This window comes from Danio rerio, chromosome 16 (assembly GCF_052040795.2).
Source record: "Danio rerio strain M-AB ecotype USA chromosome 16, GRCz13ab, whole genome shotgun sequence".
NCBI classification, from domain to species: Eukaryota; Metazoa; Chordata; class Actinopteri; order Cypriniformes; family Danionidae; genus Danio; species Danio rerio.
Genome location: NC_141036.1, coordinates 34,971,034 through 35,183,545, shown reverse-complemented (window position 1 = coordinate 35,183,545; position 212,512 = coordinate 34,971,034). Strand labels below are relative to the sequence as shown.

At 34.4% G+C, this 212,512-nt stretch overlaps 4 protein-coding genes across 51 annotated transcripts; all 4 read left to right on the top strand.

Moving 5' to 3' along the window:
* Nucleotides 1-1,955: 1,955 nt before the first annotated feature.
* gpr20 (G protein-coupled receptor 20) lies at nt 1,956-13,409 on the top strand. 2 transcript variants are annotated; one of them, XM_087287233.1, is made up of 3 exons: nt 1,956-2,031; nt 8,259-8,285; nt 12,071-13,409. In XM_087287233.1, the coding sequence occupies exons 2-3, from the start codon at nt 8,278-8,280 to the stop codon at nt 13,131-13,133; spliced, it is 1,071 nt and encodes a 356-aa protein (XP_087143359.1). In that variant the 5' UTR covers nt 1,956-2,031; nt 8,259-8,277; the 3' UTR covers nt 13,134-13,409. The 2 variants fall into 2 exon arrangements, with proteins under 2 accessions (XP_087143359.1, XP_087143358.1); XM_087287232.1 differs by having other exon boundaries at nt 8,133-8,285.
* A 511-nt stretch (nt 13,410-13,920) lies between these two features.
* slc45a4b (solute carrier family 45 member 4b) lies at nt 13,921-37,738 on the top strand. Of its 4 annotated transcripts, none has more exons than XM_087287222.1 (8): nt 13,921-13,961; nt 19,241-19,815; nt 24,561-24,749; nt 24,886-25,065; nt 26,270-27,369; nt 31,870-31,969; nt 33,267-33,478; nt 36,161-37,738. In XM_087287222.1, exons 2-8 carry the CDS (start codon nt 19,551-19,553, stop codon nt 36,497-36,499), a joined length of 2,385 nt encoding a protein of 794 aa, XP_087143348.1. In that variant the 5' UTR covers nt 13,921-13,961; nt 19,241-19,550; the 3' UTR covers nt 36,500-37,738. The 4 variants fall into 4 exon arrangements, with proteins under 4 accessions (XP_087143348.1, XP_087143349.1, XP_087143347.1 ...); XM_087287223.1 differs by having other exon boundaries at nt 13,921-14,080; XM_087287221.1 differs by having other exon boundaries at nt 13,921-14,980.
* dennd3b (DENN/MADD domain containing 3b) lies at nt 37,434-76,164 on the top strand. Of its 6 annotated transcripts, none has more exons than XM_087287215.1 (26): nt 37,434-38,296; nt 40,638-40,806; nt 41,977-42,075; nt 46,127-46,391; nt 47,025-47,140; nt 47,603-47,727; nt 49,570-49,681; nt 49,774-49,893; nt 50,375-50,593; nt 52,885-53,000; nt 53,113-53,268; nt 53,346-53,442; nt 53,537-53,640; nt 58,956-59,092; nt 59,201-59,725; nt 61,533-61,792; nt 61,877-62,044; nt 62,722-62,851; nt 62,937-63,044; nt 66,343-66,482; nt 67,049-67,215; nt 67,979-68,118; nt 68,300-68,418; nt 68,646-68,783; nt 71,116-71,365; nt 75,826-76,164. In XM_087287215.1, the coding sequence occupies exons 3-25, from the start codon at nt 41,992-41,994 to the stop codon at nt 71,317-71,319; spliced, it is 3,750 nt and encodes a 1,249-aa protein (XP_087143341.1). In that variant the 5' UTR covers nt 37,434-38,296; nt 40,638-40,806; nt 41,977-41,991; the 3' UTR covers nt 71,320-71,365; nt 75,826-76,164. The 6 variants fall into 6 exon arrangements, with proteins under 6 accessions (XP_087143341.1, XP_087143340.1, XP_087143342.1 ...); XM_087287214.1 differs by lacking the exon at nt 75,826-76,164 and adding an exon at nt 41,372-41,427 and having other exon boundaries at nt 38,120-38,296; nt 71,116-72,215; XM_087287216.1 differs by lacking the exon at nt 37,434-38,296 and adding an exon at nt 41,372-41,427 and having other exon boundaries at nt 40,711-40,806.
* Nucleotides 76,165-76,716: 552 nt separating this feature from the next.
* ptk2ab (protein tyrosine kinase 2ab) lies at nt 76,717-212,297 on the top strand. Of its 39 annotated transcripts, none has more exons than XM_087285020.1 (35): nt 76,717-76,878; nt 96,928-96,954; nt 120,428-120,654; nt 124,658-124,824; nt 132,295-132,382; nt 132,959-133,038; nt 133,396-133,458; nt 134,661-134,715; nt 138,391-138,531; nt 138,687-138,764; nt 138,846-138,944; nt 139,039-139,156; nt 143,079-143,118; nt 143,439-143,497; nt 144,313-144,330; nt 147,584-147,640; nt 153,609-153,629; nt 154,171-154,268; nt 155,634-155,718; nt 158,618-158,718; nt 160,881-160,996; nt 161,175-161,275; nt 163,104-163,193; nt 163,750-163,954; nt 177,036-177,147; nt 184,678-185,067; nt 188,604-188,690; nt 191,076-191,222; nt 192,238-192,351; nt 196,126-196,188; nt 198,931-198,970; nt 201,413-201,516; nt 208,842-208,997; nt 211,395-211,475; nt 211,572-212,297. In XM_087285020.1, exons 3-35 carry the CDS (start codon nt 120,460-120,462, stop codon nt 211,782-211,784), a joined length of 3,582 nt encoding a protein of 1,193 aa, XP_087141146.1. In that variant the 5' UTR covers nt 76,717-76,878; nt 96,928-96,954; nt 120,428-120,459; the 3' UTR covers nt 211,785-212,297.
* The last annotated feature ends 215 nt before the right edge of the window (nt 212,298-212,512 follow it).

Sequence of the window (212,512 nt, the reverse complement as noted above, 5' to 3'; positions counted from 1 at the left end):
GAAAAACATATACTATGGAAGTCAATGATTACTGGATTCCAGCATTCTTTAAAATATCTCCTTTTGTGTTCAGCAGAACAAAGAATAGGTTTAAGTGACTAAGTGCTATAGGTTTAAGTGACATGACATCTTACATACAAAAGCCACTGGCACATGCCACTGTGCCAAGTCACAATTCTCGTGGCACATCCTGTTTTCTTTGGTGTGTGTTACTGACAGTTTTCATGATCTACACTAGCTCCGTTGGGTGTCAGTCAGGGCAACATGGTGGCTTAGTGGTTAGCAAGTAATGCAACCAGCAAGTAATGTGCCAGCAGAAGTGCCTTCTTTGCATCAAATTAATAAAGTTAAACCTGCTGCTGGAGAAATTAATGAAAATGTGCAAAGCATAAGCAAAAACCTGTTGAATCGCGTTGACAAATGATGACTTATAAAAACAAATATATATATATATAAATTATATATATATATATATATATATATATATATATATATATATATATATATATATATATATATATATATATATATATATATATATATAAATTAAGCATATTTGGAGTGACGTGATAACTTATAATATTATTGATAATAGTAATATAACTAACAGAATATTCTACATTATAATATCCTAAAAGAGAATGTCCGGTCATCTGTTAGTGACCTCGAACTGAAACTAGTTTGGCACACCAGCAAGTCCACTTCTGAATGGCTGACGAAAAACAAAAGGAAGACTTTGGAGTGGCCTAGTCAAAGTCCTGACCTGAATCCAATTGGGATGCTGTGGCATGACCTTAAAAGGGTGGTTCATGCTTGAAAGCCCTTCAATGTAGCTCATATACAACAATTCTGCAAAGATGCTTGGGCCAAAATTCCTCCACAGTGCCTCAACAGACTCATTGCAAGTTATGAAAATGCTTGATTGCAGTTATTGCTGCTAAGGGCCTCCAACCAGTACTTATATTCAAGGGGCAAACACTTTTTTACTAAGGGCTATGTAGTTTTGTATTTTGTTTTCCCTTAACAATAAAAAAAACTTCTTTTCAATACTGCATGATGTGTTTACTTGTTATCTTTGACTAATATTTAAATTTGTTTGATGATCTGAAACAATAAAGTGTGACAAACATCAGTAAGGAACAAACACTTTTTCACACCTTTGTATAAGCTGGCTTGAGCAGTTGTTTAAATTAGATAGTCTACTTTGATGGAAGTTAGTAAACATAATTTCAAAATATTAATTAAAACGCAATGGTTTGAAAGTATGCTACATAAAAACACACGGAGAAAATAAAGCAAACATTTGGCAGGCTGAATAACAATGTTAATATATTCTCTGGCAGTAGGTGGCGCTTAAGGACCATCAATAATTGCATCATGAACAACGAATTGCTCTTTACGTTTTTAATGCAACCACATGATCTACACAATAAAGATTACATAAAATAAAAATTAAGAAAATTAAATTAATTCAACTGAAACACGAGTGTGCTATAATGAATAATGGCCATGAATGGTATATGTTGAAAACAAGTTAAGCTAGATTATAAAACATCTCTCACAGAACTCGTTTTATTACTAATACAGTTGTTTCTTCTTGACCAACAAATCCGTCAACTGGACTGCCAAGTCGACTCAATTAAAGAAAGGAGCAAGTTGGACATTCCCATTTAATTCAATAGAGGGGGCTTTAATATGCCTACTTCAATGACAAACTCTTAAAGGATTCAGCACGGATTTAATAATTAATATTTATTTATTTATTTATTTTATTCAAAATATACCGAATATGCAAGATCCACATTCTTGTGTTAACGGAAGATATTGGGTGGGGGTGGGGGGTCGTTACCTCACTTTCATCTTCCTTCAAATTACGCCCTTACTTCGGTAAAATGACTTTAGGCGTGTGGGTCATTTGCAGGGCGCTCTCTGAACTGTCACTTCTGTTTCTGTAGCTGCACTAGAAGAGAAACAGAGACATTGATGTATTATCCAGCTGGGAGGAGATGACGTTTTTCCGCTCTGAAACAGGTACCCAGCGTTCAGTTCTATGCTACACAGTATTTTTCTGCACTCAGCAGATAATTTTCGTGTATTCACTTACAACGTAGTCCTGTCAGGCAGTTAAAATGGTGGTTAATATAATGCAGTTGGTTTTAAACCACCCAAACACTTTAAGCTATAATCACTCACAACTCATATAATGTGTATTATGTGAAATATGCTATTTAAAAGGGTGTACATAAAGTTTATACCTATTGAGTGGATGTATAAGGTAGGATATCTATAAATGTAAAAATGGTCAGTACAATGGCCATTAAACGAAGATGCATTTGCTTATGACAATTCTAAAAGTGTCAGAGTTCAAAACTAAAAACCTCATTTAAATATGAATAATAAACTTTCCTTATATCATGTCACAATTGGCATTTTGTATTGGTGTGCTGGAGCAATTGAACTTTTTCATCATTTGTGAGTAGTCAAATCAGCATTTAGCGATATTAATTGTATGATTGTTTGTGCTTTCCTAACAAAAATCCATAGATACTTATCCAGATCAGAAATATCTTGAATTGTTGTGGTTGGGTTGTTTACATTTTTTATGCCTTGTGTTAACTTCCATTTCTGTAAGAGGTAAAGCATTTTGAAACAGTGTTTTTCTAATATACAGTAAAAATGAGGATGGACAATGATAAATATCGAATGTTAAAATTATGAAGCAAAAATAAAATCATGTAAAAGTCAAAATCCTGATATGAAACCATTGTTTTGGTCAACAATAAATACTATAACGTTAATGTATAACATTCAACAATCTAACAACTTGCCTCAGTTGGATATTTATGAAAGATAAAAAGTAGAGAATTTTAATAAAAAGAAAGAAACTGTATTCTGTAACTTTTTTGATACATAACCCATCTCTCTTAAAATAGGCTTTAAGTGGAAGTTTTCAGAAAAAAATATTGAACAATCAATGGCAATAAATAACCTTGATTTTTTTAAAGAGTGTTCCAACAAGTCATCTTTTTACCTTAATTTGCATAGGTTACATACACTCACAGGCCACTTTATTAGGTACACCTTACTAGTACAGGGTTGGATCCCCCTTTTGCCTTCAGAACTGACTTAATCCTTTGTGACAGATTCAGCAAGGCACTGGTAATATTCTTTAGAGATTTTGATATATTGACATGATAGCATCTTGCAATCGCTGCAGATTTGTCGATGATGTGAATCTCCCATTCCACCACATACCAAAGGTGCTCTATTGGATTGAGATCTGGTGACTGTGGAGGCCATTTGAGTATGGCCATTCTGAGAATCGGGCGTGTTATCCTGCTGGAAGCAGCCATCAGAAGATGGGTACATACTGGTCATAAAGGAATGGACATGATCAGCAACAATACTCAGGGTAGGCTGTGGCATTGACATGATGCTCAATTGGTACTAATGGGCCCAAAGTTTGCCAAGAAAATATCACCCACTCCATTACACCACCACCACCAGCCTGAACTGATGATACAAGGCAGGATGGATCCATGCTTTCATGTTGTTGACATCAAGTTCTGACCCTACCATCCGAATGTTGCAGCAGAAATTGAGAATCATCAGGCCAGGCAATGTTTTTCCAAGCTACTATTGTTCAATTTTGGCGAGTCTGTGTGTATTGTAGTGTCAGTTTCCTGTTCTTAGCTGACAGGAGTGGCACCCGGTGTGGTCTTTTGCTACTGTAGCCCATCAGCCTCAACAACCTCAAGGTTTGGCGTGTTGTGCATTCAGAGATGCTCTTCAGCATACCTCAGTTGTAACAAGTGCTTATTTGAGTTACTGTTACCTTTCTATTAGCTCGAACCAGTCTGGCCATTCTCCTCTGGCATCAACAAGGCATTTGCACCTACAGAACTGCCACTCACTGGATATTTTCTCTTTTTGGAACTGTAATGAGGTTTACGGCCCTTTGGCCGCCGGGTAGAAGGAGGCGGAGAACCGACGCAGGTTTAAAATATTTATTAATAACAATGACGGCAGCTCCTCACGGAGACTGCCGTCTAAACCAAAACAAACGGACGGCAGCTCCTCATGGAGACTGCCGTCAAACTGAAAGCAAAAGTAAAACAATATGCCCGGGCCCGGTCCTCTCTCGCCTTCCTCTGCCATCGGTCCTCCTTTTATGTTCCAGAGCTCCTTCCGTGGGATCCGAGGCAGGTGCGCACCGTAGGTGTATCCACTTACGCGGTGGCCTCACCCCGTTCCCACGGCTCTCGGCCACGCCCCCTCGCCACAGGAACATTCTCTGTAAACCCTAAAGATGGTTGTGCGTGAAAATTCCAGTATATCAGCGGTTTCTGAAATACTCACACCAGCCTGTCTGGCACCAACAACCATGCCACGTTCAAAGTTAGCCGGCAGCTAGCTCTTTGCAGCTCTAACATTGTCACCCACTGAAGCTAAGCAGGGCTGTGCCCGGTCAGTGACTGGAAGGGAGACCAGCAGTCTATGTGGGTCCTGACGCCCAGGTTATTGATGGAGACTCTAAAGTGCATGCCGTCTTTCGGATGAAACATTAAACCGAGGCTCTGACTCTTTGTGGTTATTAAAAATTCCAAGATGGTCTTCATAAAAGACTAGGGGTTTAACCCCAGCATCCTGGCCAAATTTGCCCACTGGCCTCTGTCCATCATGGCCTCCTAACCCTTCCCATGTCATAATTGGCTTCATCACTCTGTCCCCTCTTCACCAATCAGCAGGTGTGTGGTGTGCAGTCTGGCACAATATGGCTGCCATCACATCATTCAGGTGGATACTGCACGCTGGTGGTGGATGAGGAGATTACCCCATTGTTTAAAGCGCTTTGAGTGTCTAGAAAAGCGTTATATAAATGTAAGTAATTATTATTATTATTATTATTATCATTTAAATCACTTTTCTTCCCCATTTTGTTGCTCGTTTTAAACATCAGATCGTCTGGACCATGTCTACATACTTAAATGCATTTAGTTGCTGCCATATGATTGGCTGTTTATAAATTTGCATTAACGAGCAGTTGGATAGGTGTACCCAATTAAATGGCTGGTGAGTGTAGTGTAGTTTCTGGCCTTGATGCCCTTATATTACATCTAGATTGAAAAGATTTGATGATGTTGTTGTGATGGATTCATAAACCTTCAGATTTGATCTAACCCATCCACCTAGTGACCTACTTCTGGAAAGAAAAAAACAATCATAAATCTCCTGTTTGAAATAGTCATTAGAGCCAGAACATCCAGATCGGAATTGGTTTGAGAGACAGTAACATTTTGTTCGTATTTCTAAGTTACAATTTGACCTTTAGAACAACATCTTTACAGAGACAACATTCTCTAATGGTTGACAGCTGTTATTTAGTGACCACCAGGGCTCAAAGTACTACTGAATACAGTGTGTGTGTGTAACTTTCAAGAGTTTATGAGCGTATACTATAAATGCCACATACAAATATGATTCACATGCTTCCAATGCTGTTAAACTCTGTGGAGACAAAGGACAGAAGACAGACCCAATGATTCAAACTCACTCTCGGTCATAATTCAGCTTGCAGACTTTATATCTTTGGTTGGAGAAATTTCGGAAACATCAGGACGGATCTCTGGCAGATGCTGATGGATGAGTTTCCAGACAGGAAATGTGGAAAAACCATATTAATACATCCTGCTCTTTCATTCCTGCTATCTTTCTGCCATTCTGACACCTCTCAGAATATCTTAGGAAAGTTTTAGATTTAAGCAGTCATATCAAAAAATTATTGAGACAACTATAACGTTTCTCACATTATCACAGTTTATTCATTATAGTTTAGAAATTGGTAATAAAATATGACAAGAGCTCAGAGTTTAAGTGTGCCATAACAAATTGATCTGAATAATGTCAAATTATTTTGATAGAACGATACAATATGAATTACAATCAACCAAAAATAAGTAAGGCAATTGTAAGTTTGACAACAGAGCTATCAATAGGTTGTTGTTCACTTTTAACAATGACAAGGCTTCAAAACCCTGATCTTCAATATTGTTTCTAGACAAACTTCAGCAGCAACTCCCTGTTGCTTTTTATTTCATGATACAATGATTTTTTGGGGGTTATAATATTCACAGTTTACTTTATTTTGCTATTCACAGTTACAGAAACGAGTCTGAATAAGGGATTAGGGTTTGGTTTTGTTATATGCAGTTTAAGACTTTTCATCAAGCTTTATTGCAAATTTTGTAGCAATTAAAGTTTTTTTTTTCAGAAAAAAAATAGCTAATAGCCTTAAAATAAATTTACCATACCATTTTCATACCATTTTCAATGCATGATCGCGCCCAGCAGGGATAAGGAAAAATATTCAGTCGGTGGCCTAAAACAGGCAGCAGCGCAGATTTAAAACACACTTATATAGTAAATGATGTGTTTGTATCTACATACAGCCTTAAAGTAAAGTCAAATTATACTCATAGCATGTGTTCTTAGACACATATGCTTGCGCATAAAGTTCTTGGCCTACAGTGAGTGTGCTATTTTATGCTCATCCTTTTAAATTAGTGCAGGAATATAAACGTAACCATTCCGAGATAGCCCATTGAAGATTACTGTAGGTCAGAATTCATTCCTTATCCATAAAAACCCTTAAAATATGTTTGACTGATAAATTAATTGAATTAAAGATACACTCACCGGCCACTTTATTAGGTACACCTTACTAGTACCATGTTGGACCCCCTTTTGCCTTAAGAACTGCTTTAATCCTTTGTGTCATAGATTCAACAAGGTACAGATTTTGGTCCGTATTGACATGATAGCATCACGCGGTTGCTGCAGATTTGTCAGCTGCACATCCATGATTCGAATCTCCTGTTCCACCACAGCCCAAAGGTGAAATTGGATTGAGTTCATGTGACTGTGGAGGCCATTTGAGTACAGTGAACTTATTGTCATGTTCAAGACATCAGTCTGAGATGATTGGCGCTTTATGACATGACACGTTAACCTGCTGGAAGTAGCCAACAGAAGATGGGTACACTGCATACATAAAGGGATGGGCATGGTCAGCAACAATACTCGGGTAGAAAGTTGTGTTGACATGATGCTCAGTTGGTACTAATGGGCCCAAAATATGCCAAGAAAATATCCCCAACACCATTACAGCACCACCAGCCTGAACAATGCAAGATGGAGCCATGCTTTCATGATTTTGATGCCAAATCCTGACACTAACGACCGAATGTCTCATCAGTCAACGTTTTTCCAGTCTTCTATTGATCAATTTTGGTGAGCTTGCTTGTTTTGTAGGCTTCCTGTTGCTAGCTGACCGGAATACCACCCAGTGTGGTCTTCGGCTGCAGTAGCCCATCCGGCTCAAGGTTCGGCGTGTTGTGCATTCAGAGATGCTCTTCTGCAAATCTCTGTTGTAACGAGTGGTTATTTGCACCCACAGAACCGCCGCTTTCTGGATAATTTCTTTTTTTCGCACCATTCTCTGTAAACCCTGGACATCTTGTGTTGTGTGTGCAAAAATCCCAGTAGATCAGCAGTTTCTGAAATACTCAGACCAGCCTGTCTGTTACCCAAAATATGGCATGTTTAAAGTCACTTAAATCACCTTTCTTCTCCATACTGATGCTCGGTTTGAACTGCAGCAGATCATATTGACTATATCTACATGCCTAAATGCACTTAGTTGCTCCCATGTGATTGGCTGATTAGAAAGTTGTGTTAACAAGAAGTTAATAATTAATAAATTGTACCTAATAAAGTGGCCGGTGAGTGTATGAATTTTGTTCATCTCTATACTGCCCCCTAGTGCTAATTTATTTAAATCTAAATGTTTTTTTTCCCCAAAATAAAAACCTGCATTTTATTTTAAGTATGTTGAATATTATTTTAATGACCCACAGTGAAAAAAAAACAATCAAATTGACGCGTATTACAACCCAGAATGCAGTGTTTGTGATGTTAGGGTTTATCCAAACTAACTGCAGCTTCCTGTGAGCCAGAGGATGAAGGGAGGGAAGGAAACAAAAAAAAAAAGAGTGAAACAGACAGAAAGAGGCAGAAAAGAGACATGCAGCACAGATAGGGTTGAGAGACTGACTTTCTCTTGCTTTTTTGAGGTGAAGATGGTCAGCATGTTTTTTGCACAGGGGATTTGCTTTCCATCATTTAAGGCTCTTTCTTTGGGTGTCATCTGAGTGTCAGATCGTTAGCCCTCATTTTAACATTTCTGTTTGATGCTCCAGACCAACTGCATCTTTCCACATGTGTAGGTAAGCAATCATATTTGCTTTTTGTTCTGTACAGTATATATTGTAAACCTTTCTTATCATGTCATGTTTGCCTTGCAATTGTTTAGCCTTTGTAAACTTTTTAAGCTAAAATACATGTAATTCATCACCAGTTGAATTCGTGTAATTGTTTGTAGTAATTAATAGATTACTACAATTACTGATTAACTCAGAAAATCCAATGTTTAATAAACAATTTACATTAAATTTGTAATAGAATTATATATACACTATTATTTAATTATAGGCAATGTATTATTAGACATTTATGTTTACGTTAAAATCCAACTTCCCAATTTCTTTGGTTTAATTTCTAGTCATTTACCATATACTAAATGTACAATTTGCATACATATATATATATATATATATATATATATATATATATATATATATATATATATATATATATATATATATATATATATATATATATATATATATATATATATATATTTAAAATATGTTATAAATATCTGTGTTTTAATAATATTTTGGATGTGACTACATTCTGCCTTTCCCAACTCTTCCCGTATCTTTGGAAAACATGTTTTGGCATACATCAAAAGCTGTGCCGGCGACTCACACAGAGATATTTATTTGGACAGCATTAATGCATCACTGTCTCTCAGAGAGGCCCATTAGTTTTGTTGATGTCTTGGAGAACGGCAATCCCTTTAAATCTGAGATTCAGGTTTTTGATGACGAATATACTTTTCTAGACAGGAGCGATAATTCAATAATTCTCACCATCTCTCTCGCAAACAATTGATTCACTATTCAATCGTCATCCTTTTGTATCACTTCATGTGGATTTTCAGTGTCACTGTGAAACTGCAAAACAATCTGTGTTAAAGGCTCTTCATTAAGTTTTTAGTTGTTGTTTAATGTAAAGAAAACATCCAAAATATATTCCTGTTACAGGTTATTAGTTTATGTCTGTATTTGATTTCACTCACAATACATATTTGTACTTTTTTTCTTGCACTGAGCCATACATTTGCACTTTAGCAACACTTACTGTTAAAGAGGAATTTGTTCATACAAAATTAGCTTGATTGTAACCAAAATTCCATCGTAAAATAAACCTATTATAAATATTTACTAAATAAAAATGTATTTATTTTAGTAAGTATGAAACAATAAAGACAATTCTAAAACTCCCTCGTAAATTAATTTGACATTAAAAAGATCTAATAAAATTTACATTTATGCAATATTCAGACTTTTGTGCTTTACAAACGAGCACATAATCTCTTAATTTATTTATAATATTAATAATTATAACATAAAATCTTTTAAAAAAAACACAAAATACACAAATATGCATACAATTATTAATATAATAAATCGACTGTGGAGTTCTATAGTTTATTTTTTTACTCTATTCACCTGCCATTTCTTGTCTTAAAGTGAAAATTTATTGAGTGAGGATTCATTTTAATTATACAACAGAGCGTGACCTTCTTCAAATATTTAAATTCATTCAGTCGAGCTTCGTCCCTGATGTCTAAACAACTTCATTTTGGTCAATAAATATTGTATATTGTTCTGCCTTTTCAATTAAGATGTAAATTGAGCAGAGACCCAAGTAAATAAACAGGCAAAAGAGCCAGAAGTCTGACGCTTTCAGACGCTGCTCAGGATTCGTTTGCGCAATAGTGAGATGGACGTCTATTCCCACGAATCTCAGTATCCAAACAAATATCCTTCCCATTAGTCTTAATGATAAACACATCTCGCTGTGAACTGTGTTAGACCGTAGGCACCTCTTCGCTTCCAGGCTGTTTGTTTACCAGGCTCATTCTTCCTGCGATGGAAGGAGAGCATATTTGTTTTTGCAGGCAATTTTCCATGATGCCACATTGTACCATGTGACAAGGCTTTGAAATGCTGAAACACACACAGTTTTAATGCAAGACACTGCAGGTGAATATACAATGTAAAAAATGCTGGGTTCCACACAATTGATTTGTAGTGGGACAGCATGAAGAAATTAAGTTCATTTATTAGTTTTTGCGATTTAAAGTGGATTGAACATAAAACATTTGTTTTTCCTAAACAAATTTTAAAAATCTCAAGAATTGTGCTGCTTCAGCTCATTTTAAATAAGTAGTTTGAACAAACAGTAAACGTCATTTTTGGAGTTGGTTAAAAAGTAAACTAGCTGTGATCACCATATTGTATTGCAAGTTTTTAAAAACATCATATTAAATATGCAAAGAAGTCATTATTTAATTAAGTATGTATTCATTTAATCGGCATAAGTTTCTTTAATTAATAAATCATTACATTCTTTTAAGTCGCTTTATTTTGATGGTCCCTTTAATGCATTTTGTTGAATTTAAGTTACAATACATCTACGCATGCCAACTAAATCTCATTAGATTCTAAGTAGATTGTTAGGTTGGGGTTAGGGTTAGGGTAAGTTGACATGTACTTGCAAAGTTTCTTATAGTCAGTTAAATGTCTGTTGAAGGAGCAGTATCAACAGATTTTAAGCAGGCAGTCTTCTAATACTCAAGCGACAATTAATTGGCATATTGTTGCAACGCAATTTTTGGTTTACAAAATGAGTAATAGGGACCATCAAAATAAAGTCTTACCGTAGTGGACTTAATTTGAGCAGTTCAAGACTAGTTTTTATAAGTTTGCCATCTGAACACAAACAAAAAAGTTAAGTGGTTAAAAATAACTTAATTTTCTCTTTGTTTTCAATAATGGGCAACTATGGGGAAATAATGGTTAACATAAAAATTCTTAGAAAATAAAATTAATAATTTTTTGTAGAGCAAATGCTACACAATTAAGTATAGACATATTCCTCTGTAAAAAAAAAGGAAAAAAAAAAACTTCTAACTAGAGTATAGACCGAATAAAAGTGTAAACTATTAATTGTGTGTTTTAAAAGAAACACTTGAATTTTGTATGTTGAATTTTGTATGTTTTCTTCCATTACACTAAAAAAATCTCAAATTTTTTATCAAGGTAGTGGCTATTCTTCCTGGGGTCAATCGGACACAAAACAAAATTACATTAATCCATAACAAAGACCTATACATAGAACCCCAAATTTATACATACAGTAACATCTAGATCAACAATCCACTTAATATTGTGCAATAAAATATTTCTTCAACAATTTCTTAAACCTCATTTTACTCGTTACAAAGCATGTAATGTCTTATGGCAATTAATTCCATGTTTTCATTCCACTATACATTGCAGTCCGTTGCTTTGCATTAGTTTTTTAAAACAGGAAGCAAAAAAAATCCTTTTGTTGCATGCCTGGTGTTAAAATTATGACTAGCATTACTATACAAAAGTTGGCAGTACAATAAACTTGGATCTCTTGAAACAGAAATATTTCTTATGAAACACAACAGAGAAACAATTACCCACAATTATCCTTCACCAATAACCGACCTAAAGTTTTATGCATTTTCATAATATTAACCTTTCTATTGAAGTGTTAATTTAGTCATGCTGCTCTATTCTGGACTAACTGTAATATATGCAAGCCTTTACTTGATGCACTTAACCAAACAAGTAACAGTAATCTAGTTAAGAAAGAACCATTGCCTGCACAATTTGAGAGATACAGTACACCTGTCTCAGTAAAAAAAATTTAAAAAAATTCTGCTGTATCTTGCTTTAAAACTGTCATATATTTTTATGACCTGCATTACAAAACCCATGACCACAGAAACTGACAGCATGTTTAAAATTCTTCTTATGTAATCACAATTTGACCTTTCTTCCTCCAGATCCAGCATCCAAACCACAGAGATGACCCATACCGAGGGTTCATCAAACCTCAACCTCACCTCAACCCTCGCCACTAACACCTCTCCACCAAACCGTGAGCCTTACCTCCACAGATTGGCCCACTTAGACGAGGGGCTCTATAATGACTTCTACAGCCTATGGATTGCTCTGGTGGTGATCAACACGCTCATCTTCATGGTCGGCATGACCCTCAACAGTCTGGCTTTGTACGTTTTCTGCTACAGAACCAAACCCAAAACCACATCGGTCATCTACACCATTAACCTGGTGGTGACGGATCTATTGGTCAACCTTTCGCTCCCTACTCGCATCGTACTCTACTACAGTGGAGGAAAATGCCTCAGTTGCTCTTACATGCACATATTCAGCTACTTTGTCAACATGTATTGTAGCATCCTCTTCCTCACCAGCATCTGCGTGGATCGCTACCTAGCCATCGTTCAATCGGAAGCATCGAGAAAATGGAGAAACCCCAATATAGCCAAAGCGGTTTGCGTTTGCATTTGGTTGTTCGCCATTGTCGTGACATATTCGCTTTTAACAACGGCGTTCAAGCAATCTGGTCTTTCGAAACTCTTTGCATTGACCATATTTGAGTTCTTCTTGCCAATGGTGATCATTGTAGCATTTACCATACGAATAGTGTGCGCTCTTTCCAGTTCAGGCCTTATGCAGCAGAGTCGCGACAGACGCATGAAGGCCATGCAGCTTCTGTCGACTGTTTTGGTGATCTTTACCATCTGCTTCACGCCGTTTCACGTCCGTCAGGTTCTCTTTTATTTCCACCCAGATCTTCCTCATCATGTGATTGTGTATCATGTCACTGTGACTCTCAGCAGCCTCAACAGCTGCTTGGATCCGGTGGTTTACTGTTTCGTCACTAGTAACTTTCAGTCGACTATGAAGAGGTTTTTCAGAAATAAGGAGAGAGAGCAGACGAGTGGAGACATTGCGAGCATCCAGAAAAGCTCCAAGGCTTCAGGGGCAGTGATTGCTTTGGATATTGGGAAAAGAATGAATATGAACAGCCGATCTGCATGAGAACCCACATGTTAACTGTGTGGGATTCAGATGGTTGGCATTAGAATGTCGAACCACTGGAATTTGTGATTGTTAATCAGCAAAACTGTAAATAGCTTGATGTAGATTTTATGAGACTTCAACTTTGCAACTTGTTATTTTAACTATAATGACCATACCAAAATACCAAAACCAAATACCATACCAAATCAATGTTAAAAACATATTTTACACACACACACACACACACACACACACACACACACACACACACACACACACACACACACACACACACACACACACACACAGCCTACTGTATAAGGGACAGTGCACCCCCTCTCCCACAATAAACAAGCAAAAACTGATAAAATAGTGTACCATTTGGTCCTCCTGGTGTAGTGCATGTGTTGTTTTCCCCTGCTTTTAGCTGAGGTCATTGGTGATTCATACCATTCATACTAACAGTTAGTGTTAACAATCTGAGAAGACCTGTGTGGTTTATGACTTTCCCCTAAACTATTCCTTTAAGAGAATCAGGTTGAACGAGTTCCATAAGTTTAATATTCAGTGTAGTATTTTATCTGAACTTTATCTAATCTTTTCAGGAATGTTATCAGTTGTCTATATTGTTACACTATCTTATATAATAAAATATCACACTTTCGTGTCTTTATGACACGAATAAATCGGAATGACATAAGAAATGATGGCTTCTAGGTTACAGTTGACAGATTTTGACAGCAATACGCTTGATTACATCACTGCCGACGAGGGGGATTTGTAGAGCGGAACGACTGGCAACCTCAAGCAGACAATAGATGCAGTACATCCGCGACCTGAGAGCAGGTACATTCGGCTCTTTAACATCTTATTCCATTTGCTTATGTATGCTGATAATTATTTTTAATCCAGAAATTGACATGTCTTTTATGAAAGGGACCGCTCGTCGTGCTGGTGAACTGAAGGTATCGGCTAAATTTACCGAAAGAGCAAGTTAATTAGCAGGCTAGCAGTCCGAGCTAACGAGCATTAACCAGACTTATGATTCACAGAAAGTTCAGCGAAATCCCAAATGCATACTCATTAAAAGTCACTCGTTAATATTTCCACTCAGATCACTTAACTCTTCCAGACAATACAGTTGGTAACGTGATTATAGTATGTATGAGGTAAAATATCAACAAGAGTTCATAGCGGACGGCTGCACGCAACAGTCTGATGATCTGGCAATCCTTTGAATCCAGAAGAAGAAAAACCTTTGGGAAAGGGGTTTTAAAGGAGAGTTTGTAATAATATGTTCATTTATTTTAGCTAGCGAGGTCAAATATCTGTCTAACATTAATATCTCACGATGTTAACTGAAAATGACAAGGATTCATGTTTTGTTTCCAGGCGTACTTCAAATAACAAACAAGGGAAGACTGTACATGTTTAGACATGACCTGAGCTTTATCAGAGGCTTCTTATAAGTGTTTTTGCACGTGATTCGGCGAAAGCCACTTTTTCGTTACGCAATAAGAACTCACGACTTTTCTCCTCCGTGTCACAATATCATGTCAAACATTGACACAGGTGTCAGTTCGTCCACCTGACCCCTGTCACAGCGGGCCTGGGCTCTTTTGGGGTGAGGTTTACCTGCCAGAATCGTCTGGGTGTTGCCTTATCAGCACAGCGCACAGGGGACGGCCGGTTATCACGAGATCCTCATGTAGCCTCATGTAAAACTAGTGACATTTATAACTCACGGTCACTGTATGTCACTTCAGCTTGTCCGCTAGTCTTTCTGATTGGCTTTATCTGGGACAGTATTTGAGTGTTTAAAGGATTTAGGCATCAAATGAAACGCATGGTACTTGAGGAAGGAGGTAGGATATGTTTTATTTATGTTGGAGAGGTTTTAACTAAATTTTTGAAATGCACACTTACATATGTACATCATGTACAGTTACTCTTGTATGGTGTCTGGGTAAAAGCTGAGGTATTTAAGTGTCTGTATTATGTTTTGTTTATGAAACAGATTTTCTTATACATTGAAAGCATACTGTGTACTATAATGTTTCGAATAACTTTTGAAAAATAAAATGTCTAAATATAGCTGAAATAATATTCTGTTATCATTCAGCATAACTGACATATTTATGTATTTCGTAATTAAATAACACATGAGTAATTACAGCGTTACGGGTGTGACATTTGCAGTAAAATCCTAAAACAAATTGGCAAAGTATATGTTAACCGTATATTGAAACATCCGTTTATTTTTTCAAAACTACTGACCACAGAGTTATATTTTATGTTTTAAATGAGGAAAATAAACATGCGTTATGGATGTGACCTAAAACGTCTGTGAGTTTACTGTATACAGCATACTTAGTAGAAATTCTGTGAATTTAACTGCACAGCTCAAAAGAAATAATGTTAATCAAAAGAATAAGAGTTGTGTTTCTATAGAACAAACATAATTGATTTTATTTTATTTGACTTTTTTGCATTTATAAGAAAAAAGCTCTGTTATGGATGATATACTCTCCATTATGGATAAGACGGATGTAAAGTTTGCATGTGTGTGATTTTGGTAAATCAAATATAATAATTTGAAAACAGTAACAGAGACATTTTTGAGTATTTTTAAAGCACCGTAAAATACTAGCTTACTTACACAAAAAAAGTTTTGATATTTTGGCGAAAACTTTTTCATGGCAAGGTTGACATTTGCATGGAATTGCTCACTTATAATGACCTGTAAATGTTTAAATATATACTAAATGTTGTTAAATTTGAAATAGCCAATACCTGGGAGGTTTGAAGGATTTACTAAACATTAGTAGGGCTGTCCAATGTTGCTCAAATGTACTTTTAATATGTCATTAATATGTCTTGTTCTTAATACACCAAGGTGTTTGGGTCTATAAACTACTGTTACTCAGTATGACACATTATTGTGCATCTTCTATTAATTATGGTATAAATATATGGTAGTTAATAGTTTTTACTACTTTTTGACATTAAAATAACAAAGAAAAGCTGTGATACACTTTTGTTATTATGTCGAATGAAAACAACTGGTTTACACATTAATATACAGTATTCAACATTTTTGAGTAACTATATATTGGCTACTACTAAAATAAAACTATTGGTCAAAAGTTTGTTTTTGTTTTTTAAGAAATTTATTCTGTTCATCAAGGCGGCATTTATTAAATGTAAAAAAATGTCAAATTGTTAAATATTTATTATAATTTTAAATTTGCTTTTATGTAGTTTCAAATAAAATTTGTAATTATTATTATTATTATTGATGAAGTTGTGACTGTCGACTGGAGTAATGAAGCTGAAAATTCTTCTTTAAGATCACTGGAATAAATCATAAAATTAAATATTAAACTACTTTTGAACAGTTATTTTATAGTACAATAATATTTTACAGTTTGTACTGTATTTTTGATTAAATAACTGCAGCCTTGGTGAGCAGGATAAGCTTTTTTTTAACATTTAAAAATCCCAGTGACCCTAAACTTTTGACCGGTAGTGTATATATAGATGATTTTGTTATAAATTAAAACAAAATAAAAATGCTGTAATAAAACTAATCATTCTTTTTTTTATAGAAGTGGCTCATGATATCAGCTTCACATCTGCCGTTTGCTTTTATGCAATACTCCTATGCTAATGTCTTTTGTACTTGCACGTGTGCTGTTAAATTTTACAGTAACTTGCATGATTGTGTAATAGTAGCTCGTGTAAAATGACCTTTGGAACTTCACACAGTTTTGCGGCGTTAATCACCAGGTGTAAATAAGCGTAAAAATACAGATTATTATTTTTAATATAGGCTTATATGCTTTATCAGCATTTTCAAACAGTGTTTTAGAGCTTGAGGTTGGTTAATATACATTCGCAAACAATCTTGCACACAACATGAGGTCATATAACTATAGCAACAGTATGCACTCCAGCCCTTTCTGGTGCCAGTGTTAGACAGCAATTTAAAAAATGATTACTTGTTAGCCTTCACTTAGTCACTTGAAGACATCTTAAATGTACTTAGAAAATGGTTTCTTGTTTAAAAAGACTTTAAAGACGTTGTTTGACATTTTATTTTCTAAGAAAAGTGTTTTTTTTTATTATATGTGAAGAGTTCAGATGCAAGTGGCATGAAATTTTCCTCGAAATTGAGCATTTTTCTCAGGCTATGTTGTGTGTAGTTTCAGTAATTTCTCTTTTGTAGTAAAGAATATGATATTTCCATTGCCTTTAAAGTAAAATAACTGAATATAAACACTGGAGGCTGAGAAAAATGCTAATTTAAAAGGACATTTTCAGACGGCACTTAGAGAAAGGCACACAAACAGTAGTGAGTTATGACGTTAGTTATCTACTGATGATGTTTTTTCATATGGTGTAACAGCTACAAACAACTCTGAAATTGTACTTTGCTGTTGCTTGCTACTAGATTGAGTGTCACTGGCAATGCTTTTAGTTGAGTTTTAGTAAGACACTCCTCATATACAGTAGCTGCCTGTGATGCTTTTTTAGGTGCTTGTTGTTGTAATTCTTCGTGCTGTGGCAACAGTTCTGCGACAGCTCTTAGAAATGACCTGTTTTTGTTCAGTGTCTGTGACTTTAATACCAAAATGTTCCCATATTACAGACATGCTGTTTTTCATTGATATGAATTATGAATCTGTTAATGCTTCTGAAGCAGCAAATGAATATTAAGGCCCAGTCCCAATTCTATTTTTGTGGGACTGCTATACAGGAACTATTTTTTTGGATCAGAGATCGGAAAAATTAGCGGTTTTTATTTTAGTGTTTTTTAAAAGCATAATGGTAAAAGATGAATGCGATTGCGGTTATGAATATATTAAAACGTGTTTGTCATAAAAGTTTGTAATAATGACAAAAATAATACTAGTTTGTGGATCTCCCTACTTCTGGGTGCAGCTGTGGCTGGTGTATACTAAGAAATTTTCTTATCCCTTGGTTATGAGTGTGGTCTTAAAAAATCTTAGTTCGAAGTGATATCTACTCCTTGCCCTAAGCCCTACGCCTTCAAGCTAAAGAGGATTGGGATTCCCCAGCCCCCTTCACAGGAACGCGTAAAACGAGGGGTAAGAGGAAGGGCTAAGTGGTAGAACTGGGATTGGGCCTAACTGATTGTGTTAATACCAGTTTACATGGGGCGTCATCGTCAACGCTTCCTTTTCAGTTTAAATGGGTAGCATCAGGCGTTGCCAAATTGCATTTTGGATCTGTTGGTGCCGTTTCTGAGGCATTGCTCACTCCAGAATTTGGCAATTTCTCAACTTTTCAAGTGCCAATGGATGTGTCAGCCAATCAGATCACTTCATGCAAATACACCAGCTCAGACAGTAGTCTAATTTCATTGGCTGATGCTGATATGACGATCGCGTCAGCCCCAACTTCAGACACACCCTCTGTCAAGTGTTGACGCTGAAACCCTGTGTGAATTGGCAGTCATTCATTTGCTCTGGGTGGGGGAAATTGTATAATACATGTATATTTCATATCGCAGCCTCTTGCGGTAAGCTAATTTAAATGTTTTAAATTGCAATTTGATTTTGATTAATCGCACAGCCCTAATCTGAACTCTACATGTATATTACCTATGTAAATTGCATATTATGTGGCATCTGTAAGTGTGTGAGTGTGTGAGTGTGTGTGTGTGTGTGTGTGTGTGTGTGTGTGTGTGTGTGTGTGTGTGTGTGTGTGTGTGTGTGTGTGTGTGTGTGTGTGTGTGTGTGTGTGTGTGTGTGTGTGTGTGTGTGTGTGTGTGTGTGTGTGTGTGTGTGTTTGTAATATTGTTTATGAGTTTGGGCCTTAAATGATTCTCTAAGGAATAAGGATCTACATTTTACCAACTTGTAAGTGCCTTTTCCCTATTTTAGTCACTCTTCTTAATATTTCATTCTTCCCTCTCCAGGGATTATAGCTAGTCCAAATAAGTTCTGCAGAAATCATGGTTACTGTCGCAATGCCAGGATTTTTCCCAACTTGTTTTCCACTGACATTTTTCCACTGCCTTGATCTCTCACTGGATGTTTGTTGTTAATGCCAAGATTTCTTTTCCTCCGTCGCTGATTCTATCTCTCGCTCTCTTTCAGATTAACAAGTAATTCCATGGAGGAACAAAGAGGAACATCCACCTGTTCTGCTCTCCATTCCCTCCCTCTTTTCCCTTTTTCCGCTCATGAAAACTTGACTTGTAATTTACAACAAAGCTCTATATGGACTGGCGTTCATTATAATAGTCATTAGACCTAAAATATATAAGATAATTGAGCTAAAATAGTTCAAAAGAAAGCTTCAAAGGATTATGAAAGATCAGCTTGGAGCTCTGGAAATAATAGCATCTGGATTTGTGAGGGGTGAGTGGAACCGTTTCTGGATCAAGACCTCAAAACAGCTTCGTTTATGCAGGCCAGAATGGCACCCAAAAATGCTGTCAACGAGCCTGTTCCAGTGCTGGAGCTGGCAGTGATGCAGGAGAAAGAACCGAATGGTGGACAAATCGCAGAGAAGGAGAAGGATGTGGAGATGTCAGAGGACTCATCCAGTGAGGATTCTTTGACCCTCATTCCCAAGAGGTTATGGGTGATGCACGGTGCTGTCATGTTCGGGAGGGAGTTCTGCTATGCCATGGAGACCGCGCTTGTCACTCCTGTGCTGTTGCAGCTTGGTTAGTATAAGTTATCAACCATTATAAAAAACATTTCATCAGCTAAGGAATCTAGCCATTCTTTTAAAATGTCTGTTGGCTGAGTGAAAACTAATTATCTGACTTTTGGGAATAGATATTGGGACGTCACACACATCTGATAAGAATGACAATGACAGTTTAGCACAATTAAAAACAACCAATGTTCATTCATTTTCCTTCAGCTTAGTCTCTTTTCAGAGGTTGCCACAGTGGAATGAACCACCAACTATTCTAGCATGTGTTTTATGTAGCGGATGCCCTTCTCGCTGCAACCCAGTATTGGAAAACACCCATACACACTCATTCACACACAATCATACGCTATGGGCAATTTAGCTTACCCAATTCACTTATAGTGCATGTCTTTGGACTGAAACCCACGTGAAGAACATGTCAACTCCACACAGAAATGCCAACTGGCCAAGCCGGGACTCCAACCAGCACCCTTTTGTGACAGTGCTAACCACTGAGCCACCATGCCACGCCGTTGACCAATGTTTTTCAAACTAAAAACCACAAACAACAAGAGTAAGTCATACAAAAAATTAATACAACGAATAAAAGAAATAAGACATGCACATAAACTAAAATCAAACCTTTTAAATTTATCAATGCACAACCAATAACTCACTGGCGAATTTATTTCATCACACATATTAAATGCATTTTGACTGTGTGCTTTGAAGAGCAAATAGGTTAGCATGTACAGAAAAGGGAAAAAATGCAATGGCCTTTCCTATTGCAGAAACGTTCGATTTCTCTTAGATTTATTTGGGGTGAGTTTATTAGGAAGTTATGATTTAGTTCTTTTTAACTCACTGAATAAAAACAGTGTCTTATTTGCAATAGATTTAAGATGGAATATTTTACATTTATGATCAAGTAAACAAAAATATTTGAAAGAAAACATATAAAATGTTTTTTTTTTTTTGTTTGTTTGTTTGTTTGTTTTTTTCCCACTAAATCAAAGCCAGTGGGCTCCAGTGTTTCTTTTATCACAACTGACTTTCATGGTATATGCAAAAACATTCCACAATACCATTCTTAACATTTATGTCATTCATCTGTTTTAAATGAAAAGGCTGATGCAACCAAAATAGCATAGGCTAATACATAGATTTTGCTTCAGTTGGCACTTTATATTTATGGAATGATTTTTTATTGTTTAAATTCATTTTATACTTAAAACCAATTCATATTCATTGAGCTGTGGCATCTCTTTACATTTGTCAGGAATCGCATGTTATGCCAATGCAAGCCCTGTATCATAGTAGTAAGATGAAGGGATGCTTGTTTTCACAGTAGCATGCAAAAGTGCATGGAATGCAGAGAATGTGTGAGTGTGCGCATTCCTCTTTCTCTAGCTTTTTAGTCCATTTTGAATAAGATCAATGTCAATAGATCCTCTCAGGAAACTGCAGGGTTAATATAACAAAAGGTTTGAATTGCTTTGAAGGCCCTCTGATCTCATACCAAAAACATCTACCACTTTAGTAGATTTAACAAGCCAAAAAAAAACATGTAATTCTAAAAAGCCATTTTCCCAGCAGATTTAGTGTAATTGAACCTAAATCACTCTGTTTTGTCAAGTTAATTGGAATTGTTTTGGAAAAAAATATGCATCGTGTCAAAATCTTAAATAGCCTTCTTGATGAAAATAGGTAAAATAATTGAAAATGTGAGTGTGGTTTAATAGGCCATCAACCAGAGGTTGTTTTTAAAGTAAAACGGATAAAATCCTCTCCTGTGCTAGATTTAATTCAGTGTATTGACAAAACCATCTCTTTAAGTTCTGGCCCTTGAGAGTTCTAACACTGAGTGTTATTGCTTTATAATACAAGCTGATTACTTCATTACTTCATGCTGCACCCTAAACTGATCTGGCTAGCGTGTAGTTGGATAGATGTTGATCTGAAAAGCCCAAGAGCTATGATTTGTGAAGTGGACATGTGATAAATCTGTTGTCTGCACTTTCTGTTCTCACATTCTCAGTCATCATCCCACTTCACACATGACCTGCACATTCTCCTTTTGTGAAAAGAAGAAGTCTGACAATTAAGTTTCACTTGAGTAATCAAGTGTTTGGGTTTAATATGTCATCAGTGCTGGCACGAGCTCTGCATGCCAGACTAGAAAATGTTGGACTCATGGAAAATTCCATCCAGACTAAATCATCCCCAAAAAATCCTTTTCACTTTTTCTCACGACCTTTTCATGTACTCTGAGTCAACGCATTAGACGGTCATTTGATTATCAGAGGCAGTGCGATTGCTTCATTACTATGACACATTTTTATTTCTTCCATGTGGAAAGGTTTATAGTGTTGTAAATGTTGTAAATTGCTGGTTAAAGGTCCCATGAAATTAAAATAAAGTAATTTTAAATGACAGTATCAGTATTGAGTTTTTATCTATCTATAAGCTAGTGTGCGTTTAGAAGATATAAAACTGATATAAACATAATAGAGCTTGTAGTTTGTAACTTCCGCCTAAAAGGATCAACAATTTTGTTTGCGTCACCTCACACTACAGTTTTTCATTAATTCATAACCAATCAAATGCTCCCTGTCTAACATTCCCCGCCCCCTTCAAGACATTTCTCATTTGCTTTTCATTTGATGCACTTGAGCTCAACCACTCTGACTGGCAGAGCGGCGATAAAACAAAACTCTATTGGCTGTTTTTTTAAAGGGGGAGGAGCTACACTATGTTCCACCCTCTCTTTGCGTTTTGTTGAGATTATAGGTGTTTGACATCATGTTGGGCTGCGCAGATCAATCAAAATCTGTCTTTAAGTGGTCGTTCCAATTAGAAATTTTGTCCGGATTGATGCTACACGTGTGACACCTGACTGTCACATGTGACATCAAAGTACCGCGCCAGCGCTCCAAGATCAGACGATTGATTCAGTCGGTGCAGCATCTAAAGAGCGACTGCTGGAGCTGCTATGACGACACCAATAATACACGATTGGCTGGGTTCATCGCATGACAACAACCACGTGCGTTTAGGGTTTATTTTTGGACAAATTCCGTCTCACAAAATAAAAAACTTTTTATACCCCTCTCTATCTTGTACACATCATGCTTATTAAAAGACTACAAGTATTTTTCTGCAGTATCATCTTTTGTTTAATAATTTGTTCATAAAGACTAGATTGTTTGCTGAGGTTTATTCAGAGTCAGACATAGATTTATTATTTACTGTATTTAGCTCCATAAATGATTTCAATGATATATTTTGATAAATAATCTAAATCGTAACTCTTACAGACTTGTAATAAAATAATTTATCATTGATCCTTACACCCCTAATGGTTTCTTAACAAATTAAGTAAAACAGTATTTTATTAAATATAAAAATAAATGATTATAAAATATTTTATTTCCTGTCGAGCCGTTTATGCAGAATTTTTAAGTGACATTGATGTACCTGCTCTCTGGGAAATTTCTTTTTAAAGTGTAGCTCATTTATTTTGGTCCTTTTGTTTAATCTTTTTGGATTAAAATGCTTTTTTTATGTGCTCTCTCGCTTCCCCTTATTTCTCATGCGTTTGTTAAATTGGCTACTTAAATTTAATTTAGAATTCCTGTGTTGTTTAAAATGAACTATAGTTTGTAGAGACTGTATTCTGTTTTATTTGTAGTGTAAATCTTTTGTTGTTATTGCAATAAATAAATAAATAAATAAGTGATCACGCAGCAACTTTGAGCCCTGAATTGTCCGGCTTGACGGCTCTGTTTTCAACTCCGCCCCCACTTGTACTATCCATGAGTATTTCTGCCAGTTTGTCTGCAGCCGCTTTCCACTCATCAAGAGTTGAGGCTCTAGCTTTATCTATTCTGGCTGTTTAAAGATCTAGCAATACTATATCAATCAACTGAAATAGCCACTTCGAATAAATGAATGATTAAACAACATTATAAAAAATCTATATTTTCATGAAGGCTGTACACATTTATGTTAAATCCATTGTCAATTTTGACCCACCAGCTATAAAACCATTTTTATAAGCACACAGACACTATAAGAATCTGCTGCTTTAACTTTTATCAATACTGTCTTGCTATAATATATAGTTTATTCATTCATTTCTTTTCCTTCAGCTTAGTACCTTTATTCATTTGGAATCGCCACAGCGGAATGAACTGCCAACTTAACCAGTATGTTTTACAGAGCGGATACCCTTCCAGCTGCAACCGAGTATTAGAAAAGCACTATTACACTGTCACATTTACACACACACACACTCATGCACTATGGTCAATTTAGTTTATTCAATTCACCTATAACGCATGTCTTAGGACTGTGGAGAAAAACCGAAACACCCGGAGGAAACCCACGCAAACACGGGGAGAACATGCAAACTCCACACAGAAATGCCAACTGGCCCAGCCAGGACTTGAACCAGCGACCTTCTTGCTGTGAGGCGACAGTGCTAACCACTGAGCCACCATGACCCCCGATAATATATAGTTAAAAAATATAATTCTTTACTTTAGACAAAAATGAATGGTGCCCTCTAATTAAACATCGATGAATTACTGCACACTGATGAAGGTAAAACCTAGAAATTTACTAAGTTTGTGATGAATGATGATTTAGATTTAGAAATTGCTATTTAATTTTGAAGATGGGACATTTTTAAACACAAGTTCTAAGACCACACTTAAAAGCCTGAAATTTAGGAATTGAATTGATCCCGATCTCTGTTTCTCCTTGCAGGTCTCCCAGAGCAGTATTACAGCTTAACCTGGTTCCTCAGCCCCATTTTGGGTTTAATTTTCACTCCTCTTATTGGCTCAGCAAGCGACCGTTGCACTTTGAAATGGGGTCGGAGGAGACCCTTCATTTTGGCACTGTGTATAGGATTGTTAATAGGATTGGCCTTATTTCTCAACGGATCTCTTATAGGTAATCATTATTATTTGATATATTTATATTTCACTTAAAATGAGTGATTTTATTCACTTTACAAGATTGTATGGTAATATTGTTTAAGTAGGACTCCTTTTTCCTCATGGTCTGTTTGAATGTATGTGTCAAACAGGTCTGTCTCTGGGTGACGTCCCCAGTGATCAGCCGGCGGGGATTGTGCTGACTGTTGTTGGTGTAGTGGTTCTGGACTTCTGTGCTGATGCTTTGGACGGTCCAATAAGAGCTTACCTCCTGGATGTGGCTGATAGCGAGGAACAGGATGTGGCTTTAAATATCCATGCTTTCTCAGCAGGTATTGTATATATTTTGGGACTGGGAGAGAACTGGAACAGGGATGCTCTGCTCTTTAATGTCATACTTATAACAGACTCAAATTGGGGGGGAAATGATGGTTTTTATTAGATAATTGTGCGTTAATAAAGATCTAATCAGAATCAGAATTTAGCTTTTACATGAAAAAACGTTTAGTGATTATATGCTACTATTAAATTCTCTTTTATAATAGCTTTTTTACTTTAGCAATCGCTCATAAGTGATTATAATATCGTGATTTAATTTCACATATGAAATTGTGAATATATCACAAATGTCCTTTTGAAATTGTGATATATCAGAGGGTTCTTAGCAAAAAAAAAAAATGTAAATGTTAGTTTTTGTTGTATTTTTGATCAAGCAAATGTAGCCTGGGTTAGAAGATTTTTAAAAACTTAAAAATATGTGATGTTCTGGATACATTTTACTGAGTAATCCATCGTTTGCATGGGGGATAAAAATGAACATTAAAAGTTGACATCATTGTTTTCTATCTTTTTAAGTTTTGGTTCTTAAAGGGACAGTTCACCCGAAAATAAAATTCTAACCTCATTTACACACACTTGACTTGTTACAAACCAGTTTGTTGTTGTTGTTTATTTGTTTTGTTGAACACAAAAGAATACTTTTACAAGAATGTTGTAATCCTGTAACAATTGACAAGCCTAGTAGAAAAACAAATACTTTAGAAGTCAACCAAAAGGTTTGGAACAAGTCAAGGGTGAGTAAAGGATGGGAGAATTTTTAATTTTCCTTTTGACAACCTTCTCTTTTAGTGTTTTTCCTTCTTTACATTTTGAAGCCTTTGTTATCTGCTGTGTCCTGGCAGATAAATAGACATATTGTACACATTTTCAGTGGTCAAAACCAAATGTAGGTCGCTTTGCATGAAGCTTCAGAATTCCTCCGGGCAATTGTTCTTTTTATGTAAGCCTGTATACCAGAACTATTAAAAACATTTTACAGCCCAACTTTTCAAGTTCTTCTCCTCTACTTTTCATTTGTATTAATATTGGAATCTCAATGTTCCTCCAAATTGGAGAATTTCAACTATTTCCAATAGCCAAACAATAACTGGAAGGGGTTGTATCATAAACTGTAGGAAGTATTTAGCCTTAAAGGCTACATTAATATAGTATATTTTATTTTTCCAAGTTTAAAGTGATACTCTTCCTGTCTTTAAGGGCTTGGAGGTGCTTTAGGTTACATGCTTGGAGGACTGGACTGGACCAATACCTTCCTGGGCCAAGCTTTTAAAGCCCAAGAGCAGGTGCTCTTTTTCTTCGCTTCCATCATCTTTATCATTTCTGCGACGCTTCACCTTTTCAGCATCAAAGAGCATCTCTATAACCCCAGCCTGACCGGGGCACTGAAGGACGAGGATGAAGAAAAACTAGCTCCTGTCCAGCCCTATGGCAGCTTCCCATCCACTCGTCTCTTGCCCCAGCTAGAAATTATTCCAGAGGAAGAGCCGTTTACCCCCCATGAGGATGATCGGTCTGAGCGGGACCTTTCAAGTGACTTCTTAAACATCGATTTGGTGCGTAGTAAAAGCGACTCCGTTTTAGCCATGCCAGATGCAACCATAGAGCTGGACCCAGACCTAGATCGTGATGGGCAGTTTCTGTGCGACATAGAACCAAATTTATTTCAGGACTATCAGGGTGTACAAGATGATGGGGCGACGCTGGATTACTACAACACAAACCAGCTAGATCAGTGCTCTGGCGATCACTTACAGCAGTGTTCTAGTAATGGAGATCATATTTGCACAGCTCACAAAACTCTAAACGGAAGCTTTTCGGCTTCTGGAAATCCAATCAATGGAGCAGCGAATGCCACCAATCATCATGGAAAAGTTGGCTTGCGTCCTTACAATGTCCCAATGCGTCGCCGCACACCCTCATTCTACCGGCAACCCTCATTCACTTTCTCTTATCATGGACATGTGGGTTTTCAGTGGCGAAGACGCTATGGCAATATGGCCGGCCCGATTAAATCTTCAAGAAGTCTGAATGACCTCGACAAAATAACTAGACGGCACGAACGGCGGAAGCTGCAGCTTGGTGGCATTTCTGCATCCCGCAGGAATGAGGAGGATGAAGAGAGCGAGGATGGTGAAAGTGAGACCACAGTCAAACTCCTGTGGTTGTCCATGTTGAAGATGCCGCCTCAGCTGTGGCGTCTGAGCGTGTGTCACCTGCTCACCTGGTTCTCCATGATCGCACAGGCTGTGTTCTACACTGACTTCATGGGCCAGGTCATCTATGGAGGAGACCCGACTGTAAGAACAGAATTTTATCTTGTCATTTATCTCAAATTAATTGTAAATTTTAGATATTTAATTAAAATTCTAAAGATTTTATTTTTTACTAACCCTGGTTAAAATAAGGTATCATGCCTACAGTTATGATTAATAATATGCTGAATGATTAAGCCACCATGCACTATAAAAATAGCAATAATATAATAGAGTAAAAAACAGCTAAATGTATTTGTCTTTTTATCTATCCAACTGTTATACATTTATTTATTGTGCAGCAATTAAAAAATGCACATAGATCTTTAAATGGGAAAAAATTCTGTTGAAAAAATAATTGTTGTGACAGATTTCTTATCCAGCATCAGTCCTGTTATCAATCAAATGTTCATTATGATTTAGTTAGGGATGCTCATACTAAAAGATTAACCGTTAACCAATTAATGGTATCAGTTAAATGATTAAAAATTATTATATATATATATATATATATATATATATATATATATATATATATATATATATAATAATTTTTAATCATTATATATATATATATATATATATATATATATATATATATATATATATATATATATATGTATATATATATATATATATATATTATTATTATTTTTTATTATTTTTTTTTATTTTATTTTTTTTTTAGTTTTGCTGCATCCTGCAAATGTGCAAGACATATTTTTTAACTTGCGGGACGGTAATACGTGCAACCACACATGAATACAGACATATTTTGCCAAAGAATCAAAATGAAAGAAAGATATTGCTGGTCACAGTTTGACACTGATGAGTTAATGCCAAACCAGCGCTAATGCTGAATGCCTCTGTCTTGGATGCGTGTCATGAACACCTTCGTTTATTTGAACAATTAGAAAAAGAAGCTGAAAAACAAAACTTTCTGAGATGTGCGTTGCTTTGGAAATGAGCTGGCCACAAGTGAGAGCGTCTGGGTTTTCTCTCCATCAGAGCGCGCTCCAGCACCCCTCATAAACAAACAAATAGGCTATAGTTTTGAAGATTTAGTGTACAACCAAAAAACCAACCTTTTTATTAATAGTTCTTATAAAATATCCGTTTTTGAAATAGCCTACATAACCTGTGAATCAAACAAATCCTAAGATTTTCTCGATATTTTGATAAATCCGCACCAAACTGAGGCTTTCATTTTATAGCTTATAAAAGATGTATACAAATTAGTGCAATTTTATTTGTAAACAACACAATTCTTATATGCTATAGTAGTCTATACTTTACAAAAAGACAATATATGAGCTTTGTCATTGTCTCTCATCACGTGTAGCACGCACACATGAACTGTAAGGCAGAGGAAATGAAAGCACAGAAGCTTAAGACATAATCTTTAAATAAATGACTTCTATTAAAAATGTTGACAGAGGTTTATTATTTAAGAATAACAGCGGAGCGTTAATTGAATGCATATTGTTCATGGAGCAATCGGTTTGAGCCTGCTATTTTTATTTGACGGAGGGAAAAAAACATGAGTGGAAAAAACAGCCAATGTCAGTTTAAAAGGATTCAGTCAGTGTTTTCGTTTTGTAATCAAAATTTAAGTAAAAAATATCTAGGGCAGGATTATTTTTATTTTTTTTTTATTTTTTCCATGCTGTTGGAAACATTGCAAGTGCGTGAAGATGTTCTGTTGTTAATGTTTCCTGAGGCTGCTGTTCGCAGTTAACGAGCGGCGGTTGTCGATTGGCAAAATTAACTGAAATGAGGATTCCTAGTTTTATTATTTCTAGCACTTCAAATTGCAGTTGTTGCAGTTAACTGGGTTTTTTGTCACTCCTTCTTATACGAATTTCTTATTATGCACATGGGTTTAGTACCAACACACTCACGTAATTATAATTTTAAAATGATTTTAAAAAATACACAGTTTGGTCACGTTTAATTTTAATGTATATTTCACGCCATTAACACAACATTAACTAAGATTTTTCTCAACAAACTACTAATTAGCTGCTTATTAATCATTATTAAGGTAGTAGTTGGGTTTAGGTATTGAGTAGCATTAAGGATGTAAAATAAGATCATACTTTAAAAGTGCTAATAAACAGTGAATATCTTAATAGTAGGCAGGTAATGGACAGTAGTAAATGGTGTGAATTTTTACATAAACTGAAGTGTTAACCATAATTAAAATGTTTTGTCCTATCATGCTCATTTGGTAAATTAAATATTGAAAATTTAATAGGGAAATTGTTGTTTTTACGGTCTTCAGTGAAACTTTTTTTCTACCTAAACTGTAAAATAGGTTTATAAAAGGAAATGAGAGAGAGTGAAGGGAAGAAAAGATGTGGTGAGGGATTAGATTTAGGGCGTTCACACAGAGCAGGTTTGGTTAGGTTCAAACAAAAGTCTGGTACAATTGCTTTGTTGTTCTGGCTCACTGAAGTGTGATTGCAGCCATCTAAATCCTGGTGTGAACAGAACAAACAAAGAGAAACTTCTCGGAAATACAAATGGCTGAAATATGAATGCAACCATTAACAATGCTGTCTAAATGGACCCCAAAAAACAGGACATGATGTTACAACAATTCACCATAAACAGGGCAGATGCTCAAGCACACCTGTTTGTTCTTATAGTTGTGATGTTGCTAATTACTGGTTAACACTGATGTCAGAAATGAGTCATGCTGCAGATTTATTTGTTTGTGTCTGCATGTGTGTCTGTGACGAAGGAGTTTTCAGGCACTTTTTTTTAACTTCAGTACACATTTTAAACCTATTTCTAACCAATAAAAAAATCATGAAATCATTTTTTGCTATCATTTTATTCTGTAAATTTAGTTTGGTCTTAAAATTGAGGTTGTGAACGGTTCTGTTGGATCTTTTTTTTTTTCCCGAAGTGTTTGTATTGCCACACACTGTATAAGTGTTTTAGATTGAGTCCTTTTCACAACCAGTTTTTTAAAACGGGTTTTAAAATTAGTTTTTGAATAATCAAAGTACTTTTGTTGTTATCTTTTGGAATATTGTTTCACTAATTTAAACATGGCTAAAATACAGTTCAGTCAGTTCAATCAGCTGCATGATTAATAGAAAAAAGATTGCAATCTCAGTTCAACCCCCTACACAATCTTAATCCAGCATTTCTATGATTCAGCCAATAATATTTTCAAGTTCAGGAGAGAATCACAAAGGCAGTCACAGAAGTCTTCACATTGTTTTATATACATGGTTCGGCAACATGAACACCTCCAAATGGTGTTAAAAAAATTACATACTGTATTTATAAGGTATAATTCAACCAAAAATGTAATTTCTGTCTTTGTGTAATGATGTGATTGTGGTCGCGAAACAACATGTGAGCTGACACACTGTGTGTTTACTACCGAAAGGACATGCATGTGCCCGCCAATGATGTCTATTTTAGTAAACAGAACCTATGTAAGCTGTGAATAACCGGTAATAAAGTTGTAAATAACATTTAGTTTGTTGCACAGAGCAATCGTTTGTCATCTGATAATGGCAAATGTCTCATTTTACCAGTGGAAAAAAAATGGTCTAATAATGTTGTCAATGACAGATTGCAAGCATATGTCTCAAACACAATAATTCAACTTTAGAACTATGAATATTTGAATTCTGATGTCATCAGTTTACAGTGCGTTAATGACCTTGAAAAAGTTTACATTTATTTACGTCCAGTGTTGCAAGTCTACAAAATGTAGCATTTTAACCAACAGTAGACCTACGCATAATAATTTGATTGTTATTTTATCACATGTTTGAGAAATAGCAATAATCAGGGTGTCTGCTGAGTCTTAAAAATTCTTAAAATATCTTACATTTTTAAAACTAAATTTAAAAATGTAATTTAAATTTTAGGCCTTAAAAGTCTTAAATTCACTGACATATTGTGTTGTAGGTCTTAAATTGGTTTAAACAGGTGTTAATTTTGCTTTGTTCAAGTAAAGCTACTAATGACCAACAATACATCTCAATAAACTTTTTTTTTTTTTTAGATTTAAGTTTTTTTTTTATATCAAAGAGATACAATTTACAGCAGCAGTTAAACATGTTTACAACAACTTCCCCAAATTAATAAAAACTAGAAAAAAAATGTAACCCCTCTATGAGTCAAAAATTTCCTTATTAATGGTCCTAAAGGCTCTTAAAAAGTCTTAAATTTGACTTGATGAAACCTGTAGAAAACCTGAATAATAAAAGCCTACTCATATTAACCTTTATTTTACATCTACAGGATTGTGAGAAAATAGTGATTTTAAGCAAAAAACAAATTGTGATTCTCATTTTAGCCAGAATCGTGCTGCGCTTCTTTAATTTTAATCCCTTTCAAAATTTAAATATGCTGCAAGACTAATTCATCCATTAACTCATCCAATAGACCTATCAGAGAACTTATGACTAAGTACAAAGTAATTTACTGTAGTGTTTTGAAATGACGCAAGCTCTATTTTACTGCATGTACTTGTGTGAATATGCAAGATATCTAATTGATGTTTTTTGGAAACAGGCTGCTGCAAACTCCACCGCTCTCCATGACTACGGTAAAGGTGTGAAGATGGGCTGCTGGGGGCTGGTGATCTATGCGGCTACAGCTGCACTCTGCTCAGGTGTGTGTTTGTGTGTGTTATGCTCAGCTGTTTTGAAAACTTAATGTGAATGTTGAGGACTGCTGTTTTGTTTGCATTTTCTTATTCTTTTTTTTATAATCATATTTTATTGATTTTTTTTTTCAAGGACAACCACAGAGAAACACATTCACACAACACTCAGCACTGTCCCAGATAAATCCTGTACAAGTCAATGAGCAAAACAAAAATGACAACATAGATTAGGGCATGACAACAGACAATAAAATAAAGAAAGAAGGAAAAATGAACGAATGAATGAATGAACGAACGAACGAATGAACAAATAAATAAATAAATAAATGTCTCTGAAGAATCCACAGATAAGTGGCTGGTTTGTTCATCCAGATATTTGAGAAATAAACCCCAGACACTAAAGAATTCTCTGAAATCTCAGTCTTTCTATCTGTATTATCGAAATCATGTATGCAATCCACATTTGAAATGGGGGTGAAGATGACTTTCAATGCTAGAGCACAAACCTTTTAGCCACAATCATACCTGAAAACAATGACTGCTAGAGTCCATCTGGAAATAAGAAATGTATTGTGAATATCCAAAAATAGCAAGTTCTGCATCTGGTGGTAAAGATTTACTTCAAGCCTAAGAATACCAATATGCTTGACCAAAATATATCTAACAAAGGACAAAACCAGAAAGCATGGGAAGTTTGTTTATATTTTCTAGTAGACTAATCAGGTTTCAGTTCTGTACTCAGACACTCACATGACGCCAGTTTTAAGTAAGCAGATTTTCTTTTGAGTTATTGTTTGTCTTAAATCTTTCACTTCCTTTTAGAATGTCAGAGCTATTTTTCTGTAGCAGACATTACCTTGTGATGTACTGTACCTTTAAAGATTGAAAATATATTTAATCAGTTTGCTGTGCGTTAACCTTTGTTTTAATTAGAGCGAATTAAAGCATTTGCTATTAAAACTAATATTCAAAATGACAACATTTTTACGTATTGTATTAGACCTTAAACAAAAAACAAAGTCTTAACATTTTACTCAAATACATACATAATAAATCCAGTAAATCCAGAGAAATGAATACAATTTTCTGTAGTAGCATTTTCTCTCCTTAACTCATAAATCATGTTGGCCAATAATAAAATTATATTATATGAAAACAAATTAATGAAGGATATTGAATTGACCTTATTGAACTGCATTCCTTATATGTGTTCTTATTTTTTTTTAAAATGACATATTACATTTAATTATGTAATTCATTTTAATTATTATTCTTGATGAATAATCATAAACGTGTTTTTCAGATGTGCTCCAGAGGATCTTGAACAACTATGACCTGAGCATAAGAATCACCTACATGTTGGGGACTCTGGGATTTGCCGTGGGTACAGCCGTCATGTCCATCTTTCCAAATGTATATGTAGCGATGGTGATGATAAGCACCATGGGGGTCATCTCCATGAGCATGTCATACTGCCCTTATGCTCTGCTGGGACAATACCATGAGATCAAAGAGGTGTGTATCATTTTATATATATAGTTAAAAAAATTCAATGACACTCAAAAATATGAAATCCATCAAGATTACTTTAACCTTTCTGGAGGACCTAGTCTAGGCTAATTATCACAATAATCAGTTAATAGTCTAATCTTAGTTATGATGAAATTTGATCACATTATACATCCAAATAAGGGATATTATTTTAAATAATAATACATGGAATAGTTTTATTTTACGTTAATGTTTACTCATTCAGCGAACGCTTTAATCCATTATACATACATACATACATACATATATATATATATATATATATATATACATACATATATATATATATATATATATATATATATATATATATATATATATATATATATATATATATATATATATATATATATATATATATATATATATGTATATGTATGTATATATACTTTTTAATATATTTTTACATACATACATACATTCATACATACATATGAATTAATAATATTACATCATGAATTATGAAATGTCCATCTGCACTCTGAAAGATGGGCTGACAGTTTCAATTCACTAGAACTTCTCTGTTAAGCTGCTTTGACATAATCTACATCGTAAAAGCGCTATAGAAATAAAAGATGAATTGAAATAAAGTAAATTGTATGTACCTATTTTTATGAATATATTGAACATATTTATGAATATATTAAAAAAAGCGAACATTAGGTTTCAACTGTAAGTAACATGATAAACAGAATTAAGTCACAATAATTTGTATAACAGTGAATCGTCAGCACACATTTGATTGTAACCAAAACTGCTATAATTTGATCATTACATGGTTTTGTTGTTATTTAATTTTCATTTATTTATTTATTTTCCTACTAAAATTTAGTTTGGGATTAAATTGTAACTGGTAAATCAAAATTTTGAGCGTCATTACTCCAGCTTTTAATTTCACACAATCTTCCAGAAATCATTCTAAATGCTGATTTAGTGCTTAAGAATAAAATTCATTAAATCATCATTTTTGTTGCTAAATCTTTTGTCAAAGCTGTACTTCATTTTTTCACAACAGTTTGATAAATATAAAGTTTAAAATTTTCTCTTTTTGTTATTATAATCATCTTTGGGGCCATTCACACAGGTGTCTGTGTGTCTAAAAATGCAAAACATAGTACTCAGGAAGAATGGTTTTAAAATAGGAACTTCCTCCGCAATGTTACTATCAAATTAAACCATTGTCATGCCAACTTGCTACTGTAAACAGAAGCTTGGATTGGTCTACTGCTTAGAACTGACATTATGGAGGGGCTTTAGCTGAGTACCAAATGGCACACTAAACACTATGACTTATGCACTCACACACTCTACAGAATAATATATGTATGTAGTGTTGTCCTAAATGGAACACAAACTTTTTTTTACTGAGTGGAAATTCAAACTGTTTCCCAGATAATGTTTGACGGTTGCCAAATTAGCAAAATGAAAAGCCAAACTACCAAATAATATCTGCCATGACTATAACTGCATTCACTATTGGAAGGTGCTATAATCACTCTCGTAGGAGAATTTTGCTTTCATAATCCAAAAAAAATAAAGTAATCCAACATCAGTGCCTGAAAGCTCCGCCCCTTCTTCTACGTGAGCAAAGCAGCGGCTGCTGAGTGCGTGAAGTGTCTAACATACCACACTTTATTTTAACTCCTGAAAAAGTGCATCATCCGGGTATTTATGTAGCATTTTTGTTTGTTTGTTTTCAGTGTGAACGCACTACTTACACTATTTATACTACAAAATGTCGTAAAATAGTGCAGAGGTGCTCAAGTGAGGGTCGGGACCCTCCCGAGAGGTCGCGGAACAATAAAGGGGGGGGTCACCTGGTTATTTCCAAAAATCTATTTATTTTTATTAAACCATAAGAATCACCATTTTTTATCCATAACCTACTGAAGAGAAATTTTTTTCTTTATAGTTACTAAATATAATATATAGTTACTATAGTAGCTTTTGGTTACTAGTTCTATTAGATTGCGACCCCTGGGGTCATTACATTATTTTAAAGAAACAGCAATGGCGTCACATGCAGCAGATTGATTTTATAACACCTGGTTAAACTTTCTGCCCATTTACAGCACTCACATACATTTAAAAAATTAAACGAAGAATAGACTTGGCTCTATTAGTGTGTGTGCGCCATTGCATGCAAGGTTTCTGTATTTAATACCACCCCAAGAGGATATTGGGGGTCGCAAGTCAATGGCATTGTCAATTTGAGGGTCGCAGGCTGAAAAGTTTGGGAACCCCTGGAATAGTGCATAAGTATGCGATTTGGGATGCACCTACTTGGTGTAAAAGTTTACATTTGTGTAACTTATCACAGTGTCTTAAAAATTCAGCACTGCAAAAGAATCGATATTCGAACATATAACAGTCATGGATTTCAGTCAAATGTCTTTATATAGGAAAAACTATGGAAGAGTAGTGCTTTGGGATAGAGAAATACATTCTTTGTGACTGGCCCATTCCACTCATTTATTTACTGTAGTCTTTTCTATCTTTTTTATAGCATCTATACGTCAGCATGTATATCAGGAAAATATTCTCTTGTATTTTTACCCTTTTTGTTTTACATACACTTAATTCGTAAATCATTTTCGCTCACGGCAGCAGTTCTCTCAATCAATGACTGTACGTTTTATTTGACAGTACATCCACCACAGCCCTGGAAACTCACGGCGAGGCTTTGGCATCGACTGCGCCATCCTGACGTGTCAAGTGTACATCTCTCAGATCCTGGTGGCGTCTGCTCTCGGTGCAGTGGTAGATGCGGTCGGCACGGTGAGAGTTATTCCAATGGTGGCATCTGGAGGCTCTTGTCTGGCTTTCCTGGCTGCAGCTTTCCTCGTCATCTACCCTGATACACTCGACGACGAAGATGATGATGACGAAGAAGAACAAGGCCCAGGATCTGTGAAATCGGAGGTGGCGTCCAATAGCAGTGCAGAGAAATTAAGAAACAAGCCAGAGACTGCATCCTCAGTTTAGGTGTTAGAGCTGAAAAATAATAATAATAATACTTGAGTTTTAAAGTACAAATCCCAGAATGCACAAGCAAGACCAAGTTGGACGTTCTCTAGCAATCATAGACTCACACATATGCTGAATGCAATTCTGTGGATATGGTACGAAATCAAACCTATTTGAGTCAAATACGTAATTTCTTGAGATTATTTCTCAAGCTATTTATTATTTGGGGCCAAAATCTCCATTGTCTACACAACAAGTTTTAATTTCAGTTGAAGCATTTTTGTTTACGTCACTACAGTGGAAAACATAGTTTCACACGCTAATAATCATTCCCCGTCATTCACAAGTCATTTATATACCAGATATAAGTTTTTGCATCATTCTAGACGTATGTTTTAGCGCTAAAATACGTCCGATTATCATCGTGTTTGCTTCATCTGCCTCGAATCATGACAAACACTCAGGTTAAAGCTGAACGGCTGCTGCTTGAGCGCTTTTGATCGCTCACTTCTTTAGATTTAACTATGCACAATGCCAAAATATATCTATATTTATATTTTTGGTGAAGACATTGATTTTGAGAGTTGACTTGATTTTATTAGGTACACTATTTCAAGGGAGAAAGAGCACAGAGAAAGAAGGGATGTTGAATAAAGGAAAGGCTTTGCTGTAGAGCGAAATGAAGAAATGGGTTTAGCTGTCGGGGCAGTTTTTTATTGTCTGTCAGCCTCCATCTTAAGCGATGACACTCCAGTAGTAGCAGTATTTCTCACAGCCAATTTCATTAACGTTTCTGGTACTGTTGTGTAGTTTATATACACAAGGTGTTGTTTTTTTATTCAGGCCAAATGTTTTCTTAGAGTTAGTCACCTGACTCCGCTGGCTAAGTGGCCGCTTCTAAATGTAGTTTCAATACATTGCTGGAGTCTGTATAGTAGCTGTACAGAGGTCAGTGGACTGGCTCTTTTATTTTTGTGTGTGTTTCCTGACCAAGGTGGACACTTTTTATTTTTAATCCTCATTTTTTTGTGGTACTGCTGTGACTTTTTTTTTCAGTGTTTGAACCAAATTGAACGTTTACACTGGTTCCAGTTGAGGTTTTGAATTCTGTTCAATATAAAGAAAGTTTTACACTCTTCTTGGTTGAATGGTTTGTTTTAAACTGCCACACTATGTGATTGAATTTATTTTACTTTTTATGTAATATGAATACCTAGCTGTTTTAATGTTTAAATAAAAAATAATAATTATCCATAATTTCCATGCTAGTAGTATCTATTTTTAGAAATTAGCATCTATTCCATTAAGAACTATATGTTTTAGGTACTGTGTGAACAATACTTGTTCTTATTTTGACAGCCTATTAGATACTGGTATTTATTCATATACATATTAGATTCTTGTAACTAATTAAACCAGTAATTAATAACATGAATTGTGACCTAAACTAAATTGTTACCCATATTTGTTTATTCTTCATAGCAGGGGTGTCAAACAGGAGCACAGCCCTGCACAGTTTAGTTTCAACCCTGCTTCAACACACCTGTAAATTTCAAACAAGACTGAAGAACTCATTAGTTTGCTCAGGTGTGTTTAATTAGGGTTAAAGGTAAACTCTGCCGAGCTGCCGCCCTCCATCAACTGAGATTGACATCTGTGCTCTGCTCTATTCGAATCCATTAGTTCCTGGGTTCTTGTTTTTTTTTTCTTAAAGAAACAAGTACCATATTTTATGGTTGTTTACTCTCCGCTGTTGGTTTGGCTTTGCCGCCTGTGAACACAAGATGGCGTACGTACATCACAAGAAAGTGGAAGGTATGTTCCTGTGCAGCCAGAGATGCTTGAACGCTTTTCTAGGAGCGCATTTCAAAAACCCTTTTACCCCTGTTGTTTCTGATTTCGTCCAGTAGAGGGTGAAAGATAATACATAATTTATACAGGAATCATATATATTTTATGTTAACGCTTCCTTTCCACATTCATTGTGTTTTTACATACAAATGGCAACGTTTAAGGAAAAAACTGATTTTGTGTACGTACATTTGATCTACTCTTGATGTCACACCTTTCATGGGGATGTTAAAAAACGGGTTGAAACTAACGGGTTTTTTAAAGATATTTTTGAATAAGCACCTCTTGAAAATGACTATCAAGCTATTATGAGTAGTTTTATTTTCTTAACCGTTTCTTATGAATGACTTTCACAAAAAAGGCACATGGGTGCATATTAGCTATTACTGCATATTATAATTTAAAGTAGGCCTATATACAAATGTAGTAGGTCAGCTGTGTTCTTGAATAAGAATTATTCCTTTGTAAGGTTTTGTTTTTCAAGACCATTTCATTATATTGAAATATATTGTATTTCTAAAGAGATATTGTAAAAACAAAACAAGTATCAAATCTAGTTTAATTGATATTGATAGATCTGTAATTTTTTATGCAGTAGCAGTAAAAATAATTTTCCTGTTTTAGTTCTACTTCAGGGATTGGCAACTTTGATCCTGGAGGGCCGGTGTGCTGCAGAGTTTTGCTCCAACACTAATCAAATTCACCTAAACAAGTTAAACAAGATAAAAGCAATCGGCAGGTGTATTTGATTAGGATTGGAGCTCAACTCTGCAGGACAGTGGCCCTCCAAGACCGAAGTTGCCCATCCCTATTCTAGTTCATTCAAAGTATTATTGCAAAGAAGTCATTTTCATTGGCCCCATTGAAACTGAAGAGCCAAATCTAACGGAGTAGCACTGCATAAATGAAAAATATACATCTTTATTAACGTGATTCATTCAAAAGTAGTGCGCGCTTTTGTTTAAAACATTTTTTTTTAACATTGACAGATTAAAGATCCATTTGAAATGTTTTTTAACCTCCCTGTGTATGTGTAATGTTTTGTTTATTTGGAGATATGGAAATGTTCACTGTTTAAAAAAAACAGCACAGCACAATATTCTATTTTGAAATGTGCTCTGTGTTGGAAAGTCTATTTCTATGTGGTCCCGACCACTGTACCTGTGGGTATTTACACCAAAAGCAGACTGGGTAAGAGATCGCACATTTAGTTTTGTACTTTTTAAGTAGGCTAATATGTAGACCCTTCAAGGTGCAAGTATGGACCATAAATACAAACATACCATTACCTTTCTAAGCGTATTCGGTCAAGTGGATGTAAAGTTTGTAAACAGCTGACCAAGTAATTGCACTTGCATCATTTTTTTGCAATCAACTTTTGTCTGTGTGTGTGGGCACTTTTAGCCTTCTCACAACTTAGTGGTTTTCCTGCTTGAGGAAACTCTAGCATTAGAGTGTGAGAACAGTCAGTCTTGCTTGTCATTTCTTAATCATTCATCTTATTTATAAACATAAATATACTGGGCAATAACATCATAGAACGGTAAACACAATTAAAACAAAAAGGTTTTAAGAATATGACTTATGATTATAATAAAAAATAATTAAAATATTTTTAAATAAGATTAATAGATTAAAATAAAATATTATAATATGTTTGTCATATTATCCTTAATATACGTAATGCAACTTCTGTAAATCACATGGCCTGTATGTCTTAAGGCATAAATTTGAAGACAGGAATAGAGAGCACTTATTTGCATCTGCTAATCAGCATAAGTTGGCAAAACCACAATATAGTGTTTTGTACCTTTTTTATTTAAAAGTTGATGATTTTATTTTTAGTTCTGAGAAATTTGACCCTGAACCACAAAATAAGTCACAGGCCTAAGAGTTCTATTTTTAAATTGAGATATGTACATTACCTGAAAGCTGAATAAACAATCTTTCCTTTTATAGTTTGTTATGATCGTACAATATTTGCCCAAGATATTATGTTGAAAATCTGAAATCTTAGTTTAAAAAAAGTATTGAGAATATTTGAAGATTTCCAAATGAAAGCAATGCACATTGCTAATCCAAAAATGACTTTTGATATATTGCACAGTCTGAAAGTTACCAAATATATTCATGGAAGATTATAGCTATTCTAATGATTTCTGGCATGATCGTAATTTTGTTTATCATACACATTATAATATTTATCCCCCTAAAATATCTAATATTAAATGAATATTGTTGTAATATGTGTCATAAGCGTAGTTAGAAGTGCCAACAATAATTTTAATACGTTTCTAATTTTCAGCACTGTTACTGTGTCAAGCTAAAGGTATACGCTGACCTTTGAAAACAACTGTTGCTAATACCGAAGCGCATGCGCAGATCCTGTGCGCCTCTTGCTTGTTCATTGTGACTTATCTGCCTCCATCTCTTCCGATGCTTAATTTCACTTTCGGAATACGGATCGACAAAAGGTGCGTGCATTTTCATCTCTACGGCAATGTGGGCATTTTGTATTTGTAGAAAAAAAGTGCTGCAGAAAAAATATTTTCATCGTAACCATACAACTTTAAAGATTGCAAGATTATACGCAAACAGAGAGACCGACACTTCATATTTGAAAGCACCTTTGCAGTTATTTCTAATACGCTTAACACGCTTTTGTCTGTTATTGTGCTTGAAGTATCAACTATTTTATGTCAAAAACAATACCCGAATGATTTGCAACGTGGATTGTGAAGTATTATTAATTTTATGTGATGATGATGACTATTATTTTTGTGTTCTATTATTATTATTATTATTATTATTTGCTTGCTTGTTTCTTTTGCAAACAGTTGAGCCTTTTTACTATGATTTGCACTGTGTTTCAGTTGTGGACTGCAGTTTTAAAATAGTCATTTTTCATACGTAATTTGCTTATTCAAATCATCTAGCCTTAAAGTGATAGTTCACCCAAAAAAATAAACTATTACTCAATAATTATTTATCTGTCACCTTTCAAACCTGTTTGAATATTTTATTTTTTTTTTTTGTTAGACACAAATGAAGATAATTTAAAGAAAGCTACTATTCTGCAAGCGATGTCATTCATTGTAAGTAAAAACAAATAAGGTCAACAGAGACAGGTTTTCAGCTTTCTTTAAAATATTTTCGACAGGTGAAAAAAAGTCAATAAGGTTTGTGGCAAATAAACGGTGAGTAAATGAGGACTGAATTTTTACCATCCCTTTAGCTCTTCTGCTGAGAAGTTTTTACTCTTGCACCACACATGAATCCAGTTTAACCCTTGAATTTCCCAGAGCAGGAATATCTGATTAGTGACGCATGCCTCCTCATCCGTGTTGTCCTGTGAGCCTGTTATAACTTGTTTCTTCATGGTTTCTACTACAATAGCTGGCATCATTGGTGTTGTCCTTTAAAATGTTACCTGTGTCCTGCTCTGTCTTTGCAAAAGATAATTGATTGTTTTCGCTTATCACTTAGCTGACATTTGTGTTAATATTTCATTAATTTTAATATAGAATCTTTAAGGGACGCCCCATTGAGTGTCAAACAGAAATGTTTATCCTCTTTAAGATTTAATTTGGGATGAATTTAAATGAATAATAGTATTTTCTTCATTGTTGTTTCTTTCTTTGCAGATCTGCTGATTTTCAATGGCAGACGGTCTGCCTTCAGGATTATTGGAAGCATGCATTGTTATTGGAGCTTCATCTGATAAGTTGAATAAGCTGTCTCAGGTAGAATAATGTGTAATAATAACTGTAAAGCATCTTACTGCACGGGATGTCTTTATTACTAAACATTCTGTTAGACATGATTAGACAGGCCCAGAGCTCAACAATATTGTGTTATGGAATTCCTGATTGTTGTCTATGTTGGTTTCAGTTTGGGTGTGAGTGTTTATTATTTTAATATTTATTTGACAGAACTTGTATAGGCAGCTGTAATTACCCGTCTTTTTCCTCTTCTTTTTGTTCACTGTTAAATCTGTGACAGCCAATGGAACGTTATGGTAAACATTTATGTAATTTGGCACTGGACAGTATTAACTTACAATCACATTAACTAAATATTACATTAACATTAACAAAAAATAACATTGTAGCTTACACAAATTTGTTATCTCTCCCATGTTAAGTTACCAACTGTCCAAATTTTTACTCATGTTTAAGCTAGTAATTTTCAAAAAAGGGAGGGTTTGAAATGTTTTTGAAATGGCTTGATTTCCTGGCTTGATGCAATTGCTTTTAAGTGACATCAAAGTTTTTCAATTCTCTCTTTTTCATAATTTTCCAATTTTCTTAATTTTTCTATTTTTTTTTGTCAATGAATTGATGAGCTTGGATTTTTAGAAACACTTTTTATCTCCTCCTAGATCAGGGGTCGGCAACCCAAAATGTTGAAAGAGCCATATTGGACCAAAAAAAACAAAAACAAATATGTCTGGAGCCGCAAAAAATTCAAAGCCTTATATAAGCCTTATATAAGCCTTATAATGATGGCAACACATGCTGTATGTATTTATATTAGCTATATTAGCCTACTATAAAAATGACTTTGTTAGCTACAAATACATACTGAGCCTTCATGGTTAAATGTTCATTTCCCTGCAGTGCATCCTGTAGAGAATGATGCGCCACGTGACTACTCTGTTGTACGATGCTGTCTCAAGTTTAACTTAATTACAGTATATTAATGAATTATGTTTAATGTTCAAGTTTAACTTCATTACAATATTAATGAATTATGTTTAATGTTCAAGTTTAACTTAATTACAGTATATTAATGAATTATGTTTAATGTTCAAGTTTAACTTCATTACAATATTAATGAATTATGTTTAATGTTCAAGTTTAACTTCATTACAATATTAATGAATTATGTTTAATGTTCAAGTTTAACTTCATTACAATATTAATGAGTTATGTTTAATGTTCAAGTTTAACTTCATTACAATATTATTGCATTATGTTTTGCTTTGATGAAATTAAAGAAATGCAATAAAGAAATCAGATTTTTTAATGTTTTTTTTATTTTTATTTTGAGGATTCAAAAAAACAACATCAAAATGAACGTGCACAACGTGCCCCTTATCTGGGCAACAAACAGTGCAATAAAACGCAGTCTGCCATTTCCATTTCAAGATCAGCTCGAGTCATTCCTGGGAATGTGCTCAACAAGGAAGGGTCAATCTCCAGGGGTGTGTGTCAAGGAAAGACAGTCTCATTTTTTCCTTTCGCAATTCGCAAAATCTGCTCCCAAATGCAGTTTGCATATCAACGATCGCACCTTGTAAATAATTACCGTTGAGTGAGTGATCGGGATGGGCTTCTTTGAATTCTCTCAGGGAGGGAAAATGAGAAAGCGTGCCCCGCTGTACATCTTTGGCAAAGACAGCTTGCGCTCCATGGCGCATCACACAGCCGCCGGTTTGTTTACAACAGCTACCTGCCTGGCATCCCGCCCTGCTGATAGAAACGTGTGTCGCAGGCTATGACGCAAATCTTCGTTGACAGAAATGTTAAAATTAAATATTCTACACACTTTTACAGCATTGGAAAACATTAAGATTGTTTGTCCTCCTATAGAAACCATATTAAAACAAAAAATATATTTACCTCCCTCATCGTTTTTCATTTTCAAACATTTTTTGAAAAAGTTCCAGGGAGCCACTAGGGCAGCGCTAAAGAGCCGCATGCGGCTCTAGAGCCGCGGGTTGCCGACCCCTGTCCTAGATCAATGGTCACAACCTCAATTCCTGGAGGGCCACAGCTCTGCACAGTTTTTCTTCAACCACCTCCAACTCACACCTGCTTAATAGTATCTAGTACTCTTGAACAGCTTGATAAGTTAGATCCGCTGTGTTTGATTAGGGTTGGAGTAAAACTCTGCAGATCTGTGGCTCTCCAGGAATCGAGTTTAAGACCAATGTCCTAGACCATTGGTCTCTATCAGATGATGCTGACCAAACTTGGTATGTGTTTTGAAAATCATAACCAGAGGTTACCTGTTCAGTGTCATCTAGTGGTCAGAAAAACTGTTCTTTTTGTTTACAACTTCTGAATAGTTTGGCCAAAAATCCCAAGACAGGGCTCATCAGATTCGGAGAAGCATAGTTGGCGTTAAATGAAATCTAGTTTTTCCGTGTCAGACACTTAGAGTTGTTTTCATAAACTAAAAATGTTATGTACATATTGGAGTATTTTAATGAAACTTGGTATGTGTCATCTTTAGCATGATCATTTTTTATCTATTCAGCTGATCTCTGGGTTTGGTGGGAGCAATTGATGTTATGAATCAACTGAAAATAGTCTCCACCACCAAGCCCTATGAACTTGCACCACTAATAAGAATTTGCATAATATCATTGTTAAATATAATCAAAGTTCCTTGATTATTACACCACAATGAGAGTATAGTTCCTAGCCATATTGGCCAAGCAATTCATTTTCTGTCAGTCTTAGTACATACAGTAGTGTAACTCTAGAAGAGTCAAGCATTACATTGGAAAATTATAAAAAAAAATTTTTTTTTTTAATTTTAGCAAGATGCTAATGGTCTAATATGATCCAGTGATCTATGCTAAACTAAGTAAAAGCTATCACTCCAGAGCAGGAAATTGACTTAACTTGCTTGTTAAATGTGACATTACGTGAAGAGGCTTTCAGGTCCAAGCGCTATATACAACTGTATGGGGAGGATCAACAAATGGTAATAACAAACATTTACAAAGCGCTGTAATACTTTTGAAAATCACGAGGGCATATATAAATGGCTTAAAATCCAATGTCCAGAAAGTGATTAATTTTTTATAAATTGTTAAAATATTGATGTCTGTGATGCAGCACAGAGACTGTCATGAACCCCATGATTTTATATAAATTTACTTTAATGTGTGATAGAACTAAAACCTAAACAAATATTTTCACAATTCAAATGAGAAGCAGAAACCGTATTCCATCACGTCTTAACAAGCGGACTGGCTAACTCTGAAGAGTTAGTGGAGTGTTTCTTTAAGAGCTATTTCTATAACAAAAAAAAGCACTACTTTTTTTTTTGACAGTTTCTGCTACATCATTTATTACTAATGAGTGTATAGCGTTGCCTTGAAGGTGAATATTAGTAGTGTACAGATTAGTAATTTGCTTATATTGTGCATTATGTACAAAGTGTTGATACAGCACAATATGTATGTATGTTTCCATCTGGGTTGCAGCTGGTAGGGCATCCGACCCCAGGTGGCGACCCCTGATACATAAGGGACTAAGCTGAAGGTTTTGCCGGAAATATGTCAGATATATTGTGCCTTAAAATGACAAGATTTTTTACGTCAACTTTTTTAAAGATTTGCAGCAATATTTGTGGCATTTCTGTAATAATAAACACAAATTGACATAAATTAGTTCTTCATTAATTGTCTGACCTCTTGAACCACCTATATGAATGAAACACTGGAAAACTTTTATCTAAAGGAAATATAGTTCATTTGCTTTAATTCACTAAACTTTCTACATAAGTGTAACTGTACTTTTTTGTTCTGTATTCTCACTATAAATCAGATGGGCAATTAATATTATAGTAACCTAAAATAATAATTTCTGTAAATGATTGAAGATTATTGGAAATTATTTGGTTATGCAACAAACAAGCACGTTTGAAAAACGGGTGTCAAAATCTTAAGATCACTTTCATATGCTCAAACAGAAACATTGCTTAGTGCACTTTTTTTAGACTAATCACCATGCAGCATGCACCCTTTGATTTGTATGTTTTCTTTATTTTCTTCAGTCTTTGTCACAACTGAATGGAAGTCCTCTTCCTCTGCTCGATCCTGAGGTTCTGCAGGTCCACAGGCCTCTGTTTTGCCTTAAACAGAATGTCACGGAACCGGCTGTGGAAACCTTAAGTCCGACTCAGCAATGGTGTTCTCCGATTCAGAAAAACAACGATAAGCCCACTTTTAACACCGTAAACCCCAAGGAGGAAACCACAGAGAATGCCAGCACTCTTAAAGAACTGGATCTGGCAGCTTTACCACAACTGTGCTTTCCAGGTGAAACAAAATTGAATGGAAATGCTTGACTTTTTTTTACTGCGGTTCAAGTCCACAAAGATATTCATACATCACATAGATTAATATTTAAAAAGTAGGGCTGCATGATATAGAAAAAAATCTGACATTTTGATTTGGCGCAATATATATTTTAATTTGACCAGATGATTTGAATGGCTCTATCTGAAAAGAATTCATTAGTCTTATTATTCTATGCGCTGTGTTTGCATATGATATAATAAATTACAAATAAAAATAAATAAACAGTAATTTATGGTTTTCTGGGGAGTTTAACAGTATTCTTTAAAGAATGAAATGTAAAATAGCATGGTCATCGTAAAAAAAATATATATATATATATTTAATAAGATCTTTGTTTTTAATCTTTAATAAGTAATTTAATCCTATAATGTGACTTTTGCACTACACACATTGTGATATCAATGCTCAAACTATATCTTGTTCAGCTCTAGTAGAAAGAGCATAACATTTGTAGAAGGTGGCAAAGGTCAGAGCCAGCACACATCAATAAAAATCAGCAATTCACACTGTAAATGTTAAATATTTTAGTGCACAGTTTCTGCAAAAGTAGTTTGAAATCAGATTTAACACTTTTTCTTTGGTCTAAATCAGGAGGACTTCAGGTAACTAAGAAGCAAAAGGATGAACAGTTCCACTACTTGGTCTTCACCGATGTGCTTGGAAACCAGTCTCATGGAGTAGTTCTCCAGTTCTACAGAGCAACGCAGGTCAGTTTCTTATTTATATAACCTCTCGTTGTGGTTGTGCATTGACAGATCACCTGTGCTAAATTTTACCTGCTGTTTATGAGCATTTCTCGAGTTATTGCCACTTGAAGCAGCGGTAGTTTTGTTACTGTTTGCAGATATACGTAATGTTTTCATAGTTGGTCTCAATGCCACCTTTAAATAAATAAAGTCATGGAGCAAACAAAGACAAACGATCCCAGCAGCAATATGTTTGGGATTGTGAGTATTTTGCAGACTAATTTACAAGATGATGGCAATTATGCGGTTTTATATTTCAGGCATTGACATTTTCAATTAATTTTCATACGGCTGTTAAAAAGGAGAAATAAACTAATAACACTAATTATTATGCCTAGTTTGCAAGTAATTTGGTTTAAAGAACACTAATATATAGGACAGTTTGGGTTAAGACACTGCCATATTCAATCTTATCTTATGCAGGAAGGGAAGCAGCACCAAAATGGACACCAGACCTCATACAAGCCTCCACAACTCTATACCCCTTATGCAGTGTGTGTTATATCAAAACACCCATATTACAGCGCTCTCAAGGACTGTCTATCCAGGTATTGTCAAGATTCAAGATTCAAGACATTTATTTCTAAGGTGCCATAGAATGAAACTCTGAATATACCTAAAAATAAGCTGAATAATAAGAGTGCATGGAGCTGACATACCATGTTTCTTAAACACTGTTGTTTTACCATTCTCATGTAAATCTAGTGAGTGTAAAATCCTGGTTAAAACAAGCCCATCACCAGAACAAAAATATACTCTGATTATCTACATGAGATCATTAATATGCATGCCTCATGCAGTGTTTGATTGGCCACAATGTTTCCTAGTGAGGTTACAACAATGATAAATGTATTTTTAAGTTTTTCTCAGCTTGTACTGTGTACTGTATGGGGGACTAATTTTTTGGAAACAGAATAGGGTTTAAAGAAGAGTAAAGGAGGTTTTGTAAAGCAGGCAGCCAAGCATGATCATGTCTGTTAACAGCACGTCAGAATGCAAAATGCTGGAAATATAGATTATACATTTATTCCATGCCACCCCAAAGGGGCATAAGTTTAGTTTCACGTGTATGTTGTGAAATTTGCAGCATATGTTTGTAATTAGGCAACAAACTCATATAAACCACTTAATATAAGTGTTTAATACTCATTTAAACATTGTGTCATATCACTCAGCTCTTAGTGTAATTTTTCTGAAGTAAAATAACGGCAATAAACTCTCTATTCGTGGTGGATAGTAAATTTTGCTTGCATTTTTGTATATATTATAAACCTACAAATTACAACTTTTATTACATCTAAATGGGCTCCTTTTGCCAAGTATAATTATAATTTAGCCTATATTTCCTCCACAACACATCTCAGGAGCAAAATAGGTTACTCTGGTGGCTCACTCACTTCTTCTAGCTAAAATAAACCTCTCTACCATTTCAGTTGAAAAGATTGTCATTTAGCAAGGATTTTAGGAAGTATGACTGATTATTTTATGCATGTGTATTTCAGGGTATACCACGTGTGTGTGAGAGAGAGAGAGAGAAAGAGAGAGTGTCAGGCTATGTCTTCACTAATCCTGATCATTTTGAAAGAACCGTTTTCATCTAAAAACGTTCCACATCCACAATATCGCCTCTTCTGAGAAAATGGTCATCCACACAAAAGTTACTGAAAACATTTCCTTCATGTACTGCACATGCGCACAGACATAAGACGCTTCTACCTTTGTCATATCCACCTTGCGTTTGTTTACTTTCCATTTTTTAAATGTCACGGCAAAATGTTGCATTTGTCATCTTTTTCCGCCATTGAACAATAGCTCCCATATAGTAAACGTGCAATATGGAGCATGTACAAACTGACTTTAATCTTTAATAAAGCTATAAAAATCTACAGCATCCAAAACATCTGCTTTACAATGTCGTCCACCATGTAAGCTGTATTGGTCACCTGACTGAATTGCGTCATTGATTTCAAAATCATCCGTTTTCACAGTCCACATTGCAGCCGAAAAGTCGGAAAGTTGAAAAAAGTTTTCGTTTCCTAAAAACTCTCTTAGCTTGCCATGGAGAGAAAAATATGCAGCTCATGGCCACAGACATGAGTTGAGCTGCTGGAGAATCAGAGTAGAGCTCATTAATATGCACAACTTTTCAATTATATCATATTAGGGCCCATTCCTAGGATTTACCTAAGCCACATATCTTGTATGGAGATATCAGAGAACAATTTATTTTAGTGTATCAATGTGTATGGCACCTTTAATAAATTACATTGCACTCAGTTTGGGGTGTGACCCCAAAGTAATGGCAAACATATTTGTCTCCACACATTGAATGGAAGTTGTAGAAAGTACAGCACCATTTCCTCAATTATTGTTTACTGTCCTATCCACAGCCTCTTACGTGAGCTCAAAATCTGCCAGATGACTGAGATGGAGGAGCGAGCGAAGGAGTTTTCTGCTAAACTATCTGTGGTCCCAGTTCCCCCTCCTGGTCAGCTGCATGTGGTGGGTTCAGAAGATCAGGAGGCAGATTAAAACTGTAAATCCAATTTTACCCAATTGCATGTAAAATATATTTAAGCAATTTTTCTTTTCAGATGTTCATCATGCAGCCTCTGATGATTGTCCTTCCATCAAGAGAGGATCAACATCATCCTGTGGTTGACTTGGACCTTCATCTTCCATTCCTCTGCTTCAAGTCCAGAGAAGTTCTGCAGGTCTCGGATATAAATGGAAAATCAATAATTGGGGGGTTTCTTGGACAAAAATCTGGAAATCAGTCAGTTAGAGAGGCAAAAATCTCTTTTACCCAATTGTTGACTTCATGTACAAAAATTGGGTCAAAAATCTTTCGTGACTATTTTAGCAGCAGAAAAAAAAAAATTATGTTTTTTTTAATCTTAAAGTTTGATGACTTTTTCTAAAATGACCCCAACATCACTACTATTTTTATCTATTGTCATGAAAGCTGTAAACCTGTAAGGTAAAATGATTGTCTTACGGGTCAATTTTGACACGCTAACTATAAAATAATTTTTACACCTCTACAACAACTGGCACACACATGCACACTTCAACAAACACACACAGCTGCTTTAACTTTTATGAATGCTAAGACCAAACACAGAGTTAGACCGAACAAAAATGAATGTCTTAGTTTCAATCACATGGGAATAATGGTGCATCGTTCTTCTGCAGATCATAGCCTGTATTCTGACTGAGCAGCGTATGGTGTTCTTCTCATCGGACTGGGCCAAACTGACTCTGATTGCGGAGTGTTTTATGCTGTATATTTGGCCTTTGCGCTGGCAGCACCCGCTTGTGCCCATACTGTCCCAACACATGCTGGATTTTGTTATGGCACCAACTGCCTTCATCATGGGATGCCATATCAGCCACTATGAAGAGGTTGCTGAGGTAAAGCTTAAATTAAGTATTTATTTAGCCATATTAATTAATAATTTTTTTTTCTTGTGTTCAGGTGTTTAAAAAACTGAGGACCATAAATAATATAATATAATATAATATAATATAATATAATATAATATAATATAATATAATATAATATAATATAATATAATATTCATTTTCTTTTAGGCTTAGTCCCTTTATTTTTCTGGGGTCGCCACAGCGGAATAAACCGCCAACTTACCCAGCATAAAGTTTACGCAGCAGATGCCCTTTCAGCCGCAACCTATCACTTGGAAACCCATACACACTCATTCGCACACATACAGTACATACACTATGGACAATTTAGCCTACCCAATTCACCTGTGCCACATGTCTTTTGAACTGTGGGGGAAACCCACGCAAACAGGAAGAGCATGCAAACGAAAAAAAATGCCTTTTTGTTGTTAGGCGACAGCACATATAATATAATTTAATATAATATAATATAATTTAATATAATATAATATAATATAATATAATATAATATAATTTAATATAATATAATATAATATAATATAATATAATATAATATAATATAATATAATACAATATAATATAACAATATAATATAATATAACATAATATAATATAATATAATTTAATATAATATAATATAATATAATATAATATAATATAATATAATATAATATAATATAGGGCAGCACGGTGGCGCAGTGGGTACCACTATTGCCACACAGCAAAGAGATTGCTGGATAGAGCCCCGGCTGGGTCAGTTGGTGTTTCTGTGTGAAATTTGCATGTTCTCCCCGTGCCAGCATGGGTTTCCTCCGGTGCTCTGGCTTCCCCCACAGTGGTATAGGTTAATTAAATAAGCTAAATTGGCCGTAGTGTATGTGACTGGCTTGGTGTTTCCCAGTGTTGGGTTGCAGCTGGAGGGGTATCCGCTGCGTAAACCATGAGCTGGATAAGTTGGTGGTTTATTACGCTGTGGCGACTCCAGATTAATAAAGGGACTGAACCGAAAAGAAAATGAGTGAATGAATATTACAATATAAAACAGGGGTCTCAAACTCAATTTACCTGGGGGCTGCTGGAGACAGAGTCTGGGTGAGGCTGGGCCACATCAAGTTTTTCACTATAAATGAATTATGTTATTAATTATAAATTCTTAACTTGTTTATTTTTAATCTTATTTTGTGTTAAAAAATAAAAATTAAGAGATTTGTGAAAATTTAATTTTTTAACACAAAATAAAAAAAATAAGCAAATAAAAATTCATAAGAAAATAAGTCAATCAGTAATAAATAGTTATAATAATAATTATTATTATTGTTGTTGTTGTTGTTGTTGTTATTATTATTATTATTATTATTATTATTATTATTAGATTTACTGTTATCCGCTGTGCTGTTGTTACAGGAAAAAGCAACACTGTATATTATATAATATATATATATATATATATATATATATATATATATATATATATATATATATATATATATATATATATATATATATATATATATATATATATATATATATATATATATATATATGAATATAATATAGTTATGTGAAGGGACGCTGGACAATGGAGTTGAGGATCCAAATGCAAGGTTTATTGAACAGAGAATGGTCAGGCAGGCAACAGTCAATGCAGAGGCAAAAAGATATACACAGGAAATTCAGAGTCGTGGTCAGATATCAGGCGAGTGGTCAGAAGACCGGCAGCAGACAGGAATAAACAATAAAACAGGGCAAGAGTCTAAAACGCCAAGGCAAGGAAAACACGTCTTAATGTCCACAAACAGTATACCAAGACTCAGCGTGTGTGTGTGTGTGTGTTTGTGTGTGTGTGTGTGTGTGTGTGTGTGTGTGTGTGTGTGTGTGTGTGTGTGTGTGTGTGTGCGCTGTAAAAAATAGTCCTTGTAATCAGTTTGTGAGCAGCTCAAAGCCATGAGTGTGTGTAATCTACTGAATGAAGAACATGTGCGTGTGAGCGGTGCATGACTGAAACTTGTAATCCAAATACCAGCGGATTTTTAGTGCTTTAGCAATCTGCGTGTTTACCAGTGATCTGTCAGGATTAGATCGCTGGTGATTGTGACAAATATAATTCTTATGCAGATTCTTATTAGATATAGCCTATTAGCTATTGTCATAAATATCCTAATATATGTACTTGGCACACTGAGACAACATGTCGTATGCATTAAAGGAGGAATTTATATAATAGGATATAAAAGTGTATTAGTGTACTGTGATTAGTAAAACTATTGTTCATGTTTCAGGAAAATGATGATCTGATTCTGATCAATATTGATGAGGGAACAGTATCCTGCTCCAGCATTCTTGATTTTGACATCCCAGATGTTCCATATGCAGCTGCCCAATGTTTCAAAAGTCGGTGAGACACATCTAACCATTACACTTTTTTTTGTGTGTGTGACAAAGTTGCATTACACCATTGATGGTTTTGTATTTGTCACATTTTATGATTTTGGTGGATCTTTATGCAGAAGGAAAGGTCTTCGATTGCATTATGACCTGAATCTGTTAAATCAGAGCATATGTGGAGACCTTAATGAGCTGCGAAATCAGAGAAGATGTTGGCAACAGAGACTCAATAAGGAAATACAAAACATCAGCCTGGAGCTCCTCTTTAACATGTTTCGGTCAGTATAAGCCTGTGCAGAAATCTACTCATGACTTTTTAACAAACTAATTAAAATGTTTGTTTTTTTTTTCTCAGAGATGTCAGCGATTACCTAAATTACGAACACAGAGTTTTCAATACTGATGAGTTCCTCAAGACCAGAGACCCAGAGGACCAGTCGTTTTATAAAAAAGTGATTTTCTGTGTTCTATTAAATAATACGTCTGGTCTTTGACTTTTAGAAATAGAACCAAACTGTGTAACTAATAGCATTTTCTTTACAACAGGTCTTGGAAACACCTATTTTCCACTCCTTTTTAAAAGAACGTTTGAACAGAAAAATGGATATGTTTGCCCAACTGGAGCTTAGTAATCTGACAGAAGAACAAAAGTAAGTTATGAATATAATATGTCTATGTATATGAATACCTTTTTTTGCTTTCGATAGGAGTTCCAGAGTTACATAATTGAGTACACCACATTTTAAAAATTAATATTTTTTTCCATTTTTCAGTCAATATAGGCAATGTGTTTTGATGTATTTAAACAAAACAGATTTATTAGACAGATATATTTATTAAAATAATATTTTAGTCACCAAACAAATTTAGAAATTGAAAAATAATACAATTAAATTCAATCAAAATATTGCAAAATAAATTACAACCTACAAAATTTCAATTAAATTTTTCTTTTTTTTTGGCTTCTCTTGATTTTTCTTATTTAAATTTTGTATTTAACATTTTTATATAAAATATAAATGTGGCTGTACTAGTTTTTGGACCTTTATCATAAGTTATTTTGTTAGATAAGCTCCAGATTTGGCTTCAGTACTGACTAATCTAATGTATATGCACAAATATAATACTGTATAGCTTCCTATTAAAAATATGAATTTAAAAGGTTTGTGAGGGGTGAACTTAAATATGCTGAGCACTGCATGCCTGTCTTTCTTTGTTGCATAAAATAACAAAAAGTGCTGTATTCAGATGTGTATATTAATTTTTAGACAACACAGTGCAAGTGTCTTAACTTCACATGAGTTAAAACAATGAGATGAATTCAATATGTGTTGATTTATTTTTATTTTTTTTTACCAGTTGCCTTTAAATAAGGATGATTTTATTAGGAATATGGATAATTGTGTGGGCGACACGGTGGCTTAGTGGTTTGCACTGTCACCTCAAAGCAAAAAGGTCTTTAGTTTGAGTCCCGGCTGGGTCAGTTGGCGTTTCTGTGTGGAGTTTGGATGTTTACCTTGTGTTTGTGTGGGTTTCCTCCGGGTGCACCGGTTTGCCCAAATGTCCGAATACATGTGGTATAGGTGAACTGAATAAAATAAACTGACCACAGTGTGTTCGTGTTCGTGTTCGTGTGTGTGTGTGTGTGTGTGTGTGTGTGTGTGTGTGTGTGTGTGTGAGAATGCGAGTGCATGGATGTTTCCCAGTACTGGGTTGCAGCTGGAGGGGCATCCACTATGTAAAACATATGCTGGATAAGTTGGCGGTTCATTCCATTGTGGTGAATTAATCAAATCATTTTACTCAAACCCATAAGCCATAACTAATAATTGCAGTAAATAAAAAATATGATTTTTAGATCATCTGTACACTTTTACTTGACATTTCTGGGTCAATTATTTAAAGAATGTTAAATTCCAGTTGATGAGAAATAACCTATTCAATGCTATTGACTTTCTGCAAAACTGTTCAAAAATGTAACATGATTGGGGACTTCAGTTATGAACAAACCATGAACAAAATTAAGTGTGATACAAGGGAGGGTTTATAAAATACATTAAACACAAACTTAAACTAATCGAACATACACATGCATGCAGTAAAGAGTTTTAAGAAATTACAGCATAAAATTACAGCATCATTACAATATGTGCTGGTTTGATACTTGCATGGCTCACCTATTTGAAAGGCAGTTCTGAAGCGGTTTGTTACAACTCCAGTTGATCTTTGTTAAAGTTAGTAGATGAAAAAGAACCATTTTGAGTCCTAGGATCTTTGATGAATGGAAAGATAAGGCTTGGCATGAGCTTAAGGTGTGTCTGGAGAAGACTGTTAATTCAGCATCTTCTCCTTTGTCTGGGTGCTAGAAGCGGGCATTATCTTGAGGGCAATCTCTGTTTAGAGGTCATGATGTCACAGCCTTAACCAATAAGTACGCCTGTCACGCTATCTATTTTTTGTTGTACAATACTGTATATTGTACTAAAATATATTGCGATAAACAATATTAGTGTCATTTTAAGATCATTTTATGCCACTCATTGCAATGCCAGAATGACAAGATAATATCATCACAATGTAAGTACACTCTTCCTAAGAAAAAATAATATTTTATTCTTATGAATTTTACATTTAATTATTGTAATTTTAACAATTTGAATAATTAGGCATTGGAAGCGGAATGTGAAAACACATATACTAAATAAATATTGATTATGTTAACAAAAAAGTGCAAGGTAAAAAGTAACAGAGGCTGCAATATCTGCTACCAGATCTATTTTCAGTTGTCAGACACCCATATGAAAATATACTAAAATAATTTATAATAAATACTATAGTGTTTTTTTTAACCTTACTGACACCTCCTATAGAGATAAACATGTTGCACAACATGAATTCTTAGAATTCTAATTCTTAGAATACTAGAATTGCTCTTATGTATGGGCGATATACACTCAGCGGCCACTTTTTTAGGTACACCTAACTAGTATCGAGTAAGACCCACTTTTACCTTCAGAACTGCCTTAATGCTTCATGGCATGGATTCAACAAGGTACTGGAAATATTTCTGAGATTTTGGTCCATATTGACATATTAGCATCTCACATATTTGTTGGCTACACATGCATGATGTCAATCTCCCATTCCACCACATCCCCAAGGTGCTCTATTGGATTGAGATCTGTTGACTGTGGAGGCCATTTAAGTGCAATGATCTAAGTGCAGTGAACTTGTCATGTTCAAAGAAACAGTCTGATATGATTCTTTATGTCATGCCAAGTTATCCTGTTAGAAGTAGCCATCGGAAGATGGGTATACTGTGATCATTAAGGGATGGACATGGTCAGCAACAATACTCAGGTAGTCTGTGGCGTTGGTACTAATGGGCCCAAAGTGCACCAAGAAAAACATCCCCCACACCATTACACCACCACCACCAGCCTGAACCTTTGATACAAGGCAGGATGGATCCATGCTTTCATGTTGTTGACGTCAAATTCTGACCCTCCATTTCTTCTATTGTCCAATTTTGCTGAGCCTGTGTGTATTTTAGTTTCAGTTTCCTGTTCCTACCTGACAGGAGTGGCACCCGGTGTGGTTTTTTGCTGCGCCCACAGAACTGCAGCTTACTGGATATTTTCTCTTTTCCAGACCATTCTCTGTAAACCCTAGAGATGGTTGTGCATGGAAAATCCCAGTCGATCAGCAATTTCTGAAATATTCCGACCAGCCCGTCTGGTACCAACAACCATGCCACTTTCAAAGTGACTTGAATCACCTTTTTCCCCGTGCTAATGTTGCTGCAAGGTGATTGGCTGATTAGAAATTTCCATTAATGAGCAGATGGTGTACCTAATAAAGTGGCCGGTGAGTTTATATTGCATCACCAAAAATAATTGAGGTCATATTAGAAAGCTAACTTTCCAAGAGAAAGTTTTATGACTGTCTTCAGCTTGCTGTTTTGTATTTGCCTCCAGATTGGATATTGATGAAGAAACTATTAAAGTTTCTTAAAATGCGAATATTTTGAACAAGTATAAACACAGAGATGTATAGTAACGAAGTAGAACTACTTCACTACTGTACTTAAGTACTAAAAGGCAGTATCTGTACTTTACTGTATTGTTTTTTTCTCCTACTTCCACTTTTACTTAAGTACATATTTTCCATGAGTTTAATACTTTTACTCCGATAGATTTTTTATGTGCTGCATCGTTACTCGTTACTAGGGGTGTCAAAATGATCGATATCAGTTCAGTAATAGATCATAACCGGTTATTACGTGATGACGTCATTTATCTCCTATGCGCGATGTCGCAATACTATGGCGGAGGACGGAGGCGCGAGGGTGATGCGGCACAGCACACAAGCCGCTAATTCACTATTATGGAGAAATGTTGTAAAACTTCGCCTCTGCCTCTCTCTTTTTCACTTTGGACATTTGACCCGCTGGCCTGTTTGTAAGGTAACTTTTCCTCTCTTCTTGGCTGTTAAACCTGTGGATCCATCCAGACACGAGCGTGTCTGATGTGCAAGTTTTGTCCACTGTGTCTATTACCTGTGATAACCGCGTATTCTTCCCGCCATGGCTGAACAGCGCTTAATTTCTAAAGCCCTTTCTGTTGAGCAGATGAAAAGTAATCAATCATAAGACCTCGCCTGTCAGCGCTCAAAAAGCAGGCGGGATAATATAGATATTAGTTTATTAGCTGTAAATGCTCATGCAGTCTTCTGTGCATGAGTTTTGTTTGATACATTCAGAAAGTGTGTTTTCTTTGTTCATATATCTGACTGCTGTATTAAAGAACAAAATTGTATTACAAAAAAACCCTTTAACTGTCACACCAAGACAAAAGCAATAGATTTTTTTTGATTGCATTTCTCCTAATGTCGCTAATTTAACACAATCAATGCATTTTTTTCTCAACACATACCATAATTTCTTAAATATCAGCCTCTACCAAATGGTTAAGATGTTGATTTATGGTAAAAGTACCAGAATTAATAAATATACTACAGAAAATATAAAGTGTAAGACAAATTTAATTAAAAACAATAAAGAAAAATTTAAACTAAATCATAGCCATAAGCCATAAAATATTTTAGATTTTCATTTAACACAGTAATATACACAGTTTCCTGTTTTTTTTTGTTTTGTTTTTTTTTAACAACAAAATCAAAATCAAGTGAATTAGTGCAACAGGATTTAGTTTGCTTGTTTAGTTTAGTTTCACGGGTGCTTCCAGAAGACAGAACTCCTGTTTATTGTGATATTAACCAATCAAACTTTAAAACTCCCAAAGTGTGAGTGTGTGTTTGTGTTTGTGTGTGTGTGTGTGTGTGTGTGTGTGTGTGTGTGTGAGTGAGAGTAAATAATGTGTGTAAGAGAGAAACTGTGTGATTGTACCTGTGTGTGCGTCTGTTTGTGTGTAAAAGAGTGTATTTATATGTGTTTGTGTGTGTGTGCCCATGTATATGTTTAACAACATCTGTATTACACAGATGTTATGAGGAGATGGTGAATTATGTGGACATTATTTAAAAAATGTAATCACACTAAATGTTTTTTTTTTTTTTTTTCAGAAAGTAAAACTACACATAATTTCCCGTAAGGGTTGGATTTAGAGGTTGGATTTGGGGTTAGAGCAATCGAAAGTACAGTTTGTAGAGTATAAAACAATTGCAACCTATGTAATGTCCCCACAATTCACAAAATTGTGTGTGTGTGTGTGTGTGTATATATATATATATATATATATATATATATATATATATATATATATATATATATATATATATATATATATATATATATATATATATGTATATGTATATATATATATATATATATATATATATATATATATATATATATATATGTATGTATGTATGTATGTATGTATATATATATATGTATATATGTAACATTTAAATGACTTTTTGTTGTTGTTATAAATTTGTTTAGATACAGGAATGCAGTGGATTCCTCTCGCAGACCCACTATACAAGAAATGAGAAGGAGTTCATCTAAGAATGGCCATCGCTCAAGTCTCTTTAACCAAGATGACAAACAGGTGTCTCCAACTAGCACTCCTGAAATGCGTAAGAGATCTACAGCACTCTAATGCATCGACAAAGCTCAGTATCGAAATGCAGATTGTCAATTAATTTATGTCACTGATCATTAATTCAAAACATTTGTCCCAAAAGCTCTTAATACTACAGCCTGGCCGGTCAAAATCTTCCAGCTTCCTTTTTTCCCTCGTCCCTTGAACCACCTCAACATTCTCCATTACATTGAAGATCTGATCCTCAAGCTCAACAAAGCCATATCAGCTGTCTCGCCTGATGATTCCTCCCTGCTAGCCAGATATTTCTACCTGCGTGGCCTCATCAACATGCAAAACTCAAAGCGATTGGATGCTCTCAGCGACTTCCAGAACCTCTACAAAACAGACATTGGGGTTTTCCCCAGAGAGCTGGTGAAGACACTTGTTCATTCTCTTCAAAAAGAGGAGAGAGTCCAGGTCGAGGAGAGATGTGAGCTCAGACGCCTTATCTGTCAGGTGAAGAGCAAAGAGAAAAGAGAGCAGATGGAGTGCGACAATCATGTGAAAAAGTTCCAGCTTCCCAAAGCCCCCATGCAGCTGGAGGAGTTTGTAAAGTGCATTCAGGAGTCTGGCATTGTGCGGGATGTGGCCACCATTCAGAGACTGTTTGAAGCTCTTAATGCTGGTAAGTTTACTGCTTGTTCATGTATTTAATTAAATTTCCTTGCTCCGTTAAACATCTTTTGGTAAATATTTAAAAAAGAACAAAAATTCAATAAGGGGCTAATAATTCTGACTTCAACTGTATATAAAATAAGAAGAGTACATTTTGTTTTAATGTCGACTTTAAAAATGAGGATAAAAGAAGCACTTCAAAACACTAGAAAGCAGCAATATATAGATTTCAGTTATAAAATATAGAAGTGAGGTAAGCATTTTTTTTTTTTAATTGAGTCCTTCAGCATTCAAGTGTTAGTAAGAAAGTGTCTGGTACAAATACACTATGTGGCAAAAGTCTTGTAATCAATCCCAGTTGTCAGAGCATCAAATAATTACCTGCATTCCAGTCATCACAAATAGTGATGATGGATTGGAACCTGCGTAGACCCAGGATTCTCGCAGAAATCAGTAGAAAAGTTTGGTGAAGGAAAAATCATGGTTTGAGGTTACATTCAGTTTCAGGCCGTGTGAAAGATCTGCAGAGTGGATGGCAACATCAACAGCCTGAGGTATCAAACCATTTGTGCTGCCTATTACATTATAAACCTCAGAAAAGGGCAAATTCTTCAGCATGATTGTGCTCCTCATACTTTAACCTCCACATCAAAGTTCCTGAAGGAAAAGAATGTCAAGGCCAGCCCATTCACCAGATATGAACATTTATTGAGCATGTCTGGGATAAGATAGAGGAGGATGCATTGAAGATGAATCCAAAAAATCTTGATGAACTCTGGGATTCATGCAGACGCTTTCTTTGCCATTCCAGATGACTTTATTAATAAGTTAATTGAGTCATTGCAGAGATGTATGAATGCAGTCATCCAAGCTCATAGGAGTCATACACAATATTTATTCTTTTTTCACTGCACCATGGCTTTATATATACTGTACTGTACTGACTTTTGCAAAGTCATTCCATACTGTCCTTATTAAATTAGTTCAGAAATAAATAAAAAATCAAGGCAAGATCCTATTTTATTTTGGTAAAATAAGTGTAATTTAGGGTGACGCGCAGTGAAGAGCATGTTCGCCTCACAGCAAGAAGGTCACTGGTTCGAGTCTCGGCTGGGTCAGTTGGAATTTCAGTGTGGAGTTTGCATGTTCTCCCCATGTTCACGTGGGTTTCCTCCAGGTGCTCTGGTTTCCCTCACAAGTCCAAAGACATGGTATAGGTGAATTGGGTATGCTAAAAAAAATTTACATTGTATGGAGGTTTCCATTTCCCAGTGATGGGTTGCGGCTGGAGGGGCATCTTGTGTAAAAACATGTGCTGGATAAGCTGGCGGTTCATTCCAGATTAATAAAGGGACTAAGCTGAAAATGAATGAATGAATGTATAAGTGTAATATAGAGGCCTCTGCTTTTCATATAAGCCACCTCTGATACCAAATGATCAACTAGAAGTCAAGTTATTATTTTTTGTTCCTAAAACTTGGATAGGTGTCAAGACTTTCGTCAGGTAGTGTAGATAGGAAGAGTAAAGAGTATGTTTCCGACAGCTGGTTTGTCCAGGTTGGGGTTTGTGGTTCTTGGCTTCTCGCGGGCAAAAGTGCAGAACGGGGGAGTGGGGGTGATTGGGGGGCCTCTAATAGTAACTTTGGGGGCCCCAAAATGGTGTGGGCCCTTAGAATCATCCTAACTCATTTTTAGTGTGTGTGTATTGCATTGTGTTGTTTCAACTCATTTTAAATAAGTAGCTTAAACAAGCAGCAAAGGTAATTTCTTTCAATGTACTGTGTTTTATAATCAAGATTTTTCTTTGGCTTTTGTAGGTGGTCAGAAGCAGATTGTTCCAGAGCTATTCAGGATGTTTTACAAATTCTGGAAGGAGACTGAGGCAGAAGCCCAGGACGTTCTTTTGCCTGCTGAGGTCCTGGAGCGCCTGGACAATAATGAGTGTGTCTACAAGCTGTCCAGGTCTGTGAAGACCAGTTATGGTGTTGGGAAAATTGCAATGACTCAGAAAAGGATTTTTCTGCTGACCACAGGAAGTCCTGGATATGTGGACATCACAAAGTTTAGAGACATTGAGGTTTGTTCATTTTTATGTCTATAGTATACTGTTTAAACTGAGAGGTTTACGCTTGTGGTAACGGTATGAATCCTGTGAATAAAGGAAGTGAAGATCTCTGCCCCTGTACGAATTTTAAGAAATTCATCATTAAAGATCAAGAACAGCCTGAGGGATGAGATATTCGAGGCTAATTTAAAATCTGAGTGTGAACTGTGGAATCTCATGGTCAAGGAGATGTGGGCTGGCAGAATGATGGCAGACAACAATAAGGTAAAGTTAGCTTGTATTGTGATTTTTTTTTTCTTTCTTTCTTTCAAAACAAGTCAGTTAATCCTGACATTGTTTACTATGATGTCCAACACAGGCATCTCTGTTGTAATTACCATGATCATTAGAGTAGTTCCTATATATATATTATGTGGCAATCATTCTACAAATGCAGTAAGCTCTGTGGTTTACAGTGATATTCCTTCTTGGGGCTCATTGCATTTTAAATAATACATTTAAAATAATCACAAACTGTATATTTATTTACTACACCACACAGGAACAGAACATATTTTAAATTAAAATAATTTGATGAATAATTTGAACAAGGAAGTTGAACATCTAAAACTGGAATTTGTGGTCATTGAGTGCTTTTAGGGTGTGTAATATTTAAAGATTTCAAAAGAATGTTTTGTGTGTGTGTGTGTGTGTGTGTGTGTGTGTGTGTGTGTGTGTGTGTGTGTGTGTGTGTGTGTGTGTGCAATTTCCTATTTGTTTATTTTAATTTCCTACCGCTGGTCAAACATGCACACAGACCCACGTCCTTCCTAATGTAAAAAATTGTGCTTTTAAGGTTTTGAGTCTTTTCTTTCTCCGTATTTGAGTAGACATTCTTATTGCATCCTTTAAATTGCACAAAATACTTAAGCATCTTTCCTGTGACTTGTACGACTTATCAGGATCCCCAGTATGTGCAGCAGGCTTTGACCAATGTCCTTCTTATGGATGCTGTGGTGGGCTGTTTGCAGACACAGAAGAGTGTCTGCGCTGCCTCCAAACTGGCCTATCATGAAAAGCTACGACAAGAAGGTGTGTTTGAGTCTAAATGCATCAGACTCTATATCATTAAAAGATGAAGACAAGGCTGCTGTATTAAATTCTTTTATTTCCACAGTCCCTGTGATCATCCCCAGAGATACAGCATGGACACTGAAACACAAGATCAATCCATCCCAGAACATGATGAATCCCCAGTCTGTCGATGTCCTATTCTACTCTCCAGGTCTGCACATTTAGTGCATTAGCTATTTAGGATGTTAAAGCGTCCCTGTTATATTTTAAATCAGTATTATGCTGCAAAGGTATATTTTTGGCAATAGTCAAAGATACAGAGTTAAAATTATGTATTTTCCTGGTCACACATTACGATAAGGTTTCATTAGTTTATTATAGTTAATGTATTTACTAAAATGATCTAATTATTAGCAATACTTGTACAGCATTCTTTAATTATAGTTCAACATTTACTAATGCTTTACTAACATCCAAATTTATGCTTGTTAACATTAGTTAATGCACTGTGAGATGAACATGAACTGACAATGAACAACTGTATTTTTCATTAATGATAACTGAAGCCCTAGTTCAATCAAATGATTTTGTCTCGATTTTGGCACTATTTCCTTGGTGTAGTGGAGTTGTAAACAACAAATGGGCATTGTGACACAAGATTCATGACAACTGATAACATGTCTGCGACATTAATCAAAAAATAGGCTGCATATTAACTTAAGTACTTATTTACTTTTACTTAGTTTCTGAGTTCTCTCACTCTTCCAACCGAGTTTGTTCTTCCAAGGTAATCTAGAAACCCGTTCAGTGCTGGTAATACATTGTAAAAGCCTGTCTTGCTCTTTCAAATTACTTGATTAATTGAATTGAAACTGATCGGCAATGAATGATTTTGTCATTAAAAATTAAAACAGCTTATCTGAATCAGTGAATTTTGCACTTTAGTTTTATTTAGGCTAGATTTAATATTTTTAAACAAACCAGTTTGGGTTTTGGCTCTGAAGCATATTTTGCAATCTTGTTAATCGTTTTTCTTGTTTATCTAGTTGATAATTGACCAAGAAAAAATAAATTAAAATTGATACAAATTATACCAAACAAAATTTGTTTCAAAAAGGTTTTTTTTCCCAAGAAAAATATAGGAATTATATTTTTGTTTGTGCCCGACCACTACTCAACTGTGCGGGTGGATGATTTGTTTCACTCCATGGAAAATAAGGATTAAATGAATGCTTTAATTGTTGCATTACAAACCTCTGTCATATATTAGCATTTTTTTTAATATGTCATGTTAATATGCTTTCATTTTCACTGTCTCACTTGCAGCAAGTTCAGGCGAGGGAGTGCTTAATAAGCAACCCATTGCTGGATAATATACATTTAGATTTAAAAGAAAATATCTTAATATTAAAAAGGAAATATATATTTTATCCTATCAATGCCATAATGAATGCTCTTAAATAAGTTAGCTTAGTTGTCAGCAAGCATCAGTGTTTGTTGAGATTGACATAAGATTAAAAAAAAAAAACATTGAAATTAATAAAAAATATTGTGACTGCTTTAGGAAATAACGATCATAGAAGACGACACGGGACGACTGATCGTGAAGGAATCATGTAATATTGCCAGGGCTTAACATGAACAAATTCTACAATTAATGCATTGCTCATTGGTTGTTCATGTTAGTAAATGCATTAATTAACATTATCATTAATACATCCTGTTTGTAAAGTGTTACCATTTTTCTTTTACTCCAAAAATCATTAGAATATTTAGCAGAGATTATGTTCTATGTAGATGTTTTGTAAATTTCCAACTTTTCAAAACTTTTTAGCTTTAGTTGCACAATTTTATTGCGGCACCAAAATGACTTCTAACAAAATTCAGTTACACAACAAAAAGGTGAAGAAAAGGAAGGGGTTTTTTTGTCAGTTAAAGATTTTGACAGACTGGAGTTGGTCTATTAAAACAGAAAGACAGGACATTGAATAAACGAATTCAGACAGTATGATAAAACAGCTGATGTTGCAATGCAAATTATGAAAATAAAATGTGTTTTTGAGCTTGGATTGATGTAAACCTTTTATTAGCTGCCTCTAAGACAAAGAAAAACTGTATAATAGTGGCACTTTAATGACCAGGATCCATCCTGTATGAACTGTCCTGACCAAGTTTAATTTATTATTATTTATCGAATTTACCATTTGTGTACCATTTGTGTCTGTGCAATTCTTGACATGTTCTGGCAGGGTCACATGATTAGAAGAAGTGCGGCTGAATTATCTATATTCAAGAAACTGTTGAGCGGGAACAAGTGGAGTGATCTAAATGCTTCTCCCAGTTCACCAGTCATCAGATAATCCACATTTAAGCCTTTGGAGGATGTAGGTTAAATTAAATTAGATGATGTACTCAAGGAATGCTACAATGCCTGCTTATTGTGGATAGAGCTTAATTGCATAATTGCATTAGTATATGGTACACTTGCTTACATGTTAGAAAACATTGTTTTATACAAAGCAAAGGGTTGATTTTAGATTTTAGCCAGATTTTAGAAAACCCCAACAGAAGCTGAGAATGTTAAGCACACTTTATTACAGAAACGTGTATATAGACTGTATGTAGAAGATTTACAGTTTAAAAAATGAAAGCATTTACTCACCCCCAAGTGGTTACAAACTTTCAAATTAGAGTTACATTTTTCTGTTAAACACAAAAAGAAGATATTTTGAACTGTTAGAAACCATTAGAAGTCATTGACATTTATAGGAGCAACTAGTAAACTATGGAAGTCTATGCTTACCGCTATTCTTCAGACTCAGAGTTTATTCTGTTCAACACAAAAGAAAATACTCTGAGTCTGAAGAATATTTTGGCACGCCAAATATTCTGGTGCGGATCAAATTAAATATTAGGACAACATTGACCAAACACAGAACATTGTTACAAAATAAGTCCAAAAATTTTATAGAATGCTCAAACATATATTTCTTTCTTTTTTATCAACTCCTTTACACACTTTATAAACACTTCACAAGTTCTCAGATGCTAAAAAATACTCATGTCTGTGCCCATGGTATGTTTTGTCATGTAAGAAAATCGGATCTTGTTAGTTTTTTGTGAATATGTATTGCATTTTTTATAATTTAAAAACTTGCAAAGAGCTAACAAAATGTCGGGAGTTAAAGTGTTTTAAATCTTTTCATTTCAAAAACGTTTTTTTAAATCATTAACATTCTTCAAACAACAACAAAAATTGCTTTTTACTAAAAGGTTCTTTTATAGCTACACTCAAATAATGTTGTTTGCTATTTGTTCAAACTACTTATTTGTTTTATGTTAAATCCACTTACATTTGTAAAAACTAGTAATTTAACTTAATTCCTTCATGTTTTCTTAAAAGAAGTGTGGAACCCAGCATTTCTACAGTATATGAAAACCACTTGTTTGGTTCTCCCTGGTACTTATATATTTTAGAATAGATAACCCTTTTTTTTAACTCTCTTCAGGCCAGCTAACGTTCCCTGACAGTGATGTGGATGTTAATCCAAAGCTGTGGTGTGGTCTCGGCTGTGGAAAAGTGGTTGTGTTTGATGCTGCCAGTTGGTCGCTAAAGCAAAACTGCATTCATTTAGGAGATTCACGACTGGTAAGATGTAAAATAATTAATTTTATCATATTGAAAATAACAGACTGAAAAAATATCTAATTATAATTTGCAAGTCTTTCACAAGTTTTTTTTCAGGTAAATCTCTTGTATTATACATTTGAGTAGGTTATTTATTTATTTATTTATTTACTTTGATATTTCACTGTTGGATCACTGTCAATAAACATACACAAACATATTAATTTAAAACTGTAAAACTTTACTTTTTCATTTTTATTTTTGCCTGAACTAAATTATTTAAAAACGATTCTAGTCTATTTCAAGATCTTTCTGGAGTATTTACTTCATAACAAAATCTTTTTTATCAGTGAATTAATCAATGATAGTGACAGATGATGTATGTCCTTGATCAATTTTTACATCCTCTATTTATTAATTTTCTCAATACTTAGATTTTTAAATAACATATTTGATTGTTTACCTGTTGACAGTTTATCAAATGACACCACCTTGTGGATAGAAAAACCATGGCAGCTTTGTGTTCTAATGTCCTTATATTTTTATATTTTTAAGGGAAAAATGAAAGTTTATTTGTTTGTTCCCAGAACTGCATGATGGGACTGGACCAGGATCAGGTGTGGATTGGCTCGGAGGACTCTGTGATTTATATAATCAACACTCGCAGTATGCTGTGTCATAAACAGCTGACAGAGCACAGAGGAGAGCTAACAGACTTCACCCTGGAGAAACTGAGCCCTGAGAGCAGATCAAGGTGACTGCATTCACTAAGACTAAATGCCTGGTCTGTGTATGCATAAACTAGATGTAGATATAAAGAGAGTTTGCTCGTGCACGTGTGCGTGCGTGTGTGTGGTGTTTGTTTACTATCGATGGATTATTTGATGAATTAAATAATAAACTCCATAATAAAGCATAATAATAGTAAACAAATATTTTTATTTTATTGTTATTATTTATTTTGGTAATATTTTACATACGTTTTATTGAAAATATATAAATTAATAATGCAGTAATGTGATAATGTATTATTTTTATATATTTTAATGTATATATTTTTGTTTATTATATAAAAAGTAATAATGTAAATGTTTAAAACATTATTATGTTTTGTTATTGTATTGTCTAAAACACTATTATAATAAACAAAACAATAATATGTTAAATAATTTTATATAATTAGCTTAATATTACAATATTAATATACAATAATATAAATAAATGAATGAGAAATTAAGATTATACATTATATATTATAGTATTATATAGTATAGTATACATAGATAGATAGATAGATAGATAGATAGATAGATAGATAGATAGATAGATAGATAGATAGATAGATAGATAGATAGATAGATAGATAGATAGATTCTTCAAATATTGTGAAAATACAATAGTGAAATGATTTGGAGTTTTTTTACCAGCAGGTGGCAGCATTGTTTATCATATTTTCTCCAGATTTGTCAGCTGTACTTGTGAATACTAAGAAATGTTGTTTTGATGTTCTCTCCAAGTCGAGCGCAGGTGTACTCCTGTAGTGCAGATGGCACTGTGATCGTTTGGGACGTCCCATCTCTTAAAGTAAAGAGGCAGTTTCATCTGTCCTGTGACAGACTGCAGTCCATTCAGATTCACAATGGAGCCTTATGGTGTGGTGAGTTTATCATCAACCTAACAAATCAAGCACTGTTGTTAACTACAAACAATAGCGTTTTATTTATTTATTTACTTTCAGAGTGCTATGAAATTAACATTTTATTTAAATATTAAATATTTGAATTCTGAATTTACAATAACAATCTGAATTTATACTAATTTTTTCATTGTATGTGAAGGTGCCAGGGACTGTATAATGATGCTGAAGCCTAATGGAGATCAGCTTTGGAAAATTCACCTCCCAGACAAAATGAAAGCTACGGCCAATTTCTTCAACAGAGTTACACTGTTTCCAGAGGTTTGTTTCAGTATTTATTATACTAAAAATCAAGATTCATGATGTCTCTGCGTAGTCGTTGTGTTTCATCTTTTTCTGTCTGCTGTTTCATACTGTCTGCACAAACACGTTTAACACCCAGACAGTCAGAGAGGTCAGCCATGCCACTAAATGGTGTGAGCTGCATGAAATTATAATGTGCTCAGATATAACCAATGATCTCAGGCTTTTGATTTTGTGTTTTTTAGAGACAACAGATCTGGACGAGTTTCACAGACTTTGCAGAGCTCTGCATATGGGACTTAAATGACCCTGTCAAACCACCCAAACGGCTCAAGCTTCCAAACTGCAAAGGGGTCACCTGTATGATCAAAGTGAAGAAGCAGGTAACTCAAGTCGCATTTAGTTTAATAGCATAACAGAGATTGTTTCAAAGCTTAACAGTATTTAACAAAAAGATAGACACTGTATTATGTTGATAACTCACAAAATCTGTTTAATATTGAAATAATCTGTTTTCCTAGTTTATATGTGAATCAGTAACCTGGGTTTTTATTTAAAAACATTGAAATGGCAAAAAGTGTGTGCGCTTCCCAAGCACAAGGTGCAATCTATTTTAAAATAAACTTGATGGGAGAATGTGCACAGTTGTAAGTAATCTCTAACTTAAATAAACCACTTAAATCATACAGCCATAATGAGTGTACGTTCACTTTTAGGAAGGTTTCTCCACACATTTTATAAATCAGACCGCTGGTCATAAGAGAACCGTGTTTGCACAAATTTATCAATAAATCCTAAATAAAAATGAATACATTTCCAGGTGGCGATGCCGAAATGCAACAATGTGCATGTCTAACTCTATGTAATTTTTTTATGCTAGCTGTCAAGTTAAATAATTGAATTAAAAAGCATCAATTTTAACATATCAGCAGAAAACAAAAGGCTCAACAAAAGTAATATTCTTGAGATGCAGCACTTTGTTACGAGCTTTTCTGCTCCTGCAGGACAATAATTCATTCATTCATTCATTCATTCATTCATTCATTCATTCATTCATTCATTCATTTTCTTTTCGGCTTAGTCCCTTTTATTTATCTGGGGTCGCCACAGCGGAATGGACCGCCAACTTATCCTGCATATGTTTTACGCAGCGAATGCCCTTCCAGCTGCAACCCATCTCTGGGAAACACCCATACACTCTCATGCACTCACATGCACTGTGAACAATTTGTAGCTATAGCACGTCTTTGGACTTGTGGGGGACACCGGAGCACTCTGAGGAACTCCACTCAGAAATTCCCAACCGAGGCTCAAACTAGTCTTTGCTGTTTCGATCAAAGCGTCCAAGTTTCCATTATATTTCCTCTAGTCTTGTTGTTCTATTAATATTTCTGCTTTTCAGAGAATCTTTTTAAACAGTACAGTTTCCAACAAAAAAATATTAAGGATCTGATAAAAGAAATATTCTTAAAGTACCAAATCAGAATTCTAGCAATATTCTGGTGGGTCATATAAATAAATTACATTTTTAAACATTAAAAAGTTCAAAATCAACAAAATATCAACGTTGTTATTGGACATCAAATTAAAGTTGTCCTTATATGCTGGCGAGACATTGAATTTTGGTCAGCTGACATCACAACCTAAATCCAACCTAATATTAACATCTTATGATGTTGTGTGCCTGCTGGGATGCCTTATCCCTTGTTTTCACTTCAATGTTGGAAGGAATGCACACTATACAAGACAGTGAAATTCTAAGAAGTTTTGTCCTCATTTTTGTGTCTCTAACATTTTGAAAATCATATAAAATGTAAAAGATCTTTTAGTGTATACCCAGCCTAAAATAACTTTTTTCTAGAATAAAAAACTCTCACTGACTCCCAAAATATTAAAGAGATGAAATGAAAATCCTGTCATCATTTACTTTCCCTTGGCTTGTTCCTAACTCATTTAACTTTCATTCTTCTGTTGAACACACAAGATATTTGCCGGATACCTGTAAACTTCCACAGTAAACTTTCTTCAAAACATCTTCTTTTTTTGTTTTACTGAAGGAAAAACTAATAATTTCATTAATTATTAAATTTAATAACTTAAAGTGCATTTTTATTTTTTGGTGAACTATTCCTTTAACAAGCCCTCTTGAACTTTAAAATATGTCTCTTACAACCCCTTTTTTCATCACTTTTATCAGTTTCTTCATGCTCTACATCAGTTTTGCTGGACTGCTCAGCGTGGTACAGAAATATTACGGAAAAAAAGTATGAGAATAAAAAAGTATTTGAAAAGATGAAGGAAAACATCTTAAAGTAAGGTGTAAAGATGGCATTTGCTTGTCTGAGAATTTAATATGTGTAAATTCCAACACAATCTCACGGCAATTCGTAACTTTTTCATTTAGTGGCTAATTCGTATGAATTCGTACAATCTAATTCATACAATTTAGTACGATTTGCTTATCCCCCAATGACGGTTGGGGTTAGGGGTGGGGTTAGGTGCCACGCCTCCTTTTTAAAATCGTACCATTTTGTACGACTGAACTCGTACAAATTCGTACGAGTTAGCCACTAAACTGGTAAACGTAAAATACTTACGTTTTCTCGTGAGATCAGGCTGGTAAATTCACATTTATAATATGAGATAATATGAGAGCATTACATTGTATGTTGTTAAGTCATTTTAAAGAACACTAAGAATCTCCTCTTTTTGTAGGTCTGGATTGGTTGTGGTGGTGGTTCGGGTCTCAGTAAGGTTGTGGGGAAGATCTTGGTGTTGGACTCTGAGAGCTTGGAGGTCGAGAAGGAGCTGGAGGCTCATGAAGACAGTGTTCAAGTGCTGTTCTCAGTTGAGGACCGATACGTACTCAGTGGCTCTGCAAAACTTGAAGGCAGAATCGCCATCTGGAGGGTTGATTAAACAGACTTAAAGTTAAGTCTTTGAGGTCTCAGCTTCACAAATACAGGTGCGTCAAGATTTGAAGCATGCAAGTAGTTTCTCAGGTCTCTTTTTTAGGGTCAAGGACATTTCTATGGACACTTAATTTAACTCTTTAATGTTTGTTTCTCAGAAAATGAAAGTGAAAGACAGGTTTATTTTGTAAATATTTTATTTGTAAATGATGTTCACATTCTGCAACTGAGTTAAAGGGAATGTGAACAACAACAAAAACAAGATTTACTCAGTTTTTTATACCACAAATGCTTTCAAACCACAAGATTTTTTCTTCTGGTGAACACAAAAGACAATATTTTTTAAAATGTAGCGATTGACATCTATAGTATTTGTTTTTCCTGGAATACCAGTAGTTACTGGGTCCAACATTCCTCAAAATATCTTCTTTTGTGCTCAACAGAAAAAAGTATAGGCTGTTAATTATGATTCATGTCAGTAAGGGAGTGAACCTAATACTACAAGGCTGTTTGTTACAAGAAAAACAAAACGATTGCTATGTTCTTGAAGCATATATTCCACTTGGGGAATATGATTGCTTAGATCTCATTTATTTCTTTGGAAGGATATGTCTGTAAAGTCTTATGTAAAAAACATAAATAACAGTTTATTATTTCATTGTGAATGAATCTGAAAGCTCTCAGTCTTTTGGAATATATTTTTTTTAAACTGAAAGGAGTTGCCTACACAATTTCCTGAAAAGCAGTGGATCAAAGGGAAGTGAGGTCCAAACTGCAGCTCTGCCTGAGGATGGACTGCAGCCATAATGAAGAGATTGTGTAACACTCTGCCAGTCCTTGCACTGTTTTTGGAGTGGCTCGTATCGTTGTGTGAAATCCTCTTTAATAGAAAATGCTGTCTGGATTTTTGTTATCGTCTCTGTGTTTATTTCATATGTTTTGAGGGAAACTTTCTTGCAGAATATATTGGCAGAAATATCTTGGATGTATTTTGCGAGCATATATAAGTCAATCCCTCACAAATCTACTTTTTAAATTCACATTTTTAATAGGAATCTATATAATATTATATTTGTGCATATACATTAGATTAGTCAGTACTGAAGCCAAATCTGAAGCTAATCTAACAAAACAACTACAATAACCGTCCAAAAAATAGTACACCCAAATGTATATGTTATAGAAAAATCTTAAATACACATTTATAAAAAAAAGGAACAATCAAGAGAAGCAAAAAGTCTAAATTTTGTAGGTTGGAATTTGTTTGCAATATTTTGCTTGAATTTAATTGTATTATCTTTCAATTTCTAAATATGTTTTGGTGACTAAAATATTATTTGAATAAATATCTGTTTAATAGGTCTGTTTTGTTTAAATGCACCATTATTTTTTTTTTAAATATTTCCCAAATGATGTTTAACAGAGCAAGAAAATTTACACAGTATGTCAGATAATATTTTTTCTTCTGGAGAAAGTCTTTTTTTCTGCCGAAATAAAACAAGTCTTGTTTTATTTCGGCAGTTTTTGATTTTTTAATAGCTATTTTAATGTGGAAATTATTAGCCCCATTAAGCTATATTTTTTTTGATAGTCTACAGAACAAACCATCATTATACAATAACTTGCCTAATTACCCTAACCTGCCTAGTTAACCTAATTAACCTAGTTAAGCCTTAAATGTCACTTTAAGCTGCATAGAAGTGTCTTGAAACATATCTAGTTAAATATTATGTACTCTCGTCCTGGAAAAGATCAAATAAATCAGTTATTAGAAATGAATTATTAAACTATTATGTTCAGAAATGTGTTGAAAAAAATTCTCTCCATTAAACAGAAATTTGGGGAAAAATATACAGCAGGGCTAATAATTCAGGGGGGCTAATCATTTTGACTTTAACTGTATATAACTCTAAAGTGAAAAGCTAAATTCAAAATACATGCTTAAATCTAGTATCTGGGCTTTTTGTTATTGTATGGATCTACAGTGCTCAGCATAAATGAGTATATCACATTTTGATAGTTAACGTTTTTATCCATTTGTCAATGAGCATAAGCAATAATTTGTGGTGTATTTAAACAAAATGTTTTTATAAAATGGTTATATTCATTAAAATGAGTTTGGTCATCTAACGTCTTTAGCAATAGAAAGATAATACATTTGAATTTAAACAAGCAAATAAATTCAATTCAATTTCATATTTTGTCATGTTGCACTTATTTTTTTCCTTTATTAAAATTGTATTAGATTTTTTCCACAACACATTGATTAAAGTGTACTAATTTGTATTGTTTTATTAATTAATTTATTTTTTTAAAATTAAGTACAGATTTGGCTTTGGTACTGACTAATCTAAAACACCCTATAGATAATATTGAAGATGTGTGAGGGGTGTACTGAGCACTGTATGTTTATTTTATATCAGAAAAGTTTGTGGGGGATCTCATAAAGAAACTGTCTGGGTCATAATTTGAAATTATTTAAAACATAAAGAATAAAGCACTTTTTCACATTTGTTTGCATTTTGACATTATTTTCATAACTGTTAAACAGAATTCAAACATTTGTTTGTAGAAAATTAAATAAAATAAATAAGTATATACATATTGTGTACTGATATAAAAACTACTTTCTTGGATTTAATATTTATTGTATTAATAATATGAGAAAATAAATTAAAATGTGATTGAAAAATAAATGCATAAATTAAAAAAATAGTAAATGTATAAGAAATAAAAAAGATTTCTATATAACTTTTTCTTTATTTTTTCTTTATTTTCTAACATGTTTATAAAACAATAAAATCAATAAAGTTGTTTTTTCTTATTTATTTAAATAAAACCTTTTTTAATATTTTTTCTTATATTATTATTATTATTATTATATTAAAATACTTTAGTGAGAGGAATTTCGGTGTAGAGCTTGCATGTTCTCCCCATGCAGGTTTCCGCCGGGTGTTCCGGTCCACATTCCAAAGACAGCGCTATAGGTGAATTAAATTAGCTAAATTGACTGTAGTGTATGTGGGTGAAAATGCAACAGTGTATGGGTGTTTCCCAGTGTTAGTTTGTGGCCGGAAGGGCATGCGCTGCGTAAAACACATGCTGGATAAGTTGGCGATTCATTCCGCTTTGGCAATTCTTGATTAATAAAGGGACTAAGCTAAAAAGAAAATGAATAAATAAAAGAATTTTAGTGAAAATCAATATTTTTTTCATTTTTGCATTTTTTTCAAACACTTTCACTGTTTTATGTCACATATTATAATGATAGTGACAGTGTAGAGTCAGTATTTGTCTTTAATATTCAAATAAAAATGACTTAATGAACATGGAGTGGCTGTGGAGGTGTTTGCGTAGGGCCCCTTGGCTGGATATGTGCCACCCCTGCAGAGAGCAGTGATTGGCTGATGTGCAGAACTGTGACCCCGGGGTCACTCATCTCACTGTTACACGTCACTGGAAGGAATTTTGGGATGTGTCTGAAAGACAAAGCCTGCACACATCCATCCTGTCCCAGCGTCCCTGGAGTGTGTGTGTGTAGGCGCACAGCACAGATCAGTGCATTCAGAGCTGCTGCGTGGCATTACAATTCATTTGTATAATTGAGATGCAAAATAAAAGAACACTGAATAATGGGGGAAAACATTGTGTTCTTTGAAATCAAAACAATATGAGTCATGTTGACAGGTACAGCCATAATGTAATTTGGAGGAATAAATTTGGTTTTCCTTTTGATGGCAACATTCCCAAATTAATTTGAAAATGAATCCACAGTTCAGTGTTTATGATCTGTCTATATATAGTCTGTTGTACAGGTTAGTTTTTCTGTCAGCAAATTCATTATTACCTAGTTAATATTTTAGTCTCAGGTCGAGTCAGCCATATTGGTGTGACCGATTCAGAACTGCAGCAGCATTGGGAAGCGCGAATCATTTTTCGAATCGGTTCGTTCAGCCGAGCCCTTCAAACGAATCGACTCACCAATTCTTTTGAGTCATCTTTCTAGAGAACGTGATTCTTTTCTAAGTCAACAGATTCAGCGATAGATTGTTAGGTTTTAAAGTGAGTTTAAATATGTTGTATTTGTTTATATGGCATATAAATGTTGATTTTGGTGCTTTTATTTGATATGCTCCCCCCATGTCACATATGATTATGAACTGTTGTTTAATTTATATAGAGCCCCCACATGAAATGTGTTAAATATATATGCATTATAACTTTAAATTAAGTCTTGTAGTTGTTGTTTTTGTTAAGCCAGAGCAGGAAAAATTGCGATTATCTAACAGAAAAAAAAATGAAGACATTAATATGAAAACAGTTAAAAGAGGGACTTTTAACACAAGTTACTTTAATTAGTATAGTAAATAGTACAGTAAATATGTAAAGTAGCATTTAATTAAATATTCATTTAAGTAATGTGATTAATGTAAGTAATGTATTTTTTTAAATGTATTGTTTAATTATGAATGTTTACTGATTCATTCATTCATTAATTTTATTGTCCTTTTAGTCCCTTTATTAATCTGGGGTTGCCATAGCGGAATGGACTGCCAACTTATCCAGCAAGTTTTTACGCAGCGGATGCCCTTCCAGCCGCAATCCATCTCTGGGAAACATCCACACACACACATTCACACACACACTCATACATGTCATTGAACTGTGGGGGAAACTGGAGCACCCTGAGGAAACCCACGCAAAGGCAGGAAGAACATACAAACTCCACACAGAAACGCCAACTTAGCCAAGGTTCGAACCAGCGACCTTCTTGCTGTGAGGCAACAGCACTACCTACTGCGCCACTGCCTCGCCATGTTCACATGTATTAAGTAAAATTATACCACCGGAATGTGCATCATTTCTTGGCTAGGGACACATTTTATATCTGAAAGCTGTTGTTAGCAAATCATAATAATAATCATCATCATCATCATCAACAAAGCAATACATCTACCAATGAAAATATAGTATTAAATTTGACATTGAAAACCATGCAACTACATAAACTGGAATTTGTTGTCAGTAGGGGTTTCCACCAGCTACCAGTTTCATCAGCTATATAGCTACCTGTTTCAAAACACAGCTTGAGCTGGTATTAGCTTGATTTTCCAGTAGGAATTAGTAATTACTATTTACAATTGGAATCATTTGAAAGTAAGTGGTGAGTAACTTTTCACTTTATGGGTGAACTATCTTTTTTAATTTCCAAAAGGTTACTTTAAAATAAGGGAATATATGAGCAAAAGATGCTGATGAAAAGTTAAGGAACGATAAAAATATGTCTTGGCTCCATGTTTTCCAAACGCGTTTGGAGTCGGTTCCACAGAATCATCAAAAAGATTCGGTTCAGCTTAATGATTCATTCGCGCTCGCTCATCACAAGCAAGCGAGAGTGAGAGCAAGAGGGAGGATTCCGGCTTCAAATCCACTACAGACCCCACGGAGCCTTGGACAGACCCGCAAACAGCGTTAACACTGGATACAAATCAAAGCTAAACACTGCGGATTATAAGCGGTCCATCAGGAGGGCTCGTTTTTGGAGACGTCCCATGAAAAGAATACGGTAAATCTGGGTTCTCCTTTAGAGTGCACATTTTACATTTGCTATAATAATTGCAATAACTGTGTTAGCCTGGTAGCATAGCGTAGGGGGCTCGTATCTGTGCACTTGGACCTGGAGAGTGGAGGTTTTCATGGGCCGTTCTGACATGTTGTGTTGCGTTACATTGTGAATGCGAGGCGTGTTATTGTATTGCAGCGTGCTTGGGATTCCCGTATCATTAGGAAATTACAGATAAAAGTCAGCCGTGCGCCGTTTTGCAGGACAAAAGTGCCCCTGGCAGTGCGAAAGAGGGTATACCTAGTCATTTCAAGCCAATCCCAGTGTTTTGTGCTCACGGGGTGTGCGTCGTGTCACGTTTTACAGCAATCTGTATGTTTAATAAGCCGGTGGAAATCTCTCGATCGCCGTTGGATTGTTGTGCTGAGTTTAGTGTGTTGTGTTTGGGGCTGTGTGTATTGATGTCAGACTGTTTCTGTTCACATGGTGAGCAGAAAACAATAACAAGAGACACACAATGCATTCAGTTGGCTTTACAGGTTTACTGTAGTAGAATTTGGTTATATTTGAGTGCTTGTAATATTTAATTTCTGGCTGTATGTGCAGCCATTGCGTTTATTTATTAGAAAGTCACCTGCTTCAGTCAATATACACAGAAGCGGTGTGTAATATCGCAGGTTGGTATTGTTGAATTTCACACAATTGAGGTAAAGTTGGTTTTATATTCGCACATTCAGAGTTTCCCCTTATTAATATATTTTTAGATAAGTATTGTTGGCAAATTTTTAATAGGGAAATCATATTAGCAACCAATGGCTATCAACATACAACATTGTTTACAGTCAATTAAATAGTGCTGTTGTTTTGAATTCATGCTACATGCTAGTGTATTTCAGACCAAATATTGTATGATAAACAATATAGGGACCATGTCACAAGTTGACATTGTTTAAAAATTGAACGAATGTGCGAATAAAAAGCCAACTTTACCTTAAAAATGGAATACTATATAAATGCAGGTTAACTATGTTTGTTTATTATGTCCACCCTATACACAACTCCTGATTTTGATGGTAATGCAATAATGCTCGCCGTTTGTGCTTTGAACAGTAATTATTGTGAAAAACGCTATAAAATTAAACTTGAATTGAATTATCACTTAAAATTAAGGAGATAACCTGGAAAAGGACATGTTAGCAAGGTGAGAAATGTTGTATGAGATAAATGCTACAGCATTGAGGGAAAGTTGGTTTTATATTTGCACATTCGTTCATTTTGACAGCCTCCATGTTGTTTACCACACTACTTTGAATATTCAGTCTGAAATAGCATGTAGAAGGACTTTTAAAAAACATTAGCACAATTAAATTGTTGTACTTTGATTGTCACTCCCTGCTAATGATCTTCTAATTTAGAATTTGCAATGTTTATCTGTAATTATATTATTAAGTAGAAAGTTTAAATGTGCGAATGTAAAAGCAACTTTACCTGAATGCTGCATCACATTGTTGATTTGTTAAAGTTTTGTGCTTTGTTGCTTCTTTTTATGCTGACTTATCAGATTTGTGATTGAAGTGTTTTTTGTGTTTTGTTTTTATTTCCAAATTTACACTGTACAGGTGTCACAACAGCACATCTGAAGTGACAGTGACAGTTACTGTTTCTCTTTATGCACACTTTTTATTGCTGCTCAGAGGAAGTATAAATATATTTACACAGCCATTACTGATGCTCAGTTATGTCTGGCTGTTAATGCAGCATTACACTTGAACACTGTGTTTTATTAGGCATTGAACTGCCTTAAGGAGAACACTTGCCATAAAATCAACCTCAGAATGTTGTCAGAACACCATTTCGACAAACAGGTCTAAAATTGATTTTCTTTGAGTGCAAGTATGCTTATTTTCATTGAAACCAAGGTCTGCTGTTTTCTAAAACAGTAGGTCAGTCAGTTAGCAGCTACCGACGCTTAAAGGTTGGTGTCTGTCTAATAAAAAAAAAAACATACAAGCAAAACAAAATGAATACCTCAGTGCTATTTGCAGAGGGTGTGGGTTAAATGTAACAATGTTGTAAATAATAATCGTTTTTTTGCACTGACTAGTCATTTAATTTCAGATGTCACAGATTACATGCTGAACTCTGTACATACACATTAGGGCTGCACGATATTGGAAATATCTGATATTGCGATATAAATACAGTTTAAATAGCTGTATTTGATTTTTTTATATATAGTATTTGAGTACAAAAATTGAATAATTAATATGCCAAAAAATGCTTTTCTTAATTTTTGAAAATTGTATTTTTCTTGTTTCAAGTCCAAATATCAAAAAAATCTGAGACCAAAAAAAATATTGCTAAGTTTTCACAGACAGATAAAATAAGTGAAAATTGAGAGTTTCTTGTTTTAAGGAAATTATCTTCCTGTGGGTGGAAGTAAAATAAGCTTGTTATCACTTTAAAATGTAGCTATTTGGGCTAGAAACAAGACAGTTTCTAAGAATTTTTTTTTTTTTTTGCATAAATCATATAAATTCCATATAAATACAGTGATTAAATCAACACAATCTCACGGCAATTCGTAACTTTTTCATTTAGTGCCTAATTCGTATGAATTCGTACGATCTAATTCGTACAATTTAGTACGATTTGCTTATCCCCCAATGACGGTTGGAGTTAGGGGTGGGGTTTGGTGCCACGCCTCCTTTTTAAAATCGTACCATTTCGTACGACTGAACTCGTACGAATTCGTACGAATTAGCCACTAAACAGGCAAAACGTAAAATACTTACGTTTTTTCGTGAGATCAGGCTGGATTAAATACAATTCTGTAGCTCCTGTCAACTATTAATTAAGCCTCATTCACACTGCGAGCCACTTGCACTGGGAAATCGACAAGCGACCAATCATTTCTATGGAAAGTAAATCACTTTTGGTGACCTGCATGTATGCGATTGACCAGGTGGTGACGCAAGAAAGTTAAGAATCCTTCAACTTCAGGCAAATGAAGAACAACTTTCTTGAGCGACAGTCAATAGGAGCACCAGTGGAGCTCATGTGATCCTTTCTCAGCTTGTTTAGTTGCTGGTTGTATTCTCTGTGCTGTAGAGCAATACACAGACATGCATTTGCAGCAGGTTGCCACCCAGAGCGACAGACAGCTACAAAGTTGCAGCTAATAATAAGGCATAATTCAGATTGGACATTGCATATCTTTGCGATGTGACTTTTGCATATGTGCACATTGCGATATCAATGCTGTAACAATATATTGTGGAGCCCTATCACAGAAAATTTTGTTTGCCGGAGTTTTTTATTTGACTCATATTTTCAGTTTTTCCACAGACTAATACCAATTATGAGTCACCCAGAGCCACAGGTATTCATTTACTTTTGCCTTTGTGGGTTTTTTTTACCGTTTCTATTCGATAACTGTTGACTTTTTATTACAGTTGATGAATCAAAAAGGACTACAATTTCAGCAACTAAAAAACTTTAATATTCTACTTATGAAACTCTTGGACTGAAAATTCAGCTTAAGAGCAATTCTAGCGTTATGGATGTGACATTTGCAGTAAAAACTCAAAACATAAATTCACTTAGAATGCATAAATATGTTGACTGTATATTGAAATTTCTGTTTATATTTTGTAAATCAACTAAACACAGAGTTACAGGATCTGAAAATATCAATCTGTAGACATATTTAATATTGTAAATGAGAAAAATAAGCGTGTTATGAATGTGACCAACAAAGTCCGCGAGTTTTAAATCTACAACATACTTTGTAGAAATTCTGTGAATTTAACTGCACAACCTAAAAGAAACAAGTCTAATCAAAAGGATAAGAGTTGTCTTACTTTAGAACTAAAATGATTGATTTTATTTGACATTTTTGCATTTATGAGGAAAAAGCTTTGTTATAAACGTGACATCTCCCTGTTATGAATGTGAGAGATGTGAAATTGGCACTTGTATGGTAAATCAAATATAATTGTTTGAAAACAGAGATTTTTGAGTATTTTACAGGACTGTAAAATACAAGCCTAAGCAAACCATGTAGAAAGGCTTTCGCTTATTTGGTGAAAACTTGGGAAGGTTGACAGGGCTGGGCGATCAAAAACGGTATTGATATTTATTGACCGAACACCATTGTCAATATCAATTTAAAAAAAAAAAGTTTCAGTATAAAGGCTATAGTTTTATTAAAACGTGGCTGTTGAGTGCGCACTTTGGAAGAAATGGCAATAGTGTATGTTTATCATTTCCAATGAAGTCACGAAACTTGCACAATGCATGTATGGGAGTGACGCACACATGTTCTGCGGTGCACAAGTGATGTGCACATATTTTTCCAGCTGTATCTAGTTGAAAACATCAGAATTTTTCAGAAAACATCTGAATTTATATTGGTAGAACTAACCAATCTGCTTTGTATGAACACTAATAACCGTAGACTAATTACTTTAGACAAACACAGCACACACAAACACTGCAGTGCTTTTTACTTTTCTCCATAAACTTGCATCAGAGCGGCAGCAATGATTTGTCCATTTGTCATTTTCTGAAAACTGTGGATTGTCGCCTAGTTACAAGAGACGCTAGAGGAGCGCGAGTGCAAAGTCCATTGTAAATGGTCAAGGAAACCACTTGCGCACGCGTGTCACTTCAGGTCAAAAAAACAATGTGCGAAAACAAGTGCTGTGGCTAGCAGCAGTGAGGAGATTGTAAATAAAAAGCATGTAAGGATGTCACCAGAGTGGCTTTTTGGTTTCTTTTCTTGTGCATCCCAGTCACTGGCACCCCATCTAAAAGATTTTTTTAGCGTAGGGGGTAATGTACTTATTCAACTTCACAATTTGTAATGTTGAAGCATGCATTTGAGTAATGATGGTTCAGATTTGATCATCATAATTTGTTTTGTTTACAGAGTTTGAGGTATACTGTATCATTATTATTCTCACTTTACAGATGTTGATCTACCTTAAAGTTTGCTTTGACTGTTCAGTATGTACGCTTTACCATTGCACACACTTTCTAACATTTTATTTATCAAGTTTAAGGGTCTCTTTAACACTTATTTTTTATACTTTATTTTATTATAAAGAGATCAGATATTTAGTTTAATTTTTTTTGTTTGTGACTATTAAAACTATTAACTATTAGTAATGTTGGTACATTAAAATAAAGTGGTTAATTAAAATCCTAATATTAATAAATGAATTGATAAAGTATTAAATAATTATCAATATCGAATGATATGAAACGTGATATCGTTATAATTTTTTTGCAACATCGCCCAGCCCTGGGTGGACATTTATATGCATTTTCTCTTAGATAAAAAAAAAAATTGGTTAACAATATCCCAGTTACATCAATGCATAAGAAAACTGAGTATTAATTTCACAGTGAAAGCTAAACGACATATAAAAACCTTGTGATATAACAAACTAATGATACTGAACCTGATTGCAATACAATGTTCCATAAAGCGGATTAACGGAAGTCAGTCACTAGTGTGTGTTCCCTCTTCACCGGCTTTTTATGGATGTTGACCAATCACAGCAGCCATCAGTGGTGGGTGGGGCTTCAGCAGGCATGTTTATGTGCAGGCATCAGAAACCTTTGCAGGTATTTTGTAGCGTTACGTCATTAGCACAGGTAAGGAGCGGTGAGGAAAGAGGCTCACAGAAATCCATCATGCAGTTTTGGAGTTTTCTAAGTTGTGGCACCGCAGGTACGTGGCTCTTCGTTATAGTGCTGACATTAATCACAAGGGCATTGTATAATGGTAATCATTCATTATTTACAAGCTCTTCCAAGACAGGAAGAGAGTCTCTAACAGCAGCTTAAGAGAGCTAGTGTCACATACAGTGTTTGTAAAAGTCCATCCAGGTGAATCGTCTCACTTGAAAACGTTACTTTATGTACTGCCATATGAGATCATCTATAAAACAAAGCGCATTTCTGTGCTTCGGGGTGGAGTATGGCCACCTCAAGCTATGTTTCATATTTCCAATGCAAATGTGATCGGAAGAACTCCAGGAGGCTTGGCTTGGTGCAGAGCTACGCTTGAGGCTATGTTTTTTTGCATGAAATTTGTCCTCAGATCTAAATAAATAAGGTGCGCTTACCCATTTTTATTGTCATTTCTTAATGTACTTGTTCCTGCAAATATTTAGCTGAGGTAAATTTAGATATTTAGGTTATTTAATGATATGATGAGGATGTTGTAGTTTAGCTTGTGCATTTTTTACAAGACAGTTAGTGTAGTTTATCTGTGTGATAGTTGGGTTTTGTTTTATAAACGTCGTCCGCCATATGTTGGATATGTGTAATGCATTGCAACATTTGTTTAGAACAAATTCCTGTGTTTTTGACAAGTCTCAACATAGCTTCAGTGCGCTGCAGGTATTGGAATGATCTAGCAGACAAGCTCGCTCGTAGCAAATGTTGATTAAATCAGCTCTGATGCAAATGTTTGGAAGGAGAGTTAAGAGTCTTTTTTTTATTAACCTTCCCTTCAACTTGCATTGATGGATTGGGAAATATCATGGGTTAAATACAAGTTTATCTTCAGAATATCTTTTGATGATCACAAAGCTTCATTTTCACTCGATTGGTCTTTATTTTAAGATCAAAACCAAGGTTACATTCAGACATGTACAGTGAAAATGAACAGGGCTTTATTCTTGGAGCATTTCTAATCAGGTTTCGCATTGTTTGATGTGTAATCAGTGGTTGTTTATGGTCATTTTAAGGGTTGTAACAGACTGGCCTGGTTTTAATGCAACTATTTTTAATAAAGTGTGCTCACTCAGGGGCTTATGACTTATCATATGATATGTTATTTGAATCTTTATATAAACTTGTATAATAATTTAAATTGTTTTTCTGTTTTCCCCTGATAGTTTGTTTTTATTTTGCGCTTATGTAACTTATTGTGTACTTATAGGGTTGTGAAATTAAATATAATTTTACAGAGAAATAGAGATACAGAGAAATATTCTCTATTGCTCATCACTAATACCTTGCGGCTATAATACTGTTTTAAACAAACTTGGCCGTATTCAAGGAGATTTTAGTAACTTCATGCATATCACAGATGCAAGAATTCAAGAAAGCCACTTTAAATGTACTACCATTAATGTTTTGTTTTTTAAATTGAAGTTAGTTTGTGATGTTTTTGAAAAGATGCATTATTAAACTGAATAAAGACTAGACAGTATTGACTTTTACATAATTTTAAAAGAAAAAAATTAATTTAAAATAAATGCTGCTCTTTTGAACTAAGTATATTCACACAAAAATTCAGAAAAGAATAAGTTTTTTATACAAAAAAATAATCATCACAGCTGTATTTAACACTTGTGTTTTAAAGCCTGTGTTTTTAAGCATTTCAAGAGTTTAATGCATTGATCAACAAGAAATTTAAATTATTTAATTATTTATATAATAAAGACTATTTTTTATGGCATCATTTAAATTCTGTACCCTTGATTACTATTATAATATGATAGTAGTTAATATTGGGCTTGCATAGACCAATATTTTGCCTGCATGGATGAATATTTGAATGTTACCATGACTCTCTGTCCAGAAATGTATTGGTGATGAAAATCCAGTTTTTCCAATACCTGAAGTGCAGCTCAAGCGGAGTACTGGACTTGTCAGGTGTATATTATTATAGCAGGACTGGATGAGGGGAATGTGGATTTATTCGGCTCTACCAGGCCTCAGGCTCTGTCTCCTCTGAGCTATTCATTAGGGGAATTATTCTGGGCAGCTTTTAGGCCATAGTGTGACATGGTGACATTTTTTCCCCGTTATCATTGCTATTGATTGGCAGAGGCCTGCGCTCTAAACTGTTTTAGAACAGTTGAGGGCTTCATTCTGTTATATTGCAGAGTGACAGGGGTCAACGCATGTATAGCAGCGATGAGACAGTTCTGTCTGAATGATTTATTTTTTTTCAAGACAAATTTAACTTGTTTTTTTTTTTTGAGACGGTTCTTATAGATAGCACATCATCCGAGCATCGTCCAAAGCATAGCAGGATATTTAGCATTAGACTTTTTACAGGTTCTTAGAGAGGTTTTGTTTTTTGTTTTGTTTTGTTTTGTTTTTTTGTTTCTGGTTCTGTTCTGTTTTCGTTTTGTTTTCTGTTTTGTGTTCGTTTTGTTTTGTGGATAACAGAATAGCAATATTTTGCATTAGACTTTGAGAGGTTCTTAGAGAGGTTTTGTTATGTTTTGTTTCTTTTTATTTCTGTTTTGTCCTTTTGGTTTGTGTTTTGGTTTGTGGTTTGGTTTGGTTTTTGTTTTCTGCTTTTTCAGATAACAGAATAGCAATATTTTGCATTAGACTTAGAGGTTTTGGTTTGTTTTGGTTTAGTTTGTTTTGTTTTGGTTTAGGTTTTTTTTTATTTTTTATTTTTATTTTTTTATTACATACTTCCAGGGCTGTTTATATCGAAGTTTATATTTAGTCTCACCATGTTGGTGTTTCGTAACATCAAATTTTTACGAGGTGGGTCATTAGCCCAATCTTTAACCCCCACCAGACAATTTACCTTATACCCAATTCACCTATACCGCATGTCTTGGGACTGTGGGGGAAGCCGGAGAACTCGGAGGAACTCCGGCGAGCACGGGGAGAACATGCAACACAGAAATGCCAACTGACCCAGGCGAGGCTCAAACTAACAACCTTCTTGCTGTAAGGTGACAGCACTATCTTAATAGTTCTTTTTTTTTTTCTTTTTTTTTTCACGGTTTTCACCTTTATTAGATAGGACAGTAGAGAGAACTGATAGGAAAGCAGCAGAGAGAGGGGAGGGGTCGTCATAGGGACGCAAGGCAGAATCGAACTCGGGCCGCCGTGAACACAGGAGTGCATGTGTCAACGCACCAACCACTACACCACTGGCGCCAACATTAGTTCTTATTTTTAATTATTAGTTTGAGTTTGAACTAGGGTAGGGCGATACAGCAAAAAATATCACAATACAATAATTCATATAATTCAATATCAAAAATCATTGAATAAAAAAAAAATCAATTTTGATAAAAAGTCCACTATAATTTTTTATTTTTAGTTAACCACTTTATTTTAATTTACTGACTTTACTAAGGCAGACAGTTTTAATAATTAAAAACAAAAACATAAAATATATTGTCTCTTATTTTATAATAAAATAAACATAAGTGTTACAGAAAATGTTTTCAACTACAGTAGATGTACCTATAGAAAATGCAAGCGCATAGGGAGCGACGTGCATGTGGTGTGCTCCATTGGAAATGACAAACATGCACGGCCCCTAAGCTTATTAGTATTTCTACCAAGTCGCACGCTCAGCCAGCCACACTTTAATGAACTATAGCAGTCAATTATTTTTTTAATCATAATTGACAATGATGTTCAATCAATAAATACTAATACTGTTTTATCACCCAGAACTAGTTTTATATTTATATTATAATACCTATATTATTAAATGTGTATGTGTTAGTTTGAATGTTTATTTGTGATTTACTTTAGTACATTTTAGGTTAAACTATAAGCAAAAATGGGAAATGTTGAGGAATGGCTGATTCCTCAAATGAACAGTTTATTTATAGATTTACATTTAGTTAATATCAACCCTCTACAGAAGCATCTATTTTGAGTAGATCAGAAGAATATATTAAAGACCCCCTGTGTTGAAAATCAAGTTTGTAAGATTGTTTGCATGTGTGTCTGGGGTTTTTAATATTCATTAAGAAACCAATCCGCATGCAAATTAATCAGTCAGAACTGCTAAGGGTATTCTCCTTAAAATTGCTGCAGATTAAATGCTCATTTCTTACTCTCAAAAACATAGAACAAAGCATTTCTGCTTGCTCATAAATCATCTCATTATAACAGACAAGCTTTAGATTATGTAAATAAGACATTAAGCAGCACTATATGTACTGTAGCTACAATCACAATAAAGAAGATCTTCTTAAAGATTGTAGTGAACTAAGATGGCTGCATGGCAGCTTTTTAGTGATTATAAAGGAAGCTTTTTTCCAGTACTTTCTAGCTCATAATCCATTTAGAAATTTGAACCAAGACTACTATTGTGTTAACTGCACTGTTTACTTTGGTTTTCTGAGTGAATGTGGAGCAGATTTAAAGGAATAGTGCACCTAAAAATACTAAACTTTTGTTTACGCTCAATTGTTTGTTTGTGAATTGCTTTTTTTCTGTTGTCTTGACATTCATAAAGAAAAGCTAGAAACCATATACATATTTAATAAAGTAGAAAACTATAGTCATTTGCCATTAAAGAATTCTGCAAAATATCTTCTTTTGTGTTCAACAGAAGAAAAAGACTGATGTAAAAACAAGTGGAAGTGGGTGAACAAAATGATGGCAGAATATAAATTTTGGGTGAAATGTCCCTTTAAAAAAAGGTCCCTGGTTTTAGCCTCGGCTGGGCCAGTTGGCGTTTCAGTGTGGAGTTTGCATGTTCTCCCTGCATTCATGTGGGTTTCCTCCGGGTGCTCCGGTTTCCCCCACAGTCCAAAGACATGGGGTACAGGTGAATTGGATAAGCTAAATTGTCTGTAGTGTATGTGTGTGAATGAGTGTGTATGGATGTTTCCCAGAGATGGGTTGCAGCTGGAAGGGCATCCGCTTTGTAAAAACATATGCTCGATAAGTTGGCGGTTCATTCCGCTGTGGCGACCCGACCCAAGATTAACAAAGGGACTAAGCCGAAAAGAAAATGAATGAATGAATGAATGAATGAATGTCCCTTTAAGACATTACTTTCAGGAAGAATTTGTTTATTTATTTTTTATAATAATATTATTATTATTATTATTATTATTATTTACATTTTTTGTGTTATTTTGATAGCCAAATGTAAGTTATATTAAGTGATAATGTTTAGTGACTACAGGAAGAGCTTAAAAATATCAAAGGGATCAAATCAAGATGTACAAGGCACTATAAAGGTAATAAACCAAAGATATTTTGACTGAATGTTAGGAACGGCATGATTTTTAGATGAACTGTCCCTTCAAACCATCAATCTTAAACCTCAGTCATCCTGTATTGATTTAAAGTCCTTTCGCCTAAAATCTACTCCTTAAAACTGTTCTGCGTTCAGCCTCTGTCAGTCAGTGGCAGCAGCGTGATGAGTCTTTATGGCAGTGTCACAGGCTCGTCTCAGTGACTGCTGAGAGGAGCGATAAGAGGTTAAGAACGGGTGAATTTGTGCGCTGTTAGCAGAGGGAGGTTTTTAGAGGAGTTTGCACTGGATGTCTTTTGTAGATGCTGTTTGGAGGGTTAATCCTCTCCTCTCTGTCTCTCAATCTTTCTGTTCTTCCTCCCCTGTGGCTTACTAGACCTCCGCTCTGCTCTTCTAGCCTGAGTCGAACACTTTTTCTCTCTGTCAACCTTTTTAGCTTTCAAGATAATTTGAAAGCTTTCAAGAAAATTCACTAGATTTACAACATTGATGTTTAGTTTGTCAAGATTGTATGCTTGTGTTTGTTTTTTTTTTTTTTTTAGAGGTGAGATGGTTCATAGAATTGTTGATTCGGTTTTTGAATCATGGTTTGATTTGGTTTACATTGTAAAAAAAAAAAATATATATTAACTCTTAAAAAAAATACATCAGCATAAAATACAAAGCCTTATAATTTACAGTTTACATTATTTACACTACTATTATATAACATTATTTTCACAACCATATAATCCAATCACTGAAAGAACTGAAAAAAATTCTGATACAGCAAGTAGAGAAATGGTTAAATCCTATCCCTGGTGATAACACTTGCTTCCATTTCAATTGCTTAAAATTTATATTAATTAATAATAATAAACATGATCTGTTATACATGTGCAAACAAATCGTGACAAGAGAACCTGATGTTTTGTTGTTGTTGTTTTTTTCCAAATGACCATCCCATCCCTGCTTTTTATGTATATTTCGCATATCTGATAATACAAGTTCATGTAAAAAATAAGAAAAATAATTATCTTTCTCTCTAATTTCAGTTCAATGTAAACTTAATTTATTGGCATGTTGCAAATGTATTGCTAAAGCATTTGTAATATTCACAATAGAACTTATCAAATCAAATTCGATCAACATTTTAGAATTCATTATAGAACAACAGTCTAGAATTAAGTTTTTGTGTGATTTTTGTGTAATGTTTTATTGGTCTTCTCCTTGTTTTTGTGACAGGCATCAATCTGTTGTGCCGCTAGTATTATAAAACCGTTTTTTCCCCTTCACCTAGTTCATATTAAAGTTGGATTTCATTATTTAACTTGAATTGCCCTGATAGTTTGGACAGCGGGGTGAGAAAGTGTTGCTCTGTCTCAACCTTTGCTTGGTCACTTCTCTCTCTCTCTCTCTCAACCTTTCTCTCTCTCATGAGTCACAACTTATTGGCAGTTTTCAGTAAAATCTAGAATGCTTATCTTTTCGTTATTTCAATCCTGTGGATGATTTGGCTGTGGATGATTTAACCATTTATTTCCATCAGTTATAGTGGCACTTTGTGTGAATTTTTAGAAAACATACAACATAAACTGCTCCTTAGCAAAGGTTAGTCTAGTTGTTAGATTCTTTCTTCTAGTGAGAGGTTTGCTCAGCTCAGTACTCAGTGGCTTATAGAACAAATTCTCTTAAACGTCAAGGCGCTGAACGTTGACACAGATTCTGTCAGAGCTGAATTTGTGAGGAATTCCAGCTGCATTGATCTACCGATTGACCATTGAGATTGTCTACATTTATCCTATGCTCTCATATGACAACCAGACTACATGGTGAAACAAAATCTTATATCAGATGATAGCTGATATATGCCTCTCAATAAATTGTTCTTGGTCACCCTGAGCTTTAAATGTAGAATGTTTCTAATCCTAATTTTCACTTTTTCACTAGTGTTATTTTTTTTTTGCATAAAATTTTCTGAGTATCATAACTTGGCACCAGCTTTTCATAATAACAACTGATGTTCTCACAGAGCTTGTGCAAGATCATTTGGCTGTTGTTCAGGAACCAATAAAGGCATAATTGAGATATTGGCTGTCGTCCTTTAGCCTTGTGTGGTTTTGCTGCATAGATTTTTTAGTTTTTGTCTGAATATAGTCAGTCACATACTAAAGCTGGTCCAAGCTAGTCAATTATGCTTCATTTTGAGTTTCCAACTGCCCTGTAATCAACAATGGAGAACATACAGGTACAGCAGATCCTGTTTTTGCTTTTTGACATGTGGCTCTTTGGTACAAGGAGATGACAAGCTTTGTTTGAGCATTGATCATTGTTACATGCCGTCATCGATTTACAATGTTATGTTTTGGCTGTGTGTTTATAAATGGCACTTCATGTGTTGTAAGTTTCTAGTAGTATGATAACCTTGCACAAAAAAATCACAGTTTCACAGTTGCGAAATTTTGCGGTTCTTGCTTTTTTTATTTATTTTTTTATTCCTTGATTTTCCCACAAATTAAGGGTCTAGACGATTTCTATAACATCATCACGACACAGATTTACCCAAAACAAAGGTCATGTGAAAGCAAACAACCCTCGCTAAGCCAAGATTTTACAAACATCAGTATTGTAGGTGGCAGTATATACACGCTGGTCTGTAACTTGGCATTTAACCAGACTAAGAAGACATCGCACGTTAATGTAAGTGAGGGAAATTACTTAAAGACTTGATGCAGGCTCACCACATAACACAAGCATGGTGTCATGCCTCTTTCACACCACATGTGATAGCAGAGCTAAAACAGTGCATGCGCATGAGCAGCGCATGAGCAGAAGCTGTGAGCAGTGAGTTTCACATCAGCAGCATCTGCAGCACATACCTGTTTCAAGGCTGTTGCACAGATCCTTGTATTTCTTTTAACCTATCCACATATTTAAAAACATCAACACATCTTTTATTTTTTTTAATCTGTACTATGAGTCAGAGGGTTTAGATCTTTGAGCTGTTGTGCAGACACAATTTATACAGATTTATGGATACATTTTTTTTATCCTTTAGCAATGATATACTGTTGACATGCTGTTAATATAATGCAATGCATTGACAAATAGCTGTGAAAAAATAAATATCCTTGAAAAAAAAAACTTGTGGGCGCTTTAAATGTAACTTTTTTATTTGTATTTATTTTCTTATTAATATGCTAATGAGTTTAATTGTTATTTGATTACATATGAAATAATACTTAATTTCAATATTCCATGTAACAGATATGAGATAAGTACAAGATTCTGACGGTATAACCTTGGATAAAAATATCACGTTTTCACGGTATAACAAATTGTGATTATTGCTCTTAAATATATTCTTTTTTAATGTCTGGGTAAAAAAAAAATAAAAAATAAAAAAAAAAACATTTCCCCTTTGAACACAATATGTTTTATTTTTTGAAAGATTTATAATATTTTGGAGCAGTAAACATGTCAGGCTAAATAATTCAAAGTACTCATTGACTTCTGCTGTCTTCATTAGTTTCCAAAACACATTTCTTTACAGTTTAAAATGGCATCTTTGGATATTTTTTTCTGCTGGAGATACGGTTATCCCAAAAAAACAAACAAAAAGGTGTAAATAAAAAATCTTACCTATACCATAGGAATTGTATTACAGAACATTTTGGTGATTTTAAAAACCTTGACTTTTCCAAACCATGGTATACCTTGAAAGTGGTTATCGTCCCATGCCTAGTTACAAAACCCAATGTCTGGGTGTTGGAGTAATAAAAATATTTATAATAAAGACTTTTTGCTGTGGTATATTTTTATAGCAGATCAACGCAAAATAATGCTGCAAATATTGCCACAAAAATCTGAAAAAAATTCCTGAAAATTTCTGGAGGGACTGCACAGTATCATGGTGTTGTAATTATTGCTATAAAATTTGTTTATTTTAAATGTGTAAGTAAAAAAACGACATCTTTTCCCCAATATATTTTGTTTTAAGAAACATTTAAAATATTTTTGGAACAGTAAACAAAGCATATCAGGCTAAATAATTAATAATAAATCATTGACTTTGTCATCTTTATTAGTTTTAAAAATACAGATTTTCTTTTCAACTTGAAAAGTTTTGGCAGTTTTGAGAATCTTTATTTTCTTTGCATATAAAGAAAGCCACTGCACTGTTCAGGTCCAGAGCATGCTCGGATGTTGGTGTCGTGGGCTGACCAGTAGCTCTTGGTGTGAATGGTCATGTGCTGCTGGAGATACTGTGGCCCTAAAATAAAAATATATAGTCTTTGACAACAAGTAAAAAAAAAAAAACCTACATATACTACAGGAATAGTATAACAGAAAAGGTAACACTATAATAATGCTCCATTGGTTAATATATTTACTAACATTAACCAAGTATGAAGAATCTCATAAAGCTTTTATTACAACATGAACTAATGCATTATTAATCCAATGTTGTGCTTGTTAACATTAATTAATGCACTCAGAGTTTACATGAACTAACTTTTTAACTTAAATAACATTAACTAAATAACAAAGATGAATAAAACTATAATAAATGTACTACTAATTGTTTGTAGTAACTACATTAATTAACATTAACTAATTTAGTGTTACCACAGGAAATATAGGGGTTTTAAAACTGTGACTTTTCCAAACCGGTTCCAAACTGGTTATTGTCTCATGCCTGTGTCCGACAGTGGAAATGGATATAAATATGCATTGTAGTGTACTGTACTGAACCCTACCGTTCAGTGGAAACGAGCCATTTATAGATCTTTAGATGGTCTAGAACACAGGTGTTAATTCCAGTTCCTGGAGGGCCACAGCACTGCACAGTTTAGTTCCAACCCTGCTCCAACACACTTACCTTTAGGTTTCAAACAAGCCTGAAAGACTCAATTAGTTTGATCAGGTGTGTTTAATTAAGGTTAAAGCTAAACTGTGCAGAGCTGTGGCCCTCTAGGAACTGGAATTGATACCTGTGGTCTAGAATATGCCTGATCTGTTAGACCACCTTGTTCCATCAGCAAACCAGATGCTACGTTTCAAAAGCCTGTATAATATGGTGTGACATGGTTTTTCCTCACACAGCACAGAATGTTTTTGTCTTCTGTATATTTACTGAGGCATTTCGGTTATGCTCCTGTTGAAAGCGTTGCAGTGGAATGACTGGCAGTTTTCAGGATTGAACAGAGTCTCGGGCTGGTGGTGTGATGAATCAATCAGGAGATTATGTGAGCAATAACATCTCAGCCTCTTCTCCTGCTCTCACTCTGACAAATTCCTGTCAGTCTCACCGTCAGGCCCGGAGCTACAGCACAGCCCATCGCATTCGCAATAGACAGATGCTCTCCGCTTGGGCTCAGTTGTGACAATTTAGTGATCTTTCTTGTTCCTCGCAAACCATGGCTTTAGTCTTTGTCTTTCTTTCACAATTATGGTCTGTGCTGTGCTGTGTGAGGGTGAGATTGCCAGTTTAATAGCTGCCTGTATTTATATGAAGATCTCAGCTGCATTAACTCTAAAGCTCAACATAGTTCACAGTATGTGCTATAAACCCGGCTTTGTAGATTTATTGGTTTCGTAGAGTACCGCAGTGACCTTTGAATTAAATGCAGTCTTATTTATACTGCTATTTGCTGCAATGCATTACAGATTTACAAAGTCTGGTCCCCTTTTTTATTCACCTTTTCAGCGGAATGCATTGTGAGATTCGAATGCTTTGAATAGCTGAAATGCACTGCATTCCAATTAAAGAGCCGAGAAATTCAGCATGTACAATGAAAAGATTATCCAGAGTTCCCCATTTAATGAGACAGAGTTTTCTGTGGCTGTGATTGTGGCTCAGCCTCTGGCTGACCTTTTGAAAGGGTCTGAGTGAACAGTGGGCTCAAGAATGACCTCGTTCTATGCTTTATGCAGCTCCCAGTACTTTCTGTTGCCCATCCTCTAATATGGATATTATTCAGTTCTGTTCCAGACATGATCATGTTTTTATTATTGATCTTTGGATTCTATTCTATTCTATTCTGTTATAATTTCTGATGAATATATTACTCTTATTTATAGGCTTTTTCGAGTGATTTCAGTATTATTATTATTATTATTATTATTATTATTATTATTATCTATTGTATTATTACCCATACCCGTGGCATTATTATCAGGTATGTGTGCTTTGATTATTAAAAAGTCATTTTGTGTAAATGCAGTCAGAGATGAGAAGCTAAATTGGAAGAGCAGCATTAATGTCACATTGAGGGTAGATTTATGGATGCAAGGCCGTAAGGACACCTGCTTTCTGTTCTGTAACTCATGATAAAGCACACCTGCATGTGCGCCGACACTGATTTGTACTGACATCTAAAAAATATGGGTACCCATGAACTTCAGCTGAACTTACAGTTGACAGCTCAGTGGACAGTGAACAAGATATATTGTTGAGCATTGTTTTTTGGCTGAGTCATCACTTTTGAAACAGGAAGGAAAGACCTTAACTGGACATGGGTAAGACCCCTGAAAGACCCTAAGACTTTATTTGTGGCGGGCACCTGAGAGATTTAAGATCCCATTAGTAGAGAAGATGATGGAGGTGTGTAATGTGTAAATTTGGGTGGAGTATTGAGACACAGAAATATATTTAAAGTGTGCAAGCCTGTGTTCAGGAGACACTTGAACGACCTGTCTCTGTTGTTACTAATGCTGTAACAATAAACTGCTTTGCCTAAAGACTTCGGAGGTCTCAGACTTTGTCATTTTTTGAAAAGTTTGACTTAGAGACTTAGAATATTTTGCAGACCAGAATATTTTTTCCACAACATGTTCTGTTCTGTTATCAAAATATATGAATGATCGATTCTGAGGGGGCGACTCAGTGGTTAGCACTTTCACCTCACAGCAAGATGTCGCTGGTTTGAGTTACTGGCTTGGTCAGTTGGCATTTCTCTGTGGAGTTTGCATGTTCTCTCCATGTTTTGTTATGGGTTTTCTTCAGGTGCTCCAGTTTTTCTTACAGTCCAAAGACATGCAGGATAGGTGAATTGAATAAACTAAATTTGCCGTAGTGTATGTGTGTGAATAAGTGTGTATGGATGTTTCCCAGTACTGGGTTGCAGCTGAAAAGGCATCCACTATCTAAAACATATGGTGGATAAGTTGGTGGTTTATTCAGCTGTGGTGACCCCTTGAGGAGCAAAAGGACTAAACTGAAGGAGAATAAAATGAAATAATCCATTCTGTTATACTGTATTTCAGACACTTTTCTTTTATGTTAAATTTGACTACTCTTTTCTATTCAAACACAAATATTTTTTAGTTCACTTGTTTATTTATGTAATGTAATGTAACATTACATTACTTGTTTATTTACCCCTGATTAAAATAGTATTATATTTTGTCTTGCTCTGTTCAACACAGAAATTGAGACATTTAAAACTTCATACAATGGCTTTGAGTAAAGTTGTTGACACATTTGTTGACACATTTAACTTCACTCAACAATATGTTTTTGCTGCTTGTTCAAACTACTTCCTTTACACAAGCTGAATCAGCTTAATTCTTGAGTTTTTTTTTTTTTTGAGACTTCATAAATGTTTTATGTTTAATTTACATAAATTTGTGAAAATAAAAACAATTAAGTTAACTTAATTTGTGTTAGAACACCCAGCATCAGTGTGGATGGGGCAAAACGGGTCAGTAACGGGTCACTGCATACATATTTATAACAAAACTGAGCCTATAACATAACTGCCTCTTTTCATTTTCTGTGAAAAATACAAGCATTCCCTCACTTTTGCTGAATATCGGTTTAATAATCAATAATAGCCATTATGTACAATAAGTTCATACACAATGGGAAATAAAGGCAAGCAATCAGTCAAAGATGTAGAATCAGTGTACGTGGTTACATAAATTAATATATTAACTTATCTTTGCACTACAGAATATAGTGAGATTACATCCAGCGATAGATTCTTGATGAAACGTCCGACATGCAGCTCTCACCTGTGGTTCTGTGCTCAAAGCATCAGCTGACTGCCTGGAGCTCAGACGCGCGCATACGCTGCAGCACTTGCCAGAGTGTGTATGTGGTCAAGTAATGTGGTATAAGACGTGATGTTTTCAGCAGCATAGTGTGGATGGAGAGCTGTTCAGAAACACCAGGTGAAACGTCAGTGTGGACGTGGATCGTTTTCATTCTAAAATGCCATTTTAAAACTAAAACGTATCCGTGTAAATGGGGCCTGACTATAACATGTTTAGTAGAATGCTTTGTTGTGAGATGTCATTGCATCATTGTATAGTTTTTATGAGTACTTTTCTGTACAATTGTAAAATTGCAATAAATATGCTCAATGTTACAAAGATTTTGTGTAGTTCCTCTCCCTCTACAGCAATTTTTTTTACATTTTACTCCATACCAAACAGAACAGGATTAAAAACTCTAGCAGCATTAAGGGCAGAAAGGAAATTCTTAGTTTCATTCATTGATTATTCTCTTAAATGTGTTGCTTGTGGTAGTTTTGCCGCTGTTTTGCAATTTGTTAGCTCTGTAGAAAAGCTCAAAACTAGCTGATATACATTAAAAGCCAGACATCCTAGATTCAAAGCTACAGATCTTCAAAGAAAGCTTTTTTAGCCTGCAAATTAGGTACTTTTTTTAGCCTGGAAATTAGGTACTTTTCAAGTTGGAATTAGTTAATAAGATAAATTTAAACTAGATCTGCATTTACAGGATCTGCATCAGTCTTCAAACAGTTTGTGTTTAGCTGTAGTAACATAGTTCTATATGTTTTATCATACCCTGTTTTTTTTCCCTGTGCCAGAGGTTGTTTAGATGCGTTTGTCATCAAAACTTAGACCAATATCTGGTCTTGACTGTAAGTGGTTTGTTTGTAGTGAATATGTAGTGAATGCCAGAGCAGTTGACAGCTAGAGGGCCCTCTAAACACACTGGTCTACATCCACACATGCCAGTTTCAGATCTTTTGTTGAAGAAAAATAATGTCTGGAACTTTATAAACTCTAACTTTATTCTGTCTTTCTTTTTGCAGATATTTCAAGGATATCATATTATGCAGGTAAGACAGCCTTGCTTTCTCTCTCCCTCTCTCTCACTTTCTCCCTGAAATGGATTTTAAATTGATCGGGGGAAATGTCAACCTAACCTTAATCCACCCTTTACTGAATCTGAATTGGGCAGAGCGTGTTCTCCTGTATAAAGCAGATCAGTACATTCTGTTCCAAAGCTTGTCAGCCGCCTTTGGGCTGCCCGTATGACAATGGATCTGAATTTTAATTCCTCTCATATACCAGCTTTTTCTCATTTGATGTTTTATTCATTTATGTAAAAATGCTTTTTAAAGCAGCTGGGTTTTGGTTTATAGCTGTAAATCTACAGTTTCTTATGCGCCTTGAGGGAATGTTGTTCAATGCGTAGTCTGGTGCATCCTCAATTCATTCATCATTTTCTGAGAGAGCAGAACATTGTCCAATCAGATTCAAGATATCCAGCCAATCAGCTGATGTTTCATATTTTTAATGTTGATTCTTTTTTCATGGCCAAGGGCAGGGCTATTGGAGAGAAAGAGGGCTGGTTTAGACAGTAGAGTTCCTGTGTGTCTGTATGGCATCTATGGAGACCATTATTAAGCGCAAAATGGGGCCTATTAGCTGATATTTGAGAATGCGGTTAGTATAGCAGGAAATGACCTGTTTGCCCTTCCTATAGGAATGAGTGCTTGGAATGGGAATAAATATCTCTGGCAAGCACAACAAGGTGAAACTCTTAATAACAGCCACTTATTATGTATTTTTGCATTATGCTTTGCAATCAAACATGGATTGGACTGAGATTATACTGTAAAGAAAAAATAATGCAGGTTTTCTTGACCTTTGTGTATGGATTATTTTCATCAAACTGCTACTGTACTGTACTATACTTCCATTATATATGCTGTAGTATATATAGTTAAACAAAAAAGTGTGTATTTTCCTATAGTTCATATAGTTTTCACACCAGAATAGACACTGTAAAACCCAGCAGTCAACTTTATCAAATGAATTGAGGGTAGTTAACTCAAAATTTACTGAAAGTTCATTCTACTCATTTGAAAAGAGTTTTGAACTCAGTGTTGAAGATAATGAGTTAATTGAATACCTCATTACTTCAACATAAATGGAGTAAGTTCACAGTATTCATATAGGTTTGTTTTTTAATTCAAATGGTTTGAAGCAATCGGTGTCCTTAAACGGTTCGAGTTGAATTAACTTACTGGATTTTACAGTTCTCAGTTGGTTTGAGTTTTCTTCATTTATCGGGTTTTACCGTGCTCATATTGCTTCATTTACTTAAATGGAATAAGTTCACAGTACTCATTAGGATTAGTTTTTGAACTTAAATGTTTTGTTGCAGTCTGTTACCTCAAAGGGTTTGAGTTACCTTCATTTTTTGGGTTTTACAGTGTATCTTTTATTAAACCAAATGACACCTACATTGTTACCAGATCAAAAACTACTTGAATTGCATAATTAAAAAGGCTACAACAAACTCGAAAAGCTGCTCTATTTAAATGCAATTTTCTAATGTCTTTAAATTTGAGTTAAAAGTATATTAATTATAATATTCATTTGACAGATTTCTTATTTACTGATTTTTAATGTAAAAACAAATAGCAATTCCTTCACTTTACATAAAAACAGTTTCATTCACTTTTTAAAAAGTAAAAGTAAACTTTTTTTATTTTCATACCAACACTTTTTTATTAAAATATCATCATCATCATCACTATTTTTTTTTTTGTTGCTAAAATTGCTGTCTCGGTGAGAACAGAAAACAAAACGCTAAGGAAAAAGTGTGGATGAACCTTGTTTTCATGTACTTTCCTCAAATTCCGTTTGATGACAATTTCTCAGATGCTATTTCTTATCATTTGATGTTTCTATCTCTCTCCCCATTTGTCTGATTTTTGCTTTATGATTCTGCCTATTACAGTAGAACATAGACAGGTTGAAGTAGGGCTGGGCGATATGGCAAAAAATGCAGTCATTATTTTCCATATTGAACGATAATGATATATAGTTTGGTACAAGTTGTTAATGCTTCCAGTACCCCAACAATGACTGAAGCCACAAAAATGAGAGGGTCCATTAAATGGCACAACAATTTCGGCCGATAAATTTTTGGTGGCTGAAAATTCGGTACAATATCAACACACTTCCCATTTTTGCACATTTCTGCCGTGTGATTGGCTCTTAGATCAATATAGAGTAAAAAAAGTCCAGAGCTTATCATTTTTGTTGACCTATATTTTAAAGCGATTCAATATAATATCGTTTATCGGTCCAGCCCTAGGTTGAATTTTCTGATTAAGCTCTGATGTGATTTCTTAGAGATGCAGTAAACAGCACAGAACAAGGGCTTAACTGTAGTTAGTAAGCTGAAATGGCATGCTTGGGATTACACACAGTCATACATCTCCTTAATGAGCGTTCCTCAACATAAAGGATTGTATTTGCAAAGCTGATGATGCACTTGTTTGCTAAATAGACTTTAAAGGTGTAGTCCATTCTTTACTTACCTTCCGAACATATATGATTTTGTACACAAAAGAAGATATTTTGAAGAATGTTGAAAGTCAATCAGTTATTAACATTCTTCAAAATATCTTCTTTTGTGTTCATCTGAAAAAAGAAACTCTTAAAGGTTTGGAGCACTTCAGAGTGAGACACATTTTTTGTGTGAACTATCCCTTTAAGCTTTGTTTGCAGTGATGTTTCATCATTTATTTACGTACATCTCTGCAACTATGGGCTGTTGTCAAAAACAGGAAACCGGCTTCCTTCCTTGAGTCTTTGTCATGTACCTGACGGACATTCCTCCAGTCCCTCTCGACATAAATGTCCTCCATGCTGAACTATAAAAGATATATCATTTCTTCCATCGTTCATAATGTGATTATAGGAGCTTGTAACAACTAATAATACTTAGTATTTAAATATGCAACACAATACCGAGAATGTAAACAGAAGCCGGACCACCCAGCAGAACAATCCTAGTCAAACCCTGACCCTGAAAAACCTGATCGGCCACTTCTTTTGGCTCATTGTGTTTTGTAAACAAGACCTAGCCAGCCAATGGAAGTTTGCTCCACAGGACTAATTAGCATATTTGCAGATGCCCCTCCTCTTACTTCAGTTGGCCTGATTCTCTCTCCCTCTCTCTCACACACTTTCTCTCCTGACACACTCCGCTGGATTGTGAAAATTACACACATCGTCACCGCAGTGTCTCTTTTAATCTGGATGAACTTCAGAAAGGCAGCTGAAAGGAAGCACTTAGCATGTGAGGATTATTCTTGTCGACGTTTCTGCATCTCTTCTCTGGATTACTCTGGACAGCTGTGGGATTTCCTTGTCACTTCAGCATCTTCTTTCCCATTGCCTACATTGGTGGTTTTCTGAAAGCATTTTTTGCATCCACGTTCCTAAAATCCTAGTGGATCTCTTTATGTTTTCACACCTTTGGATTTAAGCTTCAGTCAGTTGTCCAATCACCTTCCTGTGACCTCACACCACGTCGTACTCTTTAAAAGCCGTCTCTGGTGGCCTGGTCAAGGTGCGTTGCGGCGGGCCGGGGTCTCCCCCTGCTCCCTATGACCGTGGCAGGGAGCCGGAGAGCCGCTGGGCCTGGGAGAGAGACGAGAGCGGAGGCCAGCGGATGGAGAGCAGCGGCTGCAGTCCCTTCCCTCTGTGCTGGGCAAGAGGAGCCTGCGTCTACTCCTACCCTCCCCCTCTGCCAAGTATGTCACCCAGATACACCACTGCAACCCGCTTCCAGCAAACCTCCACGATACTGTTTCACGTTGAATCCTTCTTGCAGGATGTAGAGTATTGATTTAGGAGTCTAGGAGCTCCAGTAGGGCTGCACAATATTGGAAAAATCTGACATTGCGATGTTTTGTTTTTCTGCCATTGATATCGAATTTCACCAGATGACTTGAATAGCTCTATTTGGAAAGAATTCATTCATTTAGATCGTTTGGGATGATTTCGAAGGGAACTGAATCATGCATAAAATGCAATAAACTTATCACAGGCATAAACTAATACAATAGAACAATGATAAAAGTTAAATAAACAGTGTTTGTGGGGGTCAAATTGTACTCAGATGCAGAAATTAAATAATCAAATGTAAAATAATGCTATTTATTATATAATTGAATCTTATTAACTTACAAATGGTACAATTTCCTGTGCCTGAAAGCTTTAAACTCTAATGAAATGCTCTCACAATCCCAGGCCTTTAACATTATGGTTAAACTCTGCAGTGACTCCACAAATCTCATGTGTTCTGAACTGTCATTACTGGTCAACTAGATTCTGCGATGTGGTTATTGCGGATGCACACATTGTGATATTGATAGTGCAGTGATATATTGCATAGCTCTAAGCTCCAGTATGACCTATCATGACCTTCCTAATGTTTGTTTGTTTATTTCTATCAGTACTAATGTTGGTTTTTAGGTTGGGCTTAGTTTAAAGGGGATCTAGATGTGAAAGAAGTCTATGATCTCTCTAGAGTGTATCTGTGCGTTCACACCGAAGGCAGCGAGAGCGTCGAAGTTCACTCTGGCTGCCCTGGCGACAATGCTGTCTGCCTTCGCAGCTCCACTGGCGAGAGTGGAGCCAAAATTCACTACATTGATCTTGTATTTAAAGGAGCTCTTGCAGCATATCAGCAAATCAGTTACATTCCCACATAAAAACTTGCTTTCTTGCATGAAAATGTTGCATACTTTTATCAAATTCATTTAACTATAGAAGATCAAGTTGTTGCATGTGGTGTGACATTATTCCATTTATACAATATGTGTCCTTATGTCTGTAATATTCTGAATGTGCAATGCTGTTATGTATTGCCCTTATAGTTAGCATGAGATTCCTGCTTTTTTTAAGAAAAAACGTAACATTGATGCACATCAGTAACTCCCCAGTAACTTTTTTTTAATGTATTTCCCTGTAAGAAAACATTGTAAATAATTGTAAATCACAATAATCAAACCCGTGGGAACAACTGTGGTCGGAACCAAAGTTCAGTGACTGTGTTTTCTGGAGTCCTCTCCAGTGGTGGACTTCTTGTTTCAATTGCTTGTCGCCGAACTACGTCATAGCTCATTACCATAAGGTTGACTTGATTTCAGCTCTCCTCGACTTATCACCGCTGTCTTCCATAGAAAATGAATAACTTCCGGCTACTTTGATGCTCTCACCACTTACGGTGTGAACGTATAGTAAATGACTCTTAAAAAAATCCCCATTTATACTTTGATCATTTTGGTTACTCTCGCTTTAAATTCAAATGAGCTCCCAGCCTGCTTTTCAAAAGTGCAAAGCTACAAATGTGTCAGCATAGTGGCAGATTTAAAAACAAGACTAGTTTTTTATCAAGTGTGACTATAACAAATTTAATTAATACATTAATACCATTAGAAGCTGATTATATTCAAAGACTATTGCCACACAACTGTTTAAACCCCTTATAAAAGTGATTTTCGCCTAAAAGGTCCCCTTTGATATCTTAACAGAAGACAATTAGTAAATAAACTCTACTGTAGAGCTGTGCTAAATCCGACATATTAATTGCACTTATTGTTTCTCATAATATTTAATCAGTACTTCAGGTTTTTGCTTGAGTAGTTTTGTTTATAGTGTTAGATGAATCTTGGCAAGAGATTGAAATTGACAGCACAGATTCAGTCTTTCTGCTGTGTTTGCAGAATATCGGTAGTTACTGTAACTGTTATGTATGGTGACTGCAACCGTATTCAATACCAGCATAGATATGTTTTAATTTTGCACATAATAATCACTATTCAGTATTGTATCTTTATTTAGACTTTGGAGAAAATAGAGAGGCCAGATTTATTATTAAACTGCTCTCTAGAATGCTTCATTCTGGTTTACAACATTCTGAGGTGTGTTATTCTTTGGCCTGTTGAATGCCTAATTCTGATTGGCTGATGAACATTTTAAGACATGCAGTTATTTGCAGGGAACCACACAGCTGAAGTAGTTCCAGGCAGGTCTTGATCACAATACACCACATCCTAACAACATATGACATAAAAATATCATGTCCGTTTATGCTGTTGTTCATCTACAGTATCACAGAAATGGAAATCTTTTTTAAAATATAATTTTTGCACATTACCGTCATGGATGGTTAGGACAAATACTTATTTTAAAGTAGAAAAGATACCTATTGTCTTGTGTCACGGTGCAGTGTCATGTGTAGTTAGAACATGGTGTTGAATTCAGTTACTTTACCAGCCTACAACTGTGAAAAAATCTCACCAAAACAGCAGGCCTTTCAATGAAATGCATAAGAATATAATAATAACTACAAAATCTATCAGAAGACATGTGAACAGTGTTGTTTGCTGTGATAACAATAGTATAAGCTGAATAATTGACTTAGGTCCACTAAATAATTAGAAACAAATGCACACCTGAGCTGTAACAGCATCACCACCTAAAGCCATGATGACACTGCAGTTTTCATCCCATAGACGTCCATTCATACTCTTGCGAATGCAACAGACCAGAAATGCAAGATTGTGTGACAAGCTTTACATGTCGCTACATTGCAAAGTTCCAGAATGGTAAACTCTGACCTGCAAAACCGCATCACATCAAACCAATAGAAGATGGAAAAAATGACCTCTCTGTACAGAAATTTAAAATATCGACCTATCGCTTGCCTTTAAATATCTGATCATATTGTTATTTGCACCTGTTTTTGCAGCTCCGTATGACAGATTTTCGCATGCCGCGGTTTCAGGTGTGCATTATTGTTCTAACAATTTAATGGGTTGTTGTCATTTGTTCCTTCCTTAATTTAGACCATGATCATAGTGAATATATTAACTTTTGAATGGTATAGTTTTGTGGCATGTAGCGTTGTAGGATAAGCAGGAAATTGTGCATACAAACATTATCCCTTTTTTATCAGTTATTGTCATATGTTCTACTGCTGATAGTGTCATTGTTAGATTAATATCATTTAGGTAATTTATTGCAGGAAATGACAATAAGTCAGAATGAAATATTCCATGTTTTCAAACCTAAAGTATAGCATACACTTCTGGACAAAAAAATGCAATAAGTCATGACAAGGTTAGATTATCAACATCATAAATTGAATCCTGTTTTATTTACTGATGCTAAGTTGTTTATACTAGATATTTTTCAAAAACTTCTATACTACTTAATGTGACATTTAAAGGCTTAGCTACAGCTAGGTTAACTAGGCAGGTTAGAGTTATTGAGCAAGTTATTGTATAATGATGGTTTGTTCTGTAGACTATCGAAAAATATCTAGCCTAAAGGTTCTAAAAATGTTGGCCTTAAATAGTGTTTAAAAAATTAAAAACTGCTTTTATTCTAGCCGAAATAAAACAAGAAAAAATATTATTAGACATATTGTGTGAATATTTCCTGCTGTGTTAAACATCATTTGGGAAATATTTTAAAAAGAAAAAAAATTCAAAGGCGGGCTAATAATTCTGATTTCAATTGTATTTCTAAGTATGTGATATTTCTTTGACTGATTTAGGAAAAAACAGCCATGCTAGCGCAGCAAGTGATGAATGATTTTTACACGCAATATAGGACTGAGAATTCAGCTCTCTGTCTAAGAGCTCCAACTCATTAGGCTGAGTTTAATGAACAATCAGAGAGCTGCTGTCAGCCTGATTATCTGTCCGCTGACTTCAGTGCAAGAGCAGTCATGTAGGTGGAGTGGAGCTTCATTACTGAGGGCCCAATTCCCATTGGTGCTTCACTCATTGTGTGTGGGAATCTTACCTCATACTAGAATATAATAATGCTTGTTATCATTAGTTTTAGTTTCATTGTTAGGATGTTGCTAATAGAGCATGTTGACTGGTTATGTTTTTTTTAACATTGTGTTTATTGGGTTTTTCCAAGTTAAACACAAAGTACAGAATAAGCTAAATAGATCTTTCATCCCCACACATACCACCTTACACGTGTCCCAGATCTTCAACCCATAGTGCCACAAATAAACCATCAATAAATCAAATCATGAAAACATTAAAAAGTCAGGTTCTAAGCTTTCTGTCCTGTTATACCCACGTACAAAATAAAGCTGCCCCAGATTTTGACAAACACATCTTGCTGCTTTTTTAAACACATTTTTTTTTCTCCAAAGTCTTATAGGATGACACTTCTTTAATCCACATGGAAGTAGAAAGTGGTTTAGAATCCATTCATCTCAAAGTTAAACATTTTATGGCTCTATTTACATTTTTATTTTGTTTTATTTATTTCGTACTTTCACAATAAAAAATGCTGGGTTCCACACAATCGATTTGTGCTGGGGCAGCATCACAGAACTTATACGTTTTTACAAATTTAAGTAGATCAAACATAAAACGATCATGCTGTCCACCAAAAGACTTAAAAATTTTTAATTATCCGCTTGTTAAGTGGTGACGTACTGTATGTAATACTGTTTCCGGGTCCAAGCTGCCACTCATTTGAGTTGAGAAATCATTCGTTTACGCTCACTTTATAGTCATATCACACATTAAAGTTAATTTTATATAAAGTCATAGTGTATACACAACGATCTCTGGGCTTGCTGCATCACAAATACCAAAGTTTTAACAATTTATAAAAAAATTTATAATTTTATGGCCATTGGATATTAGGCATGGACATATACAGTTGAAGTCAGAATTATTAGCCCCCCTAAATTATTAGATTGCTTATTTATTTTTTTCTCAATTTCTGTTTAACGGAGAGAAGAGTTTTTCAACACATTTCTAAACATAATAATTTTAATAACTCATTTCTAATAACTGGTTTATTTTATCTTTACCATGATGACTGTAAATAATATTTGACTAGAAATTTTAAGACAATTCTATACAGCTTAAATTGACATGTAAAGGCTTAACTAGGTTAATTAAGTTAACTAGGCAGGTTAGGAGAATTAGGCAAGTTATTGTATAACAGTGGTTTGTTCTTTTGGTTATCGAGAAAAAATATAGCTTAAAGGGGCTAATAATTTTGTCACTCAAATGGTACATAAAAAATTCAAAACTGCTTTTATTCTAGCCGAAATAAAACAAATAAGACTTTCTCCAGAAGAAAAAATATTATCAGACATACTGTGAAAATGTCCTTGCTCTGTTAATTATCTTTTGGAAAATATTTTAAAAAGAAGAAAAAAAATCGAAGGGGGCTAATAATTCTGACTTTAACTGTATATATTGCGATCGTGATTTTCGAAAGTATCAAATCGCTTTGTAAACGCTTATTATTACCATTTCATGAGTCTCCCCATTCAGTTGAATAGAGCACTTGGACCGGGAAGCTGCTTTCCGTGACGTCACACTTAACAAGCGGATATTCAAATGTATTATCTCACTACACTGTCACAGATGTGGAAACTTGATCTTTTCTCTAACAGATTTTGATGTTCAAACCTTTGAAAAAAATGACTTTTATTGACATTTTAATAGTTTGAAGTGATATATTGTCTGGGTTGGTGTTGTAAAATATGGTACAAAAAACATTGCAATAAGCTGCCAGTACATTTTCTTTTATTTTACAAACTTTGTTATTTTACAGAGTACAGACTGTGCGATTAATTGAAATTATATCTAAATCGAAATTTGAACATGCGTGAATTCTATATCACCTTACAGCACGATTTTCCTGCAATATGCTGTTTGATCAAATTGTAACATAGCTCAGCTAAAAAGAGTGTGAGTTGAAAACAGGAGACTGAAGATGAGTTCAGCACAGGAGGACTTGACTTGGTACCCACAAAAAGTCAACACCAGTGGTGTGCCATTACTTTGTATAGAGAAATGCAGATCACTGAATCACAAAATCAGCTAATTTCTAAGACCTGTCAGTCACATATCACGTCTAAAAGTGTGTGGAAAGCATGAGGTGCATCACTTCCTTCTAATAATATCTGGATGCAGCCTTGATGATGCAAGCTGGGACTGCATCTCAGTGATGCAATGTCGAATATATAATGCACTCAATGAAGCTAGTGACGTCACTGTGAGGGGTGGGGTTAGGTGAATTTAAAAAGCATGGGATGCAGCTCAGATTGCATCCAGACCCCTTTTCTTCCTTAAGCATTCAATATGTATTGAGCTTTTGTCATTGCTCGGCACCCATCAACTGTTTTCTTAGAGGATGACAAACTAACAAAACACTGCTGCAGATTTGTTTGGGGGGAAAATTAAAATGCACTGGATGGTTGGGTGTTCTGTGATCGTCTGAGGTAATTAGTTTACTGAAATGTGTATATTCTATGCAAAGTATTAAGCTGATCGCTCAGTTCTTGCATAAATGGATTATTTAACACGAGTGTCACAAAGAGGTCTATTATCTATGCATGGCAAAAAAAATAAATAAATCTGTGGACACTTGCAAAAGAACACGCAACTATTCAAACGGAACGTCGGAGCCTTACTTGTTTGGCGGTCTGTTTTAGAGACACGTTACAGGTCTTTGATGAAGATCTAATTGTTTTCCTTAGAAAATATGTTACAGATTTACACTGTAAACCATCTGTGCGTGTCAAAATCGTGATAAAAATTTTATTTTTTTTTTGTTTTGCTTTACATTCACTAACGGTCACCATTAAGCAAGGAATAATTGACAACACAATTATTGAAGCCACGGTCACACTAGAGTTTGAGTATGTGAAATTATTTGTTTAGCAATATCTAGTCTCAAACTACTAAAATGTCAATAAAAGTCACTCTGTTAAACTGTTTTCAACATCAAAGTTCGACCGAGCAGAAAAAAGCTACCATAATGCAATTCACAATCATAAATAAACAGAAAACCATGAACCACAAAATATGGAACCTGTTAATGAACAGATGTAGTCTGATTTCTTTTGAATATTGATTTTTACCAGACCTTAGAGATTATTTGCCTTTACAAATGAAAATGCTTCTTATTTTTAGTGCTTTTCTCACATTTCAGCAAGGACAATTTTGCATATCGATTGAAATTTACAGCTTACCACCACCCATTTTTGTTCATGTGAATTATTACTTCATTATTTTGTCATAAGTCATTGTGTCCTACACTCACTCTTTTCCCACAATAGCATCCTTTTGTTTCTTCTCTAACTTTCCAGGCCAAAAAGATGAAATCAGATTTCCTGTGTGGCTCCACCACAATCAGATCCTTTGCTATGCAAAAAATACCATAAAAATACCACCATTAAAAGAGGAGAATTAGCCGCGAGTCTGAAAGGAGAATGAAAGATGCGATTGCCGAACAGTGTTATACACATAATGAGTTGGAAAAGTGACCTTTTCTAGAGGCCAAGAACAAAGAAATAAGGACAGAGAGCAATGACAAGGCAAAGGTACATGAAGAGGAACAAGACAAGAACAGTTTTTTTGTTAACGCTTTTTCATGTCCAGAGTTTTAGATCTAATATGGCAAAGAAATGTCAGACTTTTTGTTAATTTTTTCTTGTCTTTAGAGGAAAAATTGAGCCTGAAGTCAGAATAAGCTTTTCCACAGGCACAGAAACATTTTCACTCTTTCTAAGGACTTGTAAGTTTGCTGCAAATAATATGTGTGCTTGGAGCTTTTGTGTCCCTTTTGTTTGGACCCGTGTGTGTCTGTGCAGAATTAGGGTTTGAAAAGAGCTTCTCTTTAACCTATAGCTGCGGTGGAGACAGTTCAGTGAGAGAGACAAGGAGAGAGAAAGACCACTCTCACTATCAGATGTCTCTGCTTACGTTTCTTGAGCTCAGATACAGGAGCTTTTTGTGTGGTGTCCAGTCTCTCTGGCGCAGAGTGGGCTCTTTGAAAAGACCACTGACTGCTGAGGGAAAGATAAGGCGAAGGCAGAACATGCACACTGCTGAAAAATAAGAATGACACTCATTTCAATAGTTGTTTTTATTACAATTGCTTTTTTGTTTTGTTCTATATTTATTATCTTAAGTTGGATTTAACAGGGTCAGGGTGATTAGGCATAAAACATATCTGAATCTGATTTTAAATAATTAGTTTTTCTGGTTATTTGTATGTTTATACAGTATGGTGTTCACTGTAGACTCTTTATTTTTGCTTTTGCTGTGATGCAGTACTTGTGTTCGGTGAACACTGTACATTTTACTTTAAGAACTGCATCTTTATTTGCAAGAATTTTACTGTTCATTTAAAAAAAAATGTTTTTAAATTTACTCTAAACCAGGGGTGCTCAATCCTGTTTTTGGAGATCTACCTTCCTGTACAGTTTAGCTCCTACCCTGATCAAACCCACCTGAACCAATTAATTAGGACCTGAAATCCACTTGATAATTACAGACAGGTGTGTTTGATAAGGGTTGCAACTGAAATCTGCAGGAAGGTAGATCTCCAGGAACAGGATTGGCCACCCCTGCTCTAAACTGTCACACTTCATTTATTTATACAATGTTGATACATCTAATTTGGACGTATTAAAGGGCAAAAATTCTGCTATTAATTACTCAACCTCATGTCCTTCCAGTCGCCTGAGACCTTCATTCATCTTTGCATTTATACTGTCAAATTTCTATTTTAGTTGAAATCTTAGAGCTCACTCATCCTCCATAGCCCACAGTGGTTCTGACTCATCCAAGGTGCAAAAGAATTACAGTAAATAAAAAAATCTCAGAACAGACATATGTGGTTTAATCAGAATATTATTATGCTACGCAACACTACAATAAACATTTTGTTTTGCATTAGATGTAACATAGAACCTTAATTATCATAGCAGATGAGAGATGAAATATTATAGAAACATTATCAATACAAAAAAAAAACAATAATGGAAGTGTCATGCAGGGAATTCAGGAAAAGTCAATTTACATTTATTCAGTCACTGTATATAGTAAGAAAACCTACCGTTAACTGTGGGTGGATGGGACATATGGTCTACTATTTGTCCCATTCTCACTCTGGATGAAGTGTACTTGTCTTGTGACATCACACAGCTACTTCATATCCAAACAAACTATTTTTTCTTTAACTTACAAATGAATGCTTTGTTAGGAGAAGCATGTTTTAAGGTATGAAACTTGCAGGATGTTTTAATGATCAGAGACCTGTAATATGTTAAAAGTTCAAGCAAAATTTGATTGCTTGTCATAACCCCTTTAAGCTTTACTTTAACACATCGTTGACCTGTTTAGTTGGTATTTGTGGAGGAAGTTACCATTCATGCCTGGATGACTGATATTTTGGAAAACTGCTATGGCAGTCATTAAATACTGAAACAAAGCTTCTGTGTCTTGCCTCTGGTTCAGTCAAGAACACTTACAGTATGTGTAGAATTCTTAGTCATTTTCTTTTGTGTTCACTGTAACACTACTGGACCTATTTCCTTTATGGAAACAGTGCAGCTAAATATAATGATCTCAGGTGTTCCCGTGTAATCTCTTGTGGTCATATTTGGTGTCAAGATTCATAATATTTTGGGCATGAGCAAAAGAGCTCAGTGTTCAGCTGACTTAGGCCCCGTTTACACTAATGCGTTTTAGTTTGAAAACGCATAAGTTTTGCTACGGTTACGTTTCGAAAACGCTGTTACTGAGGCCGCAGTGACCCCCCATTGTCCTGGACAATAGACAACCACCTCCACCCCCATGTAAGGCTTAGATATTTCCTCTTGTACATTATTTTAAGCCAGTTTATTAATAGAGGCCCTGTTTCTTGGTATTAACAATTTCAGTAGTCTAAAACTCTATGCATAAAGCTGCTCTGAGTAAAATATTAAGCAATGAGTGTAACAACATTTCAAGAATCGTGTCATTTTGTGCTTATACCTGAAATAGATTCAGAACATGTAAGTGTTATAACTAGAGTTAAGCTCCTAAATGGTTTAAAATGATTTTAAAATGCTGCCCGGAGACGTCGGAGTAGCGTGATGATACCAACATACTTCACACTACACTTTCTCCAAAATTTGGAAATAAAATTTGGATGTATATATGCTTTTTGATTGAACAACATACTGAAGTCTGGATCAGAAAATGATATCAATATTATATTTGTGGTAAAACTAGAGTTTCACAAGGAATTAAGCTTGGATTTATATGAGGGGAGAGTGTTGTTTTAATAAACGTAGATTGTGCTCAGTTGATTAATCATTACCTAGATGAAAGGTGAATCAGTCAGTTAAATAAACTTACTCTTACTGCCAGGAATAATCAAAACATCATATGACAATCACTTTTCTAATAAAGGACCATATGCAGTGGAAACTGGCCTTATAAGAATGGAAGCAGTGCTAAACTGTTCTTTGCATCATATAATTAACCACAAAGCCTATTAAGATATGAATTAAACTTACTGTGACTGCTGACTGTTTCTATTACAATTTTATGGAATCCCTATGTGGTTACAGTAGGCCTGGACGATTAATCGAATAGAAACCAGAATTCAAAACCTACACTTAATAATTTATTTTAAACAAATTTCTTTTGCAAAAATTAAACGAACAAATTAGGTTGAACATTACTAAATTTTGTTTGTTTGTTTAAATTTAAACACATAAATAGTTTGCAACCACTTACCTTAAAAAAAAAAAAAATTTGTAAACCCAATGAATCATTTTTTTCAGTGTATAAATGATGTAATTTATTTAAAATCCTGTTTATTGTCGGTAATCCTCCTCAAAATCGTATTACCGTATGTGGACAAACTGGGCGCTTGAGGTTTCGCTTACATTGCAATGAAAGCATGGTTTATATGGTTGGCAATCTGACAAAAACGAGAGAATTCTCTCATATGTCAGGTAAATTATATTCTTTGTTGCTGGTTAATTTGTTATTGGGTGGGTAGAAAGCTTATGTGTCATATTTATATATCACTTCAGAAAATCAGTTGCAGTAAATGCAGACAATGTATTCAGAATCCTGACAGATTATTAGAAGCCACATTTCTTTTTATTTTAAATCAACCTGTAATGTGTTAAGCATCACTCACATACTTTCCCTCAGCATATTCTCTAAGTTAGAGATAAGGATCGCCTCATTGGGTTGAACTGCCAGCAAAAGTTCTATAATAAACAAAAGTTAAAATAGTAAATATTTAGATCCCTGGTGTTGTTTTTTACTTTAGTGTTGCTCACAAGATTATGCTGGTTATATCCCACTTTTGACAATTAAATATTCAAGTATTTTGTTTGCAAAAAAAAAAAAAAACTTGTCTTTTACGTTAAAACTGAAATGTGACCACTTTTTTAATAAGAGGACTGTCTTAATTTTGGTTGTAAGTTTTCATCAATGAACCATAAATAGTGTGTTTCCTTCAAACAAATAAATAAATAAATAAATAAATAAATATATATATATATATATATATATATATATATATATATATATATATATATATATATATATATATATATATATATATATATCTTAAAGAATAGAAACGTGCTCTTTTAGTAGAAAAATACCCTAAATACTTGTATCACAGTGCAAATGGTAACATAATGAACTACGAGAGGAAAAAAGTAAATAAATAATTACATTGATAATAAAATAATCATTCAATAATCGAAATCGAGGTAGTTTGTTCAGTTAATCATGGTTTTGATTTTAGGTCATACATCTGAACAATGATGTTTGCTGTTTGTTTAAACTAATTTAAATTGAGCTCGAACAATGCAATTCTTGAGTTAACAGGACAAACTTAATTCTTAAATGTTTAGTCCATTTAAATTTGTTAAAGCTAATCATTTAACTTAATTTCTTCATGCTGTCCTAACACAAATCAGTTGTGTGGAATCCAGAATTTATTACAGTATTGTCCAGCTTGAGGTTATAGTCAATCGTATAACACAGTGAAATCTTCCAGAACGTCTCTGTCATGCCTGACTGCTGCTTTGAACACATTCAGCCACATGAATGTTTACTCTATAAAAGCAATCTGATCTGATTTCTAAATTCCTCTTGAAGGTGTTGAAAGTTTACAAGTTTTAAACATTTAAGACCCCATTCTCAGGCATATTTAGCTTTGTTCATTTGTAATTCGATTGTCAATGCTGCACCTGAAATTCAGGGAAAAACTGGGACTTGTGTTCAGTATTCTGAGGTTTTATCTTGTCTGTTACAGAAATACAACTTTCAGATGCTGCTGGCCAGAGTTTGATTGAATTGTAAACGTTAAGCAGGGTTATCAGTCAGATATGCGCATGAACTCCTCCTTCTGGCCAAGGTCCCATTTAACCACGTGTGTTTACTTTTGTGTTTGTACAGTCGTGTTTTTCATGTAGGCCAGCGTGAGGGCCTGCGGTCTATCAGCTGGTTTAACCCAAGTGTTGTGATTTGTAGGTCTTTGGCTCATGACCATCTTGTCAGGAAGTGTTGTGTGTTCTCCTGGATTCCTCAGGACAAGCGGGCAGGAACTGGATAACCGATTACATAAAGCACGGGCCACTCCGGACACATTATGATTAGCAGGATATGATGTCACTCAGAAGAAGCTACTTAAATGTATTGTCTGCTTGAATATGTTTGCAAAGGCCTTTATGTCTGAAACGTGTACCTAAAGACTGAGTTAGCATAATGTGGATTTGACATTTTGTTGACTTTTTTTGCACTCGCCAGTGTGGATGTGTGTTTTGGACTTTGTTTATGTTTTTAGAGGGCTGTTTGAGCCCTGAACTAAGATTCGCGCTGGCGTGTACCTGCTGGCCTTTCTTCAGAAAAGGTAGGAGAGGTGCTTAAAGAGAAACTGAAACTAAAACAGCATTGAAAATGTGTCTTGTGCACTTAGTGGCTTTTTTATGCTAATTTAATCTATTTAAAATATATTATATCTGAATTAATTTTTAAAAATGAATAATTCAATGACTCACTTTGATTTTTTTTTATTCTGATTAAATCAGCATTTAATAACAAGTTTCTTGAATGATTCAATGAATGACAAATACTTTTTTGTTGCAACTTTCTGCATTCAGCAACACTTTTGCTGCTTGGCCAAACTACTTATCTAAAATTACTAAATCAACTATTCATTTTTTTAATGTTTTAATGTTTAATGTTTTTATTAGTTTACATTTCTTTAGTAATTACAAAACAACACAACACAACAATAAAAAAAAGGAATAAGCATGATAATACAAAGAAAATAATAGTTATATAAATTAAAATAAAAAAATAGATAAAGAAAAAAAAAGTTATTATTAAAAAACAGTTAAACAGTTTTAATGAAAATATAAAGAGGCAATCAATAGGGGTAGTGAGCATATTAAGCATTACACTGATGCTCAGAATCCGTATTATATTGGTCCAGGTGATCAAAAAATGTCACAAGATGTTTGGCCATATTAGAAATGGTAGTTTCTCTCAAGGTTTTTCTTCTTTTCACTTTAGGCCATTTGTGATTTTTTTTTTTCTTCTCGCCACTGGTTTACATAGTTCAGGACTTGTAGAGCTGCGCGTCGATGGATTACTCTTCAGTGTTTGGACTCTCAGCAGTGAATATTAAAACACATTGAACTGAGCTGAACTTAAACTCTGAAAACTGAACTACACTGTTTTTAATTCACTATACTCTTCTATGTGAAGCTACTTTGACACATACATTGTAAAAGTGCAATACAAATAAAAATGAATTCAATTGAATTGAGATAAGTTAACCATGTCTTAAATTGAGGAATAGAATCTGATTTCCACAGTTTTGGAATGACACTCTTAGCAATAATCATTTAGAAATTATGGTGCTTTGTATGGACACATTATAATCCAGCAGAGAACAACAGTACCCAAATATCTGAATCAACTATTCTTGAGGCTTTTTTTGGACAACTTAATTGTTTAATTGTTAAATTTTCAAATGTTCAATTCGCCTAAATTTGTAAAAACAATCAAGCTAACGCAATCGTTTTATGTTGGGGCAACGTGAAAAATTTGTGTGGAACTCAGCATCTTTTACAGTGAGAATAATGATGATCAGTGTTGGGGTAAGGCATTACAAGTAACTCGAGTTATGTAAATATAATACTTTTCTAAGTAACAAGTAAAGTAACGCATTACTTTAAAAAGTAAGTATAGTATTGGAGTTTCTTTTTTGAAAATGTAACGCAAGTTACTTTTTAGTTTAATTAATCAGCTTTTATTTTTATTATTATCAATATGCAAATAAGTTTTTTAAATTACGAAAATTATAATTTTACATTACTACATCAATGGATAAGTAATCGCATGAGCATTGCTGACACAGAGCGTGTGTGCTGACAAAGAGCGTGTGTGTGTGTGTGTGTGTGCATGTCTGTGTGCGCGTTCATAGAAATGTATTATCCTCCCACTAAAATTAAATTGGATCTAATCTGTGTCCTGAAACAGCGATTTGTTTTTTAAATGAATATTTGTTATAAACAGTTCAAGTGAACCATTGGTAGCCCTGCGTCTCAATGTGCATATCCCCATTTCTGATCTAAATGGTACGTAACATCTAAAATATGCAATAATTTGGGTTGGAAAGTATGCATATTAAGGCGCAGGCACTGTTATGTTATCAGACCCACTTATAAGTTACTTCAAAAACTAGCCATTACTACACTTAGCTGAAAATAATACAAGGTTCTAGCACCGTAGCTTCTTTTTGTCATATTTCGTGTACATTTTTTGCTGATTTTATTCAACAAAACTAGTATAAGCCTAGACTTTAGTGCAAGTTAGTCCTTCTTTGCCGTATGGTCAGTGCAGTAAGTGACTGTATTATCATCAATAGCATTACTTGTTTAGCACAAAAGGTTGTAACATACAAAAACATAATCTTACATATGAAATGTTATCCCTTTATGCTTTGTTTTCTTTGTTTGATCGTTACTACACACCTAAACAGCACAAAAATCCAGCATCTTCAGATTGACTTTAGTCTTGACTAGTGTGGTTGAATAACATTTGTTCTGGGAGCACTGTACAAATGTGGCGACGCTATTGATGCATGCTCAGGGTCCGTATGCGATATCTAGTGTGTATATCTATGATCATTTGGAATATTGTTATTTGTTACCTTCAATACACACTGAGAAAAAAAAAACTAATAGTTGTTTTGAAATGGTACTTTTTAGTCAAAATACAGTCTGAAAAAGGTTGCAGCTCGAGCCAACACAGTTACTCAATCAAAATCTACTTTTAGACGTGCCAGACAGTCATTCTGAATCTAACGGAGCCAATATACTAGCAAATATGACCCTTCGTTGTTGCTTTCTGCCAACTCATTCATCGCTCCAGTTATTTGAACAGTAACGAAACCACTAAGCAAGCCCTTGAATGAAATAACTTTTTTGAATAGTTTATCAGGGTTTATGTAAAAAGGTGGGTTGATTTTACTAGTTTATGCACTTTATATGATTCACACACATCAATTAATCAAACTTTTATATATAACCTTTTTACTGCTGCTTTTAACTAAGATTGATTATTTTTGTTAATTTTATCATCCAATTGTATTGAATCCTTCATATTTATTATTATTTTTTTTTTTTACAGTTTTTATTGTTCTGCTTTGTTTGCCTTGTATGCCTGTTAGCGCTTTGGGTCAGAGAAAAGTGCACTATAAATAAAATGTATTATTATTGTTATTACTAATAACTTTATTATTATATTTAATGTATATAGCTCCTTACTACAATCAAAGGGCTGGAAAAAGTGCTTTACGACAACCAAACAAAATGACACTATTAAACCACTGTTTTTTAATGCCCCAAGAGTGTTTACATTATATCAAATAACATTACATTATCAATAAGCAGGGCTCAACAATAAGGACTGCCCGATGGCCTGAGGCCAGCGTGATGAATGTTAGGGACAGTAGAGAGAATTGTTACTGGCTCGATCAGGCCAGTGCTGCCATGTCACAAAATTTGAATTTGCCTTTGAGTATTTGTCAATTGCGTGCATATATAAAGTTTTAGAATTGAGAAACAATTTGTGCTTTTAAGTCTTTGAATGTTTTGCCTTTTCTATGAAGTCATAAACCCCATATTGCTTTTTGGTTCCTTTTATCTGATTGGATGTTGTGAGCACATTATTTCTTTACATAACCTGGTAAAAAACCAGTACAGTGAAGAGATAGCAACATCAGATTATGAGGCTAAAAGAAAACGTCTGTTTCTAACGTTGTGGAATCAGATATTTACATGGGCACAACACAATGAAAAAGATGAAGTGATGTTTTGCATAGTTTTCTGTCACTTTTAGGTCAGCCACCTTTTGTTTTGCAACAAAATACCTGCACATACAACTTTATTTTACTGCTAAATATTTAAAAAATATATATAAATATTTAAATTCTAGATTTACAGGCATTATTTTTGACACATCATTTAAAATATGTGGCTAAGAATTAGCTATTTTTAATTGAATTCTTTAAAGTGGGGCCAGTGGAAATTTTGGCAGGGCAAGTAAAAATCTGAACCAGTGGTCCAATCAGGCCAGTAGAAAATATCCTTAGCGTTGAACCCTGTTTGTTTTTGGAAGAACTATTCCTTAAAGACAGAAGATGTTAAATTTATATATGCCATCAGCTCCTTCTGGGTCAGCGGCTACATTATTGCTTCTAGTTTTGTGTGATTGACAATGACATTACTGCTTATTTCAGTATTCTCTGCGGAGCACTTGATTCTGATTGGTCTGATATCGAAGGATGTCTAGGCCAAATGACCACTCATCTCAGTTTATTGCACAATAAACAACATGCATGCTTAGCCATTCATCATCTAACCATCCTAAGAGAGACTTTGCAAGACAAATTGTGGGAAAGTTTTGGTCTGATTTAGTTGACGTGAAACCGTCAGTCATTGTTGTGTTGACCTCGCAGCTCTGGAATGCTATAATTTTCTGTCATGGATTGTTGTAGTTGAAACTCTGCTGGCAGAATATCTGACATTATTATAGTATTCATGGCCACTTGTCTGGCATGCTTACAGGAGACATCTGTCTATCTGTGTGTCGGTGTCTAGACCTTTTCCTTTATTTCCTCCCAGGAGGCAAACCTCCTGTTTGTGTTTGCAGCATCCTGTGCTAGATTTTGCTTTGATAGTTGAATATCGAGCCGATCAGGCTGTCATGTTTATCAGTGTTTATACAATGGCTTGAGATTGCCAGTGGTTGTGTTTAGATGACACCTCTATAATGGCTTAAATGAAAGCTTTCATTGGCTTTGTCAGTGTGTTTTGATTCATTTCTGTTTTCAAATTGTGCTCCTATAAAATTGTTAAGCAATCCAAAATTAATGAAAGATTGCTGTCAATTAATTCAGTTAGGTCATACAAGATGAAGATGACAATAACTACGTTTACATGGACAACAGTAATCGATTTATTTGCCTTAATCTGAATAAGACTATAATATGATTAAGGAGTTGCTTTTTGAATGTTTCTCTCATGATCCCAATTTACATGTTTTAGCACATACTGTAGATCAATTAACGCCATTGTGTCATCACGCTATCCGTTTCCTCCGGAGTTTCATGTAATTTTGGGTGTTTCATTTGAAATTTTTTTACTTTACCTGCTTTTTGACACTCTCACTTTTATTCAGAAACATTTCATGCATGCCCCCCATGACAAAAGAGATATTGGATGTGAGTATGAACTGCTGGAAGAGTGTTATTTTTATGGAATTCGATACCCAACACCCTGAATGAAAAAAAAAAAAGTATGAGTGTTTGTGGTCCTTGACTGACTTGATTGGTGCAGGGAATAGTGTTAAACAGTCATGTGTTTATAGATTATCCTGCTACAAAATGCGACATAAATCCTACACAATAGTATAAGTTTGATTGTGGTGTTTACATGTGTGTACTGCACTTCAATAGTGTAACTAAAATTGGCATGCTCCACATGTCTTAAGTGGATTTCTGTTTAGTTTGATTATGACATTAGTCGGATTAAGGTCATCAAAAATTGCTGTTTACATGGTAGTCTCTTAATCAGAGTATTGGGGTAATCGTATTAAAATCGGATTATTGGTGTCCATTTAGACATACTCAATTAGGGATAAACTGATATAGAAATGTTGTAATAAAGTTTTGCTTTAAAAATCAGCATTTATTGACTGATGCCAATATTGGCGCCATTATGACTTGCATCAAGTAAAAAAAATCTTTGTGGGAACATTTTTAGCTGGAATTCAGATAATTGATTATTCATAAAAAGCGAGTTGATGGTAATCGTCTATGTGAAAACAAATGTAATGCCATTAATTGATAATAATTTCATAAGATCCTAAAGGTGTTTTCAAAGTTTGATCTGTGATCTTTCTTTAAAGTATCTCTTTCTATATATAAGTATATAATTTTTATGCGTTTATGATATTGTTTTTCATACAGCTGAGCGGTTGATTGATTTTCTTGCTCATTTTGGCAGTAAAATTCTTCTCAGCTGTAAATCTCCAGCAGTTTCTTTTAGATGGAGCAGCATTTACACAGAGAGCCAAAGTAAATTGTTACGCTTAAGTTGTTACTCTACGCAAAACATTGTGGACGATTTATTCATGTGATCCTGAGATTGAAAAGAATAATTCTGCAATTTGACAGCTGTTTGTGTTTCTTCTCAGTGATCTATGTCTCTGTCCCTGTTGCTGCTTATCTGAAAGCGTGTGAAAATACCACACTTAAAATTTTCTTCTGTCGATTGTTTGAAATAAATCATTGTGTGAGATGATTCCATAGTTAATTTTATTAGTCACATTAAATCCATAAAAGCAGTAAAATCCTCTGCTCTGTTTGATTTTCCCTTGTCTTTTTTGTGGCATGTACAGTTTTCCTCTGCCTTTCGGAGGAGATTTACTACTGATGACAGAGTTGTGTTTACCTGACATGATGTGCATGAGAATCATAGCTTTAGAATTGATTTAAGTACAAATAATCGTGCAGCTCTATTGCTTTAAAACAAATCTAACTCATGAAAAAAAATCCTGTTAGGATAACTTAAATCCAAAAAAAGTGGCCTCAAAATAAGGACAACGGGCTAATATACTCTGCTAGTGTTTTTCAGCCAGTGATAAACTTTCTGTTAAATGTTTCTGTGACTTAAGGTTCCTTTTACAGCATCGACATCGTAATGTAGTTAAAACACAATCAGTTAAATAAATTTGTGCATCCATTTAGTTGTTCAAGCGTAAAACGAGGTGATAGACTGTGTAAACAGAAGCGTTGTCAGTGGCAGCAGGCTACCACAGAAATTCATTGAAGATACTCTAAATATTGTAAAGACATAGCGAGGAAAAATTTAATTTAATGCAATGCTTTTCGTCCAGTCTGAGACTCACTTTATATCGTAAATTTATCAGGCAGGGAAGATCACTTATTTTTAAAGAAAACTAATTGTAAATGTGGCAATTTTGTAATGGAAAGACCGCTCACCAGAAGTCGTTGGGCTGGCTGTCTGAAAATTAAAAGTCTGTGCCGCATATACCACATTGTGGCTTTTTTTATTGAAGCACTGCCCTTTAAGTTTTACTGACAGTTTTATTTTTTCTACAGAATATGACGGACAGTTAGCACCCACCAAAGCCATGGCAGCGGCTTACCTGGACCCCAACCCGACCCATGCTCTGAACCAGGGGGTCAAGCCTCGCTTCAGTGCAGGGATGGAGCGGACGGCTGCGGCTCTGGAGCGCGTGCTCAAAATCTTCCACTACTTCGAGAGCAGTAGTGAACCCTGCAGCTGGGCCAGCAACATCCGACACGGGGACTCGACTGATGTCAGGGTGAGTCTGCAGATCAGCTGCCACTGCGCATTATTCAGGATAGAAGATGCAGCACTTTTAGTAGTGGCTATATTGGAATATATTGGCTTTGGCATACAGAGAGGAACACAATGTCATTGTCCTTAGACTTTTTGGCAAACATTTGAGACCGATCATGTCATTTTATTAAAGGTGCCATATAACGAATATCTGGATGTACGTAGGCATAGCTGAATAATATGATTTCATCAAATGATATACTGTTGGGTCTCAAACATCATTTCCTTTTTCTCATGTAAATACTGTGAGTGTAAAATTATGGCCAAAAACAGGCCAATCAGAACAAAACACAGTGTCTGATCTACTATACATGGGATCATTAATATTAGTGATGTAATGGATCACAAATCTCACAGTTCGGATCACATTATGCTTTTTTAGTCATGGATCAGACCATTTTTTTGGAACAGCCAAAAAGGAAGTAGGCAAATGTAATTTGCTTTCCCTTTATTACAAAAACCGTACTGCACAAAACTCTTGGTTTCAACCTACAGAAAATAGAATCTGTAATTTTATTAAAAATAAAATGAAATAATAAGCTGAATAAAAATAAATTGTAAAATATTGAGTACTGTGAAAATTTCACTGTTAGTACTACTGTAGTAACATTATAATTATAATTACATTATAATTTGTACTACCCATATTTATTTTTTGTCTAATTTTCAACAAATGATTGAGTTATTCACTCATAAAACTTCATGTTTCATTGCTTGATGTGTCAGTTTTGAAGAATTATTCAGTGGCATATTTTTGATGGCTGGTTGTTGCCACCTTTTGGTCAAATAATGTAATTGCTGCCTACAACTGATTTTTGTGTTAACGCAGATTGAATTCAGTTATTCGAAGGATTAATAAACATGCAAATCACCTTCAATTATAATTTATTATGCGTGAGTGTTGAGATCCCGATCTTTTATTGATTAATCGTACAGTTTACATTGAATACAATAATGCAGGCTTGACTAGTAGTGACAGAAAACCCCTTTAACCTAAGAAACGTACAACATCCCGGATAACCTACCTCAACTTTTTTCCTTCATCCTTATATTTTACATGAAATGCTTTCATCCATTCATTCATTCATTTTCTTTTCGACTTAGTCCCTTTATTAATCTGGGGTTGCCACAGCGGAATGAACCGCCAACTTATCCAGCATATGTTTTATGCAGCAGATGCCCTTCCAGCCACAACCCACCTCTGGGAAACATCCATACACACTAAGGGTGTCACCTTAGTGACATCGAAATGTAAAATCGAAATCGATCAAAATTCATGCTCAATTTCGATTATCGAATCAAAAAATGGAATTGTCGATGCTGCCACGCCCTCATAACACGTCATGTCTTAGTTTTTAAATGGCATTTTATAACGACAACGATCCACATCCACACTGGCGTTTTGCATTTCTGAGCAGCCCTCCTTCCTCTCTACCGCTGAAAACGCACATCATGTGACCACACACACACACACACAAAGGCAGGCACACACAGAGATGCACACACATTGTCAATCGCTCGAGACAGCGGGTCCAGGCAGTCAGCAGGTCAGTACACTGCTTCAATCTTTCACTTTCACACTTTTACTTGGTAATTTTAGCGAACACCTCAGAAACTGTTGGCTGGTTCCTGTTGGTTGTGCACCTTTTTTACCGACGCCATTATAAGGACACAGATCACTGCCTATTTACGAGTCCCGCAGAAAAAGTGATTGACAGGTGGCAATTATGTGTGTAACTTACCTTTATTCATTTACTGTATGGTTTGTTTATGATTTTGTTTAACTTTTCTTTTTTAAATCGAAAATCGAATCGAACCGTGACTTTAGAATCGAAAATGTAATCGAATCGAAGATTTGGAGGATCGTGACACCCTTAATACACACTCATCACTACGGACATTTTAGCCTACCCAATTCACCAGTACCACATGTCTTTGGACTGTGGGGGAAATCGGAGCACCCGGAGAAAACTTACGCCTACGCAGGGAGAACATGCAAACTCCACACAAAAATTACAACTGACCCAACCGAGACTTGAACCAGCGACCTTCTTACTGTGAGGCGACAGCACTACCTACTGCGCCACTGCATCGCCCCATGAAATGCTTACATGTAATTTGAATGACACAAGAGGCAATTTCTCTGTAATTGTTACAAATAGGATTAATCTATCAGTGAACAAATTTATTAACCCGCAGGTCATGTGTTCTGTGGTTTGTGAACTGTACAAAACACTGATCACCCGTGATTTGTTACACCCCTAATTAATATGCATGCCCCAAGCAGATTTCGATTGGTTTCCTAGTGAGATTACATCAGTGCTGTTTTTTCCCTTATTTTTATGTTGATCTAAGCTTGTATTATACTTACTATGCATGTAATACTGTTATGTTGAAATTGAGAATTGTCTTTAAGCAAGAGTAAGCAGTTCAGTGAAGCAGGCATTTATGAGACCATCACTCAAACTGCTGAATAAAAATATTCAATTCACTTTTATGCATAGTGTCATATCACTTAGCTCTTTCTGGGTTTTGGTTGGTAATAGACCTATAAAGAATATTTACATTCTATTTAGCTGTCAGAAAGCAGTTTAACATATTCTACCAATGCATTCTATAGCAACTTCAAAAATATCTTTACTGTGGTTATATATCAGATTTTAAAGGATTAAGAGTTGTTGATGTTTTCAATTATGCTATGATAAGCAATAATTATAGATGTCAAACTATTTACAATTCATAAAGGTGTATTGATATTAGCCTTCATATTGATATTAATATGCTAATAAAAATCTGCATTAGTGTGAATGTCAAATTAATACTTTTATCAAGAAATAATGTTTCCTGGTTTCCCTAATTAAAAGCACACATTTACAAGCATAAACGTGCGACATGACTTGCATTCAGAAAGTAATGTAGTCTTACTTATAATGACAAAGTAGCTCTGTCTGCTTTGTGCATTCACTCAAAGCAAGCAATGTGTTCAAATTGTAAAAGTGCAACCCAATTTTTGGGTTAGGCTGCATACATCAGTTACATTAATCCAAGACCGATTTTTCAATGCAATGTGTAGGGAATAACATATTGACAGCTGACTAGCTGACTTCAGGCTAATTGAAAACCATGTAACTGATTGCATGTAGCATTTCTGAGGACTAAAGAGCATATTTCCTCTGTGCTCCAGGCTTTTCAGCATTATTCAGACTACAGCTTGCGATGGCCTGGAAACACTAGTGGTAAAACCCCCTCAGACAATAGCGATGCGTCTCTAAATTATTTAATGAGGTTGGTTTTTGAAGCCAAATAGCCATGCGACTTCAAAGCGCATTGTCCTGCTTTCATCCCTCACACAGCCAGCGTCGTCCCAGTTTTCTGCGGTTTTACACAGGTTTACATCAGACACTTTTTTTTTTTCCTCTTATCAGATCTGGTCTGAACTTCATCCAAACCTGTCCCAGGCTAAACACGCCACTGCCACAAGAGCACACACCAATTTCATTAATGTAATATATTGCTGCTGACATCTCAAATAAAAACTGTCACAGTTCATGCCGGAGATTTTAGCCTGATAAAGCTATTTGATTAATCTCTAAAATTATATTTGTTTTTTAATACTAGGAGTCAATGATATCTGTAAGGAAATAGAAAAGATAACGTCCATAATGTGTAATTCATCAAAACTCATCATGTGACTCACAGTTCATCAGTTCTTCCCTCCTGGCTCATGCATTTTGCAATTTGCATAATAAATTAAATAACAGTTTTTCCGTCTTGTTAGACATCATATATTATGCTTCGGGAGACTCCATTTCCCTCTCTTACATTTATTTGAACTTACTGACCCATTACAGTACACATTTAACACAGAAGGATTCAAATGAAACTCATCTGGCTTCGAATTTACTGTGCTCTTACTTTATAGAGTCATACTGTACATGTTGTCACTCGTATATTTGTGTTTTCAGGGCATTATACAGAAGATTTTAGACATCCATAAGGTGAGGTGCGTGTCCTGCTTCGGTCTGCGCTTGAGTCATCTGAGAACAGGAGAAATTCATTGGCTTCATCCAGACATGGGCGTTTCTCATGTGAGGGAGAGGTACGAGCACAGCCATCCACAGGACGACTGGAGGTGAGTCACTGTTTTACTGTGCCGATTACAGAAGCATAAAAGCATTGTTGAAGCTCAGGAAACATGCCCTTTGACCTGTTTCCCTTTTTAGTTGGTGCTATGTTGAGAGCATGTGATCTGTTGCTGTTTTACTCTGATAATAGTTCAGGGCAGATCTGGTTTTTTTTATTTTATAAACGCTCACCTCTGCAATTGGATAATAAAATAGATAAAGAAAGTAATCTCATTAATTATCACCATTCTCTCACAGTTCTGAAAGTTAGAATTGGGATTTGCGAGATAGAAATGTAACATTATAAAATGCGTAAAATTCAATTTTTGCAATTATTTGCACCCATGGTAAATATGAGCAAAGAAAGCATTTGAAAATGAATGTTTTGGGGTTTTTTTGTTCAATAGAAGTTTTTTGCTAATATATTTTAATTCAATCTTATTTAATTATAAAATGTAAAATATAGACACACCTTTTTTTCTGGCAGACCCTTAGAGCGTCTCCATTTGATTGAAACTACTTTGCTGTGATGGTGAAAATTGCAAATAGTCAATGCATTAGCTCTTTTCCCCACAGCCACTTTCTATTTTGGGAAGCTCAAAAAATGATTTTGCTCCACATCTAAACTGTATTCATTGGTTGGAAGAAAAATAAAGTTTAGCTTAGTCTTTCCGTATATTTATGCTGTATGGCTAGTCAGTTTATGTTTATAGTAAACTAGATGCCCTTTAAATAATGTAAATAAGATTTATAATAATTACAATGTTAATAAGAAAGGTATCATGCTTTATGCATATTAACCAGCCAACTACTTTTATAGCCTTTTATGCTCATGTTTAGCTAGGATTAGGGCTGTGCGATTTAGAGAAAATATCTAACTGCGATTTTAAAAATATATATTTTTATTTATTTATTTATTTTATTTATTTTTTGTTCTTTTGACAGATATAGCGATGTAATTTTGTAGTTAAGCTTCAGGTCAAGAATCTGTAAGTCATAGCAACAATTCTGCGACAGCTCTTAAAATTTACTTTACTACTGTTTGGTGTCTGTGAATGAAACCAAAATATTCCCATGTTACTGATGTCCTGTTTCCTGTTTCATGTTTGTTTTTTAGTTTTTTACTGTGGGTGTTCTGCATAGTTCGGTTGCGCAATTCTGATTGGGCAGCACGAAAGTGTGCTTGCTTACTCAGTTGGCTATTAAGACTATCAAACACGTGAAAAATTAAATAATACATAAATATTTCGTATCGCAGCCTCGTGCGATTTAGCGAATCTTAATGTTTGAAATGTGAATGCTATTTATTTTTAATTTATCGCAGAGGTCTAGCTAGGGTCGATATTAAAGTAATGAAAGAACTAATTAATTAGTTAATTTTTTGTTTGTAGTAGTATTGTCACAATACTGAATTTCAGTACCAGTTGGTACCGAATTTTAAAAACGTCCATTTCCTGCCAACATTTAAGCGCCGCTGAGCTAGTTCTTAAACACCACTGATTTGACAATGTGTTCACATGCTTAACAGAAATTACTGTGATTGGCCGTGAAGGTCATCGGATCACCGTTGTTATTCGAATGCAAACACAGATTCACGGCCAATCACAGACATTTCTGTTGAGCACATGAACACAATGGCAAATCAGCAGTGTTTAAGAATATGCTTGTATGTGAACGAGGAATGGACGTTTTTAAAATTTAAGTCCAGATTGTTTTACAAATTCAGTATCGTTACAACCCTACTTTTTAGGTTTTCTAGGTAACTTTAAAGTAAAGTAATTAGCAGTCTGATTACTTTTTACATGTTGTAACTAGGAATGTAAACAAATTACAATCTGCTTCAAATAGTAATTAGTATTTTTTTGTTTATTACTTTTTTTTAAGTATCCAGCACTGATCCCAAGTTAATATTTTCTATATCTAATATAGATAGATTGTTTTTAAAATTGAAAAATCAGTTCAAATGTTCAATGTAATCTCAAACGTAAAAGATTTTGGCTGCTCTGGGGGTTTATTTTAGTGTTCCGTACTTGTTCCATATTGTTTGTTTCTGTCTGTATTTCAATCAACAAACCTCTCCTGTGTCTGAAATACGCATCTTGACATCTGTGACCACTGTGATGCCGTGGCACAATATTGTGTTTGACGTTTTCTGTTTTTGGTCTGGTACTCCCTTCTGTCAGCTTTAGGTCTACTGAATGAAATATTGGCCAAAGACCATTCAGAAAGCTGCTAAGTTATGTAAATCTTGTCCTGTGTAATGCATAAAATCCGATTCCTGTTCCAAAGCATCTACATCCAACACACAGCACTATATGTCTTGTTCTATCTGGCCCATGCATGCTTTATGATGATGACACTGCACATCGGTCTGCTCTAAAGGATGATTATGAGTGAATATGATGTTCATCTTCAGATGATAGAAGGATGATATAATAGCTTATGAATAATTCATGTAATGGGGGCGAACAGTTCTGCATCTTAATGGGGCTCACCAAGTGGGCGGAGCTTTAGAATGAACGTGGCTTAGTGAGTTTTATCTTAATGAAGCTAAATAAAGCAGTCCTTGCTTAATTGCTCTATTGTTTATATTCCGCTCATGGAGCCCGAGGCTTGTTTCACTCATCCTTTTTTGACTCAACCGTTCATTATGAATGAATAGGCTTTTTATGCATTTACGGGGAAGTACGTGGTTCAAAGGATGAGCTTGATTCTGTGTGCCCTCCGGCATGTCTTCATAATGGAAAACAGAGCTCTGATAACACATGCAACATTTGCTTTAAAGCAAGACATTTTACCCTCTGCAAAGGCAGATCAGCAGGTTAAATTCCTCCTCTTCAGTTTCTGCAGAACTGCATATGATTTGACTGCAGGCTGACTTTTGCTTTTCATTGTCTGTGATCGTATTTCCCAAATGGAATAATGTTATTATTCAGCACAGCCTAAAGTCTGCTTTAATAAAGGGATTTAAAACTGAAATCCAAACTCTGTCTAGTTTTGTAATGGTTTTAATTTTGTATTGTTGGGTGTCTGTGCTAGAAGAATGTTTGTGCATCTGTTTTACACAATCAGATGTAGCTGATAAGAATGCTCCTAGTGGTCGACCAGAGATCGGTATTGTCCAATAATCACGGTTAATGACTTGATTGGTACTCACTAATCTGGCCGATCTCCTGAACAGATCGCAAGTGTTATGAGTTGACAAGCAGAGGACGACACAAGTGCGCACCCGGGTTATATATCCAGGTTACAAGCTACAACACTTGGGGTAAATGATGTGTGTTGGGCGTGAGCGATCACTACGCTCCCAACACAGCAGCTAAAATACATACAGATGTGGTGTGACCACATTATACTTACTTTTGGTGACTCATGCGAGTGATGGTGTCTTTGTTGGAAGTGCAACCTTTGTATATCCAGTGTTTTGAGCTGCTGTGAAGCATGCTATGTGATCGCCCCTATCTAGTGTTCAACTGAATGATCTCTCCTGGAAGCTCCGCAAGTCTCCCACATATTCATAGCAGCTCCGAGACACTGGCAATTTAGTTAAAAAAGCCCAGAAATCATGATGACAAGAGCGAATGGGCAAAAAACAGATCGCAAGAGGCAAGGGATTTTCTAAGCATTACATTTGTTAGGTTAAATGAATCGAGCAGTAATTACTGCAAATCTCTTTTATTTTCTTATTTCTCAATGGTTTAAGAGACGCATTTAAAGAATTATATGCAGCATCCTTAGTTTATTCTCTAAAACCCTGTTCACGCTGTGAGATTTCAGCTACGATTTTGTCATCTGAAAGATTCCTAAAATCCTATGCTAAAATCTGTGGTCTTTGATTGTTGGTTTGACGTGTTCACTGATAGCCGCCTAATCCCCGTTGCGATCAGATTTTTCCTTCGATGAAGTTCTGGCAGCTGCAATGAGCGTCGATCCAAGAACCAATAGGAGCTCTGAATTTGATGACTCAATCCATGCGACAATGGGCCAAATGCACAGCTAGTGTTTTTCAGCCAATAATGAACTTTCAGTGACAGCTTTATGTGACTATTTTCACTTTCATAAGATTACCTTTACAGCATTGATGTTGTTATGGAATCACAATACATTGAGTTAAATAATTATAAGCATCTATTTTCACGTAAAAATTGACAAAAGACGGAGGCGCCGTCATTAGCAGCAGGCTAAAGCAAAAGTTCCATTGAGAATACTTAATTTTTATGTTTTAAAGACATAGCGCAGAAAACTCTAATTTAATGCAGTGCTTTATATCGTGCCTCAGCCAGGCAGTGTAGATTGCTGTTTTTTAAAGAAATCAGATCTTAAATGCAGCAATTTTTTTTTTTTTTTTTTTTTTTGTGTGTATAGGATCACAATTAACAGGAAGCCTTGGGGCTGGCTGACTGAATTTAAAAGTCTGTGTGCATATACACCATTCAAATGACTGCGAGGAAACAGTTTATGGTTTTATTGAGACGCGCCATGTGCAAAATTGCCACTATGGATTGTTTAGATTTGCTGTTAGGAATCATTTATATATATATATATATATATATATATATATATATATATATATATATATATATATATATATATATATAAATAATATATATATATATATATATATATATATATATATATATATATATATATATGTGTGTGTGTGTGTATGTATATATAAATAAATTAATAAATGCTTTAGCATTCAAGTTTGCTTTGAACTTGAAAGAGAGAAGCAGATTTGATTGTCTGTGTGTGCACATGGCTCCTGTATAGCATAAAAGTAACAGAAATAGTGTATTTCTTTTTTTATTTTAAGTCTTATTTCAATTTAACCTTATTGAAATGAATTAGTGTAAAACAGTGTCATAATAAATAAAATGATTGTTAAAGTAAATTTTTTTGTTTTTCACAAATACTGTACAGTAGTTAACCGGGTAAATGGTGTGTTTCAATCCGACTACCACCACAAGTATGTTTTAAACTTGTGGGAAGCACTGAGTATATCAACTTTTGAAATTTAAGTAAAAAAAACAAAAATATTTTGATTATTTAATTTTCAGCAAAAATCAGAATAGTCATTTTCGTGAAGTGCAAAAGAGGAAAAGTATAAACAAAGATTGGATTGACTTCTTTTTTCTTTCTGGACCCAAATTTAAAAACTTCAACAATTAAGTTATAAAAGCCATTTTAGGCTCATGCTGCTTACAAGAACTCAATAATCAAGTCAGATGTCTATTTTGAAACAAAGTGACAGCCTAAGCTTAAGCATAATGCAGTCTTTTTCTCCACAACGCATTACAAAGCTACTTAAAACTCTGTTTGTCTTCATGTTTTGTGCATCATTGTCTGAGGCAGATGGCAGCAGGTTTTATGTACATCATCCCCAGCCAATTTAGACAACAGTGTTTTGAATGTTAGACAGGTGCCACAGTTTTCTGCCTCGTGCTCAGGTAGAGAGATGTGTGAAACTAATTTGTCGTAATTGAGAACAGACAGTGAGCCAGCTGTGAGAGAACGGGCTGTGATTTTTACCTCGCAGACAGACAGATGCTGGGAGCAGCCACTGATAACACTCTAATTGTGTTGTCTGGCAGACTTTAGAAGATCGAGTCTCACCGGCATCTCTAATCAGTCACATATGAAAGGGAAGATCGGTATGGAACAGCTCTATAATATGAACCACCACTGCTGTTAACGGGCGACAAATGTCTTTTTTATGTCAAATAAATCTCTGATGTTCCCAGAATGTGTCTGTGAAGTTTCAGCTCAAAATTTCCCAGAAATCATTTATTATAGCTTGTCAATTTTGACCCTATTTGGGTCTGAACAAAAATACACAGTTTTTATCTGTCTCTTTAAATGCAAATAAGTTGCTGCTTTCCAGAAGTGGGCAGTATTCTCACACTCCAGAAACAACAAAACAAGCTAATCTCGTGCAGCCAGGATGTCAAAAATGATCATTAGGAGATTAAAGCCTTATATTTACACCTTTATCCTTCACCTTTGTTGAATTTTAGACTATTTTAGAGCACTTGTGGTAAAAATTTTCTCCAGAAATTGTGATGAGCTGACCCTCATTAGTAAAGCAGTCCAGCCCCTTTTTTCTGACTTTTAAAGAAGTCTGTTATCTCTGTCTGTTAGTAGTCTGTTGAGAACGGGAGAGCAGAACTTCGAACATTCGCTTGCAAAACGTAAACAAAGCAGCGTTTAGTACAATTATCACAGTAATTGTTACCTGCCATAGAGGGATTCGCTTCGCAAAAATGTCTGATAATCCAATAATCAATATCGTTAGCAAATATTTGAGAAATGTAGCAAAATTACAGCCAGCCTCTTTGTGTTCCATCTGGACTTTAATCGTTTACTTGCTACAACACTTCACTATGTCACACTGGTGCTCTGAATCGTTAATAACCAATCAGAGCCCTCTCTTCAGTCGACGGCAATTCGACATGCGATTATGATAATTCAGACCAATGAGCTCCGACGTTAACCTGATGAGAGGAGACGTGTGAAAGCAACTAGCCACATCGATGCTAACCGACTAAGTGACCCAATGGCTGAGCATTGGCTTGGCGTGCTCCAGCCAAAAAGAGTTAGTAATATACAGGGTCTCTGCGAGCCCTTAAAAAGTTTTAAAAATTGATAAATCAATTATGTGAAAATTAAGCCTCTTAAAAGGTATTCAAAAGTTTTAATCCCATTTTCCAAGGTCTTAAATTTTGTTCAAGCGTTGTCCAGACTCCAAAGTATTTAACTCCAAAAAAGCATAAATATATTTATTTTCCTCAGGGGCGCGTCTGGCCAAGTAATTTGCGACAAACGTGGGAAGGTGATGTGACCCTCTCAAAATGTAGCGAAACCATTGAGCGAAACAGATGGCAAATGGGAAAATGTAAGTTTGCGTACTCCTGGTTGGAGAAAGACGAGTTTAAAAAGTGGCTGAAGCCTGTCGCTGAAAACAACCACGTAACTTATTCTTTCAAGATTTGTTTCTTCCAAGCTTATCTGAGTTCTGTTGCGTGGTTGTGCTATGTTGATTTATTTAACTGTTTATTAAGTTAAAGGTTTGATACTGATTAGAACTTGAAGTGACGATGAGGTCTTAAAATATTCTGAAATGGTCTTTAAAAAGTCTTATAAAAGGTATTGGAATTACCTTTAGGATTCCTGCATATTCCCTGGATAGAATATGTTCCCTTTCTTACTGGCTTGTCCTTTCCAACATTTTTTTGTTGGTAGACACTAGTGTGGCCTTAAACATTAAAAAGGTCAAGAATATTCAGGATACACAATGAAAGTGTTTAGCCAACCAACAATACAGTCAATGTTTTGATTTGCTAAATCATCTGTTGTGATTGGTCAGGATGTGTCACAGCAGCCAATCATATTCCTGTACAGAGGTGTTGCCGGCATGTCTGTGTTTTGCCATTGGATCATTAATTGTATTTTTTTCCCCCTGTCTCTTCTCTCTCCAGATATGAGCTACGGATTCGATACTTACCTAAAGGATTTTTAAACCAGTTTACTGAGGACCAGCCAACTCTCAACTACTTTTATCATCAGGTGATGGATAGTTTAATCTGGCTGCCTGTGTTCAGCTGCCAAACCTCTGCTAATGTCTGCCTGTATTGATGGGCCCATTACTGTATTTCCTCTCTGCCAACACCACATGCATGAAACCTGTCAAGAGCACACAGTCATATTTCACACACGCACACACATATTAATTTTGTTTTTTGAGTTTTACCTAATCTGTGATTTACAAGTGGTTTAATCTTTAAAGCTCAAGGTCTGTGGTTTGATTCCTGCCATGTTACAAAGATCAAACTATATGCTTTCAATCATAATTGTAAAATGCTTAACCAACAGGTGACTAATCCTTTTAGATGTCTCAGATTCATCATATTATAGTCCCACAAATCGGTTCCACTCAGCCCTTATGGGGTGATTCTTATAAAAGTCAAGCAAATGAGAAAGTACTGCAGCATCAGAGTTATCAGATTTTATAATGTTTTGGCAGTATAAACAAAGAACAAATTCTAAATCAGTTTGTTCTAGAGGAGGAGTGAAATAATAAATAAATACCATTATTTTTTCCCCTGTATGGTCTGGTGGTCTAATATTTCTCTGTGTGTCCAGGTGAAAAGCGATTATATGATGGAGATTGCAGATCAAGTTGATCAAGACATAGCACTTAAACTAGGCTGCCTTGAAATCAGGTACAGTATGTGTGTTGTACGTTTGGGGGTCAGTAATTCACCATTTTTTTACATGTCACAAAAAATATGAAGCATTGTTTTAAACTGTTTCCATCATTGATTTAAGTAAGAATTTTTAAAGCACCTAATCATCATATTAGAATTATGATGTGAAGACTGAATAAATGATTCTTGATTATTGTAATAAAAGTTTGATTTATTACTGTATTCTTTTAAAAGAAAAAGAAATATGTATTAGAGAAATTTCTGTTGAGCCATATTCTCTCAGTTTAATGAATGGTAGTGTAGATATGTTATCCCATGACTTTTAACAATTACTGACCAATTTCACATAAACTACTTTCTTCTCTGTTTCAGGAGGTTTTTCAGGGACATGCCTGGTAATGCCCTGGATAAGAAATCAAATTATGAATTATTAGAGTAAGTACTTTAGCTTTCTTCAGATATTTTTAAGAACGTTAAAGTGCCTGTTTGTATAATTCAGAAAGTGTTATTAGTAACATTGGTGGTTGTTAAGTGAACAGCAGCCAGCAAATTCTTGCTTGTCTTGTAGCATTGATATACTCTGTTTTGGAATCTTATTTGTCGTTGGAATAATACTTGAAGAACATCCAGACACACCGCATAAAATGATGCTTAGATGAATACGCTCTTGTCCCCTAAAACTTTTTTTTTTATTTTATATTCTATTTAATTTTGCTTTTGATACTAATGCCAACATGCATATTTATTCTCTGTTTTGACATATATTATATTTAGTGGTGGGCTGTTATCGGCGTTAACATGCAGCGTTAACGCGAGACTCTTATCGCGCGATAAAAAGAAAATATTGTGGTTAATCTAATCTCAAAGTTGTTTTGGGAGCTGGGTCTATTCTATGCAAGCTATGATGACTTTCGACTTGATACTTTAGCGTGGATGTATACCTGACCAGTGAGCTGTCTGACAAAAAAAATGCCTCCAAAGGTTAGGTGGCTCCAAACCTTTATGAATCTCTTTTTTTTTCTGTGTAACACAAAAGAAGGATGTTAGAAACTAGAAACCATTGTCTTCCATAGAATGGAATGAAAGTCGATGGTTTTTTTAAATTAACATTTTTGTGTTGAACAGAAACTGATTTGTGGGAAGTGAAGGCTGAGTAAATGATGACAGAATTTTCAGTTTTGGATGAACTGTTTGTTTTACTTCTCACGTTTTGCGATGCTTCCAGTCTTTATGTTGTCAGTTAAATTTGCATGTGTTCTCATTCTCATATTACTGCAGTGTGCCGTATAACGATCTTCACTCATGATGTAATGCTGCTAGTGTACTTCATTCCAAGCTCACAGTTGACTAAAAGGAGTACTGTAGGTCTTTGAACCATCAGAGGATTCCTCTCCCTCTCTTTTTGCGCCAGATTGTGTGTACTGTATATGGGTCAGAATAACTAGTCCGTGTTGCTTGGCCCTCTGAAACCTGTCTGATCTATTTTTAGTGGAGTATAATTGATCTTTGCGTATCTCCTACAGTGGTGCAGGGTCTTCTGCCAGTGCTACCGCCCAAAACCAGTTGCTTTCTTATTTCTTGTCTGCTATTTTGCTTCCTTTTAAAGGCTGATGTCTGTTTGTATTCTCTCCCTGCAGGAAGGACGTTGGTCTGCGGAGATTCTTTCCAAAGAGTTTATTAGACTCAGTGAAGGTAATAAGATGTTTTTTTTTTTTGATGCTCCTGCCATGACTTCCTCAAAACGATAGTTGTCTTGATTTATTGGATGTGAGAAAATGCTATTGTTTGGGCAGAATCAATGTTATTACCTGCCTGGCTTCCTCTTATGGTCTCACTCCCCTTGAGATGCGCTGGCCCAGTTCTGTTTTCTCTTTTTCTTTCTCTCTGAAGAAGCCACTGAAGGGAGCCATTCTAATGAAATGCAGTTTCCTTTTCCACCTGACCTACCTAGTCTGTTTCAGTCTTCGGTATGCTGTCGAACGATGTCTGAACCTGTTTTTTGTGTGGAAACAAAAATAAGGCTCTGTTTTACACTGTTAAAATCAAGCAGCTATCAGTTATATTCAAATTCACAATAGAAAACAAAACGTTCACATCAAAACCATCTTCTACATCAACACATTTGGTAAATTAACATGCATTTGTACTTGATTATTTATTATTATTTGTTTATTATAATCATGTATATATTATTTAATGTAAATTTGTAATTTAATAATTAAATAAAAAAGAAATTGTGCCCACCTTTTTCCCCAGGGTTTCTGCAGGGTCTTAAAGTCTTAAACCTCTAAATCCAAGTTTTAGACCTTAAAAAGTCTTAAATTTACTGAAATATTGTGTTGAAATATTACACTTTTTAAACAGGTCTTAATTTTTCTTTCATGTATTGCTACCAAATCTGGCCAAAGTCCATACAATCGCCAACAATCATTTTCAATAAAACTTAAATATTTTTTTGTCAAAAAGGTAATTTTTTAACTTTATTTAATTTATTTACTTTAATTATTTTCCTTACAATAACATTTGTTTAAAAGTTCTCCATGTATTTGCTGCTGAGGACACTGACTTGTTGTGCATAAATTTAGTTGGCAGTTTTTAAAACTTTTAAAACATTTGTTCATTTTTCTTTTCTTTTCAAGAACGTTTATGTTATTCAAAAGTGTATAGATACAAGTAGAGCTTGCTTGCTTTTACACAATATTTAAAATTAATATTTGTTTTATTAAATGTATTAAATTATATTTTTTTGACAGGGCAAAAAAAATCTTATCCATCTGGGCCATTTGAAAAATTCCTTAGCCTTCAACCTTTTATGGTCTAAAATTCCATTCATAATGGTCTTAAAATGTCCTAAAGTCTTAAATTTAACTCTGTGAAACCTGCAGAAACCCTGTACTCATTACATTATGAACTGAGCTGTGACTATCAATTGCAATTCAGTGTGCCAGCATTTGGATGCTGAGTGTAACTAATAATATGTATAGTGTTCGTGTGTTATCTGCATCTTTTGTGGCTTTTGCTCTTCCTTTTTGTGTTTTACATTCCACCCCACAGCAGCCAAAAATCAACTTCTTTTCATTGGTTGCCATGGAAACCCCAAGCCCATGTCAGAAGAGTGAATTAGTGACCTGTTTTGGGGGATTCAATTGGAGAGTCTTTAGCAAATATTCTGCATTTCTTATGGTGTAGATGCTGATTTTAATTGGCTAACTAACTGCTCTGAATAATGTTTTTTTAAAGGTGTTTGCATAATTTGACTGCTTGTTTATTCTGGTACAGATGAAGGCTGTTAGAAACCTGTTTGTCATTTTATATTTTAATTAAGACTCCTTGTTGACAATTCTGTCTTGTGATCATTTTTTGTTTAAGAATTTTTTAACATTTGTTTTTGGTGTTGTCTTGGTTTCTAAGTGTGCTATGAAAATGATGTGCAGAGCAAAAAAAAGAACTGTCCTTACTATCAGTTTAGTAATATTTATTAAGAAATTTGTTTTTTAGAACTTTTTTTATGGTCTGTGATGTACTAAAAGGGCTGTCATTTGTCAGCCAAATACAAGCATTTTAATGCACAAATAATAAAAAGCAAACACATTTTTTGGACTGCATAGACAAAATATTGCATTTCAATACCTGCATATATTTATAACAACATGAGCAATTCGGAATAAAAAAGTCAACATAATTCATATTTATAATGCTAAGTGTGCAATTTGTGCACAAGGCAAAACCATAAAATAGTCCTGCCTCAAATGTGCATTGTTTCTTCCTATAGGAGAGGAGTGAACCCAGAGCACTGCTTGTGTTTACAATGTTTCTGATGTTTTCTTCATATCTTTTTTTGAAAAGTAAAAAAAAAAAGCTTTGTTAAAAAAGTCACACATCCATTAAAATAAAGAAAAAATGCTGTTATGCATGCCAGGCCAGTAGGTGGTGATGCCACTTTGTAAAGGAAAAACACACCTGCATACACAGAGTCCTGTAGTCTGCCAGTGTTTGTATGTCAGGATCATGAAATACACATCCGCATGATGTCACAAAACATTTTCACAAAACTTTTTATAGTTTTCCCCTTTAACTTTCACTTCAAGAGGGATAAAAAAGGGAAAAAAAACAAAAAAACAAATGTGAATTACTTATCCAGTTGTTAGTGTCTTAGTGTATTATTGTTAACTTGGTAGCCAATTGTAAACAAGGCAAGCATAACGGTGACAGCTGATAAGTCAGGTCGGTGTAATGTTTACTATGTCAGTATATATTCAGGAAATGTGTTACCATTTTCTATTAACTCTTTTTATGCACAAAGTCCAAAACAAAAAAATTTTTGTCAATTAAGGGATTAAAGGGCATTTCCATCTCTTTTGCAGATTGACAGTGGGTGAAACCCTGCTTTTAATGGTTTCATTTTTAAAACATCGTGCTTTGAAAGAAATCCATAAAACTTTGAGATTTTTTTTTTAAACACACACAGATGGAAAGCTCCTGAATGTAGAATTTTTAACCTGTTATTCTTTCCTACTGCAGAGTATTTGGGGCTTTTCTTTAATAAATGAACATAACAGGACAACAGGAGATGGCAAAATAAAAATAAAAAAAACGCTGCTGCTTTCAATTGGACTGACAACTATTTATCTATTGATCTACTATTCATATCCATTAGAAATATACCAAAACATAATAAAACAGTGTGAAAACACTTAAATCTGTTAAAATGCACCGATATGAAGGTGGTTGGGTTTGCAGCTGGATATTATTGGAGTTCGCTGACAGGAACCGTGAACAACTGTTCACCACTGAAACACCATTCAGCCTTGCAAGCGTTGAGAGCCTTGTGCGACTCTGACATAGTACGAGTTGCAGACATGAGTCATACTGGTTATTATAACTTTAATCATCGTTACCTTTACATATGCGTGACTGTTTGCTTTATAAAACTGAAAATGTGGTCCTAGTTGGAAGTTTAATTCACAGTTATGTCTGTATTTAACAATAAATCTGTAAGTCTAAAGATATCAATCACAGAGAATAAGAAATGCCATTACTTCGATCATTTTAGTATGACATATTTAATAATGAAATCAAATAATTATTGCATAATATTTAGGTTAATTTTAAGCTATCTCACGGACCACCTGCAGGATCGCTGAGGCCCACCGGTTGAGAATCATTGGTGTAAACGAATGGCTGAAATCCAAAAGAAAACAAGTTTTTAGTTGAACCCCGAGTCAATTTAAATATGGCTTATTGTTGACACTGTAACACATTTTTAAAAGGAGAAAGTATATATTAAGATAAATAAAAAATAAACTTCACCTTTGAGATTGTATCTAATTGCCTAATTTGTTATTTCATTGTGTTTCATCTTTTCAGGCTAAATCCTTGCGGAAACTGATCCAACAGACGTTTAAGCAGTTTGCCAATCTGAACAATGAGCAGTGTATGCTTAAGTTCTTTGAGATCCTGTCGCCTATATACAGATTTGATAAGGAGTGTTTTAAATGTGCTCTCGGGGTGAGTTGAGTGTAGTTTTGAACACATTTGCATGTAATATAACTCTCTTGTTGGATAAACTCTAAATTACACTGCAGTGCCCTCTGTTGGCTGTAAGATAAATGACAGTGTGTTTCCATGAAGTGTTTGAATTGATTGCGTGTTGTGTGTGACAGTCGAGCTGGGTGATATCAGTGGAGCTTGCCATCGGGCCTGAGGAGGGAATCAGTTATTTGACAGACAAAGGCTCAAATGTAAGTACTGCACAGTCTGATGGATGGAGAAATGAGCTGATAGGCAGTGTTTCTGAAGTGTGTGTCTCTGCTTTTGTATAGCCAACGCACCTTGCCAACTTCACTCAAGTGCAGACTATCCAGTTTGAGGAGCGGGAGAGGAAGGGCATGCTGCTATTAGATGTGGCTGGAGCACCTGAGGTAAAAATCACTTGTTTTTTAGTGTGTTATTTAGATTTTTGTATATGAATATGGGAGAGTTTTGGACATTGTGTTTTTTTTGTACTTTTCTCAGCCTCTGACAGTAACAACTACTACACTGAACACAGCAGAGAACATGGCTGATCTCATTGACGGTTACTGTAGACTTGTTAGTGGAACTTCCTCATCATTTATTGTCCGTGTACAGAAAGGTGAGAACCCAAACACACACACACAACATATACACAACTGCTGAATTTTAATTCATCTTTTTTGTAGCACTTTTACAATGTAGATTGTGTCAAAGCAGCTCAACATAGAGGACGTTCAAGTAAATTGAAACCGCTTCAGTCCAGTTTTCACAGATAAAGTTCAGTGTAATATAAATGTCACTGCTATTAATGCTAAACCTATGTAATCGGTGGCAACAGCTTAGTGTCGTTGGTGCCAATAGCCTAGTGGTTAAGTGCGTCAACATATAGCTAGCACCAAGGTGCTTACGGCGACCTGAGTTCGATTCCCAGCTCCAGGGGCCTCATGTACGAAGACTTGCGTGGAAATCTTACTAAAACATTGCGTACGCACAAAGCTGTAAATGTGCGTACGCAGAAAAAATTTCAGACGTATGAAACACTGCGTACGCCGAATCTCACGCATATTCTTTTGTACATCTGAATGAACGTGAAACTGAGCGCAACATGCACGAGCACAAAACCCCTCCCTGCCTCCTCCCCCGTATGAATATGCTAATGACTATGCTAATGGCAAAACCCAACGAAAAAGCAAAGGCAAAAGCAAGCAAAAAGAGAAACTTTGAACAGAATGTGAAATGGAGGTGGTGCTTTCGGAGGTAGACGTGAGAAAAGCGGTGTTATTTGCAAGTTTGTTCTCCGGAATTAACAACAAAAGAAAAAAATAGAGTGGGAGAGTTTAGCTGATGCGGTCAACACAGTTGGGTCTGAACATCGCACTGAGTGCATTAAAAAAAAAGAAATAGTGTGGTTTATATCTGTAAAATGTTGCAGGACGCTTAACAGTCTCAGTGGCGCTACTTGTAAGACGCATGTGATCATGAATTGATACGTTCGAGCATGAACTCGGCTCGAATCCAGCGTCTGATGAACTCTTTCTTGTTTTTTCCCCCGCTACATATCAGATTTTGCCAACTATTTATCACGAGAAAGACAAGTAGGAATCATCAATAAGTTCATATCAATAAGCATCATATTTTATTTGCACATTTATTGAATGGAAATGTTTCTGATTCACGCATGCAAATTCATCTTCAGATAGTGTCTTTATAGCAATGTGCGTGCGGTAGATCGCTCAGATTACATTGGGAAAACAGGCGACTGCTGCAAATTGTGCTTTAATGTTTAGCTGGTCAAATATGGTATGGAAACCTTATATACCTGCTGAACCCGTCTCATACAGCTGCCATTGCAAGGCTCAGACACTTTGTAGAGAGGAATTTAACACAACTGCCTCTAGGAGTCGCCAATGGAAATAAAACAGACATGCACAAAAAATGTGCGTACGCCTGCCAGAAAGCTGCCGTGAAGCTGCGCACATTCCCACGTTCAGTTCATTGTTAGTAAATCTAAACGTGAGCGATTCTGAGCGTGAAACCTGGCGTACGCAAAGTTTTTGTGCGTACGCAGCGTTGATACATGAGGCCCCAGGTCCTTTGCCGATCATTCCATTCTCTCTCTACTCCCCATGATTTTCTGTCAATTCTCTACAATGTTCTATCCATTAAAGGTTAAACCTCCCAAAAAATAATTACAAAAAAACTTCATGTAAATTTCAACATAAACTTATTTGAATTAAATAATGCATTAGTAAATATTCTTAATTAAGTTAAGCTAACATGAACTGATTATAAACAGCTGAACTCACTGTAAAGTGTTTTTCTCCATCCGCAAAACAACACATTTTCCTAATCTGCTGAACAAGTAAGCTGAATCCAATACAAATAAATTAACCTTACTAATAGACAAAACAAATGATGCACGGATAGGTGGCCATCATAACTCGCCTACAGTTTTTCAAGGTTAGTGGGTATTCAGAATTTCTACTATACAAAATAAAAATATCAGATATAACCATATTGTCAAGTCACAGCTTAGATTTACACATAAATATGCAAGTCAGGTTCTTGAATTCCACAACTGTCACTGAGAATGCACACCACTGTGCTGAAAATTTACACAAATTTATTTATTTAAATCATATTTTGTCCCATTTTACATGCAAACCAATAATCTGGCCTTTTGAGTAAATTGTGTTTGCAAGACTTTATTAATAAATCTGTTTGTTTCCAGATAGTGACATCAAAATGAAATATTTTTTGTGTCTAACTTTCAGTATTTAATTTATCATCTCAGTTGTCATGTTAAATTAATCATTAAATGATAAAGAAGAATTAACTTAAGCTCATATATGATCCTCTCAATATGCAGCACTTTGATTGGAGCACTTCTGCTTTTGCTGCATGAGGTGATGAGGACACATTTGTAGAAATCTTTTTGTCAAAAAAGTCTCCCTTACTGCAAAACCTTTGCTCTGTCTGGATGTGTTTAAATCCACAGTAACGAAGTGTTCCTCTCACATATCACATCCAAACTTCTGTAAAAACAGAAATCACGTTCATGCGTTTACATACTAGGTGATATCAGCAAAAGTGTCAAAAATCTGCTGGTTTATGCTTAAGCTGTTTATAACATTACATATTTACATGAGGATGGGCATTGTCTACTTGTTAATCTTTATCAGGTTAAGAAGGTCCAGGTAAATGCACTCACTAGCTGGGTTTACTTCACCTTGTTTTAATGCACGTTCTGAAGTACCACATGAGAAATAAGTGTTGGAAAAATCTCTTCAATTGCAAAAAAAGTTTTTACGCTTCCTTAAGGTGGTTTTGGATTAGTACAAAAAATTGTTAATGCAAAGAATGGAAGATGAAAACACATTTTATGAATAAACTCTGACATAGCGAACATTATACCTACTCAAAAAAGATGTTTGCTGCTTGTTCAAACTACTTTTTTTTAATGAGCTGAATCAACACAATTCTTAAGATTTTTTGTGACGACTTAATTGTTTTATGTTCAATGCACTTAAATTTGTAGAAAAAATATATTAAAATATATTAACCTATACTATAAAAATATTGGGTTCCACACAGTCAATTTGTGTTGGGACAAAATTAAGGAATTTAGTTATATGAATAATCAACAGTCTCTATTATGCTTGCTTTGTTTCCCAAAAAGTAACTAAGTTGAGTTACTCTGTTACTTTTTATGCTAAGTAATGTGTTACATTACTTTTGAGTTACTTTGTGTTACTTTTTCTTACCTTTGCTGTGGCTTGATCTCTTTTAGAACTTGCAGAGTTTTCTTATATTATTATTATTTTAAATAAAGGAGCTATGCTTGTAACAATGCACATTTACCTTTTTAAAAAATAATTTAAAAATAATAATGTAGGATAATGTTATCTTCGGAGAGCTTGCTGACCCCAGAGCTGTGTATACCGTATCTACAGATTAATAACAGTTTAAAGCAATGTGTTTGCTACCTTTTTCTTATCAGTGAAGTAAAATCATTGTTCATTGAGACAATCCAGTTTTTGTACTCTTCTTCCATGCATTCGAAATAATGAGAATACTTCCATCATAGTGGAATGTGAGGCTCTGCCTTCTTTGTTTCTGGCTGTTCTCACATTCTCTCATCGAGGGCATGATTCAACGTGACTACGTTTATTTTATTTCAGCAATTTATTTTTGAAAAGCTAATTTATTAAAATAAAAGTAATTCGCATTACATTTGTTAAACTATTAATTAAACTCAAGTAATGTGTTACTTTGCTCGTTACTTCGAGAAGTAATATTATGTAACTTTTTACTTGTAATGCGTTACCGCTAACGCTGGTTAATAGGTTACCAATACTTCAATCAACCACTCTTACAACTTGATAGAAACACCTTATTCACACTTTAAAAAGAATTGCTTCACGTTAGGATGTAAACCCTGCTACTATTGCACACATCACCTCAAATAAGGAAATAATCTAATTGAAAATCGAAAGGTGACATTTTAACTTTAACGTTTATTTCTCTATGTTTGTCAACAGAAGGAGAGAGAGCACTTCCATCAATCCCAAAAGCACCAAAGTGAGTTCCTAAAACTGTACCCTTAATTATGTGCCATTTTTCTTTAGGAACAGTCAGTTTCTGTTTGACACCCTTTGGCCTCTTTGGCTCAGACATGTGGAATCTGACAGTTTACCCTCAGCTAATGTGACCCGCAGCCCAGCTCTCATTAAGGTGACTGTGGTGGTGCCCATCTGTTATGTCTCCCCACACACACACACACACTAATGGAACAGAGCAGCTCAGTGGATTCCGCACAGATCACTATGGAAAAGGTCACGCTGTGATTAAGTTTGATTGAAAATGTACACCATTCATCTTCTTCAACCTCTGTCACACAGATCAGCAAACCATGAGAAGCGGTTGCAAGGAGTCCGCGCCAAAGCCATTTCCATCTCAGGTAGGACTCGTTCAAGACAGTTGTGTTGTGCCCTTGATTCTTGTTGAGAAACAACTTAATCCATACATAATTTCCTGTGTTAAGCTCAGATTTGTTTTTCTAAAAAGACTTTGAAATCAATTTTGAGCTGTTTTTATCAATAATATGTATGTTTGAATGAGTTTTGTTGCTCAAATGCTGGCAAATTACTGTAACCTTTCTACCCTAACCCTGTATTGTTCATGTGTAATATAGTTTGCAGCGTTGAGTGTTCTCTACAAAGAATGCAAATGTATTTTGTTTTGATGTTGTTAGAAATTATTTGCTAAAATGTTTCATATATTTTGACTGATTTTGAGCAATTGTAAGTTATAAATTCAGAGAAGTTTATTTTATTAACTCTATTGTGGCTAATACTGGTCATTCTCATACTGTATGTAATTTTTTTTCTTTCTTAGCAGAATAAAGTGTATTTTTAAATAAAAAGCTAAATGGAAATAGTATACAATTTTGAATGCATCATCTTAAATAAGGTCTTTATAAAAAAATTAATTGGAGGATAAAAAATATTATTTGTGTAAAACAGAAATCATCAGAAAGTCCCCACCATAATAGTGCATGTGAATTTAATGCAAGTTGAAGAACGGAGATGCATGTTTTAAGTTCCCTCTGTTGCTAATAATGGTTTGGGGCTTTATTTTATTGCATGTTGTAACAGACATGCACTTTTCATTCTGCTTTTTTCCCTTCACTACTGACTTCTATCTGTTAAATGCAGCACTCTAATTCTCTGTCTCTCTCTCTTGTAATCTTTTGCATGCTGATTGGATCCACAGATGATATTGGTGGGGATGGTAAAGTCCAGTTTTAATATGTCTTATTGCTGTGTTGAGCAGGTCGTGATATTGAATATTCACGATATATATGATCCTAAATGATGTATAATGAATTAATTTTGTTGGCCATAAGATGCAAAAATGTGAATGCTTGAGTGGTTCCAATGTGCATATCAGTTTTCTATTTACTGTCAGTGATGAATTGAAGGAACCGAGGGCACATAAACACAAGATAATGATTACCAAACAAGACACCAGTGAACATAATAATAACAGCTTCCCAATTCAGAAGCTGCCTTCTTCATACTGCATACAAATGAAATACTAACATTTAAATAATATATATTACCAAGATGCAATTTTATTATTTTTGGTATGCACGTTTCTATATTTAATTTATAGATTAATAGATCTATTTTGTTTTTGTACATTATAATAAAAGAAGTAGGAAATGCACATAATGCGAACATTGCATATAGATGGATAGACATTTTATTATTATTTTGGAGTTATGTAATTTATTTATATATAACTTATTTTATCAGTTGAAGTCAGAATTATTAACCCCCCCTCCCCCACCCCCCACCGAATTAGTAGCCCCCCGGTTTATCCACCCCCCATTTCTGTTTAACATAGAAAAGATTTTTTTTCAACACATTTCTAAACATAATAGTTTTAATAAATCATTTATAATAACTGATTTGTTTTATCTTTGCCATGATGACAGTCAATAATATTTTTCAAGACACTTCTATACAGCTTAAAGTGTCATTTAAAGGCTTAACTAGGTTAATTAGGTTAACTTACTGTAGCAGGTTAGGGTAAATAGGCAAGTTATTGAATAACAATTTGTAGACTATTGAAATCAAATATCGTTTAAAGGGGCTAATAGTTTTGTCCTTATAATAGTTTTTTAAAAATTAAAAGCTGCCTTTATTCTAGCCGAAACAAAACAATTAAAACTTTCTCTAGAGGAAAAAATATTATCAGACATACTGTGAAAATTTCCTTGCTCTGTGAAACATTGTTGGGGAAATATTTTAAAAAGAATAAAAATTCAAAGCGGGGCTAATAATTCTGACTTCAACTGTATATTGTCAAGCCTTATTGCTTTAGCTAAACTCCCAAATAGTTCATTTGAGCTCCCAAAAAAAAAAAAAAAAAAAAAAAACTAAATGCTTTGCTCCTCCAAGTTCAAGGGAACTGCTACATTTCTGTGTACTCCAGAAAAACAAAATACCTAGGCGTATGTGTGATCTCTCACTGCAATCGCTTACAATGGAATTTGATGCTGTTATGATGTGGTAAAAATGTTGGAGACGTTATCTACTGAAAACACACATCCCTTTCTCTTATAAGCAACTCATGGGACTCCACTGACTGTCAGTATGAGCTGTCAAAAGCTGTTGACTTTTTCTGCATTGCTGTGTAGTGAATATATAAAACAAAATTTCCTTAAGGCGAGACACTGCAGGCTAAAACTGTTTTTCTTGCACCTGTTATATTTGAGGTTTTGGGTTTTCCCAAGAAGTGTTTTTTTTTTTCAGTAAATTTGTGTCGATACATATTATTAAGCTGTTTTCTCAAAGAAGAGTCTTTTATTAAGCACAGAGAAATATTTTCACTTCAGCAGTACTTTCTCATAGCAAATAGTTTTATTCATGAATGTATTCTGAAGGTTTTTGCAGAGGGATCTGTTAATATACAGTAATTTGCTTGATAAAATTTTAAAAAATCCATTCTGTTTGGGATCTAATTTGAATTATTAAGTTTAGAGATTACCAAAATTTGACTCATGTCCACAAAACAAAAGCATGATTTTTGAGCTATGAATACACTACCTGACTAAAGTTTTGTCGTCAATCTCAGTGGTAAGAGCAACAAATAATAACTTGACTTCTAGTTGATCATTTGAAAAAGTGGCAGAAGTAGTGGATTTTTCTGATGGCTCATCCCAATCATCCCAATCATCACAAATACTGCAGAAGATTGGAACTCATGTGGACTAAAGATTCTCACAGAAATTCCTCTTCTAAAAAAAAATCATGGTTTGGGGTTACATTCAGTATGGAGGCATGCAAGAGATCTGTAGAGTGGATGGGCAACATCAACAGCCTGAGGTATCAAGTTATTTGTGCTGCCTTTTACATTACAAACGACAGGAGAGGGCAAATTCTTCAGCAGGATAGCGCTCCTTCTCATACTTCAGCCTCCACATCAAAGTTCCTGAAAGCAAAGAAGGTTAAGGTGCTCCAGGATTGGCCAGCCAAGTCACCAGATATGAACATTATTGAGGATGTCTGGGGTAAGAGGAAGGAGGAAGCATTAAAGATGAATCCAAAGAATCTTGATGAACTCTGGGAGTCCTGCAGGAACCCTTTCCCTGCCATTCTTGATGACTTTATTAATAAGTTATTTGAGTCATTGCAGAGATGTATGGATGCAGTCCTCCAAACTCATGGGAGTCATACACAATATTAATTCTTTTTTCACTAATTTTATATTTACTGCACATTATTTAAGTTTGGTAACAACACTTTTGTCTAAGCAAAGCCAGACCTTGCTGTCCTAATTAAATAATTTAAAATCAAGACATGATCATATTTTATTATGGTAAAATAGGTGTAATCTAAAGGCCTTTGCCTTTCATATAAGCCACTTCTGATAGCAAATGATCAACTTAAAGTCAAATTATTATTTGTTGTTCCTAAAACTTGGATAGGCGACAAGACTTTTGTCAGGTATTGTATATGCAAGTTAGCATATATTTAATAAGACAATGCCTTCTTTGCATATTCAACGATATTCAATGATATTATAAAAAGCATTTTATCCAATAAATGCTTGCAATACGTTGTGTATTAACCAGGGAGTTATTGTAGAAACTGTTAATTATTATAGCCCATTTACAATTTAGGACAGAACATAATATCTGTCAGTTTACCCATGACTTCATCTGTTTTTCCCCAATGACAGCAGTGATTTGGAAAGAAAGTTCCCTCTTTCAGCCAGATGTACTCGCTCTTTAAACACACTCACAAATCACAGCTGTGCAGATTTGATCGAAGCCAATTCCAGCTCCTCTGAATACACACACACGAAACACTTTGTCTTAGCGCTGCTGCGTTAATGGGAAAGAGACTGTGTGTGTCGTGGGCCAGCAGTGTGTGAGATGTGCCGAATACGACTAGACTTGGTTCTGCTTTTGGAAGCGCTGTTTTTAGCTGCTCCTGCTGCGCTTGGACTTAAAATACTGTTTTTCCCTTTTCAGAAACGGACGACTACGCTGAGATCATAGACGAAGAGGACACTTACACTATGCCTTCCAGTGAGTATCACAACTTCATACTGATCTCAGACCTGGCTTCAGAATTCACTCTAAAACTTTTTTAAATTAGCAATAAGTAGATTTGTTTTCTGCTTTCGTATCCATAATAAATTATTTATAAACTAGTTTATGAAATCCAGGATGGTATTCTGTGAATATTTTAAAATGATTGTTTTAATTTTGTGTTTTATAGAGTTTTTAAACAGTATAAATTAGTCTGCCAGTTTTCCCAGAGGATGATAGACATTTTCTTCAATAGAAGTCATGCTTTTAAATAATCTGAAAATTAAAAAAAAAAAACTTGTAATTTTTTAAGCAATTTCTATAATTTAAATAAAAAAAAAAATTTGATCAAACCATTTTTAAAAAATATATGCTGTTTTATTTATTAGTAACATTAATTACATAAAGTTAACTTCTATATACAATGCAGATAACACATTACAAAATATTAAATAATTTTTGTTTTAACCTTTTATGTCAAAATGTCATCAAAGAGCTTAAATGTAGGGATGTCCCCATCAGGTTTTGTTTCCCTTGAGTCAGAGTCATTTGATTTTGAGTATCTGCCGACACGGAAACCCAATCTGATAGTTCTGTAATACATAAAAAAAGAATAAAGAGCGAAGAAACAGATCCAAGATGATCCTTTTTTTTTTTTTTTTTACCTTATTTCAACATTCAACAACTCTGTTAAAAAACAGAGCACTTCTGTGAGGTAGCTTGAACAATCAAGTAATAAATACCATCAGTTCTTCACTTTTATACATCAATGCAACAGTAAATCTAAAAAAAATCTAATAAAAAACACAAAGAGCACCTCAACTTAAAATACCCAGCAGGAAATCTCAAGTTTACTTACCTCACAGTTTGCTTTGGCAATGGTGTTGTCATTAACTTTATAATACCTCCAGACTGCAGACATACTCGCAATTTCCGCTTCGAGCCGCAACCGTGTTCTACTTTGCCGGCATTTAACCAATAGCATCTCTATGTGAAGTCAAAAAAGAGGTAACTATAGTTGTGTTAAAAAATTATATATAATATATATATATATAATAATTTATAAGTCTTGATCGGGAGATAACGTCCGAGTGTAATTCCGAGTCTGAAAGCGCATGATTGGATCTGGACATCCCTACTTAAATGTATGGCTTTAATTATATTGCAATGTTTATTGTGTAATATAATTTTAACCATTTTAAAGCTGTCAAGAATTAATTTTTTTACATTTTAAAAGCCATATTTCATAATGTATTATTATAGTACTATAATTTATTCGGTTATAATTCCTTGATTTACCATGTTACCATTTTTATCTCCTTTTTGCTTTTTATAAAACTGTTGAATGCATAAGCAACTAAAATACATCCAGTGCTCAGAATAATTGAGTACAACCCATTTTGAAAATGAATATTTTTATCCATTTATTAGTGAATAAAGGCAATCTTGATGCATTGAAACAAAACAAATTTATTAAACATATATATTTATTAAAGTAATATTTTAGTCACCAAACATGTTTAAAATTTAAAGAAAAAACAATTAAATTCAAGCAAAATAATGCAAAAAAAAATTAAACTAAATATATATATATATATTTTACTTCTTTTGATTTTTGCTCTTTTTAAAATTTGTGTTTAATATTTTTCTATAACATAAATTTGGGTGTTCTAGTTTTTGGACCGTTATCGTAAGTTATTTTGTTAGATTAGTGTCAGATTTTTTAGTCCCCCTTTGATTTTTTTTTTCTTGTTTCCCAAATGATGTTAAACAGAGCAAAAAAAAAATGTCAGTATGTCTGATAATATTTTTTCTTCTGGAGAAAGTCTTATTTGTTTTATTTCGGCTAGATAACAAGCCGTTTAATTTTTTTTATTAACCATTTTAAGGTCAAAATTATTAGCTCTTTAAGCTAATTTTTCTGCCGACTGTCTACAGAAAAAGCCATTGTTATACAATAACTTGCCTAATTACCCTAACCTGCCTAGTTAACCTTATTAAACTAGTTAAACCTTTAAATGTCACTTTAAGCTGTATAGAAGTGTCTTGAAAAATATTTAGTCACATATTATGTATTGTCATCACAGCAAAGATAAAATAAATCAGTTATTAAAACTTATGTTTATGTTTAGAAATGTGCTGAAAAAAACTTCTCTCCATTAAACAGAAATTGTGGGGAAAAATAAACAGGGAGGCTAACAATTCTGGCTTCAACTGTATATGCATAAATATAATGTATAACTTCCAATAAAAATATGAATTTAAAAGATAGATTTGTGAGGGGTCTACTGTATATGCTGAGCACTGTATTTATAGTATTTGCAGAAATTTAATTGCATTTGTTTTCTTCGTTATTTCTGAATTCAATTCTAAAATTTGACTTTTCCTTCCTCTTCACACTGCAATTGTCAGGGTTTAACTTATTTTCTGGAAAATGGTGCGCTTCCTATTATCTCCGTGACTTTTGCACCCACTGTTTTGGCTTCACAGATGCAGAAGCTCTAGAGACATTTATAGCTGCTTGAGTCGGTGTCGCTTTCTGCTTAGCTGTTCATTCAGCTCTGAAACTGAACTCGAGAATAACGCGGCGTTCAGTTTTGTCTCTTTCTTCCTGTGCGCTTGAGTCTCAGTCAAACATCATCTGCTCGCTGTGGGCCTGAATAGAGCAACTTGTGTTATAAGAATAGAGCTGATTCCATGTATTGACTGAAACTGAATGCTTATTGGACACTAGGGAAAGGCACTGAAATGGATATGAAGATAAATGTACGTTTTATAAATGGAACACACATTTAACTTTGTCATGGAGCTATATTTTAGGAAATTATTGGAAAGATTTGGAATTTAATCTGAGAATTTGGACTATTGTTGCCAAACATTTTTGCATGACGTGTGTAGTTAATATCAATTTTTGTTCTATATTCTTGCATTATTTTAACCTGAAAATATCCTTTTATATTGAACTTATTTTAGGTTTAAGTGAGTTTTTGGTCACAATTTACCATAAGGTTCTATTAGTTAATTTATTTAATGTATTTACTACTATGTCATGAACTAATAATAACGCAGCATTTATTAATGCTCATAGTTCAACCTTTACTAATGCATTGTTAGGCCTGTCACAATGATCAATATATTGACTTATCGTGCAATACATGTAAATGATCTCAATCATTTTTGACCACTCAATGTATATTGTCCAACATTTTTACATAAAAAAATGAATGTCTCAAATATCTGAGCACAGAACACAACTTCTGTGATCTAATCTAATCTTTGCTAAAGGTGTCAGTGACATCTTTTTTTACTAACAGCTCAAGAAGAGCTGAATTTTCACATTTTTCTGGAAAACTAATACCGGTTTTAAAGTAAACTCTGTTTCAAATATGCAGTCCACTTCCAGAAAATATTCACGAGTTACATTAATGCCGAAAGGACATGTTTTTTTTATGCCTTGAATATGTTTACTCCAATGTAAATCCTGTTGTAGAATCATTATATAAACAGGCTTATATAAACAGGCTTAAATTGCTTTTAAAATGACAATAATATCACTTATCGCAATAATGTTTCTGACAATATATCACACATCATAAATGACTTATCATGACAGGCCTATGCTTTGTTAAGTCCAAATTCATTAGTTAATGAGTGAACAATGAATGGTTTTATATCTGTTAACTAACATTTACAAAGATGAATAAATACTGTAATAAATGTATTGTTCAAGTTAGCAAATACATTAACTAATATGAATTTTTTATATATTTTCTATTTAAAATGTCAGTAATATTAGAATTATTTAATTAATTTATAAGTTGATTAATTTAACATTACGTTTTTTGTCTGCTCAGAATATGATGTTGTATTTTATATATATATATATATATATATATATATATATATATATATATATATATACACACACACACATAATATATATAATATATATATATATATATATATATATATATATATATATATATATATATATATATATATATATATATATATGTATGTATATGTATATATATATATATATATATATATATATATATATATATATATATATATATATATATGTATATATATATATATATATATATATATATATATATATATATATATATATATATATATATATATGTATATATATATATATGTATATATATATATATATATATATATATATATATATATATATATATATATATATATATATATATATGTATATATATATATATATATATATATATATATATATATATATATATATATATATATATATATATATATATAATACAACATCATATTCAAAATGTGAATTTTATTCCTGTGATTCAGATTCCAAACTGGTTTTCCAGCATCGTTACTTCAGTTCTTCAGCATCATATGATTTTCCAACATTGTTAATTATTAATATATTCATGAAACATTTTAAATATGTTTAAAGAAAACAGTTAAGCGGCTTATTATATTGATTTCAGGGGAAGATATATTATAGATCCACTCAAACATTATAATGAGGTAAATACATGCATCTTGATCTTTCTGTCAAGCAAAGGATTCAGAAAATAAAACTTTAAATGATAAGCAGAAAGTAGTTTTAAACATTGATGATAATTAAAATAATAATTTTTAAACATTAAACACCATCAATAACTGATCATAACAGAGCAGCAAATCATCATGATTCAGAATTTTCAGAAATGTAATGAATAAATAACATTTAAACTATATTCACATTAGGGTTGGGCAATGTTAACCAATTTGGCATTGTACAGTGTCTAATGTGAAACATCGCAATGGATGCATCGTTGTTCCATCATCCAATTTTTTGTTTATGAATAATAAATTAAATCATAACGAAATAATTATTTGTAGCCTACCGTTTCAACTACCTGACCCGCATGGTCTTTGTTTTACCCATAACCAAACCATAAATAAATAAGGTTGAGGTACACACAAATTACCACCTGTCAATCACTTTTTCCGCAGGACTCTGGCATGAATAGGCAGAGTGATCTGTGTCGTTATAATGGCGTCGATAAACTTGGTTGGTAAAAAAGGTGCACAACCAACAAGAACCAACCAACAGTATCTGAGGTTTTCGCTTAAATTACTAAGTACAAGTGTGAAAGCGACAGATTGAAGCAGTGTACTGATGCTGTGACACATTACCTTATACATTCAAAAGACTGAAGAGTCGTTAAATAAACACAAGATTAATTAAATATCATGTTTAACAACTATAGTGAGACACGATGCAGCTGTATTTTTTTGATGATTCTTGTCTGATGTGCACTGCTTTTTGGGGTTTTGTGCTCAAACCACCCACTGACTGCTGGAGTCAGACGCACGCATATGCTGCTGCATATGCCATAGTGTGTATGTTTCTGTGGTCACGTGATGTGCATTTTCAGCGGTATAGTGTAAAAGAAGGGCTTTTCAGATATGCTGATGAAACCCAAGTGTTGACGTGGATCGTTTTTGTTCTAAAATGCCATTTTAAAACTAAGACGTATTAGTGTAAACACGGCCTAAGTGTGTGTTTTTTGCAAGTGGGTTGCTGCTGCGACGTGGGCGGGGCGGAGGATCGGAGATTGCCAGCTTAGCATCATAATGTCTGTCGCCATCTGCGATGCACATTAGCATGTTCTATCAACCCAACACTAATCCACACATTATATTGGTTTAAATATATAATATAATCTGTTTTATTATAAAATATGATCATCAAATGATCGTTTGCTGCTCTGTTATGATCAGTTATTAATGGTGTTCAATGTTTGTCAAAAATCACTAGTCCTTAAACAGAAAACTTTGTGTTGGGGTTTGTTGTTTGTAAACATTGCTTTCACTGAAATTCTCTCAATAAAAGGAACTAAATATGAATCAATGGCGACCTCAGTGTTGTCGAGTGTTATATTTGCCACTTTGTTTTCTCTCGTTATCGGCACGACAGAATATTATGGACTAGATGAAGGTAAAGCTGTTTCTCCTGCTGTTTTCGTGTCCTCCATATGCTTGAGACTTCATGTGTGACGGTGGGCCTTGTGCGTTTGTGTGCTTTTGCTTTGCCTGTTTGTGTTTTTTGTGGTTGAATCTGATTTTACTGGTCTTTTTAATTACTTTTTAATTTTACACGAATCATTGTGTTTTGTTTTTTATATATGAAGTTTTAACTGACGCCTTGCAGGTGCTCTAAACTGGCCTTGACAGTTTCACCACGTGGTTGTTCTAAGGTTTTGTTCAGTGATGTTTGATTTGCTATTATTGATGAATGAACATTGGTATATTTTCTTCACTTAGCCTTGTATGCCTTTTTGTTTCATAACTGGGTTGTAATGGCATGTATTGGATGGATTTTTTTTTTGTTTGAAATGTATATGAACAGATTGAGACTGTCTAAAGAATTGCATGGTGTAATTATTATAATTTTTCTGAATGTGGCCTGTGATGATAATATAGTGTGTTAATTGGTGTTTTTAAGTATTTATTGACTGTGGGTCTGTTATGTCTTTCAGCCCGGGATTATGAGATCCAGAGAGACCGAATCGAGCTGGGACGCTGTATAGGAGAGGGACAGTTTGGAGATGTTCATCAAGGGATCTACATATGTCCGGTAAAAATGACTTTTATTAGATTTCGTATAATAATAATAATAATTATTATTATTTTTGGCAGCACCCTGGCTCATTGGTTCACAATGTTGCTTTACAACAAGAAAGTTGCTGGTTAGAGTTCTGATTGGGCCAGTTGGCATTTCGGTGTGGAGTCTGCATGTTCTCCATAGTGTATGAGTTTGTGGGTGAATAAGAGTGTATGGTTAATTCCCATTACTGGGTTGCGGCTGAAAGGGCATTGGCTGCGTAAAACATATCCCGGAATAGTTGCTTCATTCAGCTGTGGTGATACCTGATAATTAAGGGACTAATTCGAAGGAAAATTAAAGATTGAATTATTATTAATATTATTATTATTAATAATAATAAAAATAATAATAATAATCATAATATAATTATTAATATGATAGATAATAATAAAGACACCCACTAATATACCATATGGCTACTAACTGTATAGTACTATATAACAAAAATTAATTAGATAATGTCTTTATCTTACTAACTAAAATACTATACAGCTTCTAACTGCATATATATATATATATATATATATATATATTTTTTTTATATATATATATATATATTTTATAACTGTATATAATTTTGGGGTTTTTATTTATTTATCATTTTAATTCAATGTTATTAAAAACTAGTTTTGAAAATTGCTAATATACTCACCAACAGTGCATTTATTTATTTTTTTACAACATTGTTTTCTTATTTGGTTCTGATTTTATTCTCTCTTTTTAATTTGATTCAGTCAATATAGATTTAATATCACTGCAATTGAAACCTAAACATTTTAATTGAAAAATTGACAGGAACCCAGTACATTATACTAGTGAAGTATTCCAAATGGGTATAACGAGGTATCAAAATATAGAATAAAAATAGCAAAAATAATCTCTCAATCATTCGTTAATTTATTAATAAATTAATTAATTCATTCATAAAGCACATTTTAAACCTACCAAATGTTGACTCAAGTACTGTACAGGTCAAAAAGCTAAAAAATAAATAAATAAATAAATAAAAATCAATCATAAAACAAAAATAGTGCATTCGAATCACACACTAAGATGATGTGTTTTAAGTTTTGATTTAATAAAGGAGAGTGATGACAACATTCTGATCAATACTGATTGAATATCAGGTGCCTGTTATCACAAAATGTGCTGGTCTTCGATGTTTTAATCTCAATCTTCGAACTTGTTAATATTGTTAATATGATGACATACTGTAAAATGATACCGATCCCAAACATTTAAAATGTAGCTAAGTCTGACTTGCAAAATATATGAAACTCAAAGCTATGATTTTGATTATTAAACGTCTTCTGTTTGTTTGGTTTTTGCCTTTAGGACACCCCAGCTCTTTCAGTGGCAATAAAGACGTGTAAGAACTGCACTTCAGACAGCGTTCGAGAGAAGTTCCTCCAGGAGGCCTGTGAGTGCTGTTTCAATGTAATTGAGAGGAATGTGTTTTGGTTCGTTTCAGCTCAAACTCCAAACATTTTCAGCATGTGGAGCCTGTAAGAGCACAGCTGTTGGCTTTTGTGCGGTTAAAAACAGGTGCTGGTTTGTGTGATGAGAGTGAAGGAAAGGTCAGAAACTAATACTGCATTTGTAGATGCTCTAGAGCGGTATTTATTTTCATTACATTTCAGTACACATGGTTTTTGTAAAATCACATAGCAATATCTTGCTTCACAATAAATAAATCTAATTCTGAAGTTCTGGTAAATAGACACGCATCACCAGGTGTTTACTGTATAAATAACATTTTTTTATCTGGCATTTGGGTTTACATTAAGTGGCAGATTTTACTTTAAATAACAGACTGCACACAGATACAATATTAGTTTAGCACAATCATGCATTTTCCTTCGGCTTAGTCCCTTTATTTTTCAGGGTTCGCCACAGCAGAATGAACCACCAACTTACCCGGCAAATGTTTTACAGAGCAGATGCCCTTCCAGCTGCATCCCAGTACTGGGAAACACCCATACACACTTATTCACTCACATATGTACAATACGCCCAATTTATTTTATACATTTTATTTATACCGCATGTCTTTGGACTGTGGGGGAAACTGGAGAATTCGGAGGAAATCCAGGCGAAACATGGGGAGAACATGCTAACTCCACACAGAAATGCCAACTGACCCAGCTGGTGTTTTTTTTTTTTTTTTTTTTTTTTTTTTTTTTTTGACCCAGCTGGTGTTTGAACCAGTGACCTTCTTGCTGTGAGGTAACAGTGCTAACCACTGAGCCACCGCATCTCCTAGTTGAGTACAATATCACAATATTTATGATATCACAACTGTTTAGGAAACACTTGTTTCATCACAGTTAGCTTATAATTCTATTATACTATACAACTAATATGATATTATACTATACTATATTACATTATATTACTACTGATCCAACAAGACAATTCGTAACTTTTTGGAATTCATTCTCATTTATACAATTTATTTTTTGTAATATTTTGTTTTATTTAACATTTATAAAATATTTAACAAAACAGTACAATTCCAAAAAAAGATGAAAAGATTATACAGAATATTGACATTATACCCAAAAAGGGAGGGATCGTCTCAGTTACCAGGTATATATATACCTGGTATATATATATATATATATATATATATATATATATATATATATATATATATATATATATATATATGTATGTATGTATGTATGTATGTATGTATGTATGTATGTATGTATGTATGTATGTATGTATGTATGTATGTATGTATGTATGTCTGAGTGTGTGTGTGTGTGTGTGTGTGTGTGTGTGTGTGTGTGTGTGTGTGTGTGTGTGTGTGTGTGTGTGTGTGTGTGTGTGTGTGTGTGTGTATGTATGTATGTATGTATGTATGTATGTATACTCACGACATATGTAACAAACATATTTTCAAAATATGATAATATTCACATTTTTACAAAATCAGTGTCATGAATATATAGGTTAAAATGAAAATTTACAAACGTAAAATGCTAGATTCTTAAGAGTCTTAAGATAGGTCCCCATGTGGTTTCAGCTTTTTTTTTTTTTGTGAAGTTTCGAGACGTAGTTGTTTCATTTAAATGACAAAGCAGCTCATTTAACAATCTCTTATAGCAGGGAGCCTTTGGAGATTTCTAATCAAGTAATCATCTTTATAGCTGTAATCATGCCAGCTATTAGAGCTTGCTGTTCGGTTGATGGAAAGGTGTCCATTATATTATATTATATCCAAAAATAGTCAGGTTGGATACTGGTTCCATAAGCACTGGAAAACAATTAAAAAATTCTGGACCAAAACTCATAAAGAACAGGACAAAACCAATATCAGAGTGCCTTCTGACCCACCACATCTGTCACATTTAGGAGATACAGAAGGAAATATTTTACTTAATCTAGTTTTAGAGAAATGAAGGCGATTGTAAAACTTTACATTTAATTAATTTATGTGTCGAATTTATCAACCTTTTTCATTCTCGACAGGGTTTCCTCCCAGATCTCATCAGCCACCTCAGATCCACGGCCCAAGCTGTGTTAATGTGCTTAGTGCATATTGGAGCCTCAAAAGCATGAACAAAGCTTGATATCAGATGTCTAGTATTAGGGTTCGAGGATAGAAGATTCTGAATAAAATGACTTTCTGGTTTACTTATAAATTGTAAAATATTTTCCTTTACATAGTTTGTAACCTGCAGATAGCTCATTCACACTATCTAGTATGATTTGCTGATCCTCCAATGACGGTTGGGTCTTTTACTAAACTCGTACAATTTTCTACGAATTAGCCGCAAAACTAACAAAACTTATGTTTGCGTGTGAGATCAAGCTAATAATTTTGTTTTAAAGTATTTTAATCTTTAACTTCGTTTTTTGGATAAAAAAATCAGTAAAATAATGTAATGTTCAGAAATATTATTACCATTTAAAATGACACTTTTTCCTGTTTTAACATGATTAAATTGCATTAAATGTAATATAAAAATGTCACTGGCTTTTTGAAATGTCACTGGAATTTGAATTTTTCAGAATTTATTGGGTTATAACGTTGATTTGGGGTTTAAAAGATATTTAGTATTAATATCAATTTTGAAAATAGTTTTAAAAAATTCAGGATAATTTGATGCATTGAACATAATATCAAGATATAACATTTAATTTTTTTGTTACATTTTTAAATATCTTTACTGACACTAGAATAATTAAATGTATTATAAATTAACATTAAGCTTATTTCTCAAAAAATAACCAAATTCAGTTATCATTGAGATATTATAATAAAATTGGCATAACAATTATTTCCTTAAAATCTTTCTTTGTTCCTGCAGTGACAATGCGACAGTTCGATCACCCTCACATTGTAAAACTGATTGGAGTCATTACAGAAAACCCAGTGTGGATCATCATGGAGCTGTGCACACTGGGAGAGGTGCGTTTTTTTTTTTTTTTTTTTTACATCCCAATTTATTCTGGTTAATATGTAGCAGTAGGATTTGGTTTTGGTGGGAGGGCTTTGAACAGGTCTTAAATCTCTAAGGGAACGTGACCTGGTATTAAACGCATTAAACTCACATTATTCACCAAGATGCCAGCCGGGTTAAAGCTGGAGAAATCCATCACTGCTGCTTGTCTCATAAACGGGCCATAAAGGCGTAGTAAAGATGATTGCTGGCGGTGGCCGTTTGTCAAAGTCTGTCTCAGATGATTCAGTCCAACAGAGACACACTGTGAACCGAGCTTTCTATAGGAAAACAGTTACCTGCTAAATATCTGAAGAAAGTTTGGATTTCGTGTCTTGTGGCAACTTTTAGGTCATGCTTTCAGCTTAAGGTTTCTGTCTAATATTAACGTGTTTTCAGCAAACCAGTCACTTGTGGTTCGCTGAGATGCAAAACCATTTCCATCCGCTATTAGAATGCGTCTACTATTGTTCAGATTTTAGCGAGTGTGATTTTTTATAATGATTTTCAGTATATATATATATATATATATATATATATATATATATATATATATATATATATATATATATATATATATATATATATATATATATATATATATATAAATATATTATCTGTTATATATATAACATATATATATATACTTTTTTTTCTTAGGGTATCCTTTTCAATTTTTTAATCTCCCAAGATGCATTTCTAAATTTATTGGGATTATATATATTTATTTGAATGTTTCATCTATTAAGCATGTTATTTTATTTTAATTAAGTTAAATGAACTTTAGAGGTGCAAAACTTCAAAGATCATGCAATGTTGTCAACCAACGTGAATAAGGTTACACCATATGATATGGTTTGATGTTACCATTAGTTGAATATATTAGTTAACTAGTAATGAATAGTTCTTCTGATGCATTTGTCCATTGTCTTAAGTAGCAATTTCCACATTAATATTTACTTAAAATGATATAACATTTACTTAAATATTTTCAACAATAAAAAGTGTTAACATTGATCAATGCATTGTAAACTAACATTAACAAACCATATAATGGATTTATTTATTTTTTTAACTGAATTTTGCTAATTCAGTTAGCTAATTCATTCATGTTATCAGATGTTGCCATTATCTTTTAAAGGGATAGTTTACCCTTAAATAAAAATGTTATTTTTTCTGTTGGAAAGCCATCGTTAACTATTGATTTCATTCATTCTATTATTTTCTTTTCAGCTTAGTCCCTTTATTAATCTGGGGTTGCCACAACGGAATGAACCGCCAACTTATCCAGCATATGTTTTACACAGCAGATGCTCTTCCAGCTGCTACCCATCTCTCGGAAAACCATTGATTTCCATATTTGTTTTTCTAGCTATGGATTTCAATGGTTATTAGATTCCAACATTCTTCAAAATATCTTCTTTTGTGTTCAAATGAACAAGTAAAAGTCAAGGATGAGTAAATGATGACCGATTTTTTTGGGTAAACTATCCCTTTAATATCAGTCACATCATACAGATGGCAGGCCTGTTGAGATATTTTATGTATGTGTTCTTGTTTTAATCCTCCTTTAATCCTTCTCCACTCATTTTACAACTCCATTAAGTTAAACGGTTGAGTTTTTAAAATATTTCTTAATTTTATTTATTTATTTAAGCTGATCTCAGTGTCTGACAGGAGCACTTAGCTTTCCTACCCATATCAACCCAGAAAATAGCAACTTTTCATTTCAGTCTGTCAGTCTGAGTACAAAATGTAACTACAGATTAGTCAAGAGTCAAAATGTTTTGCGTTAGGTGCTACTGGTCTATTCCAATTCAATGATTTATGCTATGCTAAGCTAAACATGTTATGTCAGAAAGGGAGTGACTTAATGGATTCAAATATGGTAAAACTCAAGTGTTTAACTCTAGGTGACTTGTAAAATGAGCCTATTTCCAGTTCTTTTAAGTCAAACTTTGTGTTTTTATATATTTTATTTAATGCTAACATCAGTGAAATTCGTTACAGGGTTGATGTTGTAGGCTGAATCTTGTGAGTTATACAACAGCACCATCTAGTGTTCAGCTTAGTCTTCATGGCTGTTTCAGTGTTTTTGCTGATACTGTATATTTTCTCTCGTTTTTTTCAGTTGCGTTCCTTTCTTCAGATTAGGAAGTACAATCTGGATTTAGCATCACTCATACTGTTTTCTTACCAGCTCAGCACAGCCCTTGCTTACCTAGAGAGCAAACGCTTTGTGCACAGGTAAATGTCCACGTCATGCAAATACTGCAGCAGTTCTTCCTTCTTGTTGATTGTTGTTGAAGGACTCTTAGGATCCTTATCTAATAGCAGTTCTTCATGCATTATTCATCGCTCTGAAAGTGAATGTAGTGCTGTTCTTAAATGTGTCTACTGAGCATTTTCCTCACGTCTTTTTCAGGGATATTGCAGCACGAAATGTTCTTGTGTCTTCAGTGGACTGTGTGAAACTGGGAGACTTTGGGTTGTCGAGATACATGGAGGACAGTTCTTATTATAAAGGTATTGTGACACTGTCAGCATATGCTTATTTGGAAGAAATTATACTTTTATTCAGCAAGGATACATAAAATTAGAGGGATCCCTGCTGAAAAATCCAGCTTAAACCAGCCTAGGCTAGTTGGCTGGTTTTAGCTGGTTGACCAGGCTGGTTTTAGAGAGGTTTTGGCCACTTCCAGCCTGGTTTCCAGCCATTTCCAGCCTGGTCTTAGCTGGTCAGGCTGGGAGATGACCAGCTTGACCAGCCTAGCTAAGCTGGGGGTCTAGCCAAAACCAGCTATGTCCAGCTTAAACCAGGCTGGTCAAGCTGGTTTTAGCTGGATTTGGCTGGTCATTTTCAAGCCTAACCAGCTAAGACCAGGCTGGAAATGGCTGGAAACCAGCCTGGAAATGGCCAAAACCCCTCTAAAACCAGACTGGTAAAAGCTGGATTTTTCAGCAGGCATGAATGGCCTGAAATTGTGTTTTATTTTCATTTAAGGCTCTGTATTGGAAGGATTTTTTAAGGATCATCTTGAAGCCTAAATTATGATTGCTTAAATATCATTATTATTATATATTATATATATTACTCTTCTGCCGCGATTTGAATGGCAGCCCAAATTGGTGTTTTCTCGAAAGTCATGAAATTTGGCACACTGATAAATGCCACAACAAACAATGGAGCCTTTAACTCTCTAGCACCACCACTTGTCCAAAGCTGCAAATTTGAAATGCTAATAACTTTTAAATTATAAGTTGCAGAATCAGAATTCCATTTTGCCCTTTTCTTATTTTTCCTTTGGACTGCTTTGCTCATTTTGCGTGTGGTTTGCTTGTCCCCATTAATGCTGCTTGCAGCTATATTTATTTCATAGTGTTTTTTAATAATATGCAATGCAGGCTTTGTGAGCATAATACACTTGATTTAGTTTTTAAATTTTTATTTTACCAACCAAAATCATTTGTGCGGGTGTGTATATTTAGGTCCAAAAGTCTACTACTATACTACTACTACTACTACTACTACTACTACTAATAATAATAATAATAATAACTGACTTTTTGGAAGAAATTTTACTTTTATTCAGCAAGGATGCATAAAATTACAGGTATGAATGGCCTGATATTGCATTTTATTCTCATTTAAGGGCTCTGTATTAGAATGATTTCTAAAGGATCATGTTGAAGGTGAAATTATAAATGCTTAAATATTATTATTATATATTATTATTATTCTGCCGCGTTTTGAATGGAAGCCCATTATGGTGTTTGCTCGAAAGTTATGAAATTTGGCAAATTGATAGATGACAGCCTCATTATTAACCACAACAACTTAGGAGTCTCTAACTCTCTAGCGCCACCACTTGTCCAAAGTTGCAAATTTGAAATGCTAATAACGTTTGAATTATAAGTTGCAGAATCAAAACTTATCTTCCTCTGGACTGCTTTGCTAATTTTGCACATGGTTTGCTTGGCCCCATTATTGCTGCTTGCAGCTATATTTGTTTTATTGTGTTTTTCAACCTAAATTAGTGGGTGTTTGTATAAAGTCTAATAATAATAATAATAGTAATAATAAATGACTTTTTGTAATGTTGTGATATTTTCAATTCCCTGTACACTTTTTTACTTAAATGTGTGCTAATACTCAGAATATAATTTTAAAATTTGTGATAAGAATCATAAATCAAATCAAGTTAAATTAGAAAATAATGCAAAACCGACTCTTCATCTCAAACTTTTGGGTCACGCTTTCTAACGTTGTCATGTAATACATTAGATCTGACTGAATCTACAATCCTCTGCTTTCTAATTTGAAGACGTTGTCTGTTTCTCTCACTTTTCACAGCCTCTAAAGGAAAACTACCTATTAAATGGATGGCGCCAGAGTCGATAAACTTCAGACGTTTTACCTCAGCCAGCGACGTGTGGATGTTTGGTAAGAAGCGAGTGTGTGATTGTGTGCATTGCGCAGATTTATTGCAGTGAATTCCTCTGTCAGAATCACAAACCTAACAATAACATCCTGTGCATGTTCAGACATTGAAACAGCCCACAAAAACGGTTTCATTTAGAATTATGAGTGAAATGTATCTAGGTGATTAAACTTTTGGAAATTGTATATGTGTAAAAAGAGTTTGTAATTTCTATTCTTGTAAGTACCTGAAGAGATAGTTCACCCTGGAATGAATATGTGTTCGCTTCAATTAGTTTCAAAATGTTGAGTTGAACACAAAAGAAGATATTTTGAAGAATGTTGGCAATCAGTATCCATGAATATACAAATACACTTTGGAAGTTAATGGCTACTGGTTTCCAACATTCTTTGGAATATCTTCTTTTGTGTTCAGAGACAACTCAAGAAACAATCTGGAATCATATGAGTATATACTGACAGCTTTGTAATTTTGGGCTGGACTAACCCTATATTAGTCGACTCTAGAGTGATCCTGACTATGTTAAGACCAGGGCATAAACAGCCTTTTGTGTTTCAGGAGTGTGTATGTGGGAGATACTGATGTATGGAGTGAAGCCGTTTCAAGGTGTGAAGAATAATGATGTTATAGGCCGGATTGAGAACGGCGAGCGTCTGGCTATGCCACCAAATTGTCCGCCAACCCTCTACAGCCTGATGACCAAATGCTGGGCATACGACCCCAGTAAACGCCCACGATTCACCGAACTCAAAGGCCAACTGAGGTCAGTTCACATTACTTGGTTGTGCTTTCCACAAATTCTGCTCTGATCACTGTGAGCAGAGGTTTTTGAATTTTAAAGGTCATATTTTTTTTAAGTGACCCTATTATGATAGTAAAGTCTGCATGAACCGGAAGCTGCAACTGTTTTTTTTTCCGTATTGTAATGCAGTCCCAAACTTAATATAAAATGAGAAAATAGAAGTTGTGGCTTGTTATTTACTGTGTGGTTTGGCTTGTTTTTTTTAGCTGATTGGATGTAGTAGATTAGGAAAATGGTTTGGAGAGAGTTATTACAACCTAACAGACTCCTCCTTCTCACCATTTGTTTTATGTCATAAAGCTGTCAAAACTGATAGTTAGAGGGGCGTGGTTAAGTATGTTAGCCACACCCAATAATCTGTGAATTTAACTAAAAAACAAACAGGAAGTGCATTTTCAGATTTCAATTTTAGATTACAAGGGCAAATTAGATTACAAAACTGGCAATGTGAGTTAACAAAATCAATATGATTAGTTTTAATTTAATTTGTGCTTTGAAGGTTAATAGTTTAACATAAATCCAAGTTTAAAAAACACTTTGATTTTTATCACAACACATTACAACATAAGGTTAAATAATGTCTTAATAACTTTCCTCTGATAATGATAATGGCACAGTTTCTTGCACTTAGTTTGAGATATCATAAATTAAACGGCACTAATACAGCGTCCTCAGCACTTGACTTTTAAACTTCAATACACACAGTAACCAGACCCCTAGGTTTTCATGATTTTTTTTGTGATAAAAATTAATGATTTTGTGGTGGCAATTTCCAGAAATTTACAGACAATTTTGTGATTAAAAAAACAATAAATATAATTATTTATATTTTTAAACCTAAAAATTGTTGTAAAACTCATTAATGGCAGGGAAGCGGTTTCTCTTGTTAACTGCAGGGAAAGACTAAAACCAAAACATTTATCGATTGATGCACATTATAATACCAGCCATACACATAGCATAAATATTGTCATTTAATTCGGTCATGTCCAGCGGCCATCATCCTTGAACTAATCTCCATAATTGTAAGCGGCTTGCTTTTCTGTCTGTTCCATTGCTGGTATGTTAGATTTTTCCCACTTTCTTTTGCAGTCTGAAGCGCATCAAATGCACAAAACGCCCAATTCGCACCACAGGATGTCTACTCACATCTTTGCATTGACTTCACATGTAAATCGCTCACGCTTCATCCGCATCTGTTACAGGCTGCAAATCACCCCCCCCCTCTCATATAATGTAATAATTGTGAGGGTGCAGGTGAGACGTCATTTTTCCACATCTAATTACATGCATAAAATACATCTAAATACATCGAATTTGATTATGGTTTGAAATTTGATGTTTTATGAGATTATTCATTTTTTTGTGATTATTTTGTGTTTAAATTAAGAATTTTTAACGCAAAACATTTCGACTTTTTGTTGATTTTACGTTGGATTCAGCGATTGCGTAATCGCAAAAAACTAGGGGGTCTGAGTAACAATGTCATTGGTTTTCATTTTATTGGTTCAGTCCAACTATCGCAACAATGGATGAACTAGTTGGTCTACCCCAACCCCCATCTTCAGAATAAATTAAGCGTGTATTTTAGACCATTTACAATCTGTTCTTTCTCTTTTTTTTTTGCGAGCAAATTACCTTCAACTTTGCACTTTCAAAAAAAAAAACTGTATTCACGGTGCAATAAAGATTATATCTGAAAAAGCATGATATAGATACAGTACTAATAGTTTAAATTGGTGCATGGTTGCTTAGTGCCGGCACAATATATCATTTCAATATTCATTTCATCAATATTCATTTCATATATCAATATATAATTTCAGCATCGATATCGCAACGTGGAAATCCCCAATCACCAGTTTCAGCACTGTCACCTCATAGCAAGAAGGTTGTTGGTTTGAGTCCTGACTGGGACTTGACAAACAAAGGGGCTAAGCTGAAGAAAGATGAATGAATTGGTTCATTTAAAAGGGGTTATTGTTTTTTTTATTATTATTTTTTGTGGTGTTGTTGTTTTGTTTTGCTACGGTGGATTTGTGATAATTGCACAACTTCACTTTCATGCTCTAGAGTTCTTTTATCATGGTGAATAAATCTACCTGACAGCAGTAGAGGGCGCTGTGATACTTCAGTATAAATTTCTATCTGACAGTAGTAGATGGAAAATACTGGTTTAGATTCAGCCAAACATTGATCCATACTTGCTAGAATTAATCGAAATGAATATTGAGTATTTTATACAAAACCTCTGGCTTTCATTTGACACATTTAGCTTTGGTGCTTTTGGCGGTAATTCTATTCCTTCTGTCATTCTTATCTGGTTTAGGGCTGCATGGCTCCAATACTTGGTCGGTGTTATTGCATATAAATGACATATAAATGTCTGTATCATATGTGCATTTGTCCTCCATATGTGTTTTAAGACAAGTCTACCTGATGCAATATACTGTAATTATTAAATGGTCATACACTTTTATTTTTCTTTAACTATCACTGTTGTTATATTCAGTTATTTCTCTGATGTGCTTTCTTTTAATAAAAAAAAAATACTATTAAGTTTTCAATATTGTAATTAATAGTATAGATTTTTATCAGATTTAGCAGCAGAGTTGCTCTCACCTAGATGTTTTGATTGCTTTTATTTTTGCACTTTTATTGTTATATTTTTGCTGAAGATCTTTATTTTATTTGGTTCTCTGTTTTTTCTGTTGAAGCTGGATGTTTTGTAAAATCTACAAAACTTCTGATTCATATAAAGTAGACACAGAATTTTTTTCTATTCAAGAAAAATTAATACTTTATTTAGCTTATATGGATTAAATTATGCCGGCACAATATATCATTTCAGCATCAATATCGCAACATGGAAATCCCCAATAGTCACATTACAGGATCTGCAAAGTCATTTCAGTTTAAGTTCAGTTTTAGATTAGTCATCCATTAGGAAATTTGAGTGAGGATTATAGTTGACCAGGAACCACATTGTGAAGCCATTGTGAAGTTTAACCTTAATAGAGTGAAAGCTTTTTATTTGCTAGTTTATGAGGCTTATCACTGTTTGATTTCAAGAGTAATTAAACCATTTGTGTGTAAGAATGTATAATATTTGTAGGTTTTATCAAGGATTAATTGTAGTTATTTTTATACAATGAAAACTATGCGCAGTGTAATTTATTTACATTTGATCAATTATTTTCTTTATTTTCGGTGGCACAGTGGGTAGCACGATCACCTTACAGCAGGAATGTTGCTGGTTCGAGCCTCGGCTGGGTCATTTGGCATATATGTGTAGAGTTTGCATGTTCTCCCCGTGTGGGTGTGGGTTTCCTTCTGGTGCTCCGGTTTCCCCCACAAGTCCACAGACATGCGGTACAGGTGAATTGGGTAATAGTGTATGAATGAGTGTGTATGGGTGTTTCCCAGTGATAGGTTGCAGCTAGAACGGCATCCGCTGCATAAAACATATCCTGGAAAAGCTGGCGTTTCATTCCGCTGTGGCAACCCTAGATTAATAAAGGGACTAAGCCTAAAAAAATGAATACCGTTAGACTCTCCAGAAAACACTGTTTTTTTGCTTATGCAGATTATTTGTTCTACGAAATCATCCCAATCAATATAAAATAATGAATTCCTTCCAAATGAAGCTATTGAAGTCATCTCGTGAAATTATATTTATATTGCAATTTATATTGCAGAAAAACAAAACATTGCAATGTCAGTTCTTTCCAATATCGTGCAGCCCTTGAATAAATCAATAAACCTTTTAATCTTATCACAGTTTAAATTTGTAATAATCTAAAATCCCTTATCACAGTGCCCACAGAAGAATTAAAAACTTCATAAAAAGGCACCAGATTAGTGTAATTGAATGAGTTTTGAAGGATCACGTGAAGCTTACGACTGAAATAATTAAAATGTAATTAAATTACATTTTATAACATGATGCAAAATGGACATTAGCTATTATTACTGGTAATAAAACTGGTCATTTGCCGGCAGCTAGCTCTCTGCAACTCTTACATAGTCACCCACTGAACCTAAGCAGGGCTGTGCCCAGTCAGTACCTGGATGGAAAACCATATGGGAAAGCTAGGTTGCTGCCTGAAGCTGTGTTAGTAGGACCTGCAGGGGGCACTCTATGTGGGTCCCATTATTATGCCCAATTATAGTGAAGGGGACTATATTCGGCTTAGTGAGGGCTGTCTTTCAGACGAGGTGTTAAACCGTGGTCCTGACTCTCTGTGGTCATCAAAAATCCAAGGATATCCTTCGAAAAAGATGCCAAATTTGCCCACTTGCCTCATATTCTTGTCCATCATGGCCTCCTAACCATCCCCATATCATAATTGGCTTCATCACTCTGTCTCCTCTCCACCAATCAGCAGGTGTGTGGTGTGTGGTCTGGTGCAATATGGCTGTTGTCGTGTCATCCAGGTGGATGCAGCACATTGGTGGTGGATGAAGAGACCCCCACCCCCCAAAAAGGCACCCTGTAAAGTGCTTTAAGTGTCCAAAAAAGTGATATATAAATCTAAGGAAATATTAATTATTATTATGATAATAAGAGTTTGCACTGATGTTTTGCAGTATTTATACATCAAATAACTGCAACCTTTTTAAGGCTATTTTCTAAAACATTAAAAAAGCCCTCAAATGTTTGAACTGTGTGTGCAAGTTTGAACTTTGTGAATAACCTTTTAGAGTAAATTAAATCTGGCTAATCCTTGACTCACCCTCTGCCTGTCTATGACACTTCCTGTCTGGACCCGATTTCATAGTTTAGATAGCAGCTATGAGAAAAATCATACTCTCCTTCTTTCATTATTACACATCCTCGGATGTTTATCTCCCTCTAATCTTTGCAGAAATACACACACACACACACACACACACACACACACACACACACACACACACACACACACACACACACACACACATACACACCTACACACACAGACTCTGCATCCTTCTTCATGCAATAGTATTATGTTCCCAAATGTCAGTTCTTGTCCACACATGCCGCCAGTTCCCGTAAATGCTTATGGAGAGGAGGAAAAAAAGAGCTGACTGTCAAACACCTGATTCCCTAATAATCCGAGGAATCTTTTCTGCCTTCAGCAAAAACATCCAAGTTGTTACAAAAACAAATTTGACAGCGCAACATATTTCCATGAGCTTAAGTTAAACACAAATATCCCAGAGACGCTTTTTAATGCTGCAATGCAACTTGAGTTTCTACATTAATTCCATGTTAGGTTATAGTTAAGTGACATTGTAAACGTATGTATAGTGTAAATAATGTTAATAATATATGTTATTTGTTGTTTTAAGAATGTGTGAGTTTTTGTTATCATATAACACTTTGAAAAAACGAAAATTTAAAAGAATTCACTGTTTGATGAAGCCTGTTAGAATGCGGCTAGAATGACCCTGTAATACAATCCAAGAAAATAAATATCTTTACATTATATTTTTTAATATTATGTAAGTAATACCGCTCAAGCAAGAGTGCCGTTATCACAAATACCAGCATATGAATGTGAGGTGAAGTGTGATATTATTTATTTTTAAGGGTTTAACAAATAGTTAATTACATTTGAAATTTATTTGATTTATTTTGGGAAAGAGTATTTTTCAGTTAATACCATTAACTCGGTCATGTGTTCATTTCTAAATTAGTCTTATTTATTTTTTGTTTGTTTTTAATGTTTAAATATCAAAATTCAAGTTTTGGCAAAATATTTTTCACGTAAGAAAATATAATATTTTATTTAAAGAAAACTTTAGCATTTGGAATGACATAATTCATAACAGAATTTAATTTAGAGATCATTGTTCATTTTCACAACACATAAGAATATTTTTTAATGAAATCAGAGAGCTCTCTCTTCCTCCATAGCAAAGAACTTAGAATGACCAAGAAGCGACACTCAATAGAACGTTCCATTGCAACAGCAGCGCCCAGCAACAGCCCCGGATTCCGCCATTTTGGAGTGAAAGAAATCGGCTGTCCACTGGATCTTATTTATGTGGTGATGGCAAGCAGCTGCTTTGTTTTCCATTTATTTATTCAAAAAGCACATTAAAGCTGAGATACAAACTGAAAGACGACAATACAACACTTACTATCACAATCATCAGCACTTTAAATAGTTTATTTTACAGACTTATATGCTGTTGTTTTATTGGAGTTTTCATTCCAAAATAGCCGCTGCGCCAACTAGTGGCTGTTTCCCGATTTGCACTGAAGTGTCGCCTCTTGGTGATTCTATGCGCTGTCCATAGACAGTACCAGTCCTGGGAAGTTTGATGCCCAGAAAAGGAGTCAAAACCATTAGCAAAGCGTTACTTGTGATTTTAGTGGCTCAACATTAATCTTATGAAGTTCCTGGAACATTTACAGTATGTAGTACAAAAATGTGAACCTTGATCTGACACAGTGGAGGAGATATAAGTGAACAAATTCGCATTTGCAATTAATTTATTTGGTTCTTAGAGCTTTGTATGATTACAGTTGAACCACTGAAGTCACTTGGATTGTTTTAACAAAGTTTTTTGTTTCTTTTTGGGCTTTGAACGGACTGTCACTGTCAATGGAGGATGAGAGAGCTCTCAAATTTCATTGAAAATCTAAAATTAATAAAATTAATCTATTAATATCATAATGAACGAAGGTCTCGGGGCATTGTAACACCATACAACATGAGGGTGACTAATTAATGACAGAATTTCCATTTTTGGGGTGAACTAATTATTTAAACACTTCACAGTTTGGCCCAATCCCAATTCTTACCCTTAGCCCTTCCCCTTATCCCTACACCCCTCATTTTGTTCTTTTTTGTGAATGGGTAGGGGTGTCCCAATTCTCTTTAGCTTGAAGATGCTAAGGGGAATTTTTCAGGACCACACTCGTAACCAAGAGATATGAAAATTTTCCAGAATAAACTATCTACAACGGCAACATGTCTGCACTTGTGGGTCAAGAGAGGCACAAATTAGTATTTTTTTGGTTTTATTAATAATTAATATTAATAAAACAAGCAAGCATGTGTTTTATTAAATTCACAACAGTGTTCAGGTTTTGATAATAATTTTTTTTTTTTAAATGCTACATTTCGATAATCCGTAATAATAACTCCTGTATACTAGTCCCACAAAGAACATACTATCACATCTGTCTCTCGATGACACTGGAATACCCTGTCAGAAAAGTGTAGTGGTTGGGAATGACCTTTTTACAGTGTCTGCTATTATATTGATATTTTTTCTTGTGTTTACATTGAAGAAGATGGCCACGATGTAAATACACAGTTCAGTTACGAACTTATTGCCACATTATGTAGTTATGATAACAAAATATCATTGCCTCCGGTGATTTCCTGCAGATAAATACTAGAAAATAATGCCACTGGATAAACACAGCAGTTGCAGTCGTCATCTCGTATAAAGTAAGAGCTTGCGATGGCATATGATGATGCGTGTGGGTATTGTAGTGCTATCCCATTAAAAAAAAAAAATAATAATTTGGATTGAGCCTTAATCACAAACCAGAATATAAATATGGAAATTATATTACGATTAGGTTATCCATGTTAAATATCTGCTTTGTCAGCTTCATATACAGTATGTTTTGTTTTAGGGGAGAAGATTGCATGTTAATTCATGTACGCATCTTCTATATTTTTGTGTCATATTTATTGTATTTATTGTAGTCATTCCAAAAACATTCAAGTTTACAGCCTAAAATTTACCAGCCTAATATAGTAAGCGAGCAAATAAGTAAGTTAATAACTACGTTGAAAAAATTACCTTTGCGTTTTTTGTTTTTTTTTATTTTGTTTAACAAATGGATTGTGTAACCCAACATATTTAACAGTGTAGTAAGTAAACAAATTAATATATAAGTAAATAAAATAATACAGAAGTAAATAAATTAACAAAAAAGTAAGTAATTAAATAAGTAAATGTCCCTAAAATATCATCTTTTTTGTTCATATTGCACACTCTGATATGTAGTGAAAGATAGTTCCCTCTGTACCCTCATACATTTGGCAGTGATTTAAATTGTAGCACATCTGTATCCAGGAAACCATGTAAATGTTTGCGCTCTCAATGTCATTTATTACAGCCTTAACTGATGCTGAAGGTGTTTGAGGTTTAGTCAATATCCTGTCATGTTTGATAAAGAAATTAGCTAGAATCCATGATTGGTGGATTGATGGTGTAATCTGAAAGTCAGTGTGGATTTAAAAAAATAGAACCACGTTTATGATTGCCGAACAGCTTTTTTAATACAATAGATAAATGAACACTGTACCTTCCCCAGAAAAATAACTCAGTGTTCTAGTGATGACTGAAGCAAGAATTAGGAAATGTTATGAAGTGACATGGGTTTGACGCACAGAATGCCTAGGCTCTACAAAGTCCATTGTCTGTTTCCCCAGAATGTTTTGTCAGCAATTGCTAAAAGATTTTCTTGTCCAAACAAATCGAGGAATTAATCATTATGTTTGCCATCAGGCTCAGTAGTTTAAACAGTCAGACTGTAGAGGTAAAAGTGCTGAATATTGGTCACTTTCTTTGAACAGAGAGATCGGTATGAAGTGTAAAATGCCAGCAAAGGTCAGCTTTAGACTTGAGTAATGATGGTGAAAGCGGTCAGTCTGTCAGAGGATTCTGGACTGGTTTGAGTCAGTCTGTGACTTCATGGTCAGGTATTACAGTGCTTAAATCCAAGCTTATCATTGGGATTTAATATAGTCTTCATTTTTCAAGGCTTTTTCCTTTAAAAAAAGTTATTTATTAGAGATTTTAAAAGGAAGTTCTATGTCAAATTTATTTTTGGCAAGATTTCTTGACATATATATATATATATATATATATATATATATATATATATATATATATATATATATGTGTGTGTGTGTGTGTGTGTGTGTGTGTGTGTGTGTGTGTGTGTGTGTGTGTGTGTGTGTGTGTGTGTGTGTGTGTGTGTGTGTGTGTGTGTGTGTGTGTGTGTGTGTGTGTGTGTGTGTGTGTGTATGTATGTATGTATGTATGTATGTATTTGTGTGTGTGTATATATATATATATATATATATATATATATATACAAATACATACATACATACATACACACACACACACACACACACATATATATATATATATATATATATATATATATATATATATATATATATATATATATATATATATATATATATATATATATATATGATATACAACTATCCAAACAAATCCTGCGGTGAGTGGAAAGCTTATTTATTCTGCTTTTAGATAAAATATAGATTTTAACACTTCAGTATGTAATTATAATTTGAAGGAGAACATTGATGTTTTGAATGTCAATTTATTTTCATACTTTTGATGAAGTAGTATTTAACTTAAGAGCCCGTTAGACCATACGCTAGACTGTTTCTCTGTGTTTTGGTAATGTCTTTAAAAAATTATTATTTAGGCCTTTTTAATTATTAATTTATTGTTGATGTACAATAACTAAGATATAAATTGAGAAAGTGAAATATAATCAACAATGTAAACAAAAAAGTTTATTTATTGACAGTCTTAGTCATATCACTTTATAATAACAAACACTGTACATCTCTCTATATTTAGGCTAAAACACTGCTTTATTTATTGATTTAATTTTTATGTTTTTTTTGGGGTTTTGTTTTTTAAATTTGTGTATGGATGTTTGTACTTTCATTTTAGTTGTCTTTAATTTTACTTTTCTAATTGTACTTAAGTTACAATGATAATAAAGTTTGTTAACAAGTTTTTAATGATTAATTAAGGAATTATAATGCTTTGTTTCATTATTTCATCTTCATTTACAAGTAGCAGGGTATTTACAGCTTCTGTAAATTTCTGTCCGTTCGAATCCCGTTCCTTTGTGCATCTTGGCGTCATAGTCGCAAACTGCTGTTACACCTAAAAACACGTTCGTAATCCTTTCGTGCCGCGGCGGTGCCACACACTATGGTAATGGTGGTGCTTTTGAAGTGTCACCTACTGTATAAAAATGTTAGTTTCCAAAAATATTTGTGGTCCAGGCTCACATATAAAGTTTTCAGTCATAAAGAGCTTTTAAGACCAATCATTCAACACTTGTCATTAACTTAAAAAATTAAAACTTTTTTTTTATAAAGATATTAGAAGGAACAGGGTTTTATTTATTTATTGAGTAATTTTTCACTAATCTTTCATTCTTCATGGTTGTTTAAATTATTATTATTATTATTTTACATTTTAATTTTTTTTTTTTTAAGCAAAATATCTGAAGTAAACTTTTTTCAGTCTTCAAAAGTTACTGAGTCCTAACTTCCTATGACACATTTGGTCTGCTTTGTGCAATAGATCTGCAGTTTTTTTAATCTTTCATGAGAGTGTGTATGTGTGGAGAAGCTCAGCAGGTCTGGATTGAACACAACAGGTGTCCCTTCTGTTTATCCTCCATCCCTCTCTCTCTTTCCCAGAGATAATAGAGTTTCCACAAATAGTCCACTCTCAGTCAGCTTGCATTCTCTCACCACTAAGACTTACATTCTCCAGCCTTTCGCACCTCTTGTGTTTCTGTAGCCGCCTCTGAAACTTCGCTGACGACAGGTACGAGCTTCTCATACATGCTAGAAAGACTGTTTGCAGAGTTTTAAAGTCATTACCAACTTTCCATACTTGTATTAGCTCACTGAAACCGTTTCTGTGGCTGTACCAAAGTGAGATTGTGTCTAAATTGGGGTCTGACATGAACTGTCCCCACCCTATTAATGCATCACCGTTCTGAAGTTTCGATTTTTAAAAAATATTTATTTAAAGATGTTTCTTGTGAATAACCTCAATGCATATATCTGTATCAAAAAAATTTTTTTTAAAAAAAGATGATTACATATCTAGTAGCATTTTGAGTTAGAAAAGTTTAGTTGTTTTTGATAATAATAAAATTGATAAAGATTTTTTGTCTTTTGTTTTGTTTTTTTGTTAGCCAATTTTAGATTTTTGAAATGATTTTGTATGTTACCATATTTTTCATTAAACAACTCTGATCATCCGGAGCTTTTAAGTTTAATAGTTTCACTTTGATTATTTTTATGAACATTCTAAAGAATATTTCTTTCAGTTCTATTCATTTGAGACATTTTTAACCCTTGTTAAGAATGTTGTAATCTATTATAAACATTTATCAGGTTTTTCATTAATCAGCTTTATTAAATTAATGATTTAATTATTTATTATTTTATTATTTTTAAAGTATTTGTGTTGGGGACAGAGTTATAATTTATGGTTATACTGTACACTGCAAAAGTACTTTTCCAACTGTGAGCTTTTGAAGACTTTTTTTTAGACAAGCCAAAAATATTGTCTTTTTTCCTCCAGAAATAATTAGCCAAAAATAGGTTTACCTTTAAAACAAGTAAAAAATAATCAACCGATTTAAATAGTACAATATTCATATTTAAAAAAAAAAAACAAAACAAAAAAAAAACAAGTTGGCAGATTATTTTGCTTGTTTTAAAGAAAAACTCGATACATTTTGGCAAACTATTTTTGAAAACATTTTTTGGAAAATAATGTTTTTGCTTGTCTAAGAACTTTTAGATATTTGGACCAGAAACCAGACAAAAGTACACTGAAACAAATGATTCAAAGATGCTTTCTTGGATTTAATACATTTTTACTACAAGTTGAGTGGTTGTAAACAATATTTTTGGCTGAAAATAAACAAACAAAATTAGGTGAACATTGCTAAATTTTATTTGTTTCTTTAAATTCGACACATAAATTTTGCAGACATCATTTCTTTCAGTGTAAAAGCAGATTTTCCATTAATCATTAATTAATTCCATTAATAATTTACTTGGGGAGATTTAACTCTCATTTCTGATCATTTGTTGAATATTACTGATATTACTGATACTGAAAACTGAAGTTTTCAAGTCTTCATTGTCACATGATCCTTTAGAAATCATTCTAATGTGCTGATTTGCTGCTTGAGAAACATTATTTTGATCATCAAAGCTAAAAATAAAAGTATGCTTTGTTCTTTTTTGGTTGAAAATATGTTCCCTATTTTGCCAAATGTCATGTATCATTGAAATAGAATTAAATTATATATTTAGTATGTATATTTATATAGTATGTATAATATACTTATATACATTTTTATGGGTCTTAAAAAGTCTTAAAAGATCTTAAATTTCAAAACCTAAATTTTAGGCTCTAAAAAGGCTTAAATTCACTGACATATTGTGTTGTAGGTCTTAAATTGTTTTAAACAGGTCTTAATTTTGCTTTGTTCAAGTAAAGCTACTCAAATTGGGCTGGTATCCATCCATTGACCTGCTGTACATCTCAATAAAACCTTATTTTTAAATTGAAGTTTTTTATTGCAAAGAGATACAATTTACAACAGCTGTTAGACATTTTTACAGCAAATTCCCTAAATATAAAATAAAAAACCTAAAAACAATAACACATGATAATACCAGGGCATTTGAATTCTTAACCTTGTATAAGTGTAAAATTTAATTAATAAGGGTCTTAAAAGGCTCTTAAAACGTCTTAATTTGTAAAATATCTGTATTCATTTGCATCTTTTTTTTTACTCACATAAACAAAAGATCACATGATTTCTCAAGAAAGGATGAGGATTAGACATCTAATCGTGCTCATTTCCCCATCGTCCTCTTATTTCATCTTCACTTGAGCTGTGGCGCATTGGATTATGAAATAGTTTGGAGTGTTTCAGGTATGAATCCGCACTGCTTTATTTTCCCTAGTAGTCAGCCGTGTAGGCTGGTATTTTACACTGGCTTACTGTGGGCGGTACAGCGACTCCACCTGTCAGCCACTTACATAAAGTTGAACACATGAACTCATACTTCTTCATAGGAATGAAAGCGAAAATCAGTCATTCATTTCACTCATTTAAAGGATACGGTGTCAAGGATACATATTGAGGTATCGGTGGAAGGATGTTGTTGTTTGATCGAGTTTTCCATGGGCTTTTGTGCAGTACGATCCTGGCAGAGGAGAAAGCTCAGCAGGAGGAGCGCAGCCGTATGGAGATGAGGAGACAAGTTCCCGTGTCCTGGGACTCTGGAGGATCAGATGAAGCACCACCCAAAGTAAGTACAGTAACTGCTCATATTGCCAAAGGGAAAGTTCACCCAAAAACAAACATGTTCTCAGTATTTACTCACTCTTCCAAACATTTAAGATTTGTTTTTCTATTGAATGTTGGAAACTGATAGCCACTGACATTTATAAAAAAATAAAAATAAAAAAAACATTATGTAAGTAGATAGTGAATAAATAATGATCGTATTAAATTTTTTTCGGTGAAACATCCTCTTTTAATCAGCCGATATCTCAAAATGTATTTTTTAGATAAGAAAAAGAGCAGTCATTGTGTTGCTCAGGTGTTTTCACATTTTTATGTTTTATGGCAGCTTGTTTTGGTTGGATTTATTACCAGGGTTAACAGCTTGTCGCCATTTGTCACTACAGCACATGGTGGCTTGTTAGCAGTGGTGCTATTCCCACTTGTTCCTCGTTCACTAGTTTTATTTATTTCTTCTCTTTTTAGTTTTGGTTTTTGGAAAAAAATGTAAAAAAAGAAGAAACTATATTATTAAAATCTCGAGTCTTGTATGAACGTCTATTTTTATTTAGCAGTACATATTTGTGGCAGTATTGGGCAAGATGCATTTTCTTTTGTCTATACCAGAGAGAAAAAAGTACATCAATGAATATATTTATGTATTGATTGATTGATTACTGCTAAATAATTAGCCAGTACTGTTCCAGACTTTCTCTTTGTCTGTGATCTGTGCGTGTTCAGCAACATGCAGACTTCACATAAAAATTTAGTTTTATGGTTTAATATTCACAGACACTAGTCCACAAGTGTGCAGATCTACTTTTCATTCATTCATACAAAATTTGCCAAATTCTGTGACATTCATTGTAATGCAGTGCATTTATTTATTTTTTTTATTTTATATTATTTTTTTTGCAGATTCTATCTGCTTTTTGTAGATTGAAGACATTTTAGGGTTCTAGTTATGGTTATACACTGCAAAAATGTTTTTCTTTTTGTTTTAGTCCAGATTTCTAAAAATTGTTAAATCAAGAAGCATTTTATAGACCAGCAAAAAATATTGTCTTGTTTTCAGAAATTATTAGCCAAAATGAAGTGAGTTTTTTTCCATAAAACATGCAAAATAATCTGCCAATGGGGTAAGTGAAATAATCTTATTTCAAAGCGTAAAAACAAGTTTAATTTGCTTTCCCCACTGGCAGATTATTTTGCTTGTTTTAAGGAAAAACTCACGTAATTTTGGCTAATTATTTCTGAAAACAAGACGATATTTTTTTGCTTGTCTAAAGAATTTTGATAAATTATTTCTCAAAGCAAGACCATGCTTGTCTAGATTGAAGATATTTGTACTAGAATCCAGACAAGAAAAAAACTTTTTTTTTTTTGCAGTGTATGCAATGGGATTCAAACATCTGAAACCAAAATTGGTAATAATTATTGCATTTGCTGATGTTAACACAAACAACTAATATAAACGTCTTTATTGTATATTTTGTATGTACAAGTCAATAAGCAGAATACTTGCTAAAATGTTAGAAAGCCTAAATATGGTGTCAGAATGCCAGTCTATCAGTCAACTTCGAAATAAGATACAACATTTAAAGGAGGTTGTTTTGAATTCCAAACATTCAGTGTGGTCTCAGCCTTTTGCACCCTATTTTGTATTACATATGCTTCCCATATGCAGAAATGCTTTCTTCTCTATTCTCTTCATCTGAACATAAGCTGTGCAGACAATAAATATTATTAAACATGTCACAGTCTTTCCATATTTCTGCTAAAGACAGATTTAAGTTACTTGTATCACTTGGAGAATCAAGTATTTCATCATAAATTAATTGAGAGCTGAAACTTTGTTATTTCGATCCCTGTGTGTCAGCCAAAACTGACAAAAGAGTTTTTAGAAATACCAAGCTGTATGTGCTTTTAAAAATGTGCAGTCTTTTTATGTTCCAGAAAGTGGGCCAAAAATATATCATGTTTTTCTATCTCTCACTTTTAGAGACAGACCATTTATGAACAGGTTATTAATAATTTTATGAACGTAAACTGTTGGATCTCATACAGCCGTCCCCCTCACTTTTAAAATGTCTGCTACACTCCTGCTTGTAATACATTAATGATAGGAATCTTCCCAAATCAGCATTACAGTGTTTTCTTATGGATCAAAGTACACTAAAGACATCTGCAATACTCCAACGCAAGATATGCAATGTTGAGTTATGAATATAGATGACAAGAAACCTCTGGTCAAAACACTTGTGGAGACACTGCAGAATTTAATTATAGCGTGAAAGTTTAATAATTCCCTGTCTTTTTAAAGCCTATGTGAACATTTTAAGAGTTTAAAGCATTTTAAGAGAACATAAAAAGCATAAATACATTTTATTGAATTATTTATGTGATAAAGACTATCCAATGCTCTCTTACATTTGATTATTTAATTTCTGGACCTGAAAACTGTTAGACTCTCCTCAGAAATCTATAAAGCACTGTTTATTTCACTTTAACATTTGCTCCGTTGTGTTTATTTGGTTTAGTATATGTATATAATAAATTATATCCAATATATTTGTATTTCAATCCCATACAAATCATCCCAATCAATCAAAGTAATGACTTTCCAAATAGAACTGTTCAAGTCATGCAGTGGAATTGTATTAATATTGCAATATACGGTTTGAGTCAGATTTATTAGCCCCCCTTTGAATTTTGTTTTCTTTTTTTAAATATTTTCAAATGATGTTTAAAAGTGCAAGAAAATTTTCACAGTATGTCTAATAATATTTTTTTTTCTGGAAAAAAATTGTTTTATTTTAGCTAGAATAAAAGCAGTTTTTAATTAAAAAAAAAAAGTTTTTAGGTCAAAATTATTAGCCGCTCTAAGCTATATTTTTTGATAGTCTACAGAATAAACCATTTTTAAACAATAACTTGCCTAATTACCCTAACCTGCCTTGTTAACCTAATTAACCCAGTTAAATCTTTAAATGTCACTTTAAGCTGAATACTAGTATCTTGAAAAACATCTAGGTATTATAATATATATTATGTATGTAAAATATTACGTATTGTCATCACGGCAAAGATAAAGTAAATCAGTTATTTGAAATGAGTTATTAAACTGTTATGTTTAGATATGTGTTGAGAAAACTTTCTCTCCATTAAACAAGTACTGGGGAAAAAAATTCAAAAATTGAAAAGTTTTTTCCAATATCGAGCAGACCAAGTTTTAAGAAAACATTCTTTATGATTAAGAAAGTGGCATTGGTTAGGACAAGAAACTATATATATATATACATACATACATACATACATACATACATACATACATACATACATACATACACACACATGTATAAATAAAGTTGTCTGCAAACTTTTTAACAATTGTGTACAGGTACAATCTCCTTTTTTATCATTATAATTGATTTTGTTACTCCATCTGCTTTCTGTCAGAGTTTTAAATACTGTGCTGCTCACATTAAAGTGATTGATAGCCCAGTCTGATTTCTCCAATCGCTGTGTGTGTGGCTCAAATCACCTCAAACTCTTACTTTCACACCCCTCTGTTGGCTGTCAGTCAGACCTGTCCAGATGCCCATGTCTGTTTCTGTGTTTACTGCTCACACCTGCTAATGAACATCCATATCATTTCTGCTTTTCTCATCCATTCTGTTTGCTTCCTGTGTTGTTTAGCACATCTTTTCAGAATGTGCAGCTGAGGTGCAAAAGTTTGCTTTTCAGGGTCTGATAAATGTTCATTGTTTTACTGAAATAAGAGGAATCATACACTGAAGCTCCAGAAGAAAAATTTTATGCGCTAAAGACATAGTTCACCCAAAGATTTACTCTAATTTTACTCAAAATTTGCGACATTTATTTACTCAAGCTTTACTTATTTCAAACATTTATAAGTTTTTTGATCTGTTGAACACAAAAAGAAGATATTTTAAAGAAAGCTTGAAACCTGTAATTATTGACTTAGTTTTTTCCTACAGTATTTTTCTATTAGGAAGTCAATGATTACAGGTTTTCAGCTTACTTTACATTATTTATTTTGTGTTTAACAGAAGAAAGGTAAGTAAGTGTTGAGTAAAATTTCTTTTTTGGATGAAATATCCTTTTAAGAGACATGGGGGACTTTTGAATCCCATTAAGATGTACAATTTAGCTTTGTTTATTAGTACTGCCCGTTTGAAGCTGCTAAAGAAATTTACATGTTTACCTGAACACAAAATAAGTTACATCTACCCTGATTTAAAAAAAAAAAAAAAAAATTCACCACTCCATAAAAGTGCACATAAATCCTACAGTTGTACTCTGTGTGAAAGGATGCTGCATACAAAGCATGCAGTCATACATATATGGAAAGGGTTCGAAACATACAGAAATCCTAAAAAACAGAAGAATTAGTGAGATCTGAAGAAACAATTACTAATAAATATAAATTCTATTATTAGTAAAATTATTGTTCTATTACTATTTTATATACTGTAAAGACTAGAATTATTCATACCATTGGCAATTTTCTTTATTCAAATTTAATAAAATTTTATTTTATTGTTTTTTTTTGCCACAGTGATGCCTCTTGTACATCGTCTTATTTACTTTTAGGAGAAGCCTGTGTGAGTTCTAGTAAAAATAAGATCTGGTTGAAAAAGTAATTTTAAGTCAGAATTTACTAGAGGAATGAACTATTTCATGCTTGACTGTGTGTAAATTATAGTGCTGGGCGATTTGGCCTAAAATCAAATCTCAATTAATTGAACCTTTTAACTCCATTACGATTAATGAACGACTATTTATTTATTTATTTATTTTATGTTTTTACTTTCATAGTTCACTGACAAGTTTTGTACAGTAAATATGCTCTTATATTACAAGTGAGAGATTTTTGAATGTAGGGTGCATTACTTGATTTAAAAAAAATTGAAGTATACACACACTACTTACTAGATGATTATTTATTGAACATCAACACTGAACGACTGAAATTATTATTAACACAGATAGGTTAAAATGTAGATCTCTGTGAACTATCAACAAAAATGGAGAATTAAACAATGTTGAACAAAGGGACCAGGGATTACTATATGCGTCCTTCAGGAGTGTTTAAAACGTATTATATTAGTAAATCGATTGAAGATTCTGTAGCAAAAGATTCTAGGTTGAGTTTATATATATATATATATATATATATATATATATATATATATATATATATATATATATATATATATATATATATATATATATATATATATATATATATATATATATATATATATATATATATATATATATAAACTCCAAAGCGAAAACCCTGCAGTGAAACAACAGTAAACAGTAATTAGCCAAAAGTGAAAATCCATTACTTAGTAATAAAATATACATTTTGAACATTCTAAAAAACAAAAAACAATTTATTTTAAACATTAATGCAAAGATTGGTGCATAAATAATTTAATCAATAAGCAAATAATATAAAATAAAATTAAATAGTATGAATATAAAAAAACATAAGAAAGGGCGATGCTGTGGCACAGTTGGTAGCACGATCACCTCACAGCAAGAAGGTCACTGGTTCGAGCCTCTGATGGGTCAGTTGGCATTTCTGTGTGGAGTTTGCATGTTCTCCCCGTGTTTGTGTGGGTATCCTCCGGGTGCTCCGGTTTCCCCCTCATGTCCAAAGACATGCGGTACAGGTGAATTGGGTATAGTGTATATGTGTGATTGAGTGTGTATGGGTGTTTCCCAATGATGAGTTGCAGCTGGAAGGGCATCCGCATAAAAAATTGGCTGGATAAGTTGGCTGTTTATTCGGCTGTGGCAACCCCACATTAATAAATGGCTAAGCCGAAAAGAAAATGAATAAATGAATCAATGAATGGAAACATAAGACAAAGAGAAGCAACAACTGCTGGGTTAATTTTATTACCCAAACACAAACTTTATTATTCCCAGTCACCTTCCTTGTTCCTTACGTTTGAGATGCAGGGTCCTCATATAAGCTTATCTTAAACTATGATTTATTCACACAACCTTTACGCAAAAACAAATTCAAATGTAAAAAAAAAAAATCATGATTTTTTTTCTTTTCAGTGAAAATTTATAAATTTTTAAGTACTAAAGCGCACTGCCAAGGTAGACAATTTGTAAAATGCAAAAAATTACAATTTCAGCAAGGAAACGGCTCGCACCGCTAGTGGGTTGTGGGGGCCCCCTAATGGCGGTGGGGCCCTAAGCAGTCACTTAGCTTGTAGGAAAGGCTGGCTAAGCAAAAGAAATGAAAAAAATTGACCTGGAATAGGTTCTGAATGTTGATTTCAATTACTTTTCGATTATCCCCAGCCCTAATAAATTATCATTATTAGTATTATTGTTAGTATTATTATTCTTTCTTTCATTATTTTTATCTTTTGTGTTGTTAACTTTTTGAAACATATTTTATGTGGGTCAATCTAGGGGCCATATATACTTGCAAAATAAAAGAAAGCTTTGCAAACAAAAAGTAAAATATTGACAAAAAATAAATAAATAAATGCAAATCTCAAAAAAAAATCGCAAAGCGAAAATTAATTTTTGAGAAATAATGAAATTTGCAAACAAAAAAGAGCTGCAAATAGATATCAAGCAGTGCAAAAAAAAGAAAAAAACCTATAAAATTTGCAATCCGCTTGTTAAGTGGTGACGTGTTTGTGACGTATGTAATACTGTTTACAGGTCTAAGCCGCCACTCATTTGAGTGGAGAAATCATTCGTTTATGATCACGTTTTATTCCTATTACACATTAAAGTTATTTTTATATAGAATCATAGTGTACACAACATTCTTTGGGCTTGCTGCATAACAAATACCAAAAATGTAACAAATTATAAAAAAATAATTACTTTCTGGCCATCGGATATTTGGCATGGACATAAATACTGCGATTGTGATTTTCAAAAGCCTTAAATCGTGTTGTAAACATTTATTATTACCATTTCATGAGTCTCCCCATTTAGTTCAATAGAGCGCTTGGACCCGGAAGCTGCTTCGCGTGACGTCACACTTAACAAGCGGATAAAAAAATTAAAAACTATATATTTACAAAACAAGGGGGTGGAGTCAAAGGGAACTTGGGCATTTATGGCATTGCTATTTTTTTATTTTTTTGCAAATATTTATAGTTTTTTTTTTGTTTAATTGCAAATATTATATATATTTATTTTTAGTTTTATTTTTTTGCTGTTTTTTTATTTTTGTTAGCAAAATTTATTATTTATCATTTATTATTATATTTATTTATTATTATTAATTTTTACTTTGTGATTTTTGGAGATTTTCATTTATAAATTCAATATTTCTAATTCAATAATTTTGTTTTTCAAACCTTTTTTCTTTTGCAAGTATATATTGCCCTAGATTGACTACATAGGAAAATCTTCTCAGGTCAGTAAAAAGTAAAACAATTTTGTATGATCCCTCTTATTTAGTTAAAAGAATCAGCATTTAGCAGTTATGCAAGGTGCATCTAAACTTTTGACCTCAACTGTATGTGTGTATGTGTAGCCCTCCCGCAGACGCCCCCTCCAGCACAGCTTCAGTATGGACTGTTTGTCTCCGTCTGTGTCCACATCCGCTGCCTCTCGCCCTCCTCAGCAACCCTTCGGGTCCCAGATCTCCCTCTGCTTCCGCCAAACCGAGCCGTCTGCGTCTCCTCTGAAGCCCTGTGTCAAATCCATCATTAACCCATCAGCACACATGCAGCAAAACACTCCACAGCTTAGCATACAAACTCAGAGGCCGCTTCTGCTCGAGCCGTTACCGTTGCACTGCTCCCTGCTGTTCCCCCAGGGGCCCCGGACGAGACCCTCGGTCCCCCCTGGTATTTTCTTCGACCCCTACTATCCCTCCATGCAACAGCTGAGCCTCAGCCACGCACCCTACAGATTCACACAGGCAGGTGTGCTAGGACTCGTAGCAGGGAGTTCTGCTAGTGGTTTTATAAATGCATGCCATTGTTAGCTGTGGATTCAAAGTTGCAGCATGAAAAAGCAAATTTGATCAGTCACAGTTGACAGACTGTACATGATTAGTCTGTTGCCAAGGTAGGAGTTATTTTGTATTTGAGGTAAAATCTGAAAACATGTTATTTATTCTAAAAGAGTGCTATTCCAATATGTTTTTGTTATCATTCTTGGTTCCAGAAGTATTTTTCCTAGTATATTTTAGAAGGGATTTTAAAGGCGCAGTATGTACGATTTTATTTCATTAAAAAATACAATAACTACTAGAACAGTGTTACGTATTTTGCTGACTTGTGTACTTACATTATCTCAAATGTTCAGAAGAACGTGCAAATCCAGAGAAATAAGCTATTTTAAGTAGTGACACATACTATTTTGTGTGTTATGCTATTGACATCATACACCCTCGATTTCCGGTTTGGTTTTCTGGAAAACAGGGAAACACCAAATACACTTTAATATTTTGTGTTTTATTAGACTGCACAGAGTAGCAATATAACAGTATCATAAAATGTATTTAGCTTTAAAAAAAAACAGTGCTTCTTCTTAATCACATGATCAGGAGCTGAAGAACCACACACAATGAAATGTCGCATAATAAAAGCTCCGCTGTTTTCATGCAGAGACACGCTCGTCTCTTATCAGCAATTGCTTCGGTTAATTTAAATAATTTAAAAAAGCCTTACTCTGGTTCATTTTTATATGATAATGAGGCTCTGTTTACGCTAATGTGTTTTTGTTATAAAACGCATAAGTTTTGCTACGGTTATACCTTTGGTCCACACTATAGCCCGGAGTTTTCAAGCCCTGAAAACAGAGCGTTTTAAAAATGCTGAAGAGGCTGTTTAGTTTTTTGTTTTTAAATGCTGCTGCTCTGTGTCAGTGTGTATGGGGGGAAAAGAGACATCTGAAAACATCTGATTGGGGGGGTTTTCTCAATATTAAGTAGCCTACACACAGTTCAGTCTTGCATCCTTTCCTTGTAAGTTCAGACTTCGCAAGTTTGGTATGGAAAACAAACTCTCGACACGTCGGGTGAATCGTCAAAGGGGACAGTGTACTTTATAATGTCATTCCCATCACTCTGGCTTCAGTGTTTCACCTTAACAATAAAATCAAAACATGATAAAAGGAACTATCAATTTTCATTTTGATATTAACTTAACAGACACCAAAAATGTTAAGACGTCATGTAGCTACATATTTATATGACTTTTATCGGCACTGTATGCATATTTTTAACAAAACGCAGTCTATAAACAGAACTGCCTCCTTTAATTTTTATTGAAAAATATAAAACGTACCCTCTCTTTTGCTGAATATCAGTTTTAATAATCAATAATGGCCATTATAATATTTAACATACAATAAGTTTATACAATATAGGAAATAAAGGCAGCAATCAGTCAAATGTGCAGAATCAGTGAACGTGGTTACAAAAATAAATGTATAATAACTTATCCTTGCGCTCAGCCAAAACAGACAAAACCTGAGAACAATTTATCGATTCAAAAGGCCAAATTCGAGGAATATGTTGTTAGATATAGACAACATGATTAATTAAATATCAAGTTGAACAAATATAGTAAGATTAGATCCAGCGGTATATTCTTAATAAACCGTCTGACATGCACAGCTCTCACCTGGGGTTTTGTGTGCAAAGCACCTGCTGACTGTCTGGAGCTCAGGCATGCGCATACGCTGCAGCGCATGCCAGAGTGTGTATGTGGTCACGTGATGTGTGTTTTTCAGCAGTATAGTGTGGATGGAGAGCTGTTCAGAAATGCTCGGTGAAACGCCAGTGTGGACGTGGATCATTTTTATCCTAAAATGCCGTATTAAAACAAAAATTTAGTGTATTAGTGTAAACAGGGCCTCAGTTGGAATTCTTCAGCTCATCCATGAACCTAATTTCTGTATTAGCTCCATACGATATAATGAAAATGACAACTCCAAAGATTCCACACTCAATCATATCATCATCAAACTATGCCTTTGTTTGTTGCGAATAAGCACCCTCTAGAGGAGAAAACTCCATGCTGTGCCTTTAAGATTTGGAAACCAAGAAACAAAGTAACCTTACAAGATTATAAACATCACAAATAAAAGTAAAACCAGACAAAAATACAAAAGTCTATGTTATACAATTTGACAATGAAAGAAATTTTAAAATTCTTAATGTAATCCAAAATGATTTACAGATTAGGAATATGACAAGCAATCTATCATAAATGATGCTTTTTACTGTGACTGACTTTAAGTTCTTAACATAGTAATAGTACCATTACTGCATTTCAGGAATGACTAAGGATATTTAGTTTAAAACTGTATGTTGTGTCTTCAATGCATGTAAACTAAACTGTGTGCCAGATGTGATGTTTAACATGCACTAAAATTAAGGATTCGTCTATCATAGACAAGTGTGTGTGTGGTCGTGGGAATCAAAGGCAGCTATATTTTTAATAAATGCAGACAAAACAGTCATATAATGGCCCCAACCCCCATCCTAAGCACCAAAACATCATTCTTAAAGGGATAGTTCACCTCAAAACAAAACAAAAAACTACTCTCTGTTTACTCAGTTGGTTTTAAACCTATTTGAATGACTTTATTCTGAAAACAAAATAAAATATTTTGAAGAAAGCTGAAAACCTGTAACCATTGACTTCTATGGTAGGAAAAACAAATACTGTGGAAGTCAATGGTTACTGGTTTTCAGCTTTCTTCAATATTTATAACAAGTGGAAGATGAATAAAAAATTAAGACAGAATTGAATTTTTGTTTGAACGATTAACTTAATAAAGGTATTTGTTTCTTAAAGGAGATTGCTTTTTATATATATTTTACCTCCATTGAAGCCAATTAATACCATCATGTCAAATATCCGAGTTTGATTCATATCGATGGTCCATTCTAGGCATTCTAAATAAACTGCACATCCCCATTTTTCTTCCATTTTCTCTTCGTTAGTCTATGTTGCTGTTTGTTGTCACTTTTGTCCTTGTTTTCCTCTGTTTCCTCTGCTCATCTGGAGCTGTGGTCAGTCGACTCTCTCTATGAACGGGTCTATAAGGTAGATCAGTCTATCTACAGCCTAGCACGGATTATCCCAGCCAATCGGATGAGGATCCACCTCCCGTCAATCAATATTCATTCTCCAATCCCTTCCCTCTAATATATATATATATAATACCAGCCTAGTCCTTCTCCCATGTATTGTATAAATATAGTAACATTTCAGAAACAACATATGCATTGTGATAACATTAAACTAACTGCTTGCATTTAATTTTCTTTTTTTCTTTTTTGATTATTCCTTCAACAGCCTGAATTCTTCATCCACACAAAATGCATTGTATTTTGTGTGCGTCTGGTGGACTGATTTTAACAGCATCTCCTAATCTTAACATGACTGGTTAAAAGGTGATAGTAAGTTGACATTTATCTGTGTGTGTGTGTGATTACAGCCCAGTCGACCGGGTTATCCAAGTCCGCGTTCTAGTGAAGGTTTCTACCCTAGTCCTCAGCACATGGGCCAGCACAATCATTACCAGGTACAGTGCTTGTATTAGTATAATACTGAAGATGAAATTAATTATATTGTGTTCTGAGTACTAAATTTAGAGGATGCAGCAAACTACTTTTACTATAATATGTACTATAATACTACTACATCTTGCCGTCATGGAACTGAATCTTTAATTCCCTGCTCAAGTTAAAGCTTAACTATTCTGTGTTGGTCAGATGTTAATTTTATTTAGGAATATGGTGGGTAATTAATCACATTATTTCCGGAACTTGTTATACTGAAATGACTCTCTAGAAATTAGAGAATTGTTAGCTATTTGATCTGTAACTCCTAATGCTTCACCAAGGTTGTTTTCAAGTTGTTTAAAAAAACATTGAAAATATTCCATTGACTATATGAAATTCTAGGGATGCTCCGGTCAGGATTTTTGCAGCCAATACCGAGTACCGATTCCTTGTTGTGGTGATAGGCCGATATACCTATTCTAATGCTTCAAGCTTTATAATGCATAAAGCACATTTTCCCTCTAAGTATGACATTTAAGTGGAGATCTCTCCCTAACTAAGAGAATAAATGAAGGATGTTCCATAAAATCCCTTAAACATTGCAATGTTTTGTCCTTCATTTAGCACATCTGTGACCGCAACTCCTATGCACTGGACAGCCTCACAGCAGCTTGATCTCGCTTGATGAGAGAGACACGGATGTGCACTTAAGATATCTTTACTGTGCAATTCCTCTAACCTAACACATGTAAAGTTTAGAACATTTACGTGCCTCTCACAATTCTCTTGCTAATTCACTCTTATCTCCATGATTTTCGAGGTATTTTATCTAATTCAAAACGCCTGTGATCGGTTCTTGAGATCGGCTAAATTTGAGAGTACCGATTAAGTCATAAAATGTCATTATCGACCGTTACCGATCTACAGCCGATCAATTGGAGCATCCCTATGAACTATGGTTATTTCATCTCAATTAATGTCATAAATCTTATGCCTCTGAATCATTACATTGACTGACTCGTTTTTTAAAAGGTGTTGCATGTTTTAGCTCACTTTTTTATTATGAAACATTTTTTTCTTTTTCAACAGAACAGTATTTTTGCATACTATTGTTATACATTTGGACTTAAAACTTTTGCTGTAACTGAAATTGTCTGTGTTAACTATTTTGCACATTGTTTACTAATATGATCCTCTTAAAAGTGTGAATGAAAACAAATGTGTGAATTCGAGTTGTTTGTGCCTTGCTGATTTATCTTGGAAGTGGCTAATGGGAATCCTGGTAAATAAATAAATATATTGGACAAACATAACATATGGACCATATCCCATAAGTGTTCTTCATAATATAATTGTTTACCATTTCCCATAGACATATATTAATTTAACTATTTAATGCTTTAACTATTTAAAACTTTTATGATGGACAGAGAGAAACAATAAAACAAAATATCATTGGCCTAATCATTGCCGTTTCTCATTGCTATTAATAACTGATTCCATTGGCCAAAATAGGCTGCTTGTATTAAAAACCCAACAGATTTATTCAATCCGAAAGATGATTCTTGTCCATTCTTGGTTTAGATTTTCAATTTATTTTAGTTATTTATCACACAGCAAGCTGTCTCTTAATAATGAATCAAATTATTAAAAAATCTCTGTCATGTATACCAGGCCCGTGGCCAGCCTGATGAAAGGATGGTTCTTTTTTTCCTAAAATATTGACCTTTTTGCAGCCATTTTCTATTTAATTATGATATTAAATACTTTTTAAGCACTATTTTTTGCTGGATTAGCTTCTCGGATGGTCATCAACCAAGCTTTTTGATCTACAAAAAACATTTTCTAAAGAATTAGAAGAAAACATGAGAATAATGGTTATTTTTCAATTACATCATATGTCATTAGAAAAAAGGATGCTCTTCAAGTTTTAAAAACTAGCCTAGTGTCATTTATTAGGCAAACACAAACTGGCCAGGACATTCAACTTTTCTCAGTCGCACTGAAGCAACAGCCAAAACAAGATTCTGCTTGGTCTTAAAGCCTTCTTCAATGGTTATTTTCACAATTGATTATGGCATAGCAGTCAAAATAGGACAAATGAGCTCGTGTATGGGAGAAATTCTGGACCTTTATCAGTGAGGGGTGGGTCTTTCGAACATCCTCTATGATTCCGGACACCACTGTTAATGGATGCTCCCTTAAAATATGCGCTATTTAAGGGTATATAGGGCAATTTCACTAATTTTGGCCTCTGAGTTGATCCTGATCAGTGTGTACATTAGCTCATAAATAAAACCAAGTTTGGCTTTGTAGATAATAAGTGTCTCAAAAAAGGGTATGTGATTAGCTCAATTTTGACTAAATGTTTATGAAGTTTGCTTTGTGTCTTTGGCATGATGTAGATGGCAGGGCATTCTGGCCCACATGGCCTGCTCTCTGTGCCCGGTGGTCTGTACCCTCCTCAGGCCACAGTGACAGGACTTGATCCACATGACAGCTGGAACCATCGCAGAGTTGCGCAGGATCACATGTGGAACCCCAGCATGGAGGTTAGGAAACAATAAGAGATAGTTATAACTGACAATAATGAATGTTTTGTTTTTTTAACCATGATTTTACTCAAGATGTCCACAGAAATATTATTCTGTGGAGCCAAAAGGGAGTCGGTGTTAGTTAGCGTTGGTTAGTATACAAACAATGAACAATACATTTATTAGAGTATTTATTCAGGTTTGTTAATGTCAGTTAATGAAAATACCGTTGTTCATTTTTAGTTCACGTTATTGATTATTTTAGTTCAATTTTTTGCTTTTAACTGTGATTAATAATTGTTGTACAAGTGTTGTTCATTGTTTTTAATGGTAGTAAGTATATTAACTGAGATTAACTATATGTCCTGGCGGTTCATTCCGCTGTGGCGACCCCGGATTAATAAAGGGACTAAGCCGACAAGAATATGAATGAATGAATGAATGAATGAATGAACTATATGTCCTGTATTGTAAAGTGTTACCCATTAGTTTATATACTGAACAATGTTCACAGGAATATTTAGAGCAAAAGTCATTCTATAATGAAATCGTTTAAATTGTAATGTAAACTAATTACACTTTGCTACTTTCTTCCAAATTACATTTGTTAGAATTTTGTTTAAAAGTTTTAAATCATTCAACATGTATTAACATTTAGCATGGTACAATGTTATTTAATTGCTTTTAATGAGAAAAACACCAAATATTTTATTATTTATTTATTTATTTTATTACCTAAATTTATTATGCTCAATAATTATCTTTATTTCACACATTTCATTAATTTGTTTTTCACAAATGTTATTAGATTTTTTTTTATGTGTGCAGTTTATTTTTTACGTTTTATTTAATGTGGACAAGGGGTGTTTTATTCTCTTCCATGCATTCATGAAAATTCATAAGCATTCTACTATATTTGTAATTTTGGGGGGCATTGTCCCTTTTAACATAAAGGGTGCTGAGGTTTAGTAAAAGGTTGAGTTGTTGGTTGTGGTGTGTTTTAGCATATGTTGATGAGAGTTTTGTGTTTCAGGATGGTGTGGCTCTGCGTGGAGGTCTGTCTCAGCTGATGGAGGAGCAGTTAATTCTGCAGCAGCAGCAGATGGAGGATGACCAGCGCTGGCTGGAGCATGAGGAGAGACTACTGGTACTCATTCTTCCATCTTTACCTCACATTCATCTTCATTCCCTCTCTTCTCAGCACTTTGACATATCTGTTAGTCTTCACTTTTTTCTAAAACGTTTTAGCGGTGAATCATTGTATAGTCACAGCAGAGGTATGTTATCCCAAAACAGTTTTTTTTTAATGTTTGGAAAATAAGTGTTTCCAAAGATTGTGGTTTCTTGTTAAATTTATGTGTAGAAGAAGGTTTCTGATAAATTGCGTTGTTGAAGATCTGCTTGAAGTATATGAATAAGGAATGATTTAGAAGGCATTGCACTCTGGGGAGTGTTTTATTGTTACAGTGATGTGTGCAAATGCATGCTTTTTTTCTGGAGAATATTTGTGTGTGTTTGTGGTATGCCAAGTTTTGGCTTACAGTCTCCGTCATTTGTATCTTCACTGTGTCATTATGTTCAGTCTGTCTCGCAGAAAAAAACTCACGCAGCTTCCTGTACCAACTAAAAAGGGCATTCAGAGCTTCACCACAGCAAACAACATTCATTCTTCTGCTTAAACTATTACTTTTGCTCACAAACAACTTCTGCTGAAATGAAATGTCAGCTCTTTGAAGGAACAGTTTGCTTGTTGAAGAAACAAGTTATTTGCTTATCCTTTTTCAAACATTTCAACAAATAGAAAATGTTATGCTTGTAGAATATTGCTTCTCTTTTTTTCATATAGTGGCTGAGAATGACTGTTTGTAAAGTAGCTTGTACAATTTGTTCCAAGTCTTGCACATTTAAATGGCAGAATTTAATATTTATATACCAACAAAATTGATTAAATACATCATAATTTAACACTCAAAACTATTCAGATTTGTGAGCAAATGACTCTGTTTAAGATTCAGTTTATGGAAAAGTTATTTAAGTTTTTATGGAATAATAATAAAAAAAGAAGTAATTTAGGGTTTTAAAGCCTTTATAGACTTCATTATAGACCCTTTTTATTTTTGTTTGTTTACAGATAATTAAGATGAATTAAAATATGCTAAATTTGAAACACAGGTGAGTGGGATTTACCTGTAGAAAACACACTGGCTGTAGTTTGGCAAATTTGCAACAGTGACATTCTTTGATTTTGGTCCATATTGACATGATAGCATCACGCAGTTTCTGCAGACTTGTCTGCTGAACATCCCTGTTGTGATTTTCCCATTCCACCACGTCCCGAAGGTTGCGTACAATGAACTCACTGTCATGTTCATGAAACCAGTCAGGAAAATTTGCATTAACAAGCCGTTAGACATGTGTAGCTAATAAAGTGGCCAGTAAGTGTGTAAAGTGTGCTTCACACAGGTTAGTGGGCTTGACAAACCACCTGTAGAAACTCTCTCTTCACTCTTGAATGACGAAATGTTCATTTAAATGGCCAAAAGAAGTTCTTGATTTGTTTTTGTTCTGTTATTACATGTGGAAAATTGAATATCATCAGGTAATATGATATTATTTAAATTTGGAAAAACATGTTGGTAATCTTTTCTATTTTTTTCTATTTCTATAATTGTATTTTTTAAAGTGTAAATAAAATCTGAATAACATAGGAACAATATAATCATCAAAAGCATCATTACTTCAAGAAGGGCTGCACGATTGATCGAAAAAAGATTGCTATCTCAATTTGACCCTACACTCTTAATTAAACTTTTCTATGGTCCAGCCAATTATATTTTTTAAGGTCAGAAGATTGTTTTAACATTGTTTTTTTTTTTTTCTTTTTACTTAGCATTCATATTCAGCAACATGGACACCTCCAAATGGTGTTAAACGTGTCCCATACTGTATTTATAAGTTATAATTCACCCAAAAAGGTCATTTCTGTCTTAATGTAATGATGTATTCGCGGCCACGTAATCACACATGAGCTGACGCACTGTTTGTTCACTACCGAGAGGATGCGCACGTGCCCGCCAATGATTTCTACTTTAGTGAACAGAACCTGCATAGAGTGTTAATAACAGCTAATAAAGTTGTAAATAACATTCAGTTTGTTGCACAGAGTGGTCGTTTGGAAGCTGTGTGGGAAGTGTGATTTGCATTTATGTTTTTTTTCTCTAAGTGACGGCAGCCATGACGCGCACTCGACAGTGAAAGTGAAACCACCGCGCACATCATTTAAACGATCATATCGCATTTTACAGTTATGATTACGATATGTTTTTTTTTTTTCATAGCGAACACAAAGTGTTGTGTTTTAAAAAATGTTTACTGGGTCAGTATAACTACTCTAGTCTGTATAATGTCGAATATAATGCAAGATGGAATCTGATAATGACATGTTTACATTTTACCTTTAAAAAATGGTCTGAGAATGTTGTCAATGACAAATGACAAGCATATGTCTCAAACATAACTTCAGAATTATTTGGATAGTTGTATTCTGTCATCAGTTTACTGTGAATTAACAACCAGGACAAATTTAAAGTCTGTTCAAGTTCACCATTCCAAGTACACATAGCCCTATTATTATTAGTGTTGTTATACCATATGTTTGAGAATAACAATAATAATAGCTTATAGGTATATTATGCTCATATTAACCTTTATTTTACACCCACAGAATCCTGAGAAAACCATGATCTTGATTTTAAGCAAAAAAATAAATTAAAATTTGTGATTCTCATTTTATCTTGAATCGTGCAGCCCTAACTTCAAGGAACTTTGTGTATCATTATAGGACACAATTTATCTCCATTAAGAAACAAAACACTCTTAACTCTTCTTACTGTCATAAACAGTAATACTGCAAATACTTTTAATACCTTAAGATGATTAAAGTATTTGCCTCCCAATTAAATCTTTTATTTATTTTTTTTTGCTGTGAGTGTATGAATGAGTATTTGATCTGGGCCGTTTGATACAGGTGCAGTTTTTTTTTTAAGGAATTCCTCAGTAATGAAGGGTTTGGATGGCACTGAGGCGTAAGACGGCTAAACTCACCCTGACCTGCATCTGCTGAAAGTTAAATTACTGATCACAGGAAGTTTTCATCTCTTCGCAGATGTTATACGTGAATGTGTATGAGGGATAACGGGAGGGATAGAAAGAGAAAACACTGAGCTGTAGAGAATGATAGAGAAAGAGGAGGAGAAAGCGAACAGAAAAAGGGCTTGGCTTCGCTGAGTTGAGGCTCGTTGGCTAACAGTGAGTCAGTGTGTGTGTGCTTTATATGTCTCACGTTCAGAAGACGAGTCGCTCCACACACACACACACACTCTGACTTATCCAACACACTCTCTTACTTGCTTAATGGAGATCCACTCTGTGTTCTGCTTCATGCTTAAGAAACGGCAGAGAGAATCAGGAACAGACAGGAGGATGCAGGTCTTCAAATCCTGCTTTGGCAAACTGGTACAGTATATTAGGAGAAATGAGGATGCATTTCAGATATGACTGTTATTACTTCGTCTTTGGAGGATCTTGACGTATTGTGAGCTTGAGTGTTGTTATTGTGTCTGATTGTTTTATTTATTGCTGTCATTTTATTGAGTTGGAGTAGGTGTGAGGTTCTAGAATTATGTTTGATAATGAATTCATTGACCACATTGGCAGTGCAGTGTTGTCAGCTATGTTGTTACTTTATTAATTGGAAATGCTAGTTATTTTTGCTGGAGATTTGTTGTGACAGTCCGGGTCAGGATTCTGTGTTTATTTTAGTATAACACAGTAGAACTGCATAATATAATCAGTGACTGACATGAATTTGTTGAATGAGGTGACAGGTTTGACCAGCTTTCTTTTTCTCTGTGTGTGTCAGAAGCCTGATGGAAGAAGTTCCAGAGGCAGCACTGAGCGTGACGATGGAAGTCTTCAGGGACCAGTGAGTTTCTCTTTATTCATTTACATTTTTTTATTTTATTTTTTTTGTCAATTTATGTTTTTTGGGTCAATGTAGTTATATTTTTTCTATATTTTTTGTCAAAATACTCCGCTGTCTGAAAGTTTGGGGTCAGTAAGATGTGTTTTGGAAGACATTCATACTTTGTCCTCAGCAAGGATGCATTACGCTGAGCAAAAGTGACAGTAAAGGCATTTGCTGTGGTGTATATTAAATTATATATTTGGTTCTTTTAAAATTTCTTTTAATCAAAGAATCTGAGATATAGTTTGCACAAAATTGAGTGGCTCATCTGTTTCAACACTAATAATATTAAGAAATGAGCAGCAAATGTTACAATGATTTCTGTAGAATCATGTGACAGTACTGAAATTTAAACTGTTACAATGCTGTAAAAAAGTTACATTAATAAATGCATACTCTTTTTTTTTGTATCGAATAAATGCATTTTTTTAATGAGAACATGAAACTTTCAAAATAAAAAAAAGAGTCAACCTCAGCCATTAAATTGGTATATTACTTTCAGAAAATTTTGTGAATATTGTAAGTTTTATTCATTTAATTTTAAAGAGATTGTTTGCAAAAATAAAAAATAAAAAAACTGGCTTTACCTATTTTGTTTTGTTCTTTTAACATGCTTTAATAAAAAGCAAGCATTTTTGCAATTCCTTTTGTACAAGAAGAGCTCAAAGTGCTGATATCTGCACACAGTAGTGTGAGTTAATCATCTGATCAGGTCATGCTAAATATAGTGGTGTTTCCAGCTCATGGACATCTGCAGTAAATTATTTTGTATATGGGCGTCAACACTCGCTGTGGGGGAATTCTGAACATGCACAGGAATTTCACTTAAAGTGATTTCGGTGGGAGACTGACAAATGTGAAATGCCTCTGTGGTACACATCAACATACAGTACAGTGGGGGTCCAAAATTACCTATTTTCTAATTAAAAGAGATATACAAATTATTTTCTAATTAAAAAAAAAACTATTAAAAAGTTTAACAGCTCATCGTAGACCAATATATACATACATACATATATATATATATATATATATATATATATATATATATATATATATATATATATATATATATATATATATATATATATATATATATATATATATATATGTATATGTATATATTGGTCTACGATGAATAGTTAAACTTTTTGACTGACAATCATTTTTTGTATACCAAAAAACTGACATATTGTTCATATTTAAAACTAAAAATATTTTTACAGATTTTATGGATCACCATTTTTGTCATTTTAAAAATAATAAAACAAACTATGATAACTTTTTATTTATGTATTTTAATAAGTATAGCCCATAATAAGTGACATTTTGTTTTAACATTAACACTTTCATTTCACTATTAAAAAATCCTCTTAAAAAATCCAAACCAGTTAATAGTACAAGATCACTGTGCTTCTTAATAGTTTTTTCTTGGTTTTATATGTTATTTTCTTCATTTGTGAAATTAAATTGTTTCACTGCTGCTTCTTATCTGCTTTTTATGTTGCCTCTTGGCCAGGTCGTCATTGTAAATGAGAAATGGTTTTTAATTGACTTACCTGGTTATAAATAAAGGTTATTATTATTTAATATATTACACTCAGTCTCGATTTAACTTTTTTTTTTTACCCATTTTTGTGACGTACTATGCTGTTATTGGAAAAAATTGAGGTAGACACTTGCATATAGCATGTTTTCTGAATATGCCCAGCAGGCACACAACATTTTAAGACGTTAATATTAGATTAGATTTAGGTCATGACGTCAAGTGACCAAAATTCAATGTCTAGCCAGCGTCTAGGGACAACGTTATTTTGACGTCCAATAATGATGTCAAATTACATTGATATTTGATTGATATTAGGTTGTGTTGGAAAGTGACCAAAATCCAACATCTGGTAGATGTCACAGTGGTAGCATCCACACAACATTAAGGTGTAACATGATTAGATGTTGATATTTGATTGATTTTAGGTCGATCTAAATGAGATATCTCATCATCAACCTGAATATCATAAGTTGAGACTGATCTAAAAGGAAAACTTCAACATCTGCAAAAAAACATGGATAATCTGTGTTACAATTTATTTACATTTTTGGGGACGTTTTTTTATTAATATTAAAACAATACATGACCATTTTATTGGTAAGAAATGCAAAACAGAGACTTTTTCATCAGCAAACTCTTGTAATCTCATAATTGAATCTTTTTATGTGCATTTGTTTTGCCATAGTGGCTTTCATAAGCTTAAAGGTGCTGAAATGTCTATCATAGCTGGATATCTATCAAAAAAAAAAAACAGATGAGAGACCAAGGACAAGGGCCCTTTTGTGAGGAAACAACCAGCAGTGGACACTCAAGAAACCCAATCTCCTCTGCACTCCCACTTGTTATGTTAATGCAGAACCAGCACAGATGTCTATTAGTTTCTGAGTGTTTTTCATGCGTGTGATGATCTGGATCTTTGCAAGCAGATCTTCACAGCTGCTCTAGAGCTTGTTTGTCTACTGCAGTGGTTTTGAATGTCTGTCCCGTCCCATTGGGCCGTCCTCTTTGATTCTCTGTGGTCTTGGCAGATGTGTATGTGTGTGTGTTGGCATGCCAGGCATCCAAGCTGCTCCCCACCCAGACCACAACAACACACATGGCACAGTCTGTCTTGGCTCCTGCATATTTTTAACTGTGTTTTTGCTTTGCAGACTGGAAACCAGCACATCTACCAACCTATAGGGAAAGCAGGTGAGTTCTGGGCCAATTCTATTTACATGATATGTTGTTTTATGTTCTTGGGGGCCATTCACACACAACGCGTCTTTGCGCCTAAGTGCTGTCATGCCCTCTTGCTAAATGCTACTGTAAACAGAAGCTTGCAACACTTAAGATCATTGCACACTGAAGTCTGAATGTTTCGAATACTTATTTTTCGTATTCATGTACGAAAAATTTGTCACGTAAACAAACCTTGCACGCTGAGTCCGATGCGTATTAATTAATCCATTATGAAAAAACGCAAAACATTTCGGAGTCAAGGAGTCCTCTCTTCTCCGTAGTACTGCAAAGCTCATCCAATAGGCCTACTGCTTAGAGAGGAAGGAGAGTTCGGCTCATTATCAAAGAGCTGCGCTTGATTATCCTGAAATGCAAAATTTATTTCAGGAATTCAATGGAATTTTAATACATTGCTTGTGACACTTCATACATTCACGTACGTAAACAAATCTTAAACAGAGACTTGAAGTACCTATATACATTATAATAAATGGTGGCCATGTTGACGTGTCAAAGCTACGGATTGAAAGCAGACCATGCTTTCTATTATAATGAGCAGATTGTCAAATGTATGGATTCACACACCAAACCAAACAGCACCAGGGCAGAGGTGCGCCAGTCATTGAATCCAGCATATAGGGCTTCTGAACTGTCCGCCACATTCTGTCTTTATTTTATGCTCTATGTGTGTCATAAAGTTATCTGTGGCGCAAGTAACGGCGTGCTGTATTTGGCTTTTCGCTTATACAGAGACTCTGACCTCTGAAATAGATTTTTTGCATGCGAAAAGCAAAAAACAAACCCAATTTGAATTTTTTTATGACAAAACACCTCTTAAATATTTTTTTTAGGATGCAAAAAGCAAAAAACCCAGTTTGATTTTTTTTTTATGACAGATGAAATTTTCTGGGGCAATGTGTCAATATGATTGACACAACAGGTCAAATTAGTTTTTAATGTGCAATAATTATGGAAAAATGAATTTCTAATTCAGTGTGCAATAAACTTTATTCCGCCTCCAAGTATTTCTGATTGGTTAACTGCTTTGCAAATGACAGTGATTAGCAGCACTGTGTGTATGAATAACAATTCATTTAAGTCGACACAGCATCTTGAAAACATGGTCCTCATTTGCGAGGGCCGGCAAATTCACAGGACGTTAGTATAGTGGTCACACCTGTCCATCAAGTGCATTTGCATAGAAAAACTATTTTAAACAAGTACATTGAAATGAAAAAATTAGTTCAGTGTGAATGACGAGTTTGGAGTCGCCAAGGCTGTTTATTTGATAGAGTAAAAGCAGTAATGTTGTGAAATACTATTGCAATCTTAAATAACTGTTACCTGTTTAATATATAATTTTTACATTTTATGTATTAATTGGTTCAAAGTTGAATAATCATCAGGCTTTTTCAGGTTCACACAATGCTTTAGATATTATTATAACATGCTGATCAACTTCTTAAGAAACATTTCTTTTTATCAGTCAGGGGTCATAATAAGAGGGTAGTAATGGGGTAATAATAATGAGTAGTAAAGTACGAAATACTATAATTACAAAATACTCAAGTACTTTAGCAAAGTATTAGTTTAAGTATTTAAGTACATTCATGCTTTTGTATTTTATATGTATCTATTGATTCAGTTGACAAGGGAAAAAATAGTAAGGAATTTGCAGCCTGGTATTCACTTTGAGTAAAATTGTCTGAAAGTACTGTATATATATTTATATAAAGAGTAAGTATACTGAAGTTTACTTATTTTTTCAAATGATTTTTACTCTGTTTTACTTGCTTTTTATTCACGTACTATGTACTTTTACATTAGATTAATGCTATTTTTACTCACTAGTAGTTTCTGCACTAGCATTAGCACTAGTAGTTTCTGAAGTGCTTTAACTCACTCCCTCCTTTGTAACTTGCTTTAAATATTTGTATTTTATTTATCAATGTGATTGGCTAGAGATAGTAGATGGAAATCAGCAGACTGGCACATTAAAAAGTAAAACTACTAATGAGTACTTTATGAGTGTCAGTTAATACTACTGACAACTTTAACTTAGTTTAATGCTTTGAAAGCTATTTCTTTACTCTTCTTTACACTTTTTTCTCCTTCTTTATTCACACATTTTTGGAAAGTGATGGTACTTTTGCTTGAGCACTGTTGGTTTACATTTTCCATCTGTTTGTGGTCATATGATGTTTTTCTTTTTATCTCTATTCATTCAAAAAGAAAACAAATCAAAGTGACCTCAAACTTTTGAATGGCAGTCTACAGTACATACTACTTTGTGCTGATGCTTTATAAATGTCAGCGTATGAAAGTATCAATTTGGGCCTCTTGAAAATGTATTTTTCTGATGTTGGCACTTTTTAGTGCAGGCTGACTTACAGACTTTCTTGTCACCCACAGAGCATGCAGCCCCTCCTAAAAAGCCCCCTCGTCCCGGAGCTCCAAGCCACGCAGCAGGAGTCTCTGGCCTCAACCCTACCGAGAGTTACAATGAAGGCGTCAAGGTACCAGAATTATCTAAACTTAGCTTTTTTACAGCTTCAAATGACCATTGTGCATCTATAACTTCACATAGACCAATGTGCGCTGTTTTTAAACCACATAAAGTTTGAAACGCGCACACACACACACACACACACTCTCTGAGAGGCTGGTAAGATTAGCATCTGCACTCACGGGTCGCCTTCAGGAGCAGTTAGCATGCCAACAGATGCTGTTTGCCAAGCCTCATTAAAATCATCCTCATTCCTGAAAACCTCTTTTCAAATATACACACACACACATACACACACACACGCACAATTGTTCAGCGGGGTCTCTCATAAAACAGATCCCTGCACACCGAGAACCCCGGCAGTTTCCATTCCTGCACATTTTCCTGATGCTGTTGGTCGCAAACAACAGCAGAAATGCAAAGCAGAATGGAAAATATGATTAGAAAACCATGTGCATTTGAATGGAGTGTGTGCGTTTTTACCTGTGGGTGGATGTTTGTTGGCCAGGAGAAATAGCTTATTTAAAGGCCCTGTAAAAAAAATTCAACAAACATGTTGGTGTTGCTTTAACAAGTTTGGATGGGGGTTTTGAAGCTGATCTTATGCCAAAGCGTTATTATTTTACAAGGTGGCAATTTTGTATGAATTTGTAAGAAGAGGTTAGTGTCAAAACGTATGAACATTTAGCAAGTCAGCAGGAAACATAGCACATTTTGATTAATCAAAAAGTTTAAAATAATTACAAATTAGCATTAGATTTTTGGAATATAATGAAAAGCCCGTTTTGTTGTTGATGATATTTTCTTAAATAGCTTAGATTAGAGATGCCCAAACTAGGACCCGCCATCTAATCTGAGAGCAGGTAGAATGATGGTGATGGGTTAGAGATTGTCAATTCAAATTTAATGTTATACTTTGTTTGTTTGTTCTATGGTTAAAAGCTAACTGAAATAAAATGTTCTATACATAGCTAGCAATACTTGAAACACAAAATAACCTATTGTTTTATTACATTTTCTTGAAGAAAAGAGTCCCTGACCCAGCCACAGTGCATTATCTGCACCAATGTTCTTGCTAACGAATCCATGAGGCCATCCAAATTAATAAGACATTTGCAGACGAACCATCCCCAATACTGCAAGGTGTACACAATACAAATGGCCTACTGATGTTTTGCTTTTGTATTTTACATTAGGCTATTATTTGTGCATAAACATATCTAGATATATTAATAAACACATTGTTTGTTTGAAAACAACCTTTTTTGACATACATACTGCAAGTTTATTTGAGCGATAATATCATTTAATTTGGAGGGGGCCTTACAGTATTTTCTGGTGGAAAAGGTGGTCTCGGGGAAAAAATAAAAATAAAAATGTTGGGAACCACTGGTGTAAATTAATCTGATTTTGTCTAAATGTACACACTGTCACCATAGAGGACGATGAAAATATTTCGGTGAGCAAATCAAATCAAATCAAAGCAAAGACAGATTCTGCTTGTCTTGTGTATTCAGTACTGAACTTCACTGTGTTATCAATGTGATTGTTTGTGGTTTAATTGCAATTAGTTATCATTTTAAAAAGTTATACTGTATTTGTTAATATGATGTAAAGTAATGTTTTCTATTAATTTTGAAATATTAGGAAATAAATTATGAAATTACCCATGGCAACTTCAATGTAATATAATTTGCTATATTTACCTTCGGCCTGCAATCATATTTGTTTTTTAGCACTTCATAAGAAAAAGTTTGGGCAGACCTGGCTTATAGAATTACTTACATCACAGTAACAATATAGCTTACTGTACTGTAGATATTAGATATTAATAAAAAGTCAAATATTATCTCTGATTATTACACTGAGAAAAAAAAAGAACTAATAAATGCTTGTTCATTGTATTGCTAAGCATGGTTTGGTACAGCTCACTTTTGTGGTCTTTTCAACTGTCTTCTAAACTTGAGGTTTCAAAAAGATGAGGTTCCAAGTGAGCCAAACCATTACCAAAATGTGATTTATGCCCAAGTCCCTTTAGGGCAAGTCATTTCACTTGGTGGCCATCTTTGAAATGGGGGCACATAAAATTCTCCAAAATTGCTTGCCAAGCTTGCGATTAAATTTCATATTAGGGGTTACTGATAAAATTAATCAACAACTGCGTCTTTAGTTTCATTTCTAAATGTTTGAATCACACAAAATCTGCAGAAACTCACGTCTGCTCCGACCTATAGCAATTGGTGATTGGCTCTTGTTCCAGAAGGCAGAACTTTATTCGCCGTATTGACCGTTACACTTTTCCCCATTCAAAACTATACAAGTGACATGTCTTGTGTATTCAGTCTTTGCTTATGCATGTTGCTGATCACTGACTGGTCCAAGACAAATCGTCACTTTAGAATTATAAAGTTTTATCTGACATTTTTGTCATTGACATATTCTTATTAAAGGACATTTTATTTACATTATGAAATGTTTTTTATAGGTTTTTTACATTTTAAAACTTTTTATTTAAAAAAACAAATGTTACACACATACTGTTTGCTATATGGAATGCAAAAACTTTGAAGCCCAATATCTCAAAATCATTCAGTAAGCAGATAGAACCTTATAATTCCAAGGTGATGAAATGTCACTAATAATAATAATAATACATTTTATTTATAATGCGTTTTTCTAAGACCCAAATCGCTTACAAGAAAAAAACAAACAAACAACAAAGCACTGTAAAACAATAAAAAATACAGTAAGAATAAAAGAGATATATCAAATTAAAAACAGTTCTAAAAGATGAGTTTTAAGTATTTTCTTAAAACAGTCTGAGGAACCAGCATTCCTAATGTTTGTGGGAAGAGCATTCCAAAGTTTGGGTGCTCGAAAAGAGAATGCCCTACCTCTCATGGTCTCTTTTGTAGTTTGGACTGAGGCTGAGGATCCGAGGCAGAGACAGCGAGAGGCAGAGAATATGGATATCAAGTCACAAATGTAACACGGAGCAGAACCATGAACCGCTTTATATGTTAAAATCAATACGAGTCTTGACGGGCAGCCAGTGAAGCTGTCAGAGTACAGGAGGAATGTGAGACCGAGATGATGTATGTGTCAACACACGTGAAGCCGAATTTTGGATGTATTGTAAAATCTTGAGAGAATTAGCTGGTAACCCTCCGAACACAGAATTGCAAAAATACAAACGAGACGTGATAAAAGCATGGACAATTCTTTCAGCATCATGCCTCGAGAGGTAAGGATGTATGCGGGCTATATTTCGGAGATGATAAAAGGCTGTTTTAGTTAAATGTTTAAAATGAGGCTTCAGACTAAGCTTAGAGTCAAAGAGAACACAGAGGTTACGCACCTGATGGGGATGGAGATGGTGATAAGACTGACCCATCAACTGTCAACGCAAATTCACTACATTTATTGATGTTAGAAGAAGTGCCAACCAATAAAATCTCGTTTTTGAACTATTCAGTGTATTACCAGTGTTATTGAATTTGCTAAAAGAGACACCAAAGCAACTATATTCAAATTTATCTGCAGCATCTGCCTCTGTGTTGTGAGTTGGTTTGTTTGATGCATTTGTTCATGTCGCGTTTGCTGTAATGTCATAACAGTAGAGTCAGCGCAACTATAGTGATAATACCACTTTAAACGGTACTAAACTGCAGTGGCCATGCTAGATTGTACCGTACCACACCGTACTAGTGTAAAAGTGGCTATAGATATACATTAAAAGTGTAATGGTGCATCTATCACACGGTTTTAAAACATACTGTGGTTTTGTGGTCACAATTTTAGTTTAACAGGTATTTCTTATTGTCTTATCTTAGAACTTTACTCAAAAATACTATTCTATTTCATAATAAACGTTTTAATTTCATTTTATGGATTTCTTTTACAACTAATTAACATCCTAATTTCAAAATCTCTCTATCAATATGCTACACATTATGCTGAGTATATTTATTTTACATTGACTTGCACACGAACTCTATTGTGACCGCCAGCTGTTTTCTTCTTCTTTCGTTGCAGCATGCGTATGTGAAGTTGTATTTATTAATTTCTTTGTTTCTCTCTTTTTCTCTCTCTCTGCACTGTGTTCTCTTGCTCTGTGCCTCTGCCCTTCCTCTGTTGCACTGTTTTTGCACTGGTAGCCCTGGAGGGTAAGAGCACCTGTAGACTCAGTCGAATGTTTCTGTCTGTGTTTGTGCCCCTCTTTAACCTGTTGCTATGTCATTACTCAGTCGTATCATTTACTATCATAACTTAATTATCCACTAAACTGAACTACCTCTGTGTGGATCTTATCACCGTACTTAACCATTTGTCAAGCAATTTTAACATTTAATTTATAAATCATACCAGTATATAGAATTTTATACTACTATACCTTTTATATCTTTTACTACTAATTAATTAGCTACTAGTGCTTATTATTTAGATACTAAAAACTTACCCGGCGGCGCAGTGACGCAGTGGGTAGCACGTTCGCCTCACAGCAAGAAGCTGGATCGCTGGTTCGATCCTTGGCTCAGTTGGCGTTTCTGTGTGGAGCTTGCATGTTCTCCCTGCGTTCGTGTGGGTTTCCTCCGGGTGCTCCGGTTTCCTCCACAGTCCAAAGACATGCGGTACAGGTGAATTGGGTAGGCTAAATTGTCCGTAGTTTATGAGTGTGTGTGTGAATGTGTGTGGATGTTTCACAAAGATGGGTTGCGGCTGGAAGGGCATCCGCTGCATAAAAACTTGCTGGATAAGTTGGCGGTTCATTCTGCTGTGGCGACCCCGGATTAATAAAGGGACTAAGCCGACAAGAAAATGAATGAATGAATGAATAAAAACTTACCCAACTACCCGTAACACTTGATCATTAGATACTCGTACTTCATACATCTAAATCGAATTATGAACACTAGTTTTTATTAATTCAGTAGTTACTCGTACTACTAATAATCTAGAAATTTAATAAGGTGCTAATAATTATTTGTTATATACTAGTACACTACCTGACAAAAGTCTTGTCGTCAATCCCAATTGTAAGAGTAACAAATTATATCTTGACTTCTTGTTGATCATTTGTAAAAGTGGAGGAAGGTTGATTTTTCTGATGAATCATCTGTTAAACTGCATCTCAAGCATCACAAATACTGCACAAGACCTTGGAACTCGCATGGACCCAAGATCCTAACAGAAATCAGTAAAGTTTAGTGAAGGAAAAATCATGGTTTAGGGTTACATTCAGTAATGAGGTGTGCGAGAGACCTGCAGAGTGGATGGCAACATCAACATCCTAAGATATCAAGACATTTGTGCTGCCCATTACATTACAAAACACAGGAGAGGGCCAATTCTTCAGTAGGATAGCACTCCTTCTCATACTTCAGCCTCCACATCAAAGTTCCTTAAAACAAAGAATGTCAAGGTGCTCCAGGATTGGCCAGCCCAGTCACCAGATGTAAACATTAATAAGCATGTCTGGGGTAAGATGGACATTGAGGATGAATCCAAAGAGTCCTGCAAGAACGCTTTCTTTGCCACTCCAGATGACTTTATTTATAGGTTATTTAAGTCATTGCACAGATGTATGGATGTTGTCCTCCAAGCTCATGGGAGTCATACACAATATATTTTCTTTTTCCACTGCACCATGACTTTATACTGTACATTATTTCTGTTAAGTGACAAGACTTTTGTCTAAGCAAAGTCAGACCTTACTTTCTTAATTAAATAATTAAAATCAAGGCATGATCATATATTATTTTCGTAAATAAGCTTAGTTTAGAGGCCTTTGCCTTTCAAAAGCCATTTCTGATACCAAATGATTGACTACTTTAGAAGTCAAGTTATTATTTGTTGTTCCTAAAACTTGGATAGGCGACAAGACTTTTCAGACAGTGTACTTATTAATAACTACTAATGTTCATTAAATCTATACAGAAACTAGTACTTATTTATTATGTAACATTGTAAACTTCATTAAACTTAAAAACTTATTTAAAATTAGTAAACATTTTACTTGAAGTGTACTGGGGTATTTCGAATTAGTCCTAATATAAGTCAAGTAAAAAATGCAGTAAGATTAGAGTACTTTTTAATAATAACTGATACTAGTTGTTGGAATAATTACGTTTTCAAAACAGAATAACTACTATTATTATTATTATTATTATTTATATATTAGTTAATAATATGCACTAATGGCAATTGGAATACATGCTAATCAAAACTAAATAGTTTATATCTTAGTGAGTTTCCTTAAGTGAATGTTTAACATTTAAAAATTTGACACAAGTTAACATTTAATAGTATTTACTAGCTACTACTAAATGAGTACTTGCATATAATGATTTAATTATTCGTATCTAATGACTAATACTAGTGTCTAACTAAAGACTCCTAGTACAGAGATGTGTAAATATTAAATACAGTATGTATCAGTACTTAAAGGGCACCTGTTATGCAAAAAATCAATTGTATAAGGGGTTTAAATACAGTTGTGTGGAAAATGTTTGTCAGTATAACCAGCTTTTCATTGTAAAAAGTTTATTAATTTTATTTTTGATAGTAAGACTTGATAAAAACTCCCTTTGTACATGTCACCTGAGAAGGAAAGACCGGCCCATTGGTGATGATCTCTCCCTTATTAGCCTAGGACATTAATCGTGTTTGCCACTTTGCTGACACGTTTGAAAAGAAGGCTGGGAGCACAATCTCATTTCAATTTAAAGAGACAGTCACCAAAACAGCACATTCAGGATCGTAGCCTAAAAGGGGCAGTTTTAAAAAGTTATAAAAGTGTATTTGTGGGGTGTTTTGAGCTGAAATTTCACAAACACACTCTAGGGACATCAGAAACTTATTTTACATCTTGTAAACAGGTACATAATTGGTTCCCTTAAGAAAAGATTCTAATATCTAAATAAATACAAGTTGCATGGAAATAGATACTTGTATATTTTATAAGTTAAATGCTAAAACTGCTTGCCAAATTATTTTTCTTTTTATTTATTGTAGCACAAACTAGTAGAGGTTTTGAATCATTCTGTGACTAGTTTGTAAAAGGTTTTCTCATTTTGTCATCACATCTTATTTTGTATTCAAATCAACCAGTGCAGACTAATATTGAATCTGCTCATATTGTGGGTAGTGATGGGTCTCAGTAGTTGCTTGTATTGCCATCTAGTGTCAAATTTGTACCATAACACAAACCTCTCACTTGATCATCACATAACATGGACTCAATAACTCAAACCTTCATCCTAAATCCTTTGTTTATATGCATAGGAATCTTTATTAATCCATCATTTAAAAAAACTTGTATATGTTTTTGTCTAGATTCAGCCTCAGGAGATCAATCCACCCCCAACGGCTAACTTGGATCGCTCCAACGATAAAGTGTATGAAAATGTGACAGGACTGGTGAAGGCAGTCATTGAGATGTCCAGTAAAATCCAGCCTGCGCCGCCTGAAGAATACGTGCCCATGGTGAAGGTACAACACAAACTGAGAAATATGTTATATGTTTACTATAGTCACTAAACATGTTTTTATTAATGATTTTAAAGGGGTTGTTCATCCACAATTTAACATATTACCATAATTTACTCTTGTTGTACCAAACCTCTAAGGCATTCGTTCATCTTTGGAACACAAATGAAGATATTTTAGATGAAATGCAGGGGCTCTCTGGCCTCCATAGACACCAAGAGTCCCAAGATGTTCAAATTTGAAAAATGGAACCAAAAAAACTATTATTTGTATTAATGTTCCATGTGACTTTAGTTGTTTGGCTGTAATCATACAAAGTTTTTTTTGTTAGCTAAAGTCTGGTCTTCCACTTCTACTGCGTATTTACTACATTTACACGCACATGACCTGACGTTGAAAACTTTGGCAAACAAAATCATTTTTACCCCTTTTCTTTCTTTTCTTTTTTTTTTTTGTCCAACTGCACATGCTTAAGAAACATTTATGACAAATTTAATGTTAATTTTCAAAACAAAAATAAATGGTCTTGTTTGACTAAAATGTAAAGAATTTTAGTCAAAATCCCAAAATTAGACAGTGATTTCTACGGTCTACACATTGAGATTTATGAGGATATTTAGTATTTAGTTAAGTAATTAAATTCCTTATTACACAACTAAGTTACATTTGAAACAAATTAATTCTAAGAAAACTTGAAATAAAATTGTAACTAGAATCTGAAGTTCGTTGATGAACTTTGATGTTGGCTTGGGGTGTATACATTAAGTGTGGAAGGGATACATGCAAAAAATGGCTTGCCATATCAGTAACAAATGACTTTTTGTAAAAAAAAATATCAGTACAAAATATGGACTTTAAAGGGTCATGAAACCCCTCTTTTCAAGTCTACCAAGGCTCTAAGATTGGCTTAGAGCTCTACGAGCAGAGGAGTGCAAATGAGACCCATAATTTTATAGTTTACAAAGTTAAAATGCAAAGAAACAAACAATGAGTAATTTTATGCCCTTCAACATTTGTTATTCATAATTGCATATACACATAACCACGATTTGTTACATCATAAAGATAACCATGTAAGCACTATAAATGAGGGGGACTTATTCCCTTCTGAATCCCCTGGTCTGAATGCAGACACAGAGTATAGCAGTGCAGCAGATCTCTTGCCGTCTATTCCAACCATTAACCCTGTTGGTAATCCGGAGAATTTAAAAAAAATTTTAAAAATGGACAAAAGTCTGCCATTTTCCAATTCTCATACATATGCTTGCTGCAAACCAACAGCTTTGCTAGATCATCGCAGGGAAAAACATGCAACAAACCCCATGGATCATGGAAACAAACACATACAGCCCTTCATGAATGGCTAAACACTGCTTGACATGCGCAGACGCATGCTCACAGGTCTCACAGCTTGGCAGGTCTGCCTTGTCTTCGGAAAGCACATGCTCTTATGAATAATTAAGAAGCAAGGTCTTCTCATAGGATAAGGAAATTCCGCTAGGAATAATAATGAGAAACCGACATTTCATCAGTCCACTAGCAGATTCGCTCTACGTCACCGATTTTGATCCCGCCGAAAAATTATTTTAAACCTGAAAATGAATGCAGAAGTTTAAATTCCATTAGACAACATTTTTATAAGGAGAGTACTTTGATGGACATTTTTAAAAACGTACCACCTGGAAGAGTTTTAAGAGCTGAAAAATCATATTTAACTTTAAATAAATTTTTGTGTGAATTCTATCTATTTCTATTTTATACATTTAAACAAGTAACTTTTTTAGTGTAATACGAATTTGTTTTTTATCATTTAATATTTTAATGTATATCCATTTGGCCACGAAATAGCCATAAGTTGCTGATGTGGCAATAAATATGTAATAAATGAATAAATAAATAAACCCGAAAATGAAATTAGCTGACAAAAGCTCAATTTCATCCAGTTTTCCCCACAATTAAAGCTGACAGGTGCTAACATTGTTTAAACTGATGCTCAACACACACACACACACACACACAAATCTGTTAACATCTCAAACAAAGTACTCCAGCGTGTCTTGAACCTTTAAGTATAAAAAAGCTTGCCATATTTAGAAAAATATAATGCTTAAAAATGATTTATTGGAAAACTATAAGTCTGTTAAATCTGAAAAGGTAAAGCAATCAAATTAACGTAGAACACAGCTTTAGGCCAAGTTTGGGGCTTGGTATTAGTCTAAGAAGACAGAATAATAATTATATGTTTGAGTAGGATAACAATTAGTTGGCTCTCTCAAGCCTACATAATTATGTAGTTAATAATCAAATTTTTTTTTTGAAATAACTTACTCAACACTGACAATGACAGCCATTCATTTTTGTAGCATTTTTGTGATCTCTACACTTTTCAAAATGTTTCAGGAAGTGGGATTAGCACTGAGAACATTATTGGCCACAGTGGATGAGACCATACCTTTATTACCAGCTCACACACACAGAGAGGTAAACAAGTTCACACGCTAGCCTCAAAATACCAATACTCATACTCCGTTTCGTGCCCAGCAGCTTGACTAACTTACTCATGTTCCATCTGCTCAGATCGAAATGGCCCAGAAGCTTCTAAATTCAGATTTGGCTGAGCTGATAAATAAAATGAAGTTGGCCCAGCAGTACGTCATGACAAGCCTACAGCAGGACTACAAGAAACAGATGCTAACAGCTGCGCACGCGCTCGCCGTAGACGCCAAGAACCTGCTGGATGTGATCGACCAAGCCAGGCTGAAGTTGTTGGGCCAGGCGCGACCACATTAGCCCCGCAAAAGAGGACACGCAGACGCACGTGATGAACACACACACACCAGCACAGACTTGTACACTAATAACGGAGTCTCATGAGCCCCCTTCACTACTCACCCACCCTCACGTTAAGCTACCGTGAGCCGGGCTCTGGATTTATTTAACGAATGAGCTGGACCAGACTGGATCTCTATGAGGACGGTGACCGGACGCTGACAGGGGCGATTCTGAGCTTTAAAAACGTCTCTGGAGGGAAAAAAGAGACACTCTTACACTGTATCTAATATGTCTGTGTTTCATTGACTGGGACTACACTAATCTAGATCCCGCTCCGCTCGGGTTCTAGTTGGGAGATCGTAGAAGACTGTTTTGCACAGTAGAACTGGAGAGAGAGGTCTCAGTTTGGAGAGTCTGGGTTTGCATTGATGACTCTCACGCTTCTCCTAGGACTGAGATAGAGGGAGAGTGTTGTATATTTGGGCCTTGTGCCACCTAGAGGTAAAATAAAGCTATGACTGAATTCATAAAGTGTGTGTTCGTGTCGTTGTGTCAACAGGTTTGATACAAACATGCACACAGGTTGCTAATAAAAATGTGTTATGATTGATTTTGTTTACAGGGGAGGTATACACTCGCCAGATACTTATTTAGGTGCTCCTACTAATCCCAGCTAGGGCCCCTTTTTACTTACTGAACTGCATTAATTATTTGTGGAATTCGGTAAGGGGCTGGAAACATCTCCC

Bases quoted from the DNA above. Each gene is read 5' to 3' on its own strand.
- ptk2ab (XM_087285018.1), top strand. From the start codon at position 113,566: ATGTTTTTAGAGGGCTGTTTGAGCCCTGAACTAAGATTCGCGCTGGCG. The intron at 113,642-120,427 runs GTAGGAGAGGTG...TTTTTTCTACAG, and splicing joins CTGGCCTTTCTTCAGAAAAG to AATATGACGGACAGTTAGCA. The intron at 133,459-134,660 runs GTAAGTACTTTA...CTCTCCCTGCAG, and splicing joins TCAAATTATGAATTATTAGA to GAAGGACGTTGGTCTGCGGA.
- dennd3b (XM_087287215.1), top strand. From the start codon at position 41,992: ATGGCAGACGGTCTGCCTTCAGGATTATTGGAAGCATGCATTGTTATT. The intron at 62,045-62,721 runs GTAAAGTTAGCT...ACGACTTATCAG, and splicing joins TGATGGCAGACAACAATAAG to GATCCCCAGTATGTGCAGCA. The intron at 68,784-71,115 runs GTAACTCAAGTC...CTCTTTTTGTAG, and splicing joins TGATCAAAGTGAAGAAGCAG to GTCTGGATTGGTTGTGGTGG.
- slc45a4b (XM_087287222.1), top strand. From the start codon at position 19,551: ATGCAGGCCAGAATGGCACCCAAAAATGCTGTCAACGAGCCTGTTCCA. The intron at 31,970-33,266 runs GTGTGTGTTTGT...CGTGTTTTTCAG, and splicing joins TACAGCTGCACTCTGCTCAG to ATGTGCTCCAGAGGATCTTG. The intron at 33,479-36,160 runs GTGTGTATCATT...TTTATTTGACAG, and splicing joins AATACCATGAGATCAAAGAG to TACATCCACCACAGCCCTGG.